Source organism: Sebastes fasciatus, chromosome 2 (genome assembly GCF_043250625.1).
Source record: "Sebastes fasciatus isolate fSebFas1 chromosome 2, fSebFas1.pri, whole genome shotgun sequence".
Classification (NCBI taxonomy): domain Eukaryota; kingdom Metazoa; phylum Chordata; class Actinopteri; order Perciformes; family Sebastidae; genus Sebastes; species Sebastes fasciatus.
The window spans coordinates 2,078,518-2,366,875 of record NC_133796.1 but is presented as its reverse complement, the minus strand read 5'-3'; the positions used below and the strand labels follow the sequence as shown (position 1 = coordinate 2,366,875).

The window sequence follows — 288,358 nt, the reverse complement described above, 5'->3', positions numbered from 1 at the left end:
ATCCTATATTTGAGATTCTATGAAGCAGTAATAATAACGAAGCAGCGACTGTCCAAATGAAACTGACAAAGTGGTGTTGCAAAGATTTTCTTTTCTCCCAGATCTCCCCTGTGAGTTTCCATTTATTCCTTTTTAGTTCAACATTTCTACTCTAGTCTAACCACAGTATTAATAAATGTCCATATTTTCATTCACATCTCATCTCTGAACGTCGTCCCTCTGCAGCTTTTATCTGTAATTCACAGACACTAGTTCCTGTTTTTCATCTCTTCCTTTATGGCATCCTCCAAGCAGCGACCTTTAACCCCATCTCCTTTCATTTCCTCCCACTATCTACCATTACCACCTCCTCCTCCTCCTCCACCTGACATCAGCCTGCATCCATCTGTCTCTTCCTCTCTCTCTCTGTTTCTATCTAAATGACATCTGAGTGCCAGCAGGACTGATCCATTACCTGCACCCCCACCAACCGCCATCTCTCTCTTATTTCCCAGGTTCTCCTTCCTCTCTGGTGTCTCTTCCTAACCCCTCCAGTGGTGTGTGGAGAGAGAGTCGAGCTTCTTTTCAGCCTTGATGCATTCAGAAATAACTCCATGTTACCTGAGTCCTGAGGTAGAGATCTAACAGCGGTAGCCGAGTCACTTTCTTCCATCCTCCTCCACTCCACTTTCCATCTCTCTGGTTTTCCTCTTTCCTTCTGTTTCAGACTCACTGTGTACGTTCCTAATCTTTCCATCTCACTACAAATATTCACTGTTTTGTCATCTCTTACAGTCACTCTCCTGCTCCTTCTTTCATATCTCTGGTTCTCTGAGCACAGTTGCAGCGTACTGACACTATGTGCAACTCAGTCTCATGGCGGTTCGTGAAATATTAACAACATTTAATCTGTTTGATTCGTGTACATAGACGAGAATTTTACTTTTTTTGCGTGACGCTCAGCACGACTTTCAACGACATATATTACATATATAACATATATTTTGTGCGTTTTCCTACGAATGTCCAACAACACGTGACGCACATGTCAATTTCCGCTCCAGTCTTTTCAAAATAAAGCTACTTAGTTAGGTTTAGGAAAAGATCGACCTGGTTAGGTTTAGGCAACAAACTACTTAGTTAAGTTTAGGAAAAGATGTCGGTTTGGGTTAAAATAACACCGGAAGTGCCGGAACTTAAGTACAGAAGTTACATGACAAAAACTACTTAGTTAGGTTTAGGAAAAGATCGCAGGTTGGATTTAAATAACTTTCGGAAGTGACGTAACTTAATTACGGAAGTTACGTGGCAAATACATTTTACTTCTGGTTTCACACGGGACACGATCGGGGGTCTCCTGAGCGAAAGACCTGTGTTTTTTCACTACTTTGAATAAGTAGCTAACTAAACTGCCTCTAGCCTATGAATGAATGAATGAATGAATGAATGAATGACTTTATTTCGAACATAAAAATAAATTAAAACAGATTAAAAATAATAACAAACAAAACAAGAGCAATAGTGTCTGAAAAGGAGTAGGTAGAAGTAAAACGTATATTTCCTACACCCCTTTCTCACTTCTCCTCTATTAACTCATATATCATAGAATGATTATATAATATATAAACTATCCCATTATTTACATCCCAAATTAAATATATGAACAGCATCCCATGATTTCAGCCCCGCCTAAAAAATCCTGAACACAAAACTGGCAAAAAAACAGTTTAACGGATTAACTCCACAATCCAGAAGTACAATGTTCACAGTCTTTGCAACATGTTCTCAGTCATTATTATAACATTTATAATGTGTTTAGAAACAAGTCTCTGAATTTCCTTTACACAGCCTTTAATTGGAGTATGTACGGCGGCATGTAAACGGGAATATCAGTGGAATATTCATGTTCATTAGACATGTAAACAGCTTGGTAGGAATATTGTCTTTTTTTTAGACCAAGGGCAAAAAGGTGAATATTTGGTGCATGTAAACGTAGAGCAGGTTTATGGAGTGAAGAGGTGCAGGTGTGCTGGTTACAGGAGACTGGCAGGAGCGTTAATTGCAGATTGAGTCCAGGTGAGTCGTGAGAAAGAGAGAGAAGATAAGAGGGGGAGGGAAACAAGCAAACAGACAAAACCAAAACACACCATGCACACGTCACTCAGGACACCAAAGATCTCCTAGTTAAAATGTAGAATGAGTCTGAAGCAGCTCAGCGTGCACAGTATTCCTGCTGATATTTAACTCAACACATCATTCAAATGATGCTTCAAACTTCTCGGTATACAGCCCCGCAGCAAAGTGTACCAATCCTTCAGGCAGCAGCGTCTCGTCTTTAACCGGCCCTGAGCGTCACTTCCACCGGTTAAAAGAATAGCTCAGTATAATGCTGTGTGTCTGCCTGGTTGTGTTTAGTATGCACACAGGTGTCTCCTCCTGCAGCGGTGGACGAGCTGAATACAAATATTTATTAATTAAGGGCTAATTTCCTGCTCCATTGATTCCAGCTCCCACGTAGCTGTGCTCCTCTCCTCAGAGAATCAATGAGAGCACAGACAAACCCCTAAAGTACGTACAGCCTCCACAAACTCCAAACCATCAGGGGGAGAGATTTAACCCCGGGGGGTCACTGGAGGGTCAAAAGGCAAAAACACAGTTAGTCAGACTATTGACCAGAGTTTGACTTTTCCTGCGTGGAGCTGCAATCACATACTAAGACTTTTTAGGACTCTTTTCGGGACATACTATACTGACTTTTTATGCCCTAATATACTACACCTTTTTGACATTTTAATGACATTGTGAGGACCCTGGGCTTATCCTCTGTTTTTGGTGTGTGTCCACCTGTGTACTTATGTTCCAGAGTGCCTTTAGGTGGAGTGAAGGCCAGGGTCGTCAGAGGAGATGTGGCTTACCTGTATTTAAGATGGCTGCAGAGCATGTTCTGGCTCTCTCTCTCTATCTCTCACAGCGACACACCCCCGTGGACATTCCAGCTCTCCACATGTCCACGATTTTTCCACCTGTACACTCCTGACACTACTGATACAGACTGGTATTCTGCTTTCTTTATCAGCTGTTTGTTTTACAGTTCAGACAGACCTTACTGCTGAGTGCCAATGATTTTGCTGCTGGTTTTGATCATCATTATGAGTTTCTCTGTTTGAGGTTGAAGGAAAAGCAAATAAAAGCAAAAGTGTAAACTGACTCAATAAAAGATTTATGAAACAGTGTCATCGGGGTTTTGTCAACCTGGAACTTGGCTAGCTTCCTCAAACAAAAGAGGCGAGGGCGCCTGGGTTAGCTCAGTTGGTAGAGCAGGCGCCCATGTAACAAGGCTTGGTCCTGACCGCGGCGGCCCGGGTTCGAATCCGGCCTGTGGCCCTTTCCGCATCCACTCTCTCTCTCCCCCCTTTCAAGACTCTATCCACTGTCCTCAATAAAAATGGAAAAATGCCCCCAAAAAATAACTTTAAAAAACAAAAACAAAAGAGACGCTGCTGGCTTTTCTTACACAGCATATCTGTGTTCCTCTCAAAGGTCAACTTATCATCAATTATGATGCCCTAATACTTGTAAAATTCAACAATCTCAACATCTCGTCCATTTATTGTAGTGTTTGCAGGAGTTGGTTGTTGTTGGTTGTCTGAAATCAATGATCAATGCACATGTCTTTTGTTTTTGTCACGTTTAATTCTAAAAAGGCGTCATTACACCAGTAATGGAGGTCAGGGCGGATGCGTGGGTTGAAAAACATCAGACTTTCACCAGGAGGCCGGCGTTCATGTCCCGTGTGTAACCAGAAGTCAACCGAAGTTGATTTATTCGTCACCTAACTTTCGTACTTAAGTAACGCCACTTCCTGTGTTATTTTAACCCAAACCGCCATCTGTTCATAAACCTAACTAAGTAGTTTCCTGTGAAGAGGGAAGTTTATTTTTGAAAAGACTGTCAGTGTTTCACACGGGACACGAATAGCAGTCTCATGTGTGTTTTTTGACCTCTCCAACTTCCCCACCAGCCCTCCTTACTCACACTTTCTCGCCCTTATACTACATCAGTTGCTATGATCATCTAATAATGACGTGGATGGTTTACATTGGAGTTAGTTGAAAGTCCGGTGCGTCTCATACAGACGTTAAAGGGTGTCTCGGTGTGTCTGTATCAGAGGTATTTGACAAGGTGGGAGAGATACCGGGGTGTACAGATATATAGCTTTAACTCTGTCTGTATTGTGTACACAGACAGTCAGGAATCTGAGCTGTAGTCACTTTTCCTTCACGTCTGTTATCTTCTATATTTCCAGATCACAGTAAAACAGCATTATGCTCAGAGAAACCCCGACAAGCTTATCAACACTTTTTACCATCTCCTAATGTGTTTATCCGGCTTCCTGCAGTTTAAAGTAGCTTTGTGCTCAGATTGATCTCAAATACAGGTTCTTATCTGGCTGCACACACAGCGCTGCTGAAATACTAATTTTTTTTTTAGATATTATAGCTGTCAAGGGTATCTCGCTGTAAACACCGTGCATTTTCTTTCTTTCTGCAGCACCAGAGAATAAATTGAATCTACACACACACACACACTAAAAGTGTGAAGTACAAAGTAAGGTGAAGTTCTACCTTTACTGTTCAGACTCAAACGCAAGTCACTAAGAAGAGGAAGGCTTTCTCCTCGTCACTCTGAGATTGTGACAGTTTACGTACTGAGAGTGAACTTGAAGCCTTAAAAGCCTCAATTCTCACTTCAATTATAAACATCCAAAGTAAAGAATGACATGATGTTGAAAGCTGCACTGGTTTGGTTGGAAGTATTACTGCTATTAGTAGTATGTGTTTTGTTACATGGACTTCAGAAGGACATCAAGACAAGAGTCTAAAGCCAGCAACTCCGTGAGGCTGTACTTTAAGGTGTAAGTTAGCGTGCTAACATGCTCACAATGATAATGTGAGCATACTTAATATTTCAACTCACAGTGTGTTCCAATCTGCGTACTTCTGTACCTACACTTACTACTTTGAGTGCATAAGTGTGTTCACACTGGGAAGTACGGCAAAATGCAGTGCACTCAAAGTACCCGGATGTTGTACTCAAAACGGTCAGATCGTTGAGTGTGGAACGCTGGACACTTTCCACACTCAACTGTCGCCATCTTGGCTACGTAGCGGAAGGGGCGGAGCCACGACCACTATTCAAACAGACGTAAAACAATACGTAAACATACCGGTGCATTTTCAGCCAACAGGAGGACACATCGTAGGCGTAGGCGACGACGTTGGAAACGTAATTTCCACTCTGCTTTCATTTTTTTCAGAAGATATTTTGGCGGGTAGCGAGCCGTGGTCAAATGTTGCGATCGTCATTTCCGGTCAGTGCGCCGCAGAGTATTCGATTTGAGACGACCCTACCCCGCTGAAATTTACGCACTACTCAAGTGAGTACAGAGTGTACAAAGTGCACCACATTGAAGTGTACTTCTGGAAGTACGTGGATTGGAACATACTTAATGTTTCAACTCAGTCTCCCGGCAGTTTGTGAAATAGTCACGAAATATAATCTGTTTTATTCGTGTATAAAGACACAAATTTCCTTTTTTTTCTCGTGTATTTTCCTACAAATGTCCAGTAACACGTGACGCACGTGTCAATTTCCGCTCCAGTCCTTTCAAAATAAAATTACTCAGGTTTAGTAATAGATCGACTTGGTTAGGATTAGGCAACAAACTACTTAGTTCGGAAGTGCCCTAACTTAAGTACGGAAGTTAGACGTTGACTTCTGGTTTTAGGCGGAACACGAATGACGATCTCCTGGACTAAAGTGTGTATTTTGACCCGATCTCCTCCCTACGCTGCGTTCACTGCTCTCTTTACTTCCCGGTTCACAATTACATGGATTACGTAACGATTGATTTTGTGCTGACCATCACAAAAAAATATTAAATTTGTGTCTATGTACACGAATCAATACATTCAATTTCCTGACTATTTCACAAAGTGCTGTGCGACTGGCTGAATGTTTTTTCCCCTTAATAATTAGTCTCAACCATAGACTGTATATTAAGATAAAGTCCAGATTTTAAGTTAAAAAAGTCAAGAGTTTGACATAGTAAGCCAAGGTTATTGATATTAAGTCTTTTTAAAGTCAGAATAAATAATCAATTCTAATTTTGCAATAAATGCACTTCTATTCCTATTTTGTGGTGGATTGTTTTCATTAATTGTGAGCGTTTTCAGGATGTACTTGTACTTCTTTACACTAACGGGAAGGGAAATGTTGAGCTGTTGTTATTTATAGGTTACTATGCTGGTTACTATGTATTACAGAGCAGACTGAGGAGAAACCACTGAGGTAGTGATGTGATGATAGTGACAGAGACAATGATATACAGCATGTATACTGTATATGAGTGAGTGAGTGCAGAGCAATGCAGCACTAACAGCCTGTATCCTTCTTTCCTCCTGAGGTGGTTGAAAGTGGAAAGTTGAGAGTTTGAATTCGATCTCTCTCCTCTCTTGATAAGAGCACCGCGCCGTCGGGCGCCATCGACCGTCGCCTCCCCGAGTTCCCTCTGCTCCGCCCCGAAGCCCCACCGAAGCTAACACGGCCGGTAATTACATCCAGCGAGCCACGCCGCCTAAACAAAGAGTCGATAAAGTGCTGCAGCTTTTTAAACAACAATAAAGACCGAAGGTAGAGCAGAGCATCCGTTAATACTGAGAGGTAGAGAGAGGGAGAGCAGTTGGTTTTTATTTAGCCGTTAATGGCCGAGGTGAGCGTTCGATGGAGTGGAATAATGAGGCGGATCGATGTCCATTGACCTGCTTCCCAGCCCGCCACACCTCCCATTACGCGGATGCCTCAGGGTAGCCTAATCTGGTCCCTAAGTAAGAGGGTAACTGGAAATAACATTCAAGAAGGGAGGAGCTGGGAAGGACTATTGATCTATGCCATAAATGATAAAACATATTGATTGTTTTAAGGATTGAGGCGACCTGCACCTCGGCTCTGTACCTCAGGAGTTGTTTTATTTTTGGTGGGTAGAGTCGTCCACTTCGTACTGTGTAGCCGACAGAGGGGGTTTAGACACATATTTCTCAGGAGGGACCCGTGCACAACTCCAGCGGTGTCACGGCCCCTCCTCCGTGACTCCTGCCTGGTGTCACTGTGCTTTTATTAGTTTTCTGCCTTTTAGTATGAGTTAAGGCTGGCTCATACTAAAAGAGGTTTCAGATCTTGACACATAACGTTGTTCCTATAGTGTGTGGAGAGCAACAGCACAGCACACACTAACAGATTCATTCATCAACAACAAGAGTCCCCACTAAAAACAGAAATCTCTCTAAATCTCTGAGATCAAACGTGACTTTAGTGTGAACAAACATGGCGGACGACGGGCAGGAAGAATCAGTGAAGGTAGTTTTTACTTTGTACTAAAACATTGATGAAGGATGGATGAAGGATGATGAAGTCATGGAGACACGTTGAATAAACACTCGTTGCTCCTCCATCTCTGAGCTCCATCTAACTACTACTTTATGCTACACGTTTAGCATTAGCTCATGCATTAGCCGCGGCCGCCATGACGACGGCGGTGGTCGTCCTTCCTTCTGCAGTCAACTTGGTTCTCAGTTGGCGTTCGTTCTTTCCCAACGTGACTGTGTCATCGGGGTTTCCCATACACAACAGGAGATCCCATCGTGAATATTGAACATGTTTAATATTTACGATTTGAGAGCGGTGTGATGGACTCCTGAGCCGATCGGGGGATGTAAAAACACTATTAACATACTTCACACCACAGGAACATCTGGAAAGATCATCTTTAGAACCATCAAACAATGATTGTGTAGTGTGTTCTCAGCATTATGTGTGTTTTGGTTTTGTCTGTTTGCTGGTTCCCCTCCCCATTTTGCCCTCTCTCTCCTTCCTCACAACTCACCTGGACTCAATCTGCCTTTAACACTCCTGCCAGTCACCTGCAATCAGCACACCTGCCCACCAATCAAGCTGGCTCCACTCCACTTCATAAACCCTGCTCCATCAGACGGTCTCTGCCATGCTTCCAGCTCCTGCTCGGGATTTTGCCAGTTTGTTTCCTGTTAATCTGTTTACTTGCTAGCCCACTTACCTTTTTGTCCAGCGTCTGCACACAGAAACCCTGACAACTGGAGAAGTGGCTGTTTAAAAATGTGCAAACAGCCAAAGAAGCATGTTGTGGTGTTTAAAGACTGGAAGTCTTTTTAGTAGTCTCTAAATCATCCACCTTTAGTTCTCTACTTCTGTAGTAGCAGTAGTATAATCTTTATCTCTGAAACCACAGAAGGAAACATACATATACAGTATAAAGTCAAAGTTACTAGGATACATCTTGTTCAGATTCGTGGTTCACAATCTATCTAGTAAGAGATTATATATAGATTATATAAGATGTTAACACCAGTCTGCTCCCACTCACTCACTCACTCACACACACTCACACACTCACTCACTCACACACACACTCACACACTCACTCACTCACACACACACTCACACACTCACTCACTCACACACACACACACACACAATCTCTAAATGATCTAACCGTCCTGCAGAATAACTCATCGCCGCTATCATCAGTACTTTATCTGCTGTTGAGTGTGTTCACATCACTTCCTGTTACACTCTTGACTCCTGAAGTGTAATTAACTCTCTCCTGTCTTTCACACAGTGAAACGTGTTTGGTGGTAACAAATGCAAATTCTCTGAGATCTCCATTGAAGGCACACTGTCAGAGTAGTTGTTGTTAATTTGGTGCTTAATTACTTTAACTAACTGACTGAATGAATACAAACCACAATTCCCCTCCTCCCCCCCCATCTAGACAGCAAGTGTATTAGATGTTTTTCACTCACACGGCTCACACAACAGATACGCTCTCATTTTTATCATCTCAGCTCCGTCTCACGGGCATAACTGCGAATTGAAGCCTTTATTTAGGCTTTTTCCAACAATATGCATGCAAACATGAGGTTCACACCCGGCACATATTTCAGAATAAAAGCATTGTGTTAACAAATGAAAGAATTCTGTCCACAGAAAAAAAAAGCTTGAGGGCTTTTATTTTGAAATGAAAGCAGGAAGTGTTGATTTGAAAATAAATCTTTACTTTTTTTTCATGTCCGTAACATATTCCACAGACGTCTAGACCTTGAAACTGTAGTAATGTAGCTGATATGATGTCAATACAGAGTCAATAGATCACTTTCACTGGCTGTTGTTGCTGAGAACGGCACAGCTGGCGTCAAAAATAGGTGAGACCTCGAATCTCTAGAAGAGACGCAGCCGATCTACAATCTACATTAAGACTCATTGGACATTTAAAGACCTGGGTTACACTGGGAAATGACATATATTTAGTTTGAAAATCCTACGCTGCATTGGTGTTCTTTTCATCTGAAGCGTGTGAGAGTGAACAAACAACCGTCACCTCTCACTGAACCTGTTACTGAGCATCCAGACAAAACATGTCTGAACCTCCCATGAGGGCAACATGGCAGCTACAGAGACGTCCATGTGTAAATGACTCCTGTTGTTATTTCAGAGGACAGCATGGAATGAAAAACAGCGTTCAGGTCACAGGTCCAGATGAGCTGGATGGAATAAATAAATGCTGTAATCACATGTCTACCTGTCTTCCTGTCTACCTGTCTACCTGTCACCTGCTGGACCTGCTGGACCTGCTGTGTTATTGTACTTCTGTCTCGTGTCGGCTGTGGTCCATGAAAGGAATAGAAGCCGAATATATTTAGTCTTTTTTGTATACTTATCAGTACATGCCAAGTATACTTAGACTATTCTGTATACTTGTCCGTAGAAGCCGAGTATACTTAGACTTTTCTGTATACTTGTCCGTAGAAGCCGAGTATACTTAGACTATTCTGTATACTTGTCCATAGAAGCCGAGTATACTTAGACTATTCTGTATACTTGTCCGTAGAAGCCGAGTATACTTAGACTTTTCTGTATACTTGTCCGTAGAAGCCGAGTATACTTAGTCTTTTCTGTATACTTGTCCGTAGAAGCCGAGTATACTTAGACTTTTCTGTATACTTGTCCATAGAAGCCGAGTATACTTAGTCTTTTCTGTATACTTGTCCGTAGAAGCCGAGTATACTTAGTCTTTTCTGTATACTTGTCCGTAGAAGCCGAGTATACTTAGTCTTTTCTGTATACTTGTCCGTAGAAGCCGAGTATACTTAGACTTTTCTGTATACTTGTCCGTAGAAGCCGAGTATACTTAGACTATTCTGTATACTTGTCCGTAGAAGCCGAGTATACTTAGACTTTTCTGTATACTTGTCCATAGAAGCCGAGTATACTTAGTCTTTTCTGTATACTTGTCCGTAGAAGCCGAGTATACTTCGACTTTTCTGTATACTTCTCAGTATAAGCCGAGTATACTTAGACTTTTCTATACACTTGTCAGTATAAGCCGAGTATACTTAGACTTTTCTGTATACTTGTCAGTATAAGCCGAGTATACTTCGACTTTTCTGTATACTTGTCAGTATAAGCCGAGTATACTTCGACTTTTCTGTATACTTCTCAGTATAAGCCGAGTATACTTAGACTTTTCTATACACTTGTCAGTATAAGCCGAGTATACTTAGACTTTTCTGTATACTTGTCAGTATAAGCCGAGTATACTTAGATTTTTCTGTATACTTCTCAGTATAAGCCGAGTATACTTAGTCTTTTCTGTATACTTGTCAGTATAAGCCGAGTATACTTCGACTTTTCTGTATACTTGTCAGTATAAGCCGAGTATACTTCGACTTTTCTGTATACTTCTCAGTATAAGCCGAGTATACTTCGACTTTTCTGTATACTTGTCAGTATAAGCCGAGTATACTTCGACTTTTCTGTATACTTCTCAGTATAAGCCGAGTATACTTAGACTTTTCTATACACTTGTCAGTATAAGCCGAGTATACTTAGTCTTTTCTGTATACTTGTCCGTAGAAGCCGAGTATACTTAGACTTTTCTGTATACTTGTCCGTAGAAGCCGAGTATACTTAGTCTTTTCTGTATACTTGTCCGTAGAAGCCGAGTATACTTAGTCTTTTCTGTATACTTGTCCGTAGAAGCCGAGTATACTTAGTCTTTTCTGTATACTTGTCCGTAGAAGCCGAGTATACTTCGACTTTTCTGTATACTTGTCAGTAGAAGCCGAGTATACTTAGACTTTTCTGTATACTTGTCCGTAGAAGCCGAGTATACTTAGACTTTTCTGTATACTTGTCCGTAGAAGCCGAGTATACTTAGTCTTTTCTGTATACTTGTCCGTAGAAGCCGAGTATACTTCGACTTTTCTGTATACTTGTCAGTATAAGCCGAGTATACTTAGACTTTTCTATACACTTGTCAGTATAAGCCGAGTATACTTAGACTTTTCTGTATACTTGTTAGTATAAGCCAAGTATACTTAGGTATAATTTTGTCTCTGATAAGTACATAAAAAGTTAACTGAAAGTGTACTTTCTTATTTTAAGTTTAAAAGAAGTATACTTATAGCACACTTGAATAAATTCTTTTTTGGAAGGGTCACCACTTAAGATCACTGATTAACACGTTATATTTTGTTTGTTTGCCCACACACAACCAGAAAGGTTGTGTTTAGGTGGAGTTACATAGTGTAGCAGCCAGGAGCAGTGACTTCCTGTAGTCTTCAGACAATATTAGACAACAATAGATAATAGCATTTGTGTCTGTATTTGTATTTATACAGGACGTGAGTAAATCCTGCTTCATTTTATATATTAAGTTGTCTTCTACTGCCATTTATAGTAATCACACATATACAGTATCTCTATATTTAGCTACCAACAAAGTAACATAACATTTTAATCATGTAACAGAATTTATCAAACAATAAAATATCACTTGTATTTCATGAACGTCTTAAAAAAGTAAGTCTAAAAAACCTGTGTAACTGTTGATTGTTTGGGTTGAAATCAACAGTGGAAATAGAACGGGAGGTTTGTGCATGACTGAGGACCATCGCCTATTGCATGATTATGTTTTGTTTAATTTTGGGTCTCTTGTATATAATGTGAGGAGGCACAGATGAAAATAAATTTGAAGTGTCTGTGATGAAAAACGAGACATCTGTTGACAAAAAAACGTCCCATGGATGTACTGTTGTTCAACAAGAAATAGTCCCAGCACGTAACTGTGGATTTAACATTTCATTAAAGCAACATACGAGTTCAGAAGCCAGCGTTAGAGGTGTGTTATGTATCATCAGTCACAACATCAAGCTGTGATATTACATAAAGCAAAGTGACGTCACACAAGCTATTATAAGACAAATCACCACCTCTTCATAATAAACTGTCATCACTATTCAAGGATACGTGTTGCCAAACAAATCACAAAAAGCATATCTGACATGACAACCTTATTCAGAAGAGAACAGTTTCACACAAACAGACACGTCTCTTATGAATGAAACATGACTAACATTAATTTCCTGTGGCTGCCGTGATGGGGGTGGCAGAGTCTCGGGGGTGCGGGGGGGCGGTTGAGCTCAGAGCGGCTTCCTGGGAGCGCTCAGGTGGGCGCGGCGACAGCAGCCGAGCGGCCGCCACGACTCATTCACTTGTAAATTGGGGGAAATAACAGGACCAGATGTTCTCATTATTTCTACTCGGCTCAGGAGCGTCGCTACCAGTTCAGTGTTTTGGACAATTTTCAACAAGCAGAAACCTCTCATTGTGTCCTCCCCTGCTGCTGCTGCTGCTGGCTGCAGGTTATGGGAGAGAAACGGCGAACATGTCTGACTCTTTATCTGTGTAAAGTCTATAAACACTATCATGAATGAATGCAGCATTTAGTCTGAATGCAGTTAGCTGCATCATTTCTCCCCGTCTGTACATCGGTGACTGGCTCCAGGGAATACTGTGACCTTTTGGGGAAATTGTTAACTTTCTTATCAGGAGTTTGATGAAGAGATTAATATCAGTTTCATCTCCGTGGATTCAGTTCATCACATGTTTAAGTGTGCTAAGCACAAAGACTGGAAGCAGGGGGAAGCTGCTCGCCTGGCTCTGTCAAAGGTGCCTTCCAACAACTTCAAAAATATACAGTATGTACCTTGTGTATTTGATTTCTGTTGAAACAAGTAGTAAAGTTACAATGGCTTTACAAATGTGGCAGGTGACACAGACCGGAAAAGGGGAGGGGTAACAAATAGGGAGGGTTGCCGATACGTGGCTACCTGCAGGAGGAACTTTGGTTGTGGCATTGATTCAGGCCGGCGGAGTGAGGCAGGTACACACCTCATTCCACATGGCAGGCAGGGAACAAGTGACCTGTTAACCCTGCTGCGTTGAAGGTGGCTGGTAATCAGTAGGAAAGTAGATCGACGTACCAGCTGCTCTTGCCGTGGGACTGTTTTTGTTTGCGTTTGTTTTTCTTTAGGGTTTATTTTCTGTCTAGTCCGCCCCGGCAAGTGAGCCAGTAGCGTCTGCTTTTGGGGCGAACTAGTTTCTTTTCTTTACGTTTGTTGTTTGTTTTGTTTTGTTTTGTTCGTCAATCTGCCTGCTTTCCCAACGTGTATAACCTGACTCAGGTCGAACCCCAGTCAGACAGCCAAGGCAGGCTTAAGGTGTCAAATCAATCACGTGTGACTTAGAAATGTGTGAATTCACTTAGCGTGTAAACGCCTTGATTGCAGTGTGTATCAGTGTGTAATTCAGCCCCTGCCCTGTTAGTATAGCTGGGGTTTAAAACAATGAGCAGGTTACGGTGGGGGATATGAATTGTAAAGCTAAACTTCTGTAATTAAAGCTCCTACTCTTTAAAGTTAACTCCCTGATTGTCATTCCTTAGCCAGCACTTGCGGTGGGTGTTACACAAAATTAAGACAACAGGTCTTTCTCACAGCAGACAGTTTGACTTGTCATTGTAGGAAAAGCTCAGGTGTTACTAAGCACACTAAAGGTAAGCTCGTTGGAGATGAACTGTGCCTCACCTGGAAAGTAGTTGAGATCAGGCGGCAACAGCAGAGCAGCAGCAGCAGCAGCAGCAGCAGGGGGCGGAGACTAAAAGCTGTGGACAAGTCGGACAGTCTCCAGCCGCCTTGAAAGAATTTACAGGAAGTCACAGAGATAGTGACATCCTGTTAGAGCCGATCTGTAGGCTACTTGTAGTTTTCAGACAACGTTGGGATTTATTTATATTTGTTTGTAAATCTATGTGGAAATGTGCTTGTATCCGTTTCCCATAATGCCCTGGGTCTTGCAGTCTGTGGAGAGCAACTGCAGCTCCTGGCTCTAAAAACTGCGGCCGCCTCGATCTCGTGAGGTCATCGTTGCCCACGTGTGCACAACGTCAGAGCAAGTCGGACGCAAATCTAACCACCATGCACTGTGCGATGATCGCAGCTGATCGATTCTGTGCAGGCCTTGCTCATCTGCAACGAGCCCGACGGCTCTGTGCTGCAGCGCTCCAGTGAAAGTGACAGTGAGTCAGCATGCACAACACCAGGAACCTGAAATCAAAGCAGCTAAATGGAGTTCATTAATCATTAATGTCAGTATTTACACCCAGTATTTACTTTTCCTACCGTGAAAAAGGCCTATTGGACACAACTCTCTGCTAAATCTTGTATGTGTTGATTTGTTTTCTTGATACAACATGTAGCTGACAGTATAAGACGAGTTTGGAGTTGTTTGAAGGCTTTTTTTTTTTTACTTTAAAGCCTTTGCTGCCCAATTGCCTCAATTTGTGTCAAAAATAGCATTCCTTCTCATTTTGAACACACAGACATGATGCACATATTTTTAGTTTCAGTGTGATTTGCTCTCCGCTGGGATTTTATTATCTCCGATGTCCATCATGAACAAACGTCCAGAAATCCCTAATATCCCCCCAAAAAGATTCTGTATAACTGCAGAACTCGCCTGAGAATCATCAAGTTTTGAAGTTTTCTTCAGTATCAAAACTACTCAATAAACATCCCCTGAAAAGACAGTAAATATAGAGGACACTCCTCACCACTGCCAAGCTTGTAGGCCACATCACCAAGGCTTTGAGGTAGTCTACAATTTTGATATAATGTCTAACTTAAAAAATAAACATTTCTATTCTGCCCCTTATCTTGTAACATCTCAATGCTTTGCCAGAATGCATCCATAAATCGGCACATCTGTTTTTGAGCCGAACATTTTATTTGAGACGTGTTCTGTGTTGCTTCATGTCGAATGAAATTGAAAAATAACTGGCAAATTTTACAAAAAGCTCTCTGAGAATCGCCTTCCACCAGTTTTACCCACTTGTAAGTAGTCTTTGTTGTAACTGCATTTCTTTTTCTTTGTGGTAGTTTCGGCCTAAATCTGCATAGCTTGGGACTTTGTGGTGACTCATAGTTTTCTCCGTTGGGCGTAGCGTAGTAAAGATGGTGTTTGACATCAAACAGCCCCGTGATTCCCCCCTTTCTTCACAGCCATTGGATAAAGGCCAGATTTTACAAAAAGTGTGTGTCCTGCAGGGGTTTGACTCTTTAAAAATAGAGCCAAAGAAAATGTTGGACATCGTCTCAATATGTGAGACAACAACAACAACTGGGATGAAAATGTTGTGCAGTCCTTCGTAAAGTGGGTCAGCCTAAACTGGAAGTGCAGTAAGTCTCAGAATGTCCCATCAACGTGGTTGTTTAGTAATCAGTAATAACAGTAATATAAACTGAAGCAAATATTTAAGAATGAAGATATAATGATTTCCCCAAGATTTTAGCATTTTGGGGAAACACAAGAATGTATTTTGAAGCTATATTTTATGAAAGAGTTGTAAATTAAAATGTGACTTAGTATGTTTGTATGTTTTTCCCTCCTCTCCTAGTTGTCTCTCCTTTCTATTAGTAGATTCAAGCCTTAGAAAACACTAATTAGGACTTCATGTCCATACGTTAGTGACAGTGGGGGGGCCTGAGGAGCTCATAACAGAGTAGCACCATGTTCAAGCTCTTCTAAAGAGAAAACAAACCAACCAGCCGGTGCTGACAAATGTTTGCCAACTATCACGTCTGCCCACTCGCAGTACATCAGGCGCACTCCAAAGGTTGTGTTTGCCGAATTAGTGCCTGTGGTCTCCTTAATGTGCGGCATCAACGAGGGCTTTAAAGGAGTCGGAGCTTTGATTGGAGCTGGTGCGGCTCCACAGTAATTCCCTGGCAAACAACGCTATCAGGGAACGCCAATGACCAGGCTCGGATTAGTGATGACAAAGCCGTAATTGGATTTCCTGTACAGTTAATTGAATTGGGCTAAACCTGCCTCTGCCAGAGTTTGTTTTTGGGGGTGAATCTGCAGAGAATCCTCATATCCTTCAATCAATACCACAGTGGGAAGTGTATCGACTCCTCATGAGTCGTGAGTGAATCTTTCTTATAACTTCATCTCCTGTTTGTCTTTTAAAGTCATGTAGTTCATTAATGTTCTGTTCTTAATGTCCTCTATTACTTGTCCTTTAGTTTTTACTCATGCTGTCAGTCTGTAGGTCCATCACTTTGGTTCAGACTGAAACAACTATTGGATGGACTTTTTCTCTGAGTTCCGACCTTCTGATAGTTTCGTCTTGGATTTATAATATTCTCTAAACTATGCAGCTGGGTGGGGTGGTATTAAAGTATACAGAACCAAACAAGTCGTTAATGGATTGTTTCCATAGTTGCAGGTGAACGAAACAAACTCCTTCCCCCCCCTGTTAAAAATGAACAAAATGCCAACTGGTGACACATAATCATAACCACCAGGAGAAAGATGTTTGAGACAAAGTTGGCAAGCATAAACATATTAAAATGAATCAACCATTCCGGTTTGTGATCGCCTGTATGCCAGAATATTTTGGGATACTGTAATGCCTCCACAGAAGAGTTCCACTTAATCACACAGCTCATCATCTATTTACATCCAGAATATGTCTGAACCTGTTTACCCCAGGTGCCAGTGGAAGAAAACCAGGTCTTAATTGTGCAACTAAGGATCTTCTGATGCGGTTTATGGCATGTTTGTCCTTAATTTTGGTTTTGATAACTTTATTCTAACTTGGATAAAAGTGTCCTTTTAATGGTGTTAAAGCAACAGCTTCATGTAGATATAGAAGTGAAGTGTAAAAATAACTATTTGTAGAGTTACCTCAACACGTGAAACCAATTAGACGATGAGTGAAGAAGTAGAAACATTTAACATTTCTGTAGTCAGTAAATTGTTCTCATTAAGGTCCTCTGGGCCTGTAATGAGTTGTTAATGCTGCTCCGCGTCTTCTGCAGTTTGATCTCGGCAAGTCGTCGCAAAACCCCCCCCACCAAACATGACGAGTCACGGGCCAATGAGGCTACGGCGCTGATGAGCCTGCAGTGCAGTGTGGGTAATTAGGCAGCCCACACTAATCAAGCATCGCACTCCTCCGCCTGTTTTAAAGAAGAGAGCGGCGCAGATCGGCAGCTGGGTGGTTCTTTAATGTGTTATTACGGTGAATCTAACCGACAACATGTTCTCACCTGGCAGCTCTCATCGGGTTAAACATCTAACGCCGTTCGTTCGTCTCAAAATGACCATTTTAAATAAAGTGATGATTGTCAACACAAACCTTAAACTGGAGAAATGTTGTTTATGATTGATGCAGAGCAGCAACATGATGCACACAGCTCATTACTGTGCATTCATTAAAACTGAAACAAATCCAGAAATGTATGATTGATAAGAAGAAGCACTGGCGTTCATTAAAATAACATAAAATTCCATATTAGGTGGGAAGTAGCAATGATATATTGAAATTTAGGGCTGTCAATCGATTAGAATATTTAAACACAATTTATCGCATGGTTGTGCATATTAATCGTGATTTATCATACATTTTTTTATCTGTTCAAAATGTACCTTAAAGGGAGATTTGTCAAGTATTTAATCCTCCTATCAACATGGGAGTGGACAAATATGCTGCTTTATGTAAATGTATGTATATATTTATTATTGTAAATCAATTAACAACACAAATCAATCACAGATATTGATCCAGAAACCCTCACAGGTACTGCATTTAGCATAAAACAATATGCTCCAATCATAACATGGCAAACTGCAGCCCAACAGGCAACAACAGCTGTCAGTGTGTCAGTGTGCTGACTTGACTATGACTTGCCCCAAACTGCATGTGATGATCATAAAGTGGGCATGTCTGTAAAGGGGAGACTCGTGGGTACCCATAGAACCCATTTACATTCACTGATCTGGAGGTCAGAGGTCAAGGGACCCCTTTGAACATGGACATGGCGTTATTTAACCTCCTTAACGACAAGCTATTTTTTCGGACTTTCTGATTTTTCTTTTTACATTTACAGACATTTTATTGGACATTATTCTGACTTTTTTCTGGCTTTTTTTGGACATTTTTAAACATTTTTCTCATTTTCTTTGGACAAAAGCCCTCACACATTCACATATCTGGAGGTCATGACAGTTTTTTTAATTTGTGTTAATGTGTTATTATCGCTTTACTTTGGCAGCCCTAATATAATAATATACTAACTAATAAAGTTTAAAGTTAAGTCAGGTGACGTAGTATAAAGTCCACGTAGGGAGGAGGTCGGGATGGATTTATGGGTCAAACTAACACAGGACTTTCACCCAGGAGACCGGCTGTTCGTGTCCCATATGGAAGTTGACTTAATTTAACTTAGTTTTGTTACGTAACTTATGCACTTAACTAACACCACATGTGTAAAGTTACGTAACAAACATCTTTATTTTTACCCAAATTACGATGTTTTCCTAAACCTAACCAAGTAGTTTTGTTGCCCAAACAGGTTTTGTACTGCAGGCGCACTGATTGCTTGTGTTGTTTGGAGAACGCATGCATGAAAAATGAATAAAAAACAGTTTTATAAGATATTATACCAACCGTTGCATGAGGTTACGTTGAAATACACGGTGACATGGTTGGTACCGATGGATGCATTAGGTTTTCTAGTTTCATAATCTTCACTCTAGCTTTAAAATTGAGGCCGCTAGAACCTCCGTAAGATCGATTGCTTTAATGCGTTAAAAAAATGAATGGCGTTAAAACGAATTTGCGTTAACGCGTTATTATTGAGTAAACTTTGACAGATGTTTGAACAAAGGCGCACTCAGCAGGAGGCTGTTACCGCCAAGATGCACTGCAGAACGCCACGGAAAGTCCTTTTCTTCCCGTGGCGGGAACAATTCATACCGCACACAGAGAGATGGACAGCGTTTGTTTTTTGCACCTTATTGATAATCTTTATTGTTTATAATTTGCTTTTAGTTCCAGCCTTTCCCACATTGTTTCTCTCGGGATAAATAAAGTTCTTGACATGACCTTCTACAATAAATATATACTGTAAAATGGACTGATGTTCTCAATGCTGCTCCGGCTCCTTTAAAGTGTTCCTCCCCTCAGGAAGAAAGGCGGAGTACAGTAATATCTCCCCGTGGAGGCTGCTGAGGCTCCGACAGGACTTTCTCCAAAAGCACAGCGTGAGATAAAAGCTCTTCAGAGTCTCGGCCCGTTCATCACGGTGCGGAGGAAGCTGGGAAAACATCACCTCTTCCGGGTACGCCAAAAGCCCACACTAAACCGATGGAAGGAAACGCAGAATGGAGATTAAAGAAGAAGGAGGTCCTATTGATTATAATGAGGTGTTTCTAATATGTTTTGTCCCTTTACATGTTGTCTTTGTCTGCTCTGAGGAGGTTTATATCAAACAACACAGACCTTCCCTCTTTCTTTGTGTTTCTCTGCATCTCTTCCTCCGTCTACGCAGCTCTGTGGAGACTTATCGTTCACTATAAAGTTCCTGGTTGTTTTACGATGACACACTTAGTCCTGAGTGTCCTTGGTTCATCAGATTTACATCCTGTGGTGTGTGTGTGTGTGTGTGTGTGTGTGTGTTTGTGCTGTGCATGCCAAGTGATTTGTTCATCTAATTTGGTAAATCTATATGAAAAATCTTGTGCTGATTTTCTCTCCTGCAGGAAGGAGTTTAGCTTTTGGGAAATATGATCACGTTCAAACATGAGGGAGTATATGAATGTGTTTATTCACTGTTCATTTGCCAACACATTCTCATCTAATACCAACACTTGGTCAGTGCTCTACGCTGCAAACTACGACGCTCTACGTTCCCCTCCGGTGTCAGTTTTGGACGTTTCAGAGACGGTGTTTCAGTTTCCACTCATTACATGCATACAGTCCCTTTTCAAAATAAACTTCCGATTAAAATGTCTCTATGATCTGCCTTTACAGCGAGATCATTAGAAACGTGATACAGTGTGCATTCTACCTGTTGCCGTTGCTGATAGATTCAAGATGGCAGCGCTGCGTTAGTACTTTGCTTCCTAGTTTCGTGCTTATTTGATTGCATGTCAGGCAAAGTATGAGTACGGTCGTCAAGACTTCATCAACGTCGGATTACAGCACAGTACCGCCATTACAAGCTGACATCTCCCGACCAACGTTGGATTGTTATCGGCTCCGAGAAGCGACGTAGGCGGCGTAGAGAGAGGAAGCAGAAACGGGGATGTCGGGCGGGGCTGCTGGCTGGACTAAAGAAGCAGCCACACAAACCACCGCTACCAAGCATCTTTCTCTCTAACGCCAGATCCATCGTTCACAAGATGTACGAATTGGAGCTACAGAAGGCAGCTAACAAGTCCGTCAGGGACTGCTGCGTGATGTTAATAACGGAGACCTGGCTTCACCCGCCGATACCCAACGCTGCCGTGCAGCTAGCGGGCCGCACAATCCACCGCCTGGACCGAAGCAAAGACTGGTATAGTAAGAGCATGAATTTAAATGAGGAGAGAATTTAAATGGGGAAATTAGTTTGGTAACTTACAAAATTGTCTTTAAAACCAGTATGAAAACAAATTTGATAAAATTGTGGATCGTGATCCGGCCTGAAAAAATCGCCATATGATATTTAAGCCATACTTTGTCACACCCCTACTTTCAACGTAGGTTTACTTAGCTTTTAGGTTTACATGCAACAAAACTACCTGGTTAGATTTAGGAAAACATCGTGGTTTAGGTTCAAATAAGCACATTTGTTATGTAAAACATCTATGTGACATGAGAGTGTGGAGCTAAGTACAACAAAAAAACGGCAACCAAACGCTGAATAAGACATTTTTAGGTGTAAAAAGTGTTAAGGGTTAAAGTTCTAAGACGAAAACAGGGACAACTCCCAGTCCGGACAACGCTGCGGTTGTGACCTGTCAATCACAAGGTAGCCCCGCCCTAAAGCATCCCCTGCTTTATGGTCTATGTGACTCTAAATGGGACCATCATTTACTAAATGAACATCATGCTGTATTGAAGAAGACTTGAAACTAGAGATTGAGACCATAAACTCATGTTTACAATGTTTACTGAGGTAATAAATCAAGAGAGAAGTAGAGTCATTTTCTCATAGACTTCTATACAATCTGACTTCTTTTAGCAACCAGAGGAGTCGCCCCCTGCTGGCTGTTGGAAAGAATGCAGGTTTAAGGCACTTCCGCGTTGGCTTCACTTCTGTCTCTGCCTGTAATTTGTTCCATATACCGTTGCATGTTTTGGTATTCCTGAGAGCAGCCGTGGCTCGTCGTCGGTGTGATTGGCGAGTGTTTCCTGTCTCCGTACATGTTTATCCTGATAACACAGCAGGAGCAATAACAGAGCGGGTGCCGGCCTGCCGCCGCATTAAGAGATAAGAAGCTGCAGACGAGGGGGGTTACGACGAAGGAAGCCAAATGTCAACCTGTCATAGCGCCGATGAGTCACGGGGTGAAAGAGCCGCGGTGACATTTCACCACAGAGGAGGTGTGATGGATGGAGGGGACGGAGGGTCTGGATGTGTGACGGGGGGGAGAAGAAAAAACATGTTCATCCTTTTCTCTTAAAATAGCCTTTCTAACTCCACACCTCCACATTTATTTTCCAAACTTCAGTTAGTCTTCAACCGACGCTGACTCAAGTGACATCACTTGAGGACATTTATCAGACGTCACACAGCAGCTCCCTCTGGAGACACTAAAGGCTTCATACTACTTTTAAAACATATGGATTATAGATTTCTTATTTCTGCTGCTGTCGTGATACAACGTTCAAACAAGTTGAGAGATTTTTGTTTTTTACTATAAAAATAATACAGATTCTCACGGCCAACTTGTCAAATACCAACGCTTGGACAGTGGCCCTATATGCTTCGTCAGTTTTGGACGTGCCAGGGACGGTGCGTCAGTCTCTGCTCGTTACATGCACAGTGTCTTTTCAAAATAAACTTCTGTGTTCACGGGTAATGTACAGTTTCTGCTTGTTCCGTTCCGTTCCGTTCCGTTCCGTTCCGTTCCGTTCCGTTATGTTTAGACTTCTAACGTAGGTTTGCTTAGTTTTTAGATTTACTTACGGAACATAAGTACTTGGTTAGGTTTAAAAAAAAGTAAAATAACTATATTTTTTACATGTGTGGCGTTAGTAAAGTACGGAAGTTACGTAACAAAACTACAGTAAAATAAGTTAACGTTGATTTCTGGTTTCATTTGGACCCAAACAGCGGCCTCCTGGGTGAAAGTCCTGTGTTTGTTTGACCCTACAAGCACTTTCTCGCTCTTTATACTACGTCAGTTGCTCTGATGGTCTAATAATAACACAGATGGGTCTAAATTGGAGTTTATGATGGAGTTCTCATACAGACGCTAAAGGGTGCCTTGGTGCGCCGGTGAAACCATAAGTCAACGTTGAATTATTTTTCACGTAAGTAACGCCACTTTTGGAGTTATTTTAAGCCATACTACAATCTTTTCCTAAACCTAACCAAGACAGATGAGAATACGTTGAGTTGGGAGTGAGATCGGGTTGTTTCGACACAATTATCACAGTAAAGTAAAACACTTGATTTCATATGTTATCACCTCAATGTAGCCCACAGCTTAATGAGATTTATGAAGCATATTACTCCACTAAATATCTGCATATCCTGTTAGTGTGCTCTTCACGCTGTGGCCTCACCGCAGTTAGTTGATCACTTTTAGACACGTTTTTCTCTGAATTTCCCAAATTCTTAAAGAAAACATAAGATGTAACTTTAGAGACCTCGACCAACGGACTTCAGATGGTCAGAGTAGATTAGACTCCCCATTAAACAGAATAACATCTTCAACATGTCAACCTGTGTGTTCTGTACAACGTCATGCTCATGACTGATTCCTGTCTCCTATAAAACGAGCTGACAGATATGAACTGCCTCTCACACGCAGTCAGACATGGAGAGGGTTTCCTGGCTTACTCCAGGCCAAAAGACCAAAAACTGACAGACAGGAGCTGACGTGACAACACTACTACTCCACATATTTGTCTCTGAGGTATCTCTCGTCTTCCCCCTCATCCTCTCAAGAGATGACTAACGGAGGGAAAAATAAACCCCGAAGGCAAAAACATGGACTGGAGATGTGCAGATTATAGAATGTTTTAAGAATATATTAGAAGAAGTTAATAAGAAAAGTTTTAATGGTCTGATATGACAGGAAATAAATAAAGTAGAGATAGTGTCTAAAGTCAAATTGGTTTTCTATAATTAAAACACAACCTCTGTGTGGTCCTTGGATACACTGAATTAAACAGACGGCCTTAAATCCTGTCACAGATCTCTCAGATTAGGACTCATTTCTGGGGATTTGTGTGGCAGTATGGCTGGAGATAAGAGTGACTTAAATAAGCAGCTGGTGTGAATGTTTGACATGATGGTTGGTCTTAAACATGGTTAGCATCATAATGCAAACACACACACACACACACACACACACACACATACACTCTGAGTTCTTCATTCACTGAGAATCTGACAGCTGTATGGTATGACGGTACGACGGTACGACGGAGTATTAGAGCTACATTGAGGAATAAAAATAAATCTGCGATTTTGAGAGTAAAGTCATAATATTACGAAAATAAAGTCACAGGTTTACGAGAAAAAAAGTTGTAGTGTTATGAGAATAAAGTCATATTATTAAAAAGTAGTAATTTTACATGTTGTTTTCTTTTTTCAAAGACAATTTAACGTTTTTCTAAGTGTGATATAATAACACATCGTGCTGATCTGGTTCAACATGCTCGCACTGAAACACATTAAGAAAACGCAGCTCCGTTCTCTTCAGCGAGGCTTCGATTCACGGTCTTTGCAAAAATGAAACGAAATGCAGAAATATATTAAATGTAAAACTTCTTTTAGTTTAGTTGACAAGAAAGTCAACTGAACTAAAGTAACAAGCTAAAAATGAAATAAGTTTATAACAAGTTTTCTCAGATTAAATTCCATCTTTTCTAGGTGACTGAAAGCTGTCACATGACCCGGCTCATGAGAAATGAAAAGAGAGGTATACAAGTTTATTATTAAACATACAATAACCAAAAACCACAGTGAGGTGAAGAGGTGTGTGAATCAGTGTGATCAGCGTGTCAGTAGATGGATGAGTGGTTGTGTGGTGAATGAAGGGTGTAAAACCTGATCTAGTAACACAGCCGAAGCAACCAAACAAGAACATGGTGGTGTAGGAATGGAGAGATCTCAGCTTCATCTTTACATCATGTTCATAAATCTATTTAGTATAAAACTGAAGTATTTTTTCTGCTTTGTTTTCTCTCTCAGACTTATACAAATAAAATTCTTCTGAATATCTGGATGAAAAGTAATTCTGTCTTTTTCATAATCCAACACAGATGGTAGCCAGAGATCCTTGTAAAGTTATGACTTTATTCTCGTAATATTACATTTCCTTCCAAATGTAATTAAGAATTAAATGTATTTGTATGGGAACGTCATTTTTAGGAGACAGGGTTGTTCTAAAACAATGAAACATGATCCAGAGGTTTACCGTCCACATTCTGAGATAGGTAATCCTCCACTGCAGCACCTGCTATTAAAAGTTCAAACTTGATTTATGAACATGCAAAAGACTGTTTGGTTTCTTCCATATCCGTTTAATCCACTGATGATCTCTTCTAATGTCATCGTCTTTTTAGCTGTAATCTCCTCTGTCCACACTGTTCAGTCGGCTGCTATTACGGCAAACTCTTAACCACAGTTACAATAATTAAAAATGTATAATAGAAGTCATAAAGTAATAAAAAAGTCGTTTAGATAAAGTTACATTAAATGTTCAGAGTCTTCACTCATACGAACAGACGGAGGGTTTTATATGTCTTGTATCACAGAGCTGTGACAGAATAATAATTGGAAGAAAGACATAAACTGAAATGACATTTGGTCATCAGTTATCAGTCAATGTGTGATGAGCTGAGGAGACTGACGGCATGTCAATATACGCTCGTTACACGGATAGTGTCCTTTAAAAAAAAACGTAGGTTTAGGCGACACAACCACTTAGGAAACAGTCGTGGTTGACGTTAACTTCACTGACTAACAACTAGTGGGACCGAAGATACCGACGAGTCATGTGACTAAAGACCGACGTGGCAAAATAAGTCAACGTTACTTTTAGATTCGCACGGGACACGAACAGCGGTCTCCTGGTTGAAAGTCTTGTGTTTGTTCGACCCGTCCACCTCCCCTCCCGCCCGACTTGAAAGGACTTTCACGCTATTAATACTACGTCACTTGTTCCGACTGTCGAATAACGCCACGGGTGGGTTTACATTGGAGTTTGTCACATACGGTTGCTAAAGGGCGCCTTCGAGCATTGGTTTCTGATGCTGAGGAGCACTGACCAAACGGCGGTATTTGACGAGTTGGGGGCGAGAACGGGTTGTCTCACAAGAGTTTAAAAAATCTACGATTACCATCTAGACACGACCTTGTGAGCTCTTTGGCGATTAATAACATCTGGCCACAACCCAAACAGTGATGTCACAACAGCAAAAGCGAGAACAGGTTGTTTGTATCAAAGACCTGATAAATATGAGTCATTCAGGTGGGTTCTTCACATGTGGTTTCTGCTACATGTGAACTGTAAACCTCACTTTGGACTGATCTTGACCCACTCCTTCACCTCCTCTCTCTCTCTCAGAGAGAAGCGTCCCCAAGGACTCGAATGCTCTGGAAGACTCCGCTGAAGGCTCCATCTCTGATGTGATTGATGGTTCTGCTGATGGCGAGCTGTCGGCTTCCATCGGCGAACAGAGATCTGCCGCGCCGCTCGTCCTGAATATCAAACGGCTTTCGACCTTCCCAAACTTTTGCTCAGCTATATGAGACTCACGTGGAAGGTGACAGGAATCATGTGTGTGTTGGGTTATGTTTGTGTGTGCATGACACCGTGTCTCATCTCACCAGTTTCAGGTACAGCGATGATTCGTGCAGCAGTCATCTTTGTTATGTAGAGTATGACACTTTTTTTCTCAGCTTCCAACGTGTTTTCTCAGCAAAGTGAGCATCCCTCTGTGTATATCTACTGGCTAGAGTTTGTTTCTTCCTCTAAAGGACCGTCTGGGTGAATAACATTGCTCTCACGGTCTAAGACCCTCGGGAACGCCGTCAATTCCAACAGCAGCGCTCCTCTTTCTCTGTTAGTGATGTTTGAAGCGCCGTATTTCCTGCCCCCTCAGGACCCTCCTGTAGTGAATATACCTGCCGCGTGAACGACTTTATCGATTTTCAAAGACAGATTGATCTAATACGCTGCTGATAATCAACTGTCCCTGTAGCTCCTGGGAAAGGTACCCTTGAGGTTCTCAAATACACAAACTTTTTCTCCGGTTTCTCTCTCTCTCTCGCTGGAAAAAAACAAGACAGATTGAATTTCAAGGGTGTGAAGAAACTTTTACACTCCTGAAGTTTGGAGTTCTGCTAAGTTGACCTACTTGTTTAAGGAGAGATGATTTGGAAAATCAACACAATAATGAATAAATATGAAATATCCTGTTTTCGCTGGGAAAGAAATGGTGTCAATCAGCCTCAACTGTTGGTTACAATCATTAGGATTGGTCGTTTCTTTTCCCAATTTGGATTCCCCTCAAATTCCCTCAAGTCTTTGTAAATTACCGTTAAGGTCAATCAAACAATCACGGCCACCTGGTGTGTGTTGGTGTGACGTGGTTTGACCTTCTCTCTCACTCCTTTTTCATTCTTTTACTATTTCTGTCTTTTTTTTGCAAGACCATGAATGTCTTCAGGGACACTATCTGGAAGTGTGAACCCTCAAATCTGCAAAAAGTTCTTGCAGAGAGGCAGCGGGAGGTTATCACAGCAGGGTTTTCATCCCACCTTCCTGTTGGTTTTCATGTCTAGTGCGTTGTTTCACTTTACTATCAACTAATCAGTCGCATCCCGTAGTAGATTTAAGCCCAACCATGTTGTTCTTTCCTAAACCTAACTATAGTGGTTTTATTGCCTAATCCTAACGTGACGCCAAGGGGTGTGAAGCCAAGAGTCGTGACGCCAAAGCCAATGGGCGTGATGCCAACGCCAAGGGGCAAAGAGTTTTTGTTAAATTCACAACATTAAGTTGTGTTTACTGCAACGGAAAAGTGACGCCGAGGGGTCTGACAAAGCGTCAGAATGTGACAAGTTGGGATTAGAACGTGTTGAGCAGACACTGCATGCAATACCTCCAACTGACATGATCCCTCACCGGCTTCCCACCTGCAAACTCTGACAGTTGTGTCTGTTGGAAAGTACAACCCCAGCCTTTGTGAAGGCAACGTAGAACTGCAGAAATTTAGAGGTCACGAGCAACTTATCTGCTTCGTCGTAATCACGGAAATAACCTCAGCCTTCGGTCCAAGAGTTCTGCCTTTTTTTTTTTTTTTTTTTTACTTTACTAAAAAATACTTTACTTTCAGAAGGAAAGGATAAAGATGAGGTTCAGCCAGCGGTGAGACAGCATCTACGTGCAAACACACTCTGTGGACTGTGTTTGAGTACCAGCTGCTACTGTTGCTGACACAGATCGTCATTAGAATTTCAAAGCAGTGTGTACCGGTGTACACTCAGTGTGTCCAGGTGACAGGGCTGAGGTTATGAATTGTCCGTTACCACCAGGATTGCACACACACATTCAGAGGTACCCAGATCCCCAAAGAATTTATGCTCTATTTCCTCTAACATGACTGGCTGTCTCGTGGTTTGTAGTTCTGGCAGCACACAGTACAGTACGAGTCACAGAGAGGTCACGGGGGCTGCAGGCATGTGAATCACTGCTTTATTTGGAAGCATCATCAGCATCATGTTGGAGCATCACGTCCTCGTTACCTCCAGTTAGGCTTAAAGAGTTTGATGTCGTTTTTTCCATTTTGTTTAGGCTTCGGTACAAGTTGTTATCAGGAGAACACCTGGCATTCTGGGGGATTATTTTTTATTAAGCATCGGGCCAAACGGATGAATCACATACTTCAGCTTAACACAGTTCTAAATCATTGCACAAGGTATATTAAGCTGCAGGTAACCATAGCAACAGTGCCGGTGCTTCACACCATTACCTGTTAACTCGATAGTGAAATTAACGGAGTCAACTTTAATTAAATATTTAGGGACAAATGAAATGCGGCCTCCCTGCTCTCGTTGAACAGAGACCACATAGATAGACCTTGTTACATAAGGATGAGCAATGCAGCAGATGTAATCTGTAGGGACTTCTAGCTGAAGAGATACATTTGCAGCCCCAGTCTCTGGTAAGGCACATCCTAACCTGCTGGAAATGAGGATAAGAGTGCTGAACCAAACCCTTACCAAATAGTTTATTCAAGTGTGCTATTAGTATATTTATTTTAAACTTAAAATAAGAGAGAATTCTTTCGGTTTACTTTTTATGTAATTATCAGAGGTACACTTAAGTATACTTGGCTTATACAGACAAGTGAAAAGTCTAAGTATACTTGGCTTATACTTGTACTTAATCTGTTGATCGAGATATACTTAAGAAAAGTATAATTAAGTATTCTTGCCTTATAGGCCTACAGAAAGGTATACTTGCCTTGTGGTCGTGCTTACTTTTTGATAAAATAGCCTATTAAAGTGTGTGAAAGTTTGTAAACGAATGTTTTGATATGAAATTACTTCGCTTCATCAAGAATTTTCAAGTTTTTGGATTCTCTGGAATTTTGGATGAACTTTACTTAAGTTTACTTCATGAAATTAACTTGAAGTATACTACTTTTTCGTAAGGGAAGTTGCCGTGAAACCAAAACAATAAGCTGAAAGATGCTAAAACACCTAAAGAACCTAATGTTCATTTGTAAATGTTGATTAGAGCAAGTGTAAACTTATAGTTCTAATGGAAATGTGAAGGCAGCATAGGAAGACCTGAGTAGTGAAAGCCTCAGACAAAGAACAGACAAAGACGCATCCCACCTGCTGAAACTCAAACTTCACTGATGGCAATAAAGCGTCACTGTTACGTGCCGTGGTATGTTGTGTGATTTTCTTTTTCCCTCTCCTGTGTCTTGTTTACACACATCTGTTGCCTGTTTCTCCATCCGGGTTAAAATTTGATTGTTACTCCCTCCATCCCCTGGACCCTAAACCAGGAAACGTAACAATTGGGGGCTCGTCCGGGATTTAAGTTGTTTTTTGTACACATTTCATTTTTTGTTAATAAATTGTTTACACACATCCTTTGCCTGTCTCTCTCTATCCTGGGTTTAAAAGCTGTTACTCCTTCAATCCCCTGGACCCTAAACGGGGGAACGTAACAGTCACATTCCTGCCCTCACTTACTTTATTGACAAGTGATCTATTGTGGAGAGCAACAGAGACATTTTGAAGAACACAGACTTGATTTGTGAAAGCGTTCCTTCCATCCAAATATCATTCAACAATAATAAACACAGTAAAAGGATGTATATATGTGAATCGCCACTGGATGAGCGATGCAGCTTCAGAGCAGCAGCGAGAGTCCATATGAATACTGTGGTTTTCTCATCTTATTTTAAATATATCAAAGGGCAGAGGTGAGAAGCAGAGTGATAAATATGTATTGGCATCTCTGCCGCCTGCTCTGTATCTCTTTCCATCTCTGTATGTATTTATGTGTATGTGTGACCTAAACAGCAGGTGGTGGGGTGGATGTGACAATCATTACAGGTGATAAATATTTAAATCGCGTCAACGGCAGCAGGGAAACATTTACTGCAGATGGGAACAGAAGCTATTTGCTTTACAAGCCTGAGTGCACCGCTCACTGGGATTGAACAGAGAGTGAGGGGGGGATACAGGACGCAGCCAGGTTTGTGTGTGTGTGTGTGTGTGTGTGTGTGTGCAAGCAAGGAAGCAGTTACAGACATTTAATTATTTCCAGATTTAGACAAACTGCACAGCAGCTGACTGAGACCTGCATTTTGCGTGTTAACCAATCTCAAATTGATCTCAGAATTAGATTTCCAGGCAGAGACGCCTCCGTAGATATTGACCTTGAAAACACCTGCTTCTGTCTGTGAGGCTGAAAGACAAACATGTCAGAGAGACAGTGGGAGATGGACTGAAATCCCTGCAGTATATCAAGTGAGTCCCCACATGAAGTACCTGGTCCGTCCAAAAGTAATGCAAGAGGGGTACCCCGTGCATCGGCCTCTGATGCAGAGGGGCACTGACCAAACGGCGGTATTTGACGAGTTGGGAGTGAGAACGGGTTGGTTTATTCACCTCAAACAACCACCATACAGACTGTAAAGATGTTAGCTGTGTTTCTCTGTGTGTGTTTGTGTTCATCAGCCTCTGACTGAACACATCATGTCCCTCCAGTTTCTCTCCGTTTCCTCTTGTCTCCGTACATTTATGAAGCAGAATCTGTATTTCACCATGCTCCATGTTCCTAGGCCACTTAGTCTGCAAGGTATCTCAGTTCTGACTCGTGTTCCACTCAAAGGTGGAAGGGAAAACTTGAACGAGGGTTTATTTGAGAAGCAATTACAACGCAGGTGATTTCCATCAAAGTTATATCTCGTTCGGTCCACCAGACATCCAAAGTTTCCTTCGAAAAACCTCAATAGAAGCTTCAAATGTAAGAAAAAAAGACATTTTCTTTATTATATTATTGCAGTTTTAACTGTACAAATACCGTAGCTTAACTTTTAGTTATTAATAGCAGCAAATATTAGATTTCTTCTCCGAGAACTTTCAAAAGGATGGAGTGGAGTGTTGGAATCCTCTGAACTGAACCTCACTCAGCAGGTTAGCTGTGCAGCATCGGTTACCATGGTGATACCGGAAAAAATCTGAGTGAGGCCTATACGGATAGCCGGATTACCCACTAATCTCACTTCATGGTACAGGCTCCAGACCGTTTTGAATTACTGAAAAACATCCGAGACGTGGGCGGCGAGTTCAGAGTTCAGACTTTTCAGTGGAAGCAAAGTGCTGCTGTCCATGGTGCTGAAAGAACAAAACTGATTTAGAACTTGTTTTCTGGCAATGATTTCTGTTTACTCCAAGCTGTGTGTGTCTGTAATCCTGGGGCTTTTTAATTTCTTCTACCCACACACAGCAACAACAGCAGCAAAAGAGACACAGAAAATGTAAATAAATACAGAAAATCCTCTTTGCTGAGGACACAATGAAACCTCAGTGAGTGTGTTTATCTGTCTGAATATTGTCTACACTCGTGCACAACATAACAGATGTTGAAGCTCCTAACTCGACAATTACTCGCTTCTTAGACTAATGATCCATGCTGAGATAAATAGATGAAGAGTTCAAAAAGAGAGTGGAGATGAAGAAGTGTTGCCGCTAGTGGAATAAAACTTTAGTCTCTGGTAGACGACCATATGTTCATTCTCACTTTAAATGCAGCACTGACTCGGTTGGAGTTTTGGGAACATGCTGTGATTTGAGACCAGCTTGCCACACTGTGGTGAGCTCTCAACAGGAAAATGACTCAATCATGTTTCATAATGAAAACTGATTCACTCACAGCTCGCTCACCTCTGTTTTCAATTTCACTCAATATAATCATGGATATGGATGTTTGCACCGGCTCCCTTCCCTTCCTCTCCATCCACTTCATCCACTCGGCTCAAAGTGCAGCCAGCGGGAGGCGGAATGATGCGATCAGTCGTCGCAGCACATATCACAAATCAATGCATATTCTCTGTAGGGCAAAACTAATACACAGTTTAGCTCACATTGAGAAGGTAAATGGAGTTACAACGGGCTCACACAGTCAGACAGCACCTCTTAATCAAATGTGCTGAAAGAGAACAGGGGGCATGTACATATGCAGTGTGCAGTAATGCTATAACCACAAACTAAATCCCTCTATTTTTGTGCTTTGCAACAAGAAAGATTGGTTAAACCCGATGAAAAGGTATTGATTCTGAACTATTTTCTCTGTATTAAAGGCAGATTGGTTTATTTTTCTAGGAACAGAAAGGGAAGAGACTTAAATATTGGTGTTGTCAGATGAAGAATTTCTATTTCCTAGAGGAGCAGGAGCAAAACTGGTCTGCTCCTGCTTCCTGTGCCTCATCACCCCCAAAGTGCTCTATTAGGCTGCATCGACATATCACTTGTTATGTAGCCACAGTAAGCCATTTAAATGGACTGCATGTGGCATAAGAGGTGGCAGGTTTGACGTTGGATCTTCTTCATCAGCTGATAATCACAAAACATTGTGTTGTGAGGTTGTGAAAACGTTTTGTATGTGTGGTATTTTGTGCCACACAATGTGAATTTATTGTCACGCGAGAGACCAGCCTGTTCCCCCAGGGCGTCAAATACCGAGGCCTCATCACAGCCGTCGGCATCTGGTACCGCCACAAGGCAACCTTTAGCACACCGGAAGTTCCATTAACTATAATGTAAACCTCTCTACGGCAACACTAAACGCTCTGAGAAAGTGTGCCGGGAGTGTGGTGACGTAGTTTAAAGAGCGAAAAGCGGGAGGGGAAGTGGATGGGTCCAACAAACACAAGGCTTTCATCCAGGAGACCGCTGTTCATGCCCCGTGTGTTCCGTAAGTTTCACTTTCACGTTACATTCAGCTGTTCATCTTGTCTGGTGTTCTCAACGTTTAGTGTCATTTTCACTGTTCAAATGTAGTAGTTTGAAGCCCAACCATGTAGTTCTTTCCTAAACATAACTATAGTGGTTTTGTTGCCTAATCCTAAAGTGACGCCAAAGGGCGTGACTCCAATGCCAAGAGGCGTGACGCCAACGCCAAGGGGCGTGAGGCCAATGCCAAGGGTTATGGCACCAATGCCAAGGGGCGTGACGCCAACGCCAAGGGGCGTGACTCCAACGCAAACGGGCGTGAGACCAACGCCAACGGGCGTAAAGAAGGGATCAAGCCACAATCGAGATGAAGGACGAGGGTGGTCTACAGAAGAAAGTCACCAGTCGATTGCAGCAGAGGCTAAAAAACAGCTGTAACAAAATAAAAATATGTTTTTGTCACTATACTTTCTGTGTGTCTGTAGATCTGTTTGTTTGGGGGTTTTGTGTGTATTTTGTGGCAATAAAGGGACACTACTTTTGATTTTGAATAAGTATTTTAAATTTGTACGGCAGAAAATATAGAGCCTGGGAACTTTTTATTCCACACAGCACCAAACACTGCAATGTTTCTTTCTTCGACTTCCATCTTTAGGATCCACAAAGAACAGATTCCTAGTGAGAGAAAGGAAAGAATAAGCAGTGTAAAACTGTGCTCCACTCAAACAGCACTCAGCAGCCTCTCAGCTCCCATCGGAGGACCTCATCAGTCTGTACGACTGCCTGCTGCGCATCAGCACTGATGCAGAATATGGAAATGGCGTGAGTGCACTTAGGCACATAACACACTGATGATAACTGATCAGGATCGCAGCACCTGTTGAGAATGTGAGCTTGGTGTCGATGTGTAGCCGACATGTTAGGGGTCAGTATCATCAGTATTGCTGATATTGCCGATACATTTGCACGGACAAACATCTGCAACACATTGTTCAAACACTTTGTGTAGATGAATAAAAGGCTGAATCACCCCTGGCTGTAATATTAAATTAGATTAACTGTGTTCACATCACAGAGTAAGTTCTTGCTTGAGAACATTAAATAAACAGAACTAAACTTGAGTTTTCTATATTCTACTGTAATGTTGTGACCAACTCTATCGGTTTCCATCCAGAACTTTCCTCAATTGTTTTGGTTTGTTCCTGATACACCACGCTGTTTGTGTGCTAATGGCATCTTGCAGACTTGATTTCCGAGGATGCACAGAACCAAAACTCACTGGGAGAATGCAGGATACATGGGGTGATTTTCATGCACATGCAAATATTTGATCAAGCATACAGTATGAGAGATTTGCATTTATAACATGAGACATGTTTCAGCAACTGTCTACTGTAGTTCTATCACATCATCAGATAAAAGAGAGAACCAGTAGAACCATAAGGGTCCAGCTATCGTTCTCTTTGGAGCCATTTATCAATGAGCATTGTTCCCCCTGAATACATTTAAATTATTATAATGAATTGTTTCCTCTCATTGTTTTTAGTTTTGGGATTAACTGGTTTTCCTTCTTCTCCTGTCTGCTCTGTGTGAATCTGTTGATCCGTGTGGTGAGCTGCTGCTTACGATCGCCCTCACAGGGACAATAAAGTTATATTGAATTGAACTGTTACCAAGTGACGGATAACCAACATGCTATCTTTTATTTTTTTTTAATGATGTCTTGGATACGGGTCTTGTGATTTTCACATGCCCTAATCCCTTATAGCGCGATTATGAGATGTGGATACAGTTTTTATGAGATTTTTACCTCATACTTACAAAATACATTGATATGTTTATCCATCTATATAAATTGCACTCTCAAATTATTATGTGCGTCTATAATAGGTAACATTTTACAATAAGGTACACAAAATGTGAGTAGTTACTGGGGAACGAATGAGGAGCTAACTGCTAGTGAACCATCAGTTAATGAACTCCCACTTAAATTTGATAGAGTTGCTAAAGATAGATAAAACGTTACGAATCAGAAACGACTTGATAAGTGATTAATTAATCTCCCGTTCCATAGTCCCCTCACTCGCGAACAAGACCCTGAGGTACTTGAACTCCTTCACTTGGGGGAAAGGACTGATTTCCTACCCGGAGTAGGCAATCTATCGGTTTCCTGCTGAGAACCACGGCCTCAGATTAAGAGCTGCTGATCCTCATCCCGGCCGCTTCACACTCGGCTTCGAACCGATCCAGTGAGTGCTGGAGGTCACAGACCGCTGATGCCAACAGGACCACATCATCTGCAAAAAGCAGTGATGAGATCCTCAGCACACCGAACTGCAAACCCTCCTCCCCCCAACTACGCCTCGATATCCTCTCCGTGAATATCACCAACAGGATTGGTGACAAAGCGCAAAGCTTAAAACCTGTAACTTAAACCTGTTGCTATACTGGCCGAAACTACATCACCAACATGTGTCTGCAATGACCCTTTACTCATCGTACACTAACTAAAAGCTGCTCTGCTGCGTCGGCTCCATCTTCCATATGAAGTTGCTCTCAGTGGAACTGTGCTGGAGATATTAAAAGGTTATATAAATAGTCCAACATTACTCAGCGGTGCTGTTTTTGGTGTCTGTGTATGTATACATATGTGTACATGATTCATGTCTCTGTCAGCTATAATCAGTCCCCAGTCTCCGTTTCCTTTGTGATTTTCAGGAGAATCCTTTTTTTTCCATTTCATCTCTGTGAATGAAAGCAGAAGCAGCAGCTCTGTGTCTCCTACAGACATGAGCTCTGCAGGAGGTTGTTACCGTCTATAAAAGGCCATTGATTCAGAACATTACTGTCTCGGTGGACATTGTGTCTACAGATTCCACTCGTTCTCTGAAACAGCTTCCTGCTGCGATGACTCACTGTCAGAAAGACATTTTAAGGTTTTTTCTTTTTTTTCCCCCCCAGCTGAGTGACTGCTGACGTTCTGACTGTTCCAGGACGTATTTGATGATGGAGTGATGTAAGTCACTTTTGAATGATGAATCCGTTTTCACCTCAACCTGCCTCGCCTGCTTCCACTTCAGTTTGTCATTTCCCCGAGAGGAGATTTAATGTGTTGTTTTCAGCCATTTCAGAGTTTCATGTGTCGGTTGAAAGAAAAGTAATTTCCCTCTGTTGGATTTCTCTGGTTGTAGATTCACGATGGTTCTCTTTAATTGTCAGTGACTGACATCAGAATGTCGGCCTGAGAATCACACTGAATTGCTTTTGTTCATGTTAGCTTGTTTTTATTTTGGAGGGGGGGTTATTTAGTTTTATTTTGCCCTAACCAATCAGTAGCGGGGGACGTATCCGATTATGTCCTGCTCTTTGCTAGAAGTAGTTAACGGTACTCACCACATTCAAAGAACTCTTGTCTTCTTTGACCTAAGGTTGGTTAGGTGTATGAGCACAACAGGCCACAGCTTGTCCTCCAGCCGGTGGCGTTCCTAAAACGCACTCTGATCTTCAACATGCATGTTAACAAACAGTTTTTATGAGATGAAGACCTGATGAATTCCAATATTCACTCTCGTTTTGCTCTGTTTTTGGTCTTTACCAACACCTTGGACAACCCTGTATCCTACAAAATTACGTTCCCATACAATTAAACTACATAACCAAAATACTGTTTTGAGGGAAAAGTATTTTCTGCAGGATTACGGTCGCAGTTTTAAACACGTGGTTGATGTTGTAAATGGAAACAAAACAAAACACAACAAAACTACTGGTTTAGGTTTAGTAAAAAAAAACATCATGGTTTGGCTTTAAATTGCTTAAAAACAAAATGAAAACGCAACGAATGACGTTTCACACGGAAAACAAACAGCGGCCTCCTTGGGTAAAGTCCGGTGTTTCTTGGACCCATCCACCTTTTTTCCTGCCCGCCTGTTAGTAGTGGACTTTCTCACTTGTTATACCCGTTATTATTCAATGATGATTTTATTCAACGTATTTTGTATGTATTTTCATTCATGGTCGCTCTATATACTACGTCACCTGCTCAGCGCGTCGCTCGATATACTACGTCACTCGTTGCAGCCGTACAGACTTACAAATGTATTTGTGATACGTAAAAGACAAACGCTTCCTTCCAAACGTAATTGAGAATGCAATTTATTTGTACGGGAACAGCAGTTTTAGTAGACAGGGCTGTCTCTTTAGCCGCTAAATGCTCCACGATGTTCACCAGTTCGTCTAAGCAGGAAGTGAACAGTGCAGCTCAACAAGTCTGATTATGTCAAACCAAAAATAGGAGCTAAAAGATGCTAAAAAAAACTCAGTTGCAGAGTTGGTGTGAATGATGTGGGCATACTCATTTCATCTATATACAAATATCAATTAGTGCAGCTTTAAAGTTTATTTTAAAGTGTGTAATTTTCCTTTCAGGCAGGTCTTTGCTTAGCAGGAGCATTATCTCATCTGCACCAGTGTTGGTGAAGTTCCTGCATGTGTTCGGCTCATTATAATGGAAATGTGCTGTACAATATGATGTGATATCATCAACCATACACATTTATTCATCTATTTTTTATATGTGCCTAACACAAGCATTATGTCAGCTATTATTGATATCATATTGTTCTGCTGCTGCCCATTACATCCAGTGTGTCTCTGTTTTAGTGCCCTCTCGTCATTCATAATGATGTGACAGGTCATTACAGGGTGGTAAGAGAAGCTCTTAGCTTGTCTCGACATGGCCAAAGATCATTTCAGCTCTCCAGACAGGCGGATCTCAGTCTGAGATAACTAGCGAGGGAGGAGAGAAGCAGGACGATGGATGTGAAACAGACGCTGAGAGGAAAACTAACAGTGGAGGACAGATGTCTAAATTTCCTTTTTAATGTGAGGGGAGATGTCTTTTTTTAATAAATAATTGAAGGCCAGATTTGAAGCTCTAGTGTGAAGTATGATGTGTGTCGTCTCATTGTGAAAAGCCTTCTGTCATGAGGCTCAACAGGAACACCGCCCACTTATTACATCCATGCAGAGTTCAATCACAGTTTGACATCCTGTGCCGTTTCACAAACTGTACATGTTCTTTTTTACAGCTCTCGTTTTAGTGGTGAAATATTTCCGTGGTATTTTGACGTCCTCTTTGATGGATGCCTGCGTTCTCTGTCTCTGTGCCAGGCTGCTCCTCGTGAGGCAGCGGCCAATGTCACTCAGTCAACCAACAGTCAGGAGCTAATGGCTTCTCAGAGAGTCATTTAAAACCCCTCAGAGAGCAGCGATCTGCAGCTAATGACTCTAGTGTGGCGGCAGCCGACTCGGCTAGCGTGCTGCTCATGCTAGTGGCTGTGTGAGGCTGTATTACATCCTAATAGTAGCGTGGCAACATGCTCGCAATGAAGTCCAGCTATGGCTGCTGGAGCAGGTATTTACTGCTGGTGGCACTATTCCTGTTCTATTGTTGTCTTTTAGTTTTATTGTTCCAGGTATACTTGCAGTATAAAAAACTATTAAACTAGTAGTTTACCTAGAGTATACTTTAAAGTGCACTTTCCTAAACTACAAAGTGGGCTACCAGTATAAAACTAGTAAACTAGTAAACTTACACTTAAATTATACTTTTATAAACAGAAAAGTGGGCCTATTTAGTCCCTAGAGGTATTGAAGTAGTAAACTTACAAGTATAAAACTAGTAAACTATCTGTATACTAATAGTAAAGTTGAAGTACAAAAGAAGACGTAAATGTAAACTAGTTGTGTACTCAAAGTTTACTATTCTTAAACTTAAAGTAGACTTAAAAGTATACTTTTATAAACTAAAAAGTGTGCCAATTTAGTCCCAAGAAGTATTCAAGTAGTACGCTTATAAGTACTAGTACATTGCTATTAGTAAACTTACTACATAAAGTATACTTGGGGAAATTTAATATTTGAACTTTACTTAAGTATATTTCATTAAATAAACTTGAAGTATACTGCTTTTTTGTGAGGGTTATCATTAACCTATCTGATCTTGTCTGTTCACGGTTTCCATGGTACTGACCTTTGCTTGCCTTGCCAAAAAAAGCTGAACTTTAGTTTTAACCTGGTTCATTCTGCCAGTTTCATTAGAAGCTTTACCTCCTGTGCTGTTTGCACGTATTTAAATTAGTATATAATATTCATACATTTGGTGCAAAATTGGCCCCTTTCTAAGCAAATGAGCCACATTGCAGTCTTCAGAGAGTCGGTGGGAACTGAAGCACATTTATATACGGGGGTGTCCGCTCAAACTCTTACTTATTTTGGGATGCAATGACAGTCATGGAGAAATAAATGAATGAAAAATAAGGTTATTATATGAACAAATAAATTATGTCTTCCCTCTCCCTCCTTTCTCAAATCCTGGACTTACATGCTTCTCTTTCTGTTAATTGCCTTCAGGAGGTTTGGATGGAAATAGCACTCTGGCCAGTCCTCCGGTCTCTCGCCCCTCACAACCGACTTTGCCACATGGATAATTGCAATCACATGCAAAAAAAGGGAAAATCTCATTCAGCTGCAAAACATTATGGCCGTGTTTCAGCTGTAATATCTTTAGTGAATTGGATGTTAGGATAGCAGTTACAAGTGATGCACAATTCAGTGGCTGCAATCCATTCTTTGTGGATTCACCCCTTATCTACAAGAAGGAATGAGCAGAGTAGTGACATGCAGTCTCTGCGGTGCCGAGGATCTTTATGTATACTGTATATATCAACCCTGTACTCAAACAGCTGTTATTTTGAAGGCCGTATTCATCCTTGCAGTCTTCCATTTTACATGACTGAAAACACTGACAGCAAAAGCCTGGAGGGAAATAAAGAGGTATTAAATGTTTTTATAGATTGACAGTTGTGAGAATGTGTTCATTGTCACGTATTGGTAGATTGATCGACTTCAATTGGTTCTCACTGTTCATCTGATTCCAGCTGGACTTTCATTATAACCCGATCTCATGGGAAGGCGTAGAAATAGCACGACATTTCTGCGTATCATGATAACACATTCTAGGCCTTTTTTTCCACGGTTATATTTAGGAAACAAAACTACGGTAACGACCACAGTTATGTTTGGGCTAAACATCACGGTTGGGTTTAAAATAGTACGTAAATAGTAAGTAAAATACGTACGGAAACAAAGTAACATAAGTACAGAAAACACGTCACTATAGTAACACTTTTGGGACACGAACACCGGCCTCTTGGTTGAAAGTGTTTGTTCAGCCTGTTCGCACATAAAGGCGTATAAATGCCACCATAATGCGAAAGGCGCGTACAGCATGCAATAAGTACGCCTTTCTTGATTTCCACGGGTCATTTGTACGCCATGTATCCTGTACTGACTGCAATGCAAAAGCAGAGTTAGTGACGTATATAAAAAAGTAAGAAAGACCACTTATGGTGGCGGGTGGGGAGGTGGATGTATCCAACAAACACGTGTTCGAGAACGGTGTTGACCGGTATTTGTTTGGTAAGTTACGTTAGTGACAGACGTTACACTACAAACGTCACTGACGTTTGTGACGTGTTTTCCGTAGTTATGTAACGTTGTTTTCGTACGCGTTTTACTGACGTTTTTGGCATGTTTTCCATAGTTGTGTTACGTTGTTTCCGTACATGCTTTACTGACGTTTGTGACGTGTTTTCCGTAGTAGTGTTACTTTGTTTTCGTACGCGTTTTACTGATGTTTGTGACGTGTTTTCCGTGGTTGTGTTATGTTGTTTACATATACGTTTACTTTGTTTACTTATTTTAAGCCCAACCATGTTTTCCTTTACCCTAACTAAGTGTTTTTCTTGCTTAAACCTAACTGTGGACGTTTGTGTGGCGTACAAATGACACGCGACAAGGCTAAAATGCTTACTCATAATGTGGTATTTATGCGCCTTTCTGTAAGAACGGGTTGGTTTGTTGGACCCATCCACCTCCCCCTCCCTCTCCCTCCCTCAACCATCAGTCTTTCTGCCTCTCTTTTTATTCTATGTCACTAGCCCTGAGTGTAGCATACACACATGACACACCAAAAGCAATAAAGCCGTTGTTATTGCACACAACATTGACTTACACATTACCGTGCCATTCATACATCATTCATACGACCAGACTGAACAGTATCCACCAACAGTAGCAGAAAGTAGACCAGCATGCAATGCAGCTACAACGGGTTGTGTTCAGGATCCGGAGTGGATGAGGCACGCTGAGAGAAAGTGCAGGTTCATCAAAATGTTGTATCTTCATTACTTGAATTACAAACTGATGGTATCTGTGTAGAGTTTCCCCAGGTGGGCTCTTACTTTCACTAACTAATTATGGCGTTCAAATAGTGTGTAAAAGCAGGAACATAACATTTACTGCCTGGTACCAGAGTGTGTGTCTCTGTTTCACTGCCTCCTCTCCTCGCTGCCGTCTTCAGCGTTACTGAATCCTCCGTTTAACTGTCTCTCAACATCTCTTCACGCCTCTCTTCACACATCATCTCCAGCCGGCGCTCACCCACACATGTGGAGAAGACGTTTTGACATTTCTGTGGCTGTGAGGGTGGCGCTGCTTTCTGTCGTTATTGTGTGAAAAAAGGCCAGCGGAGTGAGAATCGGGCGGGGGCAGAGCTCCAGTGGGGTATCGCAGCCGTGACCTTTCTGCTCCTTCACAGCGGACGAAACCGGTGGTGGTAAAGCCGCTGCGATGACGAAAGGACGATGAACAGCTCTCAGAAAATCCATGTGGAAAAGAAGGACAAAAAAAATCAAAGAACCCCTGACGAGGTCTGAATAAAAGAAAAGTGCTTTTCTTTCAAGGCTCACAATAACCAGGCGAGGCTACAACATTAACATCTAGTGCTTTTACAATACACTCATTCACATAAAGGTTAGCAGGAGTTGGTTAACTGGTAGTTTGTAATAGCAGCAGTTGGCCGTACTGCTGCTGTGTGTCAACAGTATGAGTTTGATTTTCCTCTACATCTCTACTAAACAAAAGGTAAATCATTTGAGAAGATGGTGCTATAGGACAGAGAATACAAAGACAGACATAGTAATGCAATGCTTCCTGGAATAAAAAAGATTTCTGAGACCCGCCACGATCCCGACTGACTTTACTGTCTTTCAGGGGCTCTAATAGGTTTTAGGGCTAGAGTGAAGATACTGGTATCATATGAAACTAGAAAACCTAATCCATTGGTACCAATCATGTCGTACTACCATGTCGGGAAGAATGCTAAATAACGCTCCAAAGTTGGGCTAAATTTGGCGAGGAAAAACTGGCATGTCCATTTTCAAAGGGGTCCCTTGACCTCTGACCTCCAGATCAGTGAATGTAAATGGGTTCTATGGGTACCCACGAGTCTCCCCTTTACAGACATGCCCACTTTATGATAATCACATGCAGTATAAATGTGTTATTGTCTCCTATTCTAAAATGGTGTATCTGGATATTTCTGCATACTGGGGTCCCTAAACAGTCTTAAATTCCAAAACTTGGGTCTCACTGTAAAGCGGAGACTCTTGTGGATCCAATGAGCCCAACTGGATTCATGTGTGATGATGTTAGTCCCCATAGGAGACATTTCATTGACCTCACTGTATAAACCTGACCTGTGATGACCTCTAGGATAATCACAGCCTCATGAAACTTTACAGCCACAAACTAGAGACCTAGAGCATTCAGAGGATGGATGGATCAGACTAGAGACCTAGAGCATTCAGAGGATGGATGGATCAGACTAGAGACCTAGAGCATTCAGAGGATGGACGGATCAGACTAGAGACCTAGAGCATTCAGAGGATGGATGGATCAGACTAGAGACCTAGAGCATTCAGAGGATGGATGGATCAAACTAGAGACCTAGAGCATTCAGAGGATGGATGGATCAAACTAGAGACCTAGAGCATTCAGAGGATGGATGGATCAGACTAGAGACCTAGAGCATTCAGAGGATGGATGGATCAAACTAGAGACCTAGAGCATTCAGAGGATGGATGGCTTTCCTAGCTAGATTGACAATAAGGGGGTTTCTGAGCAGTTTACACAGATGAGTAGATGTCTTGCAGAAATCTCAAAATGTCAAAAGTTTTTGATCCCAAATCACAGCATGGCTTTTTCTACGGTGTTCCTCAAGGTCTTGGTGTCTTAATGTGGTATTTTGGAGGGATTATTGATCATTTTTATCAATTCTCCAGTGTAAAAAAAAAGGTTAAATTTATCACCTAATCTGTCAACCGGAAAATTGCTGCAACAATTTATGAGACATAAGAGAGCATGGGGATGACCATCATATACTTGAGCTGCATCTCAAATTAATCTTCAGGTTCCAGCTTTCAGATGATGTTCACCACTTCTATGTGACATCTACTGTTGACCTGCTATCTCCCCCTAATGACCCCCTGTACCCGCCTAAAAAAAGACTAAAATGGGTCTATTGTGGGTCTCAGAGAGTTAATGCATCACATACTGAATGTATCTATCAACTCTACATCAACACAACTTCCACTTCCACTTCCAACTTCCACCTAATACCTGCTGATCTCATTGCTTGTGTAAAAAGCTCTGCTCAGCCCGTTGAGGCTCCTGATTACTGTCCAAACACGGGACCCTCGGGGGCTTTCTCTTAAAGTTCGACTATTTTGGATGTGGCTCCGGGGAGAAGAGGCCAACAGGGTGCATGTTCTGTACTGGTCAGCTGTCACCGCAGCACGCATGCCTCCAGGCCACTATCATTCCTCCCACTGGTCCAGATGGCCACTTTTTCTGTTGCCTGAAGGGAGAGCGAGGAGGAGGATTATCTGACCGCTGTCCAAAGCTTTGAAATACAAAGTGTGCTGCTGGAAAGAAACCTGTTGTATGAAAATAATTTGACATGCGCTCTAATGTTCAGAGCATTCGTTTCTTTTGATTAGAGTGGTGTGCACTGTTGGAAGTTATTCCTCTAATAACCTGTTTCATATTTAATCTAATAAATAGTATAAAGCAGGGGTTCTTTTTGATCTTGGGATTTAGCGCAGCACAGAGACCCAATGAATGCATAATTCATACATTAACCTTTTAGAAATAAAGGTTTTTTAAAACACAATCTTGACTGACTTTGCAGACTAACCAAGTAAAAGATAAAAGAAACTTAACACAGCAGGGGTATAAACATGAGCCTGGAGAAAACAGCACCTAACTTACTCTTGCACTGTCCAAACACATATTCTCTGCTTCAGGAAGAACTCCCTCTTGTTTCCTATGAGTTGTGGGTATGCAGATGTCAAACCATTTATTGCTTTTCATTACTTCACAACCTCCAGGTGCTCCACTGCATTTGTAATTTACAAAACCGCATGGAAGATATTTGTCTTTAAATCTATGTTTTGCCTTGACTTCAGGTCAGGCTTAAAGATAACATTACTGATATCACTTACAGGGAGGTCGTGGTGGGATCTTCGGGAAATGTCAGTCGAGCATGCAGGATATTAACGGGCACGCAATGCATGCAAATGGGAAAAATATTCTGTATACATAAGGTTACACTCCTTAACAGCACTCGGAGAGCACAGTGAAAATAGTGCATGTATTCACCCCGTGATTCAGATCCACTCCAAAATATAATGGGTTCTTCCTTGCCCTTTGTTACACCCTTCCACCAAGTTTCAGGAAAATTGGGCCATCCGTTTTTCCGTAATCCTGCTGACAAACAAATCAACAAACCAAACCGAAAACATAACCTCATTGTCGGAGGTTACAACCTGAGACTGGTATCAAGTTTCTCAACTTACTCTCATAAAGAAAGCAAATTGTTTTTTTATTTCAAAATGTTGAAAATGAACAATAAAGTCTTGGCTCAGCCCAAAGGCATAAAACATAAAAAAGATATGAATCTGACTCTGAGTCCTATGCGTCTGGTGATGATCATGACGTCCTTACTCTGGTTTAGAGAACTAGATAAAGGCAGGTGTTTCAACCGAACACGGCAGCCAGCCAGGTCATGTCCTCTATTGTTAAATGGTAATTAAATGCACAAAATACTAACAATTACAAACTGGGTTTTGAATGAAGAGAAAAATAAATCGTGCATATGCCCTGTCATTCAGATTGGCTCCAAAATCTAATGGTTCTTCCTTGGCCCAAGTTTCAGGAAAATCGGGCCAGTAGTGACGTCAGTAATACACTATGATCAACTCACCAGTACCCAATTAAAGATACTGGAAACAATACAGCTTACATATGGGTCAGTCCTTTCCAAAGCAAACAATCAAAGAGGCAGTACACATGTAGCTAATAACGGGAATCCTGCTTGGCAAAAGGGGCAATTATGGAGCTCTACATAGAGACAGCAGAGGATAAAATGGACAAAAAGATGAAAGAGAAGATGAGGGGAGAGTAGAATTAGTAGCACAGACAAAGAAATCTGTTGTTTTTGTTTCAAGAAACATAAAAAGCTTGTTGAAACATCCTCTGTTCATTTCAGCAGAGGCTAAATGTGAACGTGCAATGATTGTAATTATCTGGTAATACTGAAAAAATACACTCAATAATATGATGGTGCTGTAGCTGATATCTCCCAATCTGGAAGGATGTTTTCTTGGTAGTTGAGCAGGAAATAACAATGAGGCAGGTTTTATATAAACTGTACATTATAGAAATGTAATTATGAATTAATCCTGCACATTATGCATTTGAAGTATTATGCTGTGCACGGACAGCACAATATAAGCCTCCAGTGTGTCACCGTGGATTTACTGCTGTGTGCTTTCTGTAAAGAAGACATTTCCTCGTCCTCAGGTAACACCCTAGAGGAAATATCTGCCCAGACAAGCTGCATTTGAATCATTACCACAGCAAGAACAATACAGTTTGTGGTGGGACTGCCAAGTCTTTTCCGAGTCGTAAGTTTTCCCTGACTTAAGATGGCATCAGAAAGTGAAGTCATCGGTGAGTAACCGTCATAAGTGCAAGGTCACACCATAGGGGGATAGTCAGAGATAAAGTGGAGGCTGGATGGAGAAAGATATACTGTATAAGAAGTGGAAAATGCAACAATTTGCTTTACCAAACAAAAATCAGCAGTCTGAGCATTCACTCCTGCTGCAGACGGATTTATAATCGCCAGCTGTTTGGGATGGCTGAGGGGGGGGATTAAGTACCGTCTCTAAGGCGATGGAGGACGGGAACAGGTAGGCTACTCATGAGGGTCAAAATCAGAGGAGCTACTCCAACTTGTTCTCATGGGAAGGCATATAAATAGCACATTGCAAGGATATTCCATGTGTTTTGTAGCAGGCTGGTCTCATACACTGCTCGTAGCTATACCTATGAAAACGAATGCACTTTAACTTGTGTATATTCCACAAAATCAATCTGAGTGTAATTCACGTAATCGTGAACCGGCAAACGCCGTGTTGGGAGGAGGTCGGGGTAGATGACCGGGTCGAAAAATACCGGACTTTCACCAGGAGACCGGCGTTCATGTCCCGTTGATTTATTTGTCACATAAGTTACGTACTTAAGTAACGCCACTTCCAGAGTTATTTTAAGCCAAACCACCATCTTTTCCCAAAATTAACTAAGTAGTTTTGGTGCCTTAACCTGAGGAAGTTGTTTCCTGTGAAGACAGAAGTTTATTTTGAAAGGACTGTATGCATGTAAGGGGCGGAAATTGACACGATTTGTAGGAAAATTAACGAAAAATGAGGAATAACTTTTCGTAGGATATCATATGAACCATTGTATGAGAAGACGTTGCATGAGGATGTTTTTTAGCCTTCATGTGTCATTTGTACCTCTCTTTTGGGTGTCATTTTTACCTCATGCAACAAAACTATGGTAACGACCGCAGTTATGTTTAGGCAACAAAAAACACTTAGGTTTAGGAAAAACATCATGGTTGGGCTTAAAATAAGTACTTAAACTAAGTAAAAGATGTACGGCAACAATGTAAAAGAAGTATGGAAAACAAGTCACTAACGTAACTCAACAACACTTTGGGACACAAACATCGGTCTCCTGGTTGAAAGTCTTTCTCACTTTTAATTCCACGTCACTAGCTCTAAGTGTAGCATATTCACACAGATGCGTTTACATTGCAGTCAGTACAGACTACATGGCGTACACATGACATGACAAAAGCAACAAAGGCGTCGTCATTGCGAGAGGTCTCGGCTTTCAAATCCCGGACGAGCCCCCAAATTATGTTACAACCCCGAGAAAAACTAGTTGACGAGGAGGTCAAACATAACCACACAAATCAAGAGTTGCCAAAAGACAGGTTTTTATTTTACTGAAACAAACAGAAATATGTTACGATAATTAACACAAGAGCTAAGTTAAGTAAAAACCACACTAACCTATGCTAAAAGACTTGCGATTACCATGTCATTCATACACCATTTAGTGCGACCGGGCTTGTTACTCCATATTGATGCGTACCAGCCCAATTCAAGCACTGCGCCCTACCTCACCTTCTGATCTTTATCACTCTTTCCATCTTTTCTCACTATCCTTCTCCTTCTGCTCTTTACTTTCTCAAGGTCGTGTCTTAAAGAACAGCTTTGCTCCTTGATGCATATTTTACTGTCTTTTCTCTCCGTTCCACTGCAGTTTTTTTCATTATAGTGTATGAGTGTCTTCACCTCCACCTCTTTGTCTCATGCTGTCTGACTGTCGTCCTCCAGCTGTCTGGCTTTCTTCCACGCAGTCTGTATTGTAGAGCGGATGTTTTAATTCCAGCTGAATGCTCCACGTCCACGTTTCTCGTTAGGGCAGTAAAAATCCGCTGTGCCTTGGAGAGGCTTTTTCTCCTCCTGTTATTGGGAAGTCGTGTCTACAAAATAAGTGACTTCCCAGCGAAACAGCATGGAACAAAGCATCGTATTAGTGTCTTCTTGTCTGCTGCAGGCTAATAAGCAAACCCACTACTATGAGCCGTGTCTACATGGCTGAAAGAAGGAGGCATGCTGTCAACTACAGATGTTTCTCTTCGATTTGAAGCACATTTACTCAGAAATCGTCTCTGTTCCTCCACTCGCTCCCTCCTTTAAATAGACTCATTGTTTCACTCCATTAAGGATGTTTCTCTTTGTTTTTAAAGCTGCAGTATGCAGCTTCCATCACAATAAAATGCCAACAAATAAACAGGATCTGTTCTCCATTATTAGACCAATTTCACATAAACTGCTGGAATACAATGATGCTCAGATGTGTTGGGATGTTTACCATCTCATGGCGCTGCAGGCAGGAGCTGCGTTCAGTGTGAAGACATTCTCTCAGTGAACAAAAAGCCTCCTCCTGATGTTTGTGTTGTTCTGTGTTTCATGTGTGCTTTGATTATGCTTTAATGTATACCCCAGGACGAACAGCTGCTTTGTGATGGAGATCTGACATAAAACAACAAAGATTGGAGCACAACATTTGTTTGCTCGAGGCGTCCCGCTGATGGTCCCACTGATCGACAGTTGGCAGAGCGGCGAGGACTGCCAGCAAACAAACATGGATGTAAACAATTTAGGATTCTTGTTTTCTTCATTCTGCAAATGTTTAATGAGACTAGAAATGTGTTCAACACATTTATTTGACACATTTTGGGGAAAAACTGTGAATGATTTGTTTGTTTACAAAAAGGAAGAAATGTAAAAGCTCCCTTCTGCAAGTCTTTGCAGACTGATTTGTGCTCCATTGTCCGCATATAGACCCATCCTTAGTTATATATACACATATATGTCAGTCATTAGCAATAAAGCTGTGGACATTACTGCAGAGTAATATCTGACAACATGTTTAAAATATGTTAAATAGATCTGCTTACCTGAGATTCAGTCATTGCAACGAATGTACAAAGCTCCTAAATATGCAGCATATGGACATAAATTATCTTGTGAATACACAATATCATCTGCTAACACTGATGTTGAATCCCTGCAACAGAGAATATCATCACAATGTGTGTGTGTGTGTGTGTGTGTGTGTGTGTGTGTGTGTGTGTGTGTGTGTGTGTGTGTGTGCGTGTGAGAGAGGCTTAAGCAGCTCAGATTAATGCTGGTTTAAAATTCATCCTTGGATGTTGATAATGCTGGAAAAGGTGCTTCAGGGAGCAATTGTTTTTGTTGTTTGAGGGGATTTCCATAATCTAAAGGGTAATTATGATGTTGCTGTGGATTCATCTGTGTCTGACTGCTTAATACGGCTGATGGCGGGAGAGCGCTAAGCTATTGATCTGGGACGGTGAAGGCTCCGCCATCAATCAGGTGGAACGCCGCCCCCCTGTTCTTGTGCCAACTGGACCATTTGACCAAACCTTGTGTCCACTTTGGCCGCAACTCAAGGCTTCTTTCTTTCTTTAAATTCACTCAGGGATTACGCTCCCTCCCTCCCTCCACCAGTCCTGCAGACAGCACAGTCAAACGAGGTGAGGCTTATTCTCGTGACTCTGTGTTCGCTGCAGATGCCTCCAGGGAGCTCCCAGCCTGGCAGGACTCAGTGTAGCTGGCACCGGGCCCAGTGCTCCCTCTTCTCCTCAGGGACTCGGGCTTTGGAGCCGGCCCATGAGACAACTAAACAGTTAACCCTGGGACTACTACGGGCGCTATAGTGCAGACACCCCAGGGATCTCGAGGACCTTTGACGAGGTCTATCGAGTCCCAGAGGGGGAGGACGTTTTGGGACATGCTGCAGGGAACACCAGGCACATCCTCTCACAAGCTCAGACCCTGTGGTCCTCTTACTGCTATATATACAGTATATACTGTATATAGTTGTAAACTCACTTTCTGCATGACCAAAAACGTTTGACTAGCAAGTCAAACGTTTTTGGGCAGGGTTAGCACCCACATCGTCTATTGATCCGTACGTGAGTATAGCAATACTCACGTACGGATCAATAGACGATGTGGGTGCTAACCCTGCCCATGTGATCTCATGGGAAGGCACTTTAGAACAGCACTTTAAAGGACATTTTGTGTCACCCATTTTTAACATGAGTCATTTAACGGCATCCTCAGCCCTCGGCCACACTGGGAACGTCAGCAGCACATGGCGGCTGCGTTAACTGTTGTTTTTTATTTCAGCGTCCGTGTTAACAGGTTACAGCAGCCACACTGCCCGCGTGAGACTCGGCTGCGTCTCTTCTACAGATTTGAGGTCTCACCTATTTTTTACGCGAGCCGCGCGGTTCACAGCAACAACAGACAGTGAAGGTGATCTATTGACTGTATATTAACATCATATCAGCAACATTACTACAGTTTCAATGTCTCTCTGTATATGTTATTGAGATGAAAAAAAGTGAAGACTTGTTTTAAATCAACACTTGCTTTCATTTAAAAATAAAAGCCCCTCAAGCGTTTTTTCAATGGACAGAATTCCTTTTATTCTGAAATATGTGGAGGACAGTGTTGTAGAACATGCAGTGACTTGAAGAGCTACAATGAATATAGTACAGGGTTTTAATTGTGGATTTTTACAAATTACCACACACTTCTTAACCTTTCTCTGTCTAAAATAAATATAAATGATATATAATGAAATGAATTGGCCATTATGAAAGGCAAACTCTATGTATAAAGAAAGAGCTGACAGCAGCATAAATGCAGCCGCCACGCAGCTGATGTGAACACCAGACGCGTCAATCACGCAGTCGCCACGTGCTCCTGACGTTCCCAGTGTGGATAAAGCGTCATTCCCAAATCATCACTTACAGACGCATGATCGCAGTTTTTAAGATTGTGAATTCAAACAAAACTACTTTTTTAGGTTTAGGAAAAGATTGCGGTTTGGGTTAAAATAAGAACATTTGTTTCTATAGAAGATGCATTGCTCAAGTATGATAATATAGCAATAAAATCACAGCTGACTATGACTGACACAGTATAACATGATTAAAGAAATAATGAACAAAAAGGAATAAATAGCAAGAGATTACTGATACCGGCCGACACACACACCAACATGTGAATAAGAGAGTACTGGCACTTATTTTTTCCCACTTCAAGCACTGGTAATGATGCAAAAACACTGAGGCTAAAGCTCACAAGTGCCAGGTATACAGTCTGTTTCCTCACCAGTCCATTAAACATGTAGTCAAGGAGAGCAGAGGGCACTCCCATCGTGCTCTACTGTTTACACCTCTACGGGATTGGATTACATTTCTTCAAGGGAAGGAGCTGAGGGGGGATGTTGAACTCCTCCTGGGTGCAGAATGGAGGAATAGTTATGGTGGAAGGTGAACCATGAAGAGCAAACTGCTCACCAATCATCCCCCCCCCCCTCCCCTCCCAGGTGACTGTTGTCTAATATGCCTGTTACACCTTCCACCACGGCTCATTACAGGTCAGAAGTGGTTGATTCATTAGTTAGCATGCTCAGTCGCTTGTGACAGATTACATCAGATCACACATACTGAAGGCAAACAGAGAGAGCACACCACTAGGAGTGTGTGTGCAGGCTACAGTGTGAGTTCACATGCCCCTGTGTGTTTCCTGAGGCGCATGGCCGGGGGGATGTTGATACAACGTTCGTGTCTATTGCATGTAGGTGTGTCTACATGCATGTGTGCTTTGAGAAGTTTGCAGAGGCGTACGAGGAGCTTCTGCCTATTTGTTTGATTATTGAGTGACAGGAAGCTCAGGAGAGACGTGCCTCGCTGGTTCAGCCGGCGCCTCAGGGCTTCAAGGTCGACGGGATTAGCATTTTAAAACCTCTGCTCCTCAGATCTGTGAGAGGAGAGAGGAAGGAGGCGTTGGAGTGGCAGCAAACCTGGCTGATTCAATACTAGATCTTCTCCCTACTTTCAGCTCCTCCTCGTCTCTTTGAACTGTGTGGTACAGATAGGGAGTTTACCTGTCTCATTACACCACATCACACAACGGCTCCCACAAACAGTCGCTTTCAATGCTACACTTTGCTGGATTTGATCAACAGATATTTTTAGTTTGTCCTGAAACATCCCTGCAGTTTTAATTCCAGTTTAAGTGAATTTTTTGTGCACTTCTTAAATGGCCTGAAACTCTGATGCTGTTCAGATTATTAGTAGAAACTTTGTTCTGTGCTTCTAAACCTTTTCTGACTGCTGGACGTCTTGTGATGAGTTGATGTGAGGACGAACTAAAGGGAAACAACATGAAAAATATATGTACTGTACAAACCCACATTCAACTCATTCAGGCTGTCCAACACATCTGTTATATAAAGTAATCTGGACAGACAGTTGTGGTTCTCCACTTTTGCTGCTGCAGGCTGACTGAAGATGCTCCACTTGTCAAACACTTCAGTGAAACATTGAAACCTCACATGTATGCTTCAATTTCAAATCAGTTCTACAGCAGCTCCAGGTGAGAAACAGTGCTGTAACGGGCTCCTTTGTGGCCGTAACTGAGTGTTGAATTGAAGGTGTGGCTGTATTGGGAGAGTCCCCCAAGGCTCCATACTTGGTCCTATTTTTATTGTCCCTGTACATGCCTCCCCCGGGGTCCATTCTTAGAAAGTATGAAATCTGCTTCCACTTCTATGCAGATGACACGCAACTGTACCTGCCCTTGAAAAAGTAAAGACACAAACTCTTTGGGCCCATTGCTCGACTGTCTCATCAACGCTTGGATGGCTTTACATTTTCTCAAGCTCAACAAGAGCAAGACGGAACGCATTATTTTTGGACCCAATGGAGGCAGCGACGACCCCAACAAGGACCTTTCCCCCCCTGGAAGCTTTTCTTAAACCTTCTGTTCTGGCTTCTCTTCAGTGCGTTTTAGGATTGATTTTAAGATTTTATTATTGACATATAAATCGTTAAATGGGCAAGCTCCAACTTCTCTCTCATACCTTTTAAAACCACATCGAGGACACTCAGATTAACTGACCAGTTGCTTCTGACTGTCCCTAGGTCAAAGTTAAAGCTCGGGGTGACCGAGCCTTTTCAGTTGCAGCTCCAAAGCTCTGGAACGCTCTGCCTCCACATGTTTGGCTGTCCACCATCAAACCTCAAAATGCACTTTTATTCCTTGGCTTTTGGCTTGGCATGAGAGTTGCCCTTTTATAATCCTTTTTCCTTTCTTATTTGTCTTTTATTTTTTTAATATCCTGTTGGTTTTAAGTTGGTCTTAGTGTTTTATTGTGTTGTTTTTATGTTTTTTTATGTTTAATTGGTCAACTTTTGTTGTTTTTAAATGTGCTTTATAAATAAATTTGGATTGGATTGGATACCATGATCTGAATTGGCACCCAATTCTTGCTATGTAAGTGGCTTACTGGGTGAATGATATGAATCATAAGACTCTTCACATTACTGGGAATCCTTTGACTCAATGTTTGTATAAAAAAATACAAGATCATCATTGATCTATTTTCCTCCTTTTTTAACTGAAAAGGTCAGTTCCCCCTGTTATGTAGTTCTTAGCTAGCTCCCCTGTTGTCCTGTAGAAATCCTTGAGCTTAGTAAATAAAATCACCACCTTCCACCTGCGAGGATATGATCTCTCACAAACTTCCTAGTAAAGGTAAACTGTGCACAATGTGAACAATGAATGAACCTGACAAGCTGCACAAGCTGCACTATCATTTTTATGCACAGAGCCTCCATTTACTCAACGGGTTGTTTGTTATTCAGTGAACAATGTCTGCAGCCTGCAGACAGAGGCTCTGTTTCTCTGGAGTAAAATGTAACCTTGAGAGTGTGTGAAGGAGGGAGGTGGCGGTCTAATGTTTGATTGCCTCGGTGTGAAACAGACCGAACCTGGAGGAAAAAAAAACCTGTGGACATTGTTGGTCTGTTTATCTGGTTGTTGAGAAACTGAAGTAAACATCAAGCCACTTTTTCACGGAACAAAACCAACTCGACAGCAGAGAATAAGTCAGACAGAACCTGTGTTGCTTTGCTTCGTGTGATATACACAAAATGTAAGGATGGCAATGTACAGTATATAATATCCCCAAAACTATTAGCTAGATTGAAATCGCATTTTGTACATTCATATTCCCCAGAGGATGAAGCTAACTCTGGTGATCCTCTGACTTTACCTCTATCACTGTAAGTAAACATTTGTAGGTACCATTTTTACCCTAGTGTAGTATTTCAAATAAGTACACTAAATTAACACTATAAGCTTTTGCAATTTAAAATATATATATATATATATATTTATATATTTAAAGTACTCCAAATTACAGCTTAAAATATATTTACATTAAAGTGCACTTTTTGTAAGTGTACTCAAATGCACTTGTAATGAAATTGAATTAAAATAGACTTTAAGAAAGCATGCTATTAGTGTATTATAAGGGATTTGAAAATAATTGTACTTTTCATAAGTACACTAAATTACCATTATACGCATTTCCAATTTAATATACTTTTAAATAATACACAGAAATACAGCTTAAAATAAACTTATATTTAAGTGCACTTTTTGTAAATATACTTAAATACATAATTAAACACAATTAAAATGCACTTTAAAAAAAAGCATACTAATAGTGTATTATAAGGGACTTGAAAATAATTATACTTTTTATAAGTAAACTAAATTACAATTTACAATATACTTACAATAAAGTACACTTTTTAAGTATCACAGAATTAGTATATATAGTTTTAGTACATTTAAGTTAAACCACATTTTGAGGTACACTTTTCAAAAGTACATGTTAAGTTTACTTTAAATTAAGCACAAAAATTAAAAGTAAATAAATTACATTTTGTAATACACTGAAGTATACTACTTTTTGACATGGAAATTGGATGTATTGTCGTGAAATCTCAAGGTGCTTCACAACAAGGGTAAAACAATCACAGACAACGTTAAGACAATTTACACAAGAAACATACGATTAAAAGCGTCAAAATAGGACAAATAAAATGAGACAAATAACTTCCTGACGTAAGTTAAAAGCAGCTAAAAAATACTATGAATAGTGATTATAAAACCTTAGGGGAAAGCTAAAAGGAACATGTGAGTTTTAAGATTAGATTTAAAAACAGCAGGTGAGTCTGAGGCCCTGATTGTTCCTGGGAGCCGGTTCCACAGACGTGGTCCCAGCGACGAGAAGGCACGATCCCCCATGGTTATTGTGACCAAGTCAGAGAGGAGAGTTTTATCTGTGCCGTAGAAAGTCGCCGACGTTTGTACTGTTGAATGTTAAATAGACTGCAGTTATATAACACTTTTATCACAATACAAAAAAAGATAGAAAGAAAAGGAAACTAGACCTGTAACAGCTTCATTTGAAAGAAACCACGTCGTCTCACGGGGGGTTAAAACAAAACTTTTTTAAAATGAAAAATATCAATAGGGCACAGCAATTTATTAAGCCTTGTTTCAGACGGAACCTCAGGAGGCTTCACACATTTGTATCAAGAAAACATTTTATTACTCAGGTAATTCAAGCCACATTATGGGTTTTTTATTTATTTTAAAAAAACATCATGTTCAATAAAAACGCTTTAGGGGATTCAACACAATACAGTAAATACAAGGAGCTAATTAAAGGACTGCATGCAGCCTCCACTATTGATTATGAAATGTCGTGCCTAGGCTGCTGCAACATTCAGCTCAAGTTAATGATTCAAACTGAGAATCTCACACAAAATACGCTGCAAAGCAATGAAACATCATAACCATCTTCTCAAAGCAAATATAAAATCTTACTTTGTACTGCAACTATACTATAAGTATGCAGATAGTTTACTAGTTTAATACTTGTAAGTGTACTACTTCAATATTTCTTGGGACTAAATATGCCCACTTTTTAGTTTATAAAAGTAAACTTTAAGTGTAAGTATATATAGAACTGATAGTTTACTAGTTTTATACTGGTTGCCCACTTTTTACTTTATAAAAGTACACTTTGAAGTATACTCTCAGTAGTTTTTTATACTACTTGTATATACTTGTAGCCCACATTATAGTTTATGAAAGTGCACGTTAATGTATATTAAGTAAATGACCAGTTAAATAGTTTTTATACTACAAGTATACTAACTTACACCTTTCTTAAGTATATCTTGATCGAAAGATTAAGTACAATTATAAGCCAAGTATACTTAAACTTTTCTGTACTTGTCACTATGAGCCAAGTATACTTTTTGTAGTACATAAAAAGTAAACTGAAAGTGTACTCTCTTATTTTAGTAGCACACTTGAATAAACTTCCTTTTGTTTTGGTAAAGGTTAAAGGGACTATTGCTACAGCTGAAATATAGAGTGATATTGTGCTTTTAGCTGACGTGTGTCGCCTCACTGTTTTGAGAAATGCTCGTTCATGTCTATGTAGAGCGAGCACAAGCGCCAGCCAAACGCTGACTTTCGTTGACTTAACGACCACAGGTGTTGCTGTTAACAAGCAATTCTGAAAGTTACAAATAGTCCCTTTAACTGTAAAGTAAATGAGAGGAAATGTAGTTTCACTGGTTTTACCTATTTTCCTACTTCCTGTCTCCTCCTTCTAGTCCCAAACACTTTTGTGTTCTCGTTTGCATTTCAACACACCGTGCTGCTGATTTCACAACGTTTCATCAGACCAGGTTGGTTTTATCAGAGCAGCTCAAACACAGTACTGAGATCTCTAACAGATATGTGTGATATGTGTGTGTTCTCTTTCTCCTTCTGAGGCCGAACTCATCTTACAAACATACATGTATATTTTCATGCATTAGCGTCGCCGTTATTGTAATTGATGATACAATTAATGCTCGTCACATCTGTCATGCAGGCCATTAGCAGCTCAGCCCCTCTGGCTTTCTGTCGTTATGTTGCTGCAGAGCTCAGAGAGCAGGAAGATAAAAGCAAACCGAGCATCAGAACAGAGCGGATGATAGTCGAACAATTAAGATGTCAGGATGGTTCTGATTCTGCAGCTGTTGCTCAGATACGCTAATGCTATGGAAGAGGATTCATGTTCTGAGTTTAAAGTCAGTACGACGGCGTATTAGGGCCGAACAAAATAATTACAGAGCCGAGAAAATACTTTCCTTGATTAAAGTTGCAAATTTACAGCGTAGTTGCACTCTGCGGCTCACGTTTCTGAACGTTCTTGTAAATTTACTTTATAATCTTGCAAAATTGCATTGTTGTTTTTTGATGTGAATTTGGCTGAAAAGGCGTATAAATGCCACGATAATGCACAAGGCGTTTAGCGTGTAATAAGAACGCCCTTTTTTCTAAGCATAGGCATAGAAATGCTACAGTAAGAGCTAAGAGAGGTAAAGTGAGTATAATCTGAGTTAAAAGAGGCTGAGAAGCTCCGCAGAGCTGCAGAGGTAAAGTTAATTCTCTTTAGGTCATTTATCTTTTGATGCACGTTTAATAATTTACATAAGGTTTAAGATCAAGGACTGTTGAGCATAAACCTGCTCTCTTCTGTTCATCAGCGGTTAGAACAGAGCCTCTGGGTTTGAGATAACAATAAGCTGCAGTCTGAACACATGCAAACTGTCACTGCGAGGCCACAGCGCTGACCGCCGGGCCTGCATACAAACACTGCTGTGTAATTTGCATCTTAAACATATTTATTATTTCAGTATTTGTTCTGCTTATTCTGGACAAAATGTCCCCCATTCCACTCCTGCCGTCCCTGAAAGCATTGATTTGAGATAATAAAAAAGGTATGTGATTCAACAGATATTTATCTCTGAGGTCATTTCCTTTTCAATGTCAAAAGAAGTGACATTTTCAAAGCGCGCCTCTTTTCATCGCAGCTGGGATTTTTACTGTCTGCAGCAGTTAGGGCCAGACAGACGGGAGGAGTCGGTCTGAAATTATCCCATCATGCTCTATTAGACTGACAGGCTGTTAAACAAAAGCAGCAAACTGCTGGTGAATCTGTGATCTGTGCTGCAGCTGAAACCGTCTGACAGAGCGCTCCTCCGGGCACGCAGCACATTTAAACATTTTGCTATTGTTTGTTGAATGTGAACACACCCGCTAAGAATACTAATGATAAAATACTGTCTGTGTCTGTATGAAGATAGAATTATTAGAAACCTTAGAACACCAGGGTCTTCTGCTGGCCCCTAGTACCCTTCTGGATGGCTAACATAATCCCAACACCCTGTCTACATCAACCCGGTCTCAAATACCACGACATTACACCGACAAGCATTATAGCCTTTTTGCGTGTCATTTGTACGCCACGCAAACGTCCACAGTTAGGTGTAGGCAAGAAAACCACTTAGTTAGGGTAAGGGAAAACGTCGTGGTTGGGCTTAAAATAAGTACGTAAACTAAGTAAAACACGTCGCAAACATAACTTATAAAAACAAAACACTGGTCAACAACGGTCTCAAACACCGGTCTCATGGTTAGACCCGCCCACCATAAATGGTCTTTCTTGCTTTTTATTGTACGTTGTGTTAATGTAGCATTTTGACCTGGATGTGTTAACATTGCAGTCAATACATACTATGTGGCGTACACATGACGTGGCAAAAGCAACAAAGGTGTTGTTATTGCGAGAGGTCCCGGGGTTCAAATCCCGGACGAGCCCCCAAATTATAGGCTAACTATAGGCTAGAATAAATATCATCAATGAAACAGTATTTCAAAGTTTTCTGAATCTGCTCTATTGATTAACAGAATCAGATTTTACATGACAAAAGTTGGCAGAAGAATTAAATGTTCAGACAAAGGCAGTGATATGTGTGTAAATAATAAAATAATTATTATAGCAGGATTTGCTTTAAGCTTTCTGGTATAATAGTGGTCTAAAATTATGTAAAGTTGCAGATTTTTAGGTCAAAAACCTTCAGATTTTCTTGGGGGAGGACTTGCCTGTGATGTTTGCGGGTCTTTAATTGAAAAGACTGAGCTTCTCGTGTTGCACGGGCCTACTGGGCTCAATAACAGCTTTATCTTGACCATAATTATGACTTTCATATTCTGTTACTGATCAGGAGGGCACTCCATTTAATATCTGTAGCTGTCCATTGACGGAGGGATCTGAATTAAAGTGAAGGGAGGGAAGGGCCTCCAAAACGTCAGTAGCTCCGGGGCCTGAAGTCATATGAAGGCGCCCCTGCAGCAGGACGGTGTCTGTGGGGTTGAGTCAGAATAACCTACAGTGTGTGTGTGTTCACGGTGCTGAAGGAAGATGTCACCCCGTGACACAGTGAGGCTCATGGATGTGTTTTTTAGAGGCAGCAGCCAGTGAGGCAGGTCGGTCCTTTGGCTCAGTACAGAAAAACACCCACCAGACTTCTGTTCCTGTAGCTGACAGGCTCGGTGCCCGGCGCCCTGAAGGTGGGGGGAGGAAGGTGCTGTCTGAGGAAGGAGGTGGTACGGAAATAAACAGCAGAGAGACGCTGCTCATTACTGAACACGGACACACAAGACTTCTGATATAAAAAGCCTGCTTGTGGTCGTCTCACAACCAGCAGGAGGATGCAGAATTATCTGGACATCTGGGGGGAGGTTGAAATTAATATTCATAGTATTGATTGGATGTCATTTAAGAATCTCCCATGTGGTACCAACACTGATGCAGGCTGCTCATACATACATGGTTAGTAGCTATACACACTGTAATTGGTGTATATCCCACAAAATCAATTTGTGTGTAATTAACGTAACCCTGAACCAGGAAATATAGATAGTGGCAAACGCTGTGTAGGGAGGAGGCCGGGGTGGATGGGTGAGTCAAAACATACTGGACTTTCACCAGTAGACCGGTATTTGTGTCCCGTGTGAAACCAGAACTTAAGTAACGCTACTTCCATAGTTATTTTAACCCAAACTACCATCTTTTCCTGAAGTAGTTTTGTTGCCTAAATCTGAGGAAGTTATTTCCTGTGAAGACAGAAGTTTATTTTGAAAAGACTGTATGCACGTAACGAGCGGAAATAGACACGTGTTTGTAGGAAAACTAACGAACAAAGGAGGAAGATATCATACATGCATGAGGATATGTTGACTGGGGATACTTTGACTTTGATACAGGCTCTATAGGGCTGCACGATCTTTAAAAAATATTTAATTTAGATTATTATACCCCCGCGACAACGTAGTCAGGGGTATATAGCGCTCAGCGTGTCTGTCCTTCCTTCTTTCCGTCTGTTCGTGTGTCACACTTTTGTTTACGGAGCAGAACTCGGAAACTATTTAACTTAGGAACTTCACATTTGGTACGATGGTTGACAGTGTGCTCTAGTTGTACCATTTGGGGGATAGAAGTCCAGGGTGCCCAAAATGTCAAAGATTTGGGCCAAAAAATTTGTTTTCCGACTTCAATTTCGTTTCCGGAGTAGAACTCGTTCCATTAGTTCAGTTTTAGCATAGCATATTGCCAGCTTTATGCATTGAAAGGACTTGGTCAGACTTGTATACGTAACTACATTAATTGTGTATTGTGCTGTGACAGCCGGTGCAGCACTGAAGGATTTTTTATTTCACTCCTGTCTCTATAAAATTCAACAGACATGAAGTAAAGTGAAGGTACATCTCAGGCAGGTAGAAGTCACAGATCTTTGGACTCACACAGGCAGCCGGGGTATTTTAAAGTCATCTTCTTCTACAGTATTTGCCCTTTCATGATGAGATAAGTGGGATCCAGAGCAGGGAGGTCCAGCAGGGGTCTTGGCAGGGTTTCTACCTCAGGTTAGAAGGTCCTTTGGTTGGTTTCACAGTCCAGCTTTTATACAGTATGGGCTGCAGTTTCTCTCTGACTGTTTTATGGCAGCAGAAGAAAACGGAGAGAAAGTTGTTGAAGTATTTGCTGCAGTGACCTGACTTGGCTCAGAGTGAATGTTTAAGCAGCAGTTTCCCTGTTAAATATAAGACTAAAGAACTACTAGTCCCGCTCATTTCCCCACAGACAATGTTATTCTTCTGGTTGGATTATCAGTAAAGACATGAGCAGCAAAATAACTGGTTCATTAATATAAAAATGTCTTTGGATAAAACAACTACAACTCCCAAGGTGCATTTCATTAAGAAACTCCCAAAGATCAGACTTAAGTTTCTGTTGCACGCGGCCAGAAGCTTAAGATGAAATTTTATTCAGAAGTTTAAATTAGTTCACTTTCAGACTGCTGAGGCTGATGGGTACTGTAGTATTTGGAGTCATTTCGAGTCATTCTCTACCAACAGAAATATGTGTGACTTCTCAACGTGATCTCATGGGAAGGCGTGAGGCAACACGTTCTCACCCCTCGGTGTCACTTATTCCGTCGCAGTGAACACGTGCTTAATGTTGTGAATTAAACAAAAACACTTGTTTAGGTTAAGGCAACAAAACCCCTTAGTTAGGTTTAGGAAAAATCTATATGGTTGGACTTAAAATTATACTACTTTGTGTAGTATCTTGATGCATAAGGTTTGCGCATAGTTAACGTAACACTTGGTTCACGTTGTGAAGTGGTCGCAGTTAATGTTGTAACACGTGATTAACGTTATAAAACGGTTGCGGCTATAGGTTTAGAGAACAAAACTACTTGGTTAGGGTTAGAAAACACAACATGGTTTGGGTTTAAATGAGTATGCCTGTTACATACTGTAACTTAAGATACGGACGTGAAGTCATGTGACTCTGACGTATAGCGTCACATCGTCAGTAAAAAAAAATAAACTTTTTGTTTCACACGGGACATGAACGCCAATCCCCAGGATGAAAGTCCTGTGTTTGTTTGACCCATCCACCCCACCACCTGCCCTGAGCAGACTTTCTCGCTCTAAGCGTCTAACAATGACGTGGATGGGTTTACATTGGAGTTAGTTCCACACAGACGCTCAAAGGCATCCGTAGTGTTGCAATCGTTTTTTAACACAAAAAACGACAGACATAATTGTGTGATAGATTAACAGAAGATGTTGAGAGAGAGAAGTTTTTATTCACACCTCCACACACCTGACTAATAACTCAAACAGATGTGGCAGCGAGGGGGGGGTTTCACATGCTGTCCGACGATCCGACGAGCACTTTGTGTGAAATATACCGACACCTTAATTCACAGTGAGAAGATATGATCCCTTCCACGTCAGCTCCAGACGAGGAACGTGGGCCAATCCGTCTGACAGAATCATATTCATCCCTCAAACCAACATGCAGACTTACAGCTGACTTCCTCCGTCTGCTGTCCCTCTCTGCAGAACATCAGCGTGATACAGGAGGGTCTTCAGCGTTGACTCCAGATTCTTCTCTTGCTGAGAAAATCCCTCTGAATACTGGATTCCAATAATAAACAACCTGTGTTTGAGGTGAGATATTGTCTCAATATTTAGCAGCAAACACCACTAATGAATTGGATTGCCTGTAACTTCATCTGCTCCTCTCCATCACCGTCTTCCTTCCAGCACAGTTCTTTAATTATCTCTGCTGTACTTCACACAACAAACCGGCTCCATCCAGAGCTTCAGCCAAAGCGTGTAATTTACTTCTCCAGAGTAAGTGCTCTCTCTCTCTCTCCAGGAGAAAACAACTCAAGACTTTTAATCTACTTCATAGCTGCGTAGCTGTGGGTGGGTCTAGGTGGGTCTAGGTGGGTCTAGGTCCACCTCCTTGGCACTCAGGCCCACCAAATCAGAAGGCTTCCTTTTTTTTGCTTGATCATCCAGTGAATAAAGCAGTCAGCGCTGTTTCAATTATCTGACTACGACCATAAAGTGGTAGTGCATCTCACAGCAGATCCTCCTCTTTCACTCAGCGTACAGCCGGGCTGCGGTCGAATAGTCCTGTTCTCTCAGGAAGGTCCCTAACGGAGTGAAATGACCTGGAAGTACCTCAGTAGCAGCCATGATGAGAGCTGTTTGAATCCTCTAAATGCTGAGGAAAGGAGCTTCAATGCTTCCTTTATTATCTCCTTCAGCAGAGGATACACTGGAGCATCCTTTACCAAAGGAAAAGAGAGAATAACATCCCACAATTCCTTGCGGCCGCAACATTTAAAGCGACGCACCATTCGGCCGTTCAGAATAACAAACGATATGCTTATCATGCATATTATTTTCATACACTAATTGGGATTCATGTTTAATATGAGTGGACAGGGATTTCTTTTCAATTTATTTTTAATTAATTATTTATTTGGAACATGTAACAAATAATACATATTATATGTCCTAAAAGAAGTTGGAAGAAGTATATGGTCCTACCCCTTCTCCATAACTCCAACAATTAACTCAACATTTATCATATATTCCTTTATTAATTTCAGTTCCAACCATTACATAATAACGGCCTTCTGAATTTACTAGTAGGTGTAGCAGGCCCCTTCTAACCCTTATCTATGAGGTTGATAACCACTGATAACGGCCATTCAATCGGCTGATAACGTTCGAAGTGGGGGGACAAGAGCAGCGGATCCCAACTCAGCATTTAATCAGGTTTATGAAAAGAGATTCAACAAGCAAAATATATGTTTGGTGATTTGGTGACCTTTTTTTCCTCATCAATAAATCTTGACAGTCAAACCAACAGTGAAAATATCTACTAACACGTATTGTTACAGCCTGATATCTCTTCTTCCTCTGAGTCATAGAGCTCCATTCAAGCCACTTCAGTGAGCCTCACTGTGTCACTGGGTGACATCTTCCTTCATCACCATGAACACACACTGTAGTTTATTCTGACTCAATCCCACACACACCGTTCTGCTGCCGCTAATACTCACTAGAGCACCACATGTGGATAAATCCGCTGCTGAAAATAGTCCCAAACTATGTCCTCCTGTTGGTTTGATTAAAAGTGTGAGCAGCTGTTCCAGGGAGGGACCTGAGTTTAACTGCTTCAGAGCTGCAGGAATGAAATAACTCTGTAAAGTTTAACCTCTCAACTGTCTCTCAGTGAGCAGCTTTTCCTCCGTGGTTAGAAAATGTTAAATGAATCCATAAAAGACAAATAAACAGCGAAGGAGTGCAGCAGGAGACCGGTGCCTACACCGCCCACCGGGATTCTGCAGAGCAACCGGCAGCTCATAGCCGAGAGGGTGGAAGTTATATATTCACCGATCTGTCTCTGCAAAATGAAAAGGAATAACTCAGAAAGATACCGAAAGTTAAGCCAACTCGAGGGGGGGTTGTTGTGCAGCCAGGCGTGCAGGGTTGAAAGAGAGGGACACATTTAATTATCAGTTATGACAAGAGATAAATATACAGAGAACAATTATAGGTGAGAAAATGTAGAATGGGAGTAAAAAAGAAGAAGAGGAGGAGTGTGGGGGAGTGAAGGTGACGAGAGCTGCAGAGGGAAGACAAAATGGGAGAGAAGAGCAGATGGTACTTTATCTCTCTTCACAGAAATGGCATCACATTACCACCAAATTTAATCTAATCTCCACAAAACCGCGACAGATCCATTTGGATACGGCCTCCAAGAAGAGCCGAGGGGCACGACGGGCGCCTTTTTTTTTTTTTTTATCGCTGTGAAGGAGAACGTTGTTCCATTAATCTGCTCCTCTGGCAGCGCCTCAGCCTCCGATCGGAGCCGGCGACGAGGCGGCTGCTGAGCAAACAGAGCGGCTTCTCATGGGAGGAAGAGGAAGAGGAGGAGGAGGAGGAGGAGGAGAGACGAAGGCTCGGACAGTCTGATGTAGCAGAATCCCTCTGCTGACAGAACAAGTATAAATTCTGAATTATGGTATTATCAGTTCTGGTTCTGAGTGAGTGATAAATGGGGGAGTTTATAGCAGTGTGAACGGTGCTGTGAAGCAACTCTGAGCCAATAAAACTCATCAGACCAGCCGACACTGAGACATCCTTCAACCCATTATAGATGCACTCCATCACATCAGTCCTGCCAGTAGCTGAAACCCAACCCCTAAACGCACATCCTAGATATTTAAGGTCAATTCATACTTTCCATGTCCGCGTGTCTGTGTCCAGTTTTGTTCCACCCTCCAGTCCAGTTGGTGGTGTACTGTATATATGCATCTTTAGCTGGTTTGCCAAGAAGAAGATAACAAAGTGGACGCTTGTTTTGAGGAGAGGTTGTGCGAGATCTGCCGTTACCCTCATTTATATAACTCGTCTTTAATGGAATACAGAAATAGCCAGTGAACTCCTGATTTTTAACCTGAGACCTGTGCTATGAAGCAAGTTCAACATCTCCAGGGTATCTTCTGGTTATCTGGCTTCACTAACCCTAACAACAGAGATCACGCTAGGCGGTCCTACGACGCTGGTTATCAACTCAGTAAATCAATCCAGGGTTTCTCAGTCTGGCTGTGAGCGCGTTCACATGAACAGGGAGGTGTTTGCAGAATCTGACCAATCACAGACATGGACTAGTCCACAGACTGCAGACAGACAGGCAGAGAGACACATTTTACAAAGGAAGAAACAATATTAGCAAATACGAAGAAATCAAACACATAATCAGACTAAAAGTAACACAGTTGATGCTGCTAAATAAAGGAAGGACAGCTGGTGAAAGAAAAAACTCCAGATGTGTGAATGTGTAAATTAACAGATTTATTAATTTAACAGAACACTCAACAGTCAGATATAGTCGTCTAGATATAAATAGCATTACTATATGTAAAGGATGGATGGATTACACCTCATTATATCCATTAATTATGATACGGCGTGTATGACTATTTCAACCTTCTCTCAGCTGCGTCCCGTCTCCGGCGGTGTGAAACGGACTCAAGAGCAAGTAAAATAATAAACATAACTCAAAGCGGTAAACACCCACAACATAAATCCAGCTGTCCTTCCTGCATCTGTCAGTTCAAACTGTGTTGTTTTTAGCCGGATTATGACCTAAACTTCTTCTTATGTGTGTAATATTATCATACGATCCGCTCACCGAGCTCTGATTGGTCAGTAGGAGGTGCTTTTATACGAATTGATCTCTAATCTGGAACATAACCTGCTCCGGAGCAGGTCAGCTGTTCAGCATCAGTTACCATGGTGATCTACCCCGGTAAGAAGTGATCCACCTTCGTAGGACGGAAAACCCTGAAGGGTTAACCCTGAAGTTACCTCGCTAACGGCAAATCCTGCTTCGTAGTACAGGCCTCTGGACACCGGAGCTTTGTTTTGTAAGTTAGTGATGACACATGTTGTTATTCATGTTTGTGACATGTTTTCTGTTTTACTTAGTTTATACTTATTTTGTCATTCAGCGAAATGGAGGTCTGTAACTCCTGCGTCAGTCAGAAGCAACTTTCACGACTACAACTGGTTCAGAAGTCAGCTGCCTGCAGGGAGCACATTTAAACCGGTCCGAGCAGCGTTGCTCTGACTTCCCATACCATTTAGAATCAATTTTAAAACTTTACTACTCACTTTTTTAAAGCACAACTTGGTCTGACCCCAGAATCCATAATGGATCTCTACGAAGTCTGAGATCATCTGATCTGCTCCCTCTTGCTGGTCCAATTTTGTGGGCTTTTGCTGTCAGGGCTCCCAAACTCTGGAATGTACTTCCTCCAGAGATACCATCATCTAACTCTGTACCCACTTTTAAAGCACTTTTGGAAACACCTTTTATTTTAGGATAGCGTTTCTATAAGTATAAATATATGTATGTATACATCTGTTTGTGGACGCATGTGTACATTTATACACATTTATGTATGTATATATTTGTTTTATCAACTACCATATTACCACTTTTATTATTATTGATATGTTTTGTGATGTTCTGTTTGAGCAGTTACCATATTATGTTTACTTTATTTATCTGCTTTAATTGTCTTGTGAAGCACTTTGTAACATCTGTTTTGAGAAGTGCTATATATATAAATAAATGTATTATTATTATTATTTAAAGCCCAACTATGACGTTTTCCCCTTTACCCTAACTAAGTGGTTTTCTTGCCTAAACCTAAGCAAGTGTTTTTGTTTAATTCACAACATTAAGGACGTGTTTACTGCGACTGAAAAGTGACGCAGAGAGCTCTGACAAGTATGTGACGAGCTGAGATGAGAACGTGTTGGTTTGGTCCATCTGAAGCATCAGAACGGTAGTGATAACCACTGATAACGCTCATTCAACCAGCTGACAACATTTGAAATGTTGATATAAAACACATCTTGATCATATACTTCTCTGGGCTGAGTGTTCGGTCAAACATTGTGGTTTCTCTTCACGACTATTGACGCTCATTTTAAAGTTGCCAGCATCAAGACTCCCTTTTCCAAGCGGTCAATTGTCTAATAGTTTTAGCTCTAATGGATTCCAATAGTCACCATAGTTTGTCTGCAAACTTAATGTTTGAAGGCCACACAGCTCAACACCTGGCCAGGTCATCACTGAGTCACTGAGGAGGCATTTTAAACGGACTCGCTGCCCCCTGGAAGACGAAAGACTCAGCTGTCCTCGTCCCAGGCTGCTACTTATTGGATATGCAGATACAGTCTCTTTGCTGTGGATCGGTACAGGTAGCCACTGAGTCACTCCCCCCCCTGCAGGCGTCCCATGTCCTCTCCTGTCCACCTGAACATCACAGCATGCGTCCAGATGGGCTTCCGACCCCGGCGCTCTGTGCAGGAACTCAGAGGTCACGGCGAGCTATAAGAGAAGGAAGATAGTCCAACACAGCAGCAGTGACATTCACACAGAATGACTGCTCTTCGGTGGAGATGTAATAGGATTATATGCAGGTGTAGAGGTTTGACTGTGCAGCCTGAAGGAGTGAGGGAGGACGAGGAAGATCGCCGACCACAGCAGAAAACATCCAGCCAGGACACTTAAACATTCATGCCGTCTGAATATCTGAGAGCCGAATCTCTGCTTTCTTTATTTGTACATTTATGGGGCGATGAAATGGCGAATTCTTGGTCACATTTGAATAATTCAAATTGCATGAATCTGGTTCATTCCTCCCATGTATAAGGCTGCATCATTTATAGCATCTCACGGGCTGAAGTTGGTTCCAAGAAGACACTCTGACAAGGTCACGGATTAAAATCAGCACATCGTGTTCCTATAAACCCGGGCTCACCTCCACCCCAAAGTGACACTTCCATTTCAGCAGAAATCTCACATCATCACACTGGAAGTTATTAATGTTTAGAGCTCTGAATTTTAGGAGGGGGTTATTTTCAAATATGCCCAAGATTGACAGAGAAGATGCAGATTTCCTGCTGTGCCTGATGTGCACATAAGCACGGACGGTTCTGTGGTTCAAAACTACACTAAATGTAACCAGTGGATATCTGTTGCGTCCGTCGTAATTGTGGCTTGACAGCGCGCAACATCACTCTCTATAGAGACTGTGCTGGCTCTCTCATCTCATGCTTACAAATGAATGAATGAGTGGAACATGATAAACATCTATGTAAGTATGATATTGTTATTTTAATTGTAGTGAAAACAATTCGACAATTTGTTAGTGACTGTTTAAAACCGGAACATTTGAGTGTTTTACAGATATTTGTTGGGACTCGGGACACATTAGCTTGAAAACTGGGACCGTACGGAGGAGGTCGGGGTGGATCAAAAACACCAGACTTTCACCGGGAGACTGCTGTTGGTGCCCCGTGTGAAACCAGAAGTCAACATTGATTTATTTGCCTCATAACTTCGGTATTAAGTTACAGCACTTCTGGAGTTATTTTAACCCAAACCACGATCTTTTCCTAAACCTAACTAAGTTGTCTGCTGCCTAAGCCTAACCAAGACAGTGAACCTAACTAAGTAGTTTATTTTGAAAAGACTGGAGCGTCAAGTGTTGTTGTTGAAAGTCGTGCTGAGCGTCACGAAAAGAAAGAGTCATGTCTACAGTATGTACACGAATCAAATAGATTAAATTTCATGAGTATTTCATGAACTGCCGTGAGACTGAGTTGTCCTCCCACAGGTAGACGGATCAGGCAGCACATCCCCCCCCCTCCCCTCAGGGCGTTGAGCATCATGTTGCTCAGAAACAGAAACAGAAAGGTCTGCTGGGTCTTTTCATCGTCAGCAGGTTCTGAGTCTGTAAGGACCGACTGCCTGCGGAGGAAACCTCACCGCTGGAGCCGAGCACGGAGGAATCAGACACTTTAGCTGATGTTTAATGCATCAGGACGGCGCTCTAAACCTGAACTCCACGTTCAACAACAACATGTGGAGTTCAGCTGGATGGTGCAGAGCAAAGAACAGTCAAGAATCACCAAAGTCCATCTGGGGACCTTAAATGTCTTGTATTTGTCCCAGCATTTCAATCTGGATCAACATTGCCGTCCCTAGAGCCTCACCGCTAGTATGGCTAAAAATGTTCTGAGGGAAAGTTGAAAAAATAAATAAAACAAGTACAATAAAGTGCCATCATCAAACCAGAAACTAAGACCTAAAATCTGCTGGACTGAACATAGAGTCTCTTTAAGGGAAAACGTCATGGTTGGGCTTAAAATAAGTACATAAACTAAGTAAAACGCGTACAGAAACAACGTAACGTCAGTACTGAAAACACTTGACAAACATCACTAAAGTAACTTGCAAAACATAACACCAAGGTCTCCCGCTTGAAGGTCCTGTGTTTGTTGGACCCGCCCACCATAAGTGGTCTTTCTCACTTTATATACTACATAACTAGCTCTGAAGTTAGAGTGAGACTGGGCTGCTTTTTCAGAATAATGGCAAAAAACGGAATATTTTGTGTAGGTAAAGGTAGTCAGATAATGTTCGAAAATTTTTAGAAAAATCTCCAAAAAATGCCTAAAAATGTAGAAACGATATCCGAAAAAGGTCCCAACATTTTTTTAGAAAGAAAGTTTGCAAATGTCTGAAAAATGTAAAAAAAAAATCTTAAAAATGTAAAAAAAACAAAAACATTTTTCGTACATGCCTAAAAAATGTACGAAAAAGTCTGGAAAAATTTCCAAAAAAGAGCTGAAAAATGTAAAAAAAAAAAAAGAAAAGTTAAATAAAAGAGTATCCGAAAAATGCCAAAAAAAAACTCTGGAAATGAAAAAAAAAAAAAAAAAGTTTAAATATTTTTCCAAAAATGTCCGACAAATGCCCCAAAGAAGTCTGAAAAATGTAAAAAAAAAAAATGCCTACAAATGTACGAAAAAGTCTGGAACATGTCCAAAAGACATCAGAAAAAGGTCAAAAAAAATTTAGGAAAAAAGTTCCGCAAAGGTCTGAAAAAATCCAAAAAAAGAGCTGAAAAAAGTAAAATTAAAAAGGTATCCGTAAAAATGCCAAAAAAAAACTCTAGAAATGAAAAAAAAAAGTTTAAAATGTTTCTAATAAATGTCCGACAAATGCACAAAAAAAGTCTGAAAAAGTTAAAAAAATTTAAATAAAATCTGAAAAAAGTAAAAAAAAAAAAAAATCTGACATTTTTTTTTTTTCTTACTGTTTTTCAGATATTTTAGACTTTTTTTAAACCTTTTTTTTTGTGAAAATGTTAAACTTTTTTTTTTTTTTTACATTTTTCAGCTCTTTTATGGACTTTTGCGGGAGACTATTTTCTCAAAAAAATTGACCTTTTTCTGATATCTTTTGGACATTTTCCAGACTTTTCCGTACATTTGTAGGGATTTTTTTTTTTTTCAATTTTTCATATTTTATTTGTATTTTTTTAACTTTTTTCAGATATTTTCAATTTTTTTCAATTTTTTTTTTTACCTTTTCAGACTTCATGGCATTTTTCGGACACTTTTTTATTTAACTTTTTTCTTTTTACCTTTTTCTGATGTCTTTTGGACATTTTCCAGACTTTTTCGTACATTTGTAGGTTTTTTTTTTTTTTTTTACATCTTTCAGCTCTTTTTTTTGACTTTTTCAGACCTTTGCGGAACTATTTTCCAAAATTGTCTTTTGACCTTTTTCTGATATCTTTTGGACATTTTTCCAGAGTTTTTCGTACATAGGCATGTACGAAACATTTTTAAAAAGTCTAAAAAAGTAAAAAATTAAAATAAATAAAAAAATGCCTAAATATTTACGAAAAAGTCTGGAAAATGTCCAAAAGATATCTTAAAAAAGTACAAAAATATTAGAAAAAATGTCTGCCAAATGCCCCAAAAAACTCTAAAATTGTAAAAAAAAAAGAAAATGTGGTCAAAAAAATGCATTTTCTGTGCATGTAAAGGTGTTCAATGCATCCTCAGTTTGTCTTGGGTGCATTCACACCTGTACTTAGAGCTGTCCACTTGTAATCGGATCAACCGAGGCCAGGTGTGAACAGGCCCACTGATTACAGTTCAGAGTTTTTTAAGCTTCAGCCATACAGTAGCTTTTTCTCTGACATTCCTCCTCCTCTTCCTCCTCCTCCTCCTCCTCCTCCTCCTCCTCCTCCTCCTCCTCCTCCTCGTCCATGTCGAATCCTGGCTAAAGTGGCAGCGGAAAGCTCGATAATCTGCCAATCTCTGCGGACATTACCGGCTCTGGCCGGAAGGCAGGTTGCCTTAATTTCCAGTAATAGGCGGTTATTACCGAACAGATCTTCTTAAAATGGAGTAGGTAATGGCCCGTGGTGCTTTGGGTTCTCGTCTAAGCTGCCTATTAGAGCTTAATGTGATTTACACTGCAGAGGTACAGCAGAGGAGAGCCGAGCTAAATCGGGAAGAGGAGGAGAGTGTGCAGCTATCTGTGGATTTCTGAGGGTGTGTGTTTGAAAATGAATCCATGAAGGAATTTAAATTGAATGTGATCTACTTTTCTGCAGGTCTGCCAGAGAGGAGGAACGGTAGTGCAGGAGAGGAGAGAGAAACCAAATCATCAAGTGGGATTCAGTTGTGGGAGGATTTCCGTTTGCAGGAGTTTTGTGTGTGTGAGTCAGTCGGATATGTGAGCGAGGATTAATCCCTGAAGTCAATTTCATGACTTGCGGCAGTAACGCTGCTCTGTATAATCTGTAAGGAGAGGAGCAGGAAGTTGTGTCGTATGATGAATCCGGCGGGATCCTCGGTGAGAGCTCAGCACCAGTTTACCCTCATGATGACACACATGAGATTCGAGGATCATTTATTGTCATTCGGCAACACAATGAAATGCTGTTGTAGCCTTCGTCCATACATGCTACACAAGAAAAACCAGAACAGAAACAGTCCTGCATTCCTGTAGTGCAGCTATAAATGTAAACAGCAGTCCGTTCTCATTCCCAGGGCGTCAAATACCGACGCTTTGTCACGGCCGTCGGCGACTGATACCGCTGCACAAGGCACCTTTTAGCGCCGGTATATGCGACGCCCCCGGCTTTCCATTAACTATAATGTAAACCCTTCCGCAGCAACAGTAAACGCTCTGAGAAAGTGCTGTGATGACGTAGTTTAAAGAGCAAAAGAGACACACACAGGTCAGGTGTGAGGGAAGGTGGATGGGTCCAACAATCACAAGTCTTTCATCCAGGAGACCGCTGTTCATGTCCCGTGCGTTACGTTTCACTTTCACTTTACAATCAGCTGATCGTTCGTGTCACATTTACACTGTAAAAACTTAGTTCTAAACCAAACCATGTAGTTATTTCCTATACCTAACTATAATGTTTTTGTTTAATTCACAACATTAAGCACGTGTTTACTGCAAGCGAAAAGTGACGCTGACTTTTCGCTTGCATTTAGCATAAAACAGTATGCTCCAATCATAACATGGCAAACTGCAGCCCAACAGGCAACAACAGTTGTCAGTGTGTCAGTGTGCTGACTTGACTATGACTTGCCCCAAACTGCATGTGATTATCATAAAGTGGGCATGTCTGTAAAGGGGAGACTCGTGGGTACCCATAGAACCCATTTACATTCACTGATCTGGAGGTCAGAGGTCAAGGGACCCCTTTGAAGATGGTCATGTCAGTTTTTCCTTGCCAAAATTTAGCGTTAAGTTTGGAGTTAATTAGCCTCCTTCATGGCGAGCTAGTATGACGTGGTTGGTACCGATGTACCTGTCGTCTCACCAGACTACAGAGCAGCTTCTTTCCTCCGGCCTCCTCAACTCATCCTCCACACTCCACCATAACATTTTATTTTTTCTTGTATAGCATAGAGGGAATACATCTCCTCATTGTTGTTGTGCAACCCTGTTTTCAGTAACCTTGTGGAAGGTGACAGTGTTCAGTATAGCCTACGGACAGGAAAGAGAGAGAAGTCTGACATGCAGCAAAGGTCCCCGTTCAACATCAACATCAGTGATGTTCCAGTTGTATATAGGATGCATCTTAACCACCAGGATGCCCCGAGACACCTTTCTGCTAGGAGGACATTTATCTTTAACAGACATCAGATAGAGACGCTGCTATCACTGACAGAGAGAGTAACTTCAGAGTTACTGTATGTGTCATTTCTTTGGTTCTACCAGATAAATTATGTAGTCTTCGGTTCCTCCTGCAGGTTCTGGACCTTTTTAAGATGCTACTATCACTCGTTAATCTACCGTCATTCCTATTAGCTATGACGTCTTCAGTTGCAACGCTTTAATATTATGAGAATAAAGTGATAATATTATAAAGTAGTACATTTAGGTGTTATTTTAGAGGGGAAATAGTGTGAAAATGAGGAACGTGGAGCATCTTGTGAAGTTCTACTTTAGTTTAGGTTTCACAAATAACCAAATACTTTATTCTACATACTATATCTACTTCATCTTTGGGCTCATCAGCAGCACATTATCATCAGGATCAGGACCTGGAAAAGATTGTGAAAGAAACTGAGTTTATTCTGCAGAAAGAAACACATGGACCTGCTGGAGGAAACTGACTCTTTAGAGGAGGAGGACATTACATTTTATCTCATAAAGTTATGACTTTATTCTCGCAATATAACGACTTTTTTTTCTCGGAAAGTTATGACTTCATTCTCGTAATATAATTACTTTTTTTTCTCGTAAAGTTATGACTTTGTTCTCGTAATATAACGACTTTTTTTTCTCGTAAAGTTCTGACTTTGTTCTTGTAATATAACGACTTTTTTTCTCGTAGTTATGACTTTATTCTCGTAATATAACGACTTTTTTTTCTCGTAAAGTTATGACTTTGTTCTCGTAATATAACGACTTTTTTTTCTCGTAAAGTTATGACTTTATTCTCGTAATATAATTACTTTTTTTTCTCGTAAAGTTATGACTTTATTCTCGTAATATAATTCCTTTTTTTTCTCGTAAAGTTCTGACTTTGTTCTCGTAATATAACGACTTTTTTTCTCGTAGTTATGACTTTATTCTCGTAATATAATGACTTTTTATCTCGTAAAGTTATGACTTTATTCTCGTAACATAACGACTTTTTTTTCTCGTAAAGTTATGACTTTGTTCTCGTAATATAACGACTTTTTTTTCTCGTAAAGTTATGACTTTATTCTCGTAATATAATTACTTTTTTTTCTCGTAAAGTTATGACTTTATTCTCGTAATATAATTCCTTTTTTTTCTCGTAAAGTTCTGACTTTGTTCTCGTAATATAACGACTTTTTTTCTCGTAGTTATGACTTTATTCTCGTAATATAATGACTTTTTATCTCGTAAAGTTATGACTTTATTCTCGTAACATAACGACTTTTTTTTCTCGTAAAGTTATGACTTTATTCTCGTAATATAACGACTTTTTTTTCTCGTAAAGTTATGACTTTATTCTCGTAATATAACGACTTTTTATCTCGAAAAGTTATGACTTTATTCTGGAAATCTCAGATTTTATTGTTCTCCAGTGTGGCCCCTTATACTCCGTCGTAAGCTTGGCACCTTTTTAACATGAACTCTTTTTTTTTCTTTTTACGTCCACATTTCAATTTATCTTAACCTGACCAATCACAGGTGTTTGTTGTGAACATGCTCAGATTAACCACTTTTTGTTTAAATCACAGCTGCAGATGCTGTTTAGTCATATTATAATGAATAATCTTTTTTATTATTATTTATTATTATTATATTCACTTTTTAAAATAACATTTTTTAAACCCAAAATTGAGATTAATCTCCAATCTTTCTTCTTTAACCGTCTTCTCTTTACTGACTCTCTCAGCTTCATAATCCTCCACCACTGAGTATTAACACAGAAATCTGGAGTCCGTCCACGCGGCTCGCCTGCCTGCAGTGATGGAGACTCCAGGTATCGAAGCGCGGGTCACCTTCAGCTGTCCGCCTGCAGTTTTTCCTCGCCGTCGCTTCTAATCTGCCGCTAATTAACCAGAATCTGCTCGTTAGCCAAATAATCCATCAAACGGCCAATAAGGTTTAAGAGAACACGCTGCTACTTTTACATTACAGGTGAACAGACACGTATAAACGCTCTTTCAGGTCAACGGCCATCAGTTCTTCAAGTTAAAACGCCGGTTTCTTTAACTTGAGTATTTCAGTTTGGTGACATTTTCCTCCTCCACATTACAGAGGGAAACATTGTACTTTTTACTTCACTGCATTAATCTACCGGCTGAAGTTACTTTAAACATTAGAGAAACTTATCCTTCCAATCTCACCCTTATTATTATTTTGTCTTTCTTGTTGCTGTTTTTTCTGGTAAGTAGGAAGGACTTTTTAATCTTCCTTTGTTTCAACCATTCCCTTATGGAGGACAGAACCTGCCAAATTAAAAAATAAATGAATAAATAAGTAAATGACTCAATAAATAAATAGTCATTAAATGCAGCAAAAATAATCTTATAAATAAATGTAGCCATTAATTAATTATTCAAATGTGCTTTAATTTGCTTCTTTATTTATTTATCTTTGTATTGATTCCCTTATACTTCTGTTTAATTTTCCCTTTTATTCATTTATGTATTTATTATTATATATTATTATTTATTATTATTTATTTTAATTCCCCAAACTTATTTATTTCTGTATTTTTAATTTATAAATTTATTTATTTATTGCATTTATTTTTTACACATTTCTTTATTTATTTTTGCCTAATTATGCAAATGAGGGGTCTGTCACTCAACATGTGTCATCATTGGGTCAGAGTGCATGACTATATATGTATGTTAGTTAGCTACCTAGCTAACAGTGTCTGCTTCTGCTTATCAGCTCCAGTCTTCATTCCTGGCTCCGTACAGCGGGTCGTCGGCCTGCTGCTGTTCCCCCCCGCCACTGCCTCGTACCGCTTTATTCATTTATTTTTGATTATGACAGTTTCCATCCTCCAGATTTCCTTCCTGCTTTCCTTGATATTTTTTCCGTCTGATGTAAAAACCAACCAGTGTTTTCTGATCTACCGTCCCGTCAGCAGCACCAACATCAACACTGTTTTTCATATCCTTAAGAATTTGTTATAAACTAGAAGAGCACTCAGAGAGCGCAGACCTCCGTCGAGGCCGTTTCCATAAGTGTTAAATAATGTGTGTATCCGCCCCGTTATTCAGATCCACTCCAACATGTACCGGGTCCTTCCTCGGCCAATGCTACCGACAAACCGAAACATAACCTCCTTGGGTGCGGTAGAAACTGTTAAAGATGATTTATACGTCTGTTTTCACAGCCTCTCCTCTGGTAAAGGTTAAAAGAAAAGAATGTGACAGGCGGTGGGATCTGGGATGTGGTTTTAATGTCACATGTCTTTGTGACTCATCCATCCATCCCGGACTCCGTCACCTAGAGGTTTTATGGGACCCTGAACATCCAGATACTGGATTCACCGATACCTTCAGTAAAGACAACATGAATGCAGGCCCTATTGAAATTGCTTTGTTTATTATTATTATTTGAGGGGCTAAAGGTGCTCAGAAAATGACCAAATTTGACACATGTATCAGGACTGGTGAAAAATTAGATATTTTCTGGGTCTCTTGCTCGGATGTGATAAAATGGCTCGATAGCGCCCCTGACAAAATTACTAAAATTGTGCCCCTCATTGTGGTTTCACCTAGAAGTATGAAATTTGGCAGGCATATGTAACATGTCGAGACGCACAAAAAAGCCTCTTGGAGGTATACCGTAAACCCAACAGGAAGCTGGCCATTTTGAATTGAATGTGTTATTTTAGGACTTTTTTTTTTGTGTCCGTTGGTCACTGAAATGCACGGGTGTGTCGACCGGCATCCCGCCAGTGCAGCTTGCAGCTTTAATTATTATTTATTTTACTTCCACTGAGAGCTCTGACCAGACTTCAGCACAGATGCTCCAGATGTAACTCTGACAGTCATTGCAGGATGAGAAAAAATTCAATCAAGCCTCAAAATGTTTCCGACTCATCGACTTTCATTCTGTACGTTTGAGATATTTTTCATTGGTTGGATTATTTTTCTTGGGTCTTTTTTTTTCCAACAGAGAGCAATTCCTATTTGTCACTGGCATTTGTCTATTCTGCATCTTTAGTATTTATAGTTCTGTTTTTTAGAAACTATTTTTCAGGCATGTTTGCTCTTTGGTTGGTTGACTTTGAGAGAAAGGATATGTTGGTGGGATTTTGTGTTTTAAGGTATTTCATTGGTTGAAAATGTACTTTATTTTAATGCCATGTTGGGCGTTTGTTGTCATGTTTGTGATTGGTGCTGTAATCCATCTAGAAGTAAGTTACCCAACACTTAACTAACGCTAGCATCCACAGCTAATCTGGACACGTTCAGCTAGCTGTATACTGCTGTACTGTAGCGTGCACTCGTAGTGACGTTTTGAATTCCTGACTCCCTGCAAGATGTGTTATGTATATACAGTATGTTACACTGCAACCTGATCTCATGGGAAGGCATATAAATACACGACTTTATGGAGAGGAATTCCTTGACTGATTTTTCTGGGTCTTCTGTGGTTTGTTCAGGAATGCCGATGAAAACTAGATTGTCTCTCGTACCGTGTGCTTCTCAGTCCAGACTGGTTTCCTTAATGGTTTTGTTTTCGGCGGTAACAGAGGTGAGCTGGGTGTTTTTTATTTTATTTAGCGAATGCAAAGTCCTCGAGCCAGGCGGTTGCCTCCTGGTCGGCTGTATGGAGGGTGACTAACCCTCCTTTTAGACCTTGGAGTGGGAAAGCTTCAATGATATGTTCCATTGTTTGCACCTCTCCACAGGCACACAATGGGCTTGGGCTCATTTGTGAACGCTGGCCAAGCAGGGGCCATGTCTGGACCTGAATCTATTGAAGGTTGACCACTGTATCCTTGGCAGGTTGGTGCCAGGGACCTGTTGGGTGGGGGTCTGACACCAGATGTTTGTTTGGGCTCCCATTCCTTCTTCCAAGCTGATTGGGTGGTGAAGTCGACTGGTGTGGGATTCTTCCAAATCGGTCGTCTAGATGGAAGACGGGCAGTGGGTGGGTTGAAGATGTCTGCATGAATTTTAAGATGTGGAGAGTCTTTGACCTTTTGAAGCATCCTTTGAGTAATTGCTACTCGCCGGATATGTGTGGGGGTTATATTGGATAAGACAGGGAGCCAGCTGGGCTGTAATAGTGTTGACGGATTGTTGTAGTGCCTTGTTGTCTTTAGTCAGTTTTTGTGTATTTGGTCCAGGCTGTGGCGCAGTGCCTGGAATTCCCTTTGCAGTGTTTTGATGAGTTAGAGTCTGGCGTCAAGTCCGGAAAGTTTATTTTTGATGGAGATGAGAATGTCTAGTTTAGGAAAAACATCATGGATGGGTTTAAAATAAGTACATAAACAATGTAACATGAGTACGGAAAACACGTCACAAACATCACTAACGTAACCTCAAAGTAACTCAACAACACTTTGGGATACGAACACCAGTCTCCTGACTGAAGGTCATGTATTTGTTTGGGGAAAACTGCCCAAATAATCACAACAAGACTATTTGTATCCGTCCTACACAAAGAGAACTGCCCAATCTGGCAAACTGAACTGAAACTGAATCATACTCAACTACTCAACTTCTCCCAACAAATCTAAAACGTGTGAACTCTGAAGGCTTTTAGCGCTGAAGGTGGAAAGTCTCCGCTGATTCACCCTCCAACATCCACACCCTTAATTTCCTCTTTTCCAGCTGTGTCTCCTCCACTTGAACACTCCTGCTGCGGGGAAATGAATTCCTCTCACTTTTAGTGCACCGTGCAGGTTATTTGCATTTTCAGACGTGGTTGCTCACTTCACAAAATTTCATGGGACCGGGTCGACGAATCAGCAGCGGGAGGTCCAGAGTATCACAAAGCTCATTTCATTCAGAATTCACAAAGAGTCGGGAAAAAGTTGAGGAGCAGCCGAACTTTTTAGGAAGCTGTTTTTTGTTACAGCCGTAGTCAGCAGGTTATTGCTCGGAAGGTCGAAGAGTCTCGGCCGCATGTTAATGAACCAAACGAGCTAGCGAGCTCCGCCGAGCGCCCGCTGATGATCATTTCATCCACTTGAAAGGCTATTCGGAGCATGGAAGGTAGAATAATTTTCTTTTTAAAAAACCCAGGTTCCAAGGTCGGTGTTCTCGCCCTCGAGCGAGCATCACCGCTCGCACCTTTCAACCTCTCGTGTTCAGAAGGAGCGCCGCAGGCGAGGGCGCCGCGAATCACCAGAAAAAGAGCTGTGAATCTGCTCCGTCTGCCTTTTTCCATCCCGTCCTGCCAAACAGCCCGATTGGGGAATCAGGCAGCGATTAGTCTCCTCTGAGCCGCACATGAAGGACGTTCCACCAGGCTTGTCCTCATTAAGTCTCCATTAGCGGGAGTGTAATGGATTTTTAATGAAGGAGGGAGACACAAACACAAAGACGAGCTCGACTCGACCCCCGACAGCAGCAGGGAGCCACGCCAATCATCACCCTGAATCCTCCTCCTCCTCTTCATCTTCTGCTCCTCGGAGACATAAATATCCAAGAATTCAAATTTCACATTTAACGAAGGTTTTGTTTCACATTTTTTGCTTTCAATCACGTTCAAACCCCTCGCTTATTATTTTCTGTGAGCCTTTTAAATAAAAGAAAAGAAGTTGCAACAAAACAGGAATCCCACTGTGTGAAAGCTGTTTTTCTTCCGTTTAATCTCTCATTAGCAGTTTGGTTTTCTCGCTCTCCGCCGTCGAGCAACATCGTTTTAATGTGGATCGGACAACACTGATGAGAACTCTAGAGATCCAGAAGCAATCACGTTCCTCTTTCTAGCGGGAGCGTCGCTCGTCCCCTCGACTGTGTCGAGTCCCATTACACAAGTCTGACAAACATCATTAAGATTTTTATTTTTTGGTAATTCACAGGACTGATAGGCCGGGTGGAACGATATTAAAGCTGCAGCAATCAAAGTGAGGAGTTTTCAGTTGACGAGTTGTGTTCAAAATCCTTGAATGTCGCAGGCACAGATTTACATTTTGTTTTATTTTCATCCCATTTCTAAAGCTAATAATCTCTTCATCTTTTACCCGACGGAGCCGGTACCGGGTTCAGCTGAGCTGTGTGTTAAAACGCTGCCTTTAAGAACTTCATGAAATAATGTGGTGGTCTTTTTTCCCAATAGTTTCTAAAAGACGAGGCCTTAACGCTACTTAAACATCACTCCAAGTGGATTTTGTCCAAACAATGTTCGTTTGGCAATGATTTCAATATTTTAGTTACAAAATCAACGCACAAGAAATTGTATTTTTACTTTTTTTGATTATTTTTTGTTATCTTATTTACATTGTTATTGATCTTATTTGTTATCATCTACTTGATCATATTTCATTATTATAAAATGTCTCTCTTTTTATTCTACATCACTAACTCTTACCGTAGCATTTATACGCATATGCATTAACATTGCAGTCAGTACAGGATACATCAAGAAAGGCGTTCTTATTGCACGCTAAACGCCGTGCGCTTTATCGTGGCATTTATATGCCTTTTTATGCCTACGCGCTGGGCCCCCATGATTTTACACAAAGTTTGCAAGTTTGCTTGTCAAGCCTCCAAAAACTTGCATTTAGCCATCGTGGCCGTTGAGTCCACATCGCTACGCAGAAAGTCAAATTCATGTCCAACATCTTGCACTTGGAGCGGAGCTGTTCTGCAGGCTGTGAGGTTGAGGCGTAGAGGCAGCTCTACGTAGGAGTATGTGCATTCAGTTGCACGCCGCCTTGCTTTCATCGACATCAAGCTTGGCATGGCCGGCGCTCTCTCACACACAGTGGTAAATTTGACAGATATGAGTGTGGTATCGAATAAACACCTTTCAGAAAACATGTCAAACTATTCCTTTACGGCTTGCAGTGTGAACGCAGCATTTCTTTCATACACATTTAATATCTCTCTGACAGGATTCAGCAGCAGCTGTGTGGCGGTGCAATAAAAAGACAGAATGGGCTTTCACAAGCCGCCCGTCACTCTTTACAAAGTTTGTGGGATCTCTGGGGAAATGTGTTCTGACTCGGGGAGCAGACGGCGGCTGCACCAGCGCGCCTCTAACGTCGCCGCAACGACATCACCGAGCCGCGGAGAGACGGGAGAGTTACTGTGTGCACTGTTGGAGGGCTGATGAGAAAATTGTTGCTATTAAATGTACAGCTGTCCAGCAGGTCAGATTGAGAATAATGAGAAAAATGAGAAAAATGAGAAAAATGAGCGGTGATTGTGCCGACATTACAGACTCGCTCCTTCTGATCTGGTCTTTCTTCGTCCTCCTCGCCCCTTTTTTCAGTTTCTCTTTGACTCTCATTCTCAGTTTTGCTTCGTGCTTCAGGTGCATTTGTTCAGCCTCGTCTCTGAACCTGCTCCAATTATCTAAATCCTTTCCTCTGTGAGAGAAGTTACAGCTACATGACCTTTCACTTCAAAAGGTTCCACTACAATGAAGTTGCTCTCCGTAAACATAATGATCCAGACATGTTGTAGGAGAACCACATCAGGAGAAGTGTCTTCCAGACGGGACCAAAGAAATAGAATATACTTTTAATCTCTGACAAGAGTCATGTGTTATTTGTGTGAATGTAGACTACATTATATTACATTATTTAGCTGATGCTTTTAGAATAAGTGCATTCAACCATGTGGATACAACCCCACAAACTGCAAGAACCATTCAAGTACATCAGCTTTATCATACATGTATGTGCTGAACTGCTTCAAGTGCAACTGCATTTAGACACAATAAGAGAAAGTAGTTTTATTTCTGTGGGCCACGGTGCAGTCTGAACGGATTGAACAGAGTTTTCAGTTCTACAGTCCTGATGTCAGCGGAGATCTTGTTCCACCGTTGTGAAGCCAGAGCAGTCGGGACTTTGTTGAGCGGTGGCCGCCTTGACAACGCTAACTTGCTGATGTTTAGCAGGTACAATGTTTACCACGGTCACCATCTTAGTTTAGCAATTTTAGCATGCTAACATTTGCTAGTTGTCAGTAAACACAAAAATATATTCTCATACAAAGGTTCAGATGATATCCTGCGAAAAGTTATTCCTCATTTTTCGTGTGTTTTCCTACAAATGTCCAGAAACACGTGTCAATGTCCGCTCATTACATGCATACAGTCTTTTCAAAATAAACTTCTGTCTTCGGCGGATACAACTTCCTTAGGTTTAGACAACAAAATAACTTAGTCTTAGGAAAAGATCGACTTGATTATGATTAGGCAGTAACAAAAACTTAGTTAGGTTTAGGAAAAGATTGGTTTTTGGTTAAAATAACTCCAGAAGTAGCGTTACTTAAGTACGTAAGTTAGGTGTGACAAAAACGTCAATGTTGACTTCTGATTTCACAGTTTCTCAGTCCTTTCAAAATAAACTCAGTCTTCACAGAAAACAACTTCATTGGGTTTAGGCAGGAAAACAAATTAGTTAGGTTTTGACAAGATCACAGTTAAGTTACGTGACACTGGAAGTGGCAAACTTTAAGTTTGGAAGTTACGTGACAAAAACTACTCAGGTTTATGATGGTTTGGGTTAAAATAACATCGGAAGTTGCGTAACTTAAGTCAAAAGTTACGTTGCAAATAAATCAATGTTGACTTCTTGTTTCACACGGGACATGAACGGCAGTCTCCTGGTGAAAGTCCTGTGTTTGTTTGACCCACCCATCCACCCCGACCTCCTCCCTACGTGGCGTTTGCCGCTCTTTATACTTCCTGGTTCATGATTATGTGGATTAAATATGCATTGATTTCATGGGATATATACAAATTACAATGCATTTACTTTTCATAAGTAGAGCTATGAACGGCGTTACACTGAACACAAAGTACAGCTGAGGCTGATGGGAATGTAGTTCAGCAGGTATTTGGTCATAAACCAAATAAAAATTCAAGATTTAACAATGTTTCCTGAGAAGAACATGAATGTCTGAACCAAATTTAATGGGAATCAATCCAATAATTGTTGAGATATTTCCATTTCGTCTGGACCAACTGAGTGACAATGCCTTAACAGCCATAGTTAAGGCTAATAATATTGAGATGCTTGTGTTGTACTGATCTTTGCAGACATCTTGTTATCAGTGAGTGAAGGACTGACTTGTGAAGATGTTTAGGAACATTACAGCTTTCCATCAAACTGAACCGTGTCAAGTTGAAAACCTCTTGTTTGTAGAGTTTAAAGCCTTTATTCACTGATGTAAATGTGTATTAATGAGAGTAAGCAGGACCTTCGTGTTGCCTACAGAGCCGAGTGATAACAAAGCAGATGATCCCGAGTGATTGACCTTTTCACTCCCATTCATTGAGCTACTGTAAATGTCTTTCTCCTCCACGTAATTATGATTGAGTCGTCTCTTTTATTAGCTTTGTGCACCGCAGGTTGTTGGTGATGAAACAAACAAACACCTTTCACAAAGAAAAACCTCCAAACTCCCCGGTGGTATTTGTGCGTGTTTAGTATGCGGAGTGAAACTCTTTGATAATCTCACTCGCATTACGGAGTCACCACATTAATTAAAAGTGACCTTCTAGAGGCGACAATTAAGCAGCATGTCTTTACTCCTTTAAATCAAAAGCTAAAAGCTGTTATATAGAATCAATATCTGTGTTCATTATTATCAGGTGTCTGAAGACGTATACGACTGTGAAAGGAATCATTCACTGCTGACGCTTTATGTCTCACAGCAGCATCTGGAGACCGGAATAGTTCAGCTCCTGAATTACACCTGTAATATTTGATTACAAAAAGAGAACAACAACCCACAGGACCATTGTTCTGTAATGAAGCAATAAGCCATACATCTGACATGGCATTTACTAATACATTTGTATACTCATTATATAGTCATGACATATGAGATGATCATTTCACATGATGTCCCTGGAAATTTGAGTCTGGAAAAGTGTGGAATTTTGAAATGTGGGAAAAGAGGTGTGAGAGAGACGCTGTGGTCTCAGACCCCGTGTGCACACACAGCTAGAATGGAGCGTATCCACCATATATCGGCTGTTAGGGGGGCGAAGCGTATACTAAATAGAACAGGGCAGCAGAGGAGAGCTCCTCCAAACCTACTTTCAGCCTTCAGAGAGTCCGCTGAGCTCGGGATGTGTGAGTGAGTGAGTGAGTGAGTGAAAGCCGGCTGGGCGGCGACTAGAAGAACAAGTTATCAGGTCAGTCGCTCTGAGAGTTTGTCGCCGTTGCTCGGCTCCTCGTTACGCCGCAGGCTTCATTAGCCGCCTGATTGGCCTCGAATTCAACAGCCGGATGAATCTGTTTCATGATACGAAGTCATTACTGGTCGCTACGGCCACACACACACACACACACACACACACATACTGTACAATCAGAGTGGACTTTTTGTAATCATACATGTTCTCTTATAACATGATCGAGCTAATTTTGCTAATTTCAGGAGTCAGAATCTCCCAATTAAACAATCCTGTCATGATTCTCCTCCTTCACAGTTCTGAACCGGTGTAGTTGCATCTTGTAAAAAACAGCCTATAAGCATCACCTGCTGTATCCGGGGGGAGGACGGTGGTGCGGCGTAGCTTCCTGCGGTTAGCTGCCGTCTTAATGGTCTCCACGGTAACCTTCCAGACGTGACGGCGACTGGAAGAAGAAGTAGACGTCAAGGTCGGTCGCTCTGAGAGTTTGTGGACGTTACGCTGCAGGCTTCATTAGCCGCCTGATTGGTCTCGAGTTCAGCACCCTGATGAATCTGTTTTACATCCGGAGTCATTACTGGTCACGACTGGACCACACACACACCCCATTGTAATATAAGACACATCTAAATGAAATTCACCATGATGACGTTAACTATGAGCATCAGTTTGTTTGGCATTCAGTGCAAATTAGGTCTAATGAAGTCTAGATAGAGACACCGAACAGCTTGACCACACACACACTGAGGGGCTTCAGGGGCCACGGACTCATCTGACACCAAACACATTTCACCACCAATTTGGCAGCTTTAATTGGGCTCGAGCAGCGGGGGGACGCGTGCAGAAGCAAAGCTGTTGTGGATGGAGGTTTGGGTGGTGGTGATGTGTCAGCGTGAACCTCTCAGGATAGTTACTGCCTTGTGGAGAACAACTGACCACTTCTGATAAGATGGAGGCACATTAGTGTTTCAGTTTTCCCCCTCAAGTCTGCAGATGTTCTGTTATCGTAGTTATGTGACTCGCGTCCATTCACAGTTTTTTTTCAATTGCTAACACACTAAAATTACATAAAGCAAGTCTCCAAAACACATTTTCTGCTTTGCACCCAATTTGCAATTCAACATGGCATTTTTTTTGCAGCACACTGCACACGGTTCTCTACATAACACACAGGAAGCTGACGTAAAATCACTTGTTTGTCGTTTGGAAACACTACCATTCAAAACGACACACCCACGGACCAATTGGCTAAAAACAAGTGCCACCTGGCCGAACACCTAATTGCTTGATTGTCAGCTCATCAATCAGGATCTAAACTCTATAAAAGACCAGGTGAGAGGTAGTTTACAACAACAATGGAAGCCAAACAGCAGCAGTGAAGCCTGTTCTCCTAAATGTGTATTAGCGATTAAAAAACAGGGCGAAACACTTGACCCTTACTAAAACGAATGGAAATAAAAGGTACTACATGTAACAATTTACATGTATTAAACGCTTTGTATTGCCATTGTGTGAACAGTTTGTAATGTAACTTAAAAACTGAGATCTTCCCCGATTTTCTCGGTTGCCTGTAACAGCCTGTGGATTAATTTCTGTGTAAAGGACTCGGGACGATTTCGCTTCATAACGTTAGCTGATGAAGTCATTTGCAAATGGCAAGCTAGTTAGTATCATGGAGACTGGATATTAACGATGATATATGAATGTAATGTCACGTCACTGTTTTGGCCGATGCCCAGGATGATCGCTCGCGCCTACGGAGTGCGAGCACGAGTAACAGGATGCTGACTGCAGTTCACTCAACGGCCACCGGGGTCATTAATAACGAGGACTTTCTACAAGTTACATATAGTCCCTTTAATGGGCATTAACTTATTAACTAATGGGCACCCTGGACTTCTAACCCCCAAAAGGAACATCTAGACAACACTGTCAACCATCAGACCAAAGTTGAAGTTTGAAGTTCAAGAAATATGAAGTATTGAAGTTCTTAAGTTAAATAGTTTATGAGTTCTGCTCCGGAAAGGAAAGTGTGATATATATATATATATATATATATATATATATATATATATATCACCCAGTTGGCTATAGATTGTTTTTAAAGTATTTATAATTTATTTGTAAAATGCGTTTACATTGTAGATATTGTCTCTAAACACGGACAACAGTCTGTATCCGTCAGGTGTTAAACTGCAATCTACACTTATTATCTTTCTTATTTAACCTCATTTTGTGCTGACAAAAAAGTACAAATTCTTATTCCAAAAAGCCTGCAGGAGGGAAGCTAACTGGCAGAGAGCGTGTGTGTGTGTGTGTGTGTGCATGTTGGAAACAGTGGGGGAGGTGTTTGTGTGGAGAATCCAGACAAAAAACAACAGCGTTATAAAGTGAAGAGATACAACCAGAGGCGAGGAAGGAAGCGGCTCTGAATAAATGCAAATTGGAGGCTGATAAAGCAGCAGATTTGAAACATAATGAATAGTTTTGGTGAGTATTTGTTTTTCAAAGTGGAAAGAAAAGGAGGAATAAATCACTTTCTTTAAGCCCCTTTCAGACATGGAATCAGTAACATCTCTGGGTTCATCTTTTCTGTTCAAGTTATGCCTCGTTGTTGTTCACAGCTCTTTGTTCTGTTGACTGATAAAAACCGACACGTTCTCTCTCCCAACCCGTCAAATACCGATGCTTGGTCAGCGCCCTATGCTTCACACCATGACTCTCTACGTACCCCTCTATAGCACCAGTTTTGGACCTGCCAGGGTCGGCGTGTCAGTTTCTGAGCTGGAAAACGTTGCTGCGTAGAGGGACGTCTCCCTGCTTAGCCTGCTGCCCCCTCGACCCGGCCCGGATAAGTGGAAGAAAATGCAGAGTAGCACGCCCTCATTTCTAAATATATAAGCTAATTCTTTTCTGTTATCGTTTCTTCCTCGCGTTGCTGCCACTGATGCTTCGGTAGCACTCGGAGCCCAACACACAATCACTGCATGCGCACAGGTAGAAAGAAATAGGGTTGTGGTCGTGCATGTAAAGCACAAGCTGTTACCTTTCATTTGAAAAATATGAACTACCAGGCGAATGTGGGAAGAATCTATTTGATCTTTAATAATGTGTGGAAGCATTTTGGATTCAACACCACGGATTGGGAAAATAGAGTGAGTCTGTTTGCTGCCTGCAGGCCGTGTTCATCACTGCAGCACTTTGTGGTAAAATAACTTCTTTCCAATAGAATCACCTTGATCAGTGGATCAGCTCGCGAGGCGGGGGGGGCGAAGTATAAATCCACATGAATCTTTAATGTATGATTCAACTTTGGTGAGTGACACATAAATTCTCTCCGCTGACCAGCAGGAAACCGTCTGGGTGGTGCTGATGTCCGAGGTGATGTAGAGTCCAAAATAAAGTGCACCTCAGCGGAGATGTTTGCAGTGAATTATGGGACAGCAGCGAGTCATCAGAGGGTCTCGCTTCTTGCAGTTAAATCTTGAAATAGTCTCCTCTGACGCTCTCCTCCCTTTCTGTCTCTGCAGAGGTGAGGGAATAACAGCAGCAGGACACATTTTTAAGGAATAAATCAATAGGTATCCAAAAGTGAGATCCGCCGTCGTCTCTTCATCTCCTTTCATCCTCCCACGCCGGCCCTCTCTATTCAGCAGCACCAGGTACGGCACAATAGAGCAGACACATCTGCCACAGTTATGTCTCAGGGATTGGCCAGGGCGTCATCCAATTAGAAGTGGAGTGTTCAATAAAACGTCCCAGACGTCTGTGAACAAGAGAAGCTGAATATCCTTTTGAATTTAAATGAATCACCTCTTTCAGCTGCGTCTGTGTTACAGTCTCTGACAGACACAGAAAAATGTTTAGATGGCAGTTTGCTCCGAGACCTTCTACAGATTCAACACCGCCAGCGGAGTGAACTGTGAAAGCGACATAAGCCAGCAGTTTAAATGAATTATTCAGCGTATACGTGCACCAATTGGTGAAGTGAGCAGAGCTGCTTTGTTCAACCTCCAGGTGTTTTTGAACAACTCATCTTTTTGCTGCCGAAGATGAAATATACATTTCTTACGAGAAGGAAATGTTTCTTCTTCACAGCAGAAGACCAGACTGAATAGAGTCAACTGTCACACAGCCAATCAGTGGTTAAATATCGACGGTGCAAAAACCACCTTCCTACAGCGAGTCCACACTGAATCTGTTAGATGCACTTCTGTTACGTCACGTAAACAAACCAGGTACTGCAGGCGACCTATCAGCTGTAAGCTAGAGATCAGACTGGAGACGTAACCACCTCTCTTCCTTCGTTTGTTCTTTTCAAACAGAAAACACACTTTTCATATTGTGATCTTTACTGGAAATGACAAACAATATAACTACCAGCGGTATGAAAGGTTCAGCTCCCTGGCGATCTCCCTCCAGCCAGCTGCCACCTTATTAAGGTTGTTGTAGTGAATGGAGGAGGTTTCAACTTCACCAATCAGACGCTCCTCGTCCAATGAGGCGATTTTAAGGCGAGCGAAAGGAATAAATAGAAAGCGCTGAATCACAACAGTATCTGGAATGCTCTGGCATTGATTTGTTTGCTAAAATACTATTTTTCTGTTGACAAAATCCCAATTAAACTATCATAAGCAATCACCTTTAGCCCGGAAATTAGCATTCAATTCAATTTCAGGCCTCATAGATATTGGATTTGGAATAAAAAGAATATCTTGTATAAAAATAAATCACTGTTTTATCGCTCATGGTTTGACAATGAGATTTTGTTCGTTGGTCAATTGGTAAATAATAATAATGGTCTGTTGATGTCTTCAAAAATGTAAGATACCAGTCACACCCAAAGAATATGCTATTATTTTTGATGCAGTTCCCACAGGTTCTTTTACATTTTTAAAGAATTGTAATCTCACAGACATTATTAGTTCTGAGCATATTTGTATTGGCGATATTAACATTGCGCTAACAGACACGTTAGGAATTCTTTTGGTCGTCTATTATTGGTGATTCTCAGTGGAAAAAGGCTTGCAGTATTCTAAACAAATATTGTATCAATAATAAAGTGAAAGAAGTATCCTTCAAGATTTTACACAGGATTGACCCTGTTAAAGAAGTATTAGAACGATTTGAAATAAATACAGACTGTACATGTGTTTTCTGCGATTCAGATCGAGAAACAATATTTCATTTGTTTTTTCACTGTAATCGTTTGACTTTATTTTGGACTGATGGAAAGCAACATTATCTATTTAATTCAGCTTCCAATTGTTTTTGGTAAATTCCACATTCACAAATGGAAATGGTCTGACTCCAGACCCTGCAGCTCGTCGGTTTCTTGTTGAACTCAAGCAGTATGGCACCTAACTTGAAAATGTCAAAAACCAAAAAGGAAGTACATTATCTTGAACTCTGAAAAGACTTCAAATGAATGGACATTGAACTCCTCTGGCGTTAAGTTTGTTTTGTACTGTTTCTTTGTATCCCTTATACGTTTGTACATGTCTCTTTTATTGAAAATAAAGTTCTGGGGAAACAAATAAATAAATAATAATAATAATAATGTCACGCTGCATCGCTCACAGCCAGGACATTGTTAATGAGACCTGTAGGATGAACTTCTAATGAGTCAGTATTGGTTTCTTTTTGTTATTATGGAGTGGGATCAGGGATTTAAATCTATAGCACTGTAATTGTCACGTCTCATATGTTGGAAAATGTGCATCTACATCTGAGATCTTTGGCGGCTGAGTCCAGAGCAGGCTGTTAAATGAGCGTTGATAACGGCTGCCGTTCGTGGGGCTGATCTAAGGCTGGTTAGCAGGATGGGAGTTTCATGGTGAGCCTCTCCATGGTGGCAGAGCAATTGTCTGGAGTGGTTGTGTGTGTGTTCGTGTGTGTGCGTGTGTGTGTGTGTGTGTGTGTGTATGTGTACGAGCATGCATTTATCTTTGGGGCGAGGGCCCAAGAAAAAAAAATTTGCACTGGGGCCAATCACAAATTATGTTACGCTTCTGCTGCCAATAAATGCTTTACAGAGCGTCACGTTAGAAGCTAGAACAAAGGGGTCTGTGAGGAGTTTATTCCTTCATCTGGTGTTGTACGTTTTATGTGGCATTTGTTCCATTGCTCATTATTTCATGTTGATCATCGCAGTTTATCTCTTTGTAATTCGTCATTTTGCATCTGTGCAGGAAGGAGATGAAGAGAATTATGAGTAATTGTCTTAATTTGGTGAAATCAGGGAAGAGCAGAGAGGAAAACATGCCTCTAATTACACAGATGAGTTATTACACGGCTTTGTTCTGTACTCCGCTCTGATTGGCTGATGAAGACAATTAGAAGTTCAATAGTTCACATTTTCCCTCCACAGTCGAGTCACCAACTCATGTCGTCGATTTCTTTTTCTACTTATTTTTTCATTTGAGAGAGGAAACCATCAGTTTCATGGTTACTATGAAAACACAGACCACCTTAGACAGCATCCACATGGGAAGGTAAAGACAACATTTTCATGATCTACGGGCAAAAAGGCAGCAAATGATGTTCCACATTCCCCCTTTTTACTGCTGAATCCGTCTGTTTGAAAGCTCTATTAGTGACAGATGAAAAAAAAACACAGAGATGATTGAACTGTCTGAGGATTAAATGTGTTCTGAGGGAAGGAGCTGAGAAGGTTTCAACAACTGTGCCACGAAGGATATCCCAATGTCAAACTGTCTGCAGTGAAACTGCTGCTGAGGTTTGTGAAACACGTGATATCTGAGCATCAGTCAGTCCTCAATGACGTGGGAATAAGTCATGATGTGGCTCTTTTAAAGCTTCAGTAGGCAGAATAGTTTTGGCATCATTGGGCAAAAATCCCACAATAACCTTTCAGCATATTGTAATTCAAGTGTTCTGAGAGAAAACTAGACTTCTGCTCCTCCTCATGGCTCTGTTTTCAGGATTTAAACATCTAGTCCGTGACGGGAGACTTTGACCAATCACAGGTCATTTCAGAGAGAGAGAGCGTTCCTATTGGCTGTGCTCCGGCTGGTGGGCGGTGCTTGGTATTTCCTCAACTGATCTCTACATGGCTGCCGGGTCACAAACGTTCTAATTTTACAGCTAAACAATACACTACAAGATGATTCTGAAATTACATTTGAGGAGAGAAATAGATTTTTTAATCATATTTGTTCCATTCCTTCCCACTGCAGCTTTAATAACATTATTTAAACTAAAAGAAATGTCATATTTCCTTCATGTTCTCCACATAATTTTCGATCATTTGAGCTTTGACTGGAGCTCTTCTAATCACCTCTACTTCTTCTGCAGTGGTTTAAAGCCACTGACCAGCTGTTATATATTATTCTAATATTCAGTATGCGATTTGTTAATTTTTAACAATGGGGATGGACCCGGTTCGTTTAGATATAGTTTAGAGAATATTATAGATCCAAGATGAAACTGATAGAAGGGCGGGACCAGGGTCTGAAATCATCAGGACATCCGCCACTTTGGCAGGCAGGGAAAACACTAGTGGAGGAATAGAGAACTGTAGTTGTCCGCTTTCTTGGCATCTCATGCCTCCGTGACTATCGATTCCTCTTATTGATGCTTTCCCACAGTTACGCTGCACAATGACGCATATGCACGCTGTAACATGTTTCAGTTTGTTGGACCGGAGACACGGTGGAGAGAAAAAAAAGCGCTCAACAGCGTGGCACTACTAAACCTCAGGGGGTTCATCCTATTTCTCCCTGATAAAGTGACGCTGTGAACAACAAACCTGTGTTGAAATCAGCAGGAGGAGAGTTAGTAACGTTAGCTGTTAGCAGCCGTTAGCAGCACAGTCCAGACTGGATAAATACCGGAGATATGAACGTTAACATGGGTGCCAGTGAGTTATTATTATGAGACGTTCACAGTCTGCTCAGGAAAAATGATGATGTTGATTTCTCGCCCCAAACATTCTCGGAAGTGAATTTAGTGATGAAATAGCTACGAAAAATGTAAAAAAAAGAACGAGACGTTTTTGGCTGCTAACCGTAGCCTGTAGCGTTCCAGCGCTTTGCATTGTGGGATACAGTAGGTGAGGTAGACTGGTCCGATGCATACTGGAGATTTTGCTTTTGTTCGCATACTACATGCTACATTTTGGCCACATCAGTACGTACTACTAGTGTAGTATGAGGTTGTACTGCTAGTATAGTATGAGGTTGTTCTACTAGTATAGTATGAGGTTGTACTACTAGTATAGTATGAGGTTGTACTACTAGTATAGTATGAGGTTGTTCTACTAGTGTAGTATGAGGTTGTACTGCTAGTATAGTATGAGGTTGTTCTACTAGTATAGTATGAGGTTGTACTACTAGTATAGTATGAGGTTGTACTACTAGTATAGTATGAGGTTGTTCTACTAGTGTAGTATGAGGTTGTACTACTAGTATAGTATGAGGTTGTACTACTAGTATAGTATGAGGTTGTTCTACTAGTATAGTATGAGGTTGTTCTACTAGTATAGTATGAGGTTGTTCTACTAGTATAGTATGAGATTGTTCTACTAGTATAGTATGAGGTTGTTCTACTAGTATAGTATGAGGTTGTACTACTAGTATAGTATGAGGTGGTACTACTAGTATAGTATGAGGTGGTACTACTAGTATAGTATGAGGTTGTTCTACTAGTATAGTATGAGGTGGTACTACTAGTATAGTATGAGGTTGTTCTACTAGTATAGTATGAGGTTGTTCTACTAGTATAGTATGAGGTTGTACTACTAGTATAGTATGAGGTTGTTCTACTAGTATAGTATGAGTTTGTACTACTAGTATAGTATGAGGTTGTACTACTAGTATAGTATGAGGTGGTACTACTAGTATAGTATGAGGTTGTTCTACTAGTATAGTATGAGGTTGTACTACTAGTATAGTATGAGGTGGTACTACTAGTATAGTATGAGGTTGTACTACTAGTATAGTATGAGGTGGTACTACTAGTATAGTATGAGGTTGTTCTACTAGTATAGTATGAGGTTGTTCTACTAGTATAGTATGAGGTTGTACTACTAGTATAGTATGAGGTTGTTCTACTAGTATAGTATGAGTTTGTACTACTAGTATAGTATGAGGTTGTACTACTAGTATAGTATGAGGTGGTACTACTAGTATAGTATGAGGTTGTTCTACTAGTATAGTATGAGGTTGTACTACTAGTATAGTATGAGGTGGTACTACTAGTATAGTATGAGGTTGTACTACTAGTATAGTATGAGGTGGTACTACTAGTATAGTATGAGGTTGTTCTACTAGTATAGTATGAGGTTGTTCTACTAGTATAGTATGAGGTTGTACTACTAGTATAGTATGAGGTTGTTCTACTAGTATAGTATGAGGTTGTACTACTAGTATAGTATGAGGTGGTACTACTAGTATAGTATGAGGTGGTACTACTAGTATAGTATGAGGTTGTACTACTAGTATAGTATGAGGTTTCAGATCCAGCTCCAGGGTCACAACACATGGCTACAGATCCGCTAAACTATTGAGATTACGTCTTCTAAAATCAGAGTCTTGGTTCTCTAAATGCTTAATTTCAGATTCTGTAACATCCGTAACGCCTCATGTCTCAAAGCCCCCTAAATCATCTTAAGCTTCAATCACAGTCATTTCCTTTTCTTTCCTTGTGGCTTAATCAGCAATCACAACTGCTCCTGGAATTTGATGATGGCGTTGCATCCAGTTATTGTATCATAAGACTCAGGATTAGTGGCGGGGGGGGGCACTCTGCATCCCAAAATGCAAGGGGACGCTTTTTAACGAAATTGCACTGGCTCAGCAAACCCACAGGAACAACTCACTGTGTGTGTGTGTGTGCGTGTGCGTGTGCGTGTGCGTGTGTGTGTGTGTGCTCTCCATGTATTTCCCTACAGAGGCCTCCGTGGTTTTGCACACAGCGCTGCAGCCGTAACAGATGAAGATGGATTAGCGTCTCTGTCTGACTGTCTTAGGGAAGTAGAAACAGGACGGAGGAGCACCGACACACATTACTCCACCCTGCCAAGGTCCCCTGATGAAAGGTTCAGCAATTTTGCTGGCTGGTTATCAAAACCAAGACACAGCAGTTTCCTCTCTATCTGTCGCCTCCTCCTCCTCCTCCTCCTCTTCCTCCTCCTCCTCCTCCTCCTCTTGTTCAGGGAGAGGAGGCTGCTGACTCAGCCCAGGAGCTGCCGTGGTTCTTTTGTTTGATGACATTTTGGGTTCCAGTGTTTGGGTGAGGATGACTGTAGCTGTGTCCCAGTTGAGGGGTCGCCTCTTTTCAAAGGGCTGAAGATGTACCACCTCCTCCTCCTCGAATGAGAGACGGTCTACTGATGATTCACCATGATGTCATCGTCCTCTAGTCTCATGGAGAACAAAACTAAAGACATCAATGTGGAAATTCCCAACTCCCAACGCGTCAAATACTGACGCGTGGTCAGTGGAGACAACGCACGGGGTCCCCCTCTAGCATTACTTTTGGACGGACCAGGGACGGCGTGTCAAGATACACATTGTTACATGCATAGTGTCCTTTCAAAATAAACTTCCGTTTTCACAGGAAGTTAAGTTTAAGCAACACAACCACTTAGGAAACGGTCTGGTTGATTATAACTTCACTGACTAGCAACTCTCGTGACTCACAGGACTGACGATACCGACGACTCACAAGACTGACGTGACAAAATAAGTCAACGTTTCTTTTAGTTTCACATGAACACCGGTCTCCTGGTTGAAAGGCTTGTGTTTGTTTGACACATCCACCACTTTCACACTATTAATACTACATCACTGCTCCGAGCATCGAATAACACCACGGTGGTCAGGGGAGAGGGAGACAGAAACACAACGTGAGGTTGAAACATACATGTCACATGTATTCAATGTGTCATTTAGGTCTTTAAAGAACATTTCTTCAAAATGTCTGTCAGGTTCGTGTGATACATGTGCAGTGCAGTGCGTTTTGTTCCGTCTTTTCTACAGTGTCATTACACACAGGGAGCGTTTCAGAAGTGGAGCGTTTTGCTGATTTGGCCATTTTTCCTGGATATTTGTGCTCTAACCAGTAGTTAAATGTTAAATGGGTTCTTTTTGTGTCTGTTTTAATTGTGTTAAAGGGATTGTTTGTAACTTTTTAAGCGTGTGGCCGCTGTCTCGTCTCCTCTGCCTGCTTGCCTTCACTAACACAGCGCGCGCGTTCTCGCTCCACCTCTAGACGTGAACGCGCGCTCACTCCACACTGCAGAAGAGTTAGTTTAGCTCTGAGAATATCTAGTGAATGTTCAGTGGACGTTTGTGCAGAAATAACTGCTGCAGCTCCTCCAGACCAACAGAGGTTTCCCGTGTCTTGTGAAGTGTCTCCGCAGCGAGAAACGTTATCGTCTCCGACCAGGTGCTGGTGTCTCCCCTGCGGGCGCAGTCGGGAGGCGATAACGTTTCTCTTCCTGCTTCAGCCCCGGCACCGACCCGCTTTTGCTGAAGCGGGAAAAGCCAACACTAGGATCAGCAGTGATTCATGGAGAAACCTTCGTCTGGTCAGCTAACATTACTGCCAAGCAGCTGAAATATAGAGTGATATTGTGCTTTTAGCTGACGTGTGTCGCCTCACTGTGTTGAGCGATGCTCGTTCATGTCTATTTAGAGCGAGCACAAGCACGAGCAACAGGACGCTGACTTTCGTTGACTTAACGGCCACAGGTGTTGCTGTTAACAAGCAATTCTAAAAGTTGAAAATAGTCCCTTTAATTGTTGTTATTTCCTACTTTGTTGTGCTGTAGCCTACAGACAAAGTGAATACCGTTAAAAGTCAAGTTATGAACAACACAGATCAAAGGTTTGTGGCTGTAGTGATACGATTGGGAGTCTGCAAAAAGTTTTTATTTAACATAATTGACAGGATGCTCTCGCCGTTTCCTGCCCGGCTCGATCTGATCTGTGCAGCGCCACGCGTCTCCATCTAAAATAGACTAGGCGCGTATTTTTAGCAGAACAGAGCAGAGCCGCTTCTGAAACATGCTACGTCACATCTGGTGGAATCTCAAGCATCGTCTAGAGCGGTCGCGATTGCTCCGGTGGCCGCGGCACAGTCGGAACGGAATGTAGGCCCTTACAGTGGAATCAAGACATAAGCGCAGGCGTCCCAAGCGGTGACAAGAAGCCCTTGTGATCTTGCGTTCTGTTGCAGCTTTCTCCTCTTCGGTTGTAGATGTAGACGTTGCAGATGGCGTCTGCTATCAGTACCTAGCCGTGACTGTGCCTCCTCCCCCCAGGGCCTTTGGACAACAGGTAGACCGGAGGATTCACCAGTAGTCCTCCCAGTTCAGGCCAAAGAACGCTTCCTTTCTCTGAGTCTTTAGAATTGGACAGAACTTTGAAGCGGTTCACATCTTGTACGTCTGAAAGGCGATCTCATGAAGACATTTTCCGGTTTAAGTGTGGTTTTGACCTGGTTTCTAGTGTGTGTGTGTGTGTGTGTGTGTGTGTGTGTGTGTGTGTGTGTGTGTGTGTGTGTTGGGTATCATGCCTGTCACAGTCCAGCGCTCTCAGGAATCAGTCAGTCTGACAGGTCATTAACCTGACGGAGGCAGAGCAATAGCCGTCCACCACCAAAAGGTCGGGGAAAGGTCAGATTCATACACTGACTTATCTGACTGACACCAGCCCGCCGTGCCATCTTTCATCACTCCACCCCCCCTCTAACCAACAACCACACACAGCTCGTACACCTTTCCTCCTCCTCTTCTTCTTCTTCTCCTCCTCTTGCTTCGTGTCCCCCCTGGGCCCCAGATACTTCCCAGAGAAGTGGCTCTCTGACAGGAGGTCAACAGTTCACATCTTCACACCGGAGGGGGAAATGATTTATAGGACAGACAGCGATGCATGATGGTCTCTCCTCCTTAAACTGCTGCACTCAACGTGTCTTTATACACAGCAAGCAGAGGAAATAAAACAGAACTAAGAAATATGAACCCTCTTCTTCTGTCAGATCGTATCAGTCTGTGATGTTCGACACATGTCCAGGTCCCATCTACCTGAGGTGCACCGTAGTTACATTTCGATGCTACATGTATATTAGAGGATGTATTTATTTTTCGGTGTATGTAACAACCAATGAAACTTCATTTCACGACTCACTCTGAGCAGCAGACTGGAGTCACACTGGGAAGCTTCCAGGCCTGAACGAGAGGAAGTGAATGAAGGTTTTATTACGCTCCCACACATCTGTTTGTGGATGATGTCATGGTTTTTGCTTGACAGCTACTCTCTGTTTTGTTCTGCTATTTATTCATCTATGTGCAGTATTTCCGTTGGTATTATTGTCAGTTTAATGGCTGAACCCATTTCTTTTGCTTGACTACATTTATACAGACTTGGATTCTTAGGTACAGGAGCTGAAAACAACGCTTAAAAGACGACAGTCTCTGTTTACCAAAACAATGAAGAAGGCCAACGTCAAGAGCGTGTGGCGGCTGCGTGATTTGAGTTTGCCTTTCATAATGGCCATTTCAATTAATTATAAATATCATTTATATTTATTTTAGACAGAGAAAGGTTAAGAAACGTGTGGTAATTTGTAAATAATAGTAATAATCCACCATTAAAACCCCGTACTATATTCATTCATGGAGCTCTCCAAGTCACTGCATGTTCTACAACACTGTCCTGCAAATATTTTAGAATAAAAGCCTTGTGTTAAAAAATTAAGGTTGAGGGTTTTTATTTTGAAATGAAAGCAGGAAGTGTTGATTTAAAAATAAATCTTTTTTTTTCATGTTTCTTTTTTACATGTCCGTGACATATTGTACAGATGTCTAGACATCAAAAATGTAGTTATGTTGCTGATGTGGTGATGTGATGTGATGTGGTGGCTGAAACGTTATTAAAGGACCGTAAAAGTAAGATTTAAAAGAAATGATGTCTGCTATTAGCGATGTACAACTTGGTGCTACGAGGAGCTCTCGGACATTTTGTCAAATTAGCTCTCAGAGGAAAACAGTTGGAGACGCCTCCTCTAGCTTCGTCTAATTTCATCAGGACCAGTTTGAGTTTGAGGAGATATATTTAATAAATCCCAAATTATATTATTTTGCATCACCTGCCATTAGCTCCTAAGTTTAGCTGACAAACCATATCAGTGATGACACATGTGGGACATGTATTAGTTGATTGAACATATGATTATACATGTTTGTGAAGTTTTAACAGTGTTAATGTACTAAACTGGTTTAGCAGGTTGTTGTTGGTGTTGTTGTTGTTTTGCTGGGATCAGTCGGCTCAGTGCAAACTCAGCTTCCTATTAGAGGCTAATGTTGTGTATTGACTTTAGGGACGTAAACATACAGTTAAATCCTGCACACATCATCATCATTTCATAATAAACAAAATATTCCCTCGTTTCAGCCTCATTTTCTTAATCTTTGTTTTTATCACTTCTCAGTTCCAACTCCCATAAAAAGTTGCAAGCAATCATCATAAATCTGCCGTATGATTGTTGGTATCACAGCTTCTGTCTCTCTCAGCAAACCAGAGATCTCTTTGTTTGTAAGAAACTCCGAGCTGAGGAGGTTGAAAGCACAGCTCACCCTGTGAAACCTGTGATTAGACAAAGAGATGCCAGGTTTCACTACTGTTGATCTGACATCCTAACGTCTTCCTCTAATGACGAAGCATTACTATCATGTAGGAAACTACAATCACAAATAAAAGAAACCTGTAAAAGAATTTGTTTGTTGTGATTTTAGGAGATCTAACAAACTAGATTATGATCACGTTGCAGAGCTACAAACAGAGAATTAATACTTAAATCTGCAGTGACAATGAGGGGACTCATGTTGTTTAAGAAGAACGCTACTGGTGGAGGATACGTCCTTTTTCGTTTGTTTTCCTACGAATGTCCAGCAACACGTGTCAATGTCCGCTCCTGACATGCATACAGTTCTTTCAAAATAAACTTCTGTCTTCACAGGAAACAACTTCCTTAGGTTTAGGCAAGAAAGCCACTTAGTTAGGTTTAGGAAAAGATCGTGGGTTGGCTTAAAATAACTCTGGAAGTGGCGTTAATTAAATATGTAACTTATGTGACAAATAAAACAACTCTGACTTCTGGTTTCACCTGGGACAAGCTGGTGTTTCAGCCCAGTCGCACAACAGCATGTTTGTGAATAATCACGAAATTGAATGTATTGATTCGCGTAAATAGACACAATTTTTTTTGTGATGGTCAGCACAAAATCAGTTTGTATGTAATCCATGTAATTGTGAAACAGGAAGTATAAAGAACAGCAAACGCCGTGTAGGGAGGAGGTTTGGGGTGGATGGGTGGGTCAAACAAACACAGGACTTCCGATCAAGAGGACCGCTGTTTGTGTCCCGTGTGAAAGCAGAAGTCAATGTTGTTTTATTTGTCACCGAACTTCCGTACTTAAAGGCAGGGTTGGCGATGTTCTTCATAGATTATGTGGATTACATTGAAATTGATTTTGTGGGATAAACACAAATTACAGTGCATTACTTTTTGTAGGTATAGCTATGAGCGGTGGATGAGACCAGCCTGACTGTATCTGTCCCTCGTCGTAGTTTCATCATCGGATTATAAAAACAAGCTCCAAATCCAACCAAATCTGAAATGTCAGCCTAGTTGGCTGTTTGTACTGGTGCCGTATACTCCAGGTACCACGCTGAGATCCTCTCTAGCTGCCTCAGTCTCTGTCATGAGACCACCACTCATCAAGCAGGAGGATGGAGGGTCTGCTCCCGGGGTCCCTCTTCATCCCTCTCCAGGTTCACGGGGTCGAGTATGATGATGAGGAGGGATCTGAGTGGAGAGCAGATGGAGGACTGGAAGGTGGCAGGTTAGGCTGAGAACACACTGCTGATCCATATGTGAGGTGGTCAGAGGAGACCGACCCTCTTGCCAAACACTACATGATTCTAGATGATTCTACAAAAAGCACAAACGATGCCTTGTAATGCATTATCTGCCTTCATCACACTGACAGGAGACTCAATGGGGATTATAATGGACTCCTGCCAGATAGAAGAGTCGTGTGTGGTGTTGGTGCAGTTTTATGCATGAGGTCAAACACACATCAGGGCTTCAGGACGGGGGTCCAGAGTGTCCAGCTTATTAATCAATGTTAGCATAGGTTAGGGCAGGGGTCTCAACCTGCGGCTCCGGAGCCACATGAGGCTCTTTAACCCCTCTCCAGTGGCTCTCTGTGGACTTTTAAAAATGGAAATGAATAACTGTTTTTTGTTTACACTTTCAATTTTATTGATCATTGTTGTAGGTCTATGGTACGACGGTACGACGGAGTATTAGGGCCACATTGAGGAAAAGAAATAAATCAGAGATTTACAGAATAAAGTCATAATATTATAGAGTAGTCATTTTATGTGTTATTTTCTTTTTTTCTCGTAAAGTTATGACTTTATTCTCGAAATATTACGACTTTTTTTCTCGTAAAGTTTATTCGCGTAATATTACAAGGTTTTTTCTCGTAGAGTTATGACTTTATTCTCGTAATATTATGACTTTATTCTGTAAATCTCAGATGTGTTTTTCCTCAATGTGGCCCTAATACTCCGTAATACATTGTCTCTTTGGCCCTCACTGAATTAGACTTATATACTATATACTTAGACTATAAACTGTGTTACCTTCATCACAATAATCAGCTGTTTTAAGGCTCCAGACAGATTTTTTATTTATTTTTTTTCTAAAATGTCTCTTTAGATAGTAAAGGTTGCTGACTCCTGGGTTAGGGTGATGCCAGTGACCTTGCTCAATGTGGAGTTCAGACGGACTTTCAAAACAGCAGTGCGTAGATCTAAAAAAGCAAACTGAAAAACTTTGATTAACTAAAGGGAAAACAATCCAATGTCTCGTCTACTTGAAGCCGGGTTCAGACTACAGGAGTTTTGAAATCCTAACCAATTTTTGCTACTTCCTGTACTTCCAATACACGCTACTGGTGCTCCGTAACAAAGAAGAAAGAAAGAAAGAGGAGAAAGCATTTTGAGGTAAATCTTCCCGGTAACATTTCTGACCAATGACAGAGCAGCTCAACCTTTGTGTACAACTTTTGTTGCCATGTGAACACAAACGAACCGAGGGTCAAGTGCAACAATTGCATCAAAGTAGTCCCTAAATCAGGACAAAGCAAACAAACTGCAGGTCTGAAAACGCTTCTTCACTGCGCTGTATGATAAAAGCTTCAAGGAGATTTTTCCACATGAACATCGTAGTTAACAGTGACATCTTCTAGTTGCCTAGTAACCACTCCCCTGATGACTGCCCTGTTGTTCAGTGTGAAAGGAGCAGAGTCAAGGTTTAGCAGCTGAGGCTTCACCTACCTGGATTCTTATTAATGACCTTGCTCCTCTGCTGGCATGATGAACAACACCTGACCTGGCGCTGAACCCCCGGGGACGTACAAAGAGAGAAGAAGACGAAGCAGCAGTGCTAAATGACACCGTGGAGAGAGTTGTTCAAAAGTTAATTTACCTGAAAATGCTCAGTAAAGTTCCAACACAAGAGGACAAACAGAATGAAACGCCACAGGACAGATTTATTTAAAAAACAACCACAGGGTAGAAATCACAGTACTCTTTTATTAATCTGGTTTCATTTTTTTCCCAAACAATGCCTGCAGGTTATTAAATAAAGCAGTGAATAGACAATGTTAATTACTCCATCGGGGCACCAGTCTCTGAGTTTCATGTATTTAGGTTTAAGAATATATCAGTCAATAATTAAAGAAAGTAAAAGTCAGTGAGAAAATCAACGACACATACAATAAATGTGTACCATGAATAAAACCAACAAAAATGGAAGATGGTAGCATGTAAATGCATTAATGTTGATTGCTGTGGTAGCTGGTTTCACGTCAGATAATCTTATCAGAGATTCGCCAGACACCATTTGTGAATATAAGCAATTAAAAGTGTCGTGGTTGAGGAGAAAACTACAGTAGAAGAAGAGCCTATTGTTGTGGTTCAACGTATCCTCATACAACGGTTCTTATCATATCTTATATCTAATTTTTCGTGTGTTTTCCTACGAATGTCCAGCAACACGAATCATTTTCCGCTTGTTACATGCATAGAGTTTTTTTTTTAAAAACTTCCGTCTTCACAGGAAATAACTTGGTTAGGTTTAGGCAACAAAACTACTTAGTTAGGTTCAGGAAGAGATCGTGATTTGGGTTAAAATAACTCCGGAAGTGGCGTTACTTAAGAACGGAAGTTACAAGACACAGGACACAAACGCCGGTCTCCTGGGTGAAATACGGTGTTTTTTGACCCACCCATCCACCCCGACCTCCTTCCTACACGGCGTTGTCCCTTATCCTGAAGAGACCTTTCATACTTTATATGTTATTGTGTTCTGGTCTGTCAACACAGCTGTTGCAAACACTGCTCATTGTTTTTCCACTTCCCTCCAGCTGTGAGAAGCTCTGTGTGTTTTATTGTGGACGTCAACACCTCACACAAATTTAGCACCCATGCTGACATTTTTAATTATACTTCATTTGTAAGTCTGTAATTTTTCCAGTGTGAACATACTAGTGAAACATGATGATGAGGATGAGGATATAAAACTCAGTTGGGTCACAGACAAACATTTGAGCCCTGAAGGGGAAAAGCACAATCACATTTAATCACATTATACTGTGTGAAAGTCAGCTGGACCGTGACTGAGGGTCACTCCAGGTTAGGCATAATTTGGAAGTCTGCAATGACGCAATAAATTGGACAATTTAACTTCCTGGAAAACAGTGAACCCTGCACATAAATTAATAAAGCATTCACAAGTTTTTATTAAAACTGGCACCGTTGCATCATTGTCTCTTTAAAGGCAAAGATTCACCCCTGAGGGATGAGTCAACAATGGGAATAATGAAGCATATGACGAATGTATGATAAAGTGCATAAAAAAACTAAAAGTCTTCATTGGCACAAGAGATAAATAAAAAGGGCTACAGAAAATACAATATTAACTAGTTTGCACACAGATAACTGCATCTCCTGGTTATTTAATAGAGAGTTAATTGACAATCAATTTGGAGCATCTGAAGCTAGGAATGACTAGCAGTCACTGAGTTGGAGTCAGTTTTAATAGGAACATATAGAAGAGTGTCATCTGCATAGCAACGGATTAACACATGTATGGCTGTAGGCCAAGTCACACCAGAAAGTGGCACAGCAAAGTTCCTCAACACGTTCTCATGAAATATGAACTCTGGAAGTTTGGTGACGTAGTTACTGCTCACAGGGCTCGTTGATGAACCACTGTAGCTGGAGAGCTAACTGCTAAGGATGAGCACGAGGCAGGACAACAACAGCAAGTTTGCTCTCGTGGGGAAAAAAATAATTGTCATATTGTTATAATAATTGTTTTATTTTGAGTGTAGGTGTTGCATAAATACGAGTAGCCCATAATTGCTAAAGTTAGACCAAATTAAATGGAAGAAGTACTCAGATCTATACTTAAGTTAAAGTAGTAATACCATACTCGGTTGCAAGTAAAAGTCCTGCATTCAAAATATTACTCAAGTAAGAGTATTGGCATCAAAATATACGTAAAGTACCAAAAGTAAAAGTATTTATGCAGAACGGCCCATTTCAGAATAATATATATATTATATTATTGGATTATAATTATTGATGCATTAATGTATTCAACACTTTAATATTGCAGCTGATAAAAGTGGAGCTGATTTTGATTACTTTATAGACTGCCGGGTAGCTTAGTGTCCTTAGGTGTTATTGTTAACATTGATTACATTCAGCCACTACATGTCGCATTCTCCCTCCCCCTCTTTTCACTGCATTTACTTCACAACAAGTGGTTGCCAGGCACTTACCGTCAATCTCAGCCATTTATCCGGGGGGGGGGGGTTGTTGTTGTTTTTTTCTCAGGAAAAGCCATACCTTTATTCGACACCTTTCTAAAGGTTCTGTGGATGTATTATCTTTTTTTAAATATTTGTCTAAAAATTTTTTTTAGCAATAACCCCGTTGACTTATTTTAATCATTAAGTACAAGTACTTTAAAATTGTACTTAAGTACAGTACTTGTAAATGTACTGAGTTATATTCCACCACTGTCAACATAATAATATTTTTTCTAAATTGGTAACTAACTAAACTAATATTTTCAACATCGTAATTCTGGAGGGTAAACAAGAGTTTTTTAGGTACACGTTTCAATTAGTCAATGATTAAGACATGAAATGACTGTAAATAAGATGCCAGAGTGTATAAAAAGCTTCAAATCTTGTCTAAGCTCACTAGCGCGGTCGCTAATAGGACAATAAGCTGACACATTTTATTCAAAAAATGTTTTGATTCTTGGCTCATAACTGCCTGAAAACCATTCCTCTGTGGAGCTGCTTGGACTTTGACATCAGAGGGTTAGGGTTATATAAAAGTGGATGGTGCAACACAGCTAATACGCTACAATAGATGTGTCAGCGTTCACCAAAGTTGAACTTGACCTGAAATCATTGCACTGATTTGCTTTGATTCCATTGAAATAAATTGATTTTTGCTGTAACGTTTCTCTGCTTCCATTCTGTGAGCAAGAGAGAGAGAAAAGAGTGGGACCTTGAATAAAGCCCTGAGGGGCCCCAGAGGCCAAGTCTGACAACACAAGTGTTAAATGGAAATGAATTACATTTTTCTCAAAAGAAAAATGTGTAAAGATTAAAATAACATTTATTTCTTCTATTTGATGAGAGGTTAAGGGGTCATTGGTTTTCTTTTTTATGCACAAATAACCCTGAAAATGTCCTGGACTGGTGGAAATACGACTACAGCAGTAGTATTTAAAAAACATATATACTATATTAGTCCCTGAAGAGAAGGAAAGCATCTCTCTACACTTAGAATATATTTTTTCCTCATATGTTTCATTATAAATCCAAGGTGATAAAGTGTGGGAACTGTCCTGCTTTTCATAGCAGCAGCCTCTTTGGCAGATGCGCACAGGTCATTAAAGTGTCCGATCGAATGATTTATGGAAGCAGAATGGGCCATAAGTCAACTAGGCAAAGGCCAATGAAAGATTAATAACTGATTAGCTATTAAATAATTCAGGAGCGGATGATCTGGTTGTGCTGCAAAATATCAACTTTCAAAAGAAACGATCATACCGATATTAAGTATTAATGAGCACAGAGCATTCATATTGAAAGAAGAACAGCAAAATGAAATATATATTTAGTATCACACATAATAACCACACAGCAATGTTAAACAGTAGTAAAATACATATTTATAATACAAGTTTGTCACAATGTTTACCACCACAGAAGTTAAAAAGATGCTGCTATATTTAGGCCAGATAGTTCATGATGTTCCAGCAGTTCTTTGTTATTTCAACACTTGAACAAACCTTTCCTTCATCTCACCTGATCTTGAATGTGGTGAGGACAATATTATTAGATATAAATGAGTGACAAAACTATGACAATAAGACTCAAGTTGTATTAAACTGGAATTACCCATTAGGGAAATGATGCTTCTGCCAGCAGGTTGGAGTTTGTATCCGTAAGCTGCTCACGTTAGCGTTCTGTACCATCGGCACTGAGCAAAAGCACAAACCAGATTCATCCTCAGACTGTCAGTGAATTAGATCCCCGGACGGCAATCGGAACGTCTCTAGTGTCTCTTTGGAGAGTTAAAACAGTCTCACTGCAGAGCAGCGTCCAGGCAAACAACACATCCAGTCAGTGACAAGACCAAGAGTCTACAGTCCTGCTAGTGCTCACAATGACCATGCTAACATGCTCATGTTTAAGTATAATGTTTACCATGTTCACCACTAGACTGTTATCAGGTCATCAGCCTGGGTCAAAAGAGGCCTGCCACACAAGAAGCTATTCTGTTTGTGTTGAAAAGGTAAAGCTTCATTCAGTTAAACAACGTGTTAGAACGTGTTGCTTTTAAGTTTCGCTTCACTTTTACAACGTAGTAGGCATAGTAGGCCCCTAATGGCCCACATCTATGAGGCTTATAACGGCTGATAACACACATTTCATGAGCTGATAACAGTCGAGTATCTTAGTCTAACGTGTTAGCATGCTAACATTTGCTAATTAGCAGTCAACACAGAGTACAGCTGAGGCTGATGGGAATATTATTAGCTCTGCAGGTATTTGGTCATAAAGCAAAGTATTGGACCATTAAAACGTTGACCTGATGTTGGCGTCCTCTGGGAACCATGAACCATGAATGTCTGTACAAACTTGTATGCCAATCCATCCAATAGTTGTTGAGAATGTTCAGTCTGGACCAAAGTGGTGGACCGACTGACATTCCCATCCCTAGATCCACGCTGATTGCCAGTTTTAAAATAGAAGTCGACACTGAACATAAATAATCTCTGAATCAGGGCAATTAGTTTGTGAACAACCAATAGCCAGCTGCATTTAGTCAGTCTATGAGTTAGACCCTGTCCAGGCGTATACAGATATTTTTAAAAAAGTGTATTTTCCTCTACGTTTTGGCCTCTCGTCCACACCAGCCTTTGGGTCACAAAAACAGATATTTTTGAAAACGCCTTACAAGGTGCAGATTTTTGAAAACTCTGGACGTGTAAAACAGAGCGTTTGGGAAACGATGGCGTCCTCTCCTCATTTCGTGCCCATATTTGCTTTGTGTAATGAGCATGAGCCAGAAACAATAACAAAGATGGCAGACTACCGGCTTTTTAACGTTTTGTTAGCTGAATGACCTCCCTTTCCTCATTTATGCATGTAAAGAGACAGTTGATGACGGGAGAGTGATGACAGTCATGCAGTTTGAACATCGAATTGAACTGACTGTAATGAAGCCGAAGGGAGAAGGGTGGTAACTAAATTCCTTGACCTTTTAACTTGTGATCACACTTGTGATGACATGTAAATATTACGGCGAAGGTTGTGTGGACAGATTTATGTTTTTGTAAACGGAGGGGAAAGTATCCATTTTTAAAAATATCTTTGTACATGTAGACAGAGTAACAAAAAGAAGTCCTGACTCTGTGAAGAGCCAGTGACCCAGAGAGACATGTCAACATCTTTAATATGTCTTCCTGGAGGCTTTGTACTCTGAAAACTCTCCTGAGAATCCATCTCTCTGCACACCGAACAGCTTCGAGTTGTTAATAAAAAGAGAAGTGCAACAGTTTCTCAACAAAATAATGGCGAGTGCAGAGGCGGGCTGAAGTCCACGGGTCAGAAAGAGGCCAGACAGGATGCACAACCTCCTGAGACTCTCTGAACCGCCTCGGCAGTCATCTCTGAATCATCACGTATACTTTCATGGACGGTCCTCCTGTGCCCTGAAAGCTCACAGTTGAACTCCATGACCACAACAGAAAAGAAAGTATCTGATTACATGCTCTTCTGTTTATAACTTCATGATATCTCCACGCCAGCGACAGACGTAGCCGGAGGCATTATGTTTTCAGGTTGTCCGTCCATACGTCCCATTTTCGTGAATGTAATTTCTTCAAGAATTCATATGCTAATTATGACAATTTCACTCAAATGTCTAACAAGATAAAATGATGAAGTGATGACATTTTGGACAGACATGGATGTAAACTGTCGGAGGCATAGAACCACGAGGCGGTAATTCTAGTTTGGTTTCAGTTTCATTTTGGTTTCCACCGCCGTGACCATCATTAATCACCCAGCGCTGATGTTTAAAGCCTCCGCTCAGGAATATTCTCAGTGTGAAATTAACTAGATGACCCAGAGAGGTCCTCGGTGTCAGGCAGGTTCCTCCTCAGATATACAGCTTTAGGTCACAGAGGCCAAACCACTCAGGTGATTTATGGTGTCAATTTCTAACCAAACTCCTCCCCGCAGCCTCTGCCCCGCTCGGAGAGGAAGGACATTTTCAACCCTCGCCAGCACCGCTAGGGTCACGTATTGGGCCTGTTACGTTTTCCGATTAGTCCAGGGCAGGGGTGTCAAACATACGGCCCGAGGGCCAGAACTGGCCCGCCAAGAGTCCAATCCGGCCCACAGGATGACTTTGCAAAGTGTAAAAATTGCAGAGATTTATGAGATTTTCATTTTTTCAAGCCTCACTTTTGAGATACTTTGTCACATTTATGACATTTTATGGGAATTATGTCCAAATTTAAGTAAAAAAAAGTCAACATTTTGACATAGTAAGTCAAGTTATTGATATGTAGTCAAATTTATGACTTTCTAAGTCAGAATAATGACCTTTCACACCAAAACTGAGATACTAGTAAGGATTTTTTTCATTAATTGTGGAAGTTTTCAGGATGTACTTGTACTTCTTTACACTAACATGAATGGAAAATGTGGAGGTGTTACTATGGTGGTGGTTACTATGCAGTGGTTTTACTGGTCCGGCCCACTGGACATCAAACTGGACTATATGTGGCCCCTGAACTAAATGAGTCTGACACCCCTGGTCCAGGGGATGAGGGGAGTAACAATACAACAAACAGTAGTGTTTAGTGATGTCTGATGTGATTGTGTAACTGTACTGGAAACCAATTTCCCCACTGGGAAGAATAAAGTAAACTTAACATTACCGTAGTTTTGTTGTGTGGCTAGCAAATGACATGTGAAAAGCTGAAAGTGCGTCCTCCTGACGCGCGTAATGTCCGTGTAATGTCGTGCTATTTATACGCCTTCCCGTGAGACCAGGTTACATTTATCTGTGTCCATCTCAACTAATGCCCACACAGGCACGCTGCGTTTTGGTTCGCTTATAAACGGTCCGAGACCGCCTCTTGTAAGCGGTCTCGGACCGTATGAATACTGCGTTCACAGCGGGCCAAACGAACAGCACCAGAGTTTGATTAAAACGGACTAAATGTTGGCTTGTGCGGACGTTTCCATGGCGTACAAATGACATGCGGAAAGGTTCTGTGCGTCCTCATGACACACAGAATGTAATGTTGTGGTATTTATACACCTTCCTGCGAGACCGGGTTGTGCTATTAGTCAGTTAGACACAAAAACATGGGGAAATAGGGTCCAGGTTGTTTAACCATTTAACCCCCAGCTGCTGATGAGAGATGGAGCTCCGATGTGCTCAATCAACTCGCTGCGACGGTGAGCAGGGCGGTATACCTGGGGAGAGACACATGAGAGAGAAAACACAAAACACACCCAGCATGTAACGGGACCATTATCACCACATGTGGGCCCAACTGCTTTAAAACGTCTCCCATACATCACCCAGAGCGGGGAACACACACAGGGGTGAAAAGGCACATTACATGGAGCGAGGCAGTAAGAGGCTGAATGTCGGAACAGGAGAGGAAGTCAAGTCGAGTCAGTTTGATTTATATAGCCAGTATATCACAAATCACATTTACCTCTAGGGGTTTTACAATCTGTAGAGCAGATTTCACCCCCTGCACACCCTCTGTCCTCACACCATCCATTCAGATCAGGAGAAAACTCCCTAAAAAAACTTTTAATGGGGAAGAAAATGGAAGAAACCTCAGAAAGAGCAACAGAGGAGGGATCCTCCCTGGACAGATGGACGTACAGACGTACATTCAGGAAAGTCTTTTTTTAATTGTACACCTGGATGAGCTTGAATACACAAACACAGCAGGAGCACTTAGAGACGCCCAGACAGCGGCCATATTGAATGTTATCAGCCCATTAAATAGCCGTTATCAGTCGTTTTCACTGCCGTTATAATGCTTCAGACGGGGCACCTACCGGCACGTTATGAAAGTGAAACGGTTGCAGTTTTAAACACGTGGTTAACATTGTGAATTGAAACCAAACTACTTGTTTAGGTTTAGGAAAAGATTGTGGATTGGGTTAAAATGAGTAGAGTTTAGTAGGTACGGAAGTTACGTTAACTTAGGCGGGATATGAAAAGCGGTCTCCTGGGTGAAACACGTTCTCATCACAACTACCCTCAGCATCACTTTTCGGTCGCATGCTTAAAGGGACTGTTTGTAAGAATCAGAAATGTCTTGTTAACAGCTTCACCTGTGTCCGTTAAGTCAACTAAAGTCAGCGTCCTGTTGCTGGCGCTTGTGCTCGCTCTACATAGACATGAAGGAGCATCACTCAACTCAGTATTTATCTGACCTCCTCCACCCATACACACAGCCCCGGAACCTTAGATCCTCAGGCACGGGTCAGCTCTCCATCCCTCACACAAGAATGCGAACTTTTGGGGACAGAGCCTTCAGTGTGACAGCCCCCACACTTTGGAACTCTCTCCCCATAGAGCTCCACAACGCACCATCTCTGGACACCTTCAAAAGACTCCTCAAAACCCACCTCTTCACCAAGGCCTATGGCCTCTAGCTTCTGTTACAGTTGTTGTGTTTATTTATGTCTTTGTTAAGCGTCCTTGGGTTTCATGAAAGGCGCTATATAAATCCAAGATATTATTATTATTATTATTATTACAGTGAGGAGACACACGTCAGCTAAAAGCACAATATCACTCTATATTTCAGCTGCTTGGCAGTAATGTTAGCTGACCAGACCAAGGTCTCTCCATGAATCAATGCTGATCCTAGTGTTGGCTTTTCCCGCCTCAGCCTCCCGACCGCGGCCGGAGGGAACGGGGGAGACGATAACGTTTCTCTCTGCGGAGCCCCGTCACTTCACAAGACACGGGAAACCTCTGTTGGTCTGGAGGAGCTGCAGCAGTTATTTCTGCACAAACGTCCACTGAACATTCACTAGATATTCTCAGAGCTAAACTAACTCTTCTACAGTGTGGAGTGAGCACCAGGTTGGGCTTAAAACTACTACGTTTGTACAGTGAAAATGAAACTGAACGTTATGAACACGGGACTTGTGTTTGTTGGACCCATCCACTTCCCCTCCCACTCGCCCCGCGCTCTTTCACTTTTTAATCTACGTCACCACAGCTCTTTCTCTGAGCGTTTACTGTTGCAATTCTGACGGCTGTGACAAAGCGTCGGTTTTTGAAACCCTAGGAATGAGAACGGGTTTTGTAAGTCCCGTGTTTGTTTGACCCCTCCACCCACCCTGACCTCATCCCTATGCAGACTTTGAAGCTCTTTATACTACGTCACCTGACTTCCTGCGTTGCTCCCGTCATAAATACTACGGCCACTAGAGGTCGGTGCCTGCTTTGTTTCCTGCCTGCTGCCTCAACACCCACTTACTCACTTCGTAGGCACTAAAACGCCATGAACTTTCCGTTATCCCTCATGCTCTTATATTGTTTTATTAATTACTTATTTTGCACCTTGTAATCCTCATGCTCCTAAACTGTCTTAACAGTCTTAAGTTGTTTTTATTAATTGTCTTAAATTCCTAATAAGAGTGTCAGATGTTGATTACTGTGAATGTTTGACACATTTCAGGATTATATATATATTTATATTATTAACATAAATATCCACAACTCCAGTATAAAGCTGAATAACTGAAGACGGAGCTGAGCTGAGAAGTATCTCTGTTGTTGTTGGTCTCTGCTCGTCTTCATCGCCGTTTCTCATCCTAACATCCATCCTCACAAATGTGCACCTTCTTGCACAATCCTCTGTGATGACAAAGCAAGGCTGCCGTCTCCATATTTAATCTCGGCTATAAAAGTGTCAACACGTTCATCTGTCAAAGTCCCTCTACGCAGTATCAGAGGGTTGGAAGTTCATCCGTCAAGTTCAAGTAAAAACAAATGGACTTCTCTCATCTCAAAGGACAATTCTGGAAAAACTGTCACTGTGACGAAGACAATGATAATTAATGACCCTCATGATGAAATGTGATGTGTTACTCGTGACGTGTTTTAATGGGGAATAAATGATTTTTTGTTCTGTCTCATGGGAGAGAATGTTGCTTTATGTCTGGTGTTTCTGGAGTATTTCATCTGCTTCCATCATGGTTCTCTTGATGTGAGACTCGATGAAGAACAGAGTAAATGTTCTCTTGAATGAACGGGAGTTTAACAAGTTTGATGTAACGCCAGTTCATTTTCTTTTCTACCTTTACATCATCCTCATTTCAAGTTTCCCTGAGACCAATTAAGTTGCCATCGGTGATATCTGTGAGATTCATTCCACTTTTGTTGTGTCTTTTATATTCGCCTCTGTGATACAGTACGAACTCGTAAATTAATCCTCGGTTGAGTCGCTGTGAGCTGGCCTCAGGAGAGATCTGCCAAGTTGTGCTAAATAACCAGACGCCGGACTCAGCAGAGAAACATTTCGATGCACTATGGACGTCGTGCCGCAGTAACGCTTGACTCCTTTCTGACCCCGAAGTCTGACTTTTAATCTGTGCCCAGAAGGCTTTGACTGTTCCCTGACATTTACCATCGCGCCGTCACCTCATAAAACTGAAAAGGGGCCTAGTTACTGGCTCTCAGCAATCAATAGCCAGTTAGTTCATCCTGCAGCAGAGGCCCAGTAAAAAGGAGGCGTCTGTATAATAATGGCATGAAGGAATCATTTCTGCAGGTTATAAAATGTAAACAGGAGCAGCAGGAAGGAGCTCTGCTGGTGGTTGATATGAATTCAGTGTTTTAGTTAAAAGGTAGTTGAAGGAGAAAAGCACAGATAATATAAGATATTCCTTTTTTAGTCCCACAGGGGGGAAATTTGCAGAAAGGTAGTAGAGGGCTCATCCGGGATCAACAATCACATAATAATAACCACATTACTGGGGCTTTTCCTTTGGCTTGACGCAGAACATCTGAAAACGCAGATGCTTTTTAACGCCACTAATTTCTTTAACGCATTTACACAATCTGCAATTTTTATGTTGTGACGGCTCAATTTTAAAACTAGAGTGAAGACACTGGTATCATATAAAACTAGTAAACCTGATGAATCCATCGGTACCAACCAGGTCATACTAGCTTGTCGTGAAGGAGGCTTAATAACGCTCCAAACTTACACCACAGTCATGTCCATGTTCAAAGGGGTCCCTTGACCTCTGACCTCCAGATGTGTGAATGTAAATGGGTTCTATGGGTACCCACGAGTCTCCCCTTTACAGACATGCCCACTTTATGATAATCACATGCAGTTTGGGGCAAGTCATAGTCAAGTCAGCACACTGACACACTGACAGCTGTTGTTGCCTGTTGGGCTGCAGTTTGCCATGTTATGATTGGAGCATATTGTTTTATGCTAAATGCAGTACCTGTGAGGGTTTCTGGATCAATATCTGTCATTGTTTTGTGTTGTTCATCGATTTAAAATAATAAATATATACATACATTTCCATAAAGCAGCATATTAGCCCACTCCCATGTTGACAAGAGGATTAAATACTTGACTAATCTCCTCTTTAAGGTTCATTTTGAACAGATAAAAAATGTGCAATTAATCATGATTAAATATTTTAATCGATTGACAGCCCTAATCAAAATACAATTTAAAAAGCATTTGTTCAGTTCTCACTCAAGCATGATGAGTTCTGATATTTACAACAATAAATTGAAAGAAGCAGAGGAGACAGGTGTAAAAAAAAAAAAAAGGTGTGAAAAATTGCCATAAATCAAAAGAAATGTGGGAGATATGTGAGCCCGAGAAGAAACCAGGAGAGGGCAATGAAAAATGGGATTCTCCCGGGAAAATCGTGAGGGTTGGCAAGTATGCTAGTAGTGCTATGGAGCAATGTTTTGCAGTGGATCCACATTTTCTAGTCTAGTTAGTGTGATAATCAGCTCTGCTTATGGTTTCGGTGGCAGTAACATGACAAATGTAAGGGAAGAAGGAGCTTTACAAATGTTTTACATGCATTCAACACATTTGTTAGCTCTTATGAATACACACAATGTGTTTAGATGAGAAATACTGGATGTAAACAACATTTGTGTTGACTGGATATGATGAAATCTGTGAACGAGAGAAGCTTCAACAGCGGGAGGAAACTGGCCCCAGCGTCAGTACATTTCCATCTGTATTTTCAGTTTTCAGTACGAGGTTGTATGCTGATTGCAGAAACTGAGCCGTGGATTGGAAACACTTGACACCAGCGTCGGGGGCTCAGCTGGTAATCAGACGGGCGAAGGCCGGCGCTGCCTGGAGAGGCTCCACTGCAGAGACCGTGGAAACAAATTCACCATCAAATGCTGTCAAAGCTTCTGTTCTTTCTTTCTCTTAACGGCTTTTCCCTTTTTTTAAAATGCAGTGAATCAACTGAACAGCGAGCAGCCAAAAGCTTGTCATTATCCTCTCGTCGCATCACCTGAACTGTGGAGTACTGGAGCAGATAATAAGCAGCAGAGGTGCCTCTTAGACTGAAACTCAGAGGTTCAGCTGAAAGTGGTTGATGATTTATTTTCCACCATCACTTGCCCTCCGTCTCCTCCTGTGAGTCTGGACGATGAGCGGTGTGTTGGAGTCGGAGTTGACTGTAGGAAACGACCAAAGAGAGTTTAAATACAGCCGTCTAATGTTCATGACATTAACAAAATCACCCAGACTCAGCACTCTCATCTGATAGATCCTTACACCTTGGAGAAGTGTGTGGAGGACGGAACCTGTCAAAATGAAAAATAAATCAATAAATGATTTGATAAATAAATAAATAAATACCTAAATAAATATATAAATCTGTTATTAAATGTTGCGAAAAAAATATTAAAAATAAGTGTAGCTATTAATTAATTGATAAAACGTGACATAAATTGATATTTTGGTTTTCATGTGCTTCTTTATTTATTTAGTTTTGGATTAATTCCATTATTTATTCACAATTCTGTTTAATTTTCCATTTTTTTAATTTTTTTAAATTTTTTTTTATATTATTTATTAATTTATATTTGCATTTTTTTTTATTTCTGTATTTTTATATTTATCTTTTATTTATTTAATGTTGTATTAATTTTATATTTATTTTTAAATGTATGTATTTATTTATATATTCATGCATTTATTTATTTCAAGCCTTATTTATTTTCACAAAATTATTTATTTATTTCCTTTACACATTTCTTTATACATTTCTGCCTCATAATGCAAATGAGGGGGCTGTCTCATTTTTGCATAAATAAATAAATGCAAAAATACATAAATAAAAACATTAATTTAAAAATGAATATGAAGTAAATAAAAAATAATGCAAAAAAAATAATACAAATGAATACATAAATAATTAAAAGGGACAATTAAATAGAAAAGCAAATAAATAAAGTAATTAATAATAAATAAAGAAGAACATTAAAACAGAAATATCAATTTATGTCACATTTTATCAATTAATTAATGGCAATAATTAATTTTAAATATAATTTTTGCTAAATTTTATGACATATTTATTTATTTATTTATTTTTTATTTTGCCAGGTTCCATCCCCCATAGGGGTGATGAGTCACAGACTAACATCAGATTGTTTAAACATGAAAATCTCACATTCAGAGGACTAAACAAGGAATTGTTTCTTGTGATAGCCCCATGCATGTGTACATAGATTTAAGTTTTTATTTTTTATTTAGCCTTTATTTAACCTCCCTCCTGATTGGCCATTGCCATCGGCCACCGACACCGTCCGGATTAAACCTGATTTAATGCCAGATCAGTCGCTCAGTTTGAGGTCACGATGTGCGATTAATTACCTGAATGATCAACAGTCTGCTTGGCAGACGATCAGTTGGATTTCTGGCAGGTCAGAAATGTTGATGAGTGTCTGCAGTTTGATCTGATCTCCCACACGGCAGCTGTCAAAAGATCCATTATGAACTGTGTTGAGCTTGTTTCAATGTTAACGCAGTAACATTCCTCACGCTGTGGCTGGAACTGGAGAGACTGAGCTGTGATATTGAACTGAACTTGGCTGCAGATCAGACGGATCAGACAGTCTGCATCTTCCAGATCCATATCTTGTTATTTTTATTCTTACTTTCTCTCTTTGTCTACATTGTTGAGGATGTACTCGTCTTGTTTGAATAAACTTTATTGGATTTACCAGTGGAAAAATCGATGGAGGGTTCAGTGTGAGCTCCACGTCGTGACTGAGTGTGAGCACAGAAGTCGTGCAGATAGGTCAATTAAAAGATGTAGGATGGTTTAACAACATATAAGTTTTATATAAAATGTACAGTGTCGGCTCAGCATTAGTGGGACTCTGGAAAGTACAGATTGTGTTTATCAAAGGAAGGATGGAGTTTTTACTTAAAGAATAACTTACGTGCTGAAAAGCAGTGTTCTTCTGCCCCCTCTGATTCAACGTTTAAGACTGTAACCACACCCAACAGTGATGTCGTAACGTCCTGGAGTACACCTGTACATCAAGGTGAATAATTAAACCACTGAAGGTCGGCAAAAACTAGATGATCCAACTCGTCCTTCATACCTCGTCCCATGCCCAGATTCTCTACATTTCCTGCAGCAATCAGCTGTTATCAGGCTCAGCCAGCCACCTGAGCCTAGTTACACACAGGGTGAAGCCACCAGCTGGTTGGTTTACTTCTAATATAATCAGCGTAATAATTCATCCTAGCATGGAGGAGTTTTTTAATGATTGCTAACCTTGAAGCCGTTGCCTGTTGAAATGTTTGCTGTGTCATTGTTTCATGTTTTTAAGACAGGTTTCAGTCTTATGCTCCACTTTCTGGTCTTCCTGACCCCCATGCATTGGTTCGGTCCAATCAGGGTGGGGCCAGGAGGGGGTATATAAAGCCATGCAGGCGTTAACTGTGGGGGACAGTTTGCATTGAGGAAGTGTGATTTCAGTTATTTTTCCAGCTTATTTGCTCTTTAAATGTTCTGGGACTTTTGTTCTTCTCCTTTGTTCATTTGGATTTTTGGTTAATAAATCTACTGATTTCTGCATCCTAAGCCAATCTTCAAACCAACTGCTTTCTACTCACCTCCAGAGCCAGACAGCCACACAAACATCCCTTTTTATGTAGAATTACACCCAGTAATGCTACAGTCACGCCACTCGGCGCTGGCGTCACGCCCCTTGGCGTAACGCACGGGACACGAACAGCGTTCTCCTGGATGAAAGCTTTGTGTTTGTCTTTTCGATTTTTCGAATAGTCGTTATTTATTAAAAAAATCAGGTAATTAATGTGACTATGCGTCCCATCTTAAAATATATTTATTTCCCTTGTATTAACCGTTGGTAGTAACGTCACTACGGGGTAAAACGTGTGTGGCACGTTCAATTCGGCCGGCAGGCGACCAGGTTGAGGCTGCCGGGCCGCACTTGGTTTAAGGTTCCGAATGGCGTATTATTTGAATAATAATAGAATAATACTCAGTGATTTTCTAATAGTATTTTTGCTTGGAATGCACATCCCTACTGTCCACCTCCCCTCACACCCGCCCAGTGTGTCTCTTCATTCTTAAAACTATTCCCGGCGCACTTCCTCGGAGCGTTTACTGTTGCCGCGGATTGGTTTACATTATAGTTACTGGAACATTTCATACCAGCGCTCAAGGATGGTACCGAACGCCAACGGCCGTGAAAAAGCCTTGGTATTTGACGCCCTGCATGAGAATGGGCTGGAATGACACCTGTATAATCAGCCCGTTCGCACAAAAATGTCACGATAATGCACAAGGCGTTTTGCAAGCAATAAGTATGCCTGTCATTTGTACTCCATGTATCCTGTACTGACTGCAGTGTAAACGCATCCGTGTGTAAATGCTCGGGTAAGAGTTAGTGACGTAGTGTAAAAAGCAAGAAAGACCACTTACTGTATGTCGAGGTGGATGAGACATAATAGAAGATGGGAATAATAATAATAATACATTTTATTTGTAACGCACTTTACATTTGAAACAAATCCCAAAGTGCTACAAGGTAAAAGCGACAATATAAAAAACAGATAAAACATCCCTGGACCCCCTAAAGAAGACTAAAACGGGTCTATTGTGGGTCTTCTGCACTATTAGGAGAGCTTGAAGCTCCAGTTACTGTTGTGTTGATCAGCCAGCAGTGTGATGGAGCACAGAGCCGGATGCATAAATAAAGGTTGATTAAATCTTGTGAGAACATCATGGTAATCATCCCATCACGTTCAATAAGGCCCTTCATTCATCACACTGCTTTGTCGTGCACACCTGTGTGTGTGTGTGTGTGTGATCTCCTCACCACCATATGATGCTTATAGTTCCAGCCTTGTTAGACGACGACCTTCACAGGTCCTTGGTCGCCTTGGTCTCCGTGACGGCGGGCACAGAAACGTTTCCATGACAACCTTTAAATCGGCCCCGCGGCCTCTCGTCTGCACGGTCAATAAGTCACATTATCTCCTCCGCTGAGAATACAGGCTCTTTATCCACCCTGTCAATACCCACAAGTCACTGCTGATGACATCTGGAGACAAACATCAACATCTTTAACCATCAACTCAGACTGCATCGCCATCGCCGTTCCACAGGCCGTGGTGGAATAAAGGGCAGATTGCAGCCTGCAGCAGTGACACACATTAAGGCTCAGAGGACTGGGATGTACTCAGAGAATAAGAATAACTGTGTGCAGCAGATTCACGTGGAGTCAGGCGACACCCTCCATCATAGTCGGATGTTAATAGCTGGCAGATACTGAAGGTGTGTTTGCGCTCGACTGCTGATTTCCCTCGAGGGGCCTGAAATAATTCAGCTAATCCTGCAGCCTCCTCCATCACAGAGCGTCTCTGCGTTTATGTATATATTTGTGTCAGTGCCTGTGGCTGAAGCTCTATACATATTCAACTACCGTGCAGCCTGTGTGGTGAAGTTACACGCCGGAACTCCAGGGACGTATTTGAAGAGGCTGACGTGCTGACGGAGGTGTTTTATTCTGACATGACTGAGCGAGCTCAGGGAGTTCCTCCATTTGTCTCCTCTTACATCTTTGTTTTAGGGTATTTACTTTCTGTAATTTAATCATGAGCTTCCTCTGCGTTTTCTCTGACAAACCTTAAAACTTATCTCGTGAAATATCGAGGTGGAAAACTGCCGTTTAGAGAGTATTGATGAGGATCTCTCGAGACCATCTGGCTCGCGAGGAGCCGACATGCTTCAGCGTGTTTGTATGCAAACCGCTGTCTTTCTTTTATTGCCTTTCTTTGCTGCTCTGTTGGGATGAAATATGATTGTTGTTTTGTTGTTTGGCTTCATCATTTCCTCTGCAGCCTAGTGGGGAAAATTACCAGTCAAAGTGACTCATTCTTGCCATTTGAAAAACTTTAAACAATGTTTTTTTTGTACGTGTCTTGAAAGTCTAAAATCTGACAGAGCACAAGTGTTCTGCATGTCTTTTGCTAACCTTTGAGCTGTGCTCTTCATCCCCGGTGAAAACAGTTAAAGTAAGCAGCTGTATTTATTTCCCAGGAGCTGTAATCCATCCTACCTTGTTTGCTCACCTGCTGACATCTTTGGATTTTGTTATAAAGTTGCTCTGTGATAAATAGTGCAGTTTTTTTGATATATCCTATAAAGTCTAAATCACCACCCACCAAATGCAAACTGCCAGTAAAAAAAAACATCTTTGGAGGATTAAATCAATGAATCTTCAAACCTAAAGTTTGACTCAAAGAAAGAAAAAATCCATTGTTACCTTTTAATAGTTTGTTTTGTCCTCTGAACACTGAAGTCTTTTACTTCTGTTGTATACAGTAGCTGTCGCATGGAAACATGCAGGAGATGTAGCAGGACCTGATACATGTTATATACAAAACAAAGACGGTGGATTCACACCCGTAGTTCATTTGCTCTGGGCTGGATCAGGGACCGAATGTTGCATATTGCCTGGAGTTTGGTTTGTGTTCACACAGCAGCGTTTACAAGGTGCGCAAAGAAACTGCTCCCTAATCGGTCAGAATTTCCATGCTGGAAAACTCCTGGAAGTAAACCAAGAAGAGCAGACTTCCAGAACGCAACAATGGAGGGACAACTATGATTTGAGCAACTCGCGGGAGAGCGAGACCGCCGCCACACAGGAACGCCAGAGAGACCGACCCGAACGCCACAAGGGAGGACTTTGGCATGGTGTGTTCGGTCGTGAGAGTTGAATGCCAATCCTGAGAAGACGTGATGCGGGACGTGACACCGTGACTGAACAATGTCCCCGTGAAAGTTTGTTAACAGTTCGTTGTGTATCGTCGACGTCTCGTTTTAACGAGACCTTAATGAACTACGAGGCTGACCGTCAGCACCAATCGGAGCTGGCCGAGCAACGTGGAACAGCGAGCGGTAGCAAGCGGGGACCAGGTAGGCCAGCCCACACGACACGCCGCAGCAGGTAGGCTAACGAGGTTAGCACCAGGTAGCCCACTCCTTCTTCATATGCTCACGGCTGACTAGCTTTGTAGTTACCCCTAGAGAGCTGTGTGAGTACTGACAGACCATTATTGAGGCAAAGCTGGTTTGACCGTGACACAAGACAGTTCAGGAGGACGGAGGAGGAGGCGTGCATTAACTCTCCTAAACTGTGACGTGCTCATTGGCCGAAAATATGTCCGAAGATCCATCAGGTCTGCCCGTGGTCTTCAACACAGCCTGATGTTACACCTGTTTAGTTCTGATGTGAATAGCGAGGGCGAGCGTTGGCTCTTTTGTAGTAATGGTGTCTGGTGTCTGGTGTTGACGTGCACAGCGCTGCTCGGTACCGGAGCTGGTTTAATCCAAAAAGGTGCAATGCTTTCTCCAGTTGGGCCGGATCGAGGTCGGATCACGTTCTCACCACAAACGAAGCGTACCGAACCGCAGTTCATTTGGAAGTGAAACTGAGACCACCCCTTCAAGGAGCTCTCGGTTTGCCTCTCCAGAGAAGGTGGATAGTGTGCGCACACATCCCCGGCTGTGGCTGTGCACAGATGAATAAAAACAGCATTACTACGGGTCGTATGCCTCCACCATACAGTCAGATTACATCCATGTCCGTCCAAAATGTCATCATCGTTCTTCATCATTTTATCCTCCACCAAATTCTAATCAGTTCATCCTTGAGTCTGAGTGGAGGACGAGAATAGACGTACGTACGGACAACCTGAAAACATTGATGCCTCCGGCCACAGCTGCTGCCAACATGGAGGCGTATAAAGAGGATACAAATTGTTGGGATGAAGTGTCTTCTGAACACATCTGCTGTCACAAGATGAATGGTACAGATGAGGATAACAGCACACCCTTTGCAGACAGTCTCTCATGCTGCTGAAAAATGACAGAAGTAGTTATATGAAGAATGAAAATCGAGAGCTAGAGAAAGAGAAGTTCAAACCCGGCCTACTTTCACACCTCACAGCTGGCCGAACGCTGTGTGAAGTGGCCATCACGGAGCAAGAGATGTACTATTAATGACGTGAGAGTCCGTTCAGGGCGGGAGGGAGGGAGGGGAGGTGGACGGGTCAAACAAACACAAGCCTTTCATCCAGGAGACAGCCATTCGTGTGAAACTAAAAGTAACGTTGACTTGTTTTGTCACGTACAGTCATCAGTCATGTGACTGGTCGGTATCATCAGTCAGTGAAGTTAACGTCAACCACGACCGTTTCCTAATTTGACGAGTTTAGAGTGAGAATGTGTTGGAAAAACAGTCGTATTGTAGGTTGAACAGGGTCTGCATGGCTGCAGGTAGCTTACTGACAGTAAGTATGTTTGTTACGTAATATACGTTACGTATGTAACGTTGAATGTTTAACGTAATGTTAGAATTTGGTTTCACAAGGGACACAATCAGCGATCTCCTGGGTGAAAGTCCCGTGACCTCCTCCCTACGCTGACTTCTGCGGCCTTTGATTAGAAATGTATTTGACATCTACAGCTCATGTGTCACATCCAGATGTTTCCAACAGCTCCAACAGAGTTCTGTAGCAGAACCAACACGTTCTCACATCCAACTCGTCAAATACCAACGCTTGGTCGGTGCCCCTCGACATCGGAGACAGACGCACGGGGGGTACCCCTCTAGCGTTACTTTTGGACGGACCAGGGATGGCGTGTCAATATTTGATTGTTACATGCGTATTGTCCTTTCAAAATAAACTTCAGTTTTCCCAGGAAGTTAGGTCTAGGTAACACAACCACTTAGTTAGGGCTAGGAAACAGTCAGGGTTGAAGTTAACTTCATTGACTCATGTAACAAAATGAGTCAACATTACTTTTAATTTCACACGAACAGCGGTCTCCTGGTTGAAAGTCTGGTGTTTGTTTGACTCATCCAGCTGTTGAAGTTTAGAAAGTGAAATAATTGACCTTCCTTTTGGAACAGTAGCTGTAGATTAACTCCGGCCCCATTCATCACTCAGTGAAACCAAACATCCCCAGTTCAGTCAGGCCACTCTCATCGTGGTTTTAACCACGGAACAAGTGAGTATAAACTGTCTGAACCACCGCCGGCTCCATCAGCTGGAGAGTGTTTTAATATCCAACGTTAATGCGCCGTTATATAATTTCATTATTTTGTGCTTCCTGTAAGTTGATGCAGAACTTGGCAATCGGTTGCTTGAAGCTTTTAATCTATAAAAAAGATATACCATAAATGTGTTTGTGTCCGTGTGTGTGTGTGTGTGTGTGTGTGTGTGTGTGTGTGTGTGTGTGTGTGTGTGTGCGTGCGTGTGTGTGAAGGTTAATAGGGCTGTGTGGGGAGAACGAGTTTTGGATGAGTCCCATTTGTAGCGCATCATTACTCTCTGGCTGCTGGCTGCGTCCTCAGACAGGCTGATCTATAAATACCAACCGGTCCAGACTCTGTGCACGGCTGATGTGACGCTGCACGAAGCCGCCACTTAGAGAGAGCATGACTGAGCAGCCCCCCCGACAAACAAACAAACAGACGATAAATGAACAAAACAAACGGAAGCGAGGAATAAATCGAAAAGACGTGAGAGCTGGATATTCTTGGAAAGTCGCCGCCTCGTCGTCAGCGGTTTTGACTCAGCGAGCATCGTCGTTTAGAAAGCAGTCTGTTAGATTGGTGGGTTGAACTGTTGAAATGTTGAATGAAAGATTTGTGAAGTGAACGTGACGGCTCATAATACAAATAATAAAATCAATACACAGGAAATTGAGACTGCAGGAAATGTGACATAGAAACAGTTAATCCTGTTTTACCAATGGCTCGGCATTCATGGCCGAGTCTCCAAGAGACTATCCCGGCTATTATAACTTCTCTTTCTCTTCTCATGACAGAATGTCTTCTTCTGTGGTGTCACAGCGGACCAGGAGAAACATCCAGACCTCAATAAGCCACAGTTCTTGCTTTACAAACATAATGAAGGCACATTTCCTTGAGTCAGATACAGCGATTCGCCCCTCAGGTGAGGAATCCAACACTCGGGAAATAGTCACAAATTTCCGCTCTGGTCTTTTCAAAATAAAACTACATATTTAGGTTTAGGAATAGATCCACTTGGTTAGACTTAGGGAATAAAACTACTTAGTTAGGTTCAGGAAAAGATTGCGGTTTGGGTTTAAATATCTAACTAAATTACGGAAGTTACGTGACAAATAAATCCTCATTGACTTCTGGCCTCACACGGGGCACCAATACTGGTCTCCTGGGCGAAAGTGCTGCGTTTTTTGACCCACCCATCCACCCCGACGTCCTCCCTACACGGAATATGTCGCTCTTTATACACAATTACGTGGATGACATACAAATTGATTTTGTGCTGACCATCATGAAAAAAATACATTACATCAATACATTACATTTTTGATCAGAAATGTGTTTGACATTGTGCCAGGTATGTATGAGTACGACACCGGTACACCATATTCCCGCAGTACCCCCCACAGGACTCTCCAGGGGACCCGGTCGTAAGCCTTCTCCAAGTCCACAAAACACATGTAGACTGGATTGGCAAACTCCCATGACCCCTCCAACAGCCCCACGATGGTAAAGAGCTGTTCCACTGTTCCACGGCCAGGAAGGAATCCGCATTGTTCCTCCTGGATCCGACGATCGACAATCGGTCCGAGCCTCCTGTCCAGCACCGTAGAATAAACGGGGCAGCTGAGTATATCTCATAATCATACCAGATCCAGATCTTGAGTCTCTCATCTCCAGATAATATAATTATTATTTTGAAAAAAAAGATGTGTTGGAATTCATCATGGTAAACATTGAGGGGTGTAAATCAGCAGTAACTGCTGTTCTAAGAGGAGCTGGAGGCATCCGATACCTCGCTGTCTGACCTCAGTAGGAGTCGGAGCAGCGTGAGCCGCAGCAGCTCCTCCCACGACAACAACACTGGATCTGCTGTCACCGTGTCGGAGCAGCCGTGGCGCCGCTGCAGATAAACACACAGACATCCAGGTCACATATTGACATCTTGTTCCACATACAGTATCTTCTGCTACAGCGCAGTCCAATATAACCCACTTATTATAATGCATATAATCTGTAGCATCGTTCTAATTCTACTCGTAGATGTATGAAGGCGAAGTGGACACTGCATTCAAAGATGGCGCTGCATTTATTCCTATGAAAGTTGTCCACTGGGTGAATACACCAGAGAAGCCTCCGAGGGCTTCCTTCACGTCTTTCGGCCCACAGAGCTGCTCAGTAGAGTCCTTCTACAACCGAGCTGGTTGAAAGCATGCACCTCCAAGACTAACACTGGCCGAACCGACTGACTTCCTGTTGGTTCCCCTCACACATTAATAGGATAAAATAATTTAAAGGTCGACTCAATCTGCGTTCTTTTCCATTTTTATTCAAACAGAAACGCCCGCTAACTCGGCCGTTAGCAAAAAGCAATGACGTAGGTTACCCAAGTAAGCTATGAATAATGTGAACGCTAGCGCTAGCTGAGTCAACGTTAGCTGTTTGGAAATAACAGAGAGGGTTAGTTCAGGTTTTTATAAACGAAGGTTGTATGTATACACCCGTGTTCTGTGAAGTAAAATTACTGTTTTTGTGAATGGAGTCTGGTGGCTTTGAAGAGAGCGTAAAGAAGGGCTGTCTGACGGCGAGGTAAAGCCGCCGAAAAAATATCTATATCAGTTTAAGTGTACACTATATTTAGAATATGTTCACGGCTTCACCTCGCCGTCAGACAGCCCTTTCTGACGGGGAACTTCAGCCGTTATATTGCTGTCTTCAAAGCCACCAGACTCCATTCACAAAAACAGCATTTTTACCTCTCAGAACACGCAAGTTTATTCTGTGCCGGTACTCCTGTCTGCTTCTCCAAACTATAGTAGCATGCCAACGGCTATCTAATGTACTGTAGGTAATACACACTGAATGGATAAAGATATATGTAAACTATATGGAACGTCATCATGCAGAAATCTACGTCAGGTCACGTGGGACAAAGTTTTTAGAAGGGCTTGAAGGGAAAATAGTATTTTGACACTAAAACAAGTAAACTTTGTCCAAAATTTGAATGTTCAGATTTAAATATATGCTACAGAATAATATAAAAACCTAAATAAATTATAATGATATTAATAATAATGAACACGCCCTGTAATCATACTAATCTTGTTGGACCGAACAGATCCAATTATGATAATAAAAACAGTAATTTTGGTTTCTGATGCTCAGAAAACTGCTCATTCTTCGTCTTCTTGTGGTTCGTGACCGCCGGAGGAAACAATCTGTTTTCCTCACCATCATTTCCACAATCACGTCTCCCTCCTCGCTGCCTCCAACAGGCGGCTTCAGTCGATTGAACGTTCAGCTGAGTGTATAACTGAGGCAACTCCGCAGCAAATGAGACCGAGAGAGAAAGAGAGAGAGAGAGAGAGTAAAGACAGATAAGAGAGTATCGGGGCCAACTTGTTCTTTGATCGGGTAAATATTCTACATCAGCATCGACTGAGGAGGCGTAAGACAGAGAGGATACCATTAACACTCACAAAAGACGGGGCGGAGACGCCTCGCTCACCCTCCAATCTGGATAACAAGACTTCCATCAGGCCTCGAGCAGCTTGTTTACCTTCCACTTACTGCTGCTGCTGCTGCTCAGACTGCCGGATCCATAGCAGCACAGCAGGGTGCTACTACAGCACACACACACACACACACACAAACACACACAAATAAATATCAATCATAAATGACCTGAATGGTCTCATTCTCACCGATGAGTCTAAGAAACTAATATTGATATGTTTTGTTTACAAAAATAATTCCATCCTCATTTCAATCCGACTAACTGGAGCAACAGGAAGCTGAAGAGATATGAGAGTTATTGGTGATTAGACTCCATCATGGATGATCACCTTTATGGAGGGAATCATGGCATAAACCGTACTGGAATAACCCCCCATGGAGCCTAGACGCTGGTACTAGTGAAGGAGTGAAGAAAAGACAAGCTAAACATCTGGATGGATGTGATCTGGATCAGGGTTTATTTGAGCTAACTGGGAGAATCCATTGGAGAGCTGGTTCTGATGAAAACTGGAGGTGGAGGTGGGTCTTGATGCGACTCACTGCAGAAGGAACAGCAACATGATTGGCTCACAGAGGTTTGGTTGAACTGAAAAGTATGTAGTATATAGTTCAAGTACCTCGGGGTCTTGTTCATGAGTGAGGGGACGATGGAACGTGAGATTGGAGACAGAGAATCGGAGCAGCAGGGGGCCGGTATTGCATTCGCTTTACCGCACCGTTGTGACGAAAAGAGAGCTGAGCCGGAAGGCAAAGCTCTCCAACTACCGGTCAATCTTCGTTCCTACTCTCACCTCTGGTCATGAGGGTTGGGTCATGACCCAAAGAACTAGATCGCGGGTACAAGCGGCCGAAATGGGTTTCCTCAGGAGGGTGGCTGGCGTCTCCCTTAGAGATAGGGTGAGAAGCTCAGTCATCTGTGAGGGACTCGGAGTAGAGCCGCTGCTTCTTTGCGTTGAAAGGAGCCAGCTGAGGTGGTTCGGGCATCTAGTAAGGATGCCCCCCTCCCCTGGGCGCCTCCCTATGGAGGTGTTCCAGGCACGACCAGCTGGGAGGAGGCCACGGGGAAGACCCAGGACTAGGTGGAGAGATTATATCTCCACACTGGCCTGGGAACGCCTCAGGATCCCCCAGTCAGAGCTGGTTAATGTGGCCCGGGAAAGGGAAGTTTGGGGTCCCCTGCTGGAGCTGTTGACCCCGCGACCCGACCCGGATAAGAGTTTGAAGATGAGATGAGATGATATATATATATATATATATATATACATATATATATATATATATATATATAAATCACTTAGTTAGGATAAGGGAAAAAGTCACGGTTGGGCTTAAAATAAGTACGTAAACTGAGTAAAACATGTACAGAAACGACTACAGAAAACACAGCTGACTAATGTCAATAAAAAAAACACGTAACAATCGTCACTAACTTAAAACAAAACTCGGGTCTCAAACTCGGGTCTCCTGGTTAAAGGTTCTGTGTTTATTGGACCCATGCCCTTCCCCACCCGCCCAACATAAGTGATCTTTCTCACTTTTTATACTACTTCACTAACTCTCACCGTATCATTTATACGCAGATGCGTTTACATTGCAGTCAGTTCAGGATACATGGATTACAAACGACATGCGGAAATCAAGAACGTATTGCATGCTTCACGCCTCGCGCATTACTGTGGCATTTAAACACTCTAACACCAGCATGTCTTCAATAGAAATAGATGGGTTTTTAATTCCACTAATTTTAATAAAGGAGTTTTTTTTTTTTCCGTCTAAATAACATTTTACAACAGTTAATGTCAACTTTTAATTTGATTAAAAATAGATTAAATGCAGAAAAAACAATCAGCAGCAAAGATCACAAAACTAATGTAGGAAGTCAGATATATCGACTCCCCCCCACTGTGTGTGTGTGTGTGTGTGTGTGTGTGTGTGTGTGTGTGTGTGTGTGTGTGTGTGTGTGTGTGTGTGTGTGTTGGGGGAGTGTTGAGGCTCAGTTGGTACTAAAGGGGCAGAATTGCTTATAGGAGGTTTTTCCTGCAGACTGCTGACAGAGAGCTGTTATCATCAAAATCAGGCCATAACATCCAGAAGAAAATCACAACAAGACAAACCACAGAGCGAGCATGCACACACACACACACATACACACACACACGCACGTAGAGAATCCCATCCTACTTTTCTGCGCATGTCAGCAGGTGACAGAGGGAGGAGATGGGGGGTCACAGCGGGCTCATCAACTTGACAATTTCCTCCAGGTAAGCAGTTTTACACACAGAAGTACACACACATAAACACCAACATAAGGACGTGTATAGATAAGGTATATCGGAGCCATCTCTGTTGGGCTCCAACTAACAATCATGTTTTCCATAATCATTTTTTCCCCCCAATTTATTATTATTATTTTTGACTTTTTATAAACAAACAAAAATCTAAATCTCATCACTCATAACTTCAGCCCAAAGAAAAAAATACTTATTTTGTTTTGTTTGATTCATAATGAAATGAAAACATAAAATATTCACATTTCACAGCTCATTTTGTTCATTTGATTCATTTTCTTTTGATTAATAAGTCCATTCATCATGTAATAGTTTCAGCAATATTAAGTTAAAAGCTTAAAACAGTAAATAAACCACAACTTCTCATATATTTCTGAATGTTTTAGCTCTCTGCACTGATTTCAGTTACACATCAAAATTTCATTAAATCTGCACCACCTGCTGTCTGGTGTCTTTTTTTTCTGGGAAGAAGTCCAAGGTAAAGAAGCAGATTCATCACTTAGAGGAAGACGAGCTGCTGGAGAGGAAAGCGACCGAGTCGAGCCAAAACGGGAGTGAAACATCGCTGTGACCGTTCCAAAATGAAAAAATAAAAACCTCCAAGGTGAGACGGGATGGAGAGGAAGCTGTAACATCTGGCTGCGTTTTGGTGTCTTGTGTTACATAATTTATATTAAGTTCATCTCTGAGGTGTTGAAGACGGGGCTCGGGGCAGACCAGTCAAGTTGATCCACACCAAACTGGGAAAACCATTATGGAGCTGGACTTTTCTATATAATGTATATTAACCACAGCCTGCAATGAGTCTAGATAAGCATCAACACAGGCGTCATGTATATTACCAGAGGTTCTGTTTCCTTTACCTGACAATGTTTACATGAATATATTTACACTCATTCACACCCACTTAATTAAAACAGAGGAGAAAACAACAAACAGCGTCTGAGTTGTTAATCTAAACTCTTAACTGACGTGTTTATTTATCCTCCACCTCCTGTCAAACTCAACAACACCAACACCAAACCAGACTCTGTTCTTAACAGAACTCATTTAGAGGACTCGGTGGAACTCTTGTCACCTAGAAATTATGTTTCTATATTGCTGATTTGTAACTGCAAATATGTTTTGAAAGAAACATAATGCCGCCGGGATATATATATTGTTTTTATCAACATAACGAGGGAACATTTTTTAATGAACGTATCTGCAAAACGCTCTCTGAAAATCATTTGTTTTTCTGCAATAACTGCTCATATAGAAACTAAAGCATGACTAATGCTTCATTATGTTTAGACGCTCACAGCACTTGGTCTCAGTTGAATATTGAAAAAGTCAAGAGTGACTTCAAGCACAAGACAGGACACATTTATTTTAACAAACTAGTGCTCTGACCACCCAGTGTGTCAAAGTCCACCCTGATCACTCTCCTACTCCATATATACCTGTATACATTAGTATACAGTATATACTAAGTTTTTGGGAAACAGGGACATCTAAAATGTATGTAATGTTGAAAATGAAATCGATAAATAATGATAATAAAACACGAACATTGCTGCTGACTGTTACAGATTCCCACATTTCAAATAGGTCTGGTGTTTTGCTCGTTCACGGCAGTTTCACCACTAGTATACCAATCAGGCATTTGTAGGCGTCAATAAGAATTGAGACGTCGTCCTCCTACGTCCATGAAAACACATAAAACAGAGATAAGGACTCTTAAGTCATATATCTTTGATTGTTGTGAAAAAATATAAACTCCTCCTCTAGCAAACACAAGCACAGCTTCTGTTCCGACTCAAATTGACGTCAGTGGGACCGACATGCTGATTGGTTGGAGCAAAACAAATGGCTAACATGAAGACAATGTCTTGATTCAGTGGCCAACTTTGTGACTTTCTCTGTAGATTTGGTTAATTTTAAGACTCCTTTAACAACTTCCCCCTGTGCTAACACCAACCTTTCCGTATTTCATCAACATGTGAAAAACATGTTGGCTGCATGTACAGTTTGTCCTTTTGTCCAATAATCCCTTAGTGGTAGACAGAGAATAAATCTCCGCCCAGGATTACTCTGAAAATAAAAAAAGGCAAAATAATAAACGAGTGCCCGAAGAAAAGGCTGATACAGCCCAGCTGGACACTCACCTACCTATCAGAGGACCTTCATACACTGTAGGATGGCTTTGAAACAATGGACATCCAAACACAATACTCGCAATACACGCCAAACTCAGGATCCCGGACGAGTCCCCTAATTGTTACGTTCCCCCTGTTTAGGGTCCAGGGGATTGAGTGAGTAACAATAAATGTTCACCCAGGAAAGAGAGAGACTGGCCACGGATGAGGTGTAAACAAGAATGATGAGGCCCTGATGAGTGATTAGGCACAGCCGTGTGCTTCCATTGACTGCAGCTGCACAGGGGGGAAAGGCGTCACCTGAGGAGACACAAGAGAGGGCACAAAAACACAAAACACATGCAACACAACACGGCACGTAACACAGACATCACATCATTCATGAACTCAAATGAAGTCTTCATACAGTCTGAGTTATTTTCCTGAAAACTAATCACGGCTGTGTTTCGGGCACTTTGCCCTCCCCTCCACTTCGTCTCTGGTTGTATTTCCCTTCAGGTCACTTCCTCAGATCCCGACAATGGAGCCGTGTAAATCAATAATGGCAAATAATTTAGTTCTAATCTTGAGGACAAATGCAGTTAATCATATTTCCACCTGACAGAGCCCCTTAATTGATTTGCTCTGCCTCTGACGTCGATGTTATCCTCCGCATCTATTTAAAGTCAATTTCAGTGCGGGGCAAAGCAGCAAATGAACACAGGAGATGAGGGGTGGTGGTAACATGACAGAGCCATTCTTCACCCACGCTCCCATTTAGATCCTCCAAATGAGAATCTGTGTCTTAACAATAGGATCTATTCTTTATGATGGAGACAGAAAACTGATAGAATAATTCAATAACAGAGCCACGGCTCTTTGACTGGATGGAAGCACGGCGCTATCTTTAGTCCTGAAGTCCTTGATTAAAAATGGAGAGGTGCCACTCAGTGGTAACAATGAAAAAATGGGACCCGCCTCAAACACAATAGAAGAAGAAGAGAATAGAAAGAAGGGAGAGAGAGAGAGAGAGGGAGAGAGAGAGAGAGAGAGGGAGGGAAGTGAATGGATGGAAGTGGATGCAGATTAATTGATGAATTGGGTACCATGAACTGTGTCATTCATTGTCTGAGCTACAATGAAATGTGCCTCCGACACAAATGGAATCCATTTTCCGACCCGACAATGATTGTCTCGTCTTTATTATTGCACTGATGTGTTTTTTATTATTTAATTTTTTTTCACCGTCCTGTCTCGGAGTAATTCGATTGCTTCTTTCCGAGGCGGTTTCCAGACGGTCTGACGCACACACAGACTCCTTCATGCTAAATGAATCCCATATTCTGAGTAGAAGCTCAATTTAATTATTTGGTTCCACCCGTGCCAACCGGCTAAACAAAATAATCAGTTTAAAGTCTGGCAGCAGAATTTAAATTTAAACAGGTGAGGGTGTTTTGTTTTGTTGAGCCAGACTTTAAATAATAGGAATCGTGACCTGGTTTGTATATATACATTATATATGTATATACATATATATATATAATATATTTTAAAGCTAAAGTGAAAACACTGGCATCATATGAAACTGGAAAACCTAATTGGTACCAACCATGTCATACTAGCTTAAAAATGTCCGAAAACATTCTGAAAAATGTCAGAAAAAAGTCCCGACATTTTTTAAAAATGTCCAAAAAAATTGCACACTGCGTAGTGATTCATTATACTAAGAGCATCGCCCTGGTTCCCTCCACTAACAGCCAACGGGATTGTTCCATTGGGTTTCGGATAATTGCAGAAAATAAGTTCTGTGTCAAACACACATTTATGATACTAACACGTTTTGTTCAGCAAGATAATCTCCACTAATGAACACCACTTTTAGGATTTTTGAAGCTTGAATGCAATCACCAGATGTAAAAAGCTAACGTTAGGCTATAAACAAATTACACCACAGTCACATGAACGTGAGTAAACACAACGAGGCTGTTAAGGAGGACGAGTCGGCGTGATGACGTTTAGTCGTCTCATTTAGCCACTTGTTAGAAACCGTCTTTTTTAAGACACATAAAGGCTTCAAAATTCACAAGTGGGACATTTATTGATGTATTTTATATCGTATAACATTAAAATCTCTTCAGCTTGTGTGAACCACAGACCTTATTTCAGACATCTAACTAAAAACCCATTCAAAAAACCTGACTTGGGTTTTAGGACTCATTCCTGCAGCACTCTATAGTCACATGTATCTCATCCAAACAGAGGGGACCCTCCAACACCACACACTCCTTTAAAGCAGATTTAAAGAAGATGTATCAGGCGTTGCTGCACATCCAGTACTTGTTAGCAGATACGATGTTTTACATGTATATTTATGCTCTGATATTATGTATATTGATTCAAGCCGCCGGAGATGTTTTGTAGTCGTCTTTGTTGCGTTTTGTGAAATGACGACCACGCAAGTTAAACACAAACAGACGCCGACGCTGCAGCAGAATACGCTCACAGCCAGACATCACATCCTTTCTTCCTCAGATAACAGGATTGTCTGTGATTACAGGGTGGAATGATTTTTGTAATCTACCAGTGCATGGCTCAAATAATATACAGTATGACAGATAAATCCTCCCAATCCTCCCAATCCACTCATGAGATGCCTCCCCCATGCCTCGTCTCCAAATCAATTAATCACTGCACGTGTGGCTTTGGACAAATATCATATAATATCATATAATATAATATCATATAATATAATATAATGGCGTGTTAGCTGGGTTGTTAACTAGTGGACGTTTTTTTCCCTCAGTTGCTGCTGAACGCTGAACGACCTGCAGGTAGAACAGGAGTCACTTTAACAGCCTAATCACCTTTGAAGGGGTCTTTTAGTAGATACTCAGATATTTAACTCCTTTGTCTTCTTTCAGGCTCCAGGAAGGAACGCCAGGCCAGGTCTGATCACTTCCTACAATAATGTACAAAAATTAACTAATTATAGGTCATTATTTCTGCAGCTGCGGTGCCTTTTATAAATCACTGTAATACCTGTGTTCAGTAAAACTGTCGGGGTTCCCGCTTGGAAAATGCCAAAAAATCCAACGACCTGGCAAGTATATTTATTTACTGAATGAGTTTGCTGTATGAACTGAACTGGACTGAAACCTGTATCCATCTGTTTGGTTTATTTTATTTCATTCTTTGTTTCTTTGTTAATGGATACCTTTTCATGCCAGTGATGAATTGCATGTCTGAATTTAGATTAAGCCAGCGGTCACCCGTCATATCCTCTCAACACAGTAATTCCTCCCGACTACCATCCACTAGATGCTTGGACTAGTATCAACCGTCTTCTTGGATTTTGAATTCAGTTCTGATAGAACTGATGCTATAGCAGGATCTACGCTAACCTCTTCAGGAGCTAGTTACTGTTTCTTGGATACATGGGACTATATCAATCAATCAATCAATCAATCAATCAATCAAGAACTTTATCGTTATTGTGCAAGCATAACGAAATTGCAGTTGCATCAACCCCAAATTGGTGTGTCGTATTAACACATATGAAGGAGTAAATAAGGCTGAAATGAGATGAAAGATTAGTAACCAATATCAGTGGTAGAAAAGGTGCATCTTATCTGATCAGTATAAGTACAAGAATACTCTGTGAATCTCTGTTCCTCACTGTCTTCTCTTCCTCTCACAAACAGAGAGAGAGAGTTAGAGATACGAGACCGCCCCCGGGGGAAATCGCCCCGCTGACAACACGCCGCCGCCGAGATTAACTCTGTGAAACGCCGTGGAAGACATCTCCTCCCCTGCACCTCTCCACAGGCCATTAATCTGGGATGACACGCTGAAGACGGAGAGGCGGAGGGTGTGGTGACGCCCTGTGACTGGAAAAAGAAAAGAGGCGATGACATTAATTTCCTGAGATATTGGTACGCTCATCGCCTCGCTCCCTGTCATGTTTGCTCAGCGTATTCAGTATGTGAATATAGGCAATGAAGAGTGTTCCAGTCTATAAATGGTTCTCTATGTGAGCCCCTTGTTTAGGCTGTCATGGACGGTGATGCAGCAGATAAACAGGAAGTTGTATAGATGCTTTAGAAGTATACGTGGGGGGGGGAGGGGGCTGCGGTGCCGTCCTGAGGCTAAACACTCTCACCATCTGATCTAGTTGTTGTGCACACGCAGGGAAGGAAGTCTGCAGAGAGAGTTTGTCAGTATATGAGGGAGCAGAGGAGACTTTATCAGTTCTACTTAACTGTAATGTGATGTACCTCAGTGTGAAGGTTACTGCTCACCAGTATGAGGGCATTGGTTTTATACATCCAAATATGGTGGTTAGTCTTTTTGACCCCAAATAACAGTTGACAACCAGTCAACTTTAGCCTAATAGGCAACACATTCTCACATTCACACATTCTCACTCCACACTGCAGAAGAGTTAGTTTAGCTCTGAGAATATCTAGTGAATGTTCAGTGGACATTTGTGCAGAAATAACTGCTGCAGCTCCTCCAGACCAACAGAGGTTTCCTGTGTCTTGTGAAGTGACGGGGCTCCGCAGAGAGAAACGTTATCGTCTCCGACCAAAACTCCGGCGTCTCCCCTGTTCCCTCCGGCCGCGGTCGGGAGGCTGAGGCGGGAAAAGCCAACACTAGGATCAGCATTGATTCATGGAGAGACCTTGGTCTGGTCAGCTAACATTACTGCCAAGCAGCTGAAATATAGAGTGATATTGTGCTTTTAGCTGACGTGTGTCAGCGTTGGAGGCGGGGCCCCGGTCATTCCTATGAGAGTTGCTCATTGGCGCATGAAGACTAAATGGCTCGACTTCTGTCTGGTAAAGTACCTGTATCTTGGCGGATCTTCGTCGACTGGAACATGCGCAGTAGCGTCCGCTCGGTCACATGACTCGGTCACATGACTCGGTCACGGGGTCCCAGCGTCACGCCGTCGTCACAGCTTGGCGCTCCAGCCTCGGTCTGGGTCTCACTCACATCAACGGAGGAAGGGAAATAACTCTGGATTCATTAGTGCGTTTTACAACTTTAAAAACTGAATTTTTTAAATAAGGACTATTAGAGTGTTCATACTGGGGAGTTGATTCACCTAAAAAAAAATGTATCCACTGAGTTCTATTAGTCTCTTTCCCAATGTGACTCTATGGGAAAAAGTATTTTTTGGCCGATGGCATCACGTGACTGACACGGAAGTTGCAGTCGTTTGGCCACTACATTGTATTGCATTGCGAGCCACAGCTTTACCCACTGTGTTGTTCTCATGAGAATAAGGAACGTTAGCTCCCAACCCACACAGTGAGAGAAACTTGAATTCAGAAGGTGTATGGTTATATTTTTCTGTTTAGGTGTCAGAATATTTCCTTCATCAACATTTTGTGAGTTTATATTGTTTATTTATCAGACGTAGCAAACTCGCCGCTCGCAGGCAATGCATCCTGGTACATGTAGGCACAGCCAGCACGGCTCTGCAGCAGGAAAAACCAGCTATCTCTGTCGATATAGCAGCACTGTGGAATTTATTTCTTACTTACATCCACATAAAACATGGTGAATCTTCCCTTTAAGTTCCTGTAGTGGAAAAGATCCTCCACGTGTCATCGGTTTCCTCCCACGGTCCACAGACTGGGTGATGAGGTGAGTTGTGAATGTCTCTGCCCGTCTGTCTGTGATAGACCGGTAACCTTTCCAGCTCAGAAAGCATCGATTTGATGAAGTTCAGGTCAAAAGACTTTGAGGTTAAAAACTGTGGCTGCGTTTGGTGGAAACTTTTTAAATGTCTCGGTGCATCACATATAAAGGGCGATCCACAGCAGCAGCTTGTTGTGAAGTCTCTCATTCATCCATCTCACACAACACTTTGATTTTAATACGATCCACTTTGCTTCTGAAACTTGCAAAGATTTAATCTCATAAACTTCTCTTGCAGCCTATTTTAAAACTGTTTTTATCCAATGAGGTTTCACAGGCTGGTGAAGACGAGCTGTTTCCTGCAGCCGGCATCACAAATCTGGTGGAAAGCCTGAAACCAGAAGAGTGGAGGCTGTTAGAGCAGCAGGTTGATGTGAGCGACGTCAGCTATCACATATGGGTTGAATGACCGGACGTCTGTCCACGTTAATGTGTAAAGATACATTAGTCTTTTCTATGTCTGAAAGTTGTTGTGTTGTTTTCTCTACTCCCCCCGGAGGCTCAGGCCCACAGAGCTCTCTGCTATCATCAAAACACCCACTGCATTGTGGGTAAATCAATTTTAATAGCAAGCAAGAAAGTGACACCAACGGACACGTCGGCTTTATACCAGAAAAGTTGTGTGTCTAATAGTCTGTTAACACTCTCAGTGTCAGCTGTGTTGTTGATGTGTTGGTGGGTGGATGCGGTCGCTCCACGCTGCTAACGCTAAAAGATGTTTCAAATCTGAACAGATGAGCCCACACATAACGACATGTTCTTACATTTGACAGTTTAGTTCCTATAGTGTGTGGAGAGAAACAGCAACACCACACTAACAGATCCATTCATCAACTACAAGAGTCTCCACTAAAACAAACGTTAATCTCTCTAAATCTCTAAATCTCTGAGATCAGACGTGACTTTAGTGTGAACAAACATGGCGGACGACGGGCAGGAAGAATCACTGATGTTAGTTTTTACTTTGTATTGAAACTTGAGGAAGGATTGATGAAGTCATGGAGACACGTTAAATAAACACTAATCAACAAGTTGCACCTCCATCTCTGAGCTCCATCTTACTACTTTATGCTTCACGTTCAGCATTAGCTCATGCGTTAGCCGCGGCCGCCATGACTTCCTACTTCCATCAGCTTGGTTCTCTAATGGCTATTGTTCTTTCCCACGTAACTGCGTCATCAGCTGACATCATCGGCCGCATTGCTGACAATCATCAGGAGGAATGAGACCCAGAATCGTCTTTGTTCTCGTGTAGTGTGTACCCGACAAAGCAGTTTCTGATCTGATGACGCTCTGCTGCTCAATTAGTCTAATGAGGAGAGTCAGTGTGATGTCACAACACCCACTCAGACCGCCGGACGGGGACAGTCCAGCCGCCACTTAATTACATCGTGTCAAATCATGCACCTTTCAGCGCCCTAAAGCCTCGTCCACACTGGGAACGTCAGCAGCGCGTGGCGGCTGCGTTACCTGTTGTTTTTTATATTTCGGCATCCGTGTTAACAGGTTAGAGCAGCCACACTGCCGCGTGAGACACGCGGCTCCTATTTTTGAGGCGAGCCGTGTTTCCTTCATTTGTTAACACAAGGCTTTTATTCTGAAATATGTGCCAGACAGTGTTGTAGAACATGCAGTGACTTGGACAGCTCCATGAATGAATATAGTACGGAGTTTTAATGGTGGATTTTTACTATTATTTACAAATTACCACACAGTTCTTAACCTTTCTCTGTCTTAAATAAATGTAAATTATATTTATAATGTAGTTAAATGGCCATTATGAGGCAAACTCTATATAGAAAGAAAGAGCTGACAGCAGCAGCAGAAGAAACGCAACTGGTGTGACCATAAAGATGCATGAATCATGCAGCTGCCACGCTGCCGCCGCCATGCGACACTGTCATTCGCAGTGTGGCCTCGGCGTAAGGGCCTTTCATCCACAGCTGTAGCTTAGTGGATTGAGTGGGTTCTCTTTTAACTGCAAGGTTGGCGGTTCGAATCCCTGGCTCCTTCTGTCTGCATGTCAAAGTGTCCTTGACCAACCCCTAGTTGCTCCCCGGGTGCTTCTCAGCAGCCCACTGCTCCTAAAATGCTTCGGATGGGTTAAATGTATGTTTATGTGGAATGTAATAAAGTTGAAGAAGTAAATTAACTTCATGCTACGGTGTATTAACAGAAGCCGTTGTCAGTAATTTATTTGTCTGCTGTCCTTGTTGTGCTGGAGGGACTTCCTCTTTTGTCTCTGCCTCAAATAAGCAGCAGGCATGAATATAAATGAGTTAATCAATTTCAGACACCACAGTGTGTACGCCGGACGGCTCCCACACCGTCGGCCTGGAAACGACGAGTCCAGATAAGACTGCTGACAGGCGTGCAGCGAGCTCTGTCACTGTCGAGTTACTGCCGATGCCTCAGAGACGCTTCAAACCGCCTCTTTTATTCCACAGTTAGGACGACCGGGAGCAAACAGGGACACACACAAAGTAGTCTGGCAGACCATTTGATCCCACTCTGAATGTGTGACGGTGTTAGAGATGCACTTGTTGGGCGTCCCTGTTGGCCCAGTGGTCTGCAGCTCAGGCCATCTAATCGTGTTCCAGACAGGACCAAACGCCAAGACAGGCTTTTGTTTCACTTGTTATTCTTTTATTTATTAAAAAGAAACTTTTTACTAATGTAACTTTCACTTTTTACCTGTTTTTGTTTTCTCCCTGCATTTTTCTGGTTGTTTAGCATCTTTTTGGTTGTTTTGCAACCCTTTGTAGTTGTTTCATGTCTCTTTGGTTATTTTGCAGCCTTTTATAGTCGTTTTGCATCTCTTAGTTTTTTTTTTTTAACTTTACAGCATGTTAACATGTTCTAATAGAAACACAAAATACAAGTATGAACCTGAGAATGAGCACGATATGGGACCTTTAAATCTCGAGGAATCATTGAGGGCGGGCCCTCATTTTCAATGATGTCGAGATTATAATAAAACAGAATGTATAATAAAATAAATATAAATATAAATATACACAGAACATAAATACAAGAATCAATCAGCCAGACGACAATAGAACAACGTTAAAAACGGTTACATTCAAGAGCGGAGAGGTTTGTAATCATGAATCTAAAATCATCTCGACGTACATTGTGTTTCATTTGAATGTGTTTTGTAAAAAGTTTTTGCGGCACAAACACCGAAAGCAGTTTCCCCAAATGTAGTGTTTTCACGCGGAACTTTAAGCTTCAGCCGATCACTTGAACGAGACGAATAATGAATAAAGGACCAATTTAATAAGGACGCTGCAAGTTGCCATTAAGGGCTTTATAAATAAATAAACACGATGCCTATATCACGTCTCACTGTTAGAGAGGCCAACCCAACCTTTTCATACAAGATGCAGTGATGAGTAGAGTAACTGTCAGCGGTAATAAAGCTCAGGGCGGATTGATAAACTGAATCTACTGGTTCAATAATTCATACAAAATAATAACTCGTTGGCTGCTTTGTTTGATTGTTTTGTCGTCTTTTTAATTTGTTTTAAATATTGTTCAAAGTTTATTTTCTGTTCATTTAATATTTATTCATCTTGTGTATTGGTTTATTTGTATCTTGTCAATCTGCAGGTGAAGTTGAATCAAGCTGGTTTAGCCACACCTCCTCCTGCAGCTCATGTTCATCAGCAGGAAGTAGCAGCAGGTGTGTGTTCTGGTGCACACTGAGGAGAGATGGAGGAGGGTTGTGTTGTGGTGCACACTGAGGAGAGATGCAGGAGGGTTGTGTTGTGGTGCACACTGAGGAGAGGTGGAGGAGGGTTGTGTTGTGGTGCACACTGAGGAGAGATGCAGGAGGGTTGTGTTGTGGTGCACACTGAGGAGAGGTGGAGGAGGGTTGTGTTGTGGTGCACACTGAGGAGAGATGCAGGAGGGTTGTGTTGTGGTGCACACTGAGGAGAGGTGGAGGAGGGTTGTGTTCTGGTGCACACTGAGGAGAGGTGGAGGAGGGTTGTGTTGTGGTGCACACTGAGGAGAGGTGGAGGAGGGTTGTGTTGTGGTGCACACTGAGGAGAGATGCAGGAGGGTTGTGTTGTGGTGCACACTGAGGAGAGGTGGAGGAGGGTTGTGTTGTGGTGCACACTGAGGAGAGGTGGAGGAGGGTTGTGTTGTGGTGCACACTGAGGAGAGATGGAGGAGGGTTGTGTTGTGGTGCACACTGAGGAGAGGTGGAGGAGGGTTGTGTTGTGGTGCACACTGAGGAGAGATGGAGGAGGGTTGTGTTGTGTTGCACACTGAGGAGAGATGCAGGAGGGTTGTGTTGTGGTGCACACTGAGGAGAGGTGGAGGAGGGTTGTGTTGTGGTGCACACTGAGGAGAGGTGGAGGAGGGTTGTGTTGTGGTGCACACTGAGGAGAGGTGGAGGAGGGTTGTGTTGTGGTGCACACTGAGGAGAGGTGGAGGAGGGTTGTGTTGTGGTGCACACTGAGGAGAGATGCAGGAGGGTTGTGTTGTGGTGCACACTGAGGAGAGGTGGAGGAGGGTTGTGTTCTGGTGCACACTGAGGAGAGGTGGAGGAGGGTTGTGTTGTGGTGCACACTGAGGAGAGATGCAGGAGGGTTGTGTTGTGGTGCACACTGAGGAGAGATGCAGGAGGGTTGTGTTGTGGTGCACACTGAGGAGAGGTGGAGGAGGGTTGTGTTGTGGTGCACACTGAGGAGAGATGGAGGAGGGTTGTGTTGTGGTGCACACTGAGGAGAGGTGGAGGAGGGTTGTGTTGTGGTGCACACTGAGGAGAGATGCAGGAGGGTTGTGTTGTGGTGCACACTGAGGAGAGATGCAGGAGGGTTGTGTTGTGGTGCACACTGAGGAGAGATGGAGGAGGGTTGTGTTGTGGTGCACACTGAGGAGAGGTGGAGGAGGGTTGTGTTGTGCACGTTTTAATTTAAATATATCATTAGTAACAGTATAACTGCTGGATGGCAGAAAGAGTCTGAAAACTACTAAAACTATGTGAGGACAGAACAGAGAGAGAGGTTGTGACTGAACTAAGACTGAGGACTCTGCAGGACTCTGTCTGTCAGAAGATCAAGATGGGGGACATTCAGGACAAAACCTCCACTGAGAACCAACAGAACCAGATTCATCACCATCAGGCTTTACTCTTTGGGACTTCTTCAGATGCATCTGAACTGTGAGATACTGCCATGAGAAGAAGAAGGACAAGGAGGACAAGGAGAGGAGGTGTGGGACACTGAGGACAGACTGGAGACTGATTCAGAGACAGCTGCTTGAGAGACCTCAACCTGCAGCCAAAGGTAGGATGAACATGTATATTCTGAATGTTCTGTCAGTCAGACTGTAGATCAGTTAGTGTTGTTAGAGAGCAACCTGATGTCCAACAGCGGGTCCACACCATTACCACGCCGGCGTGCACGGAGTGTGCACATCATTTAAAAGGCTTTTAGATGTTCTGCATCTCTTTTTGGTTGTTTTGCATCTCTTTGTAGATGTTTTGAATCTCTTTTTGGTTGTTTTGCATCTCTTTTTGGTTGTTTTGTAGCTCTTTGTAGTTGTTTTGGATCTCTTTTTGGTTGTTTTGCATCTCTTTTTGGTTGTTTTGTAGCTCTTTGTAGTTGTTTTGGATCTCATGTTGGTTGTTTTGCATCTCAAATACACGTTGAAGGAATCAGTTTGTGAAATAATGTGTTTTGGTTAAATATTGTTGTGTGTGTGTTTCAGTCAGTGTTGACTGTCAGTGTTGAACCAAAGCCACCATCTTTCTCTAATCTCAACCGAGTGCTTTGAGTTGCCTAAACAACCATAAAGCGTTCATTAAGCTTTAGCTGCTAGCGGATATTGTAATGAAAACAAATGCAATAAGTTGTCAGTGAACGTTTTGCAGCTTTGCAGAAATGTTAATTAACAACATCTCATTATGGTGAAATTAATTTAGGGGCCATTATGTTTCACTCCAAACCTATTTGCTGTTGCAAATTAGTATTATGTAAATGTGATTTATAGTAGACGGGGTTGAGGCAGGGCACGAATAAAAAACAACTACAGTTACTGTTCTACTACTACTACTACTTTATGCAAATACGTTTCAAATTAATACAGAAAACACCCATTTGATTGGTTAAAGGCAAAGAAGCAAAGACATATCATTTGATTGATGACTCAGAAGAGAAGACGTGTAAAGGGAGCAGAGCTGTGAGCACAAGAAATATGCAGCTGAATTTCAGTTTACATGATGCAGCATGGGTCGACATAATCCTGACTTTCAGTCTGTATTCAAAACCGCCTACTACATACTACTGACGAACGCAGTATACAATATACAATACATACTGTATACTGCGTTCCTCAGTAGTATGTAGTAGGACACAGTTAAAGTGATGTATTTAACAGTATGCTAGACGAGCATTTAGCCTTTAAACCAGCTCTTAAAGCACTGGATAAAACTCGTACCACTATTACAATATTTATTATCGAACAATACAACGAAAAAAATCCGAAATATGTCCAAAGAAATTCAGAAACATTTTCTAAAATTGTTTGAAAAAAGTCAGAACAAAATTCCAAAAATGTCTGAATAAAAATCCCAAAAATGTCAAACAAATGTTCGGAGATAGTCAGAAAATTGTCTAAAAATGTTCTAAAATTGTCGGAAAAAAAGTCTGAAAAAAGTAAAAAAAAAAAACTTTGAAAAATCTCCAAAAAAAGCCAGAGGAATGTCCGAAAAATCTCCAAAAATGTTTTGAAAAATGTTCAAAGAAATCCAAGAAAAGGCAGAAAAAATTTCTGAAAAAAGTCTGAAATTGTGGTTGTGGAGCTTTTCAACTCCAAAAAGTTAATTTGAAAATTTATAATGGACATTTGTGTTGTGATATTTAAACAAACTATCCATCAACAAGGAAATAACAGCCTCTGGTCTACAGACCGGTCTCTAGAGAGCTCCAGCAGCTCATAGCGGTCTGTGAGCGGGACCGCCCGGCTGGAGAGGTACAGCGACCCCCGCAGGCGCTATAGCTAGCTGCGACAACAGTTTGTGGAGCTTCTTAACTCTAAAAACATCGGAGTAAATATTCGACTCACCGTCTAATATCGTAAAACTGTCAATTCTCAAAATCTACACAGTTGATTTCTCGCCTCTAACATTCTCAGAGGTGAATTTAGTGATGAAATAGCTACGAGAAATGTAAAAAAACAAGCTGTTTTTGGCTGTTGTTGTTTTTTGGCCACATCTACTGATAGTATAGTGTGAGGGTTTGAATACAGCCTTAGTCTCTGGTGGTCCTACACCTCCCAGAATGCAATTTGATAGTGTGTTTGATGAGCCCTCCCTGCCTGGTAAACAGCCACATGCTCGCTGTGACTCGTAAACAGAGTTTGGTGCATTAAATCAGTAGAAGTCCCCTTTTAAAACTATTTATGTTTTCAGGAACTGATCCCTTCACACACACACACACACACACACACACACACACACACACACACACACACACACAAAGTAATAGTCCAATGTGTACATCTAATTCACACACAACTGTCCTGCAGGGAGCTCAGCAGATGTTGTGAGCAGGTGTTTTGGCCTCTGTTCCAGATGAGAAGTTCGGTCTGTAATTGGAGACCTGGGGCCACATTGGACACACACTCTCTCTCTCACACACACACACACGCACACACACACACACACACACACACACACACACACACACACAGAGTTTGATTTCACTTTCAGCTGCTGCAGGAGGAAAAGTTTCACCTTAAATCTCAGTTCAACACCAGAGGTCTGGACTACGAAGCAGGGTTTAGCAAAGTACCCGGATGTTGTACTCAAACGGTCAGATCGTTGAGTGTGGAACGCTGGACACTTTCCACACTCAACTGTCGCCATCTTGGCTACGTAGCGGAAGGGGCGGAGCCACGACCACTATTCAAACAGACATAGATCACAGAATAAAACAATACAATACGTAAACATACCGGCGCATTTTCAGCCAACAGGAGGACACATCGTAGGCCACGACGTTGGAAACGTAATTTCCACTCTGCTTTCATTTTTTTTCAGAAGATATTTTGGCGGGTAGCGAGCCGCGGTTAAATGTTGCGATCGTCATTTCCGGTCAGTGCACCGCAGAGTATTCCATTTGAGACGATCCTACCCCGCTGAAATTTACGCACTACTCAAGTGAGTACAGAGTGTACAAAGTGCACTACACTGAAGTGTACTTCTGGAAGTACGTGGATTGGAACACACTGTAAGTGTCTCCTGCTCTTTATTACTCGTCACTTTATTGATTTGTCTCCGTCAGGATCCTGTAGGACTTATGACTCTTTGTTTCAATAAGCTGATGGACATCGTATCATAGAAGTAGATCATATTTCTTTATGTAAAAAGTAACCAGTAAATATAAGTGTCAAATACATTAAGTGGCGTAAAAAGTACAATTTCCCTCTGAAGTGTATTTTTAAATGATGATTTGGAAATAAACTTCATGTAGCTAAATAAAAAATGAATTAATTAACTTCATGCTGCTAAAACAGTTTAATTTTTAACTCAAAGGTGATGTTAGAATATAAACTCACATCTGAGTAGAGTTCAGATAAAACAGTTAAATATTTGATCTTCTTTAATGTTGTGAGTGAAATAACGACACACGCCACCTAATGAGGGTTTTATGAAGCCAGCGGAGCAGACAGACAGTACAGATGTATTTATTGACCCTCCTGGCAGTAAACTAATTAGCGCAGTATTTCTAAATGACATGCACTCAATTAAAGTAACACCCAAATCATCCTACCAGCACAACCCTGCTGTCCCTTTATGTCATTAAGCAAAGCAACTCATTAAAGTGTAAATGTTAAATATCACCGTTTGACAAATAACACATATTGATCAAATTAACTTTAAACATTCAGCAGAGAAAAACAACCTCTCTCTCATTAGCTGGAAATCGTCCTGGGGTTCACTTTCATGGATCCATTTTGACCCTTTAATTGCAGTGAAGTTTTTTTCCTCTGATATATAACGACGCTGTACTTCCTGTCTGAAATGTCATCTGATATAGAGCCCAACAATTCAGCTAAAAGATGAATCATCCACTTCTAGGGAGTTAAAAATGTTTGATTTTCAGCATGTATGTAGTCAGAGATGTCCTGAAGTCAAATATATCAGGATCATTGTCAGGAATTATTGATTATCCAGCAACTCAGAAATCAAAGAATAAAGACATTTCCCTCACAGATTAGTGGGATTCTCTTTTTAATTTATAATGTTTTATACTTCTGGTGAATATAATCCATCAATCTGATTTCCATAGATGTATTTTAGTATCTACAGTTCTCTTTGTTAACACCTTATTTTGAAAAGCGGACGTAGTCCCACGTGTCTACTTCCTCTAACTTCTCCAAGGTGGTCTCTAGCTCTCCGTCAGCTCCGTTCTCTTTATCCATCCATGGTCAGCTCCATCGGGGCCGTTTCAATGCAGAGAACACAAACGTCAGTATCTGGGTGCTCTACAGTCGTAGCGTCGGCCCATTTGACCACGGAGACGAGAGCGACGGCCGGCTCCACCGCAACGTTACCTCCATACCATAACGTTACCTCCATACCATAACGTTACCGCCATACCATAACGTTACCTCCGTACCATAACGTTACCGCCATACCATAACGTTACCTTCATACCATAACGTTACCTCCATACCATAACGTTACCGCCATACCATAACGTTACCACCATACCATAACGTTACCTCCATACCATAACGTTACCTCCATACTATAACGTCACCGCCATACCATAACGTTACCTCCATACCATAACGTTACCTCCATACCATAACGTTACCACCATACCATAACGTTACCTCCATACCATAACGTTACCTCCATACCATAACGTTACCACCATACCATAACGTTACCTCCATACCATAACGTTACCTCCATACCATAACGTTACCACCATACCATAACGTTACCTCCATACCATAACGTTACCTCCATACCATAACGTTACCACCATACCATAACGTTACCTCCATACCATAACGTTACCACCATACCATAACGTTACCCATAACGTTACCTCCATACCATAACGTTACCTCCATACCATAACGTTACCACCATACCATAACGTTACCACCATACCATAACGTTACCTCCATACCATAACGTTACCACCATACCATAACGTTACCTCCATACCATAACGTTACCTCCATACCATAACGTTACCTCCATACCATAACGTTACCACCATACCATAACGTTACCCATAACGTTACCTCCATACCATAACGTTACCACCATACCATAACGTTACCCATAACGTTACCTCCATACCATAACGTTACCACCATACCATAACGTTACCCATAACGTTACCTCCATACCATAACGTTACCTCCATACCATAACGTTACCTCCATACCATAACGTTACCTCCATACCATAACGTTACCTCCATACCATAACGTTACCTCCATACCATAACGTTACCCATAACGTTACCTCCACACCATAACGTTACCTCCATACCATAACGTTACCTCCATACCACAACGTTACCACCATACCATAACGTTACCTCCATACCATAACGTTACCACCATACCATAACGTTACCACCATACCATAACGTTACCTTTATACCATAACGTTACCTCCATACCATAACGTTACCTCCATACCATAACGTTACCTCCATACCATAACGTTACCTCCATACCATAACGTTACCTCCATACCATAACGTTACCTCCATACCATAACGTTTTCTGTTAACCTTTTCTGACCTTTTTTTCGGAAATATTTCAGCCTTTGTTCTGACTTATTTTTTCTGACATATTTTGGCCTTTTTTAGACATTAGCATGCAGCTTTAGCTCTGCTCTGTCTAGCTCTGCTTTTCCTGTCAATGTGTGAAACCCAAAGTGTTTCCATCCTTTACTGGATGTGTAGTGTTTACCACGCTGGATTTAACATGGGAGGGTGCAGGTCGTATCCACGCTGACCCTCCAACGTTTATACTTTGTTCTTTAGGCAGAAGAAAAGTCTGACAAAAAAAATTCCAAAAAATGTGTCTGAAAAAGGATAAAAAAAAAGGCTGACATACGTATATCCAAAAATAAATTCAGAAGAATGTCCTAAAAATGTCTGAAAAATGTCCCAAAAATTTACGAAAGTAGGCCAAAGAAAGGCAGAAACAAAGTCTGACATACGTCCGAAAAAACTCAGATAAAATGTCTGAAAAATGTAAAAAAAAACAAAAAAAAACAACAACAAAAAAAGAGATACCAAAAGGCTGAAGAAAGGCTGACATCCATCCAAAAAAAAGTCTGTTTTGGCTCGCTGAGGTTTGTTTTGGTTGACGGATACGGAACGGATATGACGTCACGTTACTCAGACTACAACAATAAAAGCGATAATTTCCTTCTATCTCCACAAAGACTCAGATGAAGCAAATATATCGATTCTGGCATTAAAACATCTGTTTGAAGAGGTGGACCCTACGGGGCCCCCAGTCGGTAGGATGAGGATTAATCTGGTCGTTCACAGTTAAACAATATTTTTGCTGTGCGGTCTTTTCTATTCTCTGTGACTCCATCATCAATGGACAACCCCGACGTCTCCAGAGACCCAGCAGTCAATAAAACACAGACGGGACAATAACCACCCGGAGTAAATATGATGGATACATCAGTGCTCTCCGTCTGTGAGGCTAATCACAGCTGAGAGAGACGGAGTGGTAGCCTCCTCTTTATTGAGCTCCTGGAGAGGAGGAGGAGAAGAGGAGGAGGAGGAGAGGGAGAGTGTTAGCCTCCTCTTTATTGAGCTCCTGGAGAGGAGGAGAGGGGGAGTGGTTATTGCCATTGATCTGAGGAGGAGGAGGATGAAGAGTCCTCTGGGTCCGCTGGTGGGAGTTGGTTTTTGTTGGAGCCACATCGATCGTGCCTCGGCTCTGACACTAATAATTGGCCTGGTCCCCCCCGATGGCTCCATCACCTCCTCCGGCTCCATCACCTCCTGTTGCTCCACACCGAACACCGGACACCGGCACCGGACACCGGACACAGCTCCCGTCAGCCGGCTCTGGACCAGGAGAAGAGCTGATGAAGTCATCACAGAGCGACCGGGATGAGTCCTGGAAACATATGAACTCAAAGCAGGAGTTATTATAATAAACCAAAATATCTTTAGTAAACTGAAACTAAATTCTTTCAGAAAAACAAACTATATTTTAAAACTAAAATAAATATTAATGTGAATTAATTTCAGTTTTAGTTTTTTAGCTATAATATATCACTACCGAAAAAGGAGTCGGCGTGACTTTCCGTCAACTCTTGTGACATTGAACCACAGAATTTGAAACAGTCTTGACCTTGACCGCTGTTCCGATCGGGTCGGGAGGTTTATTCCACCGCTGGAGAGGCAGGTGGAGGTCTGACTGGAGCGATATGCAGGTCGATGTACAGGAGGGTTAAATCATCTTCACCTGTAGTTCATTTCATTCTATCTGACCCACGGTGGATATGATGCTGTTGTGTTTCCGTCATTGTTATCGCTCATCGGTTTCAATGTCACATATTTGTTGTTTTCTTAAAACCTCTTTGTTTCTTCCTTCCTCAAAGAGTGCCTTTGCCATTTTTTGCAATCATGCCTTCTAGTATGAAAGATCAAACTTTCTTTTGTCTTCACAAAAAATGTTTAAATATTTTTTAAGCCAATAGTAGAATGTAGTATTTAAAGTTCTACTTTTTAAATGATAGAGTAGTATTATTTTTGTTGTTGTTGTCTCAAGGCAACAGAATACGAAGCTGCCGTCTCTTGATTTCTTCCCCCGAGGGAACATGACGAACAAACCAAAATGATTACATCATATCCTCCATATGATCATAACAAAAACAATATGTTCTAATCCCCATCAGAAAAACACTTGAAGGATGAAAAGGAATTCGTATATCCGTAAAGTTTAAATTTATAAAGAATTTCAATTACATCATTCTTTTAAAAATTAATTGTAAAAGTATGAAATTATATTTTTATGTTGAAATCAATCGTATTTTTTTTTATAAAAGGACGGCATTCAAGTAATTTTCTTTTAGCTATTTTAACCCTTTGTTTCCATGCAGAAGATATATATATATATATATATATATATATATATATATTTATTTATTTATATATATATATATTTATATATATATATTTATTTATTTATATATATATTTATTTATTTATTTATATATATATATATATATATTTATTTATTTATATATATATATATATATATATATTTATATATATTTATATTTATATATTTATATTTATATTTATATATATATATATATATATATATATGATTATAAACTTTTCAGAGCCACGTGTCAAGGCTACAGGCAGACATACAGTGAGTGTTCGATATCTTTGATGAGTTGATGAATTTGCATATTGTACTGTAGCCTGTGGGTTAGCCATGAGGTTAGCTGCTGATGTTCCTGCAGCAGAGTGCATCATGGGAATATTGTTCAGAAGACCAAGCATGCATCACAATAATTAATTTGTGATTCAGATACATACAGACACAGTAGATGGATGGATGGAAAGAGATGTGTTGCACAAAAGAGTGTTTGTTCCTCAGCCACTCTTTATGTTTGTTGTAACTCTTGAAATCTGAAAATGCTTCCTCCACGTTCTTTGTATCTAACAACAGTACATCACTGAACACTGCTGAGTGAGCATGGCTGTGGAGTTGGGAGGCTTTCTCTCCTGCAGGAGATGATTATCGCAGTACCTCCCATTGTGTTTGCAGATATTGGAGATGAGGAAATGCTCGACTGCACAGTTATTTTCCGCGCTCTGTTTTGTGAAAGAAAACTGGAGAACGTGGCCATCATTCAAGAAACGCCATTGCAAAAGACAATTCAATTTCCAGGCTGTGGTAATAAATGTCAGCGCTGGAAACAGCTGACAGGAAATTGCTTAATCTGAACTCTTGTGAGGAGGTGTGTGTCTGTGTGGCTATGTTAATTATGATATCATAGTATAATATGCCAATAAATGTCATATGTTGTATGTCATAAAAACGTCATGGTGTAGAATGTCATAAAAAAGTCAAAGTAAAGTATGTCTTAAAAAAGTCACAGTATAGTGTGCCATAAAAAATATCATAAAAAACTCATAGTATATTATGTCGAAACATTTCAGGAAAAATAAGTCATTGTATGTCAAAAAAAATCATGAATAAAGTGATAGTATAATATATCGAAAAATTTAATTTAAAAAAAATCTTATGGTATGTTGAAAACATTCATGTAAAAATAAGTCATAGTATAGTAAGTCGAAAATAATTAATGAAAAAAGTCATAGTATAGTATGTCGAAAAATAAAAAACAAATTCATGAAAAACATTCCTAGTATTGTAGGTCGAAAATATTCATTAAAAAAAACATGATATTCATATTATGGTATGTCAAAAAAATGTCATGAAAAAAAGTCATTGTACAGTATGTCAAAAAATAAAAAACAAATTCATGAAAAAAGTCATAGTATTTTGAAAAATTTCGTGAAAAAAAGTCAGTAAAGTATGTCGAAAAATAAAAAAAAAGTCATAGTATAGTATGTAGAAAGATTTCATGAAAAAAGTCATTTTATGTCAAAATAATTCATAAAGTCATAGTGTAGCATGTCGAAACATTTCATGAAAAAAATTCACACTATAGTATGTCGAAAATTAAAAAGAAAAAAGTCATAGTATTCTATGTCAAACATTTCATGAAAAAAGTCATTGTACAGTATGTCGAAAAATTTCACCAAAAAAAAGTAATGGAGAAGTCATAGCCGAAAAATAAAAATAAAAAGTTAGTTTAGTTTGTCGAAAAATGTCATAAAAAAAGTCATAGTATATTTTGTCAAAAAAATGTATGACAAAACGTCATAGTATAGCGTGTTGAAAATTTAACAAAAACTTTTATGATAAAAAGTCTAGTATAGTATGTCGAAAATTTCATAAAAAAAGTCATTTTATAGTATTTCGAAAAATAAAAAAATAAATTCATGACAAAAAGTCATAGTATACATTTAAAAAAAGTCATACTAAAGTGTGTCAAAAACAATTCATGAAAAAAAGTCGAAGTATAAAAAAAGAATTATGGAAAAAATCATACTATAGTATGTCAAAAAATTATACAAAAATTTCATAAAAAAGTCATACTAAAGTCTGTCTAAAAATTTCATTAAAAAAAGTCATAGTATTTTATGTCAAAAAAATTCATAAGAAAAGTCATAGTATAGTATTTCGAAAAAGTTTTATGGAAAAGTCTTACTAGTATGTCGAAACATTTTGTGAAAAAATTTCAAAGTATAGTACGTCGAAAAATTTCATGAAAAAAAAGTCGGTGTAGTATATCGAAAAATGTCACCAAAAAAAGTCATAGTATAGTACGTCGAAAAATATCACGAAATAAAGTCATATTATTGTATGTTGAAAAAAGTCATGAAACACTGTCATGAAAATATATAATATAGTATGACGACAAATTTCACAAAGACAAATCATACAGATATTTATCCTGTTGAAAACCTACAATTGTTCACTTCTTTTTTTTCCATAAAGTTTGTCCTGGAGAATGTACAGTAAATCTCTGATGCCAAATGACAGCATTTCTGAGTAGCGTAACATATTCTGAAAATAATTCATGGCATGAATCATGGTACATATTGTACTGTATGTTCAGTATGTCTGCTGATGGCGTTCGTTGGCCTACATGCAGAGAGGCTGAACAATAATTCATAAAGAACCTGGAGGGGAGACAGGGACATATTTCTGCTGTAACCCGGCAGCTCGAGGACGGCTGACATCACATTTATGGTTCCATTGTTTAAGGAGAGACAGAAGATTTACAGTATGTGCATACAGATACTGGAAGTACATTACATATATGTTGATGGTCTGGGACTCTTGTTGCACACCACGTTTGGCTTATTATACTTAATCAGACATATTTATGTTCATCACACAGATGTACAAAACTCTGGTAAAAGTTCTGTCTACTTGTTTTTGTTTTCTGACAAAAAAAAAAGTGTAGAAAACAAACTTCAGGTGTTGCTTTTGTTCAGAAAATCATTTCGTGATCATTTCTGAACAAAAGTAATTTCTTTTTTTAAACACGCACTGCAGGGAAATTTATGTATCCAATTACTTTGTCGTGATTAGCATTTAAACGGGACGAGAACTATCAGGGGACGTCTGTATTCATCCAAAATAATCCAGTTTGTATTGGAAATTTTGATTGGACCAATTACACACATGGAAGGTTTACACAGGCTTAACGTCCCGGCGAAACAAGTCAGAGCGTCTTTCATTTCTGTTCTGTGACGTATTCCCAAGCTGTGTACAGTTATGAAAGGAATTTAAATCAAATCCTTCGTCTTTAATTGGACCGAGAGTAAAGCGCGATACAGAGCTACAGAACAAACACCTCACTTGTCGCTAAAAGTTGCAGATTAATTGATGGATGTCAAGTTAATGCAATAATAAAGCATTAAGGAAAACTCGTTTTTAACGCCACTAATTTCTTTAACACATTAACACAACTTGCGTTGTTTAGGTTGTAGTGGCTCAGTTTTAAACTAGAGTGAAGATACTGGTATCATATGAAACAAGAAAACCTGATGAATCCATCGGTACCAACCATGTCAAGAAGGAGGTTAAATAACGCTCCAAATTTACGCAACGTTTTGGAGAGGAAAAACTGTCATGGCCATTTTCAAAGGGGTCCCTTGACCTCTGACCTCCAGATCAGTGAATGTAAATGGGTTCTATGGGTACCCACGAGTCGCCCCTTTACAGACATGCCCACTTTATGATCATCACATGCAGTTTGGGGCAAGTCATAGTCAAGTCAGCACACTGACACACTGACAGCTGTTGTTGCCTGTTGGGCTGCAGATTGACATGTTATGATTTGAGCATATTGTTTTATGCTAAATGCAGTACCTGTGAGGGTTTCTGGATCAATATCTGTTATTGATCTGTATTGTTCATTGATTTACAATAATAAATATATACATACATTTACATAAAGCAGCAGATTTTTTTAAATACTTGATAATAACCTCCCCCTTTAAGGTACGTTTGCAACACATAAAATCTAACGGGAAATGTGATCTATAAGCGTTTAAAAGGCATTTTTCACCAGTTTGACTGGTGTTTGCTGAGGATGCTGCAGATTTTCTGAGTCGCATTAGAAAAAGAAGAAATACAGACAAAGTGTTAAAAAAGGGCAAATTTTATTTAAAGCACTTACATAGAAAAATATGATTGATTTGAGTCAACAATAATAAATAGAGTGCCTGACTATCCCCAGGCCCTGTCGGTACAACAGTACAATCAATATCCAGTTTCACAATACAGCAAAGGCACTAGCATTTACCACAATCGACAACAAGTCAATGGATAGCAGGGAGGGAGGGGGGTTAGGGCTCTTTAGTTCACACTCACTCGCCACCAAACAAACCGTCTGAGCCCCCGTCACATAAAACCAGCGCTCGTGATCCGACGCCGGCTCCTAACTCCGCCGTATCCTCTGTGGAAACTAGATTTCAATCAGTTCTCGACTTTCCTTTTGTTCACACGCAGGTGGGGATCAAGAAACTAAACGGACAATGTGATGGACTAAAACAATACTTCAGATGAATGATCGAAAACAGAACTAATGTCACATCCCCAATCTGTCTCTCAATGGAGCTAAAGAAGAAACTAAATCCTCTTCTGGAGGAAAAGACTTTAAAACATTCTGATTGGATAAACAATGAAATGAGTCAATCTGGACAATAATGTTTCCAATAGTTTTGGTCAATCAGACTTTAATCTGACAGCAGGTTGAGATTAAAGGTGAGACACTGCCGTCCTCCACAAAATTAATATATAAGAAATTAGGAAGCTTAAAGTCCAACTGAAACTGAAACACGTTTTCCTTTTGCTAAAACATACAGATGTGCTCTGTAAATGAGGTGTTTATACGTGTGGTTTAAAGGCGGCGCCTCCTCGTCTGTGTGTTCATATTGATCCAGAACTTCTCTGCATAAAACAGAAATAGACTGTTAACTGCAGCTAACGTCTCATTTCTGTTGTATCTGGTGTGACATACGACCGGCTGTTATTGTGAGCTGTTCGGTTATTTTGTCAAGTTAATTACAGCGTTAACTGCAGGGCTCTAAACTAACATGTTTTTATACATTACCTTTAGTTAATAATTCAAAGTGACATTTAACATAAATCAAACATCAAAAGTGGTTTATTTTTGTTCATTAATTTGTAATTTATCCTCCAAAAAATATTTTAAAAAGTAATTCTATTGTTTTTTTAATTTATAATTTACATGTTTGTTTTGATTTTGTTGTTAGCAATGCAGTTGTTAGTTATATTAAAATATTTTTAATGTGGAAAAAGTAGCATTTGGTCAATAAAAAACAAGATTTTGCATAGGGCCCCCAAAAACCTAGAACCGGTCCCGCTAGCTAGAACTTTAGCATCAAACAGTCTGACTTTAGCGTCAAACAGTCTAACGTTAGCTAACTGGTAACGTTAATACGTTTGGAGGCTAAAGGAGCATTTCTGTAAATGTCAATTTTAAATTTAATCTGACTGCAGACGGGTATCAATTAGTCATTTCAGTTGGACTTCACAAAGTAAAAAGCGGGTCGGTGGTTCAGTAGATGGCACGTATATATTTATATATATATATATATCTATCCAGTGCATCAGACTCATTATAGACGTAATTAAAACGTAATGACACAAACACAAAACGAAAGTAAAAACAGAAAGCTCCTGCTCTTCGTCTGTCGTTCGTAGCAGTTTAATTTCAGAGCGAATAGCTTCGTTAATAACAACTCAGTGTCACGGTGTCAGAGTTGGTCCCGATCAGTAATAACGATATATCGGTTATCATTAATAGTTTTTGTTTCTTTCGGAGGGATGAATGATGGAAAAAACAAAAAAACTGAATTATGACTATTTTCTTATGTGCAACTCTTTACATGCAGGCAAATATATGATCAAGACAAGAGCGAGAATGACATCGACGACAATCAGTAAAGCGTGTTGAAGACGAGCCATATGATGCAGCTGGATCACACGCACTCTCTCACACACACACACACACACACACACACACACACGAAGCACATCCCTGAAGCTCACAGAAAATCTGAAATTATTGGCTCGGGGACGAGATGGATTTTCTTTTTTTAAAGAGGTCAGAAAATATAGAAAGTAAAAATAAACGTATGTAAAGTCGTAATCAAAACATTATAAATGCCGATTATTCATTGGTTCTGATTTACACTGGAACAAATAAAGAAAAAGAGAAATGAAATACCTCAGTAAATACGATGGAGTGATAAGGCTTGAATCTTTCTCCAGGTCGACTGGCCTCACTGACTCGATTCAAATGTTCTCTTTTTGAAATCTTTCCCCAAAAACGACACGGGTCCCGTCGTGTCCGGACGTCCACGTGGACGGACTGTTTTCATCGTGCGTCTTCTGGGAAAAAAAGCCCTGATTGTCAGAACAAGTTGTAAGAATATGGTTGTTATTTCCCGGCCTTAAAGCTAGTCCCGTCGGTATCCACGCTCATCCATCGCCATCGCTCCCTCGCAACTCACAGCGTTTCAGGAAACCCGCTGCAGCCGCTCTGTCCGGTTGGTCGTCCCCTGCGTCTCGTCCTCTTTGTCACCTCGAGGTGGAGTCGACTGGAGAATTAATGCACAGGAGCCCGAGAATGTTCAAAAGGGGGCTGTAAAGCTTTTACTGTGTTTGTGTGCGCCCTGCGGCGATGTGGCCCCGCGGCGCAGTGCCGCGGCAGTACGTGTCCCAGCTTCTCAGGAGCTCGGAGGCTCCGACGGACTCGCTCGGCTCTCGGCAGTCCCGGTCTTTTAGATGTTCCTCTGGGCGGTGAGGTACTTGAGAGCGGCCGAGCCGTACTTCCTGGACAGGTCCTGGTGGAACTCCTCCTTCAGGGTGTTCAGGCAGTTGCGGTAGCTGGAGCTGGAGCGGAACTTGGAGATGTCGAAGCTGGGAGCGTGGGGCATGTGGATCATGAAGGCGTTGGGGAGGACCATCAGGTCGTACTCCTGATGACAAAAAACAGGAAACACAAATGTTCAGCCTTCACAAACAGTTCTAAAGAAGTGATTTACTGAAATCCTACAACAGCAAACATAGTTTTCTTCTTCTTCTTTGTGTTTATTCAGACAGGTTTCATCAGACTGTGAGCAGCTGTGGTGGGAAGAGGCTTCACAAAGAGAACACCGTTAAAACTCAATGGATAAAGTAAGTCATATTTATATTATTATTACTGTTGGCTTCCTCACAGACTGAAGTTGTGATCAGATATAAGGCGCCACACAACATCAGATAATTGTAGTTATGAGAGACGAGGGGAGTTTTATAGTGTAACAATAATATTTATTATGAGTGGCTGCATCGTTTCCATTTCGGTTTAAAGTTGCTCGTATGATTTTGAATATAGCAGCAATGACCTTTTCGTGACATTTTTTGACATACTATATTATACATTTTTATGACAGTTTATCATGAATTTTTCAAGAAATTGTTTTGACATACTATCCTATGACTATTTTCGTGACATAGTACAGAGTGTCGAAAAATTACTTTTTTCATGAAATTTTTTACTACATTATACATTAATACTATATTTATCATTTTTTACAGTATATCATGAATTTTTTCATGAATTTTTTTCCCTATAATGACTCACTATATATATGACTTTTTTTCATGACATGCTGGGTTTACTACAGACAAAGGTTTTTAATAAACACTGTAGTTTCTATTTTAGTGTTGGAATAAAGATCCAAGAAGTGAGTCTTCTGTACACATAACACATCTTTAGTTATAACTCTGCATTACAAACTATCTGAAGTAAACATCCATTCAGCTCAAAGTGGAGAGTCTTTATATGTATTTATGATGCAAGTGGTGCAACTGGCTGGGAGGATAATGATTTATCACCACATCTCTCCCAGAGAGACAATCATCATATACTTTTCACAGAGATTAGAAAACCACAGGTGCGTTTGAAATACCCACATCGTCTTTCAGCACCTGCTGTAGCACTGAACTGTCAGAATAAAGCTCCACCCTCTCTCCCCAGCCTCCAGACGTACCTGTGCATCCAGCTCCAGGATATGAGACACCTTGTTCCAGCCGAAGCCCACGAAGCGCTGGTCGTACTCCGGACAGTCTCGTCTCACCACCACGTACGGCTCAAAGTCCGGCTCCCACTCCACCTTGTAAGGTGTGGTGGCTGTTCGCCATTTGGCATAGTTGGTAGGAGCGTGACCTTTAGGCCACACATGATACCTGGAGAGGCAGGAGGGGGGGGAGGACACGGTGAGATATAGGTGAAATGATGACATCGTTGGTCATTCGCTGGTGTGTTTGTTGGTGTTCAGGTACCTGAAGGTGTAGAGAGTCCCCATGTCCAGCATGGAGAGCAGCTCAGCTTTGGATTTGGGGAAGGACAGACGGTAACGAAGCGTCTCAAACGCTGGAACCACCAGAGCCTTCTTAGTGTGAGCCATGTCCAGCTGCACCACGGACCTCCTGCACCGAGGAAACAGGACGGGTGAGACACAGGTGAGCAACAGGTGAGCAACAGGTGAGCGGCAGCCAACGAAGGCACGACTAAAAGTGAAAATTTCTAGTTATGGACGAGTAAGATGAACACAGTATTCATGTCTTAAACGTTTTATATAATTTATCTGTATTTATGTTGAATATTATAAAACAGGTTTGAAGCCAGAGTAAAAATAATCAATAATACATCTTTCTAGTCATCAGATTATGAAAATATTATATATTGTAGTGGATCCAGCATATTATAGTATATCTAAAGAGTCATAGTATAGTATATTAAAAAAAATGAGTATAGTATGTCATAAAAATCATCGTATATCAAAAACTCAAAACAATAATACTATAGTATGTCATAAAAAGGTATAGTATGTTAAAAAAAGTCTTTAACGTCATAGTATAGAATGTCTAAATAGTCTGTCATAAACGGTCATAGTACAGTATGTCAAAATAGTATGTTATAAAAAGTCATAGTATAATATGTAATAAAAAATGAATTAGTCATAAAAAGGTATAGTATGTCATAAAAAGTCCATCAAGTCCACCATAGTATGGTATTTTTAAAAACTCAGTGTACTATGTCAAAAAAGTCCTAATACAGTATGTTTAAATACAATTAGTATAGTATGTCAAAAAAGGCAATAGTAAAGTGTATCTAAAAGTCAAAAGAGTAATAGTACAGTATGTCTAAATAGTATTGTCTTAAAAAGTTATAGTATATCAAAACATCACAGTATATTATGTCAAAAACGTCATAGTTTAGTGTGTTGTAAAAAAAAAAGTCATAGTATAGTATGTCAAAATAGTACGTCTAAAAAGTCACGGTATACTTAAAGTCATTGTACAGTGTTTAAAGAAATTAGTATAGTAAGGTATAATATGTCAAAATAGAATAAAAGTCATAGTACAGAAGGTCAAAATATTACGTCTAAAAAGTCATAGTATGTCATAAAAAGTCAGAAACGGTCATAGTACAGTATGTAAGAAAACAAAGTAATTTGTAAATCAAATCCAGTGACATGTACTATGTCACTTTCAAATGTCAAACCGGAGCACGCGGCTGGTTGTACCTGAGGTAATCGTAGAGACCGTACATCGGCAGGAAGTCCACGTCCGTCAGGAAGACGTACGGCGTGTTGGCGTTCTTCAGAGCCACGTTCCTCACCAGGTTGACGGGGTAGAACTGGCCCTCCTTGTACACGATGTGGTAGCCCACGTTCTTGCGGTTCTTCAGGACCTCGGAGGCCTGAGCGTAGCGCAGGAACTGCTGAGCCTCGGCGTCCGACATGTAGAGCGCCAGGCTGATGGGGCCTTCCCAGTGCTTACAGATGGCCTCCAGCATCTGCAGCCTGCACGGATAACGACACGTGTGTTATTGTGGATGATGATGATTAGAGCTGCAATTTACTTTACTAGCTCTATTTTTCTTTTAAATGTATTGATTCTTTAGTGACTAAAATTTTTTGAAAATCAATAATTGTGTCTTTACTTTTCTAATTTTAAGCTACTAATTGGATGATTGGATGCTCGGCGTGTCGGTCGGGTACCTGTCCATGGAGAGCTGTGCCACCAGCGTGATGTCGGTGTCGTCCTCGGTGGGCGTGTACTCGTACTGCAGGAAGTAGAGGTGCACCCTGTGGACGGTGAGACGCTCCCGACGGAAGTCGTAACACTGATCGTCCTCGTCCAGCTCCTCCAGAGCCGCCTGCAGCTGAGGACACGGACAGAGGGAGAAGTCTTTTACAACTCAACTAAACACTTCAACAGTTTTTCCTTTTAGACAGAAAATCCTTCACATGATCATTTCCTGTTCTGTTCACAAACGTCAATAACAAAGCACGGGTCACCGACGGTCTGGAACACGGGTCTCCTGGTTAACAGGCTGATGTTTGTTGGACCCACCGGCCCACCAAAAGTGGTCTTTCTTGCTTTTTATTCTACTTCATTAACTCTTACCGTAGCATTTATACACAGACGTGTTTACATTGTAGTCATTACAGGATACATGGCGTACATATAACACGCGGAAATCAAGAAAGGCGTACTTATTGCACGCTAAACGCCTTGTGTATTATCGTGGCATTTCTACATGTTTTGGTGCAAAAGGGCTGTATGTACTGTCATATCATTATCAGATATGTGTTGTTCTGATAAATGAATATTGGCTTCAGCTGAAGTCCCACATTAAGGTCGAGCTAACGTCAGTACGTGTGATGTAAATGTGTCTCTAACCTGGACGCTCTCTGGACTGGCCTGACTCGGGCAGCCGAACAGCTCTCGTCTCAGCAGGTTCCCGTCGTACTCCAGGAAGGTCAGGTAGAGGTTCCTGAAGAACTCCACGTGTTTGTTCTTCACCCGGAGCTTCTTGGGAGAGTTCCAGTGGATCACCTGGAAGGAACCACAGCGGGGAGGTTAACTCATTACAGTTACTACACTTACTCCAGTGGACTTTCAAAGGTTCCTTTTAACTCCACTACCTTTATCTGAAAGTAGTGGATGAAAATTTATTGGGAACGTCCTAATTTGGAGAGCTGTTAGCCTCGGGCCACACAGGGAACGTCAGCAGCATGTGGCGGCTGCAGAACATGTGCTGTTCACAGCAACAACAGACAGTGAAGGAGATCTATTGACTGTATATTGACGTCATACCAGTACAGTAACAATACAGGTTCAATGACTAGACATCTGTAGAAAATGTCAGACATGAAAAAAATAAAGATTTATTGTTTCAAAATAAAAGCCCTCAAGTGTTTTTTTCTGTGGACAGAATAAATCATAATTAAAATAATAATGAAAAATAATACAAAAAAATATAATAAATTAAAAATTAAATAATAATAATGAAAAATAATCCAAAACATAAAATAATAATAATAACAATGATACAACATAATAATAGAATATAGTAATAATAATAAAAAATAATAATAAAAAATATATAATAATAATAATAATAATAATAACAAAAAAAAAAGACAACCACCACAAGAAAGCCAAACTTGACAGACAAAGATCACATTTCCAGTCGGGGAAACTGTTGAGCAGCTTCACAGAGATAGGTATTAATATGATGCCGTTTTTTTTATGTTGGATGATGACCTGTTTTATTTCCCTAAATCTACTTCCTACTCCTACTACTACTTAAAACATCCTGCAGACAGTTTTTGATTTGTATTATGGCACTTAGGTTTGGAAAAACAGGATTTTTGCTTGTTGTAAAAAAAAAAGAAAAAAGAATCAGTTTTGACTAAAAATGTTATCAAAGCGCGTTCGATCAGTTTTGGTTTTGACGCTTCAGGAGGTACATCAAGCAGGAAGATTTTTTCTGTTTAAAATGTGAATTTTTCAGCTCTGAAATATTTGAGGCTGTTTTAGACCATCGGAATAACTAATAAATAATAACATGTATGGATATTGAAAAAGGGCGTAGTTCCCCTTTAAAGGTGTTTGTGGTGGCGGTGTGACATCCTCTCTGACAGCATTGGCAGTAAATCATAATTATATTGATCATTTATAATGAATAAATAGATCGGGGGGTGTGTGTGTGTGTGTCTGAGCGTACCTTGAGGTCGGACACCTCGGTGTAGCACTGCTCGGAGCGAGTGTGATCAGACAGCTGGACGTTCCAGAAGCAGGGCAGCTGGTGCACCAGGACCGGGTTCTGCTTTATGAAGGCGTTGAAGATGTCCTGCACACAGTGAACAAACAGATTCAGGCAGCTCTACTGGGTCTACTGGGTCCTGTATGTGTACAGACTCAGTGCTGTTTCTCAGAAAACAAGCTTCCTGAAAGTGTGAGTCATCGTGGCGTTCAGGTCTTTGTCCTGGTTGAATCAGGAAGAAGAGGAGCAGTATTATCTCTCTGCTGGTTCCCCTGGCAACCTCAGCTTTCATCTTACACTGTAGGATTGTTTACAGAGACGGCTCCCCGTGTGCAGGCCGCATTGTGGATTTTTAAAACGCAATCAAGGTCGCAGATCGAAGCTCAACAAACACTATAGAGTACCGGATCTGTGGCTGTAAATAGACCGAGAGCAAACAAACATCACGGTTTCATTCTGTACGTCTGAGATGATACTGATGTTTCCAGAGACGGCGAGTCGCGTCAGACGCTCCTGATTTGCATAAAGTAGACTAGCCCTCAACTTTATGCAAATGATGAGCGGGCGACGTGATAGAAGTTAAATTGCATGCATGTATGGGTTTGTGAATGTGTATCATATATAAGAGGAGTAAGTAAGAATGGCTTAGAAAGACTTCCATACTCGTATTAGTGAATATCTCCTCTCCTGTGAGCCTCAGCTGTTAGGACTAAATGACAGCTGGACTTCTGCAGCTGCAGTGTATCAAACAAACTGCAGTCGGGTCGTGAGAACGTGAAGCCGTTATGAGAGATCGATCTCTTTTACTGAGCTGTCTCTCACTGTGAATGATGTCTTTTATGCTTCCTGTTGCTTAAAGTTGACATCTGTCCAGACTGAGACATCCTGGAAACTATGGGACAGATTTCCTTAACGTTCCTTAACGAGATGAATCAAAGTGTAATAGGCAGGTTCCTAACCAAACAGAGAAACATGTGTCATGGCGTCCTCAGCGGGTTGAAGGTGTCCCTTTACCTGATCAGCCAGCGATGTACTGAGCATGCTCATCAGCTCCCTCTCGGCCGTCAGCCGCCACATCTGCTCCCAGCCGATTCGCCGCAGTCGCTCCAAGTAGAGAAGGATGACGCCTGCAGGAAGGAACGGGAAATCATTCATAATGAAATGAATATAAATACTGGAGATGGAGTCTCTGTTTGGCAGCGAACACATGTCTCCTGTGAGATCCCGTCAGAATGTTTCTTTCAGAGAAGATCTGTCTAACCGTTACCTGTGTTGAAGCCTCGTCCCAGCGCTGGCCAGGGTTTGTGGTTCTTCCACAGGTTCCCCAGGTACCAGTCGCTCTGGTTCTCCACCAGACCGATCACCTGTTTATCTGAAAACAACACGACAAACATCACTGATCAGTACAAATCTCCAGCAGGTTATTTATTTATTCATACAAACTGTCTACAGTTTCTAACTTTACGAGAAAAAAGTGATAATATAACGAGAATAAAGTAAATAGATCCCCCGAAATCCTACACACTGGTCCTTTTCATACCTTTGCGGCCATTAAAGTGAAACTTGAAGTTTTGAATAACTGATCCTCCGACAGCCTCAACGCCGTGGCATGGCATTCACAAAGCTAAAATTCCCAGACAAGATTTCTTTAATATATAACATAAATATGTCTCACCGGTGAACTTCCTAAAAATGCCCCAGAGCTCAGCGATGTCGGTGGCGAAGGTGATGTCCGTGTCCAGGACGATGACCTTTGACAGGTCGGAGGGCAAAGCTTTGGTTAGAGTCAGCTTCATCAAGCCGTAAATCCCTGAGTAGTGCTTGTTGGGTATCCACGACACCTCGGACTGAAAACACAAGAAACAAGAGGAACATTTTATTGTTGCTGTATATTATCATCTCCTCTTCTCTGTCAGTAAACAGGTGAAGTGACTCCAGTGTTCACTATGTATGAGCAGCATTCTGTGTGTGGGGGGGACACAAAGACACATTCAGCATATTCTGGCGAAGGCTCAATGTGTTTCTTTTTTCTCCTCTGAATCTGCAAATAGTGTCTTTTAATTAATTCTCTTGATTCGGAGTAATTGGATCTGCATAAGTGCATCATCTGCAAATATAATCGGCTTAGAGTCTCGTCTGTTTCCCTCCGCTTTAATGCCGGCTAATGAAAACGGAGGAGAGAGGCTGCAGGTCGAAGCATCCGACGGCACAAAGGACTCATTGTTCAGCACAAAGACTGAGAGGGAGGAGAATGTGATGATGTGATGCAGGTTGGAATCTCTCACACACACACACACACACTCTTACCCACGCTCGTTCCTTACATCCGCATCACTCCCGAGAGCACATTCATCAACTTGACGTTAAAATAAATGATTTGCTGTTTTTGTGCTGAAGTGTCACTTGACTTTGGGAGGAAAGTGTTTCAACAGCTCGTCCGACTCAATTACCGATTGTTGCCGTCAAGTAGAAAAACCTTGTAACCTCGCGCTGCGCTGATGGTCGCGGTTTAACTTTAAACCTGTGAGATAACACCCTGAAGTGTTCACGATATGCTACACGAGGTTACCGGATACTCTGGAGAACATCTACTGTGGTCAGGTAATAAATAACCTGGTAGCTTTGCAGCGCATTTTTATGAAGCACTTGTTGGCGTTTTTAGGGGGCGTTCACGGGGTGCGTTTTTTGAGCCCTCAGATCAATTGTGGCCAATGACGACGCGCAGAAGGCGAGCTCCATTAGCGAGAGCAATTCCTTTGTTTTGACTTTGTTTAGTTTAGTCACCGAGGCTTTTACTGATAAGATTTTGGTTGCTTAGTAACGGCAGGTGCGACAGGAGCGCAACCTCCCAAGCACCTTGAATAAAACGATGAAAGCAGCACGGCCGGCGTTTCCAACGCGTTCTTAGTGTGAACGATCACTTATATTTTTTTGTGGTTTCTTTGAGTGTAACCTCAGCACACTTGTATTAGAGGCTTTTATTCAGTTTTTGGCAAAATCCAAAAGGTATTTTTTTGATTTTTATAACTTTTCAGAGGATCATAAAGTCCTTCAACATGTATGAAGACATGTACTACGAACAGATTTTGGTTTAGATTAAGTTGTCACATGATCGTGATACAGCGTTATATTTGTCAGGCCTGTGGTCAAATTGCTACCAAGATATCTCTAATAGCCCGTTCACACCGAGGACTCAACCAGGGTTGAACCAGGGTCAACTGTGTGTATGAAAGGGTTAACCTGCGTTGATCGACTCGCCTTTGCGAGGTCGAGAGGTGGGTCGGACCAGGGTTTCTAACAAACGGGGCGGGACAAACCTATTCGGTTGCAAATGAGGGCACCCAGTCTGTGACGTAACCGTGACAGGTCGCCGTGGCTCATAAGCAAACTGTGGGACGGCAGCAGGAATGATTTCAGACACACCGGAGGTGAACGACGGACGAGAACAACACGGATGTGTGGCGAGACTTTGAGGTGCGGTGGCAGCTGCTGTACGTCCGCGGTGAGGAAGACAAAGCGGTAGATGACGGGATGAGAGACAACGTAGTGTAACGTTCTACAGACATAACAAGGCTGCTGGATGAGAGAACATGGAAACACACCGTGTTAATAACAAGCCGACCGCCTCACGGTACCACCAGCTGGGAGCTGTGATCTGTTTTTAAAGTCAGGCACCTTGGCGGAGGTCTGCGCTCTCCGAGGGCCATTCTAGTTGTTCATAAAGATCATTTTGGAGGGGAACCACACACAGATACGACCTCTGTGATCGAGAATGACACCGTCGTCAAGTAGACGCTGTGCCAGACAGTCAGACCTGAAGGTCAAACCCTGATGGACGGAGGCCTATTATTATAAAGTAAGAAGAAGAGTTTATCCTCTCTGTGGTTATTATTATTGACGTATTGGACTGTGTTACGTACGCTGAAAGGTGTTTCTAATATTCTGTCCATGCACATTAACACGATATTAACAGTACTGATACTAGTAACTGTGACGTGAACCAGGCCCTCCCTTGTCAGTCTACATGGAGGTCAAACTGCAGATTGACCCTCCGTCACATCCTGATGTAACACCCAGTTAACACTCCCTCACTGCTCTGATGTGTGTTAATGTAACACACCGTGTGACGCGAGCTGTGACCTCCTGTTTTAGAATTAGAGACGCGTCTGAACCGAGCCGTCTCTCTATTGATGTCTCTCGCTCTTTGATGCCGCGTGAAGCCGAATCTCTGCCGTTAAAAAGGAGGTTTATAAATACATTTAACTCGACTCGTCTGCGTCCTCGCCGCTCGCTGCTGCTGCTGCTGCTTCCTTTGATATGGTAAATGTGGGATCTGACTTTGACTCACCTTGTCCTAACAGAGAGCAGGAAGCAGGGATGTGTACAGGTGTGTGTGTGTGTGTGTGTGTGTGTGTGTGTGTGTGTGTGTTCTTACCTTGAGTTCGTCTGCATCGTAGAAGCTGACTTGCACCGACGGGACCATCCAGGACTGAAACAGAGAGCTCAGGATACGATTGGCTACTGTGTCGGTGATGAAATGGAAGTGGAGAGGATTTCTCCTGAGGAATGGAAAGAAAAAGAGAAGTCAAGGTCGAGAGGTTCCTTCTGGGGATGAAAAGGTGATTATGTTGCACTGACGCAGCTCCTCCTTTCACAATAAAAGCTCATCTGGTTGGAAGTTTTGGGCAGATTTAGGCTGGTCTGGTCTAAAAGCATCAGTGTCCTCGTTTACCACGAAGCTAACACCACCTGAACCAACTCAGACCATCTAGCAGCTTCACTGCTTTATAAAGGAATTAGGAAGCACTCAAGAGTTTCATCTGAAACTGAAATCAGTTTAAAATACATCTAAAGAACAGCATTAAGTTCACTCTGAAACCTGCAGCAGATAAGCTGAAGTCAAATGTAGGAAGAAAATAACCACACTGATGTTTAAATCTTTTCTATAAAAAGGATGAAATCCCCGAGAGCAGCCGAGCTGATTGAGGTCAAATCTGAAATCTGCTCAACATATAAAACCCCGAGAGTCCAAAACATAAAATCAGAAATAGGACAGATGTGTCTTCACTGCCATTAGGAGTATTAGGGGACTTTGTAGGCCAAAATAATAATAATAATTACGGAGGGACGGGGGGTAATATTCAGAGAAACAAGATTAGATTAGAAAATATGCTAATATGCAAACATATTAATAAAAAGGCACAAGTAAGTAGTACAAAGTATAAAAAAATAAAATAAAATAAAATATATAGCTGATATAAAAATACCAGGAGATGAAGAAAACTGTTAAAAATATAGTGCAGGGTAACAACTGAGATACGGGACTATTAAAAAAGTGAATATAGTGCAAAAAGTGATATAATATATATAATATTTATTAAAATAATTATTATTTTAAAATAAAAATAATAATTATTAAATAATTATTATTTCAATAATGTATTTATTATTTATAATATTTATTATATATATAAATATAATATAATATATAATAAATATATGTTGTTAATCATTTGCCAAATATTTAATATTTGTTTGTTCTTTTGTGCTTTTATGTTGTTTGCATTGAACTTATCTGTAAAACTGAAAACCAATAAACATAAAAAAATGTCGAGTTTATAAAGTCGCAAATTTAAGAGAAAAAAAAGTGGGGTGCAAAACCATGGTAATGAAAAACAGTGTTTTTTGTTTTGTTAAGGAACCACATTACTTCACTTTGCTTTTTTTCTTGTAAATTTGTGATTTTATAATCTTAGACAATATTACCTTTTTTTCCTGTAAATTTACAATTTTAATTGAGTTTCTTCTCTGAATATAACCGCCTTCCCAGCTCTGTAATTATTATTTTTTTAACCTACAAAGGCCCTAATACAGCGCCATAATGTTCTCACATAAAGATATGTTCTATGTGTGTTCAGAGAGACAGTTCAGGGTTTTTCTTTTATGAAAAGTTTATTGAAAGGTCGTCCTTTCATTTTCTAAATCTCTCTATCTTGATGTTTCTATTCAAAGACTTCCAAGGCCCGAACAAATCCAGGATATAGCCTCGTCCTCTTCAGCCTCACAGGAAGAAAGGAAAAGCTGAAATGAAGTTTATAGATTCAGGGTCGGAGAGAGAGAGAGAGAGAGAGAGAGAGAGAAGAGAGAGAGAGAGAGAGAGAGAGAGAGAGAGAGAGAGAGAGAGAGAGAGAGAGAGAGAGAGAGAGAGAGAGAGAGAGAGAGAGAGAGAGAGAGAGAGAGAGAGAGAGAGAGAGAGAGAGAGAGAGAGAGAGAGAGCGAGAGAGAGAGAGAGCGAGCGAAGAGAGAGAGAGAGAGAGAGAGAGAGAGAGAGAGAGAAAGCCACTCACCTGTGAAAGAGGACGGACTTGACCAGTGTGACCACGTCTCTGGTGGCGTTGTGACCGGCACAAACGCACGCTACGTGGATCAGCTGCAGAGACAGAAGACAGAAGACAGAAGACGAGTCAGCGGCTGCCGTGAAGACGTTTAACAGCTCAGAGTTCTCCACTCTGGGTGCTGACAGCTTTCATCACGCGTTCACAGCGTCCGTCTCTCTGCAGATCAAGTCTATTTCAGCCGACCACGACGACAACATGCGACCGCAGCGATCAACACCTCGGCTGTGAATCTGAAATATAACTGAAGCTCCACTTTTTTAGTTTGTGAGCAGCAGCTTCCCCCTAACCCAGGACATTCACTCTCACCCTCACTCTCTCTGATGTGAAATTTCACATTTAGCCGCTCTCATATGTGTGATTTCACGTCACTTCTGCTTTTCAGCAGCAGAAGTCTTTGAAAAGTTGGAGCTCAAAGGCTGAAAATCATCAAAGAGAAGAATGTTCCCTCCGATTTTAGTCCCCGTCAACCCGCCGCTGACTCCTTCATCGATTAGTCTCTATGAACTGCTGTGATACGGCGAGAAGGTCATCATCACCATCATCATCATCATCATCATCATCACCGTACCTGCACAGCTTGCATCGACCATATAACGTTAAAAGGTATTGTGTCGCCGTGTTTGCTGCCACATCATCACAACGTCACATCATCACAACGTCACATCATCACATCATCACAACGTCACATCATCACAACGTCAACATGCTCACAGTGACAATATACCATGCTGATATTAATAATGTTCACCACCTTAGTTTAGCTTGTCAGCATGCTAACTGCTTTATGTAAATACATGTATATATTTATTATTGTAAATCAATTAACAACACAAAACAATAACAGATATTGATCCAGAAACCCTCACAGGTACTGCATTTAGCATAAAACAATATGCTCACATCATAACATGGCAAACTGCAGCCCAACAGACAACAACAGCTGTCAGTGTGTCAGTGTGCTGACTTGACTATGACTTGCCCCAAACTGCATGTGATGATCATAAAGTGGGCATGTCTGTAAAGGGGAGACTCGTGGGTACCCCTAGAACCCATTTACATTCACTGATCTGGAGGTCAGAGGTCAAGGGACCCCTTTGAAAATGGACATGCCCGTTTTTCCTAACCAACATTTAGTGTCAGTTTGGAGCGTTATTTATCCTCCTTCACAACGAGCTAGTCTGACATGGTTGGTACTGATGGATTCATCAGGTTTTATAGTTTCAGATGATACCAGGATCTTCACTCTAGCATTAAGCGTTAATTAAGCGTTAAAACAGATTTGCGTGAACACGTTATTATTATTTGACAGCCGTAGTACAATGCCAACATATGTTCTGGTGAGTGGGTTGAATGTTGACCCGATGGTGGCGCTAGATAAAGTCAGACACAGTCTGGAGACCATGGATGAATCTTCCTGAACATCAGGACACGTCGTTGTGTGTGATTGTGTCTCCGTGCTGAATGGAGTGTACAAGCTGGACGTTGTGTTTCTTTACCTCACACTTCTGGACGGTGGGCGATCGAGGACACTCCGTGTGGTTGTTGTTCTTCTCCTCCGCCGTGTTGTCCCCGTCCTCTGGCCCCGTGTCCGCGGAGGCTCCCCACTGCTGGTTGGCGTAGTTACCGTCCGCCGGGTGGCCGGCGGTGCCCTGCGACTGGCTGAGCTGCAGCCGGATCTGCCGGTTCTCTTCCTCCACCTCTCGGACCCGCGACTCCAGGACGGCTCGCTCCAGGACCTGGGCCGCCGGCGTGTCGGCCAGACAGGGAGACAGGAGGAGGGAGCGACCATCTGAAGAGGGAGACGGAGGGACATCAAACATTAGGACTAGGTACTAGTATTAGGACATGCATCATAAAGATGCAGTGATATCTTAGCGTATGGAGGCTGGCGGCTGCTAACAGGCTCTCTCTCTCTCTCTCTCTCTTCAGTGTGAACCTGAACTCCAGGTGTCAAATCCTCACTTCACAAACCCAGAGGTGACATCACATGTGATCATGTTTCTCTGGTGTATGATACAGACAGTTTGAGAGCAACATGTTCTCGTGAGTCTCACACTCAAAATGAGCTCATCACAATTCTTCTTCTCCTTCTTCTTCTCCTTCTCCTCTTTCTGCATCTTCCTGCAGCCCTCGCTCTTTCCTGACAGACTTGGCTGACTGATTGTGCATTTTAATCTCAAGGGACTTCCTGGTTAAATTAAAATCAAATGAAAAGGTGGACACAAACACAAAGACTCCTGTTGAATCATCATGTTGTTCTGGAACTGCTGGATGTGGAAATAAGCAACTGCATGATATTAACTAAAGAAAGGTAATGATGCTAATGTTGTGTTCACTACTCATGACCAAACAAACACCTTGTTCAGTTTGAGCCTCTTGTGTAAGAGTTCATTTCCTCTGATAGTCTCGACCACCAAAACAACAGAGCAGTTATTAGTTTGATTGTCGTCTCCTCGTCTGAACAGCAGACTCTGTTCACGAGCATCATCATGGAAATGTTAAAGGGAGAGTGAAGAATAAAGAAATCCTGTTTTCTTGATAACATTTACATTTGTCAGGAGCTTAAATCCTCACACTCTAGAGCTGCACCAAACTGGAAAAAACGGACATTGCAAAATTTGTTCTTTCTGCGATATACTGTATATTGCGATATGAAAAAAATACAGGAATATTCACCCTCAATTTTGTAGGCTGCATTTTAAAGTTAAAATGCATCCTTCTGGAGCACTTTAGGGAGTAAAATTAGGAGACTAGATTAAAAATGTAATCATAAACACTGGATTAGTCATGGAAAATGAGAACCGTGTGAGTTTTTCTTTTGTATCAAGCAGCTAAAAGGTAGTAGCATGACATGTTTCAGTGCAATTGTTGACATTGCACGTCCTGCGAATTAGTCGGGTTTCCACCAAAAGTTCCCCAGACTTTTAGTCCCTGGACCTACTTTTCAAGGAATTAAAAGGTTCCCTCAGCCCAGTGTTGTCTGTGTTTCCACCGCGGTCTAAAGACCTGATAAGTTTAAGACAAATTAGTCCACTGACGTATGAAAAAGCGTCACGACGTGTGACGAGGGCTGCTGATGGTCACAGCGGTAAATCACTCTGCAGCCTGCGGGTCAGTGTGTCCGACTGGTTGCTCTAAAAAACACGCTGGAAAAAAGGTTTGCACCGATATGTCCTGATGCATATCCTGTTTATTTACTGCTGCATGTTGGATGTAATGAATGAAATGAAACGAAGAGAGTCTGTCTCTGCAGTAAATCATCTGTTGACTTTGACTGACAACTTTTCTTTCTCTCTTCTACCGCTCGCTTTCTCAATTTGAACAATCTTTTTCTCTCCGTCTTTTCTAAAAATGAGTCTTGAAGCCGACAGCAGAGTCGAACTTTACTTTTAATGTTACCAAACAAAGAGAAATGTTCTCCCCTCGTCCTAAAGTCGACACCAGAGTACTTCCTTGTTTTATGAATGAAGCAGTACAGTTGAAGCAGCGGTGCTGAGTGTGTTTCACCAATCAGCGACAGTCGTCCCTGCAAACTCAAGTAGAAAGTTCCTGTACTTTCAGAAGGTACTAACCCCGACCAGGGTTGTTTTTGGGGGGTAACATGTCTGCAGAACTTCATTTAGACCCTGGAGTTCTTCAAAAGATTCTTAGTTTCCTCCATTTCTCCACAAATCTCTAATCATCTCTTATCCTCTTCTCTCCTTCTGTCTTATTTTCTTCTCTCTCATTCTCCTCTCTCTCCCTCCTCCTCTCTTCTTCCTCTTCCTCTCTCTCTAACCCCATTAGAGCAGCAGCTGGCCCACAGCTGAAGTGAGGCATGCTGGGAATGTTCACACCCTAATCTGAGGGCGAAAGGAGACGACAGTAACAAGCGAGGAAGCAAGGAATGAAAGAAACTCCTGATTTCATATTTATTTATATATGCATGCTTTTTATCATTTATTCTTTATCATTTGAGTTGTATATTCTATATAGTGTTGTGTAGTCAGTGGTGGAAGAAGTATTCACATCTTAAGGACAAGTATCAAAACCACTCAAGGATAACTAATTAAAATACTCCAGTATAATTAAATTATACTCACGTAACAATATCATCTGCAAAATGTACTTAAAGTATAAAAGTATCCACAAAGGGGGAAAACTACTGGATTATTGTTACCGATGCATTAACATATTGGCAGCACATCATTGCTGCATTTTATATAGTGCTGGCTGGTTTCATTCACTGTAATGCATGTTATACGCTCATTCTGGGTTTTTACATTGTTTAATCTGCAGAGCAGGAGTCAGATAAAAGTAGAAATATAAAGAGTTATTGGTATTAAAATATGCAGGTTCAAGCACCCTCAGAACTGCAGAGAAATCTGATCTGCAGTCAGACAGACAGACAGACAGACAGACAGACAGACAGACAGACAGACAGACAGAATGACCGACGCCGTGGCGACTGAAGACGCTGGTTATTTGTGAGGCGACGTGTCGCTGCTCTCCAACAGCATCACGGATAAACATCAGCGTAACAACTCATTAGTCATCCATGCTCCAGGAGAGAGAGAAGATCTGGTTGCACTTCGAGAATCACTGCTAACCTCAACATGTACATCAAATACTCCATTTATGACGTGTGATATCTTAGAAAAACATCTCTTGCATAAACTCATTTTCATCCTTTTTTATTTATTTTTGCTTCAGCTTCAGTATTTCTTTCTCTTAGTTCTCTCCATTTCTCTCTCCGTCTCTCACTCACTGGAGGTCAGACACAACGTGACAACAACACCACTGGGCTCTGAAACCCGTAATTTAAAATGACTTGTGCCGCGCCACGACAGCTTTTTGCTGTGTTGCGGCTGCGTTGCGTGGCGGCTGCGTGGCGGCTGAGTCGCGGGTGGCTGCTGCCAGTCCTTTCTTTCTACATAGAGTTTGCCTTTAATAATGGCAGTTTCACTTCATTATAAATCTCATTTATATTTATGTTAGACAGAGAAAGGTTAAGAAACGTGTGGTAATTTGTAAATAATAGAAATAATCCACCATTAAAACCCCGTACTTTATTCATTCATGGAGCTCTGCAAGTCACTGCATGTTCTACAACCCTGCCTGGCACATATTTCAGAATAAAAGCCTCATGTTAACAAATGAAGGAATTCTGTCCACAGAAAAAATGCTTTAGGGCTTTTATTTTGAAATGAAAGCAGGAAGTGTTGATTTAAAAATAAATCTTTACTTTTTTTTTCATCTCCGTAACATATTGTACAGATAGAGACATGTAAACTGTAGTAATGTTGCTGACATGATGTCAATCTACTGTCAAATGATAATTGTCCTTGTCTGTTGCTGCTGTGAACCGCAGGTTCGCGTCAAAAATAGGCGAGACCTCGAATCTCTAGAAGAGATGCAGCTATCACGCGTCTCACGCGCGCAGTGTGGCTGCTCTAACCTGTTAACACGGACGCCGCCACACGCTGCTGACGTTCCCTGTGTGGCTGAGGCTTATTTGTATCTAATATGGACTCGAGGACACATTTGTAGGTTTGATTCTGTTATAATCTAGAAAAGAAACTTGTTGTCCTGTAAAATGAGGTAATAAAGTAACTCTAAGTTCAGTGTTTTTTTTATGTGTTTGTTATAAAATCTCTTCCAGGAACCAGTCTGGCTGTAGATTTCTCTGAGCTGATCCAAATAAAAGCGCTGACTGCGGCTTGATGATGCGGCCGTGGCGGCTCTCTCAAAACACCAAACTGAACAGAAAACGAGCTCCCTGTGTTTAAAAATTAAAGCTAATAGTCGGATCGAAGAGAAAATTGAGCTGAGTCATAAAAAAACATCTGATAATTGGTGTTTTCTGTTCTCGCTGGTTGGATTCCTGAGACTCTCTCTGACCCGAACCACAGCTCCAGGCTCTCATTATCAATCAGCTTTGGACTTCTCAAACCCAATCTCACTGGAAATTACACAGTGAGGTTTCTCAGATTGTACTGAATAATGAGAAATGTCTGGCCAGGACTCACTTTTTCCCTCTTTAAATGTGCGCACGTGTCTGTGAACGTGCTCGTACTTACTCTCCAAGTTCCCGGCCAGCAGGTAGAGCCAGGTGAGCAGGACGACGGCCGTGAGAGACGCCACCAGCAGCTTCAGGCGCCCGCGGCACAGCAGGTTCATGATGGGATGGCGGCGCTGAGGGCTCTAAGGGGTCGGGAGGGTTGGGGGTCAGGGGTCGGGGAGAGGAGAGGAGGGGGGGAAGGGGATTCAGGTCGGGCTCAGTCCCTCGTCAGGTCCCTGCAGCATCCTTTCATCTGAAGAGAGAAAACACACACAGATGTTTGTCACTTATTGAATCCTTTTTTTAAATTTTTTTTAAATATACAAATTTCTCAACAATTTTCAAGTCAGTGGTTCCCAACTGGTGGGGTGTGGTCCAAAAAAGGTCTGCAGGTTTATTATGAGTTGGTCTTTAAAGGGACAATGAGCAGGATTTTTCTTAAAAAAAAACAATATACAGACTGATACAGAAATAATCCCTCTCTATCATCACTATATTCAGGACGTTTCTGGGCGTCAACCTCTATGAAAACGTAGCGACCAGGTGCCAGATCATAATCACGCATCCAAGAGGAAGCTATGAAAGTGGCGGACACAGCGCTGAAAGAAACCTCACAAAATGTAAATATAGCGAAGTGAAACACCAAGCAGACATCGCTCGTTCTAAGCGAGAGTGAATCTGAGGTTGGGTTTTATCCGTCTCTCTTCCTTGGCCCTTTTGGGGGCTCGTCCGGGATCCCCCATTTGTTACAACCCGACTCAAAGGTTGCAACAAAAATGGGAGACCGGACGAGTTTTACAATTGTAAAAGGCATTTATTTAACCAACTAACAATAAATAACTAAACAAACGTGGAAAGTCAGTAATCAGTAATGTAGGCATGTGTGGGCGTGTGAAAATGTCTGCAGCAAACAAAACTAAAACAGGTGTGCCAGCCAAGGAAGGGAGAGATCCTCTGTGGGAAGTGAGGGAGCTTTTATATCCCCACCACACCGAGCCCAGATGTTGCTCATCAGCCTGACGACCCTCCACCATGCAACACAAACAGGAACCAGCAAAAGACACCGGGACACCTGGTGGAGTGGAGGGGTCGTCACACCTACCCCAACCTGAAATGCAGAATTTAACAAAAAAAATAGATCCAAAAGGGACCAGAAGACGGTCAGATCTGATCCAGATAGACCCGAGGACCCTAACAGGGTCAGAGCTGTCCACTTGTGATCGGCTCACTAGAGACGGTAATGCCAGGTGTGAACGGCCTCAGTGATGGTGTTTGACCTCTGGTTGCGTAAAATATAGAATTCAATGCCAACATAAATGTTTCTAATAAGAAATCTGTTCAGCTAGTGAGAACGTAATGATGTCCAGACGCTGTTCAGAACAACTTGAGCTTCAGGCTGACAGTCGAGTCTCTGATCAGAGGACGTCAGATGATCCTGAACTGTTTCAGTATAATGAGGTTAAACTGAGCTGACAGAGGGAGTCAATGAGCGTCACATTTATAACATTTAAACATGAAGAAACCTTTAAAAGAACGAGCTGTCGCAGCTTTCTAAAGCGTCTCTGTCGGTCTGTCTGAGGCGGCGTCCCTCTGTGTGCTGAGCCTGATGAGAGCGGGAGGTCTGCCTTTGTTTTACAACATGATTCATTAATCCCACTTTAATTAGACACGAGCCTGAAGGAAACAAGACCAACAGAACACAGCAGAGTTTACAGCAGCGAGACGGAAACTTTAAGCTGAATCCACACAGAGGCAACACGTCTCATTTGTTTCTGTCCGCTCTCTGGATAAATAAATAAATACATAAATACATAAATACAACGCTGGCTCACTTCAGTCTGAGAATACGGCAGCTGAGAGGGTAGAAATGTTCCAGATGAATGATTCACCTGATGCACGTTTTACAATAAAATATTAATAATGTGCTGCTGATGTTTTTCCTCTCACGTTTCCCACGGTTACCGTGTCATTGTTCTGATATTTCATATGTAAAATGTAAGATGTGAAACACATTATGTTCATGTCAAAGCCGACAGGTGATTTTCTACAACAGAGTATTATGGCCACGCTGAGGGAAAAAAATAAATCTGAGATTTCAAGAATAAAGTCATATTATTACGAGAAAAAAAATTGTAGTATTATGAGAATAAAGTCATAGAATTATAATAAAGTTATGACTTTATTCTCGTAATAATACAACTTTTTTTTTCTTGATATAGTATGACTTTATTCCCAATAAATTACATTTTTTTTTCTCATAATATTATGACTTTATTCTCAAAATCTCAGATTTGTTTTTCCTCAATATGGCCCTAATACTCAAACTCAAATTTTCAAACATTTCTTCATGTGAAAACTAGGGCTGTCAAAGTTAACGCCATAATAACTCGTTAACGCAAATTCGTTTTAATGCCACTAATTTCTTTAAAACATTAACGTAACTTGTGATTTTTAGGTCGTAGCGACTCAGTTGTAAAGCTAGAGTGAAGATACTGGTATCATATGAAACTAAAAACCCTGATGAATAATGCTCCAAATTGTATTTTATGAGTCCATAATTTAAAAAAAGGAACTTTCCTGGAAATAATTATGTAAATTCTGGAGAACATACAGATGCAATAGAGATTTCTGAGAGTTATTCCAAGGAAAGTATTGCAAAATTATTGTAAAATAACATGTTACACATTTTTCTATATTATTAGTATTTTGGAAAAGTTTTTTCTGTTTTCTAATTCAATAAAATAAGAAGTAACGACCTTGTTAGACAAAACAAAACTTGTTTGCTGAGCGGCCTCGTGTGTTTCAGAGATACTTTATGAACTTTAGATATTCAGTGTATTATTTGAAGGACACGGTGAAGTTCAGAAAACTCGGATGGAAAACAACGAGACGAGAAAGAGACAAAACACGGTCGACCTTCAGAGTTTAAATACAAACATCTAAAGACGGGATAAAGGACAGAGAGGTGAGACTTCATCTCGTCTTTCTGTCTCTCCGACTTCAAAAACAGGAACACTTCAAACTAAATAAAGAACCCAACAGAGCTGGTGACTTTAAAGAGTCTTCAGAAATAAAGAACTCTCTAACGTGTCAGTCATCGGCTGCAGGATGAACACATCTTCCTAACAATGGAGGACACGGTGGTCGTCCTCCATACGTCTCCGTCAGGACGTTTCTGCCGTCGCGGCTCTTTTCTCTCCTCAGTAGCTGAATCAGCTTCATGGTTAAAAAACACACACCAGCTTCCTGAAGGTGACCTCTAACTGACCTTCAACACACAACACATGAAATAAACAGAAAAACATCAGATCTTCCTCCGCTGTTGGAGTTTCTAGAGATGCAGCGATCGATCGGCCGATCAGTCTCATATATCTGATCTTTTTGCCGGTCAAAACTACAGGGCTTGATCTTGGCCCTGGTCATCTTCTTTTTAACTCGTAGCAATTTTTCACTAAAGGCAACGATATAGTTTGAAAATGAGGCGCGGCTGCGACTGGAAAACAATGTGTTGATGCACTGGAGTCGCTGAAGGCGCATATCAAGACAGTTCAGGAGGAGGCATGCATTAACCATTCTAAACTGTGACGTGCTCATCGGCCAAAAACATATCCGAAGATCCATCAGGTATGCCCGTGGTCTTCAACACAGCCTGACGTTACACCTGTTTAGTTCTGATGTGAATAGCGAGGGCAAGCATCGGCTCTTTTGTACTAATGTTGTCTGGTGTTGACGTGTACAGCGCTGCTCGCTATCGGAACTGGTTTAATCCAAAAAGGCGCAATGCTTTCTCCAGTTGGGCCGGATCGAGGTCGGATCACGTTCTCACCACAAACGAAGCGAACCAAACCGTACCGCAGTTCGTTTGGAAGCAAACCGAGACCACCCCTTCAAGGAGGTCTCGGTCCGCTTGTTTTGATGCTGCACCCGAGTGCGATTGCTGTGTTCACACCTGCCCAAACGAACCGCACCGAGAGGGTAAACGCTCCAGGGTTCCATTCAACCCAACTAAACAAGGCAGGTGTGAATACGCCCAAAGAAATAAGTCATTCAGCATGAAGAAAGCTTGAAAAATTACTAACCGGCTAAAGAAATCTTAGTCAACTAAGACCAAAACAGGGCAGCCCTACGCTGCGTGATGGTTTTACATACCGACAAAGACATAACTTACAGTCTATGGTGTCTACAATCTACAGTTGTTTTAGATTAATGTTTATATTGATTAAAAAAAATCATGAATTTAAGACAATATACTCAACTTTTCTTCAATAAAAGGCTAGAACTATCATTTTAGACAATCATTTCAATAATGTTAGCAGCCTTGAGAAGAGTTTAGCAACCTCTTAGCAATTTTTGTAATATTGTAAATAAAGGTTGAATAAAATAAAAATAATGATCCTATGACTCGTCTGATGCCACCCTCAGGACAAACATTTACCCCTGCGACGATACGATACGATACGATACGATACGATACGATACGATACGATACGATACGATACGATACGATACGATACGATACGATACGATACGATACGATACGATACGATACGATACACTTTATTGTCCTCTTGGGGAAATCTGTTTTGGACTCAGTGCTGCTCACCATCAGCTGCCTCCACACATAGAAACAAACAACAATGGAAACCACAAACAACATATAGAGCAAAAGATCTATATAAAAACAGAATATAACTAGAAGATAAAAATGAGAATACCATGACGCTATTGCACAACTCTCAGCCTCAAGAAACATTATTTTAAATTGCAGTCGACTGCGTGTTAGTGAGGCTTTTAGTCTCGTTTGTTTTGGGTCTGTTGAGTTCTGCTCTTCTCTAAACGTCGGTGATTGTGGCGACGCTCTTTAGTTAAAACCGTCCTTGTTTTGTTGTTGCATTGAAATTGTTCTGTTTCTTTCCTGCAGCAGATTTCTTCTTCTTTCTATGATTTTTGTGAACGATGGTGGAAAATGTTGGAGCTGTAAACGACTGGGTTACAGATTTGGCAGTTTGAACGTAACAATCTGACTGATCTATAATCATCTGTAATCATCTTCCCTCCGGCTCTGCAGCTCTACGTGGAAACATTTCACAGAAACAAGAACTGAAGACAACAGAGTAAACTTCACCCAGGAACACCAGGACATGCAGCTAGAAGCTCACCAAAGGTTGGGATTGTTTTTCATCAAACAATAATTTTAATTTGACAACAATATTATGTCAAGCTCCATTTAGTAGCTGTTCTTTACAAGGTCAAGACTGAACTTTAAGACTCAACAGAAACAGATGGGAACTGCTGGAGTGAAAACATTTAGTCTATTCTGTAAAACAACTAGCACAGGAGGTCTTTAAAGTCATAATCAAGGATCCAAAAGTAAACTAAAGGGAATGTAATCCACAGCCCAAAACACACGAACCCATGCTCTATTATGTCTCATAAGTTGTTGCAGCAATTTTGGGGGCTGATACCATTTGTTACACAGATTTGGTGCTAAATTTAACCATTTTTTACCACTGGAAAATTGATCAAAATGATCAATAATCCCTCCAAAATACCACATTAAGACACCAAGACCTTGAGGTCATACTTTTTGAAAATTTTTCAGATATTTTTGGGACATTTTTCTGACATTTCTTTGGACTTTTTTTCTGATGTTTTTTGTAAATTTTTCAGACTTTTTATTGTTCATTTTTTTGACTTTTTCGGACAAAAACCTTCAAACATTCACATATCTAGTTTGGAGCATTATTTAGCCTCCTTTGCGACAAGCTAGTATGACATGGTTGTTACCAATTGTTTCCTTCAGTCTTCTAGTTTCATATGATATCTGTAACTCTAGCTCTAAAACTGAACCTGCTACAACCTCTGAAAGACAGTAAAGTCGGTCAGTATTCAGAGGGTTAAAGAATCAGAGGTTCCTCATAAACAAATCAGAATCAGACATTTCTAATGATGACATTTCATGTCCTGATCTTCATGATGTTAATACACCATTTAAAGAGATGTAGATCAGACCTTTAAGATGCTTGAAATGATTTCAACCCTTTGACCTTTTAGTGACTTTTTAAGACGAATCATTGAACTTCGTAGTCTAAAGTTTATTCTGTGGGGAGATGCAAAAGGTTTATAAAAACTAAATGTAGTTTGTGGTTAACGATGACATTACGAGGTAGAAGAAGTGGCTCATAATTATAATAAAACACACTGTGATTATCTGCTGCAGTGGATCAAACTGAGAGCAGGAATCCACTCCAACAACTCTGTCTGTCTGTCGGAGGTTTAAACTTTCCAAGTACGTTGGAGATGATTTATGAGTTAATTAGTGAGGTTGATGTATGCGCCGCATGTCGTTAAGAGCAATGAAAAGGTGCTGAGATGGGAGGAAAAAAGTGAGGAGAGAAGAGAAGATGGAAAGAACAGGATGAAGAGATGTGAGGAGGAAGGGAAAGGAAATGCTTAGAGAGGAGAGGAGAGGGGAAGACAGATAAGGAAGAAGCTTGTAAAGAATGGGAGAGGAGACAAAAAAGAAAGAAAGAAAAGGAAACAGAAAAGATGAGCAGATAAGGAAAAGAAAGATGCAGAAGCTGTGGAATAGAGAGAAGGGAAGAGATTTAGGCAACGGAGAGGAGATGAAATTGCCGGAGAGGAGAGAGAAAAGAGAGAGTAAATAAGGTGGAGGCTGAGTTGTGGGATGTGGAGGTGTATTGGCCTTTCAGCCTCTAACACTCATAAAGCCGGCGAGGATATAAAAGTGAGGGACAGCGCCACTAAAGAGGAGTTTAATAGGCAGCGTTTTCTGTTGATTCTGCAGGAGCTGCACAAAACGCTTACACTTCTGGGCTCTAATTGTAGCCGTAAAAACAAAAAAGGACTCGGCGGCCCGGCGGTGTGAGGCGGGGGGGAAGCAGTCGGGAGGACTGCGGCGGTTTGCGGACCCTTCGGTCGTCTAATCATCAGAGCTGAGAACAGCACTGGAGGGACGGCCGACGCTGCGTGGGCGGCACAACAAATATCTGACTAATGGCGGTAAATGAAAGGATAACAGAGAGAGAAGGAACGCTCACACCGCTACTCAACATTAGTCTGATGCTTAAAGTGAAGGTGGCCTTGAGATCTACGGAGATGGGTGGAAAGACTTCACTGCATAAACACCAGAGTTCATCGTCATGGAAACATGGATGTCTGAACCAAATTCAAAAGGTACTTCATCCATTAGTTACTGAGATATTTCAGTCTGGACCGCTAACGAGCTACAAATGCATATAAGGACACCTAAACTATTTTAAAAAAGGGGGAAATATGTCAGAAAAAAGCCGAAAAAATGCCAAATTATGTCCGAAATATGTCCCAAAAAATTTCCCAAAAAAGGCTGCAATATGCCAGAAAAAAAGGCCAAAATATGTACAAACAAAAGTCTGAAATATGTCCAAAAAGGGCAGTTATATGTCTGAATTAAATTCTGAAAAAAGTCTTAAATATTTTCGGAAAAAAAGGCTGAAAAAAGCTGAAATATGTCTGAAATTTTTTTTAAAAAAGGTTGAAATATGTCAGAAAAAAGGACGAAAAAAAGCAGATATTTGTCTGAATAAAAATCTTAAAAATGTCTGAAATATGTCAGAAAAAAGTCTGAAAAAGTTAGCAGGAAACGTTATGGTATGGCGGTAACGTTATGGTATGGCGGTAGCGTGCGGTGGAACCGGTCGTCGCTCTCGTCTCCGTGGTCAAATGGGCCGACGCTACGACTGTAGAGCACCCAGATACTGACATTTGTGTTCTCTGCATTGAAACGGCCCCGATGGAGCTGACCATGGATGGATAAAGAGAATGGAGCTGACGGGAGAGCTAGAGACCACCTTGGAGAAGTTAGAGGAAGTAGACATGTTGGACGAGTACATCCGGTTTTCAAAATAAGGTGTTAACAAAGGGAACTGTATTTACAAAATACATCTATGGAAATAAGACTGATGGATTATATTCACCAGAAGTATAAAACATTATAAATTAAAAAGAGAACAGCACTAATCTGTGAGGGAAATGTCTTTATTCTTTGATTTCTGGGTTGCTGGAAAAAATGGTGGCGAGGTAAAGAATAAGAATAAGGTTTAACGGGTCGACGTTGAAGAGTAAAACGGAGGGAAACCTGGTGATAAACGGATGATTCCTGGGTTCCACCTACAGGGAGTGTCTCCTCACAGTGAACCCGTCAGTCACGGCTGCAGAGGGAAACATACAGTATGATAATGCAATTAAGAGCCGACAGTAGCGCTTTGGACCGGCGGCCGCGACCTCCATTCAAACTGAAGGGCTTTTTAGCATCGAGCTAATCACGCAGGAGACGGTCCTCCTGATTAAGGGAATAATCAGCAGACGCTTCCTTCCTGCATTAGAGGAGGACGGAGATAAAGAGTGGAGACAGTAATCAACTCCTCTCTCTCTCTCTCTCTCTCTCTCTCTCTCTCTCTCTCTCTCTCTCTCTCTCTCTCTCTCTCTCACACGTCTATTTGTTTGTCATCCCGTCTTCACGCAGCTTTACATCAGGCTGAGTGTCCTCACGTGTACGACACGCCGCTGTGTTTACATACAGTAATGTAATTATCCTCCCGGCTTCTCATCATCTCATTTAAGCTGTTTTCATGCCCAGCAGGAGAGCGTCATATTAGTGGTTTCTCTCTTTTCATGGGGTTTGTTCCACCTTCCTCCTGAGAGAAGTCATTTTGCTTTGGCAACACATGAATGTCACGACAATACAGTGAACTGAACTGAACCCAGCTTGTTCGTCATCAGGTGGACAGAACAGCAGCTCATAGAGATCCCTACCTACGTTTTTGGGGTTAACTTAACCCTTCGTTGTCAGGGATGCACAGATTTACCTGCCAAACATCGGTATCGGAGGATTTTCGATGGTTACGTGTTGTGTTGCATTCATTTTGCGCCGGCTAAATGTTGTGTTGTTAGCTGCTGGTTTAATTACATTTCATTTATGTTTTGTTGGGCTATTGTAAATACTGAAAAATGTAATATTGTATTCAGGCTAGAGGGGCTTTTGAAGCAGTTATGTATCATGTGAAAGAAGGTTATATTTAAAAGCTTGTTTCATACATTTGTACGATTTAATTTGTGCTCATTCAAGATGTGAATGAACGGATGAATGACTTTAAGAGTGAGGACAGTTCTTTTGATTATTTTTTATAATGAAGATGTCTTTTTTTCCCCTGGCACCAAAGGGGGAATAAAGAAGTACAGAATAAACAACAACAAACGTCGGTATCAGACCAGAAGTTTGCAATCGGTGCATCCCTATTAATGCATCACAGTGGAAGATTTATAATGTTTTGAAACAGCGGCTTTGTAGCTCGTCAGCTAATGAATTAGTTAATATTAACTTGGTGAGTCTCAACACTCACTTATTTTAAAACAAACACTGTAAAAGTGTCTTAACACATGGAACCAAAGGAGCAGATTGATCTTGACGGTCAAGTTAGTCCGATCATCAACTGTTATTCTGTTCTATCATCACCCTGTTTGGATGCTTTCTATCGACAAATGTATTTGTAAAAGTAGCACAAAGGTTTAATTTATTCCTATTTGTTCGTATTTTAAAAACAGTATGCTTTTACTTTACAAGAGAAACGAGGACTAACAGACGAACGTTTTCTCAGGTAACGTTGGCTGGAGATGCTGCAGCAACACGTTCTCACCCCCACCTCGTCAAATAGTGCCGCCTGGTCAGTGCTGCTCGGCATCGGAGACCGACGCATGGCGTTCCCCTCTGGCGTTACTTTTAGATGGACAGGGATGGCGTGTGCATACATTCACCGGCCACTTTATTAGGTACACCTTGCTAGTGCCGGGTGGTCTTCATCTGCTTCAAGGTTGGACGTGTTGTGCGTTCAGAGATGGTATTCTGCATACCTTGGTTGTAACGAGTGGTTATTTGAGTTACTGTTGCCTTTCTATCATCTCCAACCACTCTGCCCATTCTCCTCTGACCTCTGACATCAACAAGGCATTTCCATCCACACAACCCCCGCTCACTGGATCTGTTCTCCTGTTCAGACCATTCTCTGTAAACCCTAGAGATGGTTGTGCGTGAAAATCCCAGTAGATCAGCAGTTTAATACTCAGACCAGCCCGTCTGGCACCAACAACCATGCCACGTTCAAAGTCACTTAAATCCCCTTTCTTCCCCATTCTGATGCTCGGTTTGAACTTCAGCAAGTCGTCTTCACCACGTCTAGATGACGTAATGCATTGAGTTGCTGCCATGTGATTGGCTGATTAGCCATTTGTGGTAACAAGCAATTGAACAGGTGTGCCTAATAAAGTGGCCGGTGAGTGTATATGCTCGTTACTTGCATAGTGTCCTATCAAAATAAACTTCCGTTTTCACAGGAAGTTAGGTTTAGGGCAACACAACCACTTAGTTAGGGTTGGGAAACGGTCGTGGTTGATGTTAACTTCACTGACTAGTGACTCACGGGACTGACGATACCGACGAGTCACGTGTCTAAAGACTGACGTGACAAAATAAGTCAATAAATGACTTTTAGTTTCTCCCGGGACACTGAACAGCGGTCTTCTGGTTGAAAGTCTTGTGTTTGTTGGACCCGTCCACCACCTCTCCCACTGCCCTGAACGGACTCTCACACTATTAATACTACGTTGTTGAAAGCCCGGTTCGTCACATACTGTTGCTAAAAGGCGCCTCATGAAGTACTTCATGAAGCAGTCTGAGCTGGACTTAAACCGGCCACCCGAGCCAAGTCCCTACAGACTGAACTACTGATGCTGACATGCTGAACTCAGATCAGTTTGACTGCTGAGTCAAAGTGCGATGAAGACTGCAGTCTGCAGCTTTATCAGCACACACACATCACGGTTGAATAATTAGTGAAGCAGCTGTAAACACTGAGACGTAGAAACAGAAGCACTGGACTCAGGCCAGGCATCATTCAGCTGATATCAAACACAGGAGGAAACATCCACACCCTCTAACAACACAATACCAGTACTACTGGGAGTCACACAGTCCGTCCTGATGTCACTACAAAGGTCATAATACTGTCCAACATTTCACCAACAGGATGTTGTTTATTAACGTCATCTTCAGGGTTTCGGTGTTCTAAACTTCTAAACTCCAACGTGTGAAAAACTGGTGCAGCTTTTTAAAAACACCGGTGTATTGTCCATCGCCCTCCAGCGCTGCTTATTTTATCATGTTTCAGCATCTTCCTGCCCTATTTTCTCCCTCCTCACCCTTCAGACGCTTCAGGACTCCGACCAGAATCAGAGCTCTGCAGCAGGAGGAACAAACCTTTGATTCTGTCCTGCAGCGTGAAAACAGACGACTCCTCTGGTTCCATCACAGCCCTCAGTGAGAGAACATGTTGTCATATGTAGGTGAACACGGGGTCAACGGCACGATGACGAGACGAGAGAACACGTCAGCTCAGCGATAACAGCACTAGCTGCATATAAAGAGATAAAATGACATTAATAAAGTCATTGATAAGACACGGAGAGGAGAAGCATTAGAAACACATAATCATAAAACTGCAACTCCAAATTAAAAATACAAATGTAAAATTTGCCAAAAAAGGGAATCGTGGTATCAATCTAAAAAAAAAAAACTCAGCAATTAATTTCTAATTACAGCTATCTGGAAATTATTAACAAAAGTTGTGGATAGTACCTGGTACTTTTTTGGTACCACCTCGGTCGAGGTCCAGGTGGAGTTAAAAACTGCAGACCACTGATTGGTCAGAGAGAATCGTCACGAGCACGACACGGGACATCCTGCACAAACCCGCCGTCTTTAAATAACCAAACTACCGTCATTAGCGATTCTTTTTATTAACTTGACCCACATTTTCAAAAGATGGCAGCCTGCAAAACTAAACCATACACTATGCCGTACAGTGCGTATACACGTCACGAAAATGCGATATACTCGCCTACGAATATTTTGCGCAACGCGATATCACGCCAAAGCGTGTAATAGACCCGCCTGTCCACCAGAGGACAGCATGTCAGTGTCACGTTTTGCCTCGCTGAGCGTGAATTTTCGCTATGACAACGGAGCAAACTAGGAGAGACTAAACATCTCTCAATCCTCCCGACTCTGCAGCATATTGCTAAATGTATGTGTGTTTAATAAAAGTCAGCAGACAGAACGCTGAGACCAGGTGGTCTTCTACCTGAGACCAGGTGGTATTCTACCTGAGACCAGGTGGTATTCTACCTGAGACCAGGTGGTATTCTACCTGAGACCAGGTGGTATTCTACCTGAGACCAGGCGGTATTCTACCTGAGACCAGGCGGTGTTCTACCTGAGACCAGGTGGTATTCTACCTGAGACCAGGTGGTATTCTACCTGAGACCAGGCGGTATTCTACCTGAGACCAGGTGGTGTTCTACCTGAGGCCTCGTAGCAGGTTCATCCGTCTGTGGCTCAGATCATACATATTTCATCATATACAGATTCACAAGTCAAATATAACTCCTTCATTTCTCGCTCTGTGGACGCTCCCCGTCCTCGCCTGTTTTGTTTTTGTGCTCGTGACAGCAGAGAGTTGCTGCACTAAGTTCCTCTTCAGATTTTAATTGGATTCCTTTAGGTCATAAAGGCGTGCTCGACTTAATCTGCTGTACTGTCAGCAGGCCGGCCCGCTCGGTGAGGTCGCCTGTATTTCTTTGTGATTTATCAGAGTAAGCTGAGGTGGGATTAGTGGGTTTGTGACCGGGGACGACCTTTTCATTTCATTTCCCAGCAGTCCCACAGACACAGACAGGAATCACAATGATACACTGCTCTCTCTCTGTCTCTCTCTCTGTCTCTCTTTGTCTCTTATCCACAGATGAGCTGGACCACGTCTCTCATTTTACTCTCTGAACACCACACAGGGTTTCACATCATCACTGCTCTTCTATTCTTAACATATTATAGAGCGCTGTCAATCAATTAAATATATAATCCTCAAAGTATAAAGACATTTCCCTCACAGATTAGTGCTATTCTCTTTTTAATTTATAATGTTTTATTCTTCTGGTGAATATAATCCATCAGTCTTATTTCCATAGATGTATTTAGTATCTACAGTTCCCTTTGTTAACACCTTATTTTGAAAAGCAGACGTAGTCCCACGTGTCTACTTCCTCTAACTTCTCCAAGGTGGTCTCTAGCTCTCCCGTCAGCTCCGTTCTCTTTATCCATCCATGGTCAGCTCCATCGGGGCCGTTTCAATGCAGACAACACAAATGTCAGTATCTGGGTGCTCTACAGTTGTAGCGTCGGCCCATTTGACCACGGAGACGAGAGCAACGGCCGTCTCCACCGCCAAGTTACCGCCATACCATAACGTTACCTCCATACCATAACGTTACCGCCATACCATAACGTTACCTCCATACCATAACGTTACCTCCATACCATAACGTTACCTCCATACCATAACGTTACCTCCATACCATAACGTTACCTCCATACCATAACGTTACCTCCATACCATAACGTTACCTCCATACCATAACGTTACCACCATACCATAACGTTACCTCCATACCATAACGTTACCTCCATACCATAACATTACCACCATACCATAACGTTACCTCCATACCATAACGTTACCGCCATACCATAACATCACCGCCATACCATAACGTCACCGCCATACCATAACGTCACCGCCATACCATAACGTTACCGCCATACCATAACGTTACCACCATACCATAACGTTACCTCCATACCATAACGTTACCACCATACCATAACGTTACCTCCATACCATAACGTTACCTCCATACCATAACGTTACCACCATACCATAACGTTACCTCCATACCATAACGTTACCTCCATACCATAACGTTACCTCCATACCATAACGTTACCTCCATACCATAACGTTACCTCCATACCATAACGTTACCTCCATACCATAACGTTACCACCATACCATAACGTTACCACCATACCATAACGTTACCTCCATACCATAACGTTACCACCATACCATAACGTTACCTCCATACCATAACGCTACCACCATACCATAACGTTACCACCATACCATAACGTTACCACCATACCATAACGTTACCTCCATACCATAACGTTACCACCATACCATAACGTTACCTCCATACCATAACGTTACCTCCATACCATAACGTTACCGCCATACCATAACGTTACCTCCATACCATAACGTTACCTCCATACCATAACGTTACCTCCATACCATAACGTTACCTCCATACCATAACGTTACCACCATACCATAACGTTACCTCCATACCATAACGTTACCACCATACCATAACGTTACCTCCATACCATAACGTTACCACCATACCATAACGTTACCTCCATACCATAACGTTACCACCATACCATAACGTTACCTCCATACCATAACGTTACCACCATACCATAACGTTACCTCCATACCATAATATCACCGCCATACCATAACGTTACCGCCATACCATAACGTTACCTCCATACCATAACATTACCACCATACCATAACGTTACCACCATACCATAACGTTACCTCCATACCATAACGTTACCACCATACCATAACATTAACACCATACCATAACGTTACCTCCATACCATAACATTACCACCATACCATAACGTTACCTCCATACCATAACGTTACCACCATACCATAACGTTACCTCCATACCATAACGTTACCACCATACCATAACGTTACCTCCATACCATAACATCACCGCCATACCATAACATCACCGCCATACCATAACATCACCGCCATACCATAACGTTACCGCCATACCATAACGTTACCTCCATACCATAACGTTACCGCCATACCATAACGTTACCGCCATACCATAACGCTTCCTGCTAACTTTTTCGGACTTCTTTTCAAACATTTTGTAGACATTTTTCTGCCTTTTTTTTCCCGGAAATATTTTAGACATTTTTCAAATTTTCATTCAGACATATTTCTGCTTTTTTGGGACACATTTATTTTCATTTTTTTTTTGCCTTTTTTCGGAAATATTTCAGACTTTAATTCAGACATATATTGGCCTTTTATCGGACATATTTTGGACCTTTGTTTGAAAAAATGTTGGCCTTTTTGGGACAGTTTTTGGGCCATATTTGGGACATACTTTGGCATTTTTTCAGCCTTTTTTAAAAACAATTTTCAGACATTTCAGCTTTTTTCAGCATTTGTTCTGACTTATTTTCTGGAAGTTAGCATGCAGCTTTAGCTCTGCTCTGTCTAGCTCTGCTTTTCCTGTCAATGTGTGAAACCCAAAGTGTTTCCATCCTTTACTGGATGTGTAGTGTTTACCACGCTGGATTTAACATGGGAGGGTGCAGGTCGTATCCACGACGACCCTCCAACGTTTTACACTCTCTGAGGTTTGTTTTGGTTGACGGATACGGAACGGATATGACGTCACGTTACTCAGACTACCACAATAAAAGTAGTAACTTCCTTCTACCTCCGTATAGACTCAGATGGATCAAATATATAGATTCTGGCAAGGCGATTGGAGAGGTAAGATATGTTGTAGGAGGAGAAGAGACAAATACCTTTAACTTCCCCTCTTATCGCCCCGATCTAATGAAGGTCATAGCATTTCATTTGTGCTGCTCAAAGCAGTGATGAATTACATTTGAAAAACCCAACAGCAAATCTCTTTTTCAATGGAATGACTTTCTACCAGAGACATATGTCTTATTAAATCTGTCCACAGGGAGGCCTGTGGACTATCCACACATAAATCCCATTCATCTCCATCGTACTGAGACAAACATCTCAAACCAAACTAAACCAGATGTATATTCTGCACGGACAGAAACCACAGGAGGTAAAGTGAAACAGCTTGTAACACATCACAACACACATCAAGAAATCAAGCAGGTGTAAAGACGCCCTGTAATAACGTCTCAAAGGCAAACAGATAAATAAAAGTCAGCGGTCGCCTGAGAGATGAAATAAAGAAGATGAATGAACAGACAGAAACCTGATGAGAGGAGAAGCTGGAAGAACAATCTGCACTATAAAAGCTCAGCGTTGAATGGAAGATAGTTGCGTACCTCCTTCTCCTCATATCCACACAGATAAATACACTGAACAGTCCTTTACGTCCACGTCTGCAGCTTCTGAAGTCAAACTGAGCAGAATGACGCTGCAGAAACAAGCTGGAACTAATGTTCAGAGTGAGCCAGTAACCAGCAGCAGAGACCTTTGCCCTGTCGTCCTACCTGGAGATATCTCGCTGTGCTCTAAACATGTGGTTACACGTCCACGTTCAGCAGCGCAGAGCGAGCTGAGAGCTCTTCTTCCTCCTTCATCCTCCTCCTCCTCCTAATCCTCCTCTTTCAGAGCTCTTTTCTTTCTCTCCGCAGACTTTTGTCCCAATTCTTCAACCTCTGTCGTTGCTTCATGCCCTCCTTTTCCTTCCCTCTGCTGCTCTCCTCCCACTGCTCCTCCTCCTCCTCCTCCTCCCCGTGCACAAACACACCATAAATCGCCTCCACCTCCGAGGGCACGGCTCTGATTTCAGCCCCCTCTCCTCCCTCTCCTCCCTCTCCTTCCTCTACTTCCTCTCCTTCCTCTCTCTTACTGAAACAAGTTGAGCTCCGTCAGGCCGACGGGAGGAGAAAGGTGGAAAGAGGAGAAGCAAGAGGGAGAAAGGAGAGGTGTCACCTTACATACTGTCAGGAATAATAGAGAAGAGCTTTGTCTCGCTTTTCTTTCTTCTTTTTTTTAAAGCTGTGGAATGCAAAAGTCTTTGAAAGTAAAGAAGAAGAAGCGTTTGGATTCGGTTGTCTCAGTGTTTGCAGGAGGGCGAGCACAACTCTCATTTTGCACTTTCAACCAATGAACCTGCAACCGGTCAGCAACGGGGAGAAAGGAGTCGAGGTTGTGTTCATGTTAGCAGGTTTCTTGTTGGTGGGGGGGTGATTTTGTTTTGCTGCAGTAGAGTATCCACCCTGCAGGTGTGATACAGGAACCGTGGTAGTGGTTGCTAGGAGCAGTTACCTATGTTGATTTAAGAATTGTTATTTCTGTAAATCAACTTACAACAACCTGTACAGCTGCAAACATCTCATACACTGTGACACCATCAAATCTTATTGTTCTAGCTCCGACCCCGGGGCGATGACATCCTCATGCTGAATCCTGCCTACAAAGCTCCAGCTGCTCAACCATGTTTCCACTGAACACAACATCAGTCATGTTTAAATCACTGAAGGAAGAAGAAGAAGAAGAAGAAGAAGAAGAAGAAGAAGACAACCTGACCTGAAAACGTTTAATGAAAAGGTGAAACACTGAAACTAAACTAAACCTGTGATCACTGATTATTGATTGGGAACATACAGTACATCTGTAAATTGATTGTAATGTATGATGTTGTATTATGTGATTTTATGTATGATGTGCTATTCTGCATTTTTTTATTTATATTATCTTTTTATTAAAAGCCTAACCAGGGTAAGGTCTGCAAATTAGACAAGGCTAGAAGTCCTATATACGTTGCATTGGTTGCACTTTAATTAAGTGTAACAATGCCTGCATGTATTGTCCCTGTCAAATAAACTAATAAATACAATTAAAAAAATCTGGATATGTGAAAACAAACAGATTTGGGCTGTCAGTCTGAACGTGGCGAGGTCTAGGTGAAGACCTGATTTAAACCTCCAAGGTGGCAGGTTTAACCTCAGATTACCGTCAGTGGACACACATGGATTATATGGACCTTTTCAGTGAGAAATATATTTTTCATGAAACTAGTTTCTGATCTTATTTCATAAAGGAAACACAGCGGAGATCATGTTCATGCTGGAGCTCAGATCTGCATTGTTGTCACCAAAACATGAACATCCTTTGGGGTGTTTGTGTTCATCGGTGGTCGAACAGTAACTAAACCAGTTTTAACTACTCTAGATTAAGGTCCTGGTTTAATAAATAACTTGTCCAGGAAAGTGATTTCCTCTGTCTGAGACTTCCTGCTGTAGACGGCGTTAAACAAACACCTGGAGTAGCTGCAGCAGCGAGCGGGGATTTGCTCGTAGCTTTGTATTTGCCAAACAATGATTTCATTTGGAGTGAACTCATCCCGGCTCATCCTCTGTTTCTTCTGAGCCCGGAGGCATGAAGGTATAAGTTCCTTATTAACAAAAGCGGGATCATGGGGGAGTGAGCTCTGTAATTAAAGAGTACACAGACCGGAGGAGCGCCGGGCCAGTCGGAGCACGCCGCTGCATGCCTGAGCTGCAGAGCTAACGAAGCTCCGCTGATGGATGCTCCATTAAGGACGGAGATCAGCGGAGCGGATCAGGAGGAGGGAGGCTGGGAACCGACTGCACCTCCACAGCTCTTATCTCTTCTCCGGAAACAACTCACACAACAAGCCGTAGCCTCCGGGGGGTGGGGGCTCTACACAGCAACGCCAGGAACGCCGGTAATCATCTTCTGTAATGTAAACTGTGAGCACAGACCGGGACAACTTCTACCTGCATCCTCACGTTAGTTCAGGTTATTATCAGTCACTAATGCAAATATCTCACTGCAATAGGTTAGAAAAACTGAGAGACAAATCCCTTTTCCAGATCTCCTCTGTTCCATTAGCTTCACTCAGTATCTTTCTGATCGTTCTTTCTTAAGAGCTGAAACATGATGCAGCTTTTACGTCCATATTCTAAGATAAGTATCTGCTGCGTATCTCAGCCTGAGATCTCTTCTTCCTCTGAGCTCCATTAAAACACGTCACTGAGCATCACTGTTCTTCCTTCATCACCATGAACACACACACACTGTAGTTCATTCTGACTCAATCCCACCTACACCGTCCTGCTGACACTGATACTCACCGGAGCTCCACATGTGGATTAATCCGCCGCTGAAAGTAGTCCCCAACAAATGCACTACTGCAGGCTGTTCTCATACACCGTTCGTACCTATACCTACGAAAAGTAACACACTGTAAATCATATACATACAACTTGTATGTAATCATGAACCAGGAAGTATAAGGAGCAACAAACGCCGTGTAGGGAGGAGGTCAAAAAAACATCAGACTTTCACCCAGAAGGCCGCTGTAAAGTTTGGTTTATACTCGCGCAGGCCTCCGTAGACGGCGCGCACGCTACGAGCATGCTCAGCACGTTGCTCAGCACGTTGCTCGTTGCAACGTGCTCCAAAACGCCAGGAGGCGTACAAACTAAATATTCTGTGGATAAGCAAGAAGTCAACGAGTGTGACCGGAAAGGAAAGTAGGTTGCCTGGCAACAGCAGTAAACACTAAACACCGACGTACGTACCGCCAAACATTGCATCTGTGAGCTGTAATCATTACTGTCGCTTACCTCCAAGTCTAAAAGGACATTCTGTCTCTCGGTGCTTCTCCTCGGGTCGCCACTACTTTCATTATAGTTAGCTTTTACAAAACGAGCTCTTGTATTCTTTCCTCAGTGTGTTGCCTATTTCTTTCCAAGTATTTAATGTCATGTGACTGTCCCTGAGGTCATGTGACTGTCCCTGAGATCATGTGACTGTCCCTGAGATCATGTGACTGTCCCTGAGGTCATGTGACTGTCCCTGTGGTCATGTGACTGACTGGTCTCTCAACGAACAGATGTAGAGACGTCTGTACAGGCCGACCTGCTCGGCCGGTCTTCCCTCAAAGTCGTCCGTGTTGAGATGAAAGTCGCAGCGCGTGCAGTCGGCACATAGTCAGAAAAAGAGGTGCACGACAAACCACCGCGACAACTTCACACAAACGTCATTTTCTGGCAGGCGCACCTTGCACCGGCTTCACTACGCCGTCCATAAACCTAGCTGTATACTCACTAGAGCACCAAATGTGGATTAATCCGCCGCTGAAAATAGTCCCCAACAAATGCGCTGTTGCCGGTTGTTCTCAAACACCGTTAGTAATTATACCTTTTCCTCATTATGCTGATAGAAGACGTGATCCGGGTGGCGTTACATTCCTTTCAACTCATATTCTCTGTCACAAGTTAGAAGTATATAAACCTAACGTCTAGACCAGGCTGCAAACTGTAAATCTAAAACAGAGCAGCAGCATTTAAAGTGTTTAGCCGTCGTAGTGAAGCAGACTGATAGAAAACAAGAAGAACTTTGACACAACCAACAACAACATATCCCAGGAGTCTTAGCTTCCAACAGCAGCAGCAGCACCCGCGAGGCTCTGATAGCGTCTAACAAAACATCTTTAACTTGTTATACCTGAGAGAGAGAGAGAGAGAGAGAGAGAGAGAGAGAGAGAGAGCGAGAGAGAGAGAGAGAGAGAGAGAGAGAGAGAGAGCGAGAGAGAGAGAGAGAGAGAGAGAGAGAGAGAGAGAGAGAGAGAGAGAGAGAGAGCATTATTTCTCCTCTGAGATGAAACCAGGTTTTAACCAACAGAGGTCAGAAGGTCAACAACACTTTCAGCAGTTTACTCCGAGAACAACAGCATCTGTGTTTCTGGTCTGCGGTCCTCCGGCTGCTGGTGGGAGACGATCAGGTGACTGTCCTCTAGACGACTTGACAACTAAACATCAACACATCCCTCCTTGTTATGAGGTCAGAGGTCAGAGATCAGGTTTACTGGCCCACCGGGGGGGAAGGGGAGGTTACTGCAGACTGGTGGCACATAAACAAGAGGAAGGTGAAGAGATGCCGGCTCCAGTTTCTCTGGTGAACAGAGAAAGAGTTTGGTGGAGGAGAGACCCAGAGCCGGGTTCTGCCCGAGGTTTCTACCCGCTAAGGGGGAGTTTTTCTTGCATGCTTATGGGGGATCTCTTGTATAGAGTACGGTCTAGATCTGCTCTAAACTCTATAAACTGAATTGAATTTAAGGGACGAATATTCTCCAACAGGAGACGGACAGCAGCTGAACAAGAGGTTATGTTGATGCTACTTTAGTACTGCGTAGGCGGACATGTCCTCAGATTTAGGCTGCACAGGGTCGGCCCGCACGGACAGGCACTTATTTTCTAGGATAACCCGACTTTTAAACTACATCTAATTCTAACCTTAAAGGATAACTTGTGTAATATTTCAACCAGGAACCTATTTCCCCATGTTTTTGTGACAAAGACGAGCACTTTTAGTGAACGTAACCTGACAGAACCAGGTTGCTCCAGGTGATTACATTACAGCTGGTTTAGCAGCTGGTTTAGCAGCTGGTTTAGCAGCTGGTTTAGCAGCTGGCGGCGGCAGCGTCCTCTCTCAATACTGGATCAGTTTCAAAAAGTGTTGTCCCCTATTAGTCACTTAAACAGTTATCCTTTAACCAGAAAAACAAATCATAACCCTCAAATATCCCTTTGACAAAGTGACCTGAGAAATGTCCTCAGAGTCAAAGTCCAAACTCTAAACACTCTAAATGATCATCACAAAGATAGAAGGACAGATGCTTTTAGGAGCCAACATGTAGGGCGTGTTCACACCAGCCTTGTTTAGTCCGGTTGAACCGAACCCTGGAGCGTTTACCCCCCGTGGTGCGGTTTGTTTGGGTCGGTGTGAACGCAGGAATCGAACCCCGGTGCAGACCAAACAACCGCTCCCTGGTCCGCTTCGAAGGGGCGGTCTTGGTCCGCTGTCAAGTGAACTCTGAAGCGGTTCATTCTGGTGTGAACACCATTTAAACCAATCACAGGAAGCGGATCATTTTATCATTTCATTAGTTAAAAGAACATTTCCTAGCAAAATGTTGAGTAGCAGGAGACGAACCTGGACTCACCACCAAATGAGATGCCTCCTTAACATATGGACTGAAGATGATGACGGCGTCTTCCTCCAAATGCCTGCATTAATAAATGATTTAATACCCGCTGTCTCTACTAGAGTTTGCTGATCTGAGCTCCAGATCACCAACATGAACACAATCTGACAGACTTTTTAGTCGTTGTTGAAATTTTTTTTTGCCAAATTTGAGGAGATTCCCTCGAGGCGTTCCTGAGATGTACGAACAACCTGAAATCACAACGCCTCCGGCCGCAGCTGTCGCCGCCGTGGAAAATAATAAACTACAAAAATAAACCCAAAAGTTTGCTGCAAACGGAAAAAAGAAAAAGCCAGATTTGTGTCCTTCAGGACGAGAAGACAAGAAGCTAGTTGAGATTCAGAGTGTTTGCTGGCGCTGCAGAGACGATAGAGAGGATCTCTCTCCATCTCTTTCAGTGTAAACATGTGCTGCCCTCTGGCTCGGCACTACCCACCCACACCGACTGTATAAATAATACCACAATAAGAGCTCTTCTGTCTGTTTCTGAGCTCTGTGGCTGCCTACACACTGAACATTATCTCTCACACACACACACACAGAGTCGGCTTCAGGACAGCAGAGCGGGTCAGAGGTTCTACTGAGACTCTATTATTAGCAATCAGCCGCCGTATCTTCACCTGCTGTTTTCTGAGCAAACACACAGGTTGATGATGTCGTACAGAGCAAACATACCATAACATATCTGTGGGGGTTTTACGAGGCTGTGGATCGATACAGATGACTCAGATTCCTGCCTTTAAAAACTGACTTTCTTGCACAAAACTTTCTTGTGAAATAACTCTCCTCCTTTGGAGATACAACACAAACTGTAAAAGAGTTCTGCAACATATGAGAGGTCGTCAGTGCCCTCTGTATGACCTCTACCACTGCAGGAACTCACTGAAATGTTAACATGCTTGTATTCACTGTCACAGGAGGTTTTATTCTGTGCTCGCTCTGAGGACGAGTCGTGAACAACAGGTGCATCCATCATCAGTCTGCTCCTCTATCAGCTGCTGACTAACCTTTGCACACATCACCAGTTCATGCAGTTTTATGGTACAGAAACGTCTCATGTTGATGTTTTGTATGTTACGCTACACTCGTAGAACTGGATGCATCCAGGTAACGATGTGACTCATTACTGAGCAGCTAGAAATCCAGCTTCACAAAGTGTGCCGCTGTTAGTCACAATAGGGATGAGTACCAAAACCCGGTACTAAACGAGCCCCGACGTTACTGGTTCTGCTATCGGACCAGAGACCCTGCTCTTAGCCACGATGGCGGAGAGAACAAAACGGACCGTAGACGATGATCGCTGCCAAAAGTGAAACAAGTCTTTTGCTAGTAAGGACGGACACGCGAACAATCTGTCAAAACATCTGGAGAGAGTTCATCAGTTTCGTCCCTCGTTGTCCCATCCACCTCCATCACTTTATACTTTATAATAATGAGTTAGCACGTACGTTCTGCTGCTGCGTTTAGAGGAAATAACTCTCCACACCAGCAGGCGGCGCTAGTCTGTATTCATCATTCAGAAAGGGGAACAGGAAGAGCGAGGACAGGGGATAAACAAGCTGTTATGATACGTACAGGAAATAAAGCGGCGTCTGCCGACCATTTTCACACCACTCTCACTCACCGCTTAGCTTCATTCCAGATGTTCATGTCGCTGTGAAAACATCTGGAATGATCAGATGAGATGAAGATGAAACATGAGGAGAGTCTTGACTTCACATGTTGGCTTTCCTCACGTCCGTTTCTCTTCTCGTGCACTGATTCGTTAAAGCTGAACAGCCAATCAGAGGGATTTCTCTCACCGACGAGCTCCTCCGCCGCTCCAAACTGTCCGACCGTCGGCTCGGTCTGTCAGGACCTTTAGACCGATGAAAGATGAATCTGACTAGAGTGGAACCGGACCCAAAATGGCCTCCACGTGCACGGCTCGATACCACAATAGGGTGAGAGAGAAAACCAATGGACCATCATGAGGTGGAGCTGCAGCTGAAACTCAGCGGAGGCAGAACGAGCGCCTGCAGGCTACTAAACTACCAGCTGCTCCCCTCCCCCCCACGACTCCAGCTCAGATACCGCGGTCCAATCTGAAGCTGTAAGGTTGCTCAGTCCGCCTCGGTCCGCCCACACTCTCTCTGCCCTGTCCTCCTCTTGGATGACGTCTTTCTTTACACACCGGTCCCAAAAGTCAGAAAAACTTTTCAGGGTTTTCTATGAAGGCAGTTTAAAACATGTTCTTCCTTCTGGCTTCGTTGGTGTTTGTCTCTGCTGGAGGAGGATCATGAAAGGTGGAACAGTCCGTGTCTCTGTTGCAATGAATGTGTGAAATTGGTTGTTTTAGTCCAGACGGCCGTCGATGTCGTCTGCATCTGCTCGTTCCGACGCCACGCCGAAGCTTTGTGATGGAAATACTCAAACCAAAGACGCCGTGTTCTTTTGGCCACAACCTTTCAACACATGGAGAAGTATTTTCTGCGTCTCCACCACGGCTGTGTGTGTCGGCAAGAATCTGTTGATACGATATGTATCACGATGCAGGGGTTACCTGTTATTGCAATTTGGTTATCTAATTTTTGGAAAACTGTCCTAGTATAAAGAACAAACCACCATATGCATAACATCTGAGTAAAACAAGTGAACTTTATTCTGCAATCAGAACAGAGATCTGCATTTGCATCGCTCACAGTCCCTGTAACATCCAACATCACAGCTCTACTCTGAGAGGACACGTACACTGAGAGGACACGTCCACTGAGAGGACACGTCTCTTTGCCAATGAGTTCATCTTTGCATGTTAAATATGAATTAAAAATCAATATCAATAGAGTGTTTTGGAGAATCAGTTCACTATCACAAAACATAACATCGCGATATTTGACTTTTTCTATATTTTCTTACCTGATCTTCTTCTGATCTAGAAGTTTGTTTCTCTTTCAGTTTCATTTTAAATCTGATAAATATGATTGCGTTTAGTTTCATCAGTCGTGGACTGACATGTGAGCAGAGAATCTGAACTGGGTCATTTTCACCTCGGGGAGGAAACTTAAACTCACTGGATCAAATCAGGAATCAGAGCTTCTACACATCAGATCTGTGTCACTCAGGACGGACAAATAGAAGAAATCAAATAACTTTATAGCTGCAAGAGTGAATGTTTGTCTCAGGAGATTCATCCAAACCTACAGATGATGCTTTCATGCAACACACACACACACACACACGCTGCTGTCCTGTTAACCCTGCAGTGTGCAGCCTCTTCCTGTCCCTCGTCTTAATAAGCTGCTCTCTGTGGCGTCACGGCCGTCAGTCGTCAGCATTAACAGGACCAGACAGCAGCGCTGACACGCTCTGCATAGGACGGACGCACACGCACACGCGAACATGCACGCGCATGCACGCATTATATCCTATGAATCTAAAAAAAAACTGATGAATCCATTGGCATCGGTACGAAGGAGGTTAAATAACGCCCCAAACTAAATCTTGTCGAGGAAAAACTGTCATGTCCATCTTCAAAGAGGTCCCTTGACCTCTGACCTCCAGATGTGTGAATGTAAATGGGTTCTATGGGTACCCACGAGTCTCCCCTTTACAGACATGCCCACTTTATGATAATCACATGCAGTTTGGGGCAAGTCATAGTCAAGTCAGCACACTGACACACTGGCAGCTGTTGTTGCCTGTTGGGCTGCAGTTTGCCATGTTATGATTGGAGCATATTGTTTTATACAACTCTGACCTCGGTTGCCGCTGACCTTTCAAAGCGCAACCAATGAGATAACTGGTGCAACTGTTGTTGTTGTCTAAAAACAATGAATGGCGTTCCCTTTGCACATTCTTTGATGACCTGCGCTACGCGTTGCCTCTGTGAGGATCTGTGCTCTACCAACGTGTGCGTGTTCTGGACTTCATCACCAGTGTTCACGTCCACAATCTGCATCTGAGAGCTGGTTGATGCTGCGAGACGTCGTCGGCCTTCTGTTAACGCCATGAGTCACAAGCTGCTATTTCTGTCCAGGACAACATCAATGATGAGGTGACAGAGGCGGTCTGCTGCTTTCAGGCTTCAATCACTAACTGATCTCAGGTCAGCTCAGGACATAAAGCTTTAACCGGTCCTTTGATTCAACATGCTGAATCGGCAGAAACACTCGGACACACTGCAGAAACTAGACCGACAGACGCTCACCGACGATCCCAAACTGTCCGACGACCTTAACACGAACGGATTAGTAGATTTAATCAACAGAACTGTAAACTGAGTTTCTCCTCAAAGAATCACATAAAACACTTTAGAGCTGGTGTTTACCAGAGATGTGCTCAGAAGAGCCTCAGAAATAAACATTCAGCATCAAACAGCATGAAAAACGACTAATTGACAACAGAACCTTTAAGAGGGAGCAGCCCTACAGAAAAAAGACAAGATGTTTTAAACTCAAAGATGTAATCTGACGGGCTCTAGAACGAGGGACTAAAGGATCCTCACTGTTTCTACTCTTTGCATTTCTTAATTTTTTTGTAATTAGTATTTTATTGACATTGTCACATTTTGGTCCACAAATGAAACTTCTATATTAATATAAAATAAAATAATAATAAATAATTTAATAAAAGACATCAGGAAAAACATTTAAAAAATAACATCTACAAAATCCTAATATACAAAAAAATACAAAACAAATATTTAGTTATTATATTAACAACCTATTTAATTGCACTTAATTTATATAATTTGATTCTATTTCATTGTTATTAATAACCTATTTTATTGTATTTAATTAAGATAATTTGCTTCTATTTTATTGTTGTTAATCACTTATTTTATTGTATTTAATTTATATAATTTGATTATGTATTATTGTTATTAATCACTTATTTTATTGGATTTAATTTGCACAATTCTATTCTATTTTCTTGATATTTTTATTAAGCTAGTTTTTAACTTCACACTATTTTACTACTGTTATTATAGCTTTTAATTAAATTTTATTATATTTATATAATTTTATTGTCTTGCGTGCATCGGTCTCAAAGTATCACATTGTTAAATTGTTTTTGTCTCAGCTTATCAGCCATCTGTGAAGCACTTTGAACTGCATTAACCTGGAAGAAAGGTACTATACTAATTAAGTTTGATTGATTGATTGATTGATTGATTTTAGTCTTTGCATTATTACATCTTTCTGAGGTGATGAGCACAAGAAGACCGTTTTCTTCCCTCCAACATTTTACATTTGTGTTCATTTGATTTTAACACCAATTATTCAGCAGCACACAGATCCAGGAAAAGCTGTGAAATTGCATTTCACCCTCGAGCTGCTGATCTCCTGAAAGCCTGTCCCGTCCCGCTGAATCACAGAAGTGCTGAGAGGCGTCGCTTTCAGGAAGCTGCTTCACGATTTGATTTTTTGAGATCTCGGCTCAGATGTCAGACAGCAGGAGAGGGAGAGGGAGAGGGAGAGGGAGAGGGAGAGGGAGAGGGAGAGGGAGAGGGAGAGGCAGAGGGAGAGGCAGAGACAGAGGCAGAGGCAGAAGGAGAGGGAGAGGCAGAGGCAGAGGCAGAGGGAGAGGGAGAGGGAGAGGGAGAGGCAGAGGCAGAGACAGAGGGAGAGGGAGAGGGAGAGGCAGAGGCAGAGGGAGAGGGAGAGGGAGAGGGAGAGGGAGAGGCAGAGGGAGAGGGAGAGGGAGAGGGAGAGGGAGAGGGAGAGGGAGAGGCAGAGGCAGAGGCAGAGGCAGAGGGAGAGGGAGAGGCAGAGGCAGAGGCAGAGGCAGAGGGAGAGGGAGAGGGAGAGGCAGAGGGAGAGGGAGAGGGAGAAGGAGAGGGAGAGGGAGAGGGAGAAGGAGAGGGAGAGGGAGAGGGAGAGGGAGAGGGAGAGGCAGAGGCAGAGGGAGAGGGAGAGGGAGAGGGAGAGGCAGAGGGAGAGGGAGAGGGAGAAGGAGAGGGAGAGGGAGAGGGAGAGGCAGAGGGAGAGGGAGAGGGAGAAGGAGAGGGAGAGGGAGAGGGAGAGGCAGAGGCAGAGGGAGAGGGAGAGGCAGAGGGAGAGGGAGAGGCAGAGGCAGAGGCAGAGGCAGAGGGAGAGGGAGAGGGAGAGGCAGAGGGAGAGGGAGAGGGAGAAGGAGAGGGAGAGGGAGAGGGAGAGGGAGAGGGAGAGGCAGAGGCAGAGGGAGAGGGAGAGGGAGAGGGAGAGGGAGAGGCCCGGAGAGGCCGGAGAGGAGAGCAGGTGGAGGTAAATGATTAAGTATAGTTGTGAGTTCATTTCCTCGGCTTCGTTTCTTCTCGTCCAGCAGCAGAGATCCGTCTCTCTGACAGCAAACGGAGGAGGGTGGGGGGGTGAGATGAGGAGACGGACTCACACACATCCATTAATAAAAGCCTTTCACTGGACCGATCACATGTCGTCTCTCTCAATCTTCGTTCGTCACTTTCCCTCCTTCGTTCCTCCCATCTCATCTCTCCAGCAGTCACAACAGAACGCGGTGGATGGCTTCGGGGGGGAGGGCCTCATCATTTACTCTCTATATGAAGAAGAGGACAGCAAAGCACTATGGGAGGGCGGTGGAGGCGGTGATGTTTGGAGCCGCTGGCAACCTTCAAGTCTTATTTTCAGTGTGGAGCATCGTTTCTATCGGTTATGAGAACATTTTAATTTAGAGCTGAAATCGCGACACAGATTGATAAACGGGGCGAGCAGCCGGCTAATCAACCGTTAACTGAATCAGCTAAATCTGATCATCTGGAAGTGAACAAACACGTCTGTCGGACTAGAACAACTAACGCCCATCAGCCCAACATGATGAGAAACAACTCAAACATCATTAGTTTCCCATCACTGAACAAATCGATTAATCAAACTACACAATTTAGATTCTAAATTGGAAATCGGTTGAAATCATCTTCCGTTCTCAGTCATCAAAAACAAACGCAAGATCAGCAATGATTTTATTTCCGTCGCGTCAGAAGGAAACTACGGCTGGACTCAAGAAATGTAACCGACACATTACATCACAAACACAAGTGACATTTGCATTTTGGAACATGACCCAGCAAACTGAAGCACTCGGGACTCTGCAGGCATGATGGGAAATGTGGGCCGTCCCCGTCGCTACAATACTCAGCTGCACCTCCTGCATGCATGCGGCATTTTACACTGCATGAATTACATCTGTTGATCTTTACCAATCAAGACTCCATCGTCTAACAGCGGCATGTTTAAATCAAAAGTCAAATCGAATGGTGGATTTGGAGAATCGTGACACCTCTAGTTTCCAAGTGGTATTATTGTTGCTGTCACAAAAGACGACCGGATCGCGCTCCATTTTCCTCAGAGCCTATACAACTACAACTACTACACACAATACAGGACACACGCTGTTCTGCGTCTGTCATTTTCCTCTACTGGGGACAGTAAGTGAAGAACTTCCATTCATACTCTTTAGTAACTGTGGATAGCTGCTGACAGCTACTGGGGGGGGGGAGAGTGCTTTCCTCATCCTGTTTTGGTTGAACAATATTTGACGCTAGGGCTGAACTAACCATTATTTTAATTGTCAATTGTTTTCTGGATTAATGGATTAGTTGTTTGGTCTATAAAATGTCAGAAAATGGTGAAAAATGTGGATCAGTGTTTCCTAAAGCCCGCGACGACGTCCTCAAAGGTCTCAAAGATATTCAGTTTATTGTCATAAAGTCAGAAAATATTCACATTTAAGAAGCTGCAATCAGAAATAAATACTCAAATCGATTATCAAAATAGTTGACGATGAATTTAATAGTTGACAACTAATCCATTAATTGTTGCAGCTCTAGTTGACGCTCTTCCTTTGTGCCGTAAACGGAGGCTTCATTTTCCCGGGAGATCAACAGAAAAACATGGTGAAAGCAAGTCATTGTTCTATAGCTGCTACTTTATGCAATCCACATTGACTTCATGATGACAAGTTAAAGCAAAAAACATGTCTATTGCCTCTTTAATGGACACTAGTCTAATAATAGTATGGATTATTGTTTACCTAAGAACTGCCGTGGATGATCCTCAGTGGGTTCAGAATCAGAAATACTTCTTCTGTCCACGAGGAGAGAGTAATCTGGATTCAGACTGCCCACAGGCCAGCGACAGAATAAACCTTTTTATCACATTCAGACTACAGTAAAACTCAAACAGCTTCTCTCCAACCTCACCACAAATCCCAAGAGTTTCTTTTGAAGAGAGAAACTTGTATTTATTGTTTATGAACTCTCCTCCAGTCAGAGAGCAGCAGCCTCACAGCACTACGGTTATAAAAGGTTCTGGCAACGTTCACTATTCACTGGAAGTGTTTGTATTTTACAGTAACAGTTATGTGCCCTTGGAAACCTCCAGGTCAGCAGAGCCCGTAGTCCCCTCATCTCAGGACGTTAGTTGGTGAGAAGAGTTTTCAGAGAAATAGAAAAACTAAATGAAAATTCCCTTACAGCACAACCTTTGATCCAAATGACAGAAACAGGATCATCCCATCAACAAAACTCACACAAGACTGAAACCTGCCGTCACTTTTACAATCATTAATCAGCCGACTGTTGCATCAACACCAAGAACAAAGTGCATTTTCACCTCAATCCACTCGCACGAGATGCAGGAGAGGAGGAGGAGCTCGTCTCCATGGATACCAACAACTTCTCTTTCCTCCATTTCCTCCGTCAACCATGGAAGAAATAACCACTCTCACTTCGTACATGTTGGTGAAGTCCCAGATATGTCAGTCTGTGGTTTCTGGTCTCTGGACAGATGTGATGGACTATCGTAGCTCTGGGTGACCAGACAGTCTGTGGTTTCTGCTCTCTGGACAGATGTGATGGACTATCGTAGCTCTGGGTGACCACAGACAGTCTGTGGTTTCTGCTCTCTGGACAGATGTGATGGACTATCGTAGCTCTGGGTGACCACAGACAGTCTGTGGTTTCTGCTCTCTGGACAGATGTGATGGACTACCGTAGCTCTGGGTGACCAGACAGTCTGTGGTTTCTGCTCTCTGGACAGATGTGATGGACTATCGTAGCTCTGGGTGACCACAGACAGTCTGTGGTCTCTGCTCTCTGGACAGATGTGATGGACTACCGTAGCTCTGGGTGACCACAGACAGTCTGTGGTTTCTGCTCTCTGGACAGATGTGATGGACTACCGTAGCTCTGGGTGACCAGACAGTCTGTGGTTTCTGCTCTCTGGACAGATGTGATGGACTACCGTAGCTCTGGGTGACCACAGACAGTCTGTGGTCTCTGCTCTCTGGACAGATGTGATGGACTACCGTAGCTCTGGGTGACCACAGACACATACTAGATTTATTTATCCTCTTCTGATTGAACAACGTCAGGACGTCAGTGAGGAGAGGAGGACGATCTCAACGCTGAGAGGCTTTCACCACACAGAGACACGCCAATTCCACGTCTATTCGCATTTTTATATGTAATCTCGCCGTGTAAAAGGTTTGCTTTGTGCTTGGTGTGAACGTACCGTTTTCATACACTGACTTTCTGCTGAGATTCTTTTATCAGTAATGTTTGTGATACGAGCAGGAAACTAGGAATGGGTTGTGATTTTAGATTTTTCAAACAGTCGTTAAATTATAAAAAATCTAATAGTTTATGTGACTATTCGTCCCGTATGTTTCCCTTGTATTAGCCGTCGCAGGCGCTGCCTTGTAGGAACGTTACTACCGGTAAAACGTCAAGGCGTTGCAATTGGCTCAATTTCAGCGAGTGTAGACCAGATTTTACTGGTGCATGATCAACTGAGAAGCAACACACAGATTATTGATCTGAAACCACACTATTATTATAAATACTGTGTGTTAATATGTGGTCAGATATTAATACACATGTGGTCGGTCCATAACGTTGGGCTTTATTTCACCTCTGCACCCCTCAGGGCAGAAAACTGTCCCTCTCCTGAGAACACAAACTAATTAAAACACCGAGCCGCCGGACCTCCGGCCTCCCAGCAGCCCAGTCGACCCTATCGCCACATCACGTGACCTCTGATGTTTGTCATCTGTCCAATCAGAGCAGAGGAAGGGGTCAGAGGTCACGGGATTAGGCATGTGGGAGAGCGAGGCATTGTGGGTGAATGCCCTGCGGTCATGTCAGGTCACCTCGGTGTGGAACCCGTGGAGGGGGAGAGTGTGTGGCTGTCACCTTGTAAAAGCTCATTACACGTCTTACAGGTCATCTGCAGCCGCGAGCGGAGAACATCAATCAGTCAGAGGAGACGGCTTTCTGCACACAGCTTCTCTGCAGCGGGGCAACACGGGGAGTTAACCACAGGAGGACCTTCACACACACCACACACACACACACACACACACACACACACACACACACACACACACACACACACACAGACACACACACACAGCATCTCTGCAGCTCTTTAGAGCATTTCAGCCTCTTTTAGCTCCTAGTTTTGTCTTTTTCTAGCTCATTTCCTGTCCGGTTCAGTCTCAGCTGATTTCATCACCCACGCTCTGATAGACTTTAGCTACTCTAGCAGCTCCGACAGACACAGTTAACTGTTCTCTCCAGATCCATACAGTGCAGTCAGACAGTATCGGGGCGCTGCCGTGTGACAGTGATTTATCGCCGTACTCCACAACTTCAATTTAAAAGTGAGGTACTTCTCGTACAAGGTTAAAGAGTAGAACGGTGCAGGACTTTTTATACTCAGTCCAACAACTAAAGGACTTCACTTCAAAATGTCCATAAAGCTGAGATAGGAAGTCTTCAACCACAAGGTGAAATATGACACCTCAAACAGTTATGGCTGCGTTGTTTTGACATGTGACCTCTTGAAGTTGCTAAAGTAATAGTCTCAGATAGGCCGGACCTTTCTCTGCAGCGCTCTGTCAAAAAACACTCTTTAAACCAATCACAGTGGTGTTGGGCGGCGCTGAGCGCGGGCTGACGCCACGGTGACCTTGCAGAAACAGATTAGTGCAGATAGCAGAGGGGGAGGAGAATGTCAGTTACTGACGACATCCTGGGAGTCAGACTACGCTTCCTCAGAAGCAAAGTGTCAGACATTTCCACAGCGCACATCTGGGCTGTTGACCGCAGAGGATGGAACAGCTATGAACACTTATTTTTCTTTTGTGAATTCTTTGCAATGGGAGCGTCGTATATTTACCAGCCTGCACGGTCGCACTGAATGCCGTATGAATGACACAGTAATCCACAAGTCATTTAACGTGCAATAAGAGCGCCTTTGCTTTTGCCGTGTCATTTGTACGCCGTGCAGTCTGTACGGACTGCAATGTAAACAGAAATATGCTACGCTCAGAGCGTCTAGTGACGACGAGTAGAAAGAGAGAAAGAGAGCTGACGGTGGGCGGAGGGGAGGTGGATGGGTCCAACAAACACAGGACTTTCAACCAGGAGACTGGTTGTGGTGTCGAGTTATTTTGAAGTTACACTTGTGACGTTTTTTCCGTACTTCTGTTACGTTGTTTCTGTACGTATTTCTAAACAGAACCCAGCGTCTCAGCTGAAATGAACGCTACGCCGCGTTGCTCTTCTGTGTTCCGCATTTAACAATAAACGAGTATTAGTATAGTATCTATAAAGCTTATTTTTACAGCACTAAAATCAGGATAAATAAAGAAATTTGAAAAAAATAAACACCAGGACAGCCCTAGTTTACATCCCGTCTCCTACCAACAGCTTCATGTCACCATGACTACAGTCTTTCCCTCTCCTTTGTAGAGTGGTTGTTGCCTGATCTCGATAAAAAACCTTTAACATAGAGATGGCAAATCTGAAAACACTCTTATGAATAACATTTGTAACATCAAAGATGTGAGACTTCTTGGTTTGTGGACTACGGGGTTTGAAGCCTCGAGTTTGGCATTTTGGTCGTCACCATCTTGGTTTGTTGCGACCAGAAGTGACACGAGAGGGATGGAGCTAAGTACAACCGAACACTCCCGGAGCTGCGGAGCGTACTCGGGGCACTCGAACGAAAGACGATCTAGAGATTGCATATTTTGACCCTAATAAAGATCACGTTTATTTTTCATTTGCCCGAACACAGAGTTTAGTTTACCCAAGGCAAGCATTAATGTTGAGCCCGGATTCAGATCCTGAAATTAGCAATAGTGCAATATGAAAATACTCCATTATGAATAAATGTTGTGAAAATGGCTCCTGCGAGTATTATACTATTATATAATATGTTATTGAATTATTACTACTGAAGCATTAATGTGGAGGCAGAATGATTTGGGATAGAAGAGACAGTGAACCGACCTAACAAGACTCCACAGATACTAACCTCAGAGCGTCCTGCTGGATGTACTGGTGTATATTACTACAGTAGTGGAGCTGCAGGTTACACAGGAACCACACGTCATCTAGTTTATCAAGTGGAATATTCTTGTTGGAGATGTTTGGTTAAATTGGGATGGAAACGCCTCCAGAAGCCGCCTCCACACACACACACACACACACACACACACACACACACACACACACACACACACACACACACACACACACACACACACACACACACACACACACACACACACACACACACACACACACACACACACACACACACACACACACACACACACACACACACACACACACACACACACACACACACACACAATTCTAGCAGCCGTTTTCATGTGTTGTGATGACACGCCGGCGGTGGATCCTCTCGAGCTGCTCTGACTTCAGAGGCCATTTATTCCCAAACTCTAATAATCTGCTGCAGACGGAGCCGGAGCGAAGGAGTGAAGGAGGCGGATCACACGGCGCTGCCTCTTCTTATCTTATCTGGATCAAAAACAAAACGCCTCGGACTGCTTCTGTTAACACGACGCTCTGACCGAGTGCTTCCCAAACCACTCCGTGCTTCTTGTGCAGTTGTAGCAGCGTGCAGGAGAACGCAGCGCGCTCTGTGTCGAGTCGACGCTGTGGAGATTGTGTTTTGTTGGATGAAGGCTAATCTAAAGCAAAACGCTTTTGTTAAAGGGAGAGTGGAAGACAGTGAAAGGAAAGCAGGAGGAAACAGAACAGAACTCTCCACCTGGTGCAGGTTTAGAAGAGATGTGTTCATACAGGCCCAACGGTCTGTCTGCTGCATCAGAAACAGTCCTGATGAAAGGTGATCCTCTTCATCAGAGGAAGGACAGTTGATTACTAAACCCACCAGCTACTGTAGTCTTCATCCTTGAAGCCTTTTCTCTTATAAAACCAAAAACCTACTGACAGAAAACTTGAGATAAAGCAGAGATCTCATGTATGAGGTGCTAGTCCTCTGGTTCTCATACTGGGGGGTTACAGGGGGACGATAAATCCGTCAGGCCCGGCTGCTATTCCATCTATCGAGGGTTGTAGCGGGCTCAAGTTGTAAAGCTAGAGTGAAGATACTGGTATCATATGAAACTAGAAAACCTGATGAATCCATCGGTACCCACCATGTACTGTATGACATTTTGAACAGATAAAAAATGTGTGATTAATTTACAATTAATTGTGATTAACTATGGACAATAATGAGATTAAGTGTGATTCAATACTGTATCGATTGACAGATAATACACCGATAATATACACTGATCAGCCGTAACATTCAGACCACTGACAGGTGAAGTGAATAACATTGATTATCACGTTACCATGGCACCTGGCAGTGGGGGGGATATATTAGACAGCAAGTGAACATTTTGAACTTTGTGTTGGAAGCAGTAAAAAATGGGCCAGCGTAAGGATGTGAGTGACTTTAACGAGGGCCAGATAGTGCTGTCTAGACGACCGGGTCAGAGCATCTCCAGAACTGCAGCTCTTGTGGGATGTTCCCGGTCTGCAGTGGTCAGGACCTACCAAAAGTGGTCCAAGGAAGCAGAACCGGTGAACCGGCGACAGGATCAGACCCGAGGCTCATTGATGCACGTGTGGAGCGAAGGCTGGCCCGTGTTGTCTGATCCAATAGAAGAGCTACTGGAGCACAAACTGATGAAACAGTTAATGCTGGTTCTAATAGAAAGGTGTCAGAATACACAGTGCATCACAGTTTGTTGCGTACGGAGCTGCGTAGCCGCAGACCGGTCAGGGTGCCCCACGCTGACCCGTGTCCACCGCCAAAAGAGCCTACAATGAGCATCAGAACTGGACCACGCAGCGATGGAAGAAGGTGACCCGGTCTGATGAATCACGTTTTCTTTTACATCATGTGGATGGCAACATGTTGGAGGTGTCGACTCGGCCTCCAGATTCTCCAGATCTCAATCCGATGGATCATCTGTGGGATGTGCTGGACAAACAAGTCCGATCCACGTAGGCCCCACCTCGCAACTTACAGGACTTAAAGGATCTGCTGCTGACGGCTTGGTGCCAGATACCACAGCAGACCTTCAGAGGTCTAGTGGAGTCCAGGCCTCCACGGGTCAGGAGGAGGACCTACTCAATATTAGTCAGGTGGTCATATCTGAAACGGTAGTTTTCTTTTTCTTTCTGCCTGATGTCTGGAACAGCTCAATGTTTTTGTGCACAATCTTGTGTTATATTGAAAATCTATAAATAAAGTGGAGTGAAAGAAGCTTTAATGTGTTCAGTCGTTGAGACCAGAACTGTTTGAATCGTTAACAACATGTTGATAGAGATTCAGAGGTCTGGATGAACCTCTATTTTTTGCAAAAAACACCATATTTAACAAGCATCAATCATATTCTTTAAAGCAGACTTTAATAAAAGCCTCGCAGTATTGATTTTTCCATCATATTCCTTCTTTTCTCCTCTGAATCAGCCTCAAAATGCTTCAAGCACACATTAATAATTTCCACCGCAGCTTCAAAAACTCCTGAAGCAGAAAACGGAGAAAGACCTTGAGAAGAAAAACAACCTTAAATGACTTATAAAGCCAATTAACAGGACGCCATCGTTATCAGATGACCTTTGTGTTGGACCAGGTGTTTCCTAACGAGTTCTCATGTCTCTCAACGAGGAAACAGATAATCAGAAAACCAAAGAGATCACCACCAACAACACGCCTCTCTATCCACCACCAACATGTTCCTGAACACGTTACCCGTTATCGTCTTGATACGACTGATTTAACACTTCACATGCAGTCGATAAAACCTCGTCACACACTCCCACACACACTGAGCAGAAGAGACGGAGTGAGGAGAGAACGAGTGGCGTTTCAAACAAGAAGAAACAGAAACAGAAAAGCAGCATTTGTTCCTCACCAGATTGGCAGATGTAACTCCCAGCGAGGGGGAACCGTGACGGAGAAGCTGCTCAGTCGAAGTCGACGACTCCAACGGGAACCTCCGGAGAAAATCCAGCCTGCAGATGAATAAATAGAAACAGGTATGAGATGACAGCGTGGCGTGACAGGAAGATTACTTGTCAGATAAAAACATATAGAAGATGTCAAATAAAAGAATGTGTCTAGAGAGAGACGGAGAGCTTTCTGTTGAGCTGCACAGAGAAACTGCTGAATATCAAAGCAGAGGATCAAGTGAAGTGTCAGTCAAACAGAGAAAGCTGCCGTCATTAAAGACACATCACAATTCTTAAATCTCGTCTCAGGTGTTGTTGTTGCCGTCATTAGCTCTCATCACCGTGTTTCTGCTTCACCTGTCAATCAAACACGGCAGACTGGGATCGGCATGTTTTCAACTTCCTGTTTCTAATATAGCCGGAGGCGACTGTTCAAAACTGAAACTAAAACTAAAATAAGCAGAAAAGAAATAGTGTGGTGAAGTGAAACTAAATAAAGACGACATCCCGTCAGAGAAACTCAAACTGAACTGAAACTTTGGTGACATTGAAGCACAGAAAGTGATCAGAACTTGACCTTCAGGGAGACGGCGTTATGTCACCAATGCTTCACATCGGACACTAAAGTAGCGCTGAGATGAAACATTAAACATCATGGCCCGTCCTACACAGATCTCATCCATTGATTCTGTAAGTATATGTAGTATGGCAGTACAATTATGACCAAAATGATAATCCCGATTATTTATAGATGTTAGGGACAAAATATTTTGATTGCATTTTCACATTTAAAGGGACTGTTTGTAACTTTGTAAGCGTATAAATGTACCGGGTCGGGACACATGCGCGCTCGCGTGTGGCCGGAGCCTCGTCTCCTCTGCCTGCTCGCCTTCACTCAGACAGCACGCGCGTTCTCGCTCCACCTCTCACGTGCATGCTGCTCAATTCACACTGCAGAAGAGTTAGTTTAGCTCTGAGAATATCTAGTGAATGTAGAGTGGACGTTTGTGCAGAAATAACTGCTGCAGCTCCTCCAGAGAGAAACGTTACCGTCTCCTTCCTGCGCCTGCAGGGAGACACCGGGTGCCGTAATGTTCAGATGTTTTCCAGACTGCCATCTTATACCAAGGACTTCCTTTTAAAGTAAGCTGGACAGTCACTGATTTGTATTGTTATTTGACCACTCTGAAAACTAACTAAACCTAAACTACAATGTGTTATATAAACTAACTAAACCTAAACTACAATGTGTTACTGTATATAAACACAGTCCGAAAGAAAGACAGATCCTGTTTCAGAGCTTCAGAAACATGTTTGCAAATTCACAGATCTGTTACTCAAACTGGATTTCCTGCTTCATCTTCCATCTTCCCTCCTGTATACTGACAAAACAACCTACCACTCTCTGTGTTTTATAACTCGGTGCTATTTCCAGAGCTGCTAACCTTTGGGGCTTTTACAGCAGCATTAGCAGCCACTTCTCAGTCGCAGCATGAGATGATCTACTGTGGCTGATTTACAGATACAGAGGCTGAACGTACCGTGATTCATCTGAGACTCAGACATTAAGAAACACAACAAGCCTGTCATGTACCAGAAGACAGACGGGAACTATGCTAATTAGCTGAACAGACTTATAGTGAACGCTCAGTAGGACGATCAATCAAGTTGTTAATTTAAGCCATGAAATACACCTTATAGGAAGTCTTGATTCCCAGCATGAAACCATATTCTAGTGTGTTAGAAACAGTTCTCCCAGTTTGGTGAGGAAGAACTCAACTGGTCTGCACGGAGCTCTGACCTCTAACCCATCCAACACCTTTAGGATGAACTGGAACGCCGACTGTGAGCCAGAACTGATCACCAACATCGGTAGTTTCCATTCAACTGTCAGGCACATTTTGAAATGGCGCAATGAAGAAACGTGAATTAGACGCGTTTCCATCAACTGGTTTGGAGCGAATAAACTCGGCTACAACGTTATTTGGTCAGTGGTTGGCGCTGTTGGCTACACGTGGCTGTTATCCGCCTTTAAACAGAGTAGAAGAAGAAGTAGAGGTTGCAAACCAGGAACAGAAGAAGTCTCCTCGGTCATCTATCCATCTACGAGAGGAAAATGGAGAGAAGATTTCCGGAATTTGTTTCAATAATCGTCCTTTTATGTCCGCCAGTATTGGCCTGTTTCATGTCTGGAGATGAAGACAATATGAATATATAAATATATAAGTGAGAAGACGCTGACAGCAGAAACAGCTGATTGGTAATGTGAGTTCAATGTTCACTACTTCAGGGTGAAGTCAGCGGAGACGTTTCCACGTCCCGTTTAGCACATCAACTCCTTTTTAGACAAAGAAATAACACCTCAAGCGAGCATAAAAACTTTTGTCCATTTGAGAAAGTTTTATCGAATGTTGCCGTTTCCATAAAGCTTTTCTAAAATATGTTATAAAAAACAACTATTCCTACCTTTCTGCTTAGCGTCCGCGCTACTCCGGCGTTTTCGAGACGCTGCTGACCTTGTTTTAGTTTTAAAACTCCAGGATTGTATTTTAGTCTGGACGGACAGAAACGGAGACCTTTGAAAACGAAGACGCAGACGCCCACGTTGGCTGACTGATTGGGTCTTATCACGGATGTATAAAGAGAACTGGATCCAGCGTTGGAAGTGGGCTCCCATTCATTCCTATGAGAGTGTCTCAGTGGTGCATGAAGCCCAAATGGCTCGACTGCCGAGTGATAAAGTACCCGAATCATCCGGCGATCTTCCTCCTCCACCGGGTCCGTAGAGCAGGAGCAGTAGCGTTCCCTTTAACTCCTCCTCCCAGCCCGCGCTCCAGCCTCGGTCTGGGTCTCATTCACATGAACGGAGGAATGGAAATAACTCTGGATTCAGCTAGTAGTGCGTTTTACAACTTTTAGGACCTAAGGATTTAAGGACTATTAGAGTGTTCATACTGGGGAGTTGATTCACCTAAAATACATGATCCTCTGAGTTACAGACGTCTCTTTCCCAATGGAAGTCTATGGGGTAAAGTCTTTTTGGGCCAAATGGCATCACGTGACGGACACGGATGTTGTAGTAACGCCGTTTGGCCGCTATGAAAGTTGTGATAAACGACCGGCGCTCTTCCTGGAGGCTTGGGTCTTCCCTGATTCACGTGAACCTTTTCCTGAAGAAAACAAACGACATCAACGTCGACCTCCAGCGGTTCATTCCAACATGGATAACGAGTTAGGAGCGTTGCTGACCTCGTTGTCTCTGCTAGCAGCTGTTGAGCAGTTAAATCCTACATGTTATAATGATACTACTGACTACATGCTCAGGAGGAAAGCTGTTATTGGAGTGCTTTGCGTCAGTTCCCGTGTCCAGCGCTGCTTCCTGTTTCATGTGATATGCGTTTTCAGGCGTGGTAGTATGGACGGAGATTCGTTCTGAAACGTCCCTAAAACGCTCGTATTAGTGTGGATGTAGCCTCCAACCCTAACCCCCCCCACCCCTCTCTCATTGCTGAGAGGAGGAGAAGAAGTGTAGTTGAAGCTTTGAACCCCCACTCCCCCACCTCCAACCAAATCCCCCACCTCCAACCAAATCCCTCCCCGAGTCCCTAAACTCATCTAAAAATCTCTCTCATCTCAGCTCCTCCCTCTCACTTCCCCCCAGCAGCGGCAGCAGTAACGGCGGCGGCAGCAGCAGCAGCAGCGGCGTCCTCGGCTTTTTGTGGGCTACGATACTGAGAATTCAACATTTCACAACCTACATTCATCCCGACGTCTAACATGACGCCTGCTGCTGCTGCTTTCACACCAAACATGTAGAGACTGTAACCAACAACGCTGAGATGTAGAATAAATGTTCCTTTTTTCCAGCTGAACTGCAGCGTATGTTCTCAGGAGAGAGAGAAGACAACCTGAACAAACTATGGAGGAAGACTTCACAACACGCTGCCCATTAGATGATCTACAGATAATACACCATGATGTCATCTTGAGTTCCCACCTTAAAGTCTTAGATTGTTCTATAAATCAAGTGCTTCTTGATTGGACTAAATCTACTTTACTTTCTTGTTTCAAGATACTTATTTCTGGACATTTACTGCACTGGAAATGACTTGTTAAAACAGTGACTGGTGTCAATCACCCAGTGCATTCTGGGACACTGAGGACCAGGTTTTATCCTACAAATTTAGACAAAACAGGACTGTGTTTCTAAGAAGTGTCGACCTTTACTCGGTCATGAAATGCAGAGCTTGAGGACAGTGGTCCGTCGGACAGTTTGGGGTTGTCGGTGAGCGTCTGTTGGTCTAGTTTTTGCGGTGTGTCCCGCATCATCGGCTCTAGTCTGCCCCAGTTCATCTTAAACCAATCAGTGCACAAGAAGAGAAACAGAAGTGATCAGTTCACTGGAGAAAGAAGACAATAACTTGTGCAGATCTCCCGTGTCTTTGCTGGCACAAGGACACTTTCCTCGGTCTTTCGTGCACACGTGTACTCTTAGAAAACCCATTGAAGTTTACGTTTGGACTCAGTAACACAGACACATGTCTGATGGATGAATAGATGAGATCAGATAATCACATTTCTCCTTTCAGCCTCACTCTACTGCTGGAATCAGAGTACTGACGCTCATGTTAATGAAGACACAAAGAGGACAAAGAGAGAGAAGTGTCCGTCTCCCTCCCACTGAGTCGGGCTGTGTTAGAGGTGGATGACCGTCCCCCCCCCTCCATCCTTCCCCCAGGTCGTATAGAGCTTTAATGGCTGCTGTTGTCTCAGACTATGAGCCAATCTGGCCGTGCTCCTGCAGCCATCAAAGGGCTGTTAGCACACAAACAGCAGCAGCTCTCCCGTTATCAGCTGCAGTAAAAACCACCCCCCCCTCCTTGATGTGGATGCAGATTAGACTGTCGGCATGCGGGGCGAGGCGTCGTCACAGGCCTCTGGCTCTAGCATCGGGCTCCGGGGGCAGAGTTTGGTGGCTCTTCTGACGGGCATCACGTCGCCTCGCTGTGTTCTGGACGAGCTGCAGAGACGAGCCGCCATCTGGACGGAGCGCAGCGAGCGCCGGGGAGGACAGAATAAAAGACAAGACTCTCTTTTTGTTGCTTCACTCCTCCTCCCATCTGCCTCTCCGTCCCCCCTCCGTCCCCCCCACAGAGCAGCGCTACCTTCCCTAAAGTCCACTATAATGAGCTCAGCCTGCAGACTCTGAGTCGTGTTTTACTGGTAACAGTCAGGAAGTCTCTGTGACAACAAGACATCACGTCCAGGTCATCCAGTTGCTTCTGAATACTTCAGCGTATCATAAAAGGTTTCTGCTTCATGTCAACTCACCTAAAAACATCGAGCTGCTTCATTATAAACTACACTACACGGACAAAAGTGTGTAGACATGTGACCTATCCACCTCTATGTGATGGTTCATTAACGTGCTGCTCCATCAGCCTCCACTCTTCTGGTTCCAGAGGACACATCCCTGCACATGTAGGCAGTGGTATCATTATGAAATGTAGAATTTAACTTCACAACAGCTGCTAGCGGAGACAACGAGGTCAGCAACACTCCTAACTCCATGTTGGAATTAACCGCCCGTGGTCGAGGCTGATCAGGGAAGGACGCGTCATGACTGATGAGACCCAATCAGGAAGCCAACGTGGGTGTCTGCATCATCGCTTCTGTCCGTCCAGACTAAAACACAACCCTGGGAGTTTTAAAACTAAAACAGCGTCAGCAGCGTTTTCAAACGTCTCCGTTTTAGTGGCTCGAAAACGCCGGAGTAGTTCGGACGATAGGCAGAAACATAGCGAGAGTTATGCGTTTCAAAACTAAACTAACATGAGAATTGCTGCTAGCAGAGACAACGAGGTCAGCAACGCTCGTAACTCGTTATCCATGTTAGAATGAACCGCTGGAGGTCGACGTTGATGTCGTTTGTTTTCTTCTGGAAAAGGTTCACGTGATGTGGCGTGATGATTAAAACCAGAGTTGCCAAGTCTGCGTATTATACAGTAAGTGATGTTGGGTTAGTCGCGGTTTGCGTTTTTTGGGGCTTGATGTAAAGTGTAGTTGCTTATTTGTGCTCCTGTCTCTCTCCTCTATACCGTTAGTCTAGTTTGTCCTGTTGCAGGATCCGTACACAACCCCCAAATACAATCATTTAAAAGGTTTTAAGCATTACGTTTAGTTAACAAGAAACATGTAAAGTTACAAGATAAAAATGGATGCAAAAATACAATGAAATGCATTCAATCTAAAATAAATTCATTCATAGTGTATATATGAAGTGATGAAGAGGCCGCCTCTCTCTCTCATATTGAGGTCGGAAGGTAAGGTCGCTTGTTTTGGGCTTTTTTTGGGGGGAGAGTTGCTTCTTTTGGGCTCGTTTCTACAGACCTGGTTGCTTGTTTCTCTCGTGAGATCTGGCAACACTGACCCAGACTCTTAAAATGAAAACGGCGTCAGTAGCGTCTTCAAACGTCTTCAAACGTCTCCGTTTTAACGCCGGAGTAGTGTGGACACTAGACAGAAACGTAGCAAAAGTTATGTGTTTTATAACGAAGACGTCTTATTGTGGATGTCGCCTCAGAGAGACTCACCATCACTGAAATATACACATTTATATTGATATTTAAACTGGAGTTTATGCTGCTGTAGGAGGACACAGATCAGCAGGTGATGAGGAGAAGAAGCGTCCAAGTTAAAGATCCATGGTCCTTTTATAATCCCAGGTATACCTGGATTATTTACCTTTTCTTTTATTAAATGTTACTTTTAATATATATGTTGAATATCGATAAATTGCTGAAACTAAAAGTGATGTAATTCTGCAAAGTAGGCAGCGTTTTAAACAACCAGTAACCGCAGCTCAGACTCTAACACACACACACACACACACACGCACACGCACTCAGATATCCACTCTGCATGCACGATTAACCCATCGACTGGCTCTCTCTGCTGCTTCAGTAGCTGGTGGAGGATTTTTGGAGCGAAGCGCTGGAGAATAATGAGGTTATCACAGCATCGCTCCACGCTTCATTACCCCCCCCCCCCCCCTCAGCTCCCAGATATCCCAGCCACACCATCGCCACACCAACACCACCACACCAACGCCACCACCGCCGCCACACCCAGGACCCGCTGACTGAGCTCAGGCCTGGATGGGCGGGGAGAATTATCCAGCTCAACACTCACAAACTGTAACACATTAAACCATGACGTACAGTTCTGCTTTTACAACCTTCACTCAAACATTTGATTTTGAGCGTGATGTATTTTGGTAAATGTGTCGCTGTGTAAATACGGTGCGTCTAATTTGAAGGATAAATAAGATCAAAATACTAAAAGGAGCCACAGGAAGCCAGAGGGGTTCAGCCCAACAGCTGTTTACATCCTGAGATAACCGGGCCAAGTTCCAGGTGCCAACGTCGGTCCACAGCTGGACAACAACTGGCCCAAGTGCTGCATGCTTCTCAGCCCCACTTTGGCCCAGTTCCAGAGCCCTAAAACCGGGCCAGATTAGACTCACATCTGGTTCCCCCGGTGCCAGGAGACAGCAGAGTAAAGAGTGCAGATGCTGCAGACGATGAGTGACGCTCACAGAGCCGTTCAAAGTGTCACCACTTTCTCTCTTTGAATGTCACAAACCTCAGTCTGAAGAGTCAGAAATCCTGTAACATCCATCGTTATGACTCAGTTGAAGCAAGTGTCTATCACCCAGTGCATTCTGGGACACTGAGGATTTTATCCTACAGATTCAGACGAACAGGACTGTGTTTGTCAGCAGCGTAAACCTCAGCCTCAGTCATGAATGCAGACTTTTAAAGGTCCAGACACACCAAGTCGTCGGTCGGCCGTCGGACAGTTTTGGTGGCGTCGGTGAGCGTCTGCCGTTCTAGTTTTTGCGTTGTGTCCTCACCGTCGGCTCTAATCTGCCCATGTCGGAGGCTTTTTGGCTGATTCAGCAATCTGAAAATGTATTTTGAACTGGTTTTAGGCATCAAAAATAAACCTCCAAGAGAAAAATAAAAGGTTTATTTCTTTATAAGTGAACAACTTTTATAAATCTCCCCGTTCCACCGTGACTGCCTCTCTTCTGATCCAATGTGAATATTGCCAGTTAAATAAAGTAAAATATTGAAGCAGCTTTTCTTTCATTTCCTGAGACGTCCAGTAGCTGGAGATCCAGGCGGCGTTAAGACGCCTCCTTACGGAAACTTTCATGTTTATCTGACACATTTCTGGCTTCATTTCCTGGAGTTGGTCCCACTTCACTCTCTCTGGTGTTCCACGCTGAAACTAAAGAAACTTGGTGATTGGAGACAAACTGAAGCAGCCTGTCACACACACACGTTACAGTCACACACACACGTGTTACAGTCACACACACACACTGTGGACGTGTACACAGGCTGAACACACACACACACACACGATGTAAACAAGCTGCTCTGACATTTACACTCAGATTAACCTCGTCAATCTCTCAGTTCAACCTGCAGCTCCACAGAAACAGGAGGTCTGACTCTGCTGACATGTGGCGGTACAGATGTGTTACCCAGCAGCCACAACTGGATCTATGATGGAGAACGCTTTACAAGAAGCAAACACAACGGATTAGTCCATCTACTCAAAATGAATCGTCAATAACTTTGACATTATGAAACCTATCTCCCGATTTTATATTATCACGATGATTGGGTGCCGATTTGAAAAGTATTGTGATTCAATATTACCATTTAATGTGATTATTGTTAACTTTTTGACCACTAGACCATGAAGGGAAAAAGATGAATCGTACACTTCTAGGGACTTTTACTTTGTTAAATCTCTAAATTAATCCAGTAAAATGTTTGATTTTCAGCATGTATGTAGTCAGAGACGTCCTGAAGTCAAATAGATCAGGATCATTGTCAGGAATTATTTATTATCCAGCAACTCAGAAATCAAAGAATAAAGACGTTTCCCTCACAGATTAGTGGGATTTTCTTTTTAATTTATAATGTTTGATACTTCTGGTGAATATAATCCATCAGTCTTATTTCCATAGATGTATTTTGTATATCCAGTTCCCTTTGTTAACACCTTATTTTGAAAAGCGGACGTAGTTACTACTTCCTGTAACTCCTCCGTGTTGGTCTCTAGCTCTCCCGTCAGCTCCGTTCTCTTTATCCATCCATGTACATACACTTATTTTGAGTTTAAATATAATTAAACAAAACACCAGGTGTTCTCACGAAAATATCCACTGCCATTGTTTCCGTTGTCATGACGACCGCTCCGGTATTCAGTCACGGTCTCCGTTTAAAGCCGACAGAGGAGGAAGAAGAAGAAACCGTCTGTTGTCTGATGACACTTTCTGTTGTTTTAGCACTTCGGTTTGTGCTTCAAGCTTCTGGAAAAACACTTTAATTACGTATGTGTGTATATATATATAATATATATATATTATATATAATATATATATATTATATTATATATTATATTATATATATATATATATGGAGCGTTGTTAGATTCCTGTTTTGTGGTGCTCTTCATCACTCAGAGTGAAAAACAAGTGGAGACTTTGATGCCGAGTGTTTTGCTATCAGAGCTGCTGCATCACGTTACGCTCCATTTCCTGTCACTGGCTTTAAATGTGATTAATGAGGAGAAACCAGTTTAAATCAGATACAGGTTACAGTAATGCCTTAACAAGCAGTTTCCTCCTCATAAGTAGTTGTTAACAGCTCCTCCATCCTAACACGTGACATATTTGGAGACGTTGGAGTTGAAATGAAGTCCTCTGAGTCTGAACACGTCGGTTTGTTACCACCTCACTTCTGATTCAAACATGACCATGATGAGAAATAATAAGTCATCTAACGATCTAAAACGATGCCGGCGGCCTGTCGTACGCAGGTCGAGGTCCTCGGGCGGACGCTTGGAGGTCTCTTGTCCGTCCCAGAGTTCAAGCTTTAAATGAAAGAGGACCCCGAGGCTCTGGATGGATCAACCTGCCGGAGGAAATAAAACTGACCGAGTCAGATTGAGCTTTTAGATCTCCTCTTGAACCATCCTGTGACTAGAGAAATAAAGAGTGTCTTTAATTCTTCTACTATGAACTTCTTCTTTTCCACGTCCCCGTCCTGAGCTGCTGATCTCAGGGAGACTTCATTCCTACCAGCAGACACACAAAGAGATAACTAAAGGTCACTCAGTGCTGCTGAGTTCAGGAGCGTGGGCTAAATGGACGCTGCATTATTTATGAACAGCATTAACAGCTCGTGTTCAGTAACGCTTCCGCTTCTACACTGAAGCATAAAACATTATCTAGCTTTTTATCTCTCCTCCTTCCTGCTCTTATCCATGTTCTAACTTCCTCTCCTCCTCCTTCCACCAGCAGACCTCTCATGTGAGCTTCAACTGAACTGAGCGCCGGTCGTCCTGGCTCCACGCCACGTCACGCCTCGCCGGGTTCATTATTAGCTTAAAAGTCTCTTCTAGATGGAGACGCCGGCGCCTTCCACTAGAAGATAATGAGGAAGCTTCAGTCGGCCTCACGGAGAGACAAACAGTCACGAATCAGCAGCATCATGTGTAGGAGAACAGGTAGAGAGGTGTGATCACATCCCACACAGAGAGCTATAAAAACAGAAAGAGGAGTCGACTCGAAGGTTCAGTTACAGAACAAACTGTAGAGAGCGAGGGAGGAAGCAGCGGAGTGGATCTTCATGTACATTACACTCTGGTGCCTTCAAGTACCAGCAACGAGCATCATCAGGGCTAAACATGGACCCAAGTCTTCATGTTGGAAACTAAAAACGTCACCAAGTCAAGAAGAGCTGACTCGTCTCTAGAAGTCTAAATGAGTCCGTCTCCTCAGTTCAGATTCACGCTGTAAAGGAACACCTGGGCTCTCACAAAGACGCACTATCGCAAATTAATCACACATTTATTATCTTTTAAAAGGGAGATTTATCAAGTATTTAATCCTCTTATCAACATGGGAGTGGACAAATATGCTGCTTTATGCAAATGTATGTATATATTTATTATTATAAATCAATGAACAACACAAATCAATGACAGATATTGATCCAGAAACCCTCACAGGTACTGCATTTAACATAAAACAATATGCTCAAATCATAACATGGCAAACTGCAGCCCAACAGGCAACAACAGCTGTCAGTGTGTCAGTGTGCTGACTTGACTATGACTTGCCCCAAACTGCATGTGATGATCATAAAGTGGGCATGTCTGTAAAGGGGAGACTCGTGGGTACCCCTAGAACCCATTTACATTCACTGATCTGGAGGTCAGAGGTCAAGGGACCCCTTTGTAAATGGACATGACAGTTTTTCGTGCAACATTGAGTGTAAGTTTGGAGCGTTATTTAACCTCCTTTTTTATTATTTTTTCTAACTTTTTTCCATTTTTAAACATTTTTCAGAAGAAAACACAAAGATATAGTTTCATTTGTAAACTAGAAGAGTTAAAACCTCGTGGACGAACAGATGGATGGACGGACAGACAACCTGAAAACAATGTCTCCGGCCACGGCTGTCGTCGGCGCGGGAGCATAAAACCGCCGCTAGCCGGTCCCCAGTGCTGTTTAACGACATAATACATCAACGAGCGCTTCAGCAACATTTCAACAGCAACGCTGCGACAATGTAGGTGGCCGGTTAGTTTATTGCTCATAGTGTGAAACCCTGACTCCTACTAAATGATGTCCCCAGACGACTAAACTGTATTCTCCAGAGGGAAACGTATTTTCTCCGATAACAGTCGCAGTTTTAAACACGTGGTTATCATTAAACATTTTAACAAAAAACGTAGTTCTTTTAGTTTCAGCGGTCTCCTGGGTGAAAGCCCTGTGTCTGTTGGACCCATCATCTACCTCTAGTGGACTTCCTCGCTCGTTATACTCATTATGAATCCACGTAACTTTCATTAACGGTCGCTCCATATACTACGTGACTTGCTGCGGCCGTCCACGGATTATCCTTACAAATATATTTGTGATACGTCAAAGACAAACGACGAAATACGCTTCCCTCCAAACGTAATTGAGTGAACATAGGACGACGTATGATCTTTGCATCAAATGTGAAAGTACAATAATGTGTTGAGTATTTCATAAATCAATCTCTGCATCCCCAGCTCTCACTACAAAGTCTGTCCTCTCACTGCGTCCGTCCAAACGTCAGGAAAATCTGAAAGATCTGATTACTGAGCCGCATCATGTGTAGTATATGAGGATTTACTGTACAGTGAATGAACATGTGTGATTTCCTGAAGCACCCGGTGAGTAACCTGAGAAAAGTAAAAGTAAAGTCCTCTTTAGGTGAAGATGGTGTTTAATGTAGCTCTGCAGTTGTGAGAGGAGGAACACCCACAGAGAGATGCAGCTCCGCTCGACCTTCCTGAAATATTCAACAGCCTCTCTCTGTTCCTCCTGTCACAGCTTCACCCTGACTCAGCATCCTCTCAGCATCTCCTCTTCCTCCTCCGTGCCTCCATTTGTCACAAACAAACTCAGAGCTCCTGCCATCACAGTCACATTCAGGTTCACAGGGGAGCAGGTAAATGAGAGGGAGCCCATCTGTTATTCATGGGTTCAGCTGAAGCTCTGACTCGGTTCAACACGGTATAAATTACAGTGATATTCAGAATGTAGGGGCTCTACCGGTCAGAGAAGAGCCCGCGATTCAACCAATCAATCTTTTGTTCTTAGCATTAAAGTTCATTCTTGACCTCAGAGAAAGCAGATCTCCATTTACTTTGGCCGACCTGACACCGATTTCACTGACATGTCGCAGACTTATTTCCAATGTGGGAATAAAACCAGGAGAGTTTTTCTAGAGTTGCGGCGTTCTCCTGTGATCTAGATCGTTTAGAGCAGGGGTTCTCGACCTTCTGTACCCTGAGGCCCACTTCTGATTGTTAAAAAACACACTCAACATGTGTGCCACTGCATCCAGGACATACAGTATATGCCTGTAAAGGGGAGACTTGTGGGTATCCACTGAACCCATTTTCATTCAGATATCTTGAGGTCAGGGGTCAAGAGACCTGTCTGAAAATGGCCATGCCAGTTTTCCTCGCCAAAATGTAGTGTATATTTGGAGCGTTATTTAGCCTCCTTTCCCGACAAGATGGCAAGACATGGTTGGGACCAATGAATTCTTTAGGTTTTTCAGTTTGCTATGATACCGGTAGCTTTAAAACTGAGAGCGCTGCAACCTCTGAAAGACAGAATAGCGGCCATCGGATGTTGAAGAGGTTAATCTAACCATTTGGCAGGTCCTCCACGGCCCACTAGTTGGTCCTCTGAGGCCCACCAGTGGGCCCCGGCCCAGTGGTTGAGAATAGCTGGTTTAGAGTAAGGTGGTCATAAAACATTTTCTCGTCTTGACGTTCCGATAAACTCAATCAATTTTATCGTAAATTCAATGACTCGAACATCGTCAACAACCAATAGGATCTCTCTCTCCCTCTCTCCCTCTCTCCCTACCATTTATATGATTGAATTGCACATTGTCTTTAGATGTGAGAGGGTGTCAGACTTCAGTCTTTTAAAAGTCTTCTAGTGTACGGTCTGGTGTTAGGTCTAGGTCTAGTGTACGGTTTAGTGTACGGTCTAGTGTTAGGTCTAGGTCTAGTGTACGGTCTAGTGTTAGGTCTAGTGTTAGGTCTAGGTCTAGTGTACGGTCTAGTGTACGGTCTAGTGTTAGGTCTAGGTCTAGTGTTAGGTCTAGGTCTAGTGTACGGTCTAGTGTACGGTCTAGTGTTAGGTCTAGGTCTAGTGTACGGTCTAGTGTACGGTCTAGTGTTAGGTCTAGGTCTAGTGTACGGTCTAGTGTTAGGTCTAGTGTACGGTCTAGTGTACGGTCTAGTGCACGGTCTAGTGCACGGTCTAGTGCACGGTCTAGTGCACGGTCTAGTGCACGGTCTAGTGTTAGGTCTAGGTCTAGTGTACGGTCTAGTGTACGGTCTAGTGTACGGTCTAGTGTACGGTCTAGTATACGGTCTAGTGTACGGTCTAGTGTACGGTCTAGTGTACGGTCTAGTATACGGTCTAGTGTACGGTCTAGTGTACGGTCTAGTGTACGGTCTAGTATACGGTCTAGTGTACGGTCTAGTGTACGGTCTAGGTCTAGTGTACGGTCTAGTGTACGGTCTAGTGTACGGTCTAGTGTACGGTCTAGTGTACGGTCTAGTGTACGGTCTAGTGTACGGTCTAGTGTACGGTCTAGTGTACGGTCTAGTGTACGGTCTAGTATACGGTCTAGTGTACGGTCTAGTGTTAGGTCTAGGTCTAGTGTACGGTCTAGTGTACGGTCTAGTGTACGGTCTAGTGTACGGTCGGCGTAAGGATGAGTGGAACAAGCCGGTAAGAGGAGCTGGTTTTTAATCTGGCCTTCTCTTGTATTTAAAACATGATTAAATTAAATGCGAGTCTATTGTAAACCATCGGGAAACATCCAGAGCTTATGCTGTGTCTCATTTTGTCCATGCATTCTTCCAGTCCTGGGTTGTACATGTCTGATAGTTGTATGTTGACTTGAACACACCTCTAGTTTCTACTTTAACTGACTGAATCTCTGCAGATCATGTTATAAGTTTGTAGACGTCCTTCCTTCCAGACTTCGGTATATTTCAGTATTCCACTTGCAGAATGGTTGTGCAGAGAGTCCATCCATCACAGTCAACATTTTTTGTTGCCTTTAATTGAATTTGCCAAAGTGACATTATCATAATGTGACGCTGCAGTTTCTGGTGCATTCGAGGACACTCAGACGTCTCAGATTTGATAATTGGACGCTGAAAAAGCTTCTTTTTTTTTTTTTTTTCAAAATGAAATCCAGGAGGCTGTTTGCTGGAAGAGTTATGAGACTTTCTTAGAAAACATTGTGCTTGTTGTGATGGATCACACACGTCGAGGAGGCTCATTTTAACAGAAGCCGGAGATTAAAAAAGCTCACAGCAGACGCTTCCAAATCTAAAAACTCTGCATGTAAACCCCCCGGCAGTCTGCTCCGTGTCACACATCTGAACTCTGCTGGGTTTCACTGGTTGCTGTGTGAGACTCGGTGTGTGTTCTGTCAGGGATGGAGCCGATTAGCATCATCAAAGTTTGACTGAGTCAGCGAGGACGAAGCCTCCAGCTGCCTCGGGCCGACTTCCTGTCAGCCCGGGACACAAGAAGAAGAAGAAGAGACGGAGGATTAGAACGGCTCCCACCAACCAGCCACTGTCCTCCATGATTTAGTTCACTTTATAAACTGACATAGACAGATCATATATCTCATGAAGCCACTTTCAGACCTCGTTACATAACTGTGTTAACGGCTTTACTGTCTGTGTCCTCGTCCGGCAGTCTCACTGTGTTCATCTAGTAACATTTCACTGAAACGTCCAACGAGTCTGAAGAGAACGCTGTCAGATTAATGGATCTGTTTCACGTTGGAACGGTAAACTAATGGACTATAGCGATGGTGTTCATCAGACATATAGTCCAGGATGTACAGAGTTAAACCCGACCGGTGGAGGCAGAGCCGGGTTCTGCTCCAGGTTTCTACCCACTAAAGGGGACTAGTTCTTGCCACTGTCACATAACAATGCAATGCTCTCATGGGGATCTCTAGCTGGGTCTCTAAGTTATAAAGTACAGTCCAGACCTGCTCTACATGAAAAGCGTCTCCAGATAACTTCTGTTATGATTCGACGCTATTAGGGATGTTAATAATTAAGCGTTTAACCGATTAATGCTATGGGTTAAAACGGTTAAAAGAAATATGCATTATTAATTAAAAAGTTGGGCGATACCTGCATCATGAAACAGTTAAACTAGTGTTATATAACGTTTTCTATGCCGTTGTCACTCAGTCACATCAGACATCTCGTGTTTTTCTCCTCATCTGTTATTAAATACAGATTCATGTGACAGATATCAGCACCACCAGCTGATCATATCAGTCAGATATCAGGACTTCACGCTCACTCGTCAGGAGAGGAAACAAAGCAAACACACACGCCGCCACAAAAAGGCTGAATCTGACACAAACGCGTCGTCGCCAGCTGATCCGTCATCAGCTGTCACAACGGACGCCCCCGCCGGGGCCCGGAGCTGTCAATCAAAAGGAACAATAACTGCATGCTGGGAGCAAAGTTCAGCTGCGGTCGGATTGACGAGCTGAGACGAGATAGAAACATGCAGAGAGGATGACACGCCGGCTCCTCTCCAGGGAATCAGACGAGCACTTAAAGCAGCACCACGGTTTAAAAGCGTTAGAATACGCTGTAAGAAATATCTGTGAGAAGGTTCAGGTTCAGTTTAATGTCATTTTACAATCTTCTTCTGCTGACTTGTCACTCAATCAACTGAACCACGACTGTCATGTGATCTCTCTCTCCTCTGGAACACTTCATACTTTATGCCTCATCTGTAAACAACAAACAAAGCTGGATAAAACGTGTTTGCTTTTAGAATAGACAGTAAACGTTTAGTGTGCACACAGCCTGCAACTTTTCACAGTTTTCAGATTTATCTACATTAGATTTGGACGTTTCCTGACATCGACACTCTAAAGACTTGATTATACTCCCGAATGTACGCCTACACAGACAGCTGCAGACACCCAGAATGCAGAGTAGTTCAGTTTATAGTGAGCGCTGCAGGGATGACGTATATTTGCAGGACAACCAGGAAGGTTTTCTGCAGAAAATCAGCTCTGTGGCGAACAAACGTTTATGATACTTAAACATTTTGTTCATCAAGATAATGTCCACTAATCAACACCACTTTATGATTGTTGAAGTGTGAATGAACGAACTACAACACGGTCACATGAGCGTGAGTATACACAACAAGTCAGCCTGATGAGGTTTAGTTCTCCAGAAGTCCTTTAGTTTCAGTCCAAAATGGCGGAGGTGTAGCTCGTGGCAAATTAAATACTACAGAATATGAATTATTTACAAATGTTCTTTATAATTTAAACTCATATCGATATCCTACACTAAACCAGGATCAGACATGCTATACTGAGAAGTTCCTTTGAGTTGTTCCAGTTATATTTTCCAGTTACTTTAACCTCTTCATACTTCCTTCACTTTTATACCGGAGTGCAGCTCCAAGTCCTCCTGGTCCAACGTCCAAAAGGAGTCTTCATCAACACGTGTATGTTTACTCTGACTTAATGAAATGAGGACTACATACAATATTTGTTTTTGTCTTCTCCGTTCCGTTCCTACGCTTCCATCAGTTTAAATCTGGTCTGAGTTCAGGGTTAACGTCTTACCTCAAGGTGAAGCTTCAGGAGAGAAACATCATCCCGTCCATCAGAGACACAAACATCATCATCACCACAGAAACACGAATCCTTCTGAGCAGCAGAGCTCCTGTTCCTCCACCCAGCCAGCAGCTTCTTCTCACACTGACACCAGATCAGACCAGATCACCTCTCACCATCTGAATACCGAGAGGCCGAACGACGAGGACAAAAGAGCCGTGTTGACACCTCCCGAGGCTCCAACACCTCCCTGATCCTCCATTCATATTCCCCTGCAGGAGTCCCCCCCCCACCCAGGCATGCTGAGAAGCCACATCACACCCCCAACTCAACTATTTATCCTTCACACAACAGAAGAAGAATCAAACATCAGATCCAGAAGTTGTTATACAGTAAGAAAGACACCAACGCAGGTCATACCAGGTCATACCAGGTCATACCAGGTCATACCAGGTCATACCAGGTCATACCAGGTCATACCAGGTCAAAATGGTCCGAAGTCCCTGATTCATTTGGGCCTCTGAGTTCTCCTCCAGCAGCTGTTTGTTTTATTTCATCCATTACTGAGCAGTAGCTAACCGGGTTAATGCAACACACACACATCTGTCTCTGTTTGTCTCTCTATAAAGCAACAACGCTGGTGTCTGTGTAGAGTCGTCTCATCATCCAGCTGCAGCTCAAACTCTAAATTAACAAATCTCATGTCTAGCGTTGGAGGATCTAGGACTGTCACAATAACCACCACGACCACTATGTTCATGCTTTTTCTTTTTTGAATTCTTTGCAACGGGAGCGTTGAGTATTTTCACTATATGCTACAAACGCCAGCAGCGTGACGAGGCTCTGATCTCCTACTGGACCTATAACACATTACATTAACGTAAAGTCTCCATGGATTCTTATTTTGCACAGTGTTGCTCCGCTTTTCATTTCAAAACCAGATCTATTCCACATATTCTATCCTTGTTATGTGAGAACCTACAAACCTGTTTCTGTTTCCACACACTGAGCCTTTCATAGTGCACAGAAATAGGAGCGCAGAGAGAAAAGCAGCAGGGTCCTCTATAAAGGGCGTTAAATCAGAGATGGACTCCCACGTGCAGCTCGCCGCTGAAGGCGATCGGCGCTGCAGCAGCTCTGCTTCACATCACACACCGGCGTGAAGAGCAGGAGGACACGGGTCAGTCGGGCTATACCCTCGTCCTCCTCCTCCTGCTGCTGCTGGATTCAACCTGAACACCTTTCACACCTCTCACAGACAAACAGCACTGTGTGGTGATGTGACCAGATATGAACACAGGTTCAGTCCAGGTTTGACCAATCATATCAGCTCTCTGCTGCTCTCAGGTAAATGTTGGTGGATGTTTATCCATTAACGGTTTTCTGCACCTCGAGCGGCAGCAGAGACTAAACATGTTGTTCTTCCTGTCCATCTATCCGTCCAAAGAGACACATTTCAACATCTACAGGCCACACTTCCATCAGTTTGCTGACAGTCATGGTCTCCACAGGATGAACCCTCATGTTCAACATATTACAGCTATAGTTCTTGTGGGAAAGTCAATCAGACAACCACAAAGATGCAAAAGTAGCACGCAAAATGACCACGTAGAGACGCAACGCGGCTACAAAGAGACGTAAAGCGGCTACAAATAGGAACAGAACATCTACAAAGGGACATAAACAACCACATAGATAACAAGTGGCTACAAAGAAACACAAAACAACCACAACAGGACGCAAAAGAACACAAACGCAACGTTGCTACAAAGACACGTAAAACAGCTACAAAGACACAAAGTGGCTACAAAGAGACACAAAACAGAGCGACACAGAGTGGCTACAAAGAGACACAAAACAGCTACAAAGAGACACAAAACAGCTACAAAGACACAAAACAGCAACAAAGAGACACAAAGTGGCTACAAAGAGACACAAAACAGCTACAAAGAGACACAAAACAGCAACAAAGAGACACAAAGTGGCTACAAAGAGACACAAAACAGCAACAAAGAGACACAAAACAGCAACAAAGAGACACAAAGTGGCTACAAAGAGACACAAAACAGCTACCAACTACTTATTGAAGTGGTTTTGTTGCCCCCTGCTGGTTCTGCACCTTCATTTACACACGTGTAATATTCACGCCTCGACGAGGCAGAACGTGACAATGACACGCTACACGCTTTATAACTTCTTTAGACAGTAAGAAAGGTTTTCTCACCAATAGATAAGGAAGAAATAAGGGGACTCGGAAGCTACAGACGGTTACAGAGTTCTGGTTCACCTGCTAAATGCGTTGGTAGGTTTTGTTGTTGTAGTTTGTAGTTGACCTCCTGATGTTTGTCCCGTCAACACCAACAGGCTTTAAGTTTCCTCTTGTACACAACAATATTTAAGTGTAAATGGAAAGAAAGATCCCAGAGGATGAACCCTTTTCAGTTTCCTCCAGCACCACACAGTGTGCTGTGCGCTGTGCGCTGGGCGCTGTGCGATGGGTGCTGGGTGCTGGGTGCTGGGTGCTGGGCGCTGGGCGCTGTGCGATGGGTGCTGGGTGCTGGGTGATGGGTGCTGGGTGCTGGGTGCTCTGTTGTGTGTGCAGTGTGCTGGGTGTTGGGTGCTGGGCGCAGTGTGCAGTGTGATGGGCGCTGGGCGCTTTTTCATTCTTCACTCAACTGTTTCTGTCACTTTTCATGTGATCAACTGAAATAAAAACATAAAACTAGAACATCCAACCACTCAGAGGAACAAAGAAACATTTTCATATTTAATTTCCTCCCAACGTCCATCATTCTCTAAAAATGTCAACCGCTCTTAAAATCACAAAAAGGCTCTTTAGACCGGCTCCTGATTGAATAAATGTCAGTAAAAACTCCCATCAGCAGACGTTTTAACGACAGAGGATAAATCTAAAACGGAACAAATGTAGAAATGTGCTGTGAAAGCGGTGATAAACATCCCAACGGCAGAATCTGACTCTCTCACTTGTTACCGTTTAATCCTCAATTCTGTGGCCAACTTAGATCTGACAAACAACCCTCAGCAGCACAAACACAGCGAGCGGATAACGACCTGAAATCAATCAGAGCTTCAGAGGGATTATTAGCATGCAGCCCGGCAGACCGACCGGTCGTCTGAGCGTCTGGATCCGGTTCAGGGAATGATGAGAAGACGAGCTGCGTACACGCTAACACATGGAGAGGATCAGATGACGGAGACGAGTTGGAGTAGAAACAGTCTGATGAATGAGTGTTTACCTTCAGCAGTAGCTGGATGTAGTAGAACCAGAGAGTAACGTTTTACTCTACATTAAACTAAATGAACAGATGGAGAAGTGAGGAAAGAAGTCCCCGGGTCTGGGAGGATTTCATCTTTAGAGTTTTTAAGATAAAAAGAAACCTGTCTGAGATAACAGCTTCAATGTTTAATGAACAAACAGGTAATATTTAAACCCGACATAAATCTATCGACTTAAAGATAAAGTAGGTTTCCTGTACGTATCGTAACAACAGCTTGTATATCCGCCGTCCTCGGTCTTCCTGTTTCCCTTTTTGATTGACGAATACAGACTACCGCCAAAGAACGTTTATTACCAAGAAGTGAAAATCAATTGTTCGTTCCATTGCAACGTCAGCGCCCAGCAGCAGAGCTTCTGCCATTTTGGACTGAAAGTCTTTTCTTTTATACTCTTTGCTAGCAGAACGCACGAGGTAGTCGGCCGTCAGCTGTCGTCTTTGCGGTGTGTTCGAGCGCAACGTTTTGGCAAAGACAAAGGCGACACAACTAGTGGCCTTCGTCACCACCGCTAGTTCTCTGATGTCGGGTTGGTGTGTCTAGGCCTTTAGTGACCGGCTGGTGAACATAGCGGAGCATTTAGCAGCTAAAGAGACAGATATTTCCCTCAGGAGTTGGTGGAGACCAAAAACAGAGCTAAAAGAGAGAAAATATTGGACTCACATTCATCAGGTGACACAAACACAAAGAGTCCTAATGAATCATCATGTTGCTCTGTAACTATGGAGGACGGAACCTGCCGAAATAAAAAATAAAAAATTAATGACTCAAAAAATAAATGAACATGTCATAAATGTAGCCACTAATTAATTGATAAAGTGTGACATAAATTGATATTTCTGTTTTAATTTGCTTTTTTATTTATTTATCTTTGTATTAATTCCCTTATTTATTTACTCTTGTTTAATTTTCCCTTTTATTTATTTATTTATTTATTTAGGTATAAATTGTATAATTGTAATTTTTAATATCTATAAAAGAAAATGCAAAAATAAATAAATTTAAAAATGAATAAGAATATAAACATAAATAAATAAAATGGAAAATTAAACAGAACAGTAAATAAATAATGGAATTAATACCAAAAAAAAATTAAAAAGCAAATTAAAACACTTTTTATCAATTAATTAATGGCTACATTTATTTTTTTTATAATTTTTGCTGCATTTAATAACATATATTTATCGAGTCATTTATTTATTCATTAACTCATTTTGGCAGGTTCCATCCTCCATATGTAACAGCTGGACGTGGAAATAATGTTCAACATGTCAATTTAAAAGTTAACGATATGTCAGCGTTGTGTTCGGAGTCGGACTTGTGTCCGCTGCCCCCAAGCGGTCAAAAAACAGAGAAAGCGAGTGATGACGGTGTGAAGAGCATTCTGCTCAACCTACATCAGACTCTGTATTGATTTTATATTAAAACACTTTGTTGACATCAGAGCAGCAGCTGGAGTTAAACTGGAGATACAGCAGCAGCAGAAGCAAGGACATCTAGAGACAAAGGACGCCACCGTCAAACCTTCTGGCAGCAGCCTCCATTAAAGAGAAGAGCCACAGTGTCTCTGTGTGGCTGAAGGGACGGCTGGCTAATGTCTCTTTCTGCTTGGTCAAACCCGTTATTTATTTCTCATTGTGTGTGTCCACGGGCCGTAAATAAATCTGTAATTACCCACACAGCCATCAGGTGGGGTTAATGGAGAAACCATTAGCACGGAGGGAGAGGATGGAGGGAAACGACGGAGGAGGAGGAGGAGGAGGAGGAGAACGCAGCCACGGGCGCAATAATCAGCAGATAATAGTTGTTAATTCAGCTTATGATGAATCCGTCTGCCGCCCTGCTGCTTGGAGATAGGTCAGCAATTAAAAACAGGATCACATGAAATAAAAGGAGATAATACGGTAACTAGAAAGTCAAAACTTTTATGTATATTAATAGAGAAGAATTCTCATTTAAAGGTAAAAATACTGTAAATGACAGAAGTTTATAGTTTAAGAGGTAGAATAAAAAGGTATTATTATACTATCAGCTGTAGGAGTCCATTCAGGCTCACTCAGCAGAGCTCGTAACATTAATATTATACAGCAGCTTTGAAATATTGATCAGCCATATTTTAATGGTTAGGGTCCACTTTATGCCGACAATAGAGCAGGAAGCTCTTTACAGACCCGAGCAGAGAGACGGAGAGTCCAACGGGGAAGTTACAACACTGCTGGAGGTCGGCAGTGTGACGGAGGAGAGACAACAGAGAGAATTAGATATTCAAAAGGTGCTGGATTAAGACATTTGGAAGATAGAAATACTATTTTTAGTACAACTCTTAAACCAATCTACTACTTTGACGAAATAGCATGAGCTAACGCATGAGCTAACGCATGAGCTAACGCATGAGCTAACGCATGAGCTCATGCATGAGCTAATGCATGAGGTAATGCATGAGGTAATGCATGAGCTAATGCATGAGGTAAAGCATGAGGTAAAGCATGAGCTAATGCATGAGGTAATGCATGAGCTAATGCATGAGGTAAAGCATGAGGTAATGCATGAGGTAATGCATGAGGTAAAGCATGAGGTAATGCATGAGGTAAAGCATGAGGTAATGCATGAGGTAATGCATGAGGTAATGCATGAGGTAAAGCATGAGGTAATGCATGAGGTAAAGCATGAGGTAATGCATGAGGTAATGCATGAGGTAAAGCATGAGGTAATGCATGAGGTAATGCATGAGGTAAAGCATGAGGTAATGCATGAGGTAATGCATGAGGTAATGCATGAGGTAAAGCATGAGGTAATGCATGAGGTAATGCATGAGGTAAAGCATGAGGTAATGCATGAGGTAAAGCATGAGCTAAAGCATGAGGTAAAGCATGAGGTAATGCATGAGGTAATGCATGAGGTAAAGCATGAGGTAATGCATGAGGTAAAGCATGAGTTAACGCATGAGGTAATGCATGAGGTAAAGCATGAGGTAATGCATGAGGTAATGCATGAGGTAAAGCATGAGTTAACGCATGAGTTAACGCATGAGGTAATGCATGAGGTAAAGCATGAGGTAATGCATGAGGTAATGCATGAGGTAAAGCATGAGTTAACGCATGAGTTAACGCATGAGGTAATGCATGAGGTAACGCATGAGGTAATGCATGAGGTAAAGCATGAGCTAATGCATGAGGTAAAGCATGAGGTAATGCATGAGGTAAAGCATGAGGTAATGCATGAGGTAATGCATGAGGTAATGCATGAGGTAATGCATGAGGTAAAGCATGAGTTAACGCATGAGTTAATGCTAAACGTGAAGTATAAAGTAGTAGTAAGATGGAGCTCAGAGATGGAGGAGCAACTTGTTGATTAGTGTTTATTCAACGTGTCTCCATGACTTCATCCATCCTCAATTTTCAATATAAAGTAAAAACTAACATCAGTGATTCTTCCTCTCCGTCGTCCGCCATGTTTGTTCACACTAAAGTCCCGTCTGATCTCAGAGATTTAGAGATTTAGAGAGATTAACGTTGTTTTAGTTGGGACTCTTGTAGTTGATGAATGAATCTGTTAGTGTGTAGTGTTTCTGTTTCTCTCCTCACACTATAGGAACTAAACTGTTCAATTTAACACAACATGTCGTTATGTGTCGGCTCTCTCACATTTTACACATCTGGTAACATCTGGAACATCTGTTAGTGTGGAGCAGCCTTTAGCTAGGTTTAGGAAAAGATGGTGCTTTGGGTTAAAATAACTGTGGAAGTGGCGTTACTTGAGTACGGACGTCACGTGACAAATAAATCAACGTTGACTTCTGGTTTCCGACGGGACATGAAGCCCGTCTGCTGTTTTTGACCCATCCACGCCGACGTTTGTCGCTCTTTCTACTTCCTGGTTCATGATTACGTGGATTACATACTAATTGATTTTGTGGGATATAAACCAATTACAGTGTGTCACCTTGTGTGTCTATAGCTACGAACGGTGTATAAGAACAACCTGAAATATGAAGCTACAGCCAGAAGATCATTAGCTTAGCTTAGCATTAAGACTGGAGCAGCTAGCTTTGCTTTGTCCAATCATAAAAAATAATACACATAAAACCAGAACTTGCTTTTACATACACACCAGCTGTGTCCCCCCTGCTTTGAGACTATATGCTAAACTAAGCTTGAGGTCAGTAGATCTGTGACTATAAAGCTCTACCGGCTTAAAAGCTTTGGATTATAAACCTGCTCCAAACTATTCACGTCCCTCCAAGTAATCAATAAAACGTAGAACTGATGCTGAGATCAACTGGAAGTGATTATATAATGAGCATCTTCTGGTAATAATAGCAGGTACAGTATAAACTCAACTTGGAAACATTACAGCGAGCTGATGTTCGAGTACGTCACACACATACACAGATGTGTTTCTCTGGATAAAAACATACCATCATCCACCAACATCTGGCTTTTGTCTTCAGTGTGAAAGGTTAGAATCTGCATTCATTCCGGGACAAACAACTCTGCAGTAGTCAAGTAGTAGTAGTAGTAGTAGTAATTTATCGGCTCCAGCTCCGATCGACAGTGATGGAAATAATGAACGTTACGTTACGTGTTTTTTATTGACGTTTGTGACATGTTTTCCGTAGTTGTTTCCGTACATGTTTTACTTAGTTTACGTACTTATTTTAAACCCAACCATGACATTTTCCCTTACCCTAACTTTCTTTCCTCCTTGCCTGACCCTAACATGACGGCCTTTTGCGTGCCGTACAAATGACACGTGAAAACGCTAAAATGCGTACTCATGACACGCACAATATCCATAGAATGTTGTGGTATTTTAACGCTTTCCTGTGAGATCGGGTTAATATAAACCGTTAATTCACGAGTTAGATGTGAAAAGAAACATCTGATATATGTTCGCCTCAAAGCCACCAGACTCCATTGACAAAAACAGTAATTTTGTCGTAAAACACACTTCATTCAAACTGGACAGAAACAAAATAAAACTCATCAGAACCGTCTCTGTGAGTCTTTCCACTGTTCTAACAATCACCAACTCTGGTTTGAGAGTTTGAAATGAGACTGAATTAGTAACATAAATGAAATAGAAGTAACCACCGTAATATTTTCACTGTTTACTAACACTGTTTTCTGGCACGTTCGTGACGTTGAACATGCGTATCGCACCAAATAAATACAGAAAGGTACTCGTCTAAAGGGAAATGGAAAAGAGTGTAGAAAACCCACTAAAAATAGGCAAAAGACACCTGTTTTTAGTGTTGAAAAAAACTGCATATATGTGCTAATTTTGGTGGAAAAAGGGTAGAGTACTGTTTGTAGGGCTGCTTCCACATGCTGAGTTTGGACGGTGGAGGAAGTACGAACGGGAGTATTGTGAAGAAGACTATATTTGACTTCTTACTCAATGAAAACAACGACAAATGTCAGCAATGTGAACCCCCAATCTGAATGTCTGAAAGGCAACCTCGTCTCCCAGTAATTATTATTATATACCGCTAATATTGTTGCGTATTACTACCAATATGCAACACCAAATACATTCTGAAAGACACTTAATACAGCAGTAATTACCTTTTTATCACTACCTTAACTTGAAAAATTTACTTTTCTAACAGGATTTAGTGAATAAATACAGCCACGGTTCATAAACATCACATGTCCCACAAAGGAGCCCTGAGGAACTCCACAACTTCAGGTGAACTTATGCTTCTGCATTAATCGTGCAATACACACCTCCAACGTGGGAAGTGATTTATAGTTCAGCTTCTGACAGCATCATCACAACACTAGAGGCATGTTGTCGTACATTATCAGACCGTGTCGTGCTTTAATTACTGTATTAACCTCAAAGTCATCATGTTGACGTTGTTTAATTAACTGCCGGCAGCTCCAATGAAGAACATCTCATATCACAATAAATGTTTTACCACAAAACATCCTATTATTTAAAAGGGAACACAGATTTCCACTCAGAAGGACCCTAGATTAATAAAATAAGCAATACCTGGTGCCAAAAGAAAATTCATAAACACCTGCATTATATTTATCACGTTATAGCACGTTATTAATTCAATCATACATCTGCACTTTACCTCTTTACATCGCCGACTGATGTATTTTATTGATGGCTAAATTCTGTTTTTTAGATACAGAATAAATTAAGGATTATGGATTTTCACAAATCAAAATAAACTAAAAAAAGAAGCTCTTTTCGCACACACACCTGAACCTCCCCAGATAGTTCTGCAGAATAATTGTGGAACATCTGCTGTTTTCCTCTCTCTGTCTCTCCCTCCATTTTCATCTTTTATTTCTTTTCTGCAGCCTCCTCCTCCTCCTCCTCCTCCTCCTCTTGCTTTCTTTATGATTAATAACCAACTCCGCCATCTGTCGCCCACGGTAACAGGTCACACCGCATCGCGGACTGATCAAAATTACCATCGATTGTGAAGTGTGTGCTCACATGTAGACAAACAGCTCTGTAATTATTCGCTCCGTTACTCTGCAGAGTGAGTCACCACATGTTCAGGAATGGGATTGATTTGGTTTCTAATGAAGCAAAAAGAAACACACAGAATCACCGGAGCTCGACCAACGCACTGCAGGTTTCAGCTCATCACAGATATGATCAGTATAATGTGCTGCTCCAACAGCCTCCACATGTTGAACCTGCTGCAGGGATTCACTCCCAGTCAGACACAAGAGGTCCAACACCCACTACGTTTACATGCACTAAATATTCACTTCTTTACCCCTTATTCAGAAATAGACAATATTCCTACTAAGCTGTTTACATGGATAATGAAAATTAATATTCCTGTTTACATGCAGCTGTGTATACTCTGATTAACGTAAACTGCAGCGAACACAGCCTTCCTCTTTCATTCCTTCAACCACCTTCTGGAAAAAGTTGGTGTTGCGATATTGCAAAAATTATATGTATATATTCATTATTGTAAATCAATTAACAACACAAAACAATGACAGATGTTGTCCAGAAACCCTCACAGGTACTGCATTTAGCATAAAACAATATGCTCAGATCATAACATGGCAAACTGCAGCCCAACAGGCAACACCAGCTGTCAGTGTGTCAGTGTGCTGACTTGACTATGACTTGCCCCAAACTGCATGTGATTATCATAAAGTGGGCATGTCTGTAAAGGGGAGACTCGTGGGTACCCATAGAACCCATTTACATTCACTGATCTGGAGGTCAGAGGTCAAGGGACCCCTTTGAAAATGGACATGACAGTTTTTCCTCGTCAGAATGCGTTATTTATCCTCCTTCCCGACAAGCTAGATAACATATCTACTAAATATCTACTGCATATCTACTACATATCTATTTGGGACTTTTTTAAACATTCTTGGGACATTTTTCAGATATTTTTTGACTTTTTATTGGACTAAAGCCCTCACACATTCACATATCTGGAGGTTAGAGGTCAAGGGCGCCCCTTGTTTTTCCTCGCCAAAATGTAGCGCAAGTTTTGGAGCGTTATTTAACCTCCTTCACAACAAGCTAGTACGACATGGTTGGTACCGATGGATTCATCCGGTTTTCATATGATACCAGTATCTTCACTCTAGCTTTAAAACTGCGCCGCTTCAACCTAAAAATCATAAATTGCGTTAATGAAATTAGCAGCTTTAAAACTAAATTGTGTTAACTACTTTTAAAGATTGTCCTTCCATCCTACATTTCCCATAATGCAACTTGATAGTATCCTTCCATTAGACACTCCCTGCCTGGTTAACACCCATCACTGTCCAACTCCACACCTGCAGGTTTGTAAGTCTTTGTGTCATAAATTTGACTCCGTGCAGAAGAAATAACCTCATTACTAATAACCTCATCACTAATGACATCATACAACTGTAGTAGTACTAATAGCAGCAGTAGTAGTAGCAGTAGTAGTAGTAGTACTAGTACTCCACATGACAAGTAAAGTCCGTGGTGCCCCTTTAAAATATCAATCAATATGGGCCTCAAACCTCCAGTATGAGTCTGGGCCCGCCCCTCACAGCCTCCACGCCGTGATACACTGACACGCGTCGCCGCTCCTCGCCACCAACATTAACATAAAAGTGCTGGAGGTGAAGTGTGACGGCGAGTCATCAAGAATTCCAATCGCACACTTGAAGGGTTCCCGAGCGAATGTAAAATAGAATTTCTCATTTCCTAAATCTGATTTTACGCTTCCTGGTCGGGTTAAGTGTGGAGTCAGCCGTGGCGGCGGCGGGGAGAGCCAAGCAGAGCTGCTACTACGGGAGGTTTCGGCGCTCGTCCCCCTCACGGTGCAGCGCTTTGGCAACACCTTCTAACAAGTGATGCATATTTAAATATACTGCTCTCTGAAACAAGCGGGGGAAGTGCTCACCTCGGTTATTAGAAAGGGAGGGACGGAGGGAGGGACGGAGAGAGACGGAAGCAGAAAGTGCAGAAAGTCAAATAAACCCATGATGCATTTCATCCGCCAAATGGCAAAACATGCAGGATTTCTTTCAGGGTGTAAGAGTGACAGGAAGCAGCAGAGTGTCAGAGAAGTAACAGCTGGTACAACGTAAACCCCGGAGATTAACAGTGTGTGTTTTCTGTAGACGTTGTCTCTAACGGAGACGAGGGACGGGTGTCTAGTCCTGATATGATTCCTGAGATATGGAACAGATGCACATTTTTCTACAAAGCCCTTTTTGTTATTTAAAGCTGCTCTCATCAATATTCTCATATGAACATGTGACAACATGAGAGGTGTCTCTCGTAGTGACGAACCCAGAAGGATTATCACCTGACTCAGCAGGTCCTCTCAGCTTCACGGAGCATTTTTAGCCACAGAGTTTTGGTTTTGCGCGACACATCCTGTCTGGTTCCGTCTCAGTGTCTCCACAGACACACTTAGAGATGAGCTGGTGAAGAAAGTGGAAAATCTAGCAGCTTAAAGAGACAGATCATTTTCTCAGGAGATGGTGGAGACCAAAACCAGAGCTAAAAGAGAGAGAGAATATTGGACAAATACAACTGACCATGTTGCTCTGTGTCTGCTCAACCCCAGATCAAGCCAAAGAGTGTCCTGTCCACCTGAGGACAGCTTGTTAAGGTCACATATTGCCTCAGTGAGGCGTGAATATTACACACATGCATGAATGTGCAGTACCAGCAGGGGGCAACAAAAACACTTGGTTAAGTTTAGGAAAAACATCAGGGTTGGCCTTAAAATAAGTACGTAAACTAAGTAAACAACAAATGGAAACAATGTTACATAAGTACAGAAAAACACGTCACTAACGTCACTAACGTAACGTAAACTTACAAAACAAAGCAGCGTTCTCCTGGTTGAAAGTCCTGTGTTTGTTGGACCCATCCACCTCCCCTCCCTGCGGCGTTCTTTTTGTTGCCTTGCACATTATCATGTCATTAACACACCTTTTTGTGTGACCAGGCTGGTCTGCTGGTTGTGTAAATAGGCAAAAAAAAGAATTAACGCAGGTTCAACAAAAGACTGTTCATGTCCCGTGTGTCATGTTACAATTAGCTGTTGAGCTAACTTCACCACATCTATAGCACTGATGTTGTTAAATGTCAGAGTTGATTCATGTGCACTGTCCTCTATAAATTAACAAGTAACTAGAATGGCACTCGGAGAGCGCAGACCTCCGCCAAGGTGGAGCATCGTCGTCGTTACTCTTTCCAACAATCACTAAGTGTGCCGGCTCGCCACCAAAATCTAATAGATCGTTCATTGTGCCACACCCCACCCCTCCGAAAACTTTCAATCAAATCCATCGTGGACTTTTGGAGTAATCCTGCTAACAGACAAACCAGCAAACCAACAAACAAACCTCCTCCCGAGGCCTTCGGCCTTAGCGGAGGTACTAAACGGTGTTATAATCCTTTAGAGTTCAGTCCTGGCTGATCTGGAGACAGCTGTGGTACCTGGAGGTAACTGCACAGTTCCTCTCAGATCACACATGTATGGTTAATGGACTTTTATAGCATTTATAAAGCTCCTTTCTAGTGTTCCGACCACTCAAAGCTCTTCATACTACATGTCAGCATTCACACACACTGATGTCAGAGGCAGCCGTCACCAACCTGCCCATCAGGATCGGATCTAAATACTCATTCACACACCGGTGGATCAGCCTTCGGAGGGAATTCAGGGTTAAATATCTTTGCCCAAGGACACGTCAACATGTGGACAGGAGGAGCCGAGGATGGTGGACGACCCGCTCTACCTCAGAGCCAGAGACGCCCTAAAGGTCCACATGTATGGACCACTGAGGACAGCAGTCAGAGATGCATCTATCTGTTCACAGTGCAGCAGAACAAACAGCAATATGGTTCCAAATAATGAACATTTTTAACTATTAAACCTTTAATAAATGAATAAATGCATTAGATCAGTGGGGAATAATCCACTCCCTATCCAAGGAAGAGGAGGCAAAACCTTCATCTTAACTGTTTAAAATAAAATGATGTTGACTTACAGAAGCAGGAGGATGTCAGTGAATATATCAGTAAAAGTAAAGTGAGTATTTTCTTCTGGGTTTCACTATTTAGTGCATCTACAGGAGCTGCATGTTTTGTTTTTAAGGATTTTAAAATGCATCCAAGAGTAGAATTAGGTCATCAGCCATGACCTTAAAATAAATATGGCCCAATTAAAAAAGCATTTTAAATGATTTACATATTTAAAATGTGGCAGAATTACTCACTTAACTGGAGTGGTTTGTTATTCACAGAAATATTTACATTAATTATTCTGTAGAAAAGCCATGGGGGGGGAGTGTGTGTGTGTGTGCGTGTGCGTGTGTGTGTGTGTGTGTGTGTGTGTGTGTGTGTGTGTGTGTGTGTGCTCTGAGGGGGGGTTGGTTGAACATACATGGCTCAGAGGATCAGAATGTAGCTCAGTTAAGACCTGATCCAGGACACAGGTCACATGGACCTGATGCACACACACACACTCTTTAATGGTCCCATTAAAGCAGATTACAGACTCAAACTGGCTGCTTCCTCTTCTGCTACAGCCACAATAAAGAGTAAATGTTCCTCACCTGTGTCTGTAGTTGAAGGTTGTTAGTTCCACTGTAGTTGAATCACTCCATGTCTTAATCCAGGGGGGGGGTAAACCATGCACAAATCCACCCAGAAACAGGGAACAGGCTCCAGAAGGTGTGAGAGATTAACAACTGTCCTCACACATGCAGAGAGAGCCAGAGAGCCAGAGAGAGAGCCAGGTGGTGGAGCAGCAGCAGAGAGACTGTGCTGCGAGGCTGCAGAGCTCCAGAGCTCCAGAGAGAAGAGGCTGCTCTGCGCAGAGTTCAGCCCCAGGACGGTGCACCCTGACCCGGGGACGGAGGAGGAGAGAGGTCGGTGCTGCTGGCTGTCAGTGAGTCTGCTGTTCGTGCATGAGCCGGTCTGTGTGCACGGTGAGGAGGAAGAACAGTCTCTCTCTGCTCAGCTCCTCCAGAAGAATGAGGCTCACTGCAGCAGCAGCACCCCCCACCGGAGGAGGCCACGCCCCCTATACAGGCTCAGCCAATAGCAGAGGACCTCCCTCTCTGAGACTCAGCTGGGAGCCAATCACAGAGACTGAAGCTCTAATAGAAGCAGACAGTCACTCAGTCAGCTGGAGAAACGCTTCTGTACACATTTAACAGCATTTTAATACAAATGAATAACTCAATAAATACATAAGTAAATCTGTCATTAAATGTAGCAAAAATAATTAATTTTATTAATATATATATATATATATATATATATATATATTATGATTATTTTTAAATGTGTATTTTTATTTATTTATTTATTTACTCTTCTGTTATTTTTTTTCCCTTTTATTTATTTATCTATTTATTGGTATTAATTTTAAAATGTATTTGTTGATTTTTTTCGCATTTTTGTTTTATTTTTTATTATTTTTCATTTATTTTTCTATTTATTTTTCATTTATTTTATTATTTTTAAACGTGTGTATTTATTTATGTATTTATTTATTTATTTACTTACTCTTTTGTTTAATTTTCCTTTTATTTATTTATGTATTTATTTTTCATTTATTTTTTTGCATATATTTTATTTATTTATTTTTGCATTTATTTTATAGTTATTTTTAAATGTGTATTTATTTACTCTTATGTTTTTTAAAATGTATTAATTGATTTTTGCATTCATTTGTAATTTATTTTGCATTTATTTTTCATTTAGTTTTGCATGTATCTTTATTTATTTTTCATTTATTTCATAATTATTTTTAAATGTGTGTATTTATTTATTTATTTACTCTTCTGTTTAATTCCCCCTTTATTTATTTATTTTATGCATTTATTTTATTTATTTGTATTTCATTTACTTTTGCGTTTATTTTTTTTATTTTATAATTATTTTTAAATGTGTTTATTTATGTATTTATTTACTTCTTTCTTTCTTTATTTCTTTCTTTATGTATTTATGCGTGAAAACTGAAATACAATAAAATAAGTGATTAACAAAATAACAATAAATAGACTAAAATTATACAACTTAAATACAATAAAATAAGTGATTAATATGAATAAAAAATAATAAAATTATACAACTTAAATACAACAATAAAATAAGTGAATAAAAGGAATGAAATAGAATAAAATTACATAACTTAAATACAATAAAATAACAATATAAAAAGAATACAATTATACAAGTTGGATACAATAAAATAAGCGATTAATAAAATAACAATAAAATAGTATAAAATGTTACAAGTTGAATATAATGAAATAAGTGATTCATAAACTAACTATAGAGTAGAATAAACTTTAGCTTTAACCTTGTGACTGAAAGACCCTTTGAATGAACTCTGATGGCATATTGACACAGTTCAGTCAATTATTAACCTTCTAATATGACGTTTGAGTTCAACCACAGTGTTATTGAGACTAATGGTCTCTGTTCCTGTCTGTAAAGAGGCCGATAGTTTGCCAAGACAAACAGAAAACCTGCAGAAACAGGAGATTGTAGAGAAGCAGTCCAAAGTCTGAGATTAGACGTCACACTTTAGCTGTCAGGTGGAGATAAATCTGATCCCTGCTTCAACATCTTTTCATATTCAGTTTAAGATCAACACGGGAGCTCTTCCACTTCTCAACAATCCTGTTTTATATGAAAAATGCATCATCGGAGCAGCAAAAGAGACAGAGAAAAAGCAGTTTTGTGTTATCAGTGTGGACCTTTGGGGGACAGTTAGAAGAGACTGTAGACGGTCATTTTTCTAAACAGGTGAGCGAGTAAACGAACAGGATGAGACACCGAATGGCCTCGCAGATAAAACGATGTGAATAATGAAACCTACGAGACAACACAAGTACAAACTGATAACACAGTCACTGAGTGCTCCACGCGTTTAGTGTCGCACTCATTTAGTATTCCACGCATCCCTCTTAATTCTTCATAATCCACCGACGAACAAAACAAATAAGCTGAACATTTACATTTACATGCATTTCTCAATGCTCAAAACTCGTCTCACAGTCAGCAGTACAACTGTGCATCTTAAGCTCCTCTCCCTCTGGATAAAAAACCCACTAACACCCACTAACTTCTGGCTTTTGTCTTCAGTGTGAAAGGTTATGATCTGTATTCATTCTGGGACAAATGACTCTGCAGTAGAGACGGGTATTTATCAACTCCAGCTCCGATCGCCAGTGATGGAAACATGACGTCTGGGTGGACACGATGCTAACATGTGTTGAAGTGAATATATAATAAATAAAATCAACAGGGATTTAGACAGTTATTATGAGTTATTAACATACAAAACATACCATTAATATGCTCTCCTCAAAGCCACCAGACTCCATTGACAGAAACAGTCATTTTATCTCGCTGATCGTCGTAAAACACACTTCATTCAAACTCGACAGAAACAAAATAAAACTCATGAAAACTCTTTGTGAGTCTTTCCACTGTTCCAACAATCACCAACTCTGGTTTGGTCTAAATAAACCGGCCCGTTCGCACAACAAAGGTGTGTAAATGCCACGATAATGCACAAGGTGTTTAGCGTGCAATAAGTACGTCTTGGTGTTACGTTAATTTATGTTAATTTACGTTAAGTTACGTTAAGTTACGTTAAGTTACGTTAAGTTACGTTAAGTTACGTTAGTGCCGATTGTCACGTGTTTTTTTGACGTTTGTGACGTGTTTTCCGTAGTTGTTTCCGTACATGTTTTACTTAGTTAACATACTTATTTTCAGCCCAACCATGATGTTTTCCCTTACCCTAACTAAGTGGTAACTGTGGACATTTGAGTTGCGTGCAGCTGAGGGGGTTCAGGATGCCCCCTGGGCCTAGGTGGAGAGATTATATCTCCACACTGGCCTGGGAACGCCTCGGGATCCCCCAGTGAGAGCTGGTTAATGTGGCCCGGGAAAGGGACGTTTGGGGTCCCCTGCTGGAGCTGTTGCCCCCCCAACCCGACCCCGGATAAGAGTTGAAGATGAGTGAGTGAGTGAGTGAGTGAGTGAGTGAGTGAGAAATGACACACAAAAACGCTAAAATGCGTACTCATGACACGCAGAATATCCGTGGAATGTTGGGGTATTTTTACGCCTTCCCGTGAGACCGGGTTGAAATAAACCCTTAATTCACGAGTTAGATGTGAAAAGAAACAGTTGATATATGCTCTCCTCAAAGCCACCAGACTCCATTGACAGAAACAGTCATTTTGTCGTAAAAACAGTTTTCTACTCTTCCAACACCAACTCTGGTTTGAGAGTTTCAAAGAGAGACTGAAGAAGTAACAGATATAAAAATAGAAAGTAACCACGTAACATTTTCACTGTTTACTGAACCTGTTTCAGGGAACGTGATGGCTGAACGTAACACAGAAAAGCCGAAAGGTCAGTGCAACGGCACGGCGTGCAATGGCACGCCGTGCATTTGCTCAACCACCAACACTCTGAGTATTTACTCTCTATTTTATACTTGTTTACATGCTATTTTAAAACTGTTGTAAATCAGACTGCAGCTCGCTGATTACACCGGATACGACACGGAGCAGCTCTTTTCATTCCTGTCTGACCTCCATGAAAGAGAAGGTTAATTACTACTGCTGTATATGTATAGTCCACATGTGTATATATGTAGTGCATGTTTGTTTTGTATGACTTTACTTTAGGAAAATAAAGCCGACTGAAGCACATTACAGCATTTCTGATTCATTTCTGTAACTTATTCTACAAAGTAGCTCCATCCACACAGTAAAGAGGCTTCTTGTTTTAAAAGAATCTTTGCTTGTATATAAAGTAGGGCTGGGACGATACACCCATCTCCCGATTGGATACTATAACTTTTTTACCACTAAACCATGAAGGGAAAAAGTTGAATCATCCACTTTTAGGGACTTTTACTTTGTAAAATCTCTAAATGAATCCAGTAAAATGTTTGATTTTCAGTATGTATGAAGTCAGAGATGACCTGAAGTCAAATATATCAGGATCATTGTCAGGAATTATTTATTATCCAGCAACCCAGAAATCAAAGAATAAAGACATTTCCCTCACAGATTAGTGGTGTTTTCTTTTTAATTTGTAATGTTTTATACTTCTGGTGAATATAATCCATCAGTCTTATTTACATAGATGTATTTTAGTATCTACAGTTCTCTTTGTTAACACCTTATTTTGAAAAGCGGACGTCGTCCCACGTGTCTACTTCCTCTAACTTCTCCAAGGTGGTCTCTAGCTCTCCCGTCAGCTCCGTTCTCTTTATCCATCCATGGTCAGCTCCATCGGGGCCGTTTCAATGCAGAGAACACAAATGTCAGTATCTGGGTGCTCTACAGTCGTAGCGTCGGCCCGTTTGACCACAGAGACGAGAGCGACGGCCGGCTTTCTGCCTTTTTTCATCTTTTTTTCAGGCATATTTCAGACCTTTGTTTGAACATATTTCTGCCTTTTTGGGAATTTTTTTGGGCCATATTTCGGACATACTTTGGCATTTTTTCTGCCTTTTTTTTTTACATATTTCTGCCTTTTTTTTTTTTTAAATGTAGACGTATTTTGGCTTTTTTCTGACTTTTCTCAGCCTTTGTTCTGACTTATTTTCAGACATATTTTGGCCTTTTTTAGAAGTTAGCATGCAGCTTTAGCTCTGCTCTGTCTAGCTCTGCTTTTCCTGTCAATGTGTGAAACCCAAAGTGTTTCCATCCTTTACTGGATGTGTAGTGTTTAGCACGCTGGATTCAACATGGGAGGGTGCAGGTCGTATCCACGCTGACCCTCCAACGGTTTATACTTTCTCTTTCTGGCTGCCTGAGATGTGTAGGGGTGTTTGGTTGCTCTGTTGTGCTGCATGATGGTAAAGAGACGAGAGCATAAATGCATGTAACCAGCTGTGAAAGTTGGACGGTACATAAAACGGATGAAATCACTCATTCATTGGGTGAAACGGCCAATCAGAGAGCTCTCTCTCTCTCTCTCTCTCTCTCTCTCTCTCTCTCTCTGCTTCAGCATGCTGAGTCAACCCAGCAGCTGCAGATAACGCTGACTGGAATCGATAACACACACTGAGAACTACAGGAGGTCCATCACAGATGTTAAACGACGGCCCAGCGGTGGCCAAACGGCGGCCGGCGTCCTGACATCACCACGTCATCACGGTGGTCAACGGGGCAGAAAGCACTGAGCAGCTCTGCTTCACCACAGAGAGAGAGATTCAGAGATGCTGCTACTGGAAAACAGAGGTTATAAAAAGACGATATAAGAGAGAGAGACACAGAGAGACACAGAGAGAGAGAGAGAGAGAGAGAGAGAGAGAGAGAAGAGGGGAGTTTAGATTCAGGGAGGAAAAGAAGGTGAAGCAGCACGAGGAGCAAAAACCCTGCAGATCATAAATTATTCAGACAAGTTGTTTTTATAAGAGCATGAAAATAAATCAGACGAGGACAACTTTCACTGAGCTGCAACTCATCTCTGAGACGAGTACTTTCACCACACACACACACGCACGCACGCACGCACGCACGCACGCACGCACGCACGCACGCACGCACGCACGCACGCACGCACACACACACACACACACACACACACACACACACACACACACACACACATACACACACACACACATACATATATATACAAATATATTCAAGGTGAGGCTGGAGATCCAGAAGAGGCATCGTATGCAAATAGCCCATATGTGCTGCCTGTCACAGCAGCAGCCTCACAGCTACTCTGTGTGTGGTGTGTGTGTGTGTGTGTGTGTGTGTGTGTGTGTGTGTGTGTTGGTGGTGGGGTCAGAGGTCAGATGGGACGCCTAAAGGACAGCTGGACGACCGTCCTGAGAAGCCCGTTACTGTACACCACACACACACACACACACACACACACACACACACACACACACGCGCACACACACACACACACACACACACACACACACACACACACACACACACACACGCACACACACACACACAATGTAATTAACCTTCTCCGACCTTCTGCTCCTCTTTTCTTCATCTTTTCCATTTAAAACTTTGATGATGTATTTAAAGTTTAAAATTAGAGCTGTCAAAGTTAACACGTTAACGCAAATTAGTTTTAAAGCTAGAGTGAAGATACTGGCATCAGAGTAAACTAGAGAACCATCGGTACCAACCATGTCATACCAGCTTGTCATGAAGGAGGTTAAATAACGCTCCAAACTTATGCTAAGTTTTAGCGAGAAAAAACTGGCAGGGGCATTTCCAAAGGGGTCCCTTGACCTCTGACCTCCAGATGTGTGAATGTAAATGGGTTCTATGGGTACCCACGAGTCTCCCCTTTACAGACATGCCCACAGCCTTAGTAGAAACCCAAAATATAAAAGTATGAACCTGAAAATGAGCAGGATACGTCCTCTCTGCGTTCTGCTTTCAGCTCACTGTATTTGGTTTTTACTGATTTTCATCAGAAAGACGCGGTTGTGTTTTTTTTTTTTTTTAAGGAGCAACATTGAATTAAAACAGATTTAAATCTGGATCCCGTTAAACCAAACAAACTAAGACACAACTTGTGATGTGCAACATGAGATCATTTCCCCTTGAATTTATTTTGACACGTTTTATGAATTTAAAACAAACTTCCGAGCACGCCGATGACGATGACGATGGCGATGACGATGACGATGACGATGACGATGACGATGACGATGACTGAAACGTGTCGTTGATCCCTGGATTTTACTTCTGCAAACACCCAAAAGTCTTTGTGCTTCCAAAAGACACCGAATCTGCAGTTTATAGTAAACAAGGTCTTCTTCTCGAGCACAGAAAAGAGAAAACCAGCCGCTCATTATACAAGAATTGCTTTTACAGAAGAAAATATAAATGGAAACATTTTCTCTCCATCACATCACGTCACATCTTGTAATAACTTTTCATCTCATTATTGGGAGAAAAGATCTGAGTATTATGAGATAAAAAGCTCTAATTAGAAGGAAGAAGATTAAAAACATCTTGTTCTTATGAGATTCTTTTCATGTAATTATACAGATCTTGTAATTATGAAATATCCGTCTCATCACTGTGAGATGCACAGATGTAATTGCAAAGTATGGAAGTGATAATTATGAAAAATCTTCTATAAAGAATCAATAAATGATGAGACTACTGCAACAACAACGTCTCCAAGGTTACATTAAAGTTTAGTAGGACTACTACGAGGACGTGTCGTCGTCACATGTCCTCAGTGGATTTGTATGTGCGGTGCAGTCGCTGCAGACAGACCTTTAATATTTGATGAGCTGCCAGATGGCTCAGTGGAGCCTTTGATAAGCATCTTTAACACATAGGTAGTCAACCAGTGTGTGTGTGTGTGTGTGTGTGTGTGTGTGCTTCGATGGCGGGGTTACTGCGATCAAAGAACTCAACTCCGATGGCAGACACAAGTCAAGAGCCAGACGCACACATCAATAATTTAACACACACACTGTTAAAAGTGAGACAAAGACCGAAGAGGACTTAAAATATCTGCCAGAAATAGACGAGAGTATCTGAAAGTAAAGTTCTCCACAGTTCTTATATTGTATTTTATTTTGTGTAGATGATGAGGAATCTGCTTGTATATGAAAAGTTTGTGTCCCAAGAGAAACCACACGTCAAAGCTGATTTATTTGTCACGTAAAGTCCGTACTTAAGTTACAGCACTTCCACGCCATCTGTTCCTAAACCTAGCTAAGTACTTTGTTGTCTAAGCCTAACTAAGTAGTTTTATTTTGAAAAGACTGGAGCGGAAATTGAGACGTGCATCACGTGTTGCTGGACATTCGTAGGAAAAAACACAAGAAAAATACCTTGTTGAAAGCCGCGTTGAGCGTCACGAAACAAAAGGGAAATTCGTATCTATGTACACGAATCAAACAGATTAAATTGTGTGACTATTACCGCCCTGAGACTTTTGTATTTTTTCTGTTTCCTTTTCTTTAACCCATATTTAAGCTGGTTCGTTGTTGGGAACTATAAGAGAGATCTGGCCAAGATGGCAGCATAAAAAACCACACTAAATCAGACAATGGATAAAACAGCACTAAAACACACACAGCAGTACTAAAGGAGCTGAAGTAAACTTTGCAGGTATTTATTCATAAATCTAATTTAGATTGTTGATTTAAATGATGATGGCGCTGGATGAAAAGCCAGAGGATCACCAACGTTATTTCAGTTCATCGTGAGGGGAACATGAACGTCTGAACCACATTTCATCACAATCCATCCAACAGATGTTGAGACATTTCTCTCAAAACCATGAATGTCAATCATCTGTCCCGCTGTAGCTTATTCAATAAAATACAGTGGAAAGAAGAAGCGTCTATGAAAACACTCACAGAGATGTTGAAGGTTCAGGTTACAGGACGTCAGGGGCGATTGAGTTGATGCAGTGATAGAAGGGCTGAATACTGTCTGCTGCACCAAGGAGGTCATGTTTCCAGTTTGGTTTGTTTGTCTGTTTGTCAGCAGGATTACGGAAAAAACTGCCAGTCTGATTTTCACTAAACGTGGTGGAAAAGTGTAGCATGGGCCACGGAAGAACCCGTTCCATTTTGGATCTGAATCACAACGATACACACATTATTTTTGACTTATACCGGGTCAAACACTACATTAGAATCAAGCTGATTCGGGTCTGATTCCTCCTGATGATCCTCAGCAAAGCCCTGATTGTTTGATGGATCTAAAGATGATGTTTCCAGATGTTCCAATGGTGTGAAGTCCATCCTGCAACACACCATTTCAAATGGTAAATATTAAACATGTTCAGTATCTCCGATGGGATCTCCTGTTGTGTGTGAGGAACCCAGAGGAACCCAGAGGAACCCAGAGGAACCCAGAGGACGGCCGATGACGCCGTCACGTTGGGAAAGAACGGCAGCCAATAGAGAACCAAGCTGACTGAAGAAGGAAGGACGACCACCGCCGTCGCCATGGCGGCCGCGGCTAACGCATGAGCTAATGCTAAACGTGGAGCATAAAGTAGTAGTTAGATGGAGCTCAGAAATGGAGGAGCAACGAGTGTTTATTCAACGTGTCTCCATGACTTCATCCATCCTTCATCCATCCTTCATCCATCCTTCATCCGTCCTTCATCCATCCTTCATCAATTCTTCATCCGTCCTTCCTCAATTCTTCATCAATTCTTCATCAATTCTTCATCCATCCTTCATCCGTCCTTCATCCATCCTTCATCCATCCTTCATCCGTCCTTCATCCATCCTTCATCCATCCTTCATCCATCCTTCATCCGTCCTTCATCCATCCTTCATCAATTCTTCATCCGTCCTTCCTCAATTCTTCATCCATCCTTCATCAATTCTTCATCAATTCTTCATCCATGCTCCATCCATCGTTCCTCAATTCTTGATCCATCCTTCATCAATTCTTCATCCATCCTTCATCTATCCTTCCTCAATTCTTCATCCGTCCTTCATCAATTCTTCATCCATCCTTCATCAATTCTTCATCAATTCTTCATCCATGCTCCATCCATCCTTCCTCAATTCTTCATCCATCCTTCATCAATTCTTCATCCGTCCTTCCTCAATTCTTCATCCATCCTTCATCAATTCTTCATCAATTCTTCATCCATGCTCCATCCATCGTTCCTCAATTCTTCATCCATCCTTCATCAATTCTTCATCCATCCTTCATCTATCCTTCTTCAATTCTTCATCCATCCTTCATCAATTCTTCATCCGTCCTTCATCCATCCTTCCTCAATTCTTCATCCATCCTTCATCAATTCTTCATCAATTCTTCATCCATGCTCCATCCATCGTTCCTCAATTCTTCATCCATCCTTCATCAATTCTTCATCCATCCTTCATCTATCCTTCCTCAATTCTTCATCCGTCCTTCATCAATTCTTCATCCATCCTTCATCAATTCTTCATCAATTCTTCATCCATGCTCCATCCATCGTTCCTCAATTCTTCATCCATCCTTCATCAATTCTTCATCCGTCCTTCATCAATTCTTCATCCATCCTTCATCAATTCTTCATCAATTCTTCATCCATGCTCCATCCATCGTTCCTCAATTCTTCATCCATCCTTCATCAATTCTTCATCCATCCTTCATCAATTCTTCATCCGTCCTTCATCCATCCTTCCTCAATTCTTTATCCATCCTTCATCAATTCTTCATCAATTCTTCATCCATGCTCCATCCATCGTTCCTCAATTCTTCATCCATCCTTCATCTATCCTTCCTCAATTCTTCATCCGTCCTTCATCCATCCTTCATCCATCCTTCATCCATCCTTCATCCATCCTTCATCTACCCTTCGCCAATTCAACATCAACATCACTGATTCTTCCTGCCCGTCGTCCGCCGTGTTTGTTCACACTAAAGTCACGTTTGATCTCAGAGATTTAGAGAGAGTTCTGTTTGTTTTAGTGGAGACAAAACTGTTAGAACATGTGGTTATGTGTTGGCTCTCTCATATTTGAGATCTGAAGCATTGTTTAGAGGTCGCCAGCCTTTATGGAAACGTCCTTGGCGAAGGTCTGCGCTCTTGGAGAGCCCTTCTAGTTTTAATATTTTTCTCACCATCTTTGCCTTCACAATTCATCCGAGGACATCGTGTACTTCGAGCTATCGACAGCGAGGCGAAGGCGTCAATGACAGCGATGTGGAGCCTTTTGTAATGAACATTTTGTGAGGAGTTGTAGTCTGGATCCGGATCCGGAGGGGTTTGGCTTTTTGTTTTCCTTCTTTTGGATTCTGACTGTGTGTATTGTTGTTACTCATTTTGAGAGTGACTTCCCCCCCCCCCCCCCTCCCCCCCGTTGTTACATGAATAACGGACGTCAATAAAAGGAAAAATGTCATCACAATAAAACCTTTTAATTCAAGGACACGTCGTTCAGTGTGGAAATGACACAGTAACACTGGAAATGTGAATTCCTGCAGGTCGTTACCATGGAGATCTCATTCATGTTGCTTCCATCTTACATGACATGAACACGGAGTAAGAGCTGTGAGTCAATATTAGAGAAAGAGTCTCTTTGGCTCGACTCATCACTGACTGTTCTCTCTAGGAAAACATCATTAGAACTGTAATGTTAGAGTTGAGCAGCTTGAAGGAGTTTCCTGGTCTCCATTTGTTTAAGTTTAATACCAAAAGGTCAGTCGAGAACTAAATAACGATGTGCAACCAATCAACTTTGTGCAACCGGCCTCAAAACCCAATTTATTTACAACATTATCTGTTTAATAAGCTCCTTTTTTTCATTCTTTACACAACTATTTCTGCTTCTTTTCACGTGATCAACAGAGTGCAACACAATGAATGTTGTCCAGTCTGAAACCTGACCTTTCATGTCTGCAGGTTGTGAACTGTGAGTGAGTTAGTGAGAGACGGGAACCCACCCAGACAATAAATGGAAGTTCTGTCGGCGCCAAATGGCAAAAAATTAAACGAGCCATTCAAGATAGATGTGGATTATTAGGATTGGTACATTAGCACGGCCAAATTTAAACCAGAGGCACTTTAAAACAGGAAAAAAAAAGATATTCAGAATATGTGAATGCAATAAAACATGAATATCCAACGGGGAAACGTAAAATGGGAAATTAACAATCTGCCTCTGACAGAAGAGTTCTGATTCTCACTGCCAGAAAACATCAACCTCAACACGTCATCCAGCCTCATTTAAGACTGTTTCCTACAAAATAATAACACAAAGCTTCACCTTGTTCCTGTTTCTGTTTCCTTCCCTTAAGAAAGTGTTCAGAAAAGAGTCAGCATCTGGAAACAAGACATACTGAGCGCCGCGGTGTCACGAGCACCTCTCCTCCATCGGGAAAAGACATTTGGTGTAGCTGTATTGTCGTCCGGGTGGAAACAGTAGAGCTGATACACACTGTACAGAGACAGAATGTGTTTTGAGAACCGGTGAAATCTCGCCCCACTGACGAATAAACGACACGTTAATGCGAATTAGTCGCCTGCAAATATTATATTATATATTGTGAAAGGTAAGAACGGAGGGAGTGGATCTGGTCTGCGCTGCCGAGGTTGAAAGGAGTAATAAAGTTTCATGGAGCCTCCGTGTTGTCTCATAAATACAGACTCAACTCAACCCGTTCTGCACAACCTGATTGGTTGATGTCTTTATTCGCTGTGAGAGAAAGCTCAGAAAAATCAATGTTGCTTTTTCTGTGTGAAAGTATTCAAAATATTATCTTTTCTAAAATGCTGCTGGTGTGTAAAATCTGTGTTTCTCAGCTTTAGACAACAAGAAGCACAAGTAAGAACATCCTAAATGTAACCGGGGACAGCGAGTCCAACACCAGACCAACATGAGGACGCCCTTTCACTCCAACCAGACTCGTGAGCAGCAGATAGACGACTGACTGTGTGTGTAGTGTTTTGCATATGAGCGAGTCTGCAGGGAGAGAGATGAGATCGTAGCTCCAGCTGCCTGCGGCATCGAGAACAACCCATAATCCTCCCCTTCGTGATTGGATGATTGCATGTCAACAAATCCCAGAGAGTCTAAGCAGCTCAGATCAGACGGCTGCAGACGGATGAGGAACAGTTTCACCGTGAACTACAGGTCTGATACAGACCTACATCCTCTCTGGCGCCACATGATGCGTCTTTCTAGCGTTTTTTTAGACGCACATAAATGTTAAAATATTGTCAACCTTTCAGCGCCAGACGCAGAGAGTAATAGTTTCATGTTTTAATCACATTTGATCTCCAGGTTAAGCCCTCAGCCCGGCTCCACAGGCACATCAGCTGGGTGTTTCTCCATCCGGGCTCCAGACTAACGGCGTCCCGTTGTCCAGGGGACGATAGATAATGTCTTTTGGACGCAGTAAACTCAATATTGACGTGTCCAGAGGGACACATCCTATTTTTTCCCTGATGATGCTCCATTGCGAACAACAAATCTGTGTTTGAATCGGCAGGACGAGAGCTAGTTAACGTTAGCTGTTACCTGTTAGCAGCCGGTAAGAAGCACAATCCTGCAACGTTAATGGGAGGTGCCATTGATTTACATTATGGTGCGTTCAGGCTCTATTCAGTAACAATGTGTATTGGGCGAAGGTAAATTATAACAGTATTAGAGCTGTCAAGATATAAGATTTTGATTACACAATATCGTGGCCAAAAGAATTCACAATAACGATATTATATAAGAGCTTAAACGTTCAAATGTAATCTTGTAACATGTAGTTTTTGGTGAGAAACTTGAATAAATCCAGTTGTTTGAAGATGTTTTCACAGCAATATAAAATAGATAATAGAGAGAGAATTATGACCTGAAACAAAGAGGAGGAGAGCTGAAGAGGAAGAGGAGGAAGAGGAGGAAGAGTAGCGCTGCAGCTCCACGCTGCTTCATCAAGGACGGTTTTCCACTCTCATGACAGTTAGCCGATACTCTCTTTTTATTCCATTTACCGAGGCACTCTCCCTGCTGCTTCTGTGCTGGCTGTGTGCCCTCTGATCCGTTCCTCAGTAAACGCAGAGCGCTGAGTGTGTGTGTGTTTACTGTAGGTGTGTGTGTGTGTGTGTGTGTGTGTGTCTGATGATGTTTTAGGTCTATGCGTTGTGGCGTTCAGCGGTGACATTTCCTGAGCTGGCGGAGCAGCGGAGGTGAACGGTTACTCGGGTGTGACTCTCCAAAGTGAAGCGGTAATAAAGAGCTGAGAGGACGGCTCCAGTCTGCTTCGACCTCCATTACTGTGGGACCGTCGGGGAGCCGGGGAGAGTCGCTCCGGCAGCATCGACCACCCCCCCCCGATGTAAAACGAGAAGGTCAACCAGGAAGGAAACACTAACAGAGATGTAACAAACTTTTCCCCTCCAGTAAAACAGGAGAGCTGACGCCACCGTACGACAGATACTCAGCGTAGGGCTGCAGATAAAGCTTCGCACGGTCAATGTGACGTCACACCATCAGACACGGACCTTCACGGGGGTTCGCCTCTCCGTGCACATCCACCATTCTCTAATTACACGGATGCAGAAAGGCGGACAAAATGGAGAACATTGAGAATGTCGGTTGTACCGTGAGGAGAAAAAGATTAAAACGTGAATTTGTTTTAATGCCACAAATTTCTTTAACGCAATAACACAACTTGCAATTTTTATGTTGTAGCGGCTCAGTTTTAAAGCTAGAGTGAAGATACTGGTATCATATGAAACTAGAAAACCTAAGTCTAAAAACAGTCTGAAAATGTCTGAAAAACATCTAAAAAAGAAAGTCAGAAAAATGTCCAAAAAAATGTTTGAAAATTTTTCGGAAAGGAGTCTGAAAATGTAAAAAAAAAAGTCTGAAAAATTTAAAAAATAATGCAGAAGAAAAGTCTGATCCTGGTATCATAGTAAACTATAAAACCTGATGAATCCATTGGTACCAACCATGTCATACTAGCTTGTAGTGAAGGAGGTTAAATAACTCTCCAAACTTACACTAATATCTGTCATTGTTTTGTATTGTTAATTAATTTACAATAATAAATATATACATACATTTACATAAAGCAGCAGATTTGTCCACTCCCATGTTGATAAGAGGATTAAATAGTTGACAAATCTCCCTTTAAGGAACATTTAGAACAGATAAAAAATGTGCGAAAAGGCACATTTAAACAAAGGTGAAAATGAGCTAGTATGACATGGTTGGTACCGATGGATTCATCAGGTTTTTTAGTTTCATATGATACCAGTATCGGACTTTTCTTCTGCCTTTTTTTGGACATTTTTCTGACTTTTTTTGAAGAAAAAATTCGGCCATTTGGGACATTTCTTTAGACATTTTTCTGACAATTTTTTGTCATTTTTCAAAAAAAATGTTGCCTTTTTTTTAGACTAAGGTTTTGTAGTTCCATATGATATCAGTATCCTCACTCTAGCTTTAAACCTGAGCCGCTACAACCTAAAAATCACAAATTGTGTTAATGTGTTAAAGAAATTTGTGGCGTTAAAACAAATGTGTGTTAACGTGTTATTATCACGTTAACTTTGACAGCCCTGATTTGGAGCCCATCACGTCTTGAAACACGTCTCAAATGATCAACTAGTTGGTACCACGTCGTATTCAAACGAGCCACACAAAAAACTCATCCCCTCAGTGTTTCTACAGTCCTGGCTGGTGTCGAGGCAGATTTTAGAGCGATAAGAACATCAAGTGTCTTTTTTACTGATATTAGTGAAGCGATCAGGAGGAGCGTCCTCGTCTGACGATATAAACCTTTAATAACATCAGAGGTGAGGAAGCATGACGGGTTAATGAAGAGGATGAAGAGGATGAAGAGGATGAAGAGGATGAAGAGGATGAAGAGGAGAAGGCGAAGGAGCGTAATGAACATTTTGTCTCCCTCCCTCCATCTCTCCATCGCTCTCAGTCGGCGTCATCATGGCGTGCGGTCGGTCTGAACCACCTGCAGACCAGATTAAAAAGGCCTCTCTCGACCTGCTGGACGCGGCGCTGTGTGTTCTGATGTATGGTGTAGGCGTAGTGTGTGTGTGTGTGTGCGTGCACGGCGGTGGTTGTGTGTGTAGGTGTTAAGCAATGAGGGAGCAGATGGAGGCAGATGGCGACTCCTACTGCTGCAGTAAAATGGCATCTCATTACAGCTCTGCCAGTTTAATCTGCCACCAATAAAAATATAATATTCTTTAATAAAATAAGAGGAATAAGGCGGGGAGGGGGGGGGTGACGAGATAACGAGAAGCTGACTGGACGGCGAGCGGAGACGACGGAGGGAAATGTTCTGTGGTTACCTCAGTTTGTAGGTTTCATTTCAGCAATAATATATTAATAATACATAATTTAATGATCACATCGTGGTCATCATCAATATTCAAATGGAAGATTCAAAATCATGAATCTACTTCTCCCACGAAGATCTTTATTATCTATCTGCCTTCTGTCCTGACGTAGAGATCTAAATCAACTCGTATGACGTCTGAATAACACGGTCATTTCTCCTTTTGTGTGCAATAAGAACGCCGTTCTTGCTTTTGACGTGTCATTTCACGCCATGTAGTCTGTCCTGACTGCAATGTCAACACATCGATATGAATATGCTTCACTCAGAGGTGACGTAGAATAAAAAGAGAGAGAGAGGCTGCTGGTGGAGGATGGGTCCAACAAACACAGGACGTTCAACCAGCAGACCAGTGTTCAAGACCAGTAAAGTAATCGCACATTCTTTATCTGTTCTAAATGAACCTTAAAGGGAGATTAGTCCTGTATTTAATCCTCTTATCAACATGGGAGTGGACAAATATGCTGCTTTATTCAAATGTATGTATATATTTATTATTGTAAATCAATGAACAACACAAATCAATGACAGATATTGTCCAGAAACCCTCACAGGTACTGCATTCAGCATAAAACAATATGCTCCAATCATAACATGGCAAACTGCAGCCCAACAGGCAACAACAGCTGTCAGTGTGTCAGTGTGCTGTCTTGACTATGACTTGCCCCAAACTGCATGTGATGATCATAAAGTGGGCATGTCTGTAAAGGGGAGACTCGTGGGTACCCATAGAACCCATTTACATTCACTGATCTGGAGGTCAGAGGTCAAGCGACTCCTTGAAAACGGCCATTACAGTTTTTTCTCGTCAACATTTAGTGTAAGTTTGGAGCGTTATTTAACCTCCTTCATGACCAGCTAGTCTGACATGGTTGGTACCGATGGATTCATCAGGTTTTATAGTTTCATATGATACCAGTATCTTCGAAAGTTGGGTTAATGCATTGAATAAATTAGTGGCGTTAAAACGAATAAGCGTTTACTTTGACAGCTTTAGCCAAAAGTTTAAAAACCATCAACATCTACTTGTCGGAGACTAAAACAGAAGAGCATCTTTAAAAGAGTAGAGATGGGAGAGAAACAGAAGAGTGTTTCTTTTTCTTTCTGGACCCGGAGAGATGGAAGTGGTGTTGGCAGGTTTTGTGCTCTCGGTGCTGCAGATGAGCAGCCTCTCTCCTCCTGAGGGACACGCTAATTGAAACCGGGCCCCTTTCACCAAAACGGCTGTCAGTCACCCCTGACCGCTCGGCCGAGGACACAATAATAGAGGCGGTTCTGCCGGGACAAACTGCTGCTCTCCTTCTCTTCCTATTATTATAATCAGAGGCCAGGTTAGCTCCGACTAAACGGGTCTGTCAGAGCTGTTCGCTGGTGGTGAGAGGTTCGATTCAATATTGGCGTATTTAACGTTTACTTTTTCATCAGATGTGTTCTGCAAACTGTGAGTGTCACTTCCAGGATGTGACTGAAGAAGAAGACGGATTGGAATCGTTCTCAATCATGATTCCAGAGCTGCTCTCGGCTCCTTTACAGTCAGGATGCCAGGTGAATGAAATGAACCACCTGGTAGGACAGAAAACCAACACGACAACAAGGCGGCTGGATCCAGAAATAAAAGCGGATCCAGGAGACGGATCCGTCAGCTGAAAACAAAACAGCATCAAACAAGCCGCCGCACATCTGGAAGCAAGTCCCAGTCCAGCCTTTAAGCCTCGGACACAGACGTCTCCCACAGAGCACACTAAACCAGTTGCATATTTTTCACACCTGTCGCTGAGACGCACCAACACACAGCAGTTTTTGTTGTGCACCTGCACTCTGAATTCATTTCTCGGAGATATTTGGACACCAAAACAAACTCAGAGCAGCTTCCAGCTCTCGTTGTTTGTGCTCGTTGGCACAGAAAATAAAGTCGGAGAAGAACCCAGAATCTGGTGTGTAAGCTGTAGGATGGAGAGATGAGGGAACTCAGTTCAGTCCTTCAAACATGATGTCACACTAACCAGCTAGAAATCAATGTGGCCGAGACGAAAGAATGAATCATGTGCTGCACTAAAACAACATCTGAACACAGAGCCAGTTTCACCCGATGGCCAACATGTTGAAACTGTGGAACACTTGAAATACCTCGGTTACAGACCAACACACCCATGGGCGCACAGATGGGCACAAGAACATTTACTACTTACACAACGTGGCCGCTGGGAGTGAAAATGACAATGGCGTTGGTCTGAAACTAGAAATGACAGCCACGTTGCGTGGTGTGCCACTTTGTGCCGCTTTGTGCCACCTTGTGCCACCTTGTGCCGCCTTGTGCCGCTTTGTGCCACCTTGTGCCACTTTGTGCCGCTTTGTGCCACCTTGTGCCAGCTTGTGCCGCCTTGTGCCGCTTTGTGCCACCTTGTGCCACCTTGTGCCGCTTTGTGCCACCTTGTGCCGCCTTGTGCCGCTTTATGCCACTTTGTGCCACTTTGTGCCACCTTGTGCCGCTTTGTGCCGCTTTGTGCTGGTTTGGGCCGCTTTGTGCCACCTTGTGCCGCTTTGTGCCACCTTGTGCCACCTTGTCCCGCCTTGTGCCGCCTTGTGCCGCCTTGTGCCGCTTTGTGCCACCTTGTGCCACCTTGTGCCGCATTGTTCCACCTTGTGCCGCTTTGTGCCACCTTGTGCCACCTTGTGCCGCTTTGTGCCACCTTGTGCCGCTTTGTGCCACCTTGTGCCACCTTGTGCTGCTTCGTGCCACCATGTGCCGCTTTGTGCCACCTTGTGCCACCATGTGCCACCTTGTGCCGCCGTGTGCTGCTTTGTGCCACCTTGTGCCGCTTTGTGCCACCTTGTGCCACCTTGTGCCGCTTTGTGCCACCTTGTGCCGCTTTGTGCCACTTTGTGCCACCTTGTGCCAGATATAAGATAGGGCCCAAGACTCCTGAGTGTTTTGTCTTTGATATGTTAGATGTTAGAGGTCCAGTTGTTTTACACTATGGACAGAGCCAGTTTGCTTCCAGTCTTTCTGCTTCAGGCTAATCACCTTCTGGCTCAGAAAGAACATCAGAGTGGTATCGATCTCTAGACAGACTCTTTTAAAAGTCTTTTAAAGATTGGTAAGTAGCGTTGTCATTAATATACCTCCATATAAAATATAGCTAACACCCAATCAACAATGAAATCAGTGTAAAACCTGCTACTAAAGCTGGTTAACATATCAGTGACGCTCCTGTCTGTCTGTCTGTGAGTTTTCTCCTGCAGTTGGAGGAGGAAGACGAGTAACAACCTGCCGCCACACAGCTGATCAATAGGAGCTTCATCCTGAGCCTTGAAATGTTCATCGTAGCAACGGGCCATTAGAGCCCCGAGTTAGCAAAGAGGAATAAATCAATGGTGTTGTTACGCAGCAGGACGGAGGACAGCAGCTAACTAAAAAGTTCCATTAGACGGTGAGGAGGAGGAGGAGGAGGAGGAGGAGGAGGAGGAGGAGGAGGAGGAGGAGGAGGAGGAGGAGGAGAAGGAGGAGGAGGAGGAGGAGGAGGAAGGTTACAATAAAACAATTAACTGCCTCCGCTGACTTTAATTCACTTCTGTTTGTGTCTCTGAACACTTAAAGCACACATATTCATTTTGTTAAGAGGGAGAAACTTTTGGTTTGTGGTTATAGAGGACGAACAGCAGGGACGCCATGGTTACCACTGATGGATACTAGCTACAGCAGTTGCCATGGTTACGGCCCTCCTGGAAAAACATGTTTTTGTTTTTTTGTGTGGTTTGGCATGAGCTTGTACATCACTTTAGTTTGTAATAAAAAACAAATCATTTTAAATCAATATTAGGAGTCAGATGATGAATGTGTTGTTGTTATAATGACACAGGTATTAAATATATCAGTCTGATGCCGATGATGATCCATCAACAGTGTTTCTATCAGTGTTAAAGGTGAGTGAAGTGGTTTTATCCTGAGAATACATCCTGCTCCTCACTTTAAAAACTACATTTATCTTTTATTTTTATATTTATTTGATACAGACAGTGGAGGTGAAGGGGACAAACCAAGAGTTATTAAGGTGGAAATACACCACAAACTGATTTATTGTACCAGGAGATGTAGCATCTGGTTTTCAGAGAGGTTCTAGAAAAGAGGTGAGTTTGATTGTTTGTTTGTTTTATTAATCGATTCATTGTTTAATTAACTAATTTGTTGTAATTGCCTATAAAATATCAGAACATGGTGGAATATGCCCATTACTTTTTTTTCTAAAACCTAAATTGACAGTAAAATTGCATACCCAAAACCCAAAACATTTTAGAAGCATAAAGAAGAATAAACGATTATTCAATTATCAAAAATTAGTTTAATTTCCTGTCGAGCATCTTATCGATTTATTTAGTCATTCAGCTCAACTTTTCCTGTTGCTGTTGTGTCAAAAGGCCGAGCGTACGATTGAGCTCCTATTTCAACATATCCGTTAAATAACGCTCTAAAGTTACGCAAAATGTTGGCAATTTTAACATTTTTTTTGGCACTATGTAGATAAAACATTTAATTTAAGATTAAAAAAATCCACAGATTAATGAAAAATGGAAAATAAGCGTTAGCTGCAGTATAAATTACAGTGAGTAACTCACTGTAAGTGAAAGTGAAAATTGGGGCTGTCAAAGTTAACGTGATAATAACTCGTTAACGCAAATTTGTTTTAAAGCCACTAATTTCTTTAACGCATTAACACAACTTGTGATTTTTAGGTTGTAGCGGGAAGATACTGGTATCATATGAAACTAGAAAACCTTGTTTTATGCTAAATGCAGTACCTGTGAGGGTTTCTGGATCAATATCTGTCATTGTTTTGTGTTGTTAATTGATTTACAATAATACATATATACATACATTTACATAAAGCAGAATATTTGTCCACTCCCATGTTGATAAGAGGATTAAATACTTGACAAATCTCCCTTTAAGGTTCATTTTGAGCAGATAAAAAAATGTGCGATTAAATATTTTAATCGATTGTCAGCCCTAATTTTTGTTATTGTTAATGTATGTTATTATGGGTTTATAGAGATTCACAGTGGAAAGCAGCTGTGTAGTCGGCTTTAGAAGGAAGAACAGTAAAGTAATACTAACAGAAAATAACGACCTTCACGTAGTAAAAACTGTTGCTTTCGACACAGTGAGGACAAACTACAGCTGTTACAATCAATTCACTAATTTCACAGCAAAAACAATCTACTCCTTTCATTCATATGATCAGTATGTATGTAAATATGCTTCTTCTTCTTCTTCTGTCGAGTGTTCCTCTAAAATAGTTTAAAGATTCCCGTATGAGCCCCCTGGAGCACGATAACAGGTAGCGGTATGCAGACTGATATAGAAGCTATCAAGAGAACAACATGAGTTCCCTCTGAAGGCTCCTGTGGTGAATGTGTTCGCCTCCCTTCAGTCCAACTGTTGTTCAAAATGAGCTCCAACACAGAGCTGAGCATCTGTGAGTCTAATGGAGCCTGAAGACCTGCTGCCATCAGAGAGCGGCTGTAATCAGGCGATGCTCGCTCTCCTCCGGCCTCACGAAGCCTCACACTCTGGGTATAATCGACGCACACTGACACAGAACAACAACACAGTAACACGCACCGGAGCAGGATGAGTCGCTGTTTGGGAGACATTTTGAAGATTCTCAGTTTGAACGCTGTCAGAGGCTTCAAATCAAATCTGGAAAACAAAAACACAGCCGACTCTTTTGTGAATCCAAAGTTTTCTTCTTGTGAGGAAAGCCGAGGAAATTTAAATATTCACTTTCATCAGAGGAACTACACGCATCAAACTCAGCTTATAGTCATGGTTAGAGGTTGTTTAGCTGCTGCCTCCAAATGAAACTCGTGTTTACGACACGGGAAGTCGTGTACTTGATATCAGTGGCGTTCAAGTTAAGTCGTGAGAACACCGCTGCTACTGTCGGCGTCTAGAAGCCACCGAGGCTAACGATTTAGCAAGCTAGCGAGCGGGTAACGTAATGCAGGAAATGCAAAGACGTAATGACGGAGGAGGAAGATGAGGCCGTTGGGAATATCAACATTTTCCTTATGAAGAAAAACAATATACGACTAAAATGATAATATATTAACTTATTATGCACCAAAAAAAGTACTTCCATTTCTCCGCCATTTCTGATAACGTCAACAAACACGTCACAAATCGTGAACACTCATATTTTCGTTCATATGGACTCTTTCGGGAACACAGTAAACACGTATAATAGAAAAGGAGATTAGTAGTTTACTTGTAATTCTGTACTTTAACTGAAGTAAGATTTTTTGAATCCAGGACTTTAACTTGTATTGGAGTATTTTTATATTGTGGTTAATCATCCAAAGCACAGATCAGGCTGTATAAATAAAATATCATTTGGAATAAATCAGACCGGCACATATAGGTACTTTGCAAAAAGTCCAGGCTGCGCCCCCTTTTGGGGAAAACAGAAGATCTCATAGACTTCAATGTGATTTCACGTATGTTTGGATTTGTTAAACAAACGTTTATTTTATACACACGTCTAATAATTATTTCGTGACCTTGCCTGAACCTGAGCGTTGGCGATACCATAATAAATGAAGGTTGATCGCCGCCATGTCCCTTCAGTCTTCCCCCGTCCAACACAGTGGCCGAATATTGCTTTACATTGTGGTAAAACGCCCCCAATATATTATAGCATTATAGTAGCACAATGTGTCAGGACTAAGACAAGACGGACAGTGACGGATTGAATCCCGCCGTTGCAGAACATTGTGTGTTTGAGACACAGAGAGAGAGAGAGTGGCAGAGAGAAGGTGGAAAGTGATAAAAATAAAGAGAGATTTCATGTTTTCATGTTTTTAAAGTACATTTTGGTCTTTTTACGTCAACGATATTACATATTTGATATCATCACCGTTGGTGTTTAATGACGTTGGTGCTGTCTAGTCATGGAAAAAAAGGTCGTTGATGAACATATTTCATCATTAACAAAATTAACACTGATTGACGCATCCAGTGGACACACCCTATTTTTCCCAGATGATGCTACATTGCCAACAACAAATCTGTGTTGAAATCGTCAGGACGAGAGCTAGTCAACGTTAGCTGTTAGCTACGTGCAAGACTGTGCTGCTTATCTGCTGCTAACAGCTAACGCTAACTAGCTCTCCTCCTGACGATTTCAACAGGTGAGGTGCCATTGATTTACATACAGTATGATGTATTCAAGCTCTATTCAGTAAAAATGAGTATGTCCAGCTGTTTTGAAGGAGATGTTTTCACAGCAAATATAAAATAGATAATAGCGATGGAATTATGATTAACTGCCTAAAAAACCCAGTATGAAATAAAGTAATAAAGGAGTGGATGTTGTACATGGAGATTTACGGTTTTACTTTTGTTTTTTTACGGTGGTATCGCATCAAATTGGTAGAGAATCGTGGAATTTCACCGGTATTGATGTTGACTACAGAATAAATCTGTATTAAACTTCTATGCATCAGTAATAATAATGTAATAATATAGTATAATATAACTCTAAAAGGAGCAATTCTGTTAACAAGTAGAACCGTAGTTTGATCTCATCATGCATGTCTTATTATGATAAGATCTTTACTCAGCAGTGGCCCAAAGCTTCATAATAACATCTGTAGTATTAGTACTAATAATACGACTATATTTTCACGTCTTTGGTACACTGCATGTATTCTTTTTTAATAAAGACATTTCAAAGGTTCAGTTTTCCTTCTGCTGACCTCCACAGTCCACTTCAACTGAACTTTCCTCAGAGAATATTAGACGATCGTTTTCAAAATCAATAACTCATTTTCCGTCTGTCGTGTATAATAACCGTCTGTATTGATGCTGCTTTCCTCTCAACTACTTTACATTTAAGATCCCACTCAGTTAAATTAAACCCAGACTGCCTTTTTACCGTAAAAAAACCCATTAAATTCAAGGAGAGAAATATGAGGAGAAGACATATAGAAGAAATAAAAGCTGAGATAGGAGGAGAGATGGGAATCTTATATTAAGATGCACATAATAAGTGCATGGCTTGCAAACTTGCAGAGAGCCTGTGGGCTGCAGGCTGAGCAGCACGAACAGAGTCAGCGTTGGTGAAGCGGCTTCCCATACAGCGAGAAAGAGACCAGGACGGGAATAAAATTAATCTGACTAGAGCCAAAAATAAAGTGACTCAGTGGCTGTGTACTAGGTCAGCTACCAAGAAGATTTCACACACGACCAGAAAGAAGAAATAAAGTGTCTCTCAGTTGTGAACTTGATTGTGGTTCAGAGCTTCCCGTCAGGAGAAGAGTTTTATTATGATCGGCAGCATTCAGACAGAGAAAAGGCTTCTGCAAACCAAGCGCTATTTTTGTCTGAACATGTTGAGCATTAAAAACGTACTACGGGCAATAAAAGTCAACGCTATAATGACGCAAATTTCTTTAACGCATTAATGCAACTTGTGATTTTTAGGTTGTAATGGCTCAGTTTTAAAGCGAGAGTGAAGATACTGGTATCATATGGAACTCGTAAACCTGATGAATCCATCGGTACCAACCATGTCAGACTAGCTGGTCATGAAGGAGGTTAAATAACGCTCCAAACTTACGCTACATTTTTTTCGAGGAAAAACTGTCATGGCCATTTTCAAAGGGGTCCCTTGACCTCTGACCTCCAGATCAGTGAATGTAAATGGGTTCTCTGGGTACCCACGAGTCTCCCCTTTACAGACATGCCCACTTTATGATCATCACATGCAGTTTGGGGCAAGTCATAGTCAAGTCAGCACACTGACACACTGACAGCTGTTGTTGCCTGTTGGGCTGCAGTTTGCCATGTTATGATTGGAGCATATTGTTTTATGCTAAATGCAGTACCTGTGAGGGTTTATGGATCAATATCTGTTATTGATTTGTGTTGTTAATTGATTTCCAATAATAAATATATACATACATTTACATAAAGCAGCATATTTGTCCACTCCCATGTTGATAAGAGGATTAAATACTGGACTTTCACGCATTAGAGCCCATAAACAGTCTCAGAAGACATGCACAGGTCATGCAGAGGTCATCCGTGTGCAAGACTCTGTTTGTAATGAGCTTTTTGAATGATGATTTACTTGATATATAACAGATTCAAGCTGCTGACAGGTGGCTGCAGAGACACCTGAACTCACCTGAACTCACCTGAACTCACCTGACCTGTGGCTGAAACACAGCGACTTCCATTTGAATGAACATAAACATGCAGATTGACCTGGTGGAGCTCAGATGGTTTGAGTCGCGTTGCAGCACAGAACCACGTCCAGACTTCTCTCCTCATCTTCCATCACGGACGCTGAAACAGAACAGAGAGCTCTTTATAAAGAGCAGTGATGGTTGAATACTTTGACTTGCTCCAGCTGAAGATGAGCAGAAGTGTTTAACATCGCCAACGATCAAAGCTTAGCAGAGAGTTAGAAGAGATTGTTTTTTAATGAAGTGCAGTTATAAAGTTGACCGAGGGCCGGAGAGCTTCCAGGTATAACACCCGGACGTCTCTAACGAAGACGCCGTCTCTCTCTCCCTCTACTTCGGTTTGATGTTGTTGTGGCTGATTTTAGATGCCGAACTTTGAAAGGCCCCAAACTTTTAAGTGGGTCTCCGGAGGATAAACGCCAGACAGGCGCCAGATTTTGTGCCTGCTTTTTAAAAAGTGGCCGCCCTGCACTTTAGAGTCCAATTCTAAAGCTATGAATCTCAAACAGGCTTGGAGGGAAATCTCACTCTGCACTACTCAGATGCTTTAGGCAGACACACACACACACACACACACATGTCAGGGTGAAAACAGCTTCACTAAGTGATTCCATTGAAGCCGGTGGGCTGTTCAGACCGTGTTACTGTCACACCTCAATAACCAGCCGCCCTGCAGGATGCATCTCTTCTAATGCCGTCATTACACTGGAATACCTGTCACACAGATGCAGCGCTTTAAATCCCGTTCCACAAGTCTTTCTCACGCCGTTTCACATTTATGTATCCTTTATTTAAAGGTCTTATTGATAACATTTTTATTTAGATGAATATTTAAAAAAAAAAAAGTGGACTTTAGAAATGTTTTTTCCTGAAAAAGGTTATGATTGTGAGTTAAACATTTTAAAAAATGTTGGCGGGTCAGAAATGAATGTTTTGTTCATCTCTGTGGAAGATTTCTGACGTTTGGTTCCTACTACTAACAAGGTTTGTGAGCCAATAGTAAAACGTTGGTATCATGTGGTATCTCAGCGTCGTCAGTTAGTGTGGAAACAAACAGATGAATGGCTGAGATTGACGGTAAAAATAAATTAATAAATAAATAAATGACTCAATAAATAAATGTTATTAAATGTAGCAAAAATAATATTATAAATAAATTTAGCCATTAAGTAATTGATAAAATGTGACATAAATTGATATTTAATTTTATTTATTTATCTATCTGTATCTTTTATTTATTTACACTTCAGTTTAATTTTTTCTTTTGTGTATTTTTGTATTCATTTTTATTAAATCTTCAATTTATTCATTCATTCATTTTGCATTTATTTATTTTTTATATATATAAAAATACATATTAATTTTATTTACTTATTTTTGCATTTATTTAAAAAATAAATAAATATATTTTATTTATTTTGCATTTATTTAAAAATACATATTAATTTTATCTATTTATTTATTTAAAAAATACATAAAAATATATTTTATTTATTTTAAATATATAATATATATATACACACACACAAGACAGCGAGATGAATAAAACCGGAGTCAAATTCCTTTTATGTAAATACTTTGCAAATAAAGCAGATTCTGATCCTGATTCAGACCGTTAGACAATTAGAGGACTGTTGTTATTTTTTTAAGTCAAAGTAATAAAGTAATTTTTAAATCAATATTCTGTGTCAAATTACTGATTTCTTTAGTAAGTAGCTGTGTAATAAGACAGATAATGTACAGCGAGCCAGTCATTATTGCTAAACGAACCCCTTCAGAGTGATTCAAGACCCTCCTGACGGGGTTCATTTAACAATAATGACCAGCTCGCTGTACATTATCTCTTAATTATAGTTTTATTAGATTATGAAATACAAATAAGGGACACATATGAATGAAACCGAACATAAAGTGTTGAAACCTCCAACCTCTCCTCTCTCCATCTGTTGTCTTCTAATCTTTAATGAGGTCGAGCTGAAGCTGGGTGTTTTAACTTTATGAGAATAAGACGCAGACAGGAAGTACTCAGACAGAAATAGCTCAGAAGAACTTGATTGTCATCTCATTATTTTGCCTGAGTGGGAACAAACATCTCCTACTTTACATTCAGTACAGGATCAATATGGTGGAGCGTTCCGGTAATGTGTGTCGACTCTGGGTTTAATGAATCCTCTTCTGCTGTCTGCACCACTGAGCTGTTACTGATGCTGAGGGATGCACCTGAACCTGCCTCTCAACCTGTGCATATTTACACATGATCAGTCCGGGGGGGAGAAGCCAAGCAGCATCAAACCACTCAGTAACTCTGGAGTCTGTAATCTCCTCTTCAATTAGAAACTGTTACCCAAACAGGGAGCGCCTCAGAAACCAGGTTACTGTTGATGTGATGTCACTGTGAGGTGTTCCTCCTCCTCCTCTTCCTCCTCCTCCTCCTCCTCCTCTGTGTCTTTCCCAGCAGCAGTGATTAAGTCCAGTTAATGAATGCCACAGTGAGTGTTCACCTCGTGTCCACGCTCAGAGAGAGGAGGGTTTACAGGAAACGCTGCAGCTCTGACGACGTCTCGTCTTGCTCATCAGGTCAAAGAAAACACAAATGGATGATCTGGAGAACGCTGACGGTGATTTGAGGAGCTGAAAAGAGTCGCTGAGCGGTTAAAGTTGAGCAGAGATCACGGATACGGTAAATCATTTTATAAAAAATTCAAAGACAAGCAGGTGTCCATCCGCCACCCCCGACCTCCACACGGCTACATAGAGGACTCACTACTCTCTGTGTTGGCACTAGAGAGTACTGAGTTCTTTATGGACTTTCTGTTCACATGAAAAAGGGCATGAATGACACCATAATGCGCAGAGCATTTAGCATGCAATTAAAACGCCTTTCTTGCTTTTCGCGTGTCATTTGTACGCCATTTAGACTGTACTGAGTCCGTTGTAAATGCATCAATGTAAATAAACAACACAGTCTCACGGCAGTTTGTGAAATAGTCACGAAATGTAATCTATCTGATTCGTGTACATAGACACCAATTTCCCTTTTTTTTCATGATGCTCAGCACGACTTTCAACAACGGATTTTGCACGTGTCAATTTCCGCTCCAGTCTTTTCAAAATAAAACTACAAATTCATCCACCGTCTCATTATAACTCTGATACAGACTCACACCAAGAACGGTCATCTTCACAGAGTCCTCCATGAGCTCTAACTCCTCCAGAGATATATGAAAAGTGTCTGTTTATCGTCCTCCACTGTAACTCAGTGTGTTCACTGTACTTCATCCACCTCTCTGACAGAGAGGAGAACCTTTTGTTCCACCTCTACAGTCCCCAATTACAGTAATCTCCTTCCTCGGCTAATCCCCACAGAGCACAACTTTGAAGCGGAGCGCTTCATCGAACATCAAAGTTGTCTTCTCACTCCTCCGCTCACGCCAGTCACAGAAAGGCTGTCTGATATAATGGGAGAGGATGGAGGATGGAGGATGGAGGATGATGTGACGGCTGGAGGAGCACACAACACAAATATACACCACTTCAGATGTGCTTTCAGCCGACTGTTACAGAGGAAATCCACCTAATGCTGAGACAAAGCTGCTGCTGCTGGAGCTGCTTCTGCTGTGTCTGATCATCACAGAGGTAGAAAGACAGTGAATGTACTGCAGCAGCAGGAGGACAAATCTGACTGATTTTAACTTAGAAACCTCTTGTTCCGTTTCCAGTAAAGTTAGTCTCTCTTACACAAAGTGAAACAGCTCGATATTAACGTTTATCTGTTTATTGATACTTATTTTTATTATCTTAAGTGAACACGTACCAACATGGACAAGAAATCCTTCAAGTCTTCAGACTGTAGTTCAAGTTATTCAGATGATATTCACAACTCAGTCTCGCTGTAGTTCGTGAAATAGCGCCAATTTTGCTTTTCGCGTGTAATTTTGTACGCCATGTAGACTGTACCGAGTCCGTTGTAAATGCGTCAATGTAAATATACAACACAGTCTCACGGCAGTTTGTGAAATAGTCACGAAATTGAATCTATCTGATTAGTGTACATAAACACCAATTTCCCTTTTTTTTATGTGACGCTCAGCACGACTTTCAACAACGGATTTTTCGTGCGTTTTCCTACAAATGTCCAGCAACATGTGACGCTCCAGTCTTTTCAAAATAAAACTACTTAGTTAGGTTTAGGAATAGATCGCAGTTTGGGTTAAAATAAGCTGCTGTGCACTGGGCTGGAAACGCACAACAGTTACAGTGAAGCAGTCTGATCAGTTCATCCTTGAGTCCAAGTGGACGTTTTGAGCCAAATTTGCATTCCTGAGATATCATGTTCACGAGAATGGACCGGACAAATGGACAGACAACCGATAACTAGAGCTGTCAATCGATTCAAATATCCAATCGCGATTAATCGCAAAATTAATCACACATTCTTTTATCTGTTCTAAATGAACCTTAAAGGGAGATTTGTCAGGTATTTAATCCTCTTATCAACATGGGAGTGGACAAATATGCTGCTTTATGCAAAATGTATGTATATATTTATTATTGTAAATCAATGAACAACACAAAACAATGACAGATATTGTCCAGAAACCCTCACAGGTACTGCATTTAGCATAAAACAATATGCTCCAATCATAACATGGCAAACTGCAGCCCAACAGGCAACAACAGCTGTCAGTCAACAAGGCGAATATCGGTCGATACCGATGTTCGGCCAGTAAATCGGTGCATCCCTGATATATACAACATATTGTTCCTTTCAGTTCATCCTGAGAGGAACATGAATGTGGACCAAAACCACCAACCCTTTGGGTTATAATAGTTTTAATACCTGCTTAAACATTTGAAAACTAAAATATACTTTTAAAGAGCCTTTGTTTTAAGAGTTATCAGCAGATCAGTCTCATAACTCTGATCATCAAACATGATGTAATGAGCTTAGAAACTGATAAAGGAACAAAGAAAAGATCCCTTTAAGGATATTTAACATCAGAAATCCTCCAACGGTTCTTCAGATGCTGAAACTCCAGATCCCTGTATGTGCAGAGTAAAGTGTGAGGGTTTCCACTATCAGCTCCATTGATCACTCTGTAAAGCTGCTGTTGAATGAACTTACAGGTAGAATGATCAATCAGCTCCGACACCACGTCTCATACACTACAGGAGAAAATGATTTTCAATAGGACGATCGATGGAGGAGGATGAAATGTAAGTGAGGAGTAATTTCACACTCCACTTCCACCTGGTCGTGATGGTTATGTCCCGTCATGTGACGGGTGGAGGAGGTGGAGGAGCTGCTGCTGCAGACGGAACAGACGGTACATTACACTTCATCACGTCATTAAAGGACAATAAGTCCTTCTGTGTTCAGACTAAAGTCAAGTTGTTTATGAGAGCTGGAACTCACCTGATCAAACTATTAGATATGAACTTGCTTTGATCAAGACGTGATTTAATAAACATCCCATCGTTCATCACCTCCCTGTGTACGATGAATCCAACGTTTGCAGTAGAATGAACGTTTATTATCACCGTCCATCAGTGATCAACTCTCATAATGTTTAACCAGCCGATGTGTTGAAGCCTGACTTTGGTTGTTTCCTGCTGAGCTTCACTGTTGGTATCGTACGTTACTGACAACCACGGGATACATTTCATATCAGCCTCGTATCATCACGCTTGTAGAAACGCACAACGCCACGTGGTTAACGCTGTGAAACGATTGGTTCTATTTAGACAACAGAACTTGTTAAGGTAAGAAAGGTAAAAAGCTAACCAGCTAAAGCTACTAACTAAAAACTGACTAACTAAAACTAGGGCCGTCAAAGTTAACGTGATAACAACGAGTTAGCTCAGGTTCATTTCAACGGCACTAATTTCTTTGACGCGTAAACGCAACTTGTGATTTTTTAGGTTGTGCCGGCTCAGTTTTAAAGCTAGAGGGAAGATACTGGTAACCTGAAAATTGTCCAAAAAATGTCCCAAAAAATTCCCAAAATCACCTAAAAACTTCTGAAAAAAAGTCTGAAAAATTTCCCAAAAATTCCCAAACTATCCGAAAAATGTCCTAAAACAACGTCCAAAGATTGTTATAAAAATGTCCAAAAAAATTTCAGAAAAAAAGGCATAACAAAAGTCCGATACTGGTATAATACAGTATGAGACTATAAAACCTGATGAATCCATCGGTACCAGCCAGGTCAGACTAGCTGGTCATGAAGGAGGTTAAATAACGCTCCAAACTTACACTAAATGTTGGCGAGGAAAAACTGTCATGTCCATTTTCAATGGGGTCCCTTGACCTCTGACCTCCAGATCAGTGAATGTAAATGGGTTCTATGGGTACCCACGAGTCTCCCCTTTACAGACATGCCCACTTTATGATAATCACATGCAGTTTGGAGCAAGTCATAGTCAAGTCAGCACACTGACACACTGACAGCTGTTGTTGCCTGTTGGGCTGCAGTTTGCCATGTTATGATTGGAGCATATTGTTTTATGCTAAATGCAGTACCTGTGAGGGTTTCTGGATCAATATCTGTCATTGATCTGTGTTGTTAATTGATTTACAATAATAAATATATACATACATTTTGCATAAAGCAGCATATTTGTCCACTCACATGTTGATAAGAGGATTAAATACTTGACAATCTCCCTTTAAGGTTCATTTAGATCTGCGATTAATCGTGGTTAAATATATGAATTGATTGACAGCCCTAATTAAAATACAACAGTTCTTCCAGAGCAGCCAAACAGAGTCCACGGCCACTCATACAGTTTGTTTACAGTGAGTTTTTCAGCCTCACCGAGCCGTTAGCGTTTGTTTGGTCAGTGATTATTCTGCAAAGCAAAGCTGCAGCGAGAATCAATCATTAAAAAAATAAATAGGAAAAGGTCATTTTCCAGGAATAATGGTGCGCTTCCTGCCTCACAAGCCAACGCACATGTACAGAAATACTCATGTGAAGCCTGAGGACTGAAATGTTAATGTTAATGTTAACAGACGGGAGGAAGGCTTGTGTGTGGAGGCAATTAGTAGAACTTCTTATTAACTGCATGTTTCACCCACACACTGACCTTTTTGTCATCAATACACACATATACTGTATACTTATATAAACCTATATATAAACTATAGAGGCTTCAAACACCTGCAGAGGTCACAGTGAAGGAATCAGCTCCGTTTTGTATTAAATATGCAAAGAAATGTGCCATAACCCTCCTGCAACGTTGAGCTTTCTGTGGGTTGTTCTGGGTCTTTGCCTCCACATCATCATCTGCTCCACTTTAAGAAGCAATAATGTTTAAATCAACTGACGCATTAGAACTCGGCTGCCCGCGGGATCAACCACACACACAGTGCCGGTCATGGTCACGGGAACTTCCAAACTCCACGTTTGTGATCAATTATTTAAACGGCACACTTTTATTTTGTCTGCGAGGCTTTTAGGTGATTAATTAGACTCCTCAGTCACCTAGTTCTCATCTAAAAAGCCAATATTATTGAGGAAGGAGAACTCTCTTTTCAGAGAGCGTTGCCTTTTATTCTCAAGAGCTGTTTTGAAGAAAAGAAGAACTGTAAATTATTGAGTGAAAAACCCTTTAAACCACATTTATTCTGACTCTGCTTGAAGTTTTGCTTCCCAAACGTTGTTAAAATGTTTCCTGATCTGCCACAGTTTGGTTGGATTCAGGTGCAGAAACTACACCGATCAGCTATAACATGATGACCACCGGCCTAATATTGAGTAGGTCCTCCTCCTGACTCGTGGAGGCCTGGACTCCTCTAGACCTCTGAAGGTCTGCTGTGGTATCTGGCACCAAGCCGTCAGCAGCAGATCCTTTAAGTCCTGTATAAGTTGCGAGGTGGGGCCTACGTGGATCGGACTTGTTTGTCCAGAACATCCCACAGATGCTCCATCGGATTGAGATCAGGAGAATCTGGAGGCCGAGTCAACACCTCCAACTCGTTGCCATCCACATGATGTAAAAGAAAACGTGATTCATCAGACCGGGCCACCTTCTTCCATCGCTCCGTGGTCCAGTTCTGATGCTCACGACGCGTCCATTGTAGGCGCTTTTGCCGTTGGACACGGGTCAGCACGGGCACCCTGACCGGTCTGCAGCTACACAGCTCCATACGCAACAAGCTGAAACCTGCACAGAGTGAACCCAAGTTAGAGATCTAAGAATAGAAAAGTTGTTTTTCCATTTTTCATCCACAGTTGTGTTCTCTGTTGTGTTTACAGACAGATTTCAGCCTCACGGCGCTGCTGAAGACGTTCAGTCTCGTTTCACTGTTTCACATGTTTTCTGGTGGACTCTCTAACGTGTCTCATTGAACAGAAAAGCTACTGTTCCTCACATTCTCATCAGCCTTCAGAGTAGAGGTCATTAAGGGTTAAAAAGATAAAGAACAAAGACACGACAGAGGTTGAGATCAGAGCCGTTCCTGATCTGTTCATCCGTCTCTCGGGTCGTCCTCAGAGGAGGCTGAACCAGGCTGAGAAGAGCCGGCTGACGAGGGAGGATTTGGCACCAGAGAAGAAGAACAGGTAGTTCCTCCACACACACAGTAAACTACAGACTACACATTAAACCGTAGCAACAGTACGAGGTCGGGGTTCAAAAAGACAATAAAGGCTGCAATTTAAACAGAAATGACTTCCTATTAATACAGTTTCTTATCGTGTAACAGTGCTTCTGTATCTCTAGTTCATGTTGTTCATGTTCATGGACAGTATGAGGTGACTGATGGTACGCGTTCACAGGATTTCCAGTTTCTTGTCAATGTGAGCCGCCATGCAATGCATTCTGGTAGGCGTTTTGAAAGACGGGGCCAAAGATTGTCTATTACTAAGACGTGAAAGTCAATAGTTCGTTCCATGTCAACATCAGCGTCCAGCAGCAGAGCTACGCTTCCAACATTTTGGATTGAAAGCAACGACCGGATGCCAGTAAAACGGCCGCCTACAAAGAGACGTACAAAAGTAAAACTAAATCATTTCTATTCTCTTGTTATATATCTAATATATTACATAATATATAAATATTATAAATATGCATACTATTATATCTATTTACTTACTAATTTATTTATTTTATTTTTTTGGAGTTTATTTATATTTAATTTTCCCTTTTATATATTTTTACATTTATTTTTATTCATTTTTAAATTTATTTATTTTGCATTCATTTATTTATTTTGCATTTATTTATTTTTGCATTTATTCTTTTCAATCTATTATATATGTACTTTTAAATGTATGTATTTAATGCAAAAAGTGGGCTGTTAAATACATTTCCTAAAAATATATACATAAATAAATAAAAGGAAAAATTATAAGGGAATTAATACAAAGATAAATAAATAAATGAGCTAAATAAAACAGAAATATCAATTAATTAATGGCTGCATTTATTTTAAAGTAAAACAAAATTATTTCTATTCTCTTGTCATATATTTAATGTCTCTTCCAAAATAGCCTGTGTTGAACAATAACATTTTTTTTAATTAAGCATACTAGTATTTATTTACTTAATTATTTATTTATAAAACTTTTTGGGAGTTTATTTGTATTTAATCTTCCCTTTTATGTATTTATACATTTATTTTATTCATTTTTAAATGTATTTATTTTTGTATTTATTTTTGTATTCATTTATTTATTTTTGCATTTATTTTTTATCTATTTTATATTCATTTTTAAATGTATGTATTTAATGCAAGAAAGGGGGCTGTCTTCAATAAATTTAATAAAAATAAATAAAAAAATTAAAGGAAAAATTATAAGGGAATTAATACAAAGATAAATAAATAAATGAGCTAAATAAAACAGAAATATAAATTTATGTCACATTTTATCAATTAATAAATGACATTTATTTTTAATATTATTTTTGCTACATTTAATGACGTATTTATTCATTTATCAAGTCATTTATTTATTTTAGAAGACGTGGTTAAACAAAGAGCAGAGAGAAACCTAAAACATGTTTAACACAATGATCAGAGTTACTCACAGTTAAATATTGAGTTTAATTAAAGTCAGAAATCTTTCTCTCTGTTTAGTTTATTTGTCGAGTCCAACAACTTTCTCTGGACTCATTTATTGCTGCCGTCCAGGAGGACGCTGGATCTCAATCTGTTTTCAATTTGTTACTCCACACGGAGACGATTCCTCGCCAGCGTCCCACCGATAACACTGAAATTTAAGTTGAGCAAACAGGATGAATGTAAAGTGAGGCGGTTCAAGAGGACGCCGCTCTCCGTCGCAGCTTCAATTTGTGATGTTTCCTGATAATGTGGCTGTATGTTCACATTTAACTCAGCGGGGATAAGACGGTGTTTCCATCAACTCCTCTTGTTTACCGACCAGAAGAGAGGGAGAGGATGATAGATGTGTCTGCGTTTCTCATTTTCTTTTGATTGTTGTTATATTAGTGTCAGACAATGTCAGACGGGGAATCAACAATATGAAAGAAATGCAATCAACGGCGAGATTATTGCTCCGATATGTCACTGAAACAAGTGTAAATCTAATGCATCCTTACAGCTGAGATTAAACAAACACAGGCTTCCGTCCACCGTTCATGTCCCACGTGTTACGTTTCACTTTCACGTAACAATCAGCTGTTTGATCGTGTCCCGTGTTCACAACGTTCAGTGTCAGTTTCACTCTGCAGACGTAGTCGTTTAAGTCCAACCAAACATAACTGTAGTGGTTTTGTTTGCTTAAAGCTAACGTGACGCCAAAGGGCGTGACAAAGCGCCGGTATGTGACGAGTTGGGATGAGAACGTGCTGCTTGTTTTGACCACAGACTGCATACAAGAAGTGGACGTTGTCACCATGACGTCACCCATTGGCCGTCGCCATCTTGTTTTTTTGTCTGTCTACATCTTGGTTTTTGGCCGTCACCATCTTGGTTTTTGGCCGTCACCATCTTGGTTTTTGGCCGTCTCCATCTTGGTTTTTGTCTGTCTCCATCTTGGTTTTTGGCCGTCACCATCTTGGTTTTTGGCCGTCTCCATCTTGGTTTTTGGCCGTCACCATCTTGGTTTTTGTCTGTCTCCATCTTGGTTTTTGGCCGTCTCCATCTTGGTTTTTGGCCGTCACCATCTTGGTTTTTGTCTGTCTCCATCTTGTTTTTTGGCCGTCACCATCTTGGTTTTTGGTCATCACCATCTTGGTTTTTGGCCGTCACCATCTTGGTTTTTGGCCGTCACCATCTTGGTTTTTGTCTGTCTCCATCTTGGTTTTTGGCCGTCACCATCTTGGTTTTTGGCCGTCACCATCTTGGTTTTTGGCTGTCTCCATCTTGGTTTTTGTCTGTCTCCATCTTGTTTTTTGGCCGTCACCATCTTGGTTTTTGTCTGTCTCCATCTTGGTTTTTGGCCGTCACCATCTTGGTTTTTGGCCGTCACCATCTTGGTTTTTGGCTGTCTCCATCTTGTTTTTTGGCCGTCACCATCTTGGTTTTTGGTCATCACCATCTTGGTTTTTGGCCGTCACCATCTTGGTTTTTGGCTGTCTCCATCTTGGTTTTTGTCTGTCTCCATCTTGTTTTTTGGCCGTCACCATCTTGATTTTTGTCTGTCTCCATCTTGTTTTTTGGTCGTCACCATCTTGGTTTTTGGCCGTCACCATCTTGGTTTTTGGCCGTCACCATCTTGGTTTTTGGCTGTCTCCATCTTGGTTTTTGGTCGTCACCATCTTGGTTTTTGGCCGTCACCATCTTGGTTTTTGGCCGTCACCATCTTGGTTTTTGTCTGTCTCCATCTTGTTTTTTGGCCGTCACCATCTTGGTTTTTGGCTGTCTCCATCTTGGTTTTTGGTCGTCTCCATCTTGGTTTTTGGCTGTCTCCATCTTGGTGTTTGGCTGTCTCCATCTTGGTTTTTGGTCGTCACCATCTTGGTTTTTGGCCGTCTCCATCTTGGTTTTAAGCCGTTGCCATCTTGGTTTTTGGCCGACACCATCTTGGTTTTAAGCCGTTGCCATCTTGGTTTTTGGCCGACACCATCTTGGTTTTAAGCCGTTGCCATCTTGGGTTTTGGCCATCGCAGTGTTGGTTTTTGGCTGTCACCATCTTGGTTTTAAGCCGTTGCCATCTTGGTTTTTGGCCGACACCATCTTGGTTTTAAGCCGTTGCCATCTTGGGTTTTGGCCATCGCAGTGTTGGTTTTTGGCTGTCGGTATCTTGGTTTTTGGACGTCGCCATCTTGGTTTTTGCTGCCTCCATAATGTTTTTTTGCAACCAGAAGTGACACGAGAGGGTGTAGCTAAAAACAACCGAACACTGAATAAGATATTTTCAAACGACCAAAAATGTTATTAACTTTGATGAAGTGAAAAAACACAATGAAAGGGTTAAAGTCTCAGACCGGACAACGCCGTGGTAGCAACCTGTCAATCACAAGGTAGCCCCGCCCTAAAGCATCCCCTGCTTTATGGTCTATCTGACTCTAAATGGGACCATCATTTACTAAATGAACATCATGCTGTATTGAAGAAGACTTGAAACTAGTGATTGAGACCATAAACTCATGTTTACAATGTTTACTGAGGTAATAAATCAAGAGAGAAGTAGAAGCTCATTTTCTCATTGACTTCTATACAACCAGACTTTCTTTAGCTAACTCGTTAGCCACAGCAGCTTCTTCTCATTAAAATGTTGAAAGTAGAAATCAAAAGCAGAAAACGTTATTTCAATTTGACTTAAGTCTCGAGCCATTTTAATCAATAAATAATGTACAGTTTAATTAATATCTCATGACTTAAATATGACACCATTTAATGGAAACTTTCATGGAGAGATTAAGACTATAGCTGGATTTAAAGCTGTTGTGAAAATGTTCAGAAGAAGGAATATAGTGAAGGAGTATGGAGGTCCGAGCCAGCTGATTGGAGCTCATCACTGTGAGACTCAGAGTCATTAATTCCCTTTTATTCTGCCTCTCAGATAAGACTCTCTCCTCAGTGAGCTGAACAAATTGCGTTTCTCTGCTCACAGAGAGGACGGCCGAGTTGTGAATGAAGCGCTGAGCCTCGATAACACGCTTCCCGTCCCTGATTGTTTCCTTCCTGCGGCGGGAAGGTGAGGTTGAAAGGTTCGGGAGGAGATTTCATTTTCTCTGTAGATATACATGAAAAGGTAATGAGACATCTTTGTGCGTCGGGTCTTTCATTAATAAAACAGCAGTCAGCGGGGAGCGTTCGAAGAAAAGGAACACGATTCGATATTTAAGTTATTATTGAAGTTGTACTCTATTCTGTCCACACATAGTCCGGGTTAATGTGGAAAAGTAATACAGATGATTCGTTTGATTATTGGTGCTGCAACTCTTTATTCTGTAATACCTGACGCCCGCCATTGATCTGCCTGATTCCACATCAAATACATATTCACATTAAAAACAGCAGTTTTCAACCAGCTTTGTATCATTACAATGTGGTTAGTATCAACGCATTCTCACGTCAAATACCGACACTTGGTCAGTGGCCCTACGCTTTCAAACTATGACCTCAGTTTTGGACGTGTCATGTCGCATTCACAGATTTTGCAACTTCATGCAAATACCGACACATTTTCACTCCCAACTCGTCAAATACGTCCGCTTGTTCAGTTCCAATCGCCGTCGGAGAAGACGCACGGGTTACCTCTCTTGTGTTACTTTTGGACGGACCAGGGACGGCGTGTCAATATACGCTCATTACATGAATAGTGTCTTTTCAAAATAAACTTCTGTGCTCACTTTTTACATGCATTCAGTCTATTTTGAAAATAAAATTCCAACGTAGGCTTACTTAGTTTTTAGCTTTACTTATGTAACAAAAGTACTCGGTTAGCTTTAGGAAAAGATTGTGGTTTCGGTTAACGCTTGTTACGCAGCTGCCGTTTGTAAGGTACAGAAGTTACGTAACAAAACTACGATAAAATAACTCACCACTGTTAACGAGTCATTAGTCACATGAGTCTTTAGTATCGTCAGTCACGTCAAAGAAGTAAACGTTAATAACGAAAGGTGCCGAATAAAAGTATGGCTTTTCCTGATTTTTTTTTTTATGATTATGAATTATTCATTTTATATGTTTTGTTTATCTCTGTGGAAGATATCTGACGTTTGTAATAGTAAAACAATAGTAAAACAACGTTGGTATCATGTGGTATATCTGGGTCGTCAATGAGTGTGGAAAAACGGATAAATGGCTGAGAGTGCCAGGCAACCACTTGTTGTGAAGTAAATGCAGTGGAACAGGGGAGAATGCGACATCTAGTGGCTGAATGTTATCATAAGCATCTTTAAGGAAAAAGTTGAAGTGAAATAAACCTAAAAGGACACTTTGAATAATTTAAAATGTGTTTTTTGTTTTTACAGTTTTCTTTGTCAGTTCTTGAATAAAATAATCTCAAACATCCTCATGGGACAGAATAACTTCTACAAGTCCTTTATGCAACTGAAAGAGTCTTTATTCATGATGTGTTTTCCATTATGAATCACCTTCTCCATCATCACACACCGCCCACTTTAATCTCCTCTCTCGGTGTGAAGAGCTCGCTCATTAATGCCTTCCCTCGGCTCCTCCTGTCCCGTCTTTGACTCGCCTCTCGCTGCTCCTCACACTCGTGTTGTTTATGTTTGGCTCGGCTCTCTCAGGCTCTCTGGCAGAATGTTATCGACACTCTGAGTGTCTCCGTGCACGGACAGAGAGCCCTTCATCTGGATCTAAAGAGGCCCTGAGGTTACCAACACGATGGCAGGAAGCTGCAGGTTGAGCTGTAGTCGAGGACGTCTGAGAGCTGCTTCAAGACCAGAGCTCATCTGGAGGCAACAACACCCACGGCAACATTTACGTAACATATGTCAATACTGAGCAATATCTCACTGGCGATGTGTTCTTGTTTGTATAAAAAGGTCACGCAGTCTGGCCTGTTCTTAACCATGAACCATGGAACCAGGAACTAAACCCTCAACAGAATATTTACCGTTATACTTCGTTTTATATCATTAAGAAGTTATGGCAGCAAACTCCGGATCTGAAAAGTGAAGCCAATGATGAAGTTCCTTAAACCTGCATTCTTTCTAACAGCCAGCAGGGGGCGACTCCTCTGGTTGCAAAAAGAAAGTCTGATTGTATAGAAGTTTATGAGAAAATGAGCCTACTTCTCTCTTGATTTATTACCTCAGTAAACGTTGTGAACATGAGTTTATGCTCTCAATTGAGGCGTTTATGATCGCAAAGATGGCGAAAGCCAAAAAACAAGATGGCAACGGCCAAAAACCAAGATGGCGACGGCTAAAAACCAAGATGGCGACGGCTAAAAACCAAGATGGCGAAGGCTAAAAACCAAGATGGTGACGGCTAAAAACCAAAATGGAGACGGATAAAAATCAAGATGGAGACGACCAAAATGCTGAACTCAAGGTTTCAAAACGGTACTCCACAAACCGATGGGTGACTTCACGATGACTCTACGTCCACTTCTTATATACAGTCTATGGTCAAAACAAGCAGTCCGAAGACGCCCTCTCGGGCTCCAGATAACACTGACAGGATATCCCGCTGAAAGTGTGGCAGTACAGCTGAGCCTGAAAAGCTGAGTCTGAAAGGTCCTATAATGACCATCGTACGGAGGACAAAACCTTTTGATTGAGGTAACAACATGGAGCTCTTCTCACTTCTCAGTTTGTAAATCCTCTGAGGATGGAGGAGGCACACAATAGACTCTGGTGCCACCGTCGGTTCATTTTAAAGATCTCTCCACACTTTCCATCCGTCCGATAGTTTAGTTTAGTTCAGGTTGTGACGTGTTGATGCATCAAAGCAATAAACCACACAGGGCTGCTAGAATGCCTCGTCTTGTTTAGTCTTGTTTAGTCTTGTTTAGTCTTGTTTATGCTCAAATATGATTAAACAGGACGATTATAAAATGACTGCAGCCAGATGAGATTAATGTACCTTACCGTGAATTAATCACCTCCAATGAGTCTGTACTCGATGAGAACGAAGCCGGTGGCCCTCGATGATGAGGTCACGCTGCGACAACAACACAGCATGTTTACAACTCATATTTAAAACACAGTAATGAAAGCGTTCACTAACTAGAAGAGGAGGAACTAAATGAGCTTAATGGGGCGTAACGAGGAGGAATCAGCTGAAACTAAAGCAGAAGGAAATGAAATGAAAAGATAATTAAAGGTGAAGAACATTAGTCCTGTTTTACTGCCACAGCTTCTCCTCCTCAGGACAGAACCGAGTACATGTCTCAACCGAGTACACGTCTGAACCGTGTTCCGTCAGTCTGTTAATGTGTGTCTACACTAATAGTCAGTGGTCATATCTATAATGTCAAATCCAGAGGTACATGTTCACCAACAAGCCATGACGTACTCTATATCGTTGAATGCACCTGATTGTTCCCTGGTTTTCTGCTCGCCGTTCCAAAGAGGAAACATTTCAAACAACTTCCTGTTATTCCTTCTAAACAATCCTCCAAAATCTACTTCTGAAAACATTTTAAGAGAGAAATAGGCGATGATGTCACTGCTGACTCTGGTTTCATTTTACAACTAGATTACCTAGTTTCACAGCTTGGTGCAAGATTCGTGAGCCGGACGTGTCACGCTGGACGAGCTCATTTGTACCCCCTCTAGTGTTGCTTTTTTGGACAGACCAGGGACGGCGTGTCAATGTACGCTCGTTACACACACATAGTATCCTTTCAAAATAAACTTCCGTTTTCACAGGCTCATGTGACTAAAGACCGACGTGACAAAACAAGTCAACATTGCTTTTAGTTTCACACGGGACATGAACAGCGGTCTCCTGGTTGAAAGACTTGTGTGTGTTTGACCCTTCCAGCTCCTCTCCTGCCGCCCTGAACGGACTCTCACGACATTAATACTACATCACTTGCTCCGACCATCGAATAACACCGCGGGTGGGTTTACAGTGGAGGTGGTTGAAAGCCCGATTCGTCCCATACTGTTGCTAAAGGGTGCCATACTTGCCAACCCTCCCGATTTTCCCGGGAGACTCACGTTTTTCATCACCTTCTCCCCGTTTCCTGCCGGGGTCTCAATTCTCCCGTATTTCTCCAGATCTATTTCCGAGGGGCACTTACTAAACGGGGGTATTTGACCAGTTGGGATTGAGAATGGGTTGTAAATACAGACCCTCTCCAACCCGCCGTAACACACCCACCATGCTTCCTGCTTTCCATATGGTAGGAAATGAATGGAAAGCTCTGAGACGCCCTCCGTCACCAGAACTGGTGGAAATGCGCCGATAGAGGAGCCCTTGACTGTAGCTCATTTTGAAAGAGCAACAGCCAATGAGGAAACTCCAACACTCGCCCGACCAACCAATCGTGCAACTTCGTCACTCAGTGACAGACGTTTGCGTTTGTCGGGCTGCTGGCCCTCTGTGGTCCAAACCCAGAGTCATGTACCGTGAACCGGTCCGCTCTGACTACATGTTCCAACACCAGACTTGTGTCTCACCATCATCTCTCGCGGACATCAGAAGACTGAAAGACTGAAGCTTGAATTATCTAAAGTTCCTCTGCGGGTCGGAGCAGCGGTGCAGCACTAACCCACAGTGACAGGAAGTGCATGCAGTAAAACGTGAAACTCACATTAAAGCAGCACATTAAACCCATGCACTAGTTGAGGCATTTTAATAATAAAAACCCTTCTGGAGTTATGTTAATTGTGATTCTTCTGCAGCAACATGCAGAGCAGCTGAGACATGAAACATGCAGTGAAAACCACGTGATGACGACGTCTGTCGTGACGTCAGAGAGGTGTGGAGGGAGAGGAGATCTGAAGCTGCTCGACCATCCGACAAGCTCTGGTGAAGGAGAATACTGGCAGCTAAATCCCCCTCCCGGCTCCCTGATCTCTCTCCAACAACTCGCTGTGTTTTCTTTTGTAGTCTCGATGCAGTGAATCATACAAATGAGACGGAGCGCTCCTTCAGACAGGCTCTCCTCCAAGACATTCAGGGTGTTGCTCTCCGTACAAACAACAAGAGAGATGTAGTTGTGCTAGGAATGAAAACAGAGAGCTGGAGGGAGAAGAAGTTTCTCACCTTTACACAGCTGACCGGTCGCTGCTGGAAGCAGGTGTGACTGTCCAACTCGTTCTCACTTCCAACGCGGCAAATACCGCCGTTTGGTCAGCGCAAGTGACGTAGTATAGTGTGAGAGTCCGTTTAGGACGGAGTAACTGTAAGCGCTCCATCTTGAAGGATGCCTTGGATTGTTGAAAATGATCCAAGATACACTTCTTACTGAGCGTACGGAGGCCTACTTTCTTTAGCATGTTAGCACGTTAAAGGCCTAAAAAATCAATACGACCTCACGTTGTGTCGATCACGTTTAATATGATACCGGTATCTTCACTCTGGTTTTAAAACTGAGCCGCTACAACCTCCAAAATATCGATTATGTTAATGCGTTAAATACATTATTGCGAATTAAAGCAAATTTGCGTTAGATCAGATTCACCAAAGTCACACAATAACACAAACTAACAAACTAACGTATTGATGCAGTGGTAGACCTGCAACTCCTGTGTTCTGAGAGGTAATATTACAGTTCTTTTCAATGGAGTCTGGTGGCTTTGGCGAGAGAATAGATGGGTCAAAGGTCTGTCTGACAGCGAGGTTCAGCGGTGAAATTATTCTAAATATAGCATACGCTTAAAGGGATTTTTTTCGGTGTCTAAAATGCGTGTTGCTGCTGCCCCCCCCCCCCCCAGCAGTCCATCGCTTTGCTGCTTTTAAGTTCCTGCGGTGTAAAAGGCCTGACTGACCTGAGGAAACAGGGTTGTTTCCACCTGAAGGGAGCTTTAAATATCTTTGGTCAAACAGCTGAACCTTCGTCCTCTTCGTCTTTCTCTTCCTCTTCCTCCAGGTCTCAGCTCGGCGTGGCGCCCTGCGCTGAGCTTCAACACAGATCGATTTCAGGCGCGCCGCCGCCGACCACACACACACACACACACATCCACGCGTGGAGCTGTGATGTGATACGCGCCTCTACGAGAGCTGCTTTTAAAGCCTCGTATCAACTGACACCTCGATCTTTAACAGGCAGAGAGCCCATTAAAAACCACTTGAAAGGTTTCCAGAGAAACATCTGTCTCCATGGTGATCCGAGCCGGTAAAGCCTGAGAAGTCCAGAATCCACACGGCTGCATCTTTTTCCTCCTCCCTCCCATGAGGCCCATTTTGATCTCTATATGTGCAGGACAAAAGACGCCGCAACACGTCTGAGCGAAGGCGTTTACAGCACCTGCAGGACGCTCCCGTTCGGCGTATAAAACACGGGTAAAGTGTGGGCTTGAGAGGCGCCCAGGCAGCAGTAAAACTAAAAGGAGAGGGGCAGTAAAGGTGGGGTTTAAAAAGGGAACTGAGTGCTCTGCGTCGGCTTATGTAAAGGTAGCGGTCTCTGCTGGACTCGGCTCGGTGAACCAGACAGCGGGACGGGAGGAGGAGGAGGACGAGGTCGACCGGTGCAACCTTCTGCATGAGCGCTCCGCTTCAAAACACATTTGGAAACTCTTTCAGGTGGAGAGTTCATCTCTACGTGTGTGTGTGTGTGTGTGTGTGTGCGTGTGTGCGTGCGTGCGTGCGTGCGTGCGTGCGTGCGTGCGTGCGTGCGTGTGTGTATGTGTGTGTGGAGGCTGGAAAGAAAAGTGTCTTTCCAAAAAAGTAAATTCAGTCTGTTTCTGGCCCAAAGTACCGGTCGCTTTAATAATTCAGGGCCAAGTGGGATTCTGGGAGGATGAAGCAGCAGATATGCTGGACAGAGGTTTTTCTGTTCCCTCCTGAAAGCTCCGTCTGAGAAAAGCTCCATTTTATACGTGAAGGAAGGAAACAGAACGAAAAGGGTACTACTAACGATTAATAACAACATCTACTGTTGTATTATTATTTTGAAACAGATGTTTTTATGCCAGAATATATATATATATTTGCTTGATTTGAGTCTTTGTGGAGGTAGAAGGAAGTTACCGCTTTTATTGTTGTAGTCTGAGTAACGTGACGTCATATTGTTCCGTATCCGTCAACCAAAACAAACTGCAGCGAGCCGAAACAGAATTTCTTTCGGATGTATGTCCGCCTTTCTTCAGCCTTTTTTTGACATTTTTCTTGGACTTATTTTCGGACATTTTTCAGATATTTTATCTGAGTTTTTTTGGACATATGTCAGACTTTTTTTTTTAGCCTTCTTCGGCCTACTTTTGTATATTTTTTGAACATCTTTCAGAATTTTTTGTATATGTCAGACATTTCTTCTGCCAAAAGAACAAGGTATAAAACGTTGGAGGGTCGTCGTGGATACGACCTGCACCCTCACATGTTAAATCCAGCGTGGTAAACACTACACATCCAGTAAAGGATGGAAACACTTTGGGTTTCACACATTGACAGGAAAAGCAGA

General features: G+C 41.9%; 1 protein-coding gene and 2 long non-coding RNA genes across 7 annotated transcripts; 1 reads left to right on the top strand and 2 right to left on the bottom strand.

Moving 5' to 3' along the window:
- Positions 1-113,437: 113,437 nt before the first annotated feature.
- Positions 113,438-116,454, bottom strand: LOC141761873 (uncharacterized). Of its 2 annotated transcripts, XR_012592655.1 has the most exons (4): positions 116,249-116,454; positions 115,677-115,778; positions 114,573-114,601; positions 113,438-114,472 (listed from the first exon to the last, which is right to left on the bottom strand). It is a non-coding gene; the product is annotated as an uncharacterized LOC141761873 (long non-coding RNA). The 2 variants fall into 2 exon arrangements; XR_012592654.1 differs by having other exon boundaries at positions 113,438-114,601; positions 116,249-116,453.
- A 24,429-nt stretch (positions 116,455-140,883) lies between these two features.
- On the top strand, positions 140,884-157,313 carry LOC141781777 (uncharacterized). Its single transcript, XR_012596945.1, has 3 exons — positions 140,884-141,307; positions 156,260-156,338; positions 157,183-157,313. It is a non-coding gene; the product is annotated as an uncharacterized LOC141781777 (long non-coding RNA).
- On the bottom strand, positions 153,276-242,812 carry large2 (LARGE xylosyl- and glucuronyltransferase 2). Of its 4 annotated transcripts, XM_074657481.1 has the most exons (16): positions 242,388-242,812; positions 210,724-210,823; positions 173,723-173,956; positions 169,160-169,452; positions 167,613-167,695; positions 165,701-165,824; positions 162,941-163,112; positions 162,533-162,637; positions 162,280-162,392; positions 161,227-161,352; positions 159,897-160,052; positions 159,212-159,375; positions 158,735-159,013; positions 157,488-157,634; positions 157,196-157,391; positions 153,276-156,139 (listed from the first exon to the last, which is right to left on the bottom strand). In XM_074657481.1, the coding sequence occupies exons 3-16, from the start codon at positions 173,820-173,822 to the stop codon at positions 155,942-155,944; spliced, it is 2,256 nt and encodes a 751-aa protein (XP_074513582.1). In that variant the 5' UTR covers positions 173,823-173,956; positions 210,724-210,823; positions 242,388-242,812; the 3' UTR covers positions 153,276-155,941. The 4 variants fall into 4 exon arrangements, with proteins under 4 accessions (XP_074513582.1, XP_074513584.1, XP_074513583.1 ...); XM_074657483.1 differs by lacking the exons at positions 210,724-210,823; positions 242,388-242,812 and adding an exon at positions 189,797-190,287; XM_074657482.1 differs by lacking the exons at positions 210,724-210,823; positions 242,388-242,812 and adding an exon at positions 189,965-190,287.
- Positions 242,813-288,358: the final 45,546 nt, after the last annotated feature.

Coding starts and splice junctions, on each gene's coding strand:
- large2 (XM_074657481.1), bottom strand. CDS start 173,822: ATGAACCTGCTGTGCCGCGGGCGCCTGAAGCTGCTGGTGGCGTCTCTC. Junction 157,392..157,487: donor GGGACTCTCTACACCTTCAG/GTACCTGAACAC, acceptor CTGCCTCTCCAG/GTATCATGTGTGGCCTAAAG. Junction 156,140..157,195: donor TCCTGGAGCTGGATGCACAG/GTACGTCTGGAG, acceptor TTTTGTCATCAG/GAGTACGACCTGATGGTCCT.